This window comes from Gasterosteus aculeatus, chromosome 12, assembly GCF_964276395.1.
Source record: "Gasterosteus aculeatus chromosome 12, fGasAcu3.hap1.1, whole genome shotgun sequence".
Taxonomy (NCBI): domain Eukaryota; kingdom Metazoa; phylum Chordata; class Actinopteri; order Perciformes; family Gasterosteidae; genus Gasterosteus; species Gasterosteus aculeatus.
In genome coordinates, this window is record NC_135700.1 from 14,290,481 (window position 1) to 14,528,264 (window position 237,784).

Genomic DNA, 237,784 nt, shown 5'->3' on the forward strand with positions numbered 1-237,784 from the left:
CAAAAGTATCATTAGGACTATAACACTTTTTTTGCTTTAATCCCTTGCTTGGCATAGAAACGGCATATTGCCATTGCATTTAACCGTGTCTGCAAGTCTAAGTTTTTAACCCCGGTGGCAAAAAAAAGAAGCATAACTGTTTAACTATACCACTTGACCTTGACTCTCTGCAGAATGAGGTATGAGTCATAAGCGGTGAGTTTCTGGAAATCAACAATCTGCGAGCCCTGAATTCACAGAAGCTCAGGGTACTTGGTCGTTGTGCTGCATGTGTACGTAAACTCTAAACTACATAAACTTTTTTCTCTGTTACAGCAGATGAATTAGAGGTATTTTTATATTCACACAGCCATTGTGTCCATAGAAACGGAGTACAAGGAAATACACACCCTAAACGAGAGCTAACTTGAGTGCGTTCAGCTCGAGTGAGAAACCATTGGTCTGAGGGACAAACGGGTTTCACAACTTCAGATGAGGGCACTGCAGAATGATGTGCTGGTATTTTGTAAACTTGCCACTACGCTGACATCAGTGCAATGGAGTGAGACATTGTTTTAAGCCAACACGGAAGGTGAGACAGAGAAAAGGAGCGAGAGAGCCCGCTGGTTTATACTATCAGTAATTCTAGCCCAACAAGGTCAAATCGGTATTTACTCTACGGGTTGTATCCACGTATAGCCGGGAAGTCGTGCAAATGTCCTTTTCATTCCCCTTCATTCTTATCGGTCATGCAATGTCAGTAAAGTGCTGTTGTTTACAGTTCTAATGATGGCAAAGGAATTTCCTCCGGGAAGAGGAATTTAAAAAGATGGTTTCTGCTAAGGGAGCCAATGAAGTGAGACAAATATGCCCATAATGTCAGCCTTAGAGGGATTATACAAGTAATGGTTTTGCGATGTAACCTGGGTAAAAATGAAGCTGGTTGAGGTGAAGCTACTCGTAACCATTTTATTTATAATTGGGTGGTTTAGTCCACTGTCATATGATCAGAAGGATCATGCAAAACAAGATTTTCAGACACAAATGTGTTTTTGTTTGCTGATATTCTTGAAAGTTCTGCACATGTAAAATATGTTGCCTCTGTTGGTCTAAACAATGAGCTTAAAGAAATGTAAAGAAATTCGGAGGGTAAAATGGTGGACGCCTCACAAAAGGCTCAAACTACAGACTGCTTTGTTGCGAAGTAGCACAAGCGAAGGCATTTAGAAACCTGGTCCGTTGTTTAAACTCATCATACAGTGCAGTAGTTTCTGTAACAGTAGAAGAAAACTAATTGTTCTAGTAACTCAACAGTCTATTTCTGTTTTCCACTGTTTGATAGAAGTACCTTAAAGTTGCACTCAAAAGTACAACGCTTGAGTGAATATACTTAAGTTACTTTCCAGAACTGACAAATGCAAAGATGGCACTGTTCATCAAGTGCATGTGGGACGGGTTAAAGCAGCTTTAAAACTACACAGTAGCTTAAACTGAACCGGAGAACACACAGCCGTCCCGTCACTGTGGCCTTCCTACATTCATACGCTGCCTCGAGGATCCCCTCAGTCCGTCTCCCACATATGAAACGATGCAGTGATTCATATCGAGACATTCAGCGTCAGTCTCCACCAGTTGTGCCCGCGCTGGAATCTCAAACGCTTGTCTGACTGGCCGTCCTCCGCAGCAATAAAGGACAGAGGCTTTCCTCACAGAGCCCCTTTTGTTTTTTGGGGGGGGTTGCCAGTCATTTGGCATTATGTTCTGGATAATCATATTTTATTCATCAGGCTCAGGACCCTCTCAGACGACACAAAGTCCGCCACCGAGTCCCAGTGAATAGTTTGGCCATGAGAGCATGGTGGGCGAGCACAGCGATCACGTCTTCCACGCCACAGAATATGAGCCTATATGGACGTGAAGGTGATGTTTGAACCTCTCTGAGCTGAGGGACACACTTTGTTTGAGTTGGCCGATGCGGCGTTATGGTGTCTAACAGTGTCGCTGCCGAGGATGAGAAGTTCTAATCACACTGTGCGTGTATCAGACAAGAGATCCTGTGTCACTGGAGCCGATTCAATGGACCAGAGGACTTTAATGCTGCGATCTATGGCGTCACTCACTGGCCCCAGGTCACTTGGAAAATGCTTACCCGCTCCGACAAAACACATCATAGCAAAAAAATACATGCCGCACTTTATTTACAAACCGCATCTGTAAACAACATTGTTTTTGAAGTGTAAAATTGATAACATATAAAGAGTCCATTTTGGAAAACTGTGAAAAAACCTTGAAAAAGTGTCTTTGAACAATATTTACTTAAGTGAAAAATATATATTTATATATTTTTTGTCATAAAATGTGGGCTAAATCTGTAAAGGAGTATAAAGACCCCTCTTATTTAATTTCATTTCACCATCAGGTAAGTCAAGGTCATAGTATTTGATAAATTCCTAAAAAGCAGTACTGGAACAACGCTGATTTGCATCTGATAAGAAAATGTGTGTTTGAAGAACAAAAGTTAAACAACAATATAGATCCAGTATATAGTTTACTAAACTCTCCCTGAAGAGAGTTGCTGCAGTTCCCCCTCCTGTTCTTTTATACAAAATGTACAATATATATAAGTTTGTGCTCCATAAAAAATGGATGTCTTACAAACATTATCCAATGGTTTATATATATATATATATATAAACGGTTATAAAGGTTTTTTTCATATTTTTAGTTTTTACAATAAATCTATATATCTATCTAACTCTGTGCACTATATCCCATGCAGATTACTTTCTATCTAGTGCGTACACACTGGTTATAATCTGACATTAAACGAAAAGTGGGCTTGTAACTACAAAATATTTACAAAGACTAGGCCAACCATTATGTGGAAGCAATAAAAAAAAAAAAACGCTCTCAATACCAAAGTCCTTGTCATCTGTCGATCACGCTGCTGCTTTCTGATGAGATGTGGTGACATTTAACTTTACTGCCGTCTCGCTGTCCAACCGCTGCCCCCTTTAGGCCACGGACCCCCAAAATGTCTTGTCCTGACAGGTCCCCGATTCAAGTCTCTCCGCGGCTGGACGAAGACGCTCCCTCCATCCTCCTCAGCGGCCACGTTCAGCCGGACGCATCCTTAAGTGTTGGCATTTTTTGGTTTTAAGGTTTGCTTTGAGTTTTGTTTAAAAGCCGAGCCCGGTGGGGGGCTGGATCACCGGCAGGCCTGCTGCACTTGATTGATCAGCTCTCCGAAGCGGTCGAAGAGCCCCTCCACCCAAGTTCCGTTCTGCAGACACTTCTGAACCGTCTCCTCCTGCCCCACGTTCAATGACTGCACCCGCATAGATGCTATCTGCAGGGCAGAAGCACAATATTTTTTTTTAAACGCTCTCAAAAAGCACACCAAAGTGTCACCTGAATAATTAGCATCTGAAATGAAACCTGTTAAAAACTAACCGTGGGAGCGTAACATTTGTCTACAACACAGACTAGAACAGCGAGCACAGTGGAGTGAATGTCTCACCTCGTCCTTGCACATAAGGAACGTGTGGTACTTGTAATGCTGCAAAGAGTGGTACAGGGAGAACCACTGAGTTTTCTGCTGGTCCACTGTATACTCCTAGAAGAGACAACAAGCAAAAAGCACACGCGTTTCCACAACATCTTGTAAAGCCTAGTTTATGCTTCTGCGTTTTCAGAGCGACGCAGACGCAAGCCCCCCTCGCGTGTCCCTTGCGTCGCTTTTCACACCTCCTTGTGTCCTTGCGTGTGTCGAGCCGTTTTTCTAGGCTTGCGTCGAAAGCAACGCAAGCCTCACACAGCGCACCAGGCTGCGATTGGTCCGCTAACTACGTCCTTTACGGAGTCTCATATTTTCGCTTTCATAGCCCGATACCGCCATTATTAAAACAAAGAATGTTTACGAGAGAACGGAGCAGATTTAAGAGCTTTTGTCGGAAGAAATGCGTAAATATGAGCGCTTATACACGCCGCCATTGGCAGGTTGTAGAAGCGGGTTGGATTCATGGAGGGAGATCGCCGCAAACGCCGGTTTGCCCGTCGAGAGGTGCACAAAGTTGTGGAGGAAAATACGGGACAAATGTGTCCGCGATGAAAAAGCAGCAGTGGCGATGCACGGGGCAATAAAGTCTATGATACATAAATAAACAAATAATAAATAAACATGACTCTCTAGGTCGTCTTCAACAAAACACGTCACTTCGCCTGTTGTTCTGGCGGTGAATTGCTTTGCAACACACGCAGAACCATGAATTGAAACGAGTGCGTCGACCCAACGACGCAGACGCAGAAGCATGCGCCGGCCTTAAGGGATGAGAAGGCAGGGAAGTGAACCGTGGCTGCAGTGTGGAGCGGATTAAAAAAGAGTTACAAAGACTAAACGGTGCTCTCTGCTGGACGGATACTGAAAGTACAGGGTTCTTGTCTCACCTGAGGCACTTTGTTCAGCATCTTGTAGGGCTTCATAGTTTTCTTGTTGTAGGCCTTCCCACTGAGACGCACCTTAAAGGCCGGGGTTTCCCCGTCCTTCGTAAGCTCGGTCACAACGGCAATCTCTGGGAAGCTGTCGAGAGCCGTCTGAGGACCCACAACAAGGGAGTTACTTGGGTTGCCGTTTTGTTTGTTTGTAAGATTACTCTTAAGTCTTTTGGAGTAAGAGTAATCACACAACAAACATCAATCCAACCCACCTTTAGGACCTGCCCTATGTGCAGTTTGTGAAGCAGGCGTTTCCTGTTGTCGCTGATCATTCCATCCACTCTTTTCATCTGTGGCAGCAGAAACTCATCTGAAACAGTCAACACACCTTAAGTATACCACCAACCTGTTTTTACCTTGTTGATTTACTTTTAAATACACGATTCTTGCTCTGTGATAAAGCTAATAATTATCAAAAAAAGGTTAGTTCACTCACCGTTTGCCCTCTCAAGTGCTGTCATTACATCTTCATCTAAGGCAATGCTGATGAGCAGTTCCACAAAGCTCCTGAATGTCTCCTTCATGGTCCTCGTGTTGAGCAACCGCGACGCGAACGGCACTGAGGGCTCTAACTCTAAGAGGAGGTTTGGGGGAGATCAATCATAAGGAAGAGCAGGAAGATACTGACGATAACAATATGTAATTAAACGGCATCTTCACCTCCATCTTCAGCAGATGATTCCGAGGCGTGCGGGGAAAACTCCTCCTTCCATTTCCTCCTCTTCTTAGGTGGGGGCTCTGCCCTGGGCTTGAGTTGTTTGGGCCGAGCCTTTTGGCTTTGGGATACTAAGGAGGGGTCGGCTGTCAAGCCCAGCAATGTTTTCACCTGAACACCCCTGGGTTTCAGAACAAAGAAAAGTTAGACAGCCGGAGCGCCACGTTTCAGGCATTACGTCAGTCAGCGCCCTGCGCGTACCGTAGCGAGTTCATGGGCTTGCAGCGCGGCTTCCGACTGCAAACACGAACATACTCCCTTTTGTTTACGGTGTCCAAGAACTTCACATACACCCTCTGGTACATGGTCTTGGCATCGCCAAAGTATCCAAGATACTGCCCAAGAGAAGAAACATTTTACTTTTTGCAGACTGAAGGAAAAAAACAAACAAACACTTGAATGATCGACGACTGATGCGTCCACGCGTCTGCTTTGACTCACGCTGTTGGTGGCTGAGAAGACTCTCCTTCCATCTCTCACTTCGGGCACAAATTTCTGCAGCAGCGCCTTCTGGACTTTCCAGATGGCTGGAGGCTCACTACCTGCTCTCATCGTGACCTAGACACACGTAGTAGAGGTTACAGTGGGGAAACTGTGATGTGACTCTGATATGAGGCACATTATTATCCAGATGCGCTTTTTTTTTGCAAAGCTGTACCTTCAGGTTTTCGATGTCTTCGTTCCGGACAACAAACTCGTCTCTCTCCCTGTACATCCCCTCGCCTCCGCTGTCCGACAGCTCCTCGTCGGTGAGTCCCTCAATGGCCACACTCGTCAACTGCACGGCCGTCTGGCCTGGTGGGGTCTCTTTGGACTTCTCCTTGGCCACGAACACGGTCGCAGCTGAGACGGCGCTTGTCGTCTGTGTAGGTGTGGTGAACCGTGACAAACAGGTATTGGTAACGACAAGAGGCATGATGGGAACTTGGACCGTTTTCATCATCAAACCGGGGATTGGGTTATCTGGAGAAGGAGAGGATAATTGTCAGGAAGAAACAACTTCTCGTGTTTAAAATGAATAAAAACAACTTTCATAAAAAGGGAAAAATTGTTATACATGAGACCACATTACTTGTATAATATTTTATATTAATTAAATGGTATTACTCATATTACATATATGATAAAGTTGAAAAAACAGCACAACAAAAAATACTTAAGCCAAAATAGACTTGCAGCTTCAGCAATGCTGAAAAATCTTGGTTGGCTGGCCAATTACGTCTTTTCAGTATTTTGAAAATTTTGTGAATGTAAAAAAAAAAAAACAATGAATAGATAAACAATATTATAAAAATGTGTAGGTCGCTGTCATGATGAGAACACCGGAGGCTCTTGAGCAGCCTAAGCCGGGCACGATTACCTGCTCTGGTTTTCCGATCCGAAGACTCATCCAGAGCGGAAAGCGCCGAGCTGATGCTGTTCCTCAGGGCCTGGTTCTTCCCAGTGTTCTCCTCTTCGTCGGAGCTGAACGACGGCAGAGTCTCCAGGTTTTTCTGCAAATCCTCATCCAGACGCTTCTGTTGGATGCTCACTCCTTGGCTCTCCTGGGGAATCAGGGGCCCGGGCAGAGTCTGCAGCTTGGGAGGCAAAGGAGGCAGCGGACACGCCGGTGGCTTGGCGGTGGTGCCGGGCTTTCTAGGGCGATTAATCGTCCGCGTGGGACTCGGGGAGTATTGATGTTTGGGGCCCGATTTGATGAAGTCGAGGAAGGAGCCAATAAAGCCGGTTTTGACCTCTGGCTGTTTCTCTTCGACTTCTCGGATCTTTTGTCTGATCCTCTCCTGCTGGCAGCCATCAAACACCCCCTGGGAGGCGGACGGCGAGCTGCCGTCACTGCCCCTGGAGTTCTGCCGCTTTGCCTGCCCGCTGCGCTTGGTCGGTCTAACCTGCCCACAGTCCTCCTCCGGCCCACCGGGTCTGATCGAGGATTTAGGGCGGGCCTTCTTTTTCGGAAAGTCTTCACCACCGTGGCACTCCGCGAGGCCGCCCTCGCCTTTAACACCCTTTACGTTCCCTTTGACTCCGAGAGCCGGCGGGTCGTACGCCTGCCCTGCCAAGTGGTAATCGTTCTCAGAGCTTCCTCCATCTCCATTTGCGTCCAGCTCAGAAGGACCGTGGTGAACGGGCTGACCGTGGCAGCCTGTGGCCATCTGAACTTCATTTAGTGTCATGGTGTTGGTCATGATGGCCTGTTGTGCCGCGGAGAAACTAGGGGACACGTGCCTTATATCCACAGTCTGGAAGTGGCCTTTGGAATCGACGGGACTCGCCATCGCTGCCATTTCCGCCTCGGCGGAGGACGTGGCTTTGACAAAGTCCTGCGGTGTGACGCCGCAGGCCGCCACCGTGGCGGCCAGGATGTCGTCCACGTTTGACAGAATATTTCGCTCATCTGCGAGTAGCATCGAATCGGGGAAACAAATGGAGTTGAGGGCAAAGTGGTTCTTGGCATCGTTTGGTGGCTGATTTGCCGTCTGGCTGTAGTGGTGTTTGGAGTTATCAGGGCATCCGGAGCCCTGCTCAGACGCGGCGGGGCCCTGCTGTCTGAGGGTTTCAGTGACACTGGGGCCCAGCAGTTCGCGGCCCATCTGAAGATACTGGACATGAACAGGGCCCAGATCTTGGCCCCGTTGGATACCTTGAACGGACACCACCTTTGAGGGGTTTTGACTGTGGTGGACAAGCGGCTGCTGGAGTACAATCATCTGGTTGGGTTCGAGAAGAGCGCTGGGGATGGTGATGAATTGGGGGTGGGCCGCCGGGGTCTGGCTCTGAGACTGGGAGTGATTCTGGGGGTTTTGATGATGCGGCTCTGGAGATTTGAGCTGGAGCGGGTGCTGTTTGAGCTGCTCCGAGTCAAGTGGTACATGTGTAGCAATAATACTGGAGTTTGTAGTTTTTGTGTTGGCGTTTTCCTGGCCGTTGGCACTGCTTAGATGGATGTGCTGATGGCTCAGAGAACCCATCCTTTCATCCTTTGTCTGCTCCGCGTTTGTGTGAACTAGTCCCAGCAGCTGGTCGTCAGACCGTGAATAACTTCGGATAACGCTTTGCGTTTTGTGATTATCGTCCATTTTTGAAACTACATAGATGACATTGTTGTGAGCAGACATATTACTAGCTGCAGCAGAGTCTTCCATTGATGCCTGCTGGAGCGCATCCAGGTCCTGGATAGGAAGCTCTACGAGTTTGTGTTTCTCATATGTTGGCTTAATGTCCTGTATTGAGGATCTGACGTTATTCTGTAAGGCTTGAGCGGGTGAAGAGTAGGTAGGCAACGGTGTGGACAAAACATATTTGTGGGTCTGTGTCTGCTGCTGGGACAGCGTGTCATGCGTTTTACCCCCCACTGACTCTTGCATGAGGGTGTAGTCCTGCGAGGAACTTGACGTGGGGAGACTCCGCACGCATGTCAGCGGGTAGGAGGATATGAGCGATGGTCCCGTGGAATAGCTCGGAGTCACCAAACCGTGCCCCTGTGCTTGAGATGTGAAAGTCACATTGGGGGCCCCCTGAGAGTGCAATGTGGGGTAGCTCTCTGAGAGACTCCCCTGACACAAGCCCTGGACCTGGGCTCCGTACTGGATCTCCTGCTCATGGCTCATCCTGGGACTGGAGGAGTAAACAGGAGTCTGACCAACAGATGACACGTCAGACTGGCTGGAGAGGGAAGGTAGAGTCTTGTAAAGGGGAGAGTGTTTGTCTGAGGTCGAATGGGGGGGCTGTGACTGGGCTTGTGGGGGGATATAGGTTTGACACAGACTACTGGACATCAGGCCGGACAGCTGGCCTGACTGCTGGTTAGCAATCACCGAGTTCTGCTTCTGTCCTGGGGAGGAGTAATGGTCGGGGGACCCTCCAGTCAGCTTTCGAGGGTGCTCATGACCCTCCTCATCCCCAATCGGGTGTTGAGCCACCTTGGAAGAGCAGTCTTTCACTTTTGGCACAGACGTGGAGGAATACGCTCGAGGTACGGAGTCGGTGTTGGGTTGTGGCGCCCGATGGACCCCTTGGGAGGAATCGGCCCCCGGGGAAGGGCTGCAGGACAGAGGGGTCTGACGGGAGGGGTCCTGCTGGTAGGACACATCCGCTTCACCGCCAGAGCCAAAGTACCCCTGTAAGGGGTGCTCTGCATTGGCCAATTGCTCCGAGGCGTCGTGGCTGCTGGAAGGCCTCTGGTGGTGTTTGATCACACTACATTCACGCTGAAGAGCTCTCTCAATGGAGCCGGAGAAAACGGCGGCCCCGTAGGGGTGTTGAGGGCCGGGCAGGGCAGAGGAGGGCAGCAGGCTGAACTGGGGTTGTAGGAGGTGGGGGGCCGACTCCTGAGCCGATCGGTAGGTCGAGGACTGGACGGGCAGAGCCGAAGCCAAAGCCGGGGTGGAGAGATGATTGAAGGCCAGCGCGGTGGGAAGCAGAGACTGGCTGGACTTGAGGTGGATGAGGGGGTCGTGGTGAGAGAACAGGCCATTGGTGGAAGTGCTGAAGGCAGGATCCTGGAGAGCCAAGGGCGGGTTGGTAGCGTAACTCCGGGAAGGGTAGGCACCAGGGTGCTGGTACGACGACAGAGCGGCAGGAGAGGGGAAAGTGGCAGTAGAAGGCAGGGCACCAGTCAAATACAGCTCAGTGCTGGAGTTGGTACCTGCATTGTGCAAAGAAGGCAAAATAAGGGCTCAACCGGCAGACACGAAGGGGTGAGATCCTAATCGCAATATCGCACGCTAGTCACATTATCAAAAGTCTTTGATAATATGTGGAGATATGGACACCAACCAACTTCAGCAGAAGCCTCTCCAAAGTACTTTTAAGAGCTATGGCTTCTCTGCTTCAATAGTTAAGAATATATTACCGTGTTTGTGTTATTTAAATCTTTAAAATAAAGATCATAGTACAACATGTAAAAAGGATCTCGTCTAGAACACAATAGTATCGTAGCTTTGTTATTGTAGATTTAAAACACAATACAGTGTTTATACACAAACACTTGTATCAGTAAATGTTTCTCACAAATAAACTGGACAAAACACCCTGCGTATTTACCACTCTGTAGTGCATTTAAAATCATAAGAAGCCCATATGAATAGACAAAACGTCCATAGTCCAATAGGTGGTAGCGTGAAAATAACACATAAACAGTGGACGTGTTCTCACCGGCGGGCCATGACGGGGGTCTAAAAGGAGGAAGCAGTGAGGCACCGACAGGACCAGCCTGAAGGCTTCTCGGCTCCATGGCTGACAGGAAGCTCATGATTGAGGTCTCAGAAGAATTACTGCTCGAGTCAAGTGTTCCTGAAGGTTAAAGAAACAGGAACGTGAACATAACCACAGAAAAGGGCCACATAGTAATCCGTGTGCTACGCGCCAGGTAAGCAATAGCCATTAACCAGTTACTTCACCCAAATTGCAAAGGAATTAACTCATCTCTCAGTAGCCTCGAGTGAGCTCCACAAATTTCCCAGATAAATGGACCAGGCATAAATACTTGTATACTATGTATACTTGTGAAATTGAAGTAGTTTCTTGTAATGAAATGAACCCAACAAAATACTGTCTGCATTGAGGCTTATGTCCGAGTTTGTGAAACAAAGCTTTTCAGTTTGTGAGTACCTCCAATTAAACATCCTTTGCAATCCCTATTTGTATAGGCGGCACATGCATCTCAGATTTGACAGATTAAGACAAAGTGTATCAACTAAAAATATTGCCATAGTAATTTGGGTGTACTGGCACTTTCTAAACCATTTATAACTCACCTGCGGTCGCAGGCAGGTGCGACGTGGTGTAGGTGGGAAGCTGGTGGTTATCAGCGTAGCTTTGCCTCTGGAGGAGCTCTGCATCAAGGTGCGCCGCGCCATAACTGGAACTGCGTCAACACACAAACACGCTCACATGAAAGCGCTCATCTTGGCAAGAAGCGATGGAGCCACCCGACAGAGCAAACGACACGGATTGCTCCTCTTGGCGTGAGGAGCTCTAGTACTCTGTTACCTTGAGACATGGGGAAAATATGTTTTATATCTGACACATTACATTCTATATTCTCTCTGAAAAAAGATTCGTGTGAAACAGTTATGAAATCTGAGGGAATATCACGCAGCCGGCTTGTTCTCTTATTGCCTGAAGGTGTTCGTCTGTGGAAGAACAAAGCTGAAGTCATCAGCCGCTTTTTTTTATTTTTATCCCTTCAATAGACAAGCACTGGCATTTTCTGTTACGCAACTCTTCTTAGCTTAACTATAAAGTACCATACACAGGCATACCCGATTAATGCAATGCCACAAAGACTAGCTATAAAGTTCAGTTTTTGATTGACACGGTCAAAGAGGAGTAAATCAAAACAGCCTGTTTTTGAACTGAGGTCATAGTTAGTGATTGCGTTGCACTGGTGTTGTTTGTGAGGCACTGGGTGAAGCATTTGACACACCTCTGGACATAATGCAGTCCGGTACAACAACACGGCAGACTTCCACAACATCAACTTATTATCTGTGCAGATGTGAAATGTGTCCTCTGACATCTGTACCTGGGAGCGGTGAAAACAAAAGGATCCCTCATTCAACAGATCGAGGAAGTTCTCATTCCGGTGGTCTAATCTCACTTGATCTCTTCTGGTCCTTATCTAAAGACTTGGTAATACTTAGTCATTGATTAACTTGTGCGCTGCTTATGAGCGCAACCCGACCAAAGGGACACGACTCGTGTCCTCGGGTGAGATCCATTTGTATCACTTACAAGATGGAGAAGATCATTACACAACAGTCTGGATGTTTCACTAAATTAGAGTTCCGAAACTAGGGGGTCTGTTTGACAAAATATAAAAGCAAGTTGAAAGAACGTCAAACACGTCAACCGAGCTCGAACTCGTAAACTAACACGACGAGTCGGGCGCCGAAGTGACGTCGCTTAGCTGCGAGGCGAAGACAACGACGTTAGCCGGGAGACGTTACCACTAGTTCGGGGGTTTGGACACAACTGACGCGGCTAGCATCGGTAGCTAGTCACCTACCCGCGAGGGTCAAGAAAAACACTCGGATACATGTTTAGCTAAGCTGCCCAGATGGTCAGATTACTACACGTATGAAACGAGTGTGTGTGTGTGTTTGGGGGGGGACGGTGTCCGTGGCCACGCCGAGGAGACGGCGTGCTAGCCGACCTAGCAAGGTGCGCGCCCGCAACGGCAAGTCAAAGGCTCCGCTACTGCGTCTGAATGCAACACGGGCATTCCTCCAATTTACTCCACAACGACGAGGACCGTTGCACTTTTCCACAACAGCGAAGCTAGCTGACCCCCCCCCTCCACGCCGCCCCACACACCATCGCCACCAAACACCCCCCCCCCCCCCCCCCCCCAAGCACCGCCGCAGTTTCCCTCGGAAGGTGCCCTCTCCTTCATCTCCCTACCTCGGCTTGGCAGTGGCCGTGCTGCGGTCATAGGCCCAAGAAGCTACGGTCTGTGCTGGTGGAGCCAGCGCGTCCGCGAAGCTGGAGGTCGGGTAGTTCGTGTCCATCATCCGGTGAGAGATTCACTTCCCCGGCGGAGCTTCGTGGAGCAGCGGACACGCATCGTAGCAGCCCCCCGGGGTCAGACCCAGCGAGCGGGCGGGCAGGCGGTGCCCCGTCGGAGCGCTGCACGGTCCGTGAACTCGTAAAGTGTCCCGGAGAAGAATGTACCTTTTTTCCCGAGTCTTCTGGGGGGATTCGGATGTTTTTTTGTCGGTCTCCCGTCACGGGGAGTCGTGCAAGCCTTGCATGGCTTCACGTACCGATGTTAGTGAATTTCCCAGGATGCACCGCAGACTTTCGCTGGAAGTTTTGTAGTTCTCGCTTTTTCCTCAACTCCGTCTAAAAGTTCAGCTCGATTATTGTTTTTGAGCTGATTTAAGATTCCAGAAGTGATTTATACAATGCCACAGAAACCCCAAATCTACATATCAAGTGATTTGTTTTGGCATAGAAACAAAGTCCCAAGCTAACTTAAATGAAATCTTAATACATTCAGGCAAATAACATACAGGTTTTGTTAGAACTCCCCTCTGACACTTGTATTAGGATGACTGTTGTGCAGCATCCTTATTAATACTCGTGTTATTTGGGAAACTTTGTCCCATTTAGCATCCTCAAAGAAACAGCTCTCGGCCGCTAATTTAATGGGCTGACAACAACTTGTTAGTGACAAAGGACATAAAGGATAAAATACAATGTTCATCGACATATGCACACCAGAAAAAAAAAGAAAGAAAAAAAAAAAAAAAAAAGAGAACACCATTGAGCCATCTTGAACCCATGTACACTACCTCAAACACGGTCGAAAGAGGAGACAATGAGAATTTAAATATCAACTTTATTTAAAAATATTTAGATAAATTGTCACTTCAGGTAGTCACGGTACAGATCAGCTTCATGTAAAATTACAGATAGGTAAGTGACTTGTTTTAGCTCTCCTTTCTCACAGCTTTATAGATTTATGTTGCTCTGTATGAATGTAAAATATTGCAAAACTGCTTTTAGGGACTTTTCACCTCCATCTATTTATAGAGCATTTAATAAACAACAGCAATGTATATATTGAAATTAAACATTACTTCACATTTCAGAAGAGTATTCTCATTGGTTGATGACACAAGAGAAGTTTATACAGTAGTAGTATTAACAGTAATAAAATTTAAGAAAAGATTAAATAAAGCATGAAGTACAACGATTTTTTACAAAGCAAGTAAGGTAGATCATTAAATAAAAATATTTGTATTTTTATTAAAAGATTTTTCTGTATAGCTAATATTATATAATATATATATATATAAATGATAATGCCAGTCAATCCAGCTGTTGTGTTCCTATTTTTTCTTCTGGAAACAGGAAGCTGTACGACTATGCAGATCATTCTGTTTAGCTTAATTTGCAAGCAATACCTATCATGTAAGGAATCACAATAATAATCATCTTCTCAGTCTTTCTCATCAGGCAGTGTCTGAAGCAACTGCTCGTTAAGGGCCTGGGCACCCCTGCAATTTAAATCCCTCATGTATAAATAATTGATTTTTCATTTGCAGTTAGACAAAAAACAGGCTAAATGTATTATAAATCGTATTTCGTATAATTAGTACAGATATGGGACAATGTTCTTGCTCACGCGCATCAAGAAGGGAGATTGAACAGTTAGGAAAAGGTACCAGGCCAGAAAGATTAGAAAAGGTATGAGTGTAAATAGATAATCAGTAATCAATAAACATAAGGCACAATGCATGTTTTGAAATCTTGTGATGAAGAAAAAAAAAAAAACACCTAGTAGTGTAGAACAGTGTGAATGTTACTTCAATTGTCTGCTTCATGTTGGGAGACATGCGTTGTGTCACTACCGGCGAATAGTCCCATGCCGTGAGCTAAAAAACAAACAATAAGAGAAGATGTCATCAAAGATATATTTTAATAGACTTTCTGTGACTGCATTATGGACGATGCACCATAGAAAAAAGAAGTGAGCTGTGAGATATAGATTATGCAAATACCCGGGATAAGGAGGAGGTGGTGCATCATAGGGTCCGTTTTTTGCAATCGCCTGCTCATAAGACGGCAACCCCGCTGGGTCTATTTCCTCCATAGGGGGCGGGAGCACGGGTTGTGAGGACACCTCGTCGAGACGTCGCATTATTAGTGGAGCATTACTCCTCCTCGGTCGCGCCTGGACGGAGCTGCGTGTAGGGATACATGTCAATTCATACATGTGTGACTATACTTAATTAATAACGACGTTACGTAAAAGGTGAGATTTTATTGTGGTTAAACAACTGTGCACAACTATATATTTAGGTTTGACAAGAAGCCCTAACCATATGTTTAAACCGGTATGGATCAATTTATTAATAAAACATTATTTTATTTCTTACTATTTTGAGAATGAAATATCTATTCAAGTCAATTTCCAAGCAAAAAACACACATCAGCAGATTAATCAATAATGAAAGCATCTGCTGAAGCCAGAGACAGGTGCGAACAATAGATACTGTTTTCGAAATATCAAAACTTGTGGTGTATGCCAAGACAAGTGTACAGATTGAAAGACTGCCCAAGAACCTGGGGGATAGTAGTGCAATAGAGTTGTACTAGATACATGGCATTGGAGGCACTGTCTTTGGAGGCACAAAGTGTGCATGCACAATGTGACTCCCATCAACAGCGATAAAGACCCCTTCACTTACTTTGCCCGGCTCATATTCTTGCATTTGCCTTGACAGAAATAGCAGAGCAGAAGTCCAGTGATGATAATGGCCACACCAACAGCGATCAGTCCCACCAAAAGAGACGTCACATCAACCCGTGTGCCCTGTTGGTCCTTTTCTGTGGATCATCACAGGCCACAGTGAGTGGCCGGACAGTGTGAGTTGTACTAAGTAGTAACTATCTGAATATCACAAGGTGGTTTCCATGCAGGAGTTTAGAATAGTTTAATGTTTTACAGTAGGAGACAGTGATAAGGTCTTATCAGAATTTATTCCTCCCTGACGCAAAACAACAAGACTTGCGGTAGAATTGTCCCCCCCCCCCCCATTTGATTCCTGACCAAGCAGTTCGGTTCAGAGCAACTGTACTCGAGAATACACACCTTGTATGTGGGGAAACAGGTTTTAGAAGAAAGTGACATAAGTGCCTTTGCTACAGGCTAAACTAGTCATTATAAGTAGTGGTAGCTCAGATGACACAACACATGGAAGTACCTGACACATATCTTACCTGCAATGTATTGCTTCCAAAAATCATCCTGCAAAACAAAGCATGTTTAGTGGGTTAAACTGTGACGTCGTACCTGCGTCCTTGTGCACCGAGCGGCGTCACTCACTGTTTTCGGGATGTTTTCAAAAACCTCCCTCGCTTCCTCGTAATTGCAGACTTCTTCCATGCACTCCCTCTCCAGGTTTCCAGGAACGAAAACCTCGAAGTCAAACCGGTTGAACAGCAGCCGGCGACCCAGGAAGCCGTTGGCGTCCCCGTCATCTACAAACACTGGGACGCGTGTCCAAGCAGGCGAGTCAATCAACAGCACACTGACGGATCGGAGCGGTTCGAGTGGATCCACTTGTCCCACCTGCTGCCCGTTGCTCACCTTCTCGGGCTTCTTGTTGCGACGGAACCCTCTCCACACAGGCCAGATCCCCGAGAGACAGCAGCGGGAGGAGGAGGAGGAGGAACAACATGGTTCGGAGTGCACCTGCGTGCGGACAGGTGGGCGCATTAATGGGCGCAGTACCAAACAACGCGTCCAGCTTTTATAAACTACTATTATGTAGCTACCCCACCGACCAGGCACCAGATAGGCTCACCTGTGTTCAAATTTACCGACGATGTGTCACATAATGAAGGACAGAATTTCAGCGCAAACGAAACGAAAGCTCACGCGTCCTCGGACCTCGACGCAGATAAGAGAAACCAGGAAGCAGCCGGTGACAAAGCGGCCGAAGAGCGACCTTTAAAAATAACGTTACCGCGGTGATCGTCTTTTGAAGATCAAAAATTGTGTCCGAAAACCACCCGGTTTTTTGTCCCGGCAGGATAAAAATGGGTTGTGTTTTCCCCGAACAGATTTGGCCTCGAGCTCCTCCTGAACTACCTGCGCAGACTCAACTAATCGATCAGGTCTACCTGGATAATGGAGATGATTTAAGTAAATACAGATGGACGCTAGATGGCAGCTGGAACCACGAAATTCGAAGCAGCTGGGGAACAATGCAATTGAAGTAGTTATAATAGAAGGTATTTACCTTTAATTCAATGTAGGTGACCCCCATTTAAGTTTACACACTGACTTATGTCGTGTCATGTAACAGGGATCTTCCATACCAAGATATATTAGGATTTAAAGGGCAGTCTTACTTTAATGACACTTACAGGGTCATTGTTGAAACTTCACTTCTAATGGGTCAGCACAAATTACTGCTGTAAAACGATGCTATCTTTTGGGATCTTCGCATCGGGACATAAAAGCACTAAATCTCCAGTCAACAGCTCGAGAGCTGGTGACTACACAACTATTCACAGGCCTTGTATGGGAAAATGTTGTGCAACGGGCATCTGTGTTAAAATACACTTAGTATGTCACTTTCCACCGCAAAGAACGGTGACTATAGCAACCTTAGAGACATCTCAAAACACCCAAAACATCATGAGGCAACACAGTGAAGATAAAGTTCCACATTCTGCTTGGTAAGCCGTCCACCATAACAGTGTTTATGTTTCATATGATCCACGTAAATATAAATATATCTGTCTCTGGGCTTCTTAGCCAGTGTTTATTCAAAGCAGAGATTGGATGCAAATGAACATTATCTGGGTGACTACTGGCTTCTGGTAATTGAAGAGCACCCCCCCCCGCCCCCCCGCCTGTACTTGGCGAGGTCTCTGGATACCATCACAGTCTTGGATTTACCCGGAGGAATGTTGATATGAAGAAAAGGGGTGAGGAAAAGGAGATATTCCAGACATTATCTAGTGTGTGATGTCAGATGCCACCTTACACCGTATACGTCCATATCAACGTTAAAATGACTAATAGTGTCTTACTGCTGGGAAATTCATGTGCTCCTACATCAGCTCATACAGCAAAGGGCGTGGACAAGTTTTTCAAACCAGGACTTAAGTCCTCTTAAAGAGTAAAACCCTGTTACTGTGCTGTTATAGCTGGCCGAGTAGTTTTAACTACTTTATATACAGTTAGGTAATTTCATCTAGTTTTAGCTCAGCCAAGGGACAAAACTATGGCAAAGAGTCTGCAGTTCTCTGATCTTTGTGTGTGTTTTGGTGTGATAAATGTTGAATAATGTTTAAATCGTTTAAGTTATTTAAATGAAACATCTAAAAAATTAGAGACATGTAAAATGTGAAAGGGTTCCAATATGGTAAATTAAAGTGTAATGTAATAGTCACTTAACCATTGCTGTTAAATAGAGTTGTAAAGCATAATAAATCCCACTCAAATGTAGTGTAGAGTTCAGGAGTAAATGTACTCAAATTACTTTCCTGCTGATAAGCTGAGCTACATGTGCAAAACGAAAAAACCTAAGCCAAGTAAATCCAAATGTAATATCACCTCATATCCTTTAACTATGCAGAACTACTTCTGACTATGATAAGGGGACGTGAGGCTCGCACCAGATAAACCAAACACTGCACAGTCTGGGACATCTGACATGACGGACCATCCAGAAAACAAGTTACTTAAATCCAGGGAAACAAATTAGAGGACGAGAAGAGACGGAAGGAGAGTGGGATCCCTTTTGCAGGATGAGAGCTGAGACGCAATGGTTTGCAAATAAAAATAGCGTATTCTGAGGGATGCAAAAAAAAGGATATTGTTTATTATAAAGCCGCGGTCGCATTCATCTCTATCTGCTCTACCTTGCAGGTGGCTGTGATGAGGCCGTGCTCCTGAGAATGTGTTCTGTGATTTACACCCATTGATAAGCGTCAGAGAAGCTGGCTCCCTGTGGACAACTAGAGGGAAGTGAGCGGTGAGCCTCTGCAGACTTCTGATAGTGAAAAGGACATAAATGTGTACCTCTAATGTCCATTTCATCGGAGTGAACATATTTTAGTGGCAGGGGTGAAATGATCGGATTACGACTTTAATCAGGAGAATGAGGAGTGGTAGACCACTCAAAGGAAACAAAGTAAACACGCTGAGCTGTGGTTTTATTACTCAAAAGGAAAATGCAGTGTCTATTTGGGGTGGGGATTTAAAGTGCAATGCCAGTAGTCTGCACTTTGTCAATTTTTGGTGGTTTCATCAGAGTCCCAGAGGAGGAGAACTCCAGCAGACCCCTTTTACACCTAATGCCTGGGCCATATATCAAAGTTCACTTCCTAATGCTCTGGACCGCTGCTGAGAACAGATCACTGTGCGCAGTAAATGGTACTTAACGTTACATCAATGAACAAACAAAAGGTAAACCAAAAGTTCACAATTCTACGGTAACCTCTCGTGTTCCCAGATAAGTGACCCTCGTGTTGTAGGCTATTTCTCACCCAAAGTTATAGCTCATTTAATAATGACATAGCATCCTTTAACTACAACCAGATGTTGAGAATTGCTGGAGGACAAGCCCCCATTAAAGTCCCTGTATGGCTAGTGGGGTTGTTGTCTGCATATATGGACCATCCATCAGGGGGACAGTATGTGCTAGGCTGTTTCACAACATTTAAAAAATTGTCCATTTAAACATTTCAAAAGAAAAGAGGCACAAGTGATCTCCACTGTTCTTTTATTGGATTGATATAAAAACTGATAAATTCAGTTGGATGAATTTGGAAAACAGAAAAGAATAGCGGGCCAGGCAGTCTAGACAGTCGGTAAGGGGGGAATTAAGCAGAAGGTGACAGGGCTTGCAGACTGGTCTTGACGGTTGCTAGGTTGGCCTTCCAGGAGCTGAGGCTGTCGTGCAGCTGCTGCCACTGCTGCTTGCCAAAGGTGCGGTGAGTGCTGTGGCTGATTGAGTGGAAAACAGAAAACCAAGAAAAATAAAACAAAATGACAGAGCAAGGTCACGTCCCACAACTGTGAGGAAATGCAATGCAGAGCTATATTAAAACCTAAACGTGATAAGACATGACTGTCTGTATTAAGACGTCGCATTAAAAACAGAGGCAAAAATAGTTTTTTCTCAACACGCATTACCTATTTCTCTACAGACCAGAATTAAATAAACTCGACCAGAAAACTTCGCCCACATTCAGGAATACAAACTTAAACATTCAAGTGACCAGTTAGTTACCCAATCATTGCAGCCCATTACTGATCATAAAACAAAAGAGACTAGAGGGCCCCACAAAAGACCAATTAATATATAATGTGGTGCAGTGTCCAAGAAAAGCAAATGAGTATGCTCAGGTACAGAGTGTAATGAACACTGAATAACATTGCTGCGCTCCCACAGACACATGGATGGTGGCACCATCAGCAGAACACTGTTTGGGGACCAAGAACCGCGTTTGCTGATCATTCAGGTAAAGCACATCAGGCCAAGCAAACATTTGCTATAGCTGCCCTCTATTATAGATATTTAGTCAAAATAAAAATAACAGTTAAGAAGCCACGTGTGATGTTTGATGAAAGTGCTTACCTCACAATAACCTTTCGCTGTGTCTGGTCAATTTTGCAGTACACCATCTTGGTCTTAACAGCTAGAAAAAAAAAAGGAGGGAGGAAAAGAATAAACACAGCAGAAGCTTAGACAGAAAGCAAAGAAAAAAAAACCTCTGCACTTAAAGAATAAAATTGGACAGGAAGCTAATCTAAGTCAGTGAAAACAGTGAAAGTGCTATTCTTGGGTCTCTGCCATTGTTCCATTTTAAACAACCCTGCGCCACTGGATGCTTTCTTTAAAAAGGACACATCATTTCATGCTAGCAGAGTACAAATGTGTGTCCGTCTGCGACCACGGTTCATCTCTACCTCTTCTCCTCCCCCAGTGGGACCCTGTGAGAAACCAACAGCACACTTTACAAGGGCAGAAGGCCACGATTGATCTGCGGGGAAGTGCTTGTACCGTCAATGACAAAAGCCTCGACCTCCTCGGCGCCAATCTGCAGCTCCTGTTCCATGGTGTCAAAGGAGATCTCCTTGAATTCCACAGCCATGCCCATGAATGTCAGCAGGCGCATCTTGGACATGTTTTGCTCGTGAGACAGGCCTGGAGAGCAACACGCAGGGATCATTAAGCACCAACAGTCACAGTCGATTACACGCAACTCCGGGAGTTTCCCTGTGATAATTGTCTCTGCGTTCAGGAGCATGCAGTCAGTGAACCTACTCATTAACGCAAACACCACATTGTCTTGTTTTGAGAGTCCATCCTACACAGGCTTGTGATTAAACCAAAGCCTTTCGTATGGAGAAAGAGGAACACTGCTGACACACACACATTCCTGTGCTGTGTCAACAGCGCGCGCAGCACGTCAACTCAATACCTATGAGAGCTTAATACCGGAAAGGCTGTTCACATAGTCTTTATATGTACTTTATTACAGAGGTAATTTAAGAAAAATTTACATTCGTCTCCAATCATAACACCAGGATAAATGATAATACGGTCCTTATAGAGGAAAAGGTTATTGATAGATAAATTCTCAAAAACTACTTAACTGCCTAAGATGGTAATCTCTTGATACGCTCTTAGAAGGGCAGCATTCGATTTTAAAACGTGTTTTCTTCAGTTTAAATACATTTACGGTAGAAAATGTACATGGTAAAGAGCAGAGATCAATTATATCACTTATCAACCACCGTGTACACTGAGGTTTTAGGGCAGTCAGACCAATACGGCACAGAAACCTTTACCATGTTTCTTAATAAACCTTTTTACTTTTCAAACATTAGTCAGTAGTTGTTTGTGTAGAATCTGTGCAAATAATACATGCATAAATGTATGGATGCTTACCAAGAGAGTCAATGAAGTCTTTGTTACTCTGGTAGAACTTTACGTATGCTGCTAGTTTTGCACTCACAAAGATGGTTAACAGCTGAAAACGCAGTGAGAAGAGGGAGAAATACCATTAAAAAGACACTGGAAACAGTCACGTCATCGTTGTATTGATACTGGTTTAACTTGTAATGATAACCATTGTGCTTGATAATCGGCTCCGCTATAAATACTTTAATACTTTGAAATACCAGTCTGTTGACCAATGAAAACCAAAAAAAACGCCCAATTAAGAAATGTTTCCATTGTCTCAACCTGTTAAGCTGGACATTCCCACTGCTCAACATTCCACTTAACTGGTCACGATTTAAATATTGGGTTTTATTAACACACACATGTCACTGATATTACCGAGAAAAACACACCAACTACCCACGTAAAAGAGTCCAGAGGATATTACATTGTGTGTTTACATGGGAACAAGATTCCCGTTTATGAGCAGGTTTTTGAAGCATTATCTGTCTGGGCGTGTCAACAGTATCATGTAAACAGTATCTACGTTTTCAGAAACTTAGATTAGTTCTTTTCATTTGTCATTGCACCACAGGGCTATACAACGATACAGACTAGTCAAATTTTGCTACACAGAAAAAAAAAATATATATATTATTGATTGAGGGGGAATGATGCATTCTGGAATCTAACAGCCAGAGTAAAGAAGCCGTTTTGAAGTATGGTGTTTGGCAGCTCATGCTTCTGCTTCTTTCCAGCCTGGAGCAGGGTGGACAGGTTGTGATGGATTTTGTCTTTAGCTCTTGGCAGCCTCCTCTTCTTGCCAATATCACTCATGCTCAGTAAAAGGGCCAGTAATGCTGTTACTGGGGGTTTTAATCACCAACTTCTGTGATGGTGATTCCCAGGAACTTAAGTTGTTAACTTGCCAACGGAGGAGGTGTGGTTGCATGTTTGAACCGCCTGTGTTCCGTTTGTTTAACAACCAGTTGCAGAGTACGCAGAGAGCTATGTTTATCAACTACTGCGTTTCATGTGGGAGATGTGATGTTGATGGGAAGGCAAGGAACAACAACTTGATGTTGTTGTTTTCAAGGTGTGTGAGAGTTGAGTGGCGTCCTTTGTGGATCTGTTGGCTCTGTATGCAGAGGGTACAGGTTGGCTGGGATGTTTAGCATCCTATCACGTATTCTCAAACCCAGGTGGTGGGGTGAGGGGGGGGACTGAGGGAACTTTCTTTAAATCTGCTTTGTGCGCTGTAGAAGGCACAGAGTAAGTCACATTTTTCAATTTCAAATCATTTTTCACTGCTGACCATACCAGTAGCCTTCTATTTATTTAACAACAAAGAAATTTGCAGGTCCTTCTGTACTCACGTCATGGATGAGTTCTCCCTCCAGGAAGCGAACAGGTTTCAGGGTGAGAAGGTGGTCAATCAGGAAGGTGTTCGGGTCTTTGAGAGCACGGACAATACATCTAAAAAGATAAGGGATCCCAATAGATCCATGTGATGTACATCATATCAAGGGTTAATGACAAATGTTAAACTATGTCTCTAAGTTTACCTGTGGGCGTCAACGCGTGCTTGTGACGCATTGTCTTCTGTGTAACTTCCCAGCAGCTCGACCATCACCTTCGCTGCAGCATCACTGACATGACGAGAACATTGTTGAAGACTCTTTTAAACAGAGATAATTCACGTTTTGGGCACTCTAGCAAAGTCTTAGATGTGGAGGTGTGTGTATGAATTAAACACATGTGTACCATTTCTCCCCATGAGGAAGTTCTTATATCATATAATTGTGTTGATTTTCTTGCGTTCGTACATACAAAAACATGAATTTACTCATCTGACCCCATATGTAGTTACCTTTTTTTGCATTCAACCAACGCTTCATACACCAGCCTCAAGAGTGTGTGCTTCTTCTCTGTCGTCAGGTTCCAGTCAATAATCCACTTGCGCACCTGATGTGGCACAAACATGTATCATAAATCAACTGCAGAGGAAGAAATTTCAGCATGTGCAGATAATATGCATAACTTTTTTTGCCATCTATGACGCTCAACACAAAGAAGCACGGCATGAACCAGGGCTTATGGTCATTTCTCACCGTTTCCAGTGTCTTTTTAATGGTATTTCTCCCTCTTCTCACTCTGTTTTCAGCTATTAACCATCTTTGTGAGCGCAAAACTAGCAGCATACGTAACGTTTCTCCCATACTGATGAAGGACGTACCTGATCGAGGTCAGTGGGGATGAAGGCAATGGCATTAGAAGTTGCAGCCACCTTGATGAGGCCACAGAACACAGTGTACCTCACTGTAGTGTTCTCTTCCATGCCGTGGAACAGGTTACTCAACCTGTAGCATCAAAATAAGAAAAACATGGAAGGGAGCAGAGGCCTCATCATGTAACTGTAAATACATAAATAAATATAGCAAGCAATTATACAAACTTACATAAAAACAATGCCCTGCTTAGACTCCATGCATATGGCATGTTTAGTTGGTGAGCAAAACAATGATAAGAACCTGTAATCTAAACAGACTTTTGAGTAGAAAAAAATATCAGTGGGGACTCACAGCTGCATTCTGAGGGAGGGTCTCTCTCCTTCACGGAACTTCAAAAGTTTCTCACATAGACTTTCAATGAGAGCCTCCTGCTTCTCCGTCTCCAGGATCAGCAGCAGAGACACAATGCTGTTCATCACACTCTCGACATCTACAGAGAGACACACAGAAAAGAGTGTAGTGCATTTAGTCCCAGGCTTCTTAGCATCGTCGATCTCCGGAATAGCTTACTGGGACGCTTGACACACGACAGACGTACATTGATTCATTCTATGCTTCTCCTGGTAACACAAGACAAAATGTCTACTGATGAAAACGACATATTTCTATTTCTATTATTATATCTGTTGAGAGGTGACAATGGGTAGGAATCCGGGTCGTTCTTCATCACACCTACCTTTGTCATCGTCCTTGAGGCAGACATCGCACGCCTCAATGATCTGAGCCAGATCCACATGTAGTCCCCCTTCAGAGTTCTCCTCTGATATTTCAGCTCCTTTGGCCTTCATGTAGGCTCTCAGCTCTGAAGCCTGCAACAATGTAAAATTACTATTAGTGTTTGCATAAACTCTAAAAGCACAGGAAGTACCGAGGTGCGAGTCAACAGTGCAAACGTGTAGAAATAATAAGTTTGGCATGATGTGCTATTACTCAACCTCTATAGCTCGCTGTGGTTCATTAACGTTATATAATGTGATGTTTGTATTTTGAGTCACAAAGATATTTACTGCAGTGAGCCGTAAGGGAAACGACACACACACGTATTTTTAATACTCGTTTGTTACCGTTATGGCTAAGCAGCTAGCATTCGTAGCTATCCTAAAGTAACAACATTGATGAGATTTTAAGAAGGCGCCAGGCGAAAACACATTGAGTTCAAACGGAAAAACGATATTCTCAACAAGTTTAAGTACGTTACATCTTACCCAAGGGCAAGCGGAATGATGTATTTACAATTAACGTGCGTCAACATATGTCACATTGGCAGCATGTAACGTTAGCTAGCTAACAAACAGCATTAGCTAGGTAACCTGTCAGCAGCCGTTAGCATCCTATGTGGCTAGCATGCTAAAGTATCTCGTCGGGTAGTTTCCATCTAACGACTCATCCGCAAGAAGGAAGAAGGAATATTATATATTTTTTAAAGACATGGGTCGTACCTGGTCTTCTTCCGTAATATCGATAAACGCTGGGACGCTCATTTTCGGCGATTTTGTGAGCCTTGATGATGAAATCCACGCTCCCACCACTGCTGAAACCCGAGCGGAAAAGAAAAGGCAGCGGTGTCGATGAAATTCTTCTTCTTCCGGTTCACGCTGTTAAAGTCACAGTAACCCCCAAAAAAATCTACCGCTGAGGTTCACGGTGGAGTTCTGTCCCATGCCTTAATGTGGTAGAATGTATCCCTCTCTCAACTTTGTTGCTTTAGGACAGCACTTTGAATTTTTTTAATACGCCTGCTGCCATCATTCACACAGAAACGACTGGACTTTCATGAGCATCGTTCCAGATTTCAGGAAAATCCTTGACAGTGCTCCTTTCTCCAGAGGTCAGATAAACATCTACATTTTACAATACCCACGCAGACTTCCACCGTCACGTCCTTATATCTCCTTCACTCTCACCCAGATATCCATCTTCACTCTAGCAGATTTACTCTGGATGCCTTGGATGAGACTTTCAGAGGTGAACCTGATCCCAGAGGGGAGGTTATCTGATTGAGTTGCTGTCCATCTGAAGCAGACCACCACGGCGGGCCTGGACCAGAGCTTTTCAACCCGGAAACAGCCCGTGTCAAAGGCCAACACTCTTCCACCGTACACTCGCTGACCTATGGTTGCGCTTTATGGGCCTTTGCACAAAGTGCGATCCTGTGTGTTGCCGCAACGGCAGGTCACTCAGTGATTGAGATGAAGGGGGTGAAGAGGGTAAGTGGAGTAGGAGTTCACCCGAAAACCATGCAGTCGTGTTGCTAACATCTTAGGTGTTGAGCGGGCCGTGTCTCTGGGTGAAGACGCCACGGAGGGTTTTCCCATATCGAGGCCGCGCTGCAGCTCACACTCCATCCGTCACAAAAACTATGTGTGGCTTATTACAGGGGGTACATAGACTAGGAGACACGTCATACCATGTCACATTTCTGTGAAAAGCTGCTTGTCACGTCTTTCTGTTAGTGGTTAGCGCAAAATGCCTGAACTATTGCGCACAGCAGGACTATTACCTTAAAGCAGTGTGCAGAAGGGAAACTGTTGATGTGTGATTCACCATAGTGCTAGTACGATGCATCATTGTGTTGGGAAGTGCCTGGTACCAAATCCCCCCCTAACTCTCTCCCTGCCCTTGTATGCTGTCATGGCAAAGAATTTATTGCAGCTTCTCCACAAGTGTGCTTGTGTAACTGTGAGGCTTTCATTATCTGATTAACAGCTGTTGTCAAGTACCTGGTGTATTTCAAGTTCAGAATAAGAGTTTTAGAGGCTTTGAAGACCCAGGTGCATATGAGACATTGTTTTTGTCTCCTTTAAAAGGTCTTTAAAATGCCAAATTGTGTCATGATGCTCGATAGCATTCATAATATACATTGTAGAATGTCATGAAAATGATGTGCACAGTGGATAACAAAAAAGAACTTTAAACTCCATAGAGACTGTACCTGGTACGCGGATCAAACCAAAATTTGGTTTCATATAAAACTAAATCTAACAAGTCTTCACAAGATGTAATTGTTAATATAACAGCGGACATAGATTATGGGTCCAGCTTCTTGCCCTGATGTCTGATAGTGAATTTCACTTTTGGGTCTGTATACATAATTCAGTGGAAGACTACTTTCTGGTTGTTCTGCTTTTTCTTGGCAGTGTGTCTTGAATTCACCAGTTCCCTCGAGGTTGTGAAATCATACTGATGTTTCTATGGTAATTTATATTACCCTATTTTTACACGGAAACTGTTCTAAGATAAATCCCAATTTCCATTTAACTCACTTATTTTCTCAGCCAGTTTTTTTCGTGTCAATGCTGCAACTCAAAATTGATACGCTGTTTATAACATAATTCCACTCATCTATTTCCTAGATGTAGGAAATATACCGCATTTAAACACAACAACGGTAATCCAAAATCTTCAGGCTTATGTGTAGATCTGAAATATTTATGTTGCCAAGATCTCTATGTTGACCTCATCCATGTCTGTTTGATTGGAAATAACACATGCGCTTCCTGAACTGCTGGCAATCTGCCTGCTGAGCATGTTCAAAGATAAACGCCTTTGTGTTAAGAGTTAGCTGCGCCCAGGTGTCTGCTTTCTCCCTGTCAGCTAGCCAAGCGGTGAGTATCCATGTAAGCCCGTCTCATGGTCATCATCCAACATGGCGGCCTACCTTCCACTAATTGTCTGGTTCCCACAGTTCTGCCTGCCCTCGCAATCTCTGAAAAATCCCCTTGCTCGGGCTCATCTATCAGTCAGTGACCTTGTCACGGTGCATCGCATGAGTAACTTCCCTGCTTCTCTTGGTGGAGCGAATTGCTTGTTAATTACTTATAAGCTCACCCACCCTCCCCGCACAAGTACACACAAATACCAGAAACAAATAAACAAACAAAGACAAGATATTGAACAGAGGCCAGTCCAGAGTCCACAATGGTCCGATGCACGCACAATCCCACTATTATGTCCAGAGATAAACACCTCACGCACTCCTTTATTTTTAATCCAGATTATTTTATTACACATGGCTATCATCCGACAGTTAAAATAAAGAAAGGTGTCACAGTTCTCTTTAGATACTTGCATGTATAATCAGAGCTCACTTCCAATCTACTTATAGATTTAAACCAGTGAGACTATAAACTCGTATAATCACTTGCGATTTGTCATGCTAAGGACTGTGCTGACTGGTTTTGACTACCTTGACCATTATTTTCTTCTCTCTCTCGAACACATATGTTATCATATTACTAACAATAGAATAACTCTTCAGCTGAGTTGAGCAGCAAAATTGAAGACAAAAGATGCTCAATGGTGAAGATTTGCTGATTTTCCGCGTCATATGTGATATAAATACAATCTGCCCTGTGGATACAATTAGCATTTTCTGACAAACCAACGGATAAATGATGGAGTGAATCAAAAATATAATTGCCATTTTAGTCAAATAGCACTCAAATAGTCCTTATTATAAATGTTTTGCTTGTTAGTATCAGACCTGACCTGCTCCGTGGACATTTCTTTATTCAATTAGAATTTTATTGTCTTTTATCTGTCTGCTTGATGTGAGTGACTTTACAAAAACTCTCGCATCACCAGAGGAAGAAAGCTGGTTTGTGAACTGCCTCTGTTATCTTTCCATATCACTTAATGACGAGCTTCATATCACACCAAAGACCGCAGCAATCAATCAAAGCAACTTTGCATTTGTGCCGTTGAGCTATCTGAGCTCATTAATTCCCTCTACGTGGAATGTGTGTGCTCCATTTCAACCCAATGGTAGTGGCAAAAAAAAAAAAAAAAGAAAAAGCTACACTCTTCCAGGAATTCTGAGTTTCTGTCTGGAGGGATCGAGTCACTGCGATGAAACTGGGTCTCTCTTAATGACGGAGGGGTCTCTTGTCATCAGAATGTGTTTATATTACAGGCGCTCGCAGAGGAGCAACGGGACGCTCAGTCAAGCAACAAATCAAGTTTGTTTCAATTGGGGAATTGTTGCGCAATATTTGACTTGCAGCCATGCATGCCGGATCTGAAATACTAATTAGAGGCATGTTAAACTATGTGACCCTCAGCTTTTGAGGTACCCTTTAGACTCTTTCACTCGTGCTGCTGAATACAATGCTGCAGACAAATACTGGGCAACCATTAAAACTAGATTGAGACACAATAGATTGATGTAATTTGTTGTCTCAGAAAATATTAAAAGGAATTATTTTGTTAACTTATTTTATTTGAATAATTAAATGGTAATTAGCGTAGCTTTTACAAAGTGAAGCAAATGATCAGCGAACCGTTTCAATACAAAAGGGTCAACATGTTTTCTCCATGAGATTGAGAAAGTTGCAGTGAAGCGGTATTTCCCTGGAGTCTTATTCTTTGCTGATTGTGTTCATTTTTAAACTTACAATCACTGTGAACTCATCTCCGAGTCATCACATAAACCTTTGCTCGTCTACTCTCAGACTGAGGCTCTGCAGGATGACAACAGACCTCAACCGCTATCAGAAATAATATCCCATGATGCTTACTCCCGGCCACAGCTGGTAGGGTGTGACAGCATGGAAGAAGCTGTGGTTAGAACTGATAAAGGCCGGCCTTGATCCTGACACACAGGCACCTGCTGCCATCTGACAAAACTAAAGAACAGCCTTTTAACATCACTGACACGGGTAATGTTTCAGAAATACATTGCTTAGATTTGTATATTGATTTCTAAAGTTGTAACATTTACAATGTTTTAGTTTATGTAGCTTTATGCAGGTTTTGAAAATCCAAATGATTATTTCTTCATCTTTTTCATTATATAGAATTCACAGTCGAAATAGACAGATATCAAAGCAACAGATTAGTTGAAAAAAGTATAGACGATATCATAAAATAAAACATTTCTAACAGTTGTTAACGACAGTAAGTCTGCAGTAGTTATTTACTTTCAACTGCGTGTTCAGATTCCTTGTTTCTTCTTATTGCATTAGATCCACAGGCCTCCAGCTTTGAAATGCAAAGAGAGATGATTTGAATGGTGATCGTGAACAACAAAAACAGAGGTGGTGTGTGAAGGTTCACTGGACCAGTGTTGTGTCTGACACATGAACCACGGAAACGCCCGCTCTCCCACAGATCTTTCTTCTCTGTCTCTTATCTCCTTTGTGATATGCAAACACTTTGAAGAGCGCTTGGAGATGATATGCGAGAGAATTAAAAACTGACGATTGCCGTTTTTCATGTGGGTCATAGGGAGGAGGAACAATGTACGTGCTGTTTAAAGTTGTTGCAGTTCTAACGTGAATGTTTCCAAATGTGTCCTTAAATGTGTAAAGCAATGAGTGATGATGGCCGGCGTTTTCAGATGTTGTTATCTTGAAGAGCAGAAGTCTGGCTGTCTCAAATGTCCAAATAGCGCTCTGAGAAAGTAGCGAAGCAACACAGAGAAAGAATTGTTCTGCCTGACTTTTGCTTAAGATAGTAACCATTTCATGGAGGCCACAGGCAGATAGGTGGGAAATGATGAAACTTTACAACACGCTGCTTTCGGGTTGTTTGTATCAGTTTGTCTCCATGCCCACAGATAGGAGGAATGGAATGGGCCTCTTTTATGTAACTGTCACCACTTCAAAATAACACCTGTTGCTTTTGAGCATTCCTCTCCTGCATCATATCACGTTCATTTGTAATATATATTCACGTAATTAATTATAGTATTTTAAATCAATAGGCCTCCTGATTTAAAAAGAAGCAGCTTATTAAACTGAACTATCCCCAGAAACAGTTGTATGAATATGGATGACTATCATATGGAAAAATAGTTTATTTTTTGCGTGGTCTGCAAGGTCACATATCTGCGTAGTTTATTATGCCTTTTTTCGCTGAAAGAAATCATTCTTCTTACTTATCCTGCTGTAGAAAGTTTGAGCCTTGTTTTATTTCTTGTTAAGGGTCAGAGGCATTATTGACCATTTCCCTTCCTGTGCACAGTTATGTTGTTTTAAACCCTGAGTAAACCACAGATTGATCTCAAGAATGGGTGTATTTGGGGACTGCCATCCGTCATGGAGGCTGAAGGGGTTGTTTTCTCCCGGCCCCGTCACCTTTGATGAATCCCCGCAAAAGACTCCGCTGGGGAAGACACGGCTAGCATTTGCCTTGGCTCAGAGGTATTGCATTTTCTTTTCCCTTTCTGCTGATTCTCTTAGTTGTGCCGCAACCTTTTGTACATGTAGCACATTACTTTAGTTTGTGTTTGTTTGTAGTGGGTGGAACACAGAACGTTTTTTCCAAATTGTTTTGGGAGAAACTTCTTTTCTGTGCTACTAGTCAGCTACGTGGACTTCCTCTGAATGACTGGGTGTTCCTCAGGGGTATAGGTCTGCCTTTGCACTAGTTTATTTCCCAGAATAGGGTAAGTCAGAGAGCAATCTATCTTCTCCATGACCACAAACCACCCAGAGGAATCTGCGTTTAGCTTCTAGGAGCATGTGTAAGGTTGTGACCGTCGTAATCAGATATGCTTGGACTGTGAGATTGCTACAGATCCTCTTTTTTTCCCCAAAACAGCATCTTATTGTTGTCTTAGAAGGGTTAGGCTTCCAGTATGCCTCTCCTTTAACGGCCATGTGTCACCATTGAGTTCATATCAAGCACTTGTTACTCCTGGTGCACGCTACTGGTTTTGCACAAAAATCTTGAATGTTCAATATCCAATAAACAATACACTGTTAGCTGAGGCCTTCAGAACTCTATCGACTGAACTTAAAAGAGAACTTCAAGGAAACGTAAATTTCGAGGCAACATTGTGCAATAATTAATGGGACCTCAGCAGTTTGCCATCTGATTTCATCACACACACAGTGACTTCAGACTTCTCTTTTTCCCTTTGCATCCTTTTTTTCCCCCCTTTTCTTTTCTTTTCTTGCCTATTTCTATTATCCCTCCCACCCACTAGTTCTTTTTAAGTTGAATCAGGGGTCACCGACGTTCACTGGAATCCCCGACTAATATTCCAGATGGTGATGACAGGAACTGGCTCACTATATTAACCTCACAGCATTGTCCATTGTCTTCCATCTCAAATATAGAGTGTATTTTTTGATGCCATAAAAAATGAGTGCATTAAATCACGGAAACTAATTCTCTAGTGGCAAATTTATCATTATCCATCATGCTGGGGTCTAAAAGGTGGAGGTGTCCAACGGGTCATTAGTTCAGGGGTAAAGAAAGTAATTTAAATTGACAGACAGCTTGAAATTTACTTTTCCTTTTGCTATTTTTCTGTCATCACCTTTTTTTTCTTATTTTCATGAAGTAATGTCCACCAAAAACAGATTGATATATACGACTTGACAACACAAACAACAGCTCAATAATTCAAGATCTCCAATGTGAAGTTTTTTCATAATTTCATCATCTACAATAATTTGATACGTAATCACTTTTGTAAAACCTCCTTTAGTCACTTTGACACTAATACTTATATATAAGTGGCTGTGATGCAACACAGAATATAGCTCGGTATATTTTTAAAGAGCAACTTTGTCACATCTCTAAGTTTTTATGAAAGAAATGAACTCGACTGCTTATCTGACAAATATTATAATGTTAAAAGATCCACAGCAGCTGTTTTGAATTTATAGGCATATTCCAACTCACTACATTCCTGTGTAGTTCCACATTGAGTTAAGGTCAAAACCTCAATCTCCTGCTCTCTCTCTGTCTCTCAGTCTCTCACACACACACACACACACACACACACACACACACACACACACACACACACACACACACACACACACACACACACACACTCATAAACACACACTCCCTCTCCTCGACTAATAAATAATTATAATTTTGTGGGATGTGGCTTTGCTCCAAGGCCATGCAGTATGTGTGTTGCTTTTAGCAAAAACAGTACTATTCCCAAAATGGGAAAATTTGACCAATTTTTCGTTTTGAATAAGCTAATAATGAATGAATATATATATTCAATAATTGTTATTCAATCTGTTGATTTGGCATGTCTATATATTTATATATAATACGTAAACATATTTATATAATATGTAAACATATTTATTACAATTTGATACATCAGTAAAAAAGGATCCAAGCATTTGGCTCAGATGCTTGTTTTGTCTCTATTGCTCATTGTGTTGCCTTATTCATTCAACTCTTTTGAAAGTTGGGTATATTTCATAAAAACACATGAGTCAGAGGAGTCAGAAATGGTGATGAAATTTAAAGAACGGCAACGGCTCAAGTCAATAGTGCACAGATTTACGAACATTTCAGTTTACTGTTCTTGTAATTACATTTTGTTTGAATCTTTTATTTAGCCCTGAATATCTGTAATTTTACAGATATTTAGGGTGTGTCGAACCCCAAATACTACATAAAAAAATATTCTTTACATATCAATTAAATACAATCACACTATGCACACACATGGGAATCTACATGATGTGAACTTTTACCAAATACTCATGTGGCAGTTTAATGCTTTAACGCTCCTCTGTCAGCACAGAGAAATTAAACAAAAACACTTCTCTCTGTCTCGCAACACAAACCCTCAACAGAAACAGGGCTTGAACCTGAACAAATAATTTAGAGAAACACCCGCTCATGCAAATGTGACAGTAGTCAGAAGCTTCTCTGTCTGTGCTGAGCGGTAAAAGGCAAATTAAGTCATCTCCTTCCCAGCCTCCTCGCTCCTCCCCCAGCCCAAGGAGTTATGCACTATTTGAGCCTTCAGGAGAGTAGGGAAAGCCAGACACTATAGAGACAGAGGGACAGGGCACTGTTACCGAGACATACTCCCACTCCATACCCACTGGTAATACGCAGGGTGCTTGAGATTCGGCGTGGACATTTTTGTCATTGACAGTACTGCATCTATCTTCATTCTTCAGTTCATGACTTGGGAAAGATGGCTCTTGCAGTGTGTCGTGACCGCTGAAGAGTTTTCTCACTACTCCTTCAGTTAGTTGTTTTTAGGCGTTTTGTACAACTTCCAGGAGACTTCAGTTTATTACTGCGTGACTTGTTGAGCTGCGTCTTCCACCGGACTAACGTCGCTCCGTCTTTGGACTGCTTCAGCCTGCGCGCACAAATGTTGACCGAGCCGTGCGGAGCCATGTCGATGGGGTCAGATGTCCGAGATCTGACCCTCTTGCCTCCAGCGCCTCCTGTGCCGTCCCTAGTGGGTGCCGGTGGTGGCTGCGGGATGTCCGTTGGCGGTGGCCAGTGGACCCAGTTGCTGGACCTCCACCCTGGCACTCCCTACAGCTCCCTGCCCTCCCACCACTCCCTCATCAAGCAGGAACCAGGTTGGGGGACCACTGATCCAATAGAGGACCCTCACTGCGGACTCGGGGCCTTCACTGTGCACTTCTCGGGGCAGTTCACAGGCTCGGGCCCCTGCCGAGTAGGCGCCTTTGGAGAGCCAACTGCAGGTCAGCCGCTGATGTTTCCTAATGGAACCTACCTGCCCGGCTGTATGGACAGTCCTCCCGCACCCAGGAACCAGGGTATGCATGTTCATTACCAGTCCAACCTTCTTTCCTCAGCTCAGTGTCATGCCAGGACATTAAATCGAGCAGATGTTTTCACATACTAATCAATAAAATCAAGGTTTTATTGTGTTTTTCCAGCTGCGTGTGATAGTGACTTTTTGTTTATGAGTTGTCAGCAGCGCGTTATGTGCCGCACTGGGTCATTCTGTCCCACGTCGGGAACAAGCTTGACAGCTTTCTGATGATGCTCTGGCAGACTTCTCTAACAGTTCCTTTGAACTGGGCTTTTCAGCATTGATTAATGTTTTTCCTGGCAGAGTCACAGCGACCTTTCAGGCATCCGTATAAATATATGCAATTAGACCTCACATAAGGTTTCACCAAGTTCTAGTACCGCATTCTGTCTTTATCCACTTGTGAAATGCGATGCCAGAAGCTTTTAAATAATACTTCTCATGCATCCGTATGAAGATCAACAACATTGTATTTTTATACGTTTTATTTCATGCTGGAAGTCTTACACATTGTTTGTCTGCAACTGGAAATAGATGTGTTTTGTCTAACAGCAGCGGCGTTGTACTAATGTCACTAGCACTGGTTGACAGCAACCCTTGGTAATGGATATCCAGAATTGCATCTATACCAACCAAGTTTATAGAAAATACACAAAAATAATAACTGAGCTGCCATGGTGGATGTTGCCGTGGGCATTGAGCTGTAGGGGAGGGACTTCATGCATCCATTCAACTGAAATTAGCCAGAAGGCAAAAATGCTGAATGTGCTCATCAGCTGATTGTAAATAAATTGAGAAGTTTTGCATTTAAAAGGTTTCATTTTGTACTATTATTGTATATTATACATATAACAAAGTTCAGCCTTACTTACTCAGTTTTCTTTTTTTCTTTTTCTTTGAGCACATGAAAAGAACATTTGACCTGTAATTTTGTTGAGCACAGATGTAAAAAACAAAAAAGAAAGGCAAAAATCGGGTTAAGACCTTTATTCAAAAGTATTTCATTCTGAGAAATAAGTTAAACATGAACCGTGAATCTTAAAACTTGATTTTCTACTCCAAACAATACTTGCGGAATCTTTTAATCCCAGAAGACCTTCGCAAAACAGATGCAAGGGAGTTGAACGGGTATTTGTCTGGAATCGTAAATTTGGAATCCAGCTTCTTATCTGTTTCCTGGACGTGATGTATCTACTTTTACTGTAAACAGCGCTGGATTGTTGCTTTTTTGTGGCTCAATAGTCAGATGTTTGGTTTAAGGCCGTATGTGTCTGCTGATGTGTATTTCTGAGTCTTTTTTTTTTATTTGCTCAGTGGGATGTAATTTGTTATGAATACTCAGCGTAGTACTCTGCAGGCCGCAGGGATTTAAGAAAGAGTCATTTTTCTGAAAAACCTTTCAGCCGGAGTGACTCAGGATTCGGCAACCTACGCGCGCGGTAAAATGTTAAATAAACATGCGTTTCGTTTGCCACTAGCATCATTTTCCCAAAACTTTCTCAATTTCTCAAAACAAATTATTGCTATCTTACCCATGTCTTATAAATGTTAATGAATGAAGAAATCAATATATTTACCAACCATGCGTTTAATTCATTACTTGTCGACCTTGTTTTTCTACTAAGCATATTCTCCAGTAGCTCATCTCAGTCTGTCCGAGGTGTGTTTGCCAAATTTCTTTTTCCACCTGCCATAAATATTGAAACCACAAGACCTAAGATAGATGGTGGGGATATTTTACAAGGAAATAGGATTTACTAGTTTGATGAATGTCTCTCTGTGGTGACCCTGCCACAGCCTAAGAGCTATTACCAGGGGGGGGATTCGGATGACTGACCAGATACTGCGAGCTTTGTTTGAGGGATGGTAATCTCATGACACAACCAGGAAAAGGATTAAAATTGAAATCTTTATCAATGCTTCTCTTCTTTGTTTTCTCTCTTTTTAGGCTACGGAGCAGTGGGTTTAGACAACAACCCCAGTTATGGCCACACTCCGTCTCACCACACCCCTCAGCTCTCCAGCCTGTCCTTCAAACACGAGGACACTTTGTCACCGCCGAACAACATAGGTAACTGTCCACCTCCCGACGCCTCGACACCAAATTGACGCGCAGACTGGAAGACTGTCATGTCGCCGCAAGGTTATATAAGTAACCCATCATTTTTCCTATCACAACAGAATCACCGTTCTCCCTTTTTCCTTCATGTCACCACGTCTCTGTCTGCACACGCACTCGTAAACGCAGGCCTACATAAACAGCCTCCCTCTCGCTTTTTAAGCATACGCATGGTTAATGACTGGAAATGGTAATTTGAGGAAACAGCTTTATGTGACCGCTGGAATGTCAAAAACTGTCTGGGGACCGATAGGCTATATCAACTTAAAAGGAACCACTGTTTCTGATTGACCTGTTCTCTCTTTCAATGCAAGAGCTTTGCAACTCTGCATGCAGGTACAAAAGTGTGCGTTTGTCTCTGTGCTCTTCTAAAAAATATAATTGTGTGAAATTGAAAGATACGTGAAATACAAAAGTGTTTCCTTGGGGAAACCTTTCATCTTAGTACTGGATAGTAAGCTAACAAAGGTCAATGAAAACCTGAACTACCTGGTTTTTGAAAAGTAAAGCTCAAATAATTTTTGGATTGCCATAATTAAGGATGAAATATTCCATTATTGATTAATCATTGAAGTGTTTTTTTAAAACTTAAAGCGTGAATATTCAGCCCTTGTCTTTGCCTTTTCTGGAGCGTGAATGAGGATCCTAAGGTTGGAGTAAACAATACATTGAAATATGTCAGCTCCTGGGCAAATGCATTTGCTAGGATAATAAATGTGTACATTATAGAGAAAACATTTAGCAAATGTTGTCTTTGTATTTTCAGTTGACCAGCAGTACACTGCTCCTCCTCCCATGTTTGGTTGCCACAATCCATCAGAATCCTGTCCGAGCAGCCAAGCTCTGCTGCTGAGGAACTACAACAGGTGTGATTTTCCTGATCCTGCGTGCACCTATTGTCGCTTTCTTTGACTCCTGCTACCTTGAATCCGCTCTTGTTACAATTCCGCTCTTCTCAAAGGTATTCAGACTCCTCACACATCAATTCATTTCAGATTCTTTCCACTGACACCACACGCAGCTCTCTCGCTTGCTGGTCATTTTTTAGAAGTGTGAACTCTCTCTGATCCCTGCGTTCCCCCCTCTGCACTGTCTGGATCCTGCATGCAATTTGTTTTTGAGGTTAAGTGCTGCCCACTGGTGCTCAGCAGGCCAAAGCAAACAGTGATCTACTGCTCCATCTTCAGGAACAGAGACAAGTTGAGTGAAAGGGAAAGTTAAGGCTGGGAATCTGTTCACTGTAACCTCGGGGCCGTGCTTCCAACTTGTTTCCATTTTGATGGAAAACATCTCAGAGGGTAAATTAGAACAAAATTCTTTAAATGCCGCCCAGCGGTGTTGTTGGGGAAAAGGAACATGAGCAACCCAAATAATGGAACAGGACTTGATAAGAGGAAGGAAGACGTTGCTGTTTGGAGCTTTGTAGCGTGAACTGGAAACCCTCAAACAAACACGCACATGCACACGCACACGCACACACACACAGATTGAATATGTGTCAGATATCAGTGAGTCTTTCCACAGTTTAACATAGTTTAGAGCTGATTAGCGAGCCATCGCGATCTTTCCTTCAAGGACTACTCAGGAATGCCGTCCAGAATTCCCCCGAAACTTGTTCCCGCCTTTAATGATACTGAGGACAGAATGATGTCATGCGCTGGTCCATGGTGTACTAGGCACGGAGGCACTCACCCCCACAGAGCGCACAACTGCACTGCTGCAAGTATGTGTGTTTCTGTCAAGTGTGTGTGTGTGCGGCAGTGTGCCCTGCCAAGGTAAAGAATGGCTCTGAGCCCATGGTTTTTAATGAAGCCAGCGAGGAGTGGACAGGATGTGTTAATAAGCAAACAATTTGGAGTTTCCTGAATGAAACGTTTTCACTGTCCTTACAAGGGAAAGAAATGACAGGAGGATAAATAATTACATTTTCCCTTTCATCGTTTGAAACCCAGCGCTGACCTCGTTCTATAACCCCTTGATTCGTAAAACATTTGCTGTTGCCTTGAAATTTCTCAAACCAAATAAAGGGTGAAAAATTGAGTTTTCCCAAAGGTGCAAAATGCCAATAACCCGTGTATGTTTCGCTCAGTGATAACCTGTACCAGAGGGCCCAGCTCGACTGTGTAACATGGAACCAAATGAACAACCTGGCATCTTCCATTAAGAGGTGAGCCTTCTTTGAATTTAAATAACATGCTGTGTTTCTCAGTGGTGACCCATGTGTATGGTGGGGCAGAGGAGGAAGAGGAGGAAGAGGAGGGTTTGACCAGATGGACTGTTGGCCTTCTGCCAGGGGTAATCAGAAAGTGGAGAAGACTATTCATGTGTCCATACGTGTGTGTTTGTGTGCAGGCAATTCTTTCTCAAAGTGAGAACCTTTTAGTTAGTTAGTTGGTTAGTTAGTAGTTAGAGGTGTAGCCTAAGTGATATGAAGGATTGTACGGTATTTGTGGTAATAAAGCGTGTGCCATGGAGGAGGGAAATACTCCATGTAGATTAAACTCTTTTTGTTCTACTCTTGAATATATTTATTTTAACTGACTGTCCACAACGTATGATGCATCTGCACATCCACCAAACCATCTGTGCACTCACACTTTCAAGTTGTTTAATTAATCAATATAACTTTTGCTCCTGACCGGCAGTGGTCATCCACCCAGCTACGACAGTGAGCCCACAGGCCCTCCTCCACCCATGCTCGTCAAAGCCCAGTACCACATACACACACATGGTGTCTTCAGAGGACTTCAGGTAAGTCAGAGCAAACACACATGCAACCTGACACACAATCGATCAATACGTGAATCTGTCCACTCCAACGCCCTCTGAACTCTTCTTCCTTAAGGATGTTCGACGCGTAGCTGGTATCGCTCCACCAGTCGCGAGGTCATCGTCAGAGGCCAACGAAAAGCGTCCGTTTGTATGTTCTTATCCTGGCTGCAGCAAGAGATACTTCAAACTGTCGCATCTTCAGATGCACGGCCGCAAACACACAGGTGAGAGGCCGCTGAAGATAATGAAAACGATTTTAAAAGAACGACGTACTCTGTCGGTGAAACAGGTTTTCATGCTCCGGATCGACGATGTGTAGTTGTGTAAACGGTAGATTGATAAAGCTGTTGATGTAGGTGGTTTATTTTGCAGGGGAGAAGCCGTACCAGTGTGATTTCACCGACTGCGGCCGCAGATTCTCTCGTTCCGACCAGTTAAAGAGGCACCAGCGCAGACACACAGGTACACGCCGCTCCGCTGAGGTCATGACCTCGGGGTTTTTTCTTCTCGGAAGAAGTTAGGAAAATGTTGGGTGGGCTTTTACGAGCAGATTCAAGTTTTATATTCAGTGTATTTCATTTGAACATAAAAACAATCTTTTCAGACTCCCTGAACAATTTATATTTGTAATTATTTATTATTTTATATTTATTATTTATTATGTAATAATTATTTATTTTATGCATTTATATATATTTCTTTATATTTATTTCAACTTACACAACGTTATTGTCATGACACTACCCATGGTGAATTTAAACGTTTGACTCTCCCCTCACCGTCTGTCTCAACGAACAAACAACCGTTTGCACCTCTGTATAGGAGTGAAGCCCTTTCAGTGTGAGACCTGTCAGAGAAAGTTTTCACGGTCAGATCATCTTAAGACGCACACTCGGACTCATACAGGTAAAACAAGTGGGTATACCTTTATTTTTCTACCTCAACATTCTGTTCCCAATGAGATTTTTCGTTCGGCTCAGCTGACTTAATTTTATGTCCAACAAAACACCAGTTTACATCCCGTGAGTGGAGCTCACTCTCAAGCAATGATTTATCTCACTTCTTGTTGTTTGTCCCCTCGCCGTCAGGTGAGAAGCCATTCACCTGCCGCTGGTCCAACTGTCAGAAGAAGTTTGCCCGCTCTGACGAGCTGGTGCGCCACCACAGCATGCACCAGAGGAACCTGACCAAGCTGCAGCCGGCCATCTGAATGGTGGGAGGGGGACGAGGAGGACGAGGTAGGACGAGGAGGACGGTGACATTATGTCCTGCCAGCAAGTGGAGAAGGACGCTGGAGCCTGGTCAGTGGTTCGGGGGGGCGTTGCCAAACTCACTGAAGTGGTGAGCCCAGCTTATGCCTCCCTCTGCCAGCCGACGTCAAGAGATTTTAATGATTCCCAGATCTTCTTGACGCACCTCAACTAGAACTATTTCTGGTTTATTTGACTTAAAAAAAAAAACTCACACTGAGAGGGTACAATGCCACAGTGATCCTGAGCCAAGAAGAAGATGTTTTAATGTGTGATAAGGAAAATGTTGATACACGATTGGATATTTTAGTACACTTGCACTGGCTTCTTTTTTATTCTTAAAATTGTGTCACCTTAGAAATGTGCTGGACAATGTAAACTGGATTTAGGAAATATGCAATGTGACTTTTTTTCTCTATTAAGCTTTTGGAATGTGAAAATCTTTATATTCTCATAGTATATATACTCTTTACATTGCTTTGTGTGTTTGCTTACATTTATAGACGTTCCTTTTGTTTTTGTATTGTATTGTTTTTTTCTAAGTTTATAAAATGTTGATTCACATCGTTGTGATTTAAGACTATGGGCTTGTGTGTGCGTGTGTTTGAGAGAGTGAGAAAGAGAAGAGGTGTCGGTGTTGTCAGGTTAAGAGGCCACCTATGAGTGGTGGGGAATGAGGAGAGGGGAGTTGGGGGGTTGGGGGGTTGGGGGGGGTGGGGGGGGGGGGGGGCCGTGACAGACAGTAAAACAGCACCCAGCTGCGACTCTGACAGGGTGCAGGTCTCACCCTCCTAAATCTCTGACACACATCTTCATAACCAGGAACATCTGGAGCCCAGTAAATCTCATTAGAAAAGACACATACCTCAGTGTCAGCTGGCTGTACTCCACTGACCACCCCCTCTGCATCGGCTGGCCCCTAAATCCACACACACACACACACACGAAAGCCCACACATTAATGTCCCAATTGTAAATAATATCGTCCAATTCGAAAATACATTTTACAACATTAAGCCACATGATGGCAGTATCAGCCAGCTGTGCTGCAGTGTGACTGAACCCACGATGCTGCTTTCCCTCTTACAATTCATTCTTTATACAGTACATGTCCACTCCAGTCGTGTGACGAGGGGTCACAATAAATATGTTAAAACGGAAGTACATTCAAAAAACATGCCCTGCTCCACCGAATATACGTGATGTGGATGGAGTTGTATGTCAAATCTATAGGGGAGGAGATGATTCAGCTCCAGCTTAATAAAATATGACTCAATGTGGGAAGAAAAGAGCAGCTGCATGGATCTGTGGTCTAAGGACGTCACTTACCTGGAAATGTAAACACACGTGTGGTATGTTTAGGTGTTGGCAACATGTTCACACATAGAAACCACAGCGTTGGAACGCATTCTCTCGAACTCTTGAACACACACACAGTAAAACGTACGTAAACACATCTGCTTCTGCATTGCTGCTATTTTTTCCATAACTGCTCCTGACTCTTTCCAAAATAACAGAGGGATTAAAATACCATTTCAGGGTCACAGACTTTAATGAAGTGGTTATTCAGGTTGTTTTCCAATCCACTAAATGGCCACGAAGTAGTATCTCTGTGATCTATTTTTTTTCAGCATCTTAATCCGATGCACTTTGATTAAGAAGTGCTTCTCTTTGTTCTCTCTCTGCAGGTGCCTCAAGAGGGAGAGGAAGATCAGAGGGACAGCAAAGTTGAACATTTCTCTCACTTCAGTTCATTCCTAAATGGACAAAGCTGTGTGGTGTTTAAGGAACCCAAGCTTTATACATCCTCAACATTACTGCCATCATTATTGCAAATGTTCAAACAAACTACATGGAACTCTAATCTATATTCATTCAATTAATTGTTTATGATCAGAAATAGTGGTGTAGAGTATCTCATAACAGCACAAAACGTCTGCATTCCCATTCCACCAATCCACATGCATGAACACACACATGTACACGCATACACACTTGCATACGCACGCCACCAGATGCCCCCTCAGCTGCACTTCTGGCTGTTCGCCTTTAAGGGGTGTCAGCGTGGGTAATCTCAGGTGACATACACCTGGTAACGCACAGCCCAAGACATCTGTAAGACAGCAGGTCTTCCGAGCCTCCATATATCCACGTGCGACCCCCACAAAATGCTTTCTTTTTAAATGCGAGTGTGATTAACTTCAACGTCACAATGAAAGCCAATAAACGGGCCCAGTTCATTCCATGCAAGTTCAAACCTTAACTGTCTACTATTGAGTCGTTTCATTTACTTGGTCTGATGAGGTGTGATATTATTGTCAATAAGTCATCCGGTGAAGTCCCAGGTGCATCCAACAATATCATAAAGCTCCGCCTGCATTTCTTGGGGTCAAAAAGACATTATTTAACCTCCGGGAGCAGGAAAGGTCAATGCACAAGTAGCACATGGAGGCCTCTATGGGCCCCGAGGGATTGTTAACAAGGTCAGGGCCCTGGAGAGGAAACTGAACAGGGCCACAAGGAGGCCTGCATGCAAAAACATTGCTACACCAACAGGAGGCGCTGTCAATAATGGTTGCAAGGTTAAGTGAAGCATATTCTTAGTTGTATTCCCAGACAGCATCCCCCCCCCCCCTCCCTTCGGGCTAGCTCTCTTGTGCAGAGCTGCTGCTCCTCACAGTCTGAGGGGCCTAGGGGTTCTTGGGGGGGGGGTATTCCCTGTGGTAGCGCAGGGAGCCGGAGGGGCTCCGGTGTGTAGGAGCTTTGGGAATGCAGAAGCCTTGGGGGCCTGGAGCTCAGATGGGGCCTGGAGGGTGAACTTCCTCACACAGGGAGCAGAGATGGAGCAGGAACATACAGAACGCGAGGGGAAAACACCTTGAGAGAAGTCTGTCAGATATGTAGGCAACAGCCGGGAGGATCCCATGGGGGGGCACACAGGCAGGGAAAAACAAACACACACATGGATATGCTATACTCTCACCCAAAATCAAGGTCAGCAAACGGTGTTTTTAAATACTCTTCTCTCTCCTTAACCGACCCGTCTTTCATCTTCTCCTCTCTTCTCCCTCCTGCTGTCTCCCCCTGTACCGCTGGAAGATATTCGTCTAACAGGATTAGATGCGTCTCTATCATGTGAGACACAAGATCACAAACCAACCCGAGGCCCCCGGGGAACAGCAGTACGGGAGGGATGAAGCAAGGCCACGTCTCGTCTCTCCTCTCCTGCCCTCCATCCCAAAGGTATCCAGATGCTGGGACACGGGCCGAGACGGCCAGAGGAAGGAAATGTTGACAAATGGAGCGAAAGAAATATTTTGTCCAAAGATATAGTCTCCTTTGGAATTCATTGTCCCCACCCTCATTGTCATGAACTCCAAAACGACCTCACTGTGGGCCCCTTTGCCCGTCTTTTAATAAAAACCTTCCAAAGTTTCTCTCTGCATATATCATTATATCAGAATGAGTGGGCAACTAAAGTAGCAACGCAGCTGCCTAAAAGCTGCTTGTTACTGATTTCGCGTTATCCTGACCTCAGATCAAAGGCCTCCCATTTCTCCAGAAGCAGTTACAATTAGTTACTGACTCACTAGGTTTATGGTTCCTAAATTGAAATGTATCGCTCTTTAAATCCTTCCCTCTAATTGTGGTGGTCATTAATGGCCGACTCCATATCTACTCCACGTTGATGGGCACATAAAAACTCCAGATGACAGACGAGCACAAGCGCAGTTGTTAAAAGCGAGAAGTTTCCTCTTGTTCCGTCTCATCACCACTAGGAGGAGTAGAGTCCTGTGATGGGCCAGACGAGGCCACTTTCTCCGTGGCATCAAAGATTGATGGATTCCTTCAAGCTTCATTGTCCAGAAGTAGAAACACGTGAGGCCCCCAAATTAGCTTACATGCACATGACGCACACACATGCAATCACACAACTTGCACAAACACAGAAGGAATGGTCCGCGAGGCATCGGGGCTGTCGCCAGGACTCGATAAAGGCTGAAGTCAAAGGTCCAAGTTCACCGAATGTCGCCCCTCCACCACACGGCGGAAAGAGGGTAAATGTTTTCTCATTCGTGTTTTTCTTATTGATTTACTCACATAACTGAGATTGATGGCGTTTAATGTTTTTCTTGTTCTCGCCATTATTTAAGTGCTACACTGTCAGTGAGGCTTTTGTGGATGAAAGATTTTGCTTAAACATTAAGGTGTGTTTTGGTAGGGGAAAGCTATTTTGCAGCAGTACAGTTTGCCTGAGGAGTCTGGGACAGGTGAACGGATCGCAGTGTGATGTGAAGGAGTCTGACACAATTTGACCAGTGAAACATTTTTTGGTGGTTTTAAAGAACATGATCTGTTTTTGGCTGAAGGGACGAATAGAACCTCCCGTCAGATCCCCTAGAACTACTTCTTATTACCAGAAAAATAAAAAAGCACCTCATTAAACGAGGTAAATAGTATCTAATTACGACGCCAATAACAATAACAGCAATAACAATGATATTATTCTCAATGTTTTAAGCTCCTGTCCGCATGGTCACAGCAGTCATTTGCCTCATTCTGTGCAGTTTCAGCAGCAGGAAACTATGACTTGAACTCCATCAAAAAGACAAAGGGACGGCTTGTCCCTTAAGCTGTCAGATCAAGGCAAAGACACGTATATAAAGTCCGGCCCTTAAGAGTGTTCACGGTCTAAACAGCTCCATAATGAGCAGAGATTGTGCCGTATTCTTGCCATTGTGCATGTCATTATATAACGGGTCGGACGCCTGTTACGACAGCCTCAGCACACGATGGTTCAGATGTCCCAGAGATCATTGCAAACAACACAGTGGGCCAGAAATCCCCAGGGAACAAGGAACAAACACCAAGAGATAAAAGACGAAAATGAGAGAACGAAATAGGGCATAACGATGACAAGCGTCAGGAGGAGCAGGGGAGTTGAAGGAGGGGATGCACAGTGTAGTTTATTACGCAGGCAGTTTAACTGTTATAGTCATTTTGGGTTTGTTGCTGTTGATTGCTGATATGGAAACGGCAGTTCTATGAAGAAGAAAAAAAGCACTTTAGAAATGAGATGCAAGAGTAAGTAAAAAGTAGACTGAGGGGGTTTCATATACTAATATTCTAAGCTTCATGACCCTCCTCTCCCACTGATTCCGCCCCGCTCTCACCCCGCAGGCTCATTATTATCAGTGCAAAGGGGTTGATCTACGCAGACAATCATATGAGAGCTGTCTGAAGGCATCACTGTGCACACACTCCCCCAGTGTGAATGATTAGGAACCTATCATAAACAGGAGGGGCAGGCTGTTAAACATGACCGCGAGGCAGCCTGCACAGATAGCCCATGTGCCCCCTCGTGCTCAGGCAAACACACATTGGGTTCTTTTACATCTGCGTGGACGACTAATACTCATCCACCTTCACTCACACACTGGCAAAGACTCACAGATGCACCCTGACACATGACAAATCTCATATGCTATCAGGAGGAAGTACGTTGAGCTACTTAGTGTTTTAGGCCTCCCAATTATTCAAATGCACGACGCGAGACTGACCCCACACCCTTCAGAAAGGCAACAGACCAAACATTAGATTATCCAACGGGCATTATAAATACAAATTTGAAAATAACAAAAAACACACCTCCACTTTAAATGTTCCTCTGACCGGGAGCGTTTTGTCAGATGAACAAAGACGGAACTATCTGAAAACAAATCAGTATTCTTGGATGAGGCTTCACGGGTGGAACCACGCCAGAATGCGGTAACCTATTTCTGCAAATCGTTGTGAAATAAACATTGCTACTGTCATGTCGTCCTCTTACAAAGTCATCTAAACCTGGAATATGTCAAAGAAATGTACGTTAAAGTCAGCGCTGAATAGCTTTCCAGACATTTTTGTCCTCTTACAGCCGTGAGAGCGTTTGCAGAAGGCTCCACAGCACCACAGAAGAAGAACGCATCCCACACATACATTGCCCTGTCCCTTCTTCCTAATGAGCTTTATCGCATTGGTCCCGCTTGACTTGTCTTGCTAACTGGCACACATATATCCATATGTTCCACATGAGCGAGCAGAGGGGACAGGCTGGGTGGCAGTGCTGCTTTCTCAGTTACAACTCAGTAGAGTTTTACTGCAACAGCCAGCAGCAACAGCAAGTCGGCTTAACTCCGTCTCTGCTGTGAGTCTGCAGACTGCAATTAGTCACGAGAAGTGTTGACGGCATCCGCTCGTTCTTAGTGTTCAATGCATCAACAGTCGAATGCACACCTGAACATTTGAATGGCCTGTTCCCGATGTAGCTCCTTGAGCTGATCGTTCATTGTGAAAGTTCAAGCACGCGCAGAACATATAAAGTGCTAGGAGGAAATTGTGAGCAGTGGAGGACTTTAAAGTATCGTGTCCCTGGAATCTGATCGCTGCAGACTAGGAGTGCAAAGTCTGCCCCGCGATACAGCTACTGCGCTATAATTCAAGGAGAAATAATTACAAATTCATGATTATTCCTTGAGGCTTAAAAAAAAAAAAATATATATATATATATATACACCTTTAATTTATTGACACAATTCGAGAGCATGTTCAGTGTGGAAATGTAGTTTTATTAATGTGTTTGGGCCCATTTGTGTTGTGGACTGTGAAAGCCATGAGGTTTGGGACGGAAAAAAAAACAACAGAAAGAAACAGATAAAAAGAAGAAAGAAAAGGCCAAATTACATGAATTTGATTACAAATACAATGTGATCAGAATTTGATCTTTTCACAAGTTGCATACCTCTATGCGGCTTTATACGGAGTACACATTAAGAAATATAGAACATAGGATTTAAAAACCAGACATGGCAGAACACCAGGTTCATACTGCATATACAATGCCAGATGCACAGGAAATACATTTGTACAGCTAATACAAAAAGATGACCTCTGAGTTATGTAGCAGGTGGAGATACTTAGTCAAACTAAAAAAACATCATCATCATCTAAAATAGACAGTAAAAGGAAGAAGCTCAAATGTAACATGAGGTAAATGAAATGTAAAGGGGAGCATACTGTTGGCCTAATTATACTAATAAATACATTTAAAATGAAAAGAAGCAAGATTCACAGGCTACACTTAATCCAAACATGTGCAAATACCGTGCCATTAATAATCAATTAATAAACATTTCTTAAAGCACTTAACTAATCCAAAAACAACCAATCTTCATCAAATCATGTGGCCAGGAAAATGTAAACAAAATCTGAATTTTAAAAAAGAAAAATAAAAAAAATTGCTGTACTCCTCTCGAGCTCAAAGTACAAAAGAGATTTGATAAATAAATAAAAACAGAATGAATGTTCTGCGCTGTATTTTCACATTAATAGTACTATCAAAAGCTTGGCATTAAGCTTGGACAGGTTTCATTAGAAGACTATCTACACAGATCTCTGAGGCAGTGAAGCCGGCGATGCGGCTGGAAGGCACCGTGGATGAAGAGGGAAGTCCACCGTGTCCGGATTTGCTCCTGAGTGTCAGAAACCGAGCCGAGACGGCCCCTTAGTGTTAGTGGTCCGACCAACCCTGATCCCTCCTGTTCGGCATCTACAGTGTTGACTTACAACCCAACACTCTGACATCGGTCCCGCTGCTAAAAGGAATGGATGGAGAGGTGGTTGCGGGGATCGGAGAAGGTCCAAGAGTCAAACTTGGGTCAAAACAAAGATGTTTACCAACCCTCCTTTCACACACACACACACACACACACACACACACGCACACACGCACACACGCACACACGCACACACGCACACACGCACACACGCACACACGCACACACGCACACACGCCGCAGTGAGAGCTCAGAGCTCATCGTGGTTCTTGGTGAGGTCCTCTCCGTAGTTGGTGGCCTGGCTTCCAACGAACATGTTCCAGTTTTCAAGGATTTCCTCTTTGGTCAGCATTTGGTCCTGAGGAGGGAGGACAAGGGGATTGCATGATGAGTAACCCGTATACCATAACAGCATACGTATCGAAATATACAAAAGCACATTATTGTTTATACGAGACGAAGGCCACGCAATGACAATAAAATGAAGGTTCTACCAATAAAGTTTTTACTGTAGGCTGACAGACCTCAGACATAGAAGACAAACGAGTTGATGCAGATGAAAGTACGCACCTTGTCTTGGTCAGACTCATACACCAGATGTCTGGCCTCAGCTTTGGCGTGGTCGTAGTCTTGTGGCATGATCCAGTGGCGGATTTCGTCCTGGTCCATCTTACCATCTTTGTTCAAGTCTCGGAAGTCAGAGAACTGTTCCCGCTCGGTCTTGATCCAGTCCGGCTCCGGACCCCCGTCCTGGTGGGCAAACATGTCGGCTGGAACAGCAAGACACAATGCATGTTCATGTTGGAAGTAAAAAAAAAAAAATCTAAATTAAAAAAGGTATTTATGCTTCAAATATACTTCCATGAAACAATAGTGGTCAGACATACTTCCTATGCAACAAACAAATATGGGATTCCTTCCTCAATTCAACTCACAACGTCAATCAAAAGTGTAATAAATTAAATTTTACATTACAAACAGCTATGCCGGAGCTGCAATCTCCTGTGTCTGTGACCACTGGCCTCTTGTGATCCTTTTAAGGCGTAGTTTTGTTGCATTAGATAGCGTCTTGTTATCGAATATCTACTTTTTTTGAGTAACCAGATTCATTTTTATGTATTGCTTAAACTTACCAATATACTCATCTTCATCCACGTGTCCGTCTTCGTTCTTGTCAATGTCCTCTAAGGTTTCCTGCGTGAGTCAATAAAACCATTAAAAGGGACACACAAGGGTCAACATTAGTGGAACTCTCGCTTTGAGTAATAAAAGAAAAACACGTGTCCCTTTCCTGCAAATAAGAGGCACGTTAAACGATGAGCCAACACTGGCTCTTCAGAGCGCAGCTGGATGGTTTCTACCTCTTACTGTAGATTTAACATTGTGAATTTGACTGAACGGTTATTTAAAGGGTTGCCGTGTCACCCCACGAGTTAGCAACTGACAGAAATGTACACTAATGGCAATAGATATTGGCACAACAACATACACCCAGGTACACGGATTGAAATCACTGTATGCATCACCTGCAGGTGAGATGCCTTCACTGAAACATACTGAATGATTAAAAGCAGAGTAGCTGCTGTAGGCTAACAGCTGACTAATAAAAAACGACCACATTTCACCCGTTTTATAAACCACTGAACCTGTAAAGGGTTGCGTGTAAACAAGAAAGGACACATTCACAGAAAAGATATAACCACGTAGACCTCTGTAACCACTAGCGGGGATAGAGATGTTTTATACGTCTTCCTATAAAATCACCTCGGACCACCATGAACCTGAGCCAGCATGACAAATAAAATGGAATGGGAAAACGCAAGCACGGCAATGAGAAGACTCTATAAAATATGCCGTTCCAAACTACCGGGACGTTCCTGTGGGACACTGGGGAGTGTGGACAGTGTAATGCAGCGGAGGTCTCAGGTAGGTACGAAGCCCAACATTAAACAGAGTCCTCTGTTATGTGAATGAGTGTGTAGGTGCACACTGCCTGAGCTACAAACTCCATTAGTGAGCTGTCCTGGTATCCTACGATCGTGTCCTTTCCTTCCCTCTCCGCGTAGAACAACCTCAACCATTGTTTGTGGTTGTTTGAAAAGACCCGTGTTAGAAAAGAAAAGAGCTGAACCTCTTAATATTGTGAGAACAAGACTGATCTTCGGCCAGATTTTCCACAATCCGTGAACATACTGGATGACATTTGATGATTCCACAAAATGAGGGATTAATTATTAACTCTGTCAAATGGATAATACAACTTTTATGAAGAGCGCAGCATAGTGCATCACTGCTAACATTTGCCACGCTACTGTTCCATGAAGCTAAATTTATATTTAAAGATCGAGTCTTAAATGGGACAGTCCGTCCATCCCACTGGACCTGTTCCACAAAAAAATACAGAAAGTCAATCATTTCGTGGCCCAGTTGAAGTTTCATTAAGGTGTTATCACATAGCACCTCTATCCAAGTGACCAATAAGGAAAAGATCACATGGATTACAACCTCAAATCTGCTCCTAGACAATTAAAGATCGACATAACTGAAAATTTGACTAACATCCAAATCTGAATTTACATCCATAACAACCATGTGGTTACAGAAACTTACCAGGACCACTGTGTCCCTCATGTGTTCAAACTCCTCAGGGTGGAGGAAGGATGTGAACTCTTCTCTGTCGGCTGCCAAGTCCCCGTCCAGATCAGCTCTCTTAAACCTCCTCTCATCACGGGGCAGCATCTTCTTGAAGCTAAACTGTTCTGTTGCTTCGTCAAACTCCTCCGGGTTTGCTAACGGGGAGGAATTAAAATCAGGTTACTGTCACACATGGAAATAGCCACTTTAATACCGTGCTGTCAAAAAGGAAGCGACCCGGGCCGGAAGGAAACATTACGCACAGAGGTAGTATCCGTATGTGGCTTGCTTGTACTCATCCCACGAAATCTTGTTGTCTTTGTTGAGATCGTAGTCCGTCCACACCTTCGCCACGTTCTCATAGACGTAACGCTTCTGCACGCGTTTTATCCAAGCCTTGAGTTCATCCGTGGTGATGTAGCCATCCGCGTCGCTGTCTATCCTGTCCACTATATTACTGGAAGAAAGAGAACAGAACGACAGGGAGCATTTTGTTAAGAGTTATCATACATACGTTCACGGTGAAGGGATCTTTGCGATGCGTCTCGCCTCAAAAGATATTATCCTTATTGGAGGTCAGGGGACTAAACGAATGAAACGCACATTCAGGCGCAGCACTTTTACTATAATGGGACTACTCCTACGGGAGACAGCAGGCTAACGGAGAAATCCTGGTGAAGAATGCCGTGTAGCTGTATTCTTAGACCTGCTTTGCCACGTTGGGATGGAAGGGTCCTCCCACTCTCAACACCACAGGAAACTGATTTTTTTTTTTTTTAGCCCCATTGAGCCAACGTGTGTTACACGGTGGCAACTTGTCAACCAGGCAGTGGCTAAAAAAAGAAAACACAGAGAACCACGTGGCACGCACAGTGTGGGGCCTCCCCACGGCGGTAGGTGACAGCAGCTCTACGTGAAGACCGTGTCCTGCCACGTTAACTGCGCTCAAACTTCGCCACCTACAAACGCTTCTTTGACGGCCATGTTTAATTAAGATTTTGGGGCCGAGCAATTAACTCGAGCGTGCGGCTCGAGCCGGTGACGTAATGACGTCTTACATCGCCGGGTTGTGCGAATCTTTCTCAGGCACTCGCATTAAGATGTTAATTTCCTCAGCCCCCCCAAACAGTTACACGCAACAGAGCCCTTCGTGGGAAGGGGGGGTGGTGGGACTCGCGTGATTTAACACAATAAGCCCCGTGACAAAATCAAAATCGTGTGTCGAGAGAGTGTGACGACATGTCCTTACCCGAGCCTGTCCTTGCTCTCCTCGGGAGTGAGCTGGTCAAATGTCCTGGCTTCCTCTTTGCCGAGAAAGGCCTCATGGTCGTATTGGAAGCTCGTATTGTCTTCGTGGGCTTGCCTGCCCAGTTCTTGGTCGTGAATAACTCGGTCTTTCCTCAACGTGGGCTTACCGTGCACCGCGGCAGCGCACAGGAGCGCGGCGCACACGAAGCCGAGGAGCTCCATCGGACGGAGATGAAGCTGCAGATGAAGCTCGAGATGAAGCCGCAGGTCGCGAGCTGTTGTTTTCTAAACAGGCCCGTCACACCGACAATGAGCAGGCGGCAATGTGGCCACTTTGAACCGCTCGTGCACGACCCAAACCGAGCTGACGTCTTCTGTTCAGCAGCGGTGTGCAACAATGTTTCAATAAGCAAACTTTCAGAGGGGACCTGGGGCTTCAGACAGGTCCGCTGACAACACCTACGGACTTCACTCAAGCGGTTTTGGGGCAATCCCGTCCCCCTTTTTCGGAAGGAGGGACGCAACCAAACCGGGATATTCTGCCGCCTTACGTACAGCCAAGCACATGGGCCGTTTCAAGCGAGGTCCGACCTCCCCGCTGACAGGAGCCCTGTCATTGGTCCACGGGCTGTCGGTAACGCGAGAGGGATTCGAGCGCCACGTTGCACGCTGACGCGTAGAGTCAGCCCGCTGTGGACTCGGTACCGGTCACTGTGAAACAGGTAAGCAGGGGAAGTAACTAACTGTCCCCACATTGCAAACCCAACGGAGCGGGTCGTTTATTTTTCACGGCCGAGTTCCCTCTCATACTAATGTGCCACGACAGCGTGGCTGTGTGTAAACGTGTCGAGCGTAAGGGTTTGTGCACGTGTCCAAGTCCCCCACTTTAATATCCACCGTCACCCACAAATATGCATCCTTGTAGAGTCAACAACAACCAACCAAAGCCTTATGAGTGTCCCTGGGAGTTTAAGTTATAGCGTTGTGTGTGTTGACGCACTGTTGTCTCTTATGAACAAGACAAAAAAAGAATTGTAGCTGCTGGGTTTGAGTTTTGAGATTTGCGGGCCGCTCGGTTGGTTCCAGAGAAGTAACTAACCTGTAGTGTCTTAACTAACGGAATGTAGGGAGGGTGCAAGAGCAATGCATTCGTTTTTGCTTAAATTGAGATTTAGGCCTTTGTCTCAGTAGCCATTTTATTGACCCTGCAGGATAAACACAGGTGTAAATAGTTGTATTAATTCTGACCCTGTTTCATCAAGGTGGGCCAGGGCCCTGCTTTTGTGCGTACTTTCAAACAAACATAGAATGGCTGTGACAAAATAGAATGGGGACATAATTAATTGTATTCATTTCACCTGTATTCACCCTGTTTTACACGTCAGAATGTCTCCTGTTACAGCGTTTATATAGAATTAAACGCAATAATATGGCAGTAACAACTTTTACCCATGCAAAGATACTGGGGAGGAACGTCTACCTGCGCAGACAAATCAATGTCCTCCATTCTCAAAGACCCCACTCACCCCCAACATAGACTGTTCAAGCTTCTACCCTTAGGCAGGAGGTATAGAAGTGCCAAATGCAGGACCACCAGACTGAAAAACTATTTTTTTCCCCACACTGCCATTAGAGCCATCAACAGCTGAGAGGACTCTATAACCTAACTCATAACTGGTCTGCACTTTAGCTTGTTAGGATTTCACTTACTGTTACTGTACTGTTCATTTATATTACACACATTTAATTTAAGGTTTTTTTTTTACAACCTGCTCAGTTTTGCACTTTTCCCCTTACCTCATTTCCGCCTTATCCTTACCTCATTTCTGCCTTATTTTTATTTCATGTACATTTATGTAAATATTGTATTTTTATTTTAGTTTTAAAATTGGTCGGCTTTCCAGAAAAGGCAAGCACAAGAATTTCAATTCACAGGGCGTGTGTAATTGACAATAAAAATCTTGAATTTGAATGTCCCCTCCCTATATGTGTCTCTGAGCTTCTCCTCACTTTGTTGTCATGCCTGCAGATAACCCAAAGCTATTGAGGTAGCTATCGGGGGAAGCAGACAGGGAACAGGGAAAAGTGGGCACAGGTGTCCCAGCTGTCCGCAACTATCCTCTGGCAATAGAAATATGACAGGTCTTTGATACAAATAGAGCAAAAATGCAAGATGTGACAAACTAAATGAGCAGCGGAAAATCTTTTTACAAATTATATACAACTCAATGAGTTCGCACACTGGTATTGGATCATTCTGTTTTGGTAGATTATTTTGGTTGAGGTGTTGGACCGAGAGAAAAAGGTGTATCTTGTTATTAAATCTAGACAAACAATAGTCTAGTTACTACATGCAGTTCTAGTCCAGTACGTGTGTCACTGCGAGTGTGTCCCTGGTCTTGTTGACTTAATGCTTGCGACATAATGTTTTAAGAAAGACATAGAGAGAATTTGCATGGGCAGGGGGGTGCGATCATCTCTACATGAAGATGACTTGAAGAATCAAATTACTTGGATGCATCTTAACTAGCTGTAATATGGAGGAGCATAATCTGTACCCTGGAAACAAGTTGCTGACACTGCCGTGCCTAATCTTCCTCTGTGGGCAGGAGAAATGTGTACTTTGCCATTCATCAGCAGCATAATAAGCCAGCACATGGCACTTTACTGTTTTGCATAAATAGTACACCCCAGTTTATGATTATAAAGGGACCCTGGGGCTAACTAGCCTCTTTATTCTATTAATGAATAGTTAATGTATTTAAATTAGTCCTGCCTGGTCAATTTGAATGACGGTGTTGTGCAGACATGTAGAAATACAAATGTTTCTTTTCCCAGTGAGATGTACCTCTTAAATATGCTTAGTTATACCAATGAACATAAACGGTGTAAAGTATTTTCTATATTACTGGTATTAATGGTATTAAACATGCATCTCACAAGCTTCATCTGCAAGAAGCAATAATAATATTTTCTGTTAACAATATTATTGATGTTTAATCTTCAGAATAGTGCTTAACTCCCTCGAATTAGAACGTATACCTTTTTTATAACAGATAACATTGGATGCTTTTGAGGCCTCGTCTGTGTTGAAAGTTCTAAACATTGTAACGTCTTTGCCATATGGTTGTATTAATGGTATTAGACATGCATACCACAAGCTTCACCTGCAAGAAGAAACAATAACATTTTCTGCTAACAATATCATTGATGTTTAATCTTCAGAATAGCGTTTAACTTACTCGATTTAGAACGTATATCATTTTTATAACAGATAATATTGGATGCTTTTGAGGCATTGTCTCTGTGCTGAAGGTTACTGAGAAGTAAAGATTAATCTTAAACAATAGTAGCTGAACAACTGCAGACATTAACATGTTGGAGAGAAAAAGTAGTTGGGAAGAGTGGCTTTCAACATGAATATTTCACAGAGCGAGAGAAGGGGGGGTTGCAGCTACAGGGGTGTTCAGTTAACCATGAGATTACACACACTGCAGAAGGCATTTGGTTAATGTAATTAAGAAAACCCTATGGTGGGAGACACAGAGCATTAGTGTCCGGGATATACAGTTCTGTTGTGGCCTTTTCCTGCCCCACGCCCATCGCCACAGTCTGCGCGTATCTCATTTACTTCTCTTTAGTTTGTCTGTGCGTCGACAATTCATAAGAACTTGTTCATATTTAAGTCCCTATAAATAACTGAGATTCTACACTAATTTGTTGAAGTCCATGTGGCCCTTTTTACTTAAAAATGAGTGCATCTAACCTGAGGGTAAATGATACGCTACATTTTTGCTCAATACGAAGTAGCCCTGTTTTGGTATGCATGTGGCCAAGGCCATTGCACTGGTTTTTGCAGTTAATTCTGTGTATGTTGCTCAAACGTCTGACCATCTAAACGGTACTTTTAGGTGTTTAATGTTTTGGGGATTTTACATGTCGACGAAAAGGCTTCTTCTTTATAGAACAATAGCATACTTGTAATTGGGCAATGGTAAATTCAACGGGCCTTTTAATTTTTTCTGCCAAACAATGATATAATTTATTGAGATAATATGAAACGATAATGGAAGTAATAGTTAATAAATGTTAACATTTGAAAAAGGAAGATTTGACAAAAAAAATGACTGGCTGACCAACAAACAATGGAGCTTTTAAAATAAGGTTGTGCTAATCTTAGCATAACAGCCCCCTCGTACATCACACTCAGGAGAGGAAATTTGGTACATTTCCCTTTGTTACGACCTTTTGAAAATTCAATGACATTATTCCTCAATTTTCTCCGCTGCTTTATTTTCATGAGGTGCATTTTCACCAAGGTTTCTCCATCGTTTTTAATAAATAGTCTGGGCTTGCGCTGTGTTCTTTGGATTTCTCTTTGCTGCTTTTGATGAATATCAGTTTTGTGTCACCACCTCCACAGTTCTTTTCCATCTGGTTTTAGGGGGGTGGTTCCTGAAGGAGTTGAAGTAGAATGTCGCTTTGACTCAACAACAACAGGGAGTATAGTCTCTCTTCACACAATCACTCTCCACAATGTCCCTCCCCCCGTGTGAATTCACATACTTCTAATAACTCACCGCCCATACTATCCCGGATAGATTAATAAACTTCTCATTGCTGCCACATAGGAGAAAAGGAACCTTTGCTCTGTTTAATGACAACTGTAAAGTGAAGGCAATCATGGGATGCCTCCCATGACATTTCCCAGTTCCTGTCCGCTCCACTTATCTCAGACAAATGACCGTGCCAGGCCACTATCGAGATGAAGCGTTTTCCCCGAGTCATTACGTCTGTCATCAGGGCCATTTCCATATTGAAAAATCTGAAACAATAAACGACGCCTGAGCCTTTAATAACTGTGAGGGAATCGTATTTGGAAAATTGCATTGAAGCAATAACCTTTTCTGCCTGTAATTAGATGACGGAGAGGTCCGGGTTTTAATTAAGTCAGCAATTTATAGTCGCACCGCCATACCTCAGCGTGCTGATTAGTATAGGAGGGATCACAGAACAGCGTTGCCTCAATTTGAGCAGATTTGATCTAGTAATTACAGTGTTGTATGGCAAAGGCCGCGGCAAGTCTCAGACTCAAGCCTCTGTTGGGGAAGTGCTCCGTGAAGCATGGCTCTTCCCATCGTTACTCGAGCTGCAAATATGTGGCGAGCAAGTGTCTGTCTGAATAGGTCTTCAAAAGGAGTCATCAACAGAGGACATCATGTTTGAGGAAGCATATTAAGGTGGGATTGTGAATGGGAGGCCCTGTGTGTGTGTGTGTGTGTGTGTGTGTGTGTGTGTGTGTGTGTGTGTGTGTGTGTGTGTGTGTGTGTGTGTGTGTGTGTGTGTGTGTGTGTGTGTGTGTGTGTGTGTGTGTGTGTGTGTGTGTTAGGGGGGGATTTGTTTAGGCACAGCATCATTTTATGCTGCATCTTAATTGATCCCATTGGTCACTGTTAAACGTTAACATTTGCACGAGGGGGCAGAACAGTTAAGGAAGCTGTTTTAGCGCTGTGTTAATAAACATGGCAATTTACTGTCAATTTATGTGCTGACAGGTCGTAATGAAGACCATGAAAAGAAGATTAGCTGGAGCTGTTACAGCAGGCCGTCTGGGGAGCTTCATCATGGGACTCTGGGGACCAGCGTTTGTTGTGTGAGCCGGCACCCCTCTGGCTTTCTGTAGCCGTCCACATGATTGACAGTAATGGTCCAGTTGACGCAAAGAATGGCAAATTTGTGTTCTCTCTTTTGAGAATATGACATTCATCACGTTACAGACATGCATCTATAGGCTATCAGAACAATAGCACACGGCGGCCCCCTTGACACATCATTAGTGACATCAGACAGATGCTTTTGATCTGTGCCGCTAATTTCATTAACTTCTCCGGCTGAAACACAACGGTGTTAAAATTTGGTGACGGTCTGTGTTATATCCAAGAAAAAAGAAACCTTTATAAGGCGGTTTTTGTTTTCCTTTTTAGATATTTGGTCCGTGTATGCCTTTTTTCCCCATATCATTTTGATTAGACCCATTATGGGGGACGGGTGGTGGGGGCGATGTCTTTAAATTTGAACAGGAAGTGCACACACCTGGTAGAAATCAAGAGAACAATTTGTGTACGCTCCTTGTGTGGACTTCTCCCAATCTGCGATACGCAAATCCCAGGGGCCTAATGGGAGAATGGGGTTAATTAATCCCAGAGGACATCTCAGGGCTCCTCAGCCAACTAGAGCCTTCCCCGATAAAGGTCATGCTTCACAATAAGACAATGCCTGTGTTGCCCCCCCCCCCCCCCCCCCCCCCCCCGAGTGCTTCTCATCCTCTCCCTCAAAACATCTCATTTGATCGCCTTCCTTCAATCAGCATAACTATATTGCCTAAAAGCGAACCCTGAAACACACTGGGACATTAAGTGCTAATACTAAATGCCGTCCCCGGGCTTTGAATCATCCATAGATCTGTGACAAAGTGGCCTGCGAGCCAATGGAGTCTGGTGCTAAATGTCCGCCACTGGCTGAACATCATTTGTGTGCTGACGTTAGATGCTAAAGACTGTCTCTAGGCCTTGGCTGTGTGTCTGTGGCCTGTGATTTATGGGTCATCATTTGGGTGACATTTTCCTCTGGTCCAACATTCTCAGTCAGTTGACGTCACATCACTTTCTTTACACCTTCTCTGGACTGTGGCTTGTTTGAATAAAAAATGAACTGTGCCCTTGAGGCCAAAACGCTGTTTCCAGCCTTGCTGCCGGGTTGTTTTGTGACAGAGGAAACTCTTTACGTGAAGCCACAACGACCTTAATCGTATGTGATGTAAAGCAGTTTGTCTCCATAGTAACCCTAATTCAAGAGATCAAAGTCACATCGATGCCAGATTGCCATAAAAATTGAACCCCCCCAAACCCTAATCAAGAAACTAAATACAACTACTTTCTGTTTCTACATCTTCTTCCTCACTTCAGGTTATCGACAACGCCTGCAAGCTTCTTCTCCATCTTACTTGACTCGCTATTCCTCCATCGAGCAGAAAGATGGTGGTGGAGCGGTTTTGGCTGCAGAAAGTGTGTCTCCCCTGGGCTGCAGCAGAGCTCCTGTCCCCTTCTCTCCCTGCAGCTGGAGCTACCAGAGCCAGATGCTGCATAGCTCCACCACCCTGTGCCCCCCCCTTTCTCTCTTCCAGGATGATGGTGCCCAGAGAGGAGGATGACAAACGCCTCTGCCTCCTCTTACTGACGGATTTGGACAACCCGACTCCAGCCCCACACTGTTCCAACCGCCAGCACAAGATGTTGACTTAATGGAAGGGGGTTGGCTATGCATTGGCCCATATGCGTTTGTATTGGGAAAATATGGCAGCGCGGCGTGTCAGTGTAACTTTGTATTCACGTGTGTGTGTGTGTGTGTGTGTGTGTGTGTGTGTGTGTGTGTGTGTGTGTGTGTGTGTGTGTGTGTGTGTGTGTGTGTGTGTGTGTGTGTGTGTGTGTGTGTGTGTGTGTGTGTGTGTGTGTGTGTGTGTGTGTGTGTGTCCACCTAGCCCAGACTGCCTACATCCATCATGCCAATGGCGGTCTGGCAGAGAGTGGAACTCAGACAGCTTCCCTAACACACGGTCAGTTAAATTGCCTGTTAAATTGTCCTGGTCCGTCGCTATCTTAGGTGTAGATGAAAACACTGCACTTAAAGCCTGCACTTACAGGCAGAAATTGTCAAATAAATGATAACCTCCCTTCATGCATAGAGAGAGAAAGAGAGGGAGACACTGAGATCCTAAGGGACAGACATTTCCATTTCAGGACAAGATGTTACAGCAGAGACGCAGTGTGTCCACTGGAGATGTTTTCAATTTCCAAGATTCACTAAAATCTGTTCATATTAGCTCCAGACTCACCTGATCAATATAGTTACGCACGAGTAGCACAACCGCAATACCTCTTTATCAAACTTTACTGTGCTCCCTTAATGATTAAAACACCGGTCTCGATCCAATACATTTGACATTTCTCTCCAGGCAATCAGATGGAAAATTAAGCCCCATTCTTTTAACATTACTGGGTTATTATGGAGTTGTATACCTGAAGCAGAACGAATTAGAGTTCATCTCTCCTGTAACTAGTGATGCAGTGGTAAAGAAAGGGTTAGGGTCATAGTTAAAGCCTGTGGTCAGTGTTTTTCTCCTAATGAAAAAAGCTACAAATACAAGGGGAAATAATTGATACTTTCACAAAAGCATGAATTTGTATATACAATGTACAGGAACTTGTAGTTTTATAACTCTCTACTACAGCACTGAAGTCAGCAGACGGGGTAATGAAAGGATATTCTGTATTCTTAATGCTCTGAAACATTTAAATATCATTTCCTTTGGCTTTGTTTTTTTGCCCAAAACTACAAAATGGTAACTTTTGTGTGTATTCAAATTAAATTTTAAATATGAATTCTTATTCATTATTCACACTAGTTATATATTAATGCTCTCTAAAATTACTTTATTAATTTATGGCTCATGAGTATTGCAATTTATATACATAGCTAATGTATGATAACCTGACCGTAACATTTGACTGGTTACAGTCTCTTAATACACACAAACAGGTCTGTTGTTGTTCAACTATGCTCGACATATTCATGGTATACCCATAAATACTGATATAGAGACCGTTTTTTCTCAAACGGTAATATAATTTAATAATATGTCAGATTCCTTACCATATTTATAGCAGAATGTGTTATTGTATTGTCTTTAACAACTTCAGCGAAACCCGGGCATCCTGTGGCATATAACATAATATAATCCACTTCAATAGTATTTATGAAGTTACATTTGTTCTCACATCATGTTCTATAATGCCATAACCACCTATTGGTTTTCATAAATGAGGGATTACAACAAGTGAATGACACAAGAAGGTCACAATAGGCCGAGTACTCTATTAATAGTGTCGGAAAATATCACTTTTACAGCAGCTCAGAGCGTAAATATAGATTACGATTAGCAATAACGATATCACGTGTCCCCAACTGATCCTCATTCACGTTCACCCCAAATGAATTAAACGTAGATAATAACTAAACGTTTTCCATGTTATCTGATATAATTCTAAACAAATCTCAAAGCATAGAGAGCGGTCTCAAACAGTAACAGTAACGTGACCCCAAATACGTTCACCTGAATACAAACAGTGCCAGGTGACCTTTTGTTTAGCAGAGTGCAAATCAAACCAGCAGCATGTATCGATGCTGGAGGACAGCAGCATCGGGCAGAGTGGTTGTCGATCTCTAGGTGGCCACTAGGGGGCAGAAAAGCTCTACAAGTGGCGTTCGGCCACACTGCAGCACTCAGGCAAAGTTATTTTCTCCTTTATCACCTAAGGTGGTTTTATAAGACGTTTGGTTTACATTTAAGACTTGAGGTGTAGTTTATTTGGACTGTTTTTTGATGCCTTTATCGTTCCTATGTCCATTGAAAATTCTTGACCCGATTGACGCACAATATTAACATTTGCTCTCTAAAACGTCTAGCAAGTTTGCATCCTGCCCTATCAAAACATATCATAGTATTACCATGAATTCGGTTAGATATGTCAAAGTTGTCATTGTTATGGGCTTAAGTTCTTGCTTGTGTGCTTGAGAGAGGAAAGAGGGGAGATAATGGAGACTTTTTATTTTGGTGCACCTCACAACATTCTGCATCCCTCCATCATCTCGACTTGTTTTCAGCTCTGCCATTTGTTAAGGGAGATGTGACGAGGTCGAGAAGTCAAAGTTCAACTCTCTCGAAGGCCCTCTCCAGTGGTGGCTGAGCAGGCAGGGGGGGGGGTGGAGGGAGACTTCGTGGGGGATTTTGGCTAAACGTCCGCCCATCTGCTGGCCCATCTGAAGAAGTGAAAATCTTTAACTTCCACAATGCAACTTATGGTGCATTGGAGAGTTTGTGCGTGCTTATAGAGGGAGTGGATGAGTGGCCACACATGGAAGCGAGTGATGAATATTGATAATCACACATGACCCTTTTTTTTTACCGTATTTCTGCATGATTGATTGCAGGTACACGGTTGCTCGTAAATCCAAATTTTTGCAGGTTTCTATCAGCAATTAAGCTAATGTGTTGCTTAATTATTATTGTGGTGCCATATATACTGAAACCTGGCTCTTACCTTTAGATCATTCATCCACCTGGAATCAATTAATTATGCAAGCATCATTTTAACTATTTCTCTCATTTGTAATCTAATTTAAATCATTCATCGTCTCATCGTCATATTTCCTCAAATACATATATTAAAAAAAACAATATTTTGTATGCAAATCATTTAAGAATAATATGTGAATTAGCGTGCGCGTGTGTGTGTTTGTGTGTGAGAATAGTGATCATGTCCAGCCTTCGTCCTCTTTGGACTCTGATGACGCACTGTAGTGCGCAGGCATCAGACTAATGCAGTGTGACCGGGGGGCTTTCTCTCGCAACAAAACCCCACAGCCCACAAATCCATTCATGTCAAAGAAATATGACAACAAATAACGCGGGCAAAATAAATAAATGACTATTTCCCTGTTTATATCTTCATGTTATTGTAGCGACAGCCAATCCATCATTATTTATTTATTGTTACATCTACACCGCGCTTGGTTTGTGAGCTTCCCTTTTCTGCATCAACGCAGAAGGAGGGTTGCATCTGTTAGGGTCCAATGTTAGTCTTAATTACTGGCCTTCATGTTCTCCATGGCCCTCAACCGTCTTTAATTAAAACCTTGATTAGGGGGGAGGAGGTCTCGGGCAAGACTATTACCAGATGGGTTTCCAGCAATAATAATAAAGACTTTATCCGCTGCCGCTGCTGCTGCCTGTGCGCCATAAAGCGCGCAGCTCGCTGGCCATCCATATCAAAGCACAGCGAGCAGAAAGAGGCTCTTAATTACGCCGGTAATTACTTGTCTAATTACGGTTCGTTTGTGATTAGATTTAGAAACGTTTCGTGTTCTATACAGAGGCTTTCTGTTGCCAGCACGCAGGCTTAACACTGCATAGGCTGAAATGTAGTGTGTATCCACAGCGGGGTGCTGCTGAATAACCGGCCTATGAGGGGGTGGAATGGAGTGCATAAGATCAATAAAGAACCACTGACCCGAAAGTTATTATTTTTCTCACAGAAGTCCCCAATAATCTATGCGTTCTGGGTACAACACAGTGTCACAAAAAAAATCTCCTCTTCATTTCTCCACCTTTTGCATTCTATTTTGTGCGGTTATAGTGTGGCAGCCTTCAGTGAGCTTTCCTTAAAGAACTAGAGGTCAGCTTGTTTCACATTTTAATGACCACTGTTTTTCAGGAGCTTTTGAGATGCTGTTAACTATCATGTTTCACTATGTTTCAGTGTTAAAATAATATTTGCGGGGGGAGCGAATCAATAATGCATCCTGACATATTACGCAGAATTGCATATTAACCATTTACGATTGGCCACATTATGATATATGTTGCCAATGGTCTCAAAGTCATTATGAGGCTTGCACGGGCGAGCTGCCGCTTTCGCTTTCAAGACAGAGAAACTTGCAAACAACAATCAGTTCAATTATTCTCAAAATATTTACTCCAGGATAGGATTTGTCATCCGGACACAGAGCGAGGAAGGCGAAGAGAAGTGATTTTTTTTTTTTTGCTTGCTGCACTGTGTGCTTCCATTTTCCAGACGGTTTGTCGTCGTTATCGCCTGATTTAGTGTGTGTTGTTTTACATAGCCCAGTCATCTGTGTGGGCTTACGTACAGCGTTGTGCCGCTGCATCCATTTATACATATCACAAAGATCCGCGTTGAGTTTGTCACATTTGGTGTTACATGTTCTGTCTCTCCTCTTGCTCAGAGGCTTGTTCGCAGTCCCACTGGCCCGTGCGCAACGCAGGCATCACATAAGCATTTATTCGCTCATTTGAACATTTGTTATAGTTTTACGCCCCAAAAATAGCCTCTATACAGCCGATCCGCCCGTCTACATAAATCGCGTAGCTGGGTTTTTCAGTATGTGACCATGTGTGCACCGGTGCAGACAGTATAATTACCTCCCTCCGGATCCTCTCTCGCTGCTCCTCCTGCAGCAGGTGCTTCGGCCGCTCCGACCCTGCACAGGAAAGTGCCAGAGGCCAGGTGATGGCATTAGTAAAATGATGTCTATTTTTACGTGCTCACTCCGCCCCCTCCATCAGGAGAGAAAGGAGCGCATACGGTCTTTACAAATGCCTCCCCATCACCTGTCACTCACTCGTCGGATCGTGGGGAGGTGAGCCTCTACGCTAAGTAATGAGGAGAGATCCGGAGTACTCACATTTAAAAAGCCTACAGTATAGGCTGTGATTACTTTTGATAGTACGATATTTCAGTTTGGAAGAGACTGACGAAACAATGTTTTTTTTTTCTTTCTGGATTACATGTTTTGATGTGCGGGTCCAGCGTTGCGAAGTAACCTCGTCTTGGTCAAATATTCCTTTTTGGCATTTGTCACTCGTTAACCAGCGCATCTGAACGCGGTTTTGCAGACAGTATATCATTGGGAGAAAAATATACTTCCCGTGTGAGTCAGATGATAGAGGAAGCATCAATAAGAGTATCTGAGAGGAGCAGTGCAATACAATACACGCCTATTAATAATCGGATATTAGGAAATAAATCAAAAACCGTGATTTAGTACAACCGTATACTTGGAGCATTCCGGTTTAGTTGGAGTTCAGCGTCAGCACTGCCCTGGGGATTATGTATCATGACCACAACTACCATACACTGTGTTGGCATGAATCACACAGGAGAATGCACAGCCTCAACCCTATTCACCAAAAGCAGTCGGCTCACAGAACATGGGATGGGGGAATCATTTCGGTGCACACAGTTGTAGGTGGTGACAGGCGAAACCGTTATATTGCACCTGCATATTTACACCTGGAAAATAAAGTCGTCAAAGGTTTTTTTAGTGGGGTTTGAACCCTGTGGTACAATTTCGTGCATCTACAGAGGCAAATATTACAAAATATCAACAAGACTCCGATCTTTCATTTAACAATTAACAAGTGAGCTGAACATTTTCCACTTTCGCAAAGATGTGACCCTAGACTTTTTCATTAATTCTGACTTCATTAATTCTGAATTCAATTTTGCTTTCATCGTGGTCAACGTCCCTCTATTGCTCGTTAAAAGTAACCACACAAAGTCCAAGGTCGACATACTTTGGTAAAGGCGTTATATAGAAACCATACTGTTTGGTGGTAATGAATCCAGGCCAACACCCTTTGGCTGATGCGTAATTTACCTCCGTGCGTAATTAACTGCGTCTCCGCCAGAACCCGGTATGTGTAACACTGTATTTTGAACGATGCAATACGTTTCCATTAAACGTTATTAAAGCGCAGGGAGTGACGAGCTCTCATTTGTCTTGTCAGGACATCTGACAACCTCGTTAGCTCCCATTTTCCCCTGTCAACTCACAGCGCGACACGGACACTGACTTCAGCCACTCCTGGCAAGCGAGTGATAAATGCGCCTACTCAGCCCTGCGCAAAACAGCAGCATTATTGTTGCCAACACGGAGCATCAAAATCAATCACAGCCAAGTCTGAATGGCAGGTGTCAGTCTTGCTTTTTGTAGTTTTTTTTTTATACATTTAGTCCACTGTCAATGTATGATCTAATTTAAAGGGTCATGGATTTTAGGCACGCTAGCCCTCCAATGGGCTTCCCCTCTCCAGTCTGACCACCGCCGCAACAGCCCGCACTTGGAAGGCCTCACTAGCAAATTAGTGGTGTCGCAAATGTAATAGTTATGAATGCCCCCCCCCCACACACACACACACAAAAGGGAAGGGGGGGGAGAGAACACTTAGTGGCATGGGATCGTTCCGCCCACTGCACTCTCAGATGCAATTGTAGATCGAAGTCAGACTTGTCACGTTGAGCCAAAGTGAATTCCTAACATCCAGGACGTGCCTGTCTACTCCGGACAAATTGCATCCAATCACCCCGGGGGAATTCGGCTAATGTCTCGATCCAGGACCGGGGAGCATGGAGAAAAAACAAATCAAACTCTGCACACAGAGCGTGTAGGGCTTATTAAAACATTTCACACAGGAGGAGAGAGAGAGAGAGGAACAGACGAGGACTGTGTTGGCCGGGTATGGGGAGGTAATTAGGCTATATTATCATTGGACACTTACATTGAAAATATCAGATGGCCTATAAACATCTCTGCACGCCTGCTGTTTGAGTGGGATAGTGAGGAGCAGGAACACACCTAATAACCTATCAATGCCATCAGGCTCGAGTTTGACCAACTTTGGTCACTCTTAAAATCTTAAAACCAAATTCAATGAGAAGCGGAAAAATTCTGGAGCAAAACTAATCAAATTTAGTGTCTATGTCACTGGCAGTTTAAACTTGAAGTTCAGATCAAACTTACCTCCTCGACTCCATCGCAACATATCCTTATTTAGGCGGATGAAACACCCCCTTTTGAGCACAGCACCAACTCCTGCTGCACCCTCTGCTTTCTGGTAACATGCTCGGTCCCAGGACATTTTTCTCTGGCTGCCACAGTGGCAGTAAACAATAAGCTCACGAGGCGCAGGCTACGGCAGCATAATGTTCTGCATGGTTAGAGAGGGGAGGTCGATCATTACACAATATGTATCAAATTTGATCAGTCCGAGCGAGCAAGAGATTGGCACATCCCAGGGAACTTCATAGATATTCCCCCCAAGTGTTACACAGCGTGTCCATTGTCCTTTTAAAGTCCGCATCAGCACATCCGATATTTAACATTTGTTCAAATATACGTGGCTGCGACATATGCATCAGAAATCTTACATGCAAACGTATAGGCTGGTATTTATTATCATTAGTAGACCTATTTGAGTTGCAAAATTGTTTCCATATATCGAAACTGGAAATTAAAACTGAAGCAACTGTCAGTGCGGTTTAGTGTAAGCGCGCGTGCGTGAGTGTGTATGTGAGAGAGAGAAAGGGAGGAGGGGAGTGCGGGGGGGGGGGGGGCGTTGTAAAGCAGCGTGGTGACGGCAGAGGGAAAACCGGCTGGACAGATTTGCGTTTCCGCCTGATCTGCTTCTGGAGAGCGCGGCTGTGTGGGAAGGGAAAGGGAGCACCTGGCCCCGACCGCTGTATCCCATCTCGTTTTATTGACAGCCCGATAAGCAGGGGCCAAGCCGTGTGGTTTCCAGCGCGGATGTCGAGCACCCTGCTGCGTTGCACAGTATCAAGGCCTCTTAATGGCTGTGCCTCCAAATAATGGCCCAAACACAGCCAGTCGTGACTGGCCCGTACCTGCGCTACCCTCCCGCCCCCCCTGGTCTCTTCCTGAGAGACGGGCGGCGGTGCTGTTGCCCATTTACTCACCGTCTTGTTCAAATTGACACAAACATCCGAGGCTGAAATAGGATTGGAGGCTTTTAGCCGCGCGGCCTCGGTAAAAGGAAAGCCAAAGCCCCATTACGACAACTTTATAGGGCTGTAGAAATAACACGTTTTTCAGCGGGTGGAATTCTCTCCAACGTCTTTATGTTCGTGGTTACGATTTGTAACGGTTGCAGCAGAGCTGTGTTTTAAAAACATAGCTCAGCCTACTTCCCGAAATATATTACGTGGAATAGTGAGGGAGGCATTTGTGTCTATTGAGTGGGACACGACCGCACCCGTTCTGCGCACACCTGTTGCATACTGCGAACACAACAACAACAATGCCGATCTACACATGTCATACTGGTATAGTCACTACACCCATGTAGCCCTAAACTGAACAAAGCAGTCGCCGTTGAGAGGGAAAACCATTGTGATGTTTAAGATTACAATTATTATTCGTTATAAAATCACATGTAAAACTTGCTGAAGCATCCAAGTCCGTGTTGCATTTTAATTGCATAAGGGAAATCATATTTGATTTATATTCTGCAGTGTCAGGGTAAACCGAACACCTCGCCGTGTATGACATAAACTTTCTTCAAAATGCTTCTAAACACAGTTTAAGTTTAACACAATGTTTCGTTTCTCGGGAAACCGTCGGTCTATCTGGCATCAGAAGGGGTGAGTTGGAATAAATGAAAATAAAGTAGAAATTTGGTTAAATAAAAAGAGAAAAAATGACGTGGCCCCTAGCTGTCAGTTTATAAACACTACCCACTCGGACAGTAAACAGGCCGCTGTGCTCCACATGTGTATTCAACCTTCCTTCCCCGTTCTGCGCTCTGCGTCCCGTCCAAGGTATGACGTCGTCCCGTCGCTGCAGCCAATCACTGCCAACTTCAGGCTGATGCTGAAGGGAAAGTTGCTGGTAAGAGCCGCGGATTTTTTTCCCCACTCTCATTGACATTTCAACTCCACGAAGGATCCAAATGTAGATAGGTTTGAAATCGGGACATATAACTTTCCGTCGCTGTGATCCGGAGGAGAAATCCGGGGAGGGAAGACGCGGCTTTTTGCGCACAGGATACCGGTCAGACATCGCTGCTGGCTCTCAGCCGGTGAGTTCGGACAAACTGTTCTTTCATTTATTTATTTTTAAATATCAAAAGTCCCGATGCTCCTCACTTGGAAACTATTTAAACACACTTTGCCAGATCTCCTCTCATTTTAAAAAAGTGCAGAGGAAATTCAGACTGAAAATAAGACTGATGGCGCGGGCAATGCACGATCAAATTACGGGTGAACGTGCTTGCGGACTTCTCTGTGTAGCCTGTAGGAGGTGTGGAACCCACCATCAACACAACGAGCTGACTTCGTTTTAGTTGCAATCACTCACACGCACACACGCGCACACACACAGACACGCACGAACACTTGTGATCGGCGATCTTCCATGAATTATGATGAGCGTCATTCACGGGAGGGAATCGAAGGTTTCCACCTGTACAGTACATTCATGTGTATGGGGTTCTTCTCAGTTCTGCGCGGTCCATCAGCTGAAAATGTTTGTTTACTGCGCTTCTTCATCGCGCTGATCCACGTGCGATTTTTGGAGACGAAAACGTTATGTATCAAGGCGCGAATGTTTATTATATGATACGTTATTAGTTGCGTTGTAAAATCCATTTGCACACAAAAAATGCATTTTAAAAGGGTTCTATAATATATTTAATTTAGCGTCGATATGCATTTTTAAACGTTTATATCCCACATAAGGTTTATATAATCAGATTTCGGCACTTTGGCTTTTGCATGTTTGCTTCCAGTGTCTGTCTGTCACGCTTGCCGAGCAGCGCTGTGACACCATTGGCCCCGGTGTTTATCAGCCTTTAGCCTTTTGCCAGGAGAGGACTTCTGCGGACTGTACACCGTCCGTGTGCAGCGTTGGAAAATCCTCGATCCCCTCCTTGTCTCTTTACGAACCTCCAAAAATCACTACACTATGGAAGCGATGAATGAAAACCACATTTGTGCTTATTGCCCAACACGTCGGCTGCCAGAAGGAGAGGGCTGTCCCATAATTCTGTAAAAAATGACATAATGTGGAACTTTATTGGGATGGAACATGGTTGAAAAATGGCACTCAAAGATAGTATTTTTTATTCCTTTTTAAATGCAGAATAAATGACATCTGACATTTTTTTCTCAGGGTGTTATTTCCCTAATGCGGTGAGAAATAACTTGACAGTTTTCTGCACCGTTCCACGTGTAGCACTCTTTACAAAACAGCAGATTAATGAAAGAAGTGCGCAAAGGTCAAACAAGCATGAGGTTGTTTCATTATTGTTGATAAAAAAGACAGAGCTGTGCATTGTAAAAGTGCAAATAATTTATGCAAATGTCATCATGAATCTCTTTAGAGGGAATAAATGTGACAGTCCGATGATGTATGATGAATGACAGGTAATCTCAAGAACACATCTTAGAAATTCAGGTTGACATTTGTAGGGAATTTTGAGATTACAACAAACACCCACCCCAAAAAAATATTTCATAATTCAATTTGTTTATATTAATCTATATTTTCATCATCATTTTTACTTAAAATAGATTTAAAAGTTGTTATTATAACCGTCATAGGCCGCATAGCAAGGTCCTAATAATAATAACATCATCAACAATGACAACCGATCATATAATACAACAATAGAATTAATAATAATTATGATAAATTGTATATTAATAATGGTTTTAATGTTTTGCTTAAAAGGGTATTAAGCAGGTTCATTTAAATGTGAGGCCTTGAATGATCACTTTTAGTTATTAGCAGGTTGGGATCTGTTGGAAGTAATACAATTTAAAGACTTATAATGTGCACAGCAGTGACCTGAATAAAAAAAATCCACTTCTGAAGAAGCTCACAACTTCTCTTTAACTGAAATAAAAGATGACAAAAATGCAATAAAATATATTAATGGCACATGGATCAACGCACAACATTTCCGCCTAAATCAAAATAAATCTAAAGGTTTCATCCCTGCCAACTTGTTTTTATTGAAAGCAATCTTGTTACAATATTGAAACATTTTCTAATAGACCTCCCCAGATGTTCTGCTACACAAAGGTGAGTGAACTGTGACCTCCAGTTGGGATCATCACAAAGGCAAACAAGTATTAATGAATTAAGAAATATAACAATAGGTTTTCCCAAAAACAACAAGTACCATGAATATCCCACCAGTTTTAAACATGATTCATCTTATAAATGTGCACTAGCCTGTAAAGGGTCAATTGTAATCCTAAATAAGAACCAAATTAGGGGGGTTTACCCTGCACTACATTTCCCTCCCTGTCCAAAAACAATGTCACTGTTTTTCACTGCAGCTGCTTCCTCTTTTGTTTTTACATCGCTCATTTTTTGAATTTAAAAGTTTCTAGATAGGTACAAACACCGAATTGCCTCGGGGTGAAATAGTGACAGGATTAAGCTTTTCTTTTCAAGGCCTGTGGCATTTGTTGCTTATAATCCAAATTGGGCTAATTGCTTTCCCAACATCAGCCTATCCCCTTTTTTTACTGACTAAAACTGTAAGGCGGAGTGCCTTACAATATGTATGTATATATATATATTTTATATATATATATTTATTTTCTTTGCAGTTGTTACCCATAAAGATGAAATCATTTGACCTGCAAGCGAAGGTTGTGAAAAAAACTGAAATCTCTCGAGAGTGGAGACAACAAATTAGCTCTCGGAGCGGATTTACAGCTTAACTAAAGAAATCAATAACCTGCTGGAGCTATTGTTTCCAAAGAAAACTACTTGACAAACTCATCGGGGAATCAGTCTTTTCAGGCAGGGCAGGTTAGTGGTGAGAATTTTTGACAGCTGCAGTCTGAGACAAGTGAGTTGTAATAACATTTGCACCACAAAGGTAAACTATAAGAGTTCCATTAGGGCTGCAATTAACACAACATTTTAACATTTAAATGTTCACCCCCTTCAATGTTTATTAGCATTTTGTTACCCAATAAAGTTAAGCTTAGCTGTACAAATCAGAACAATTAAACATTACCCATGACTAAAAACTATTCATGTACAATTGTTTTGGTGCCACAGCTGTGACGTCACTGTTCAAGCTCAACAAGATGCTGACCGACAGGAGGACGCTTAGTTTAGCAAACATTGTGAGTCGCTATCAACTTCCTGTTGTACTTTTTGGGGTAACAGAAATGATTTTCCTTTTTGGAAAAAAAAAAGTAAATTCTGAATGAAAGCGTCTGTTTGAGAGCTAAACGCCTTCAGCATGCGTCATTCACTTGTACGTCATAACCGACCCCAAGTTTCCCCTCATTGCACAAACTCCTATCGGTAGGGGGCGGGGGGGTTGTTTGTGGTCTAATGCTTGTCTAATAGGGGGGTCCTTGACGTGAAAATGTTTGGGACCCCCCCACTCCCCGTTAGCTGATATAAGCTGCGGCCATTCACGGCAGGCCTATAGGCTGAGCCACCAGTCTAAGTGAGTAGAAACAATGCAGGAAGGAGAAACAGATGAATGTGCTCGTTTAGTTTACGGCTTGTTTGATGAAGGAGTATTGGCCAAAGTGTTGTTCCTCACCGCGGGACCCTCGGTGACAGTTTGAGCCAGTCCTCTCAGCTCATTATCTCGCCGGCCCACTGAGGGCCCCATTCAAGCCGGGCAGTCCCACTCTATCGCCCCCCCGCCTACCCCTTTTCCTCCCTCCCTGCCTTCCCTCTCTCTCTCCCTCTCTCGCGCTCTCTCTCTCTCTCTGGCAGCGTCGTTTGTCTACTCATTGAACCCATAGTTAGGAATGCGATGGTTGTTAGGGAGCCCTCTTTCACCTCCGAAGTGTTTTATTGATGAGCTCTGACTTCTCCTACTTTTTTTTTTTTCACATGTCAAAGAAAAGTCAAGTGTAGGCCTCCATGACTTCATTTCACAGCCTCGATATCCTCCCAAAAAATGATCTCCCCTCCCCCTGCTAAAGCCTGTCCCTCACCCCCTCACCCCTCCTCTCTCTCTCTCTCTCCCTCTCTCTGTCTTTGCCCTTTCATGCACCCCCTTTTCTGCTTTAGTTGTGCTTCCACATCCATACAAGCCTCATTTTCATCCCTTCGGGTTTCCTCCTTTTGGGGCAAGCGGCGGGGCTCCTCAGTGCTGAGACTGGTGCCGCCCAAAGCCCCGGCTGTATGCCCAAACACCGGCGCAGAGGGGTTGCTTTTGGGTTCGTTGAGGTGTGCGTTAATAGCCAGTCATTCAACCAGCGCGGTTTGGGAGCGTGTGGCCATGGCTGCACAGTCATTTGCTTTACTTTATTTACGCGTGCTATTTGCTGTCAGGTCGGAGGAGGGACGTTGCCGTGCCTCGCAAATGTGTCCATAAAAAGCAGCGGAGCTTGCCTAAAGGCTGCGCTCGTTACGCATGGTGCTCCTTGTTGACAGGAAGGGTACGGCTATTCAGGGAAAGGTGATACCCAAAAGAATCAACAAAAGCACGTGGGCGACATTTTGATCGTTGTTTGCCAGAAGAGGTCGTGGCTTCTTCAAAAGCAAAACATTGAGAAGGTAAATAATCTCCACGTATCAGCTGCATTTCCACGCAGCACCCCTAAGTCTGCTCTCATAAAACTAAAAACACACGTGTCCTAACTTGCAAACCTAATCGAACATTATTTTAACTTATTTCTTATGGGCATGGGTGCAAAATAACGCGAATCGAACAAGCAACGACTGCTTGGTTAAAAGTAGGCTGCAGCTCTTAGTAGTTCTCTCTTGTGTTGTGAGCTCCACCGCTCGTGCTCTGCTGCTGCTGCTCCATTTCTGCTCCCCGATCCCCTCGCAGCACTACTTTGCCTCAGGTTGGAGCTGAAGAATAGAGCCTTCCGACCAATGGGCATTTCCCTGGCAGTTGCTTTGCAATAGGGCAATATTCAGCAAGTGAGCGCAGGGTATTTGCATGCGTGGGCTGATGAGTGGGTCGGGAAGACTCTCTCTCTCTCTCTCGCTCGCCCGCGCTCTCTCTCTGTGACTCGGCCCTGTTTCCCGCTTTATGCCGCTTTGGTGCAGGGGGAAGTGTTTGTACGGGGGATGATGACAGAGGTCGGGTCGCGCTAATGGGCCAGTGAGGAGCGACGGAGGGGAGGAGAGGCGAGGCGAGGCGCACACAGTGGACCAGGAACACACAGGCCTACATTAATACACTTGTTCCATCGCTAATCAGCATAGGTGTGTTCATTCTCTCACCCCCACCTCTTTCTCGATTCTCCCTCCCTTCTCCACCCCCCCCCCTCACCCACACCCTCCACCCTCTCTCGTTCTCTTCCCCACAATCTCTCTCTCTCTCTTTCTAACTCTCTCATTCGCTCTCTCACACGCCAGCGCACATCCTCGCCAAACTCCGTGCGTCCTGACATCTGAGTTCACTGTCAATCTCTGTCCCCTTCGCAGGGATATCCCCTCCGTCTCCGACGAAGACCACTGGAAACTAATTTTTCCTTGTCCAAACTTCCCGAGAGAGGCTGCTCCTGGTCGGCTTTTTTTTTCTTCTTCGCTGCCTGGTGTGGAGAGCTGTAGCCTGTAGTTTACCGAGGACTTTGACAACGACGCAGGATGCCCCAAAAAGGTAAGATCCAGACTTAGATCTTAGTTTTTTTCTACTTATAAATTACGGAATATGATATTATTATGATTATGATTATTATCGTATTTATTTGAATTGTTCAAACTATTATTCAAATGATTCATATTCTAATGATAGGTGATTTACCCTCGGCTAGATTGAGGTTCGTTTACCTTTCGGACTGTGCAGCTTGTCTCCTGACTGGACTCTGCGAACAGCCTTTAGCGCCTCTGTCTATTTTATCAGCTTGATTGTGTTGGTGTGTTTAGGGCCGCACGGAGAGCTTACCGCTTATTTATGACAGTAAAGAGTAAAAAGTCACGTTGGGCCAGGACAGTGATCATCGCGGAGAATGGGGCGCAGTGACCCGTTGAGGAAAGGTGTCAGATTGATTCATGCAGGCGAGTCACCGAAGCGCCTTCTACTGAACAAAAAAAAGCTCCGTGAAGCTCTTGGGGAGGAGGTCCGTTGTAGCGCTTTCCCCTTTTTTACTAAGAAGTTTTCCTGGATGACAGCGAGTTAAACTATTTTTACTTTTTAGCGGATGGACCGTGACGGAATCTGTCTATAACAGTGAATCATGTTTTAAATAATTTCAACAATATAATATTACGTAAAACATGGATAAAAACTGCTGCCTGTAAAATATTTCGGCAAAATAGACAAATGTACAGTAATTAGGATCTTTATTTTGTAATTGTTAAAATACATTATGCGTAGTTCAACTTTAAAATTGGCCTGTAGTAATACATTTAAAAATACGTATATGGAAGAATCAGATCAGGCCTTAATAAAATACTAATGTATTAATCTAATGTGGACATTACGCATGGCTAAAAACTAATTGACAAATATTTAAAATATTTCTTTTCAAATTAGGTGGTAAATATAGCGTATATATTGTAAGCCTACTTGCATCCGGGCCATTGTAGTCAAGTAGACATTTTTCTGCATATGAATGTTGTGAGCGCGGGCAGAAAAAGCATGTTGAATTAAGACATTGTTGTTACGGATTACTAAAGGAAAAGAAATGCAGATTAGATCGCAGTTAACCTCGGGAACAACAACGTTTGAGCTTTCGACCTTAAATAAATGATTAACCACTTGGACCTTATAGGGCTACGGAGCGTTTTCGGGCTGGTAATATTATTATTCCACTTTAACTTTGACAGGACATCAGCCCAACAATAAGAATTATATCTGCATTAATTAGCGGTTCCTTTGGTAATATCAGGTTATGCTAAGCAGGCTAACTCCGACTATGCGACCCAGTGTGATGGCATCTGAATTTGATTAATGCAGCCTATTTGTTAAAACATGAAAGAAAGCAACAATATAAATGCAATGGCGGCCCCTGCGTGCATCCCATAAACTAGCCGCGGTCTAAACACAGTCCGTTACAGACGTCGCTGCCGGGCCACTTTGCATGGAGGAGAAAACGAAAACTTCAGACTTCTCCCTCCCCGGCCCCCTTTTTATCTGTCCCCCAGTCAATAGCTTCTTTAATGCATTTGTCTTTCCCAATTTAGCGCCCTACTGCGCTGTTGTGTCTCTAACCCCGCTCTACAACCCGCACCAGCAGCACGAAACAACCACCAAATATTTGTTACGAGAAATTACTTTTTCAATTTTATTCTAGAAAAGCAGGCCCAACAAAACCCACATTCATGCACTATCGGCACCAGGGTCACGATCGTGTGTATCTGCGTGAGAAACACACAGAGAGAGAGAGAGAGAGAGAGTCCGTGGGTGTGTCTGTGCGTGCGTGCATGTGTGTGTGTGTGTGTGTGTGCGTGTGTGTGTGTGTGCGTGTGTGCGTGTGTTTGTGAATGGTCCCGGAGGGGGTGGATGCATGCCTCCGGCTCTTTGTATTAATCTGAACTTGTTGGTGTGTTTAGTAGGGAAGCTGTGTGTTTCTAGTCGCGGAGGCCGAGTTTTTGCCCCGGGTTTGAGGTATACGAGGCAGGAAAGGGGGCGCATTGTTACGAGTCCAGCAGGCTTTGTGCACCAGCTTTGTACCACCTCCTGGTCTGGACTTTTGCAGAGCAGTGAGGCGAGGTAGACAACGAGTGTCACTGTACAGTTTCCACGATAGACTCCCTCATAGGAGGAATATGACGTTTTTATTTAGAAGGCAACGAGGAAATAAACAGTCCTGAAAAAGGCCCAAATTAATTTATGTTTGACAAGTGCTGTGAAAATACAGAGAGGGGTAATTGTGTACCGCGTCAATTTGATTTGCTTGGCAACAACAATGAGGTTAATTGTAAATGTAGGGCACAAATAAAGAAACAGTAAGTGCATCAGTATAGCTGTGGCTGTGCTAATGTGTTGTTTTGCTTTGTCCTGTAGGGAGACATTAACTAGTGAAAACGGCAGATGATTGACTAAATTGTTATAGAGTGGACAGTCAACTCTGTTTCCAGGCAAGTTTAATTAAAATACATACATTCAATGAGGATGTGATCATTCATTATGCATCAATAATGTTTTAAGCACAAAGATCCGCACATATTCTGATCCCACGATGAGATGAGAAACTCTATTTATTTATTTATTTTAAATGTTGCAAATAATTTTGACAGTGAAAAGGAAGGTGTGCGCATGACGCTAACCAGCTCTGTCTTTTCCTTGTGACGCGTAGAATACCACAGCCAAGCCACGTGGGAGTCTGGCGTAGCCTCGATGATGCAGAACAGTAAGTTGTTTTCATATTTATTTTTGTATTTGATAAAGTTTTGATTACAACCGCAAAGTTCTAATGTGGTTGCATGGAAGCAACACCCACTGACATTATGCACTGCTTGTTTGTAGCCCCAATAACTTTAAGCACACTTTAAAAGAAAGGGAAATGAACGTGCGGGCCACACATTTGCATGACTATGAGGCGCAGGGGCGAAATATCATAGACATTTGATGGTCTTTTTATTGCTGTTAATTTATTTTCTTGCAATGAGAAGAAGGTAGAGAAGTTATTATTGAACAAGTTAATCACACATCGTCCTGCTCCAGAGAGGGAGAGAGAGAAAGAGAGAGAAAGAAAGAGAGGGAGGGAGGGAGGGAGGGAGGGATGGGGAATAGAGGGGGTTGGGTCGACAGGGAGATTTTTGTTTCTGCTTGAGTTGGTATTAAATAATTGCACAGCCGTCTGCATTAGCGTTAGAGCTGGCTGCCAGGCTGCATACAAGATTAGCTGCGTAGAGAAGAGCCCTGCATGAAACATGAGGAATAGCAATAATGTCTTATGTAGATTAGTGCATATTCTTCGCGGAGAGACAGCATCAACTAAGAAAATGCTCATATTACAACCCCAGGCCTTACTGTTAGTTGCAGGCTGAACTCAAAGCAGAAAATAAATACTAACAACCATATTGTCGTGGGTGCTAATAAATTGAAGAGGGGGAAAAAAATCACGGTACATGAAGTTGCTTTACAGGCCTCTGTGTTAAAAGTGGCCCATATGAGTTGAATATATGTCTTATTTTTGGTGTGTGTTGAAACCAAAAAGGATAAACATGAAACATTTTCTCTCTTGCTGCTGGACAAGAGGTGTATGACATCTGTGATGAAGGTGTGTGGGATGATTTCATTATATTATTCTCCATAAACCTTGATGACGTGTCTGTGCTGTAATCTGTGCGCATAAGTAAAAACAAATGTTGGACACCATGACCAGTTGGATTGTTTGATGTGAGGACAACTGTGATTTACAATTAAAGTGACATGTAAAGAAAGAAGAAAGAAAAAAATGCCTGGCATTAGCATCTTGTTTTATAGCTACAGATTTTTGATTTATTTATTTGAATTTTATTTTGTTGCTTGCCAGTGTTTCATTATAGAGATGACGGGGCCTCATCAAAGCCCCGTACAAATACCCCGTGCTCCTGCTTTGCAGCGGATTGATGATAATGGGATGCTCCCCTGGCTCGGCGTGTGATGTCTGGTGCGAATTGCCGAGGAGATATCATTGGGCCCGGCCCTTTCGGTTGTCTAAAGGTCGCGACAGCCTCGGTGGCTTTTGTGCTAATAACTCCTGGGTGTATTTGGTGGGGAGCGTCCAAATTGACACCATATGTTTTCCTATTAGTCGACTTGCAATAGAATACAAGGCGCATAATCAGCGCCAGCGGGGTGAGATCGACTCTTGAGGCACTTGAGGGAATTGTGCCATGATTAAGACTTAACCTTAGGAGAGTTTGATTTTTATGTGATGTCCTTATCGGACGGGTTTTATCGATCCAGTGGATTTATATGATAGCTATTAATCCGAGGTGACAGAGCAGCCCTCGGGAACCCGCAGAGCACGACTGCTAAATGCCGGTAGGCCAATTTCAGTGTAAAACGCATATTAATTCCACTTAATCCTGGAATTACCAAAGAGGAGAAGGGATGATAATGGATTTACTATCAATCAGATCCCCGCTGGAAGATTATTACACATAGCAATAATGCGGGAAATGTTACTTACTTAAACAGGGTTCTTTTACACTTCTTTTGATCATTTATATACAAATTATTATGCAGTTTAAAGCAGAGTCGTGTGACATATTTCAGAGCAAAGACGCCTACCGACTGCACACAACAGGAATGCGGTGGCTGTGAGCATTTGTTGTCAAATATAAACAAGGAGGGTGGGGGGGGGCTGCATGTCACTTTTAATATGTTGAGAACCCAGGCGCGCCCTCGTTTCTGTGACCGCGCGTAGCCCCCGGCCACCTTAAAACGAAGTCTCCCTCGGAGGGTAAACGAGTAGCGTCCAATTTTGCCTGAGTGATATCCAAATGCAGACAGAAAGGGTCGTTTTATCATGCTACTATTTGTCGTGACGATGCGATTTTCAAAAGCAGAGCGGTGTCATAAAGTGACATGCCTGCCACAAGTGCTCCAACTGATCTTTTCAATTAGCCTCCCATGCATGATCCGAGGCGACTTCCGCCTATTTCCAGAAATTAAGCTCAAACTTGACGTGCAGCTAGCTTTATTTTAAAGACAAATGTCAGGCAGGCTCATCATATTTTCCCCCTCTTCTATATTTGGAGCTTATTTATTGCTAAGGAGCCTCTGCTCCCGGAGTCAATGTAGCGGGCGGCAGCGCAGGGGAAGGGAGCGGAGAAGCGGAGAGCAGCTCAGGCTCACCGGGGAGTCGGCGCTCCCATTCGGCTTCAGGTTTGCCGGTTTATTCTGTGATTTAGAGAAATGCCGTAGCATCGTTTGGGGATTGTTTACAAAAAGCGACATTTTTATGGATAATAATTTATGATAAAAATGCTGTTTTAGAACTCGATTTCTATGCAGTGTCTGTGTTATTTATGCGTAAATATTGTGCATTTCGTAAGACTATCGGGGTCTGACTTGTCGATTTAAACTCACTTTTGAGGGAAAACCTAATATAACATATTATTTGAAATCTAGTATTTATTTAGGTAATTGTCAGTTCTGCTGGTTATTATTTTGAGGATTGTTTTTGAGTGAGGTGCAGGTGTGGTCGCTGCACAGCTGTATATGAAGGGATGGATAACAGTGCGGCTCTTTTAATATCGACGTTTGCCGGTTTTTATTAAAGGTTCGTTTCTTTTTTTCGGGATCAAAGACCAACTGGGTAATGATTTTTTTTTTTTTAAAGCTTAAACGAAATGTTTTGTTTGATGTGGGGCTATTATCATTTAATCCATGTTCTGCAGGTTTTAAATACAAAAATGATTATTTTTCATAGCGGAATGTCAGAGTTGTTTAAACGTGTATTACAACTATTGTTTAATCGGTGCGCTTCAATTTAAAACACTTTATTAAACCACATGACAATTGTTTTATTTTTATTTTTAATGAAACCGTCTGTATTTCCGTACACCGTCTTCATTTTTCATCTTTTAACTCCTTCCTTGCCATCCTGAGCGCTTATCCCGTCCTCCTCTCCACTAAGATGAACTGATTTGCTTTTTTCAACAAATGTTTAATTCAGGTTATTCTACGATGTGATGACAGCGATGCCTTTGTCTCCATGTAGGTCACAGTGGCGTAAACCAGCTTGGTGGTGTGTTTGTTAATGGTAGACCGCTGCCGGATTCCACCAGGCAGAAAATAGTTGAACTCGCTCACAGTGGTGCTCGACCCTGCGACATCTCCAGGATCCTGCAGGTGACAACCACTGTCCTTCTCCCACGGAAAACAAACCATTTGTTTTTCAATGGATGCAAACAAAAACAAAAACAAAAAGAACGACCACATAACGGTGTGGGGTTCCCGTTATTTCCACGTCTCCTGTAGCACAAATGTTGCGAGTAATGATAAGATCTAAGTCAGTAAAATTATGATGCAAAGTTACATCTTTCCGTTTACTGGAAATGTAATAAGGCCGACGAAAAAGGAAAGTCACCTGCCTGCTCATAAAGAATATATCTAATGCCTAATGTACTATTGAAGGCATATTTTTTGTGTTTGTAGACCCATGATGAAGTCCAAGTGCTGGACAGTGAAAAGGTGATAATTATTTGACGCTATCTTAGAAATTCCGGTAATAGTCGTAAATAATGTATGTGAATTGTGTCTTTTGTTTTCTATCCAGGTATCCAACGGCTGTGTGAGCAAGATCCTGGGCCGGTATTATGAAACTGGCTCCATAAGACCAAGAGCAATAGGCGGCAGCAAGCCCAGGGTCGCCACTCCAGAGGTGGTCGCGAAAATCGCGCAGTACAAGCGGGAGTGTCCGTCTATCTTCGCGTGGGAGATCCGTGACAGACTTCTGTCGGAGGGGATCTGCACCAACGACAATATACCCAGTGTAAGTGTACTGACTGTAAGTTATGTGCATGATTTAATTTGCCACATGAAATGACTTTTTTTCCTCATGCAGTGGAGGAAAAGTAAATGGGCAACCAACCATTCAGTCTTATTAAATAGAAAGTGTGGGGGCGCGCATTGCCCGCATGTGTGATCATCCAAACATACAGTCAATTAGAAGCAGCTCGCTGTCCATTTGTGCGCTTTGAATCTCCTCTTGCGCATTTATTATGGTTATAAGGTGTGTGTTTGCGTGCGCAATTAGCAACGCGCTGATGTGGTGCTCCATCTCATCCTCACATCATGTGTAATTTGTCATTCAGGTGTCATCGATAAACAGAGTCCTCCGCAACCTGGCTAGTGAAAAGCAACAGATGGGCGCAGATGGCATGTATGACAAGCTGAGAATGCTCAACGGTCAGACAGGAACTTGGGGGACCCGGCCCGGCTGGTACCCCGGAACATCAGTGCCAGGGCAACCCAACCAAGGTGAGCCTCATCATCACCCAGTGGCATCAAAGACACCTTGCCACGTGCGTCGTGAAGACGGATAGACAGCAGCTCGGCCTGTGTCGGATTTCTGAGGCCCACGTTTAAACATATTGACGTGCACGCATTAGGCTTGATGTGAACTCCACAGAGGTCAACATAAACGATTGTGTGTTTGAATTATGAATAGTTTTGCACCTCCCCATTCCAGTGGTTCCGGTCAAGGGCTCTGTTTGCGGGAAGGTATTGTATTGGCATGCTTTGATGCCCCAAACGAGACCGCCAATTAAGACTAGTCGATTAGAGGAAGCCACAGGTCATGCATGCAGTCTGAATGCTTCCACTGTCCCAGACATGGATGTGCGTGACAGCGGCTTGTCCTTTCAGCAGAGGTGTCCACCCAACCGCCGGCATTTTCCTCCCCTCCCGATGGGGAGGCAGAGCCAGGGAGCTGTTTGCGAGGATATTAGTACAAAGGAATGTTTTCCCTCACACGCAATGATTGGTTATGGGAACAGTCCGCACTACGTGCAATTGCTCATTAAAGAGGGCTTTGTCTCTCATTATGGCAGCGTGCAGGAGTGTGGAAGATGGTGAGGCTGCTGCGGAAATGTTTTTTCTGATGCGGGCCGAACACTGAGCACATTTTCTTATTAGAAACACTACCTGTATGCTGACTTTGCTTCTGTGATATTTACTCATTAAACACGTTTTAAGAGCATTGGGTTTGATTATATGTCAGAATTTGGAAATGCAATATCTGAAATTCAGTCGCTGCGAATAATAGTTTGCAATTGTTTTATTACCATTTGGCCGCTTGGAGCTGCAGTCAGCAAACAGCAGAGAGGAAAAGACCACATAACAGCGGAATCATTCACTCTATTTTGGAATAATATATAACAATCTTTTGAATCAGTATTACAACCATTAGTGTTGCATTATTATTTATATTGTAATTATTATTATTATTACACATCCCTGTAATATTTACGTTAGTTGCATACATATGATCCTTTTATATTATAGTTATGACAGCACAATAAATAATCCATAAATATTATTATTAATATTAATAATAATACCTAGTCATTTATGCAAAGTTTAAATTCAGTGACAATTTCAGCTAAGCCGGTTGTCAGGGGAACGAAAATATGTTTTCCATCCGAAAGCCGAGTCAGCATCTATAATGGCTTCATGGAGTGACAGGGCCCCAAAATAAGACGACTCTTTCCAAAGAGCAACGAATAAAAACTCCTCACCGGTTTTTTCTCTCTTTTATCTCGTTCTCATTGCCATTCTCTGGCTATATGGCTCCAAATCCCGTCTATAGGATTTAGTCTCTCACTTTCTCTTTCAGTTTTAAGCGGTTTCTCAAGAGTGTTTTGATCCAGTCTCAGCAGCTGAAAGGTGCCGCAATTGGTTCGGTATCTCCTTTTTTGCTGCTTTTCCGCCTGACTGGCTGAGACATCGTGATACTAAAGAATGAGTTTATTTCCCAGCGCTTTTATAAAGAAAACAAATCCCATCCCAGCGTCAGTGGGTCTGGCAGACGGATAATAGCTGCACATTCACTCCTTTTTATGGAAATAAATAGCGTGGATACAAACTGTTGTCCTATAGAAGAATACTTTTGTCTATTTGTAGCGAGTAAAATTGTCAGAAACGTGTCGCAACAGGTTTTCCTCCGGTGAACCACGGCTTTAACATTTAAACACGCTAAATATGTTTGCAGGGATACAGCAAGCATACACAAACCTGCTTGACTCATATGATGGAAAACTTTTATTTTTTTGTATTCTTTTTTTCATAACATCAATCTATATTTTTCACACCTTGACCGACATCGTTGTTGGTTTCCACGCAACCCACGCGTTCGCGTTTAAATGGCACAGCAGCAACTGTATGGCTTCCGACATGCCGGCCTGCACCTGTCTCAACCTCGTGTCCACGAGCAAGGCATTACTCTCTAAAAGTGTCAATGCTAATCTGGTTACAGACATAAACAAATTCTTCATTCAAAAAGCTGAATTCTCCTTCACGAGTTCAACCTTTTGGCTCCGCACAAACATGCGTGAGATATTACACAAACCACTCTTATCAACGCGCCCCTGCTTAGTTTCGCATTAACTTCTCGGTGTGATAATGATGTCCAACAACAAGACAGACATTAGTCGATAAGCCTCGCCCTGCAACTGAAGGGGCAGTGAATAGATCGGCCTTATTTTGGTTGTTGAGGGGGTTGCATGCTCTCTCCTCACTCATTTGTTTCCAATTGAAGACAGAAATCCTGACTGGCGTGTAGCTGGCCGGGGGACGTGATTAATGATGGTAGTGGATAAGGGTTAACACACTGGACTCAAAGCTCTGTTGACTGGGATCCTCGTGCGCACAATGCCAAAGTACTATAGCTTGTGCGCCTCCAGAGAGAGAGAATCCTTTTGTCATCTCCTGCAATAGCCCCCCCCCCCCCCCCCCCCTCCTCCCACCCTCTTCCCCCCTCCCATATATTACACCCTCCGAGGGCTCACTGCTCGTCCCTGGCTGTGTCCATAGTTTAATGGTTTCCCTTACTCCTGAAGGCTTTGTATCATTCTGAAAAGCGTCTTCTCCTATTCAAAAGTTGGTGGTCACCTCAATGGCCACACCAACGCCCATATGGGAACGACCATTGAGGCACTGCACTGCCTTAAAAAAAAAGGGGGCTACAGAGTTTGGGGTTTTAATACATTGCATGGGCTCTGAAAAGAGGCTCGCCACATCTTGTCACATTTCTCTTAACCTTTCGGGAACACACGCCATTGTTGAGAAGCGGTAAGTGCGTGGGGCATTTCCCACAATATTTTATAAACAGTTTAACCGCGAAGCCTTTTTTCATATTGTTCCTCTTTTTTTAATCGCAGGCATGTCGTCTGTAATCTGGCGACATAAAGAAGCAATCGCAACAATTCCTCCTATTTTGAATTTAATCAACCATGATAGAGGCTTTAATTAATGATGTGGCACCGCGGTCTGTACAATTAGCTGCAGGCCGATACAACACGCGACCCGAGAATGCATTATTCAATTAGCTTAATTGAATGTATATTTCCATCATATGCTTTTTTTTCAGACGGCTGCCCACAACAAGACGGCGCAGGAGAAAACACAAACTCCATCAGCTCGAACGGGGAGGATTCAGAGGAGACACAGATGCGACTCCAGCTCAAGAGGAAACTACAGAGAAACCGCACGTCCTTCACTCAGGAGCAGATTGAAGCACTGGAAAAAGGTGGAGCAATCAGTGAATCATTTACAGCAGCCTTCTTTTATTTGTTTACAAAATGCAATTATTATAATAAAAAAAATACACGTCTTTTTGTCTGAAGCTATATATTGGGACAGCGATATTTTAATGTTTTATTAAAAAAATAAAACGGCATCTATAGGATCTTGACATACACATATTTAACCCTGCCAAATTTAATAACCCAATTAAAATGTTTCTTTTTTTAACCAACCTTTTGTTGTGCGGTTTCTTGCATTGCAGAATTTGAAAGAACTCATTATCCAGATGTTTTCGCGCGGGAGAGACTAGCGGCGAAAATCGACCTGCCCGAAGCCAGAATACAAGTGAGTGATCGGAAAAACATTTTTTTAATTTTTTTTTTTTTTACGACTGATATGGAAACATTTTCCCCCACGAAAGAAAAACTAATAGGCAGCTTTGGTTCCAGGTATGGTTCTCAAACAGAAGAGCGAAGTGGAGGCGAGAGGAGAAGCTGCGGAACCAGCGCCGGCAGGCCAACAACTCCTCCAGTCACATTCCCATCAGCAGCAGCTTCAGCACCAGCGTGTACCAGGCCATCCCACAGCCCACCACGCCGGGTAGGGCCCCTGAAATACTTCCACTATTTTGAGAGAGCGTGTGTCAACTATTGTGCTGCATGCATTAATGGTCACATTGCGCTATTGCTACATAAAATATGTGAAAGCCTGCGGATTGATTAAAAAGTGGGGAAAAGGCTGTGCGCTCTGGTGCACTTTACCGGTGGTTTCCTCTTGATGGGTGATTGAGCAAAATGTGTCAGCTGACTTACATCGACGTCATCCCCGAATCAGGCACGAGGGCACACAGCTGAAGCGCATGCTCACAAGTCACCTGAGAAACGCGCCGTGTCCGGGACCAGAAGGCGTCATCTCACGCACACACTACTTTTTGTTAATGTTTTTAAAAAAAATATATTTTTACTTTCATTCACAGTGTCTTTCACCTCGGGGTCAATGCTGGGTAGACCTGACTCTGCTCTGGCAAACACCTACAGTGCGCTGCCCCCCATGCCCAGCTTCACCATGGCAAACAATCTACCTATGCAAGTAAGTAAAAGACCATAATGCTCTATAGTCAGTCACGTTTTAAGATGTGATATGTGATACATTATGATAATTGATGCGATTGTAAGAGTGGAATCCAACACACCATGAGTAATTTAAACTGTGTTTCCTGGCCAAACAACAACAACAACAACAAAAACTTAAAGGACAGCTGTGTTAGGAAACCAAAAAGTATTACCATTAATAAATTAAATCAAGCCACATCCGACTTGCAGTACTACAGACAACTATGGTTGGCTAAGCTAATGTAACATTCTCTCCCCCCATCTATAGCCCAGCCAGACCTCCTCTTATTCCTGCATGCTGCCTACCAGTCCGCCTGTGAACGGGCGGAGCTACGACACATACACGCCCCCTCATATGCAGGCACATATGAACAGCCAATCAATGACCACTTCTGGTACCACCTCAACAGGTAGGCAGACAGTTCATTGTTTACCAATTCTCTTTGAAACATCTGCCACCTTTCCTGTAAATAAGGGGGGTGCTAAAGCCGTCTTTGATTCATGATCTGTTCCAGCAACTTTCCCTTTCCTTTCTGTTTATTTGAGAAACGTCATGGTTTAACCTGATCCATATCTCTACATTTTCCATATCGTTTTCTTTCTGCAGTTGCATGAAGCTCATTTCAGGGCTGCTCTACGCCACCATGTCAATGCCACTACTCCAGCCCATTTAGTTCCACCCCATTAGGATGCTTTTACAGAGAGCCATATATACTGGTTATAGTCATGAAGAGTTAATCATGCATAACCACATTTCCTCTGTGCTAAATTGCTAATTCATTTAATTCATTTGCTGTTTTACTCTGGCTGTTTGAATGCCATTGCTAAAGCCTCAATTGATTGAGCGTGTGAGTCCTTTACTGTGCAACCATGTGCAGAGCATTGTAACTCACTGCTACCCATTTGCAAGGATTACAGCACCGGGCTCTGTGCTGTGAGCCTTACAAGTGTTACTATCTGTGCGTGGTGCATCAACCTGTCAAATTTAGCATTTTTTGATTTTTTTCTTTTTTTTTGTCTTTGCAGGACTCATCTCTCCTGGAGTGTCTGTCCCTGTCCAAGTCCCAGGGAGCGAGCCTGACATGTCTCAGTACTGGTCAAGACTACAGTAGAGAGAAGAGCTACTTCACCCTGTAACCACCCACTCCACCATCGCCCTGCGGCAGTGCTCCTCACACATACACGGCACAGAAGAAGAGTAAAGAAGGGCGAGGGATGGTTGTGAAGAGGCAAAGGACAGGAGAGGATAAGAGGAATGAAAGAGAGAGACTCTGGGAGAACCTTGGGACGTCTGGGCTCTGTTTCCAGTGGGACTGTGTGCTGTTCTGTAGCTCTAGGCACATTCTAACGAGGACCTGGAAGGGAGAACAAGGATGGAAAGTCGCGAAAAAAATGGACCTCTGTAAAGTGCCCGGTGTTAAATTTTTATGGAACAAAAACTTATCTGTTCTTTTCTATTTCCAACTTCAGTCATTGTTTCCTTTTTTCTCTGGTGTGTTAGTAAATGGCCATTTGTATGTTAATATGAAAAACCAAGATCAAGTACTGATAGATGGACTGCTAGAAAACCATGTTGGTCTTGCGTTTGTTTGAGAGAGAAGAACCTGAGAGATTCTGCCATGACTATCTTTTGATCTGCTTATATCGAGACTTTCTACCAGCCTTTGCATGGTCTCTGGACGCTCTTGCATATCATTAAAGACTAAAAGCTGGAGGGAAGACTCTTACTGTGTCAAAAAAAAAAATATTTATTGGTCTTATTTCGTACGAACGGATATTTAGCAGAAGAAACCCAAACTCGATCCACCCACTGAGGCTGTGGTCTTGACTCCTCGGACGTTGTCCTGCGTTTCCCGGCTTATTAAACACGGATCACTATCAACGGCTCAGTGTGCAAAGACGACGTGACGAGCGGCACAACTTGGACCTCTTGCTTTGGTGGTTGGATTGACTCTAGATTACCACGAAGAACATTAAATGTGGGAAAAGCAGGTGTAAAGGAAAACCTGTAGTCTGTAAATGGTAGACTGCGTCTTCGATATAATCCAGTTTGTTTATGTCAAAATGTAAAGTACTTGTCTTCCCTAGAAATCTTCCAGAAAGATTTCTCCAATAAAAGTTGATTTTCATTTATATCCCCGAGAATATTCTATAAATGTTCCATGCATCATGAAATACATTTCTTTAGGGTCAGGTACAATTTGTCTCTTAGGTATAGTTGTATTATAGTGTCCTATGGTCAAAAAACATGTGCTACTAGAAATATTTAATTCCTATAATTATGATTAAACATTGCTTGACAGAGTTTTAAACTTAAGTGTTTGGCAGTGGTTTACAAGTACATATCAGATTTAATCATTGTTGATTGTAAAACAGACCAAAGCCTTTGTATTTCATCTAGTACACAATGCTTTTTTAAAAAGATATTAGTCTTGTGTTGCAGAATTTTGAAAACACGTTCAGTTCAATTACATTGGCTTCGAGTAAGACTGCAGTTAAACCCCGCAGTCCTTATTTATAATTGAAGACCATGGGAGGGTTTTTCTAGCATCATCTGTCATGCTCTTTTGAGTTTCGCATTTTTATTTCAAACTGGACGTGGAACACGGACACTCTGGGTTTACGTCTGAGCAATGCTTCTGAGATAAAACGTCTACACACTGTCTCTTAAATATTTCAATTTAATTTTATTTAAAATGGAGCTTTCTAAATGTATTTTGTGAAAACTATAAAACATTTTGTACAGTAAAATTGTGTCTTAAAAGAAAAACCTTTTTGCCTGTTCAATGCTGCCTGGTAGAGTCAAACATTTTGACATTGTGCATCATTGCTGCATATTCAAACTAATGTAAATGCTGACAAAGCATTTGTTTCAAGAGCACAACACCTCCAATTCCAACCAAACAAAGGTGTCCAAAATAACAAACCTCTCTTGATGTCGGGGCCGAACCAAGTCGACACAGACCACACAGCACAACGCCGCTGCACAATAAGAAAGGTCAAGCAATTCACCATCACTGGCTCTTGTTGAAGAGTTACGATGTAATGAAAAAAAAAATACAGAGCCAATGAAAAGGAGGCAGCAGGGAAGAGAGAGAGAGAGAGAGAGAGAGAGAGAGAGAGAGAGAGAGAGGGGGTCAGGGAATAAAGCAGTCAGTGCCTTGAGCGGGGCAAAGGAGCGATTGTGTGGCAGAGTGAGTTATTTTGCTTCACTTGCTGCCTCAGCGGGGAGGGGTATTTAAGGGTGTGTGTTGGTGTGTGTGAGAGAGAGAGAGGGCATCTTAAAGGAAGGGATGTCCAGGAGAGAGTGAGGTCAGGTAACATTCACACAACAATTAACAGCAGCACCTATGTTGCTAAACTGATTTTTAAAGATTTTCTTTGTCACATGGCTTCGCCGTGTCTGTGCACAAAGGTGTTTTGAGAGCGCAGGAAGGGACAGAGAGAACAGGCAGAATCGGCGCACATTAATTATTACACAGAAAGAGTGAACGGGAGATTCAAAATGCAAGAAAGGCTGCAATTAGTGGAAGTCTAAATAATACACAGTCTCGGGATAAAAAGGTTTAATGTAATTCTCCCTCGGAAACAAGTTAAACATTATAAGTTTCTGGAAATGTTCCAGAGAACTTTTGCTGTGTGATCTATTTTTTTTAATGAGACAATTCTGAGATGGAAATCTGAATTCCCACAGCAGCGGAGGGAGGCTAACACTCTGCTTAGCTCTGTGTGTGAGTGTGTGCGCTTTATACAAACGTGAATGGAGAATTCTCTCACCGTTGTTAATACAATACATAATAGTCCAGCTTTGTTTCTTTTGTATTTGACAGATATGCTAACCTCATTTGCAAAGAAGTGTGTGCTTTATTAAACCAAAATTGGCAGAGAGATATGGAGTGTGGTGAGAATGAACCGTGTACTTGGATAGAGCTGCAACGTGATGGCCATTAATAATACGACACATACGGCCTCAGCTAAAGCTGCTGTACAAAAACAACTGGCTTTATTAAGGAATTGATGCAACGTGAGCAGAAGCTGCCAAAAGACAAAGTGATAAAAGAACATTCTGTACACTCGGTGCCAGAGCTCCCCGTCTCTGCTTTAGGCCCAGCGAGGCTGTAAAAACACGGGGTTCTGTTAAACAAGTGTACACCTTAAATGCTATTGTTGCACAATACATTAAGGTCAATGCAAAAAATAAAAAATAAAACAACTTTTTCCATTTTTCTTTCCTCCAAGGTGAGATACTTTAGGATTTGTTATAAAACACATCACACAATAACATGGTATCAACCATTATTAAGATTCAAACAAAACAGGGCGTCTACAGAGACTCAAATACATCGTTCATCACAAAAATCAAACAGGAGAGAATAGATTCTCCATCTGATTGAAACGCTCCAGTTATGGTGTTATGGTTTAAATTAATTTAGATATCCCGGTACCCATAATTCCTTGTTTATGCTCTTTACAGAAGTGTGCTAATCATCAGTCAGATCATTGACCAACCAAATACAACCAACATTATCAGAGGGCAGAACACTATCAAGGTTCAATGTTCTCTGAAGACAGCATTGGTCAAAAGTCAGGACTCAGAAAACTATCAACTCTTAAATTCTAAAAGTAGATAAAAATGTGAGAACCCGGATATCTTCCAATGTGCATACAAGATATTTACTACTTATAAAACTTTGCAGATTGTTTTACAACTTAGAAAATACTGCACTTTGAACTGAGTGTCTCAGCTCCATGGTGACACGCAGACATGGCAGGTGGGAAAGAAAGAGTATCCGTAATATGTCAGCTCATCCACAACAATAACTTCCCTTTTTTTTAATCTGGACTACTCAAGCTTTCGTTCACTATAAGTGACCATTGTACGTCTCCTCACTCTCTCATACACCCGATGTAAGAGCACTCCATTCATGCATGAAACTGTCAGGTGACACTACCCTCTTCCAACACGTGTTTCAGATGCTTACCAGTATTGCCAGTTCTCAAAGGCAACATTATTCAAACTGGCATGAGCAGCAGACTGAGGAAAACCAAAATCAAACATTTAATTTTTCATTGTGGTTTTTTTTCTTTCTCCCTCTGTTTCTCCGTGTCACTATTTGACCTAATTTGTTCTTTTGGACTTGTCATGGCAAAGCAGCTCATCCAGCAAACACGCCTGATGAGGTGTGAAGCCTGCACCCAAATCCAGCTCTTCCACTCCCTGCCGCCAATGCTGCTCATCTCTCAGGCTTACAGGAGGTAGACGTCACTCACCGGCAGAGTCTCAGGGTCAGATGGAAGCATCCTTATTCAGACCTGAACCCAGCGAGGCCAACCAGAGGTTCATAACACACTCACTTTAGATCCTATCACAGGTAGTCGACTTTCCTTTCAGAGCCGGTGTTGAAACACAATGAAGTAAAAAAAAGAAGAAAAAAAAAAAAGAAAAAAAGAAAAAAGAAAAGAGCTTGAATTAAGAGCATAGTTGTGCATTATATATTTGCTTTAATTTAACTGAACAAAAAAATGATATATGTTCACGGAGGAGCTAGTCAGGAGCGGCCACTTTTGTTTGTACAGTACGCTCGAAGCGAGGGAGAATGCAGTTAAATTATTTAATGTTTGCCAAGAGTAAGGGGTCTGTGTAGACTAAAAAATATTTCATGATGACACTTTGCTTGTCAGGGAAATCCCCAGAGACAGAGAACAACAAGAAACAAACTAAATGTACCAGATCTTAAAGGGGCTCAATAAGGAATTGTATCGCCTCCACAGGCAGTGAAGGGGGCGGCGATCAGCTGGACAGAGGAGTCCAACAAATACAGAGGGAGTGTCACTTTGTTCACTACTCCACCATATATTTACATTGTACATTAGTTAATTGCTGCTATATTAATTCTCTGAAATAACCTTTAAACAATCCCTCCGCCTTGGGTTTGGGTTAAGTACGAATCACCCTGCCGATCACACGTCACACACACGTCTTCATGTAACAATTTGAAAATACTACGGGGTTCACATTTCTGCGTGGAAAAACAGCAAACTGTATTCAGCTTTGGCAAGTTAAGTTAGTCAAATGAACTTCGTATGAGCAGGATGGCACGTGTAAAAGTCAACTTGTGAGTGTACTGTATGTTTATACAAAAAGAAAAGTTGAAATATAGTTGATGTTTCGATCGTTGACCCTGGCTGGGAGAGTTGGCAGGTAGTAATGGCTTGCAGGGCTTCTGAAGGTCGACATTATGTGGGCGAAGGAACAACCTGGTCGCCATGGTAAAGAGGACAACGCTGAGGCATTGCAGGTGTTGGTTGCCCTCGGCAACTGTGTGGGAGCACTAGAAGTCCAGGTGTTTGTTGCCGGAACCGCCGGAGCCGCAGGCTGAAGCCACCGCGGCCGCTCCTGCCAGCTCCCCCCTGCTCACACGACTCACCGTCTCAGACAAGTCTGGAGGCAAATGCAGTCTCTATAGAAGTCAGAGCGAGAGAGAGAGGGAGAGAGAGAGGGGGAGAGGGAGAGAGGGGGGGTGGGGGGGGGGGGTGTATTAGAAGGAAGCACTACAGTGGATCAACGTACAGTAGATGGTACACTTCAGTGATGTTTATTCACGGTGAGCCATGTTGGGTTGAAATTGCATTAGATGCTTCAGCACTCAGCACTGGCATCGAGGAGTACACCTGCTAGCATGCTGCTAAATGCTTCACGGAGCTTTAGGTCCGTTGCAGCTCACGGGGAACAAGTCTTGTGTGCGAGTGTGTGAGGTAGGGGTGCTTTTGAGAAGTTGTGTAGGACACAACGGCATGCATTAATGAGGGGAGCTGTGTTCGGGCGCAGACGTGCATCTCGATGTCTTTGCACTTGCGTAGATTTGCTGTGCAACACAGATGATCATGTCCAGCTAATGCCAGAGTCACTAGGCTCAAGTCTTTTAGCTGTTTCATAGTAAAGCTCATCTATGAGCAGCCAACTCGAAGCACAAAGACGCTAAGAGGTTAATGAGGGCCACTCGTGTAAAGCCCCCTAACACCAACACGCTAACTACTATAAACCTTTAGTCGAGCTACAGTGCTCTGCTCTCTCAAGGCCCCCAATGGCACTCCATGAACAAAGTCCTGAAGAGGTGCTGAGAGCGTGAGACGAGGTGAAGTATCTCCTGAGTCGAGTGCGCGCCCAACAATGGTTTTGAGTAGCATGTTGCTCAAGTGTCTATCGAGGAGGTTAAATCGGAATACAGGCATCCTGGGTACACGGGAAGTTAAACCCTGTAATTTGCCCCTGAAAGAATCTGCCATGACATCTGACACCCGCTGGTCAAAGCCTGCGCTCCCACCCCACCCCAGCCCTCTAAACCTCCCCGCCTGCCACGTCATCCCCCCCTCAAGACATGCAGCTTTAGGAGCGCCCTTCCACTCCCGCAGATACTTATCTTTTTCCTAATGACTAGGTGTTTGGGTACAGGGTTTAACAGCGTCATTACTAAGAGCTAATTCAGGACTATGCAACACTCTCTACCCCTCAAGGGTACACTACTTCCTCCCTTGGATTATTACCGTTTCTTTAGGCGCATTCAATGGTCTCAGTCTGTTTTTACATCACTGATGTTCGTCTGATATGACGTTCTGCGCTAAGGGGTCAGAGGTGCATCACGTGGTCTCCTCGCTGTTCAATGCATTGCTTTCGTGTGTGTGTGTGTGTGTGTGTGTGTGTGTGTGTGTGTGTGTGTGTGTGTGTGTGTCAGAAGACCGTTTGTAAAGCAAGAAGCAGAAAGCAGAGGAGAAGTCTTCACGAAGCCTCGGGCAGGTGAGCCCTGAGACACCGTGAAAGACCTATAATTTAATGTAAGATGATAAAGGTAAGGTTACACAGGACTTACAGAGGCACAGATGGAAAATACTGCTGTGAGAAAAAGAGGAGATACATAATGAGCATAAACTAAATTATTTGACACCACAAGAAGAATGATCAGTTGGTAAAAGGCACACGATGAATTAGCCAAACCTTTAAGTCTGTATTAGTCTCTGTCTCCCTCCCTCTCTCTCTTCATCTCACATACACACACACACAAATCCATGCAAACTCATTTAATGGCCTTCAGGGGCCCCCTAGAAGCTCCAACTTCCACCCCTGCCAAACCTCACCTGTGTAACCTTTCGTGTCTTCAGCTCACTCAAGTGTGATTTAAATAGAAAAACAATGCATTGATCAAGCCTGGACTCAGTACTGCTTAGTGCACCGCAGCGGAAACACGGCAGAGAGAGAAAAATCAATCACATATACATCACCCTCAGTGGGTGAGTGGAAAAAAAAAAGACATCACACCGTTGTCTTGCTGTCAAGCACCCATGGGCCTGGCTACGCCGTGTCTGTTTGGCTCTGAGCTCCGTGAATCCACTGAGCATGTGCAGAGCGAAGGTCAAAGCAATCCAGAAGTGCGGCACAGCTACTCTAACCTTTGAGTTCAGGGGCAGATGAGAACAATCAATGCGGACATCAAAGTTGGAGGGAGGAGCAGACAAAACCAATCGATCGGTTTGAAACGCGGAGAGAAAAGGGAGGCTAGTAACAGTTAGAAAACATCCTGCACATCAGTGAGGGACAATGCTAGAGCGGATAACTGTTATTTAATTATCAGGGATACAAAAACTTTCTTTGTATTCAGTTTGGCAATCCAAACAAACTACTTGTAACTGTCCATGCAAGTTAACTTTTTGAAAGATCAATCAAATAGTAAAGTATTTTAACGAATAAAAATGTTTGCCCAAATATGTGAGGCCGGCGAACTAAGTGGTTGCCATGGACACCTGCGTTGATATCAAATGAATGGAGGTCAGCGTAGGACTTAGACAGACATAACCAGGAAGACTCGGAGTCTGCTACCCCACGACCAGCACACTCCATGATGTAAACAAGGACATCCGGAAAACCCTCAGAGGCATAGTGGGGTGTGTGTGTGTGTGTGTGTGAAGTCTTTCTCTGCTGCCTGGCAACCTTCACCAGGGTGAAAAAAAAGAAGAAAAAAAAAAACAAGACGGGGGGGCGTCGGATGGGAGTCGACGGCGGGAAAATAGACCATTGGCTGTGGTGCATTGGCGGAGTTGGGGGGGGTTGTCCTAAAAGAAAATGGATGTGTGCCACGGCGTTGGTGCGAGTGTGTGTTAGAAATGTGATGTTAGTGTTTCCCTCCCTAGTGGCAGGCAGGGGTGAAGGTCTGCGGTTCGGCTGTGCTCTGCGGCCAGAGGGGCCGGGGCCATGCTGGCAACAGGGTGAGGGGTGACAAATCTCCAAACGAGCGCTAAGCACTTGAAATGAGCCCTAAGGGCCGGCCCACGGAGTAGCTTTGCCTAAGAGGGTTACTCATATCAGCCGACAATGGACAATTCCCATCCGCTTACTAAAAACCACCAGACCCGATTCTTAAGGAATATGGCGCTACGTGCTACTTGCAGCCAGCTGCTCACAAATCTCCACATACAGTTCCCACGTTCACTTTTTAATGTACATTTGAATTTTGAGTGTAACAAAGTTATGTAAGTGCGGACCAACATTTCCAACTGGAGCTTAAACAGGACCAACTCACATCAAAGGCATTCCACTGGTGGTAACGGCTTGCTAATGACTTGAGTAGTAGGTGCTAATTTAACGAGTCATTTCATCCATAGTTTAAGCCACACTTTCAAATGGCCCGTGTCAGTGTACAGCTTAAAACTATGGGAAACCTAACACCTTGGTGGAACGCATGACGACCGGCCGGGCTGTTGCGATCAGATTAGCCGATGTTGGAACATGCTCGGGGAAGTGACACGATATTTACCATAAACACCTACTTAGCGCAATCACTGCTGTAACTTGGTCCTATTTGTCGTAAACTCTATCAAGTCAGCGAAATGAGGAAACAGAAGATTGCATCATTAAGCTGATGTCATAACAATCACAAAGGAAATCTTGGCAAAGCAATCTGGATTTCTGCTAAGATCGCATGAATAGGAACGTCTTGTTATCGTATTGATACAGAAAACCATTATTTTTATGCAGCTTGAATGGATTTATACACCACAAGTCTAGTATTCATGGACAGTGGTCACATTAGAGGTGATACCTTTTGCCAACCCAATTTCCCTGAGCAGCTGCAGTGCATCCACTGAAAAACAAATGTGTACGTCTGTCCATGACAATCTACAACCAGCCAACGGTCAAAATGGTGGCAGAACAAAATAGGTAGAACTTTCCCAGACATGCTGCTCTATCCAGTCACTAAACCAAGCTAAATCACCTCCCAGTGGCGTAATCCCCTGCACCTCTAAAGTTACACTTCATTGTGTGGGAAATCATTTGCTGATGCTATGGGACAGCTCCTATAGGTTTCTACCTTCAGCGCACCAAAACCCACATAATGATGTTATATCCGCTTCTATTGGGGAAGGAAGCGATCGTCACATTTACGCTGTACATTTCACAGAAAACGTCCGGTACCGTTCCATCAAAAAGCAGAAACAACCCAGCATAAATCCCGCCACTGGTAATTCTAGCCCACCTGCGCCCAACAAAAGCTGGAAAGAAGCTCTTCCTTCCTCTTCTTTTGTTGTAACAAAGAGTGCAACTCGATCCCTGACCTTGCCCTAAGAATAACCTGTTGACTAGGGACGTTTTTATCGCTTAGACTTTGTCTTCATCATTTGTTTACCGGATTTCTTTTATCATACATAATATTCTTTGGTCAGTTTAATATCCATACTCTATTTATTTTTTTGTCACGGTATTTAAAATGTTCTCCCTGCAGCATTACAAGCTACTATTAGTAGTGCAAACTTCTGAACAAGGAATTTAAACATTAAAAAAATGAAGCCTCAGTTGAATTAGTCAAATCTGATATTTAACATGACATACGAGGTAGGGCATATTTTCAGACTTTATCGGTGCTCTTGACGTGACACTAATGTAAACGAAAACATTTAGCGAGTAAAAGCAGCGTAAATAAATAGAGTGCCAGGAGAAGAAGGAAAGAAATGTAAAACCACACTCAAGCTCATCTCGAGTTTCGTTTTGGTAATTGGGCGGCGGTCACCTGCTCGCCGTGTCACCTGCTGCCTAATCCCGGATAATCTGAGAGGCAGGAATACAGACAGTCAGGCGGACTGACAGATAGACAGATACAGACAGAGGCCCCTCATCTCTTCGGCTTCATGGCTAATGCATCTGACAGAGTAGGCAGCACCGGGCAGAAGGATGAGTAAGCATTTTGAGTGTAATTATAATGCCAAACACTGGGAGAATGGAGTAAGGGACTAATAACCGACTGAATTTCATTAAAAGTGAGCGTGCCCCAGCAGAAAATTCATTAGCTGACAATATTCCAAGGTTTTGTAATAGCTAATGGAATGTTTATTCCTGTTCTCTTTGCTCCTGACTTACCCTTCACGCTCCACGGGCTGATGTAAAGCGGCCTTTGATAGTATCTGTCATGTTACTACACATGACATGCTTTGGAATCAGTGAGCTCTGCGGTGCCTCTGAATAACCAAATGGACAAACAAGGGCCAAAGTGTAACTGCGCCGTAACACAACAACTTGACTTGTTATCTCCATCGTCATCATCTTCAACAGAGCCCTCCTCTGGGGGGCCTCTGCGCGGGCCTGTCAAGCGCTTTGACAGGGGAAGCAGCGTGGGGCCATTTTGTCTCTTTTCAGTTTGGTTTTGTTTCTCTTTGGAGGGCAGTGTTGGTAGGGACTCTAGGCGTTGTAGGGTGAGGGGGCGAGGGCACGTTGACCCCAGTGGTGGTGGGTAGTAAGGAGGGAGGGGGGCTTAGTTGGTGTTATGGACTCGGGCACAGTCAGGGAGTACTGGTCCACCCCTGGAGTGACATGGTGCCTGGGGAGATAGGGAGGGGGGGATGTAGGGCATGGAGTACAAACATGTCTAAGTGCTGCCTTCACTACAGATAGGCCCATAGCAAACTGCGCGGCGGCATGAGTTATGACAGCGTATCTGGGGGACCTCTCGTGCCCTCCACCCCTCAAACATTTTGCGCCTCAAACCATGACTGTGATATGCACTTCCTCAGGTTAAAACACCACTGACACTTTTAGTGAAAGCAGGTTTTCTAGCGCTACACAGATGCTGTGGAGGGAAATATCTAAAGATCCTTTTTTTAAACCTTGAAAAAAACGCCCGAGATGATCGCTCAATTCACCATGATAAAGTTACTACAACCCAACACAACACCGTATGGGAAATCGACTGTACAATTTTCGGGCCGATGCCTTTTTGCTTACATTCAGATAGGTGAGAAAATCAAGGCCAGATCTGTCCTTCGATGGGAAGCTTGATCAAGCAGCCACTTAGCTTAGCATAAAAACAGCCGGCCTAGATATTTACGAGGGCCTTTCTTTTCCAACAGCAACCCTTGTATGAAGCAGCGTCTTCCAGGAGACTCCGCTGGTTGCCTTGATGTTGAAAAATGTCCCTTTAGGATCCTGAATGGCTCTGGTACTGCTTCAGTCACCAAAAAATAAAAGCCAAAGACTTACCAAGGATATTATATGTATTATTCATACACTTTTCTGTGTTGCTCTAAATGTACAAGTGCACACACCCCTGTACAAAAAGCCAACAGACCCACACTGCCACTTGCTTATGCATGTGTCACACAGTATTTACAACATGCGCACACAAGGCAGGCCAGTACAAACTGGGTTTCCTGAACCCGGCCTGCCCTCCAACAGAACAACCCATTTCTCCCGCTTTTTTTTTTTTTTGCGCTGTGATGGAGTTCAAGCAGTTTACAAGCATGACATTTGGCAAAACGAAAGGTCGTCTGGAGGTTACTGTGTCATCCTGAGTAAGTGGCCGACCCCTTGAGAGAGGTGGGGGCAATCACACGGGTTGAGGACTGGTCGGTTGTTGTGTCAGCCAAAAAGACTATTATGGAAACGGTCACACCAGAACTTACACTATGAGAGAAGGTAGAAGATACAATAAACATTATCTGTCATTTTAAATACTTCCACAATCTGCATGCCGGTGTTAAGGTCTGTGAACCTCTAACCCCCTAACTTCTGGTACTGGTCCTGCTTAGAGTTGTGTTGCACTTTAACAGCATCGTACCCCAAGGAACCCTGCAAATTGTCAGTTAAGAGGTAACCGATAAGCGATAAGAGGTGCAGTCATGGACTCAAGGTCAACAGATTGAAATCTTCAGGAACTATCAAAGCAAACAAATAGATCACAAAAGCAACTTGGATGCATGTACCAGCATTCATTGAGCTAGTGAGGATTTCTGCATCATCAGCAAAAGAGAAGTGACAATCCAACAGAAATGTTTAAGAAAAGATGAAGAAAAATAAGTGACTAATGGAAGAATGGAAACGAAGATTCATCAAGAAGTAGGTTTATGTTTGCATGCATCCGTGTCTGTTAGTCTGCCCGGATGAATAAAGGGGGGTGGGTATAATCCATCACCAGTTGATAGTCCTCACAAAAAAGGAGCCCTTTTTGCTGAGAGGACAGCCCTTGTGTGGACAAAGACCACCATACTGGGGACTTCATAGGACCCAGCTGAAAAGGTGTTGCCCAGAGTAACCCCATTCACATTAACAGGCATGCTGGCCAAAGCCAGTGATTACTGCTGACTTGGACCAGCCGGGCCACACATAGACCAGCCTAGAGCCTCTAAGGCCATTCACTCCACATCAGCCCACAGGCAAACAGCCTGAACTCTGCCACTGGGGAGCATCTAGAATTGTTACCATTCTATTAGGCTGTCTGTCTTCAGAGCTTCCGTATATGCAGCCTTTGAGCGAATTCATAAAAAGCTGGAATATACAGTTCTAAAGGGCAAGAAGCTCTGCCTTTTCATTCAAATGTAATGCAACGAGATAGAAGAAATCATTTCTCGTCAATCCGGGTCATAAATTAAAACACCTTTTACGATATGACCTCTTGGGGTGATAAACATTAGTCGCAAGGGAACTTTTAAACTCTAAACTCAATTTGCAACTTCTATTGTCTTCCATTGTCAAATGTCTTGGAGCAAGAAAAAAATAATAAAAAAATAACCCGGAATCATTAGACAGCGTGTCTTATGAAATGTTTTATATTTAATCTTCCAAAGGGCTCAAGTATTCACGTCCGCTCGCTGCTCCCCCCACTGTTATATGTGTCACTCTGAAATGAAGGTCACTTTCACAGTGAAATGATAAATGATACAACAGCTGATGTGCTCTCAGTGGAGTTGAAAAGCAATCGCTGGGGGCTGAAAGCTTCGTTCCGCGGCTCCTGAATGCACTCTGGAAAACTCAAATCTGACCTCTTCTCTGTCTCTACTTGCAGTGCATCAGAGCAAAGGCAAGCCAAGAGGGACGAAATACCAAAGAGAAATGCTGAAGCTTCTTAATCCAAAACTTAATTCAAATAATAAATGACGTGAAACTTGACCTTTGACACTCAGCCACACCTCAGTCTCCTACCCCTCCTCCTCCCTTCTCCTCTGTGTCCTCCGTCCTCACCCCAGCTCCACCTCTGCTCTGCTCTCCAGCATTCTCCCTGTGGGTTGGTGGTTGTGTAAATTTAGCCACAGCTAGGTGAGGTGCTTCCTGGGTGGACTGTTGGCAAAGCCACCTTTAGGGTGTTTAAGATGTCAGAGGGAATGAGACATCACCTCGGCTGCCCTGTCAAAAAATTCACCACCTTCCATTTCCCCCGTAACCTCTAGGTCCTGGAAGCATTGTGGGTGACGGGGATTTCTTGTTTAGTGTTTTATAATTTAGCCTGAAAAACACCATCCATTACCTAACCCAGGGCGCTGGCTGAGTGTTAATTGTGAAGCATTACTGAAGCCATTAAAACAGTGAGCCCTGGCCTGGGAGGGGTGAGGGGGGGCGGGGACCCAGCAAAAAAGACACAGAGACAGTGCTTAATGCACTGCCACTGCACACAATGTCTGGATTTAAAAAAAAAAAAGAATAGAGAATTTAACATTAAAGAATATGAAAAATAGCTAACAAAAAAAGACAAGTGGTGCATTTCAATCTTAAATGTGTACACATCAGGAAAAGGCTGAATGCTCCAACCATAAAGGCTTGTTACAACACGATAAAGAACACTAACATTTTATCACAAGGTTCATGAAACATGCTATTTAATACCCGTAGACTCGTCTTGTAAATGTGATAGTCCAGATGTGTCAATGTATTTGTACAACGTTTGTCCCTAAATATGTTTTAGAGTTAATCGGAAATGGAGGAATAATCTCTAGCAAAGTAGAATTTTAACTGTAAAATTGCATCTAAAAAAAGGAACCGAATTGTGGATTTCAAGTTTACTTTGCTTCAAATTTGATGTAAAAGTTGTAAAAAGACAAATGGAAACATTTCTGTGGTTTGGGTGGTTAGACATATTTGCCTAAAACCTTTGATCATAAAAGCACAAAAGCTTGAGGAGACCGCTGAGCAAGAATATTAGCTGGACGGTTTGAGTGTAATTATGTTCAATGAAGTAAAGTTGCAAATGAAACAAAGTGCGGGTAAGTCTAGAGATGGCTACAGAGCTCTGTTGAGTTGAAAAGAAGAACGAAATTGGAAAGCGAGCTTCTTCATTCTCCCCTACGTGGAGTTCGGCGTTTTGCTGGGAAATGGGCGGCCTGCCAGATTGGGGCCAAGTCAGAGTTGTCAGGGGATTACAATTCTGCCTTGCTCACTGCAGGGGGTGCGGAGTGGGCCTCAATTATCCTGGAGCGGCGTGTTTGATTTGGCCCGGCACTTTTGGGGACAGACCAAAAGCTGAATAATGCACCATTAGCAACTCAAAATCCTGCCCTAAAATGAGTCCACTTATGCATCACATACAGTAATTGTGTGTCTATCAAAGGCTGGCAGGTCTACACCAATTACCCTGATAACAACAAAACAATCTATGCATAATATTATCTGCAGAACACCTGTGGGCAGCCTCAAACGTCCAAGCTTTCCAGTTTAAAACTTCACCTCGTTCAAAGTCCGTCCTCGAAACGCTGCAATGAAAAGAAGTTCAACTTCACAGGGCTCAAACACGAAAATGCAACGTTGCTGTGAGATAATATGGAAAAAATGTGGTGTGATGCGTTGAACTGTTGGTGCTTGTATTTACAAATATGGGACGTCGCAAAAAGAGTGTGTGTGTGTGTGTGTGTGTGTGTGTGTGAGAACGAGAGGGGGGAGATCCCCCTCCTTCTCTGGCTACCGTCGGAGCTGTGCAATTGAATTTCACAGGATATGAGGCAGTAAATGGCATGTGAAGACTCAAGCGTCAGACGGATGCTGCCACACGGGCCAGACAGATAAGGGAGGTGTAAGTGAAATCATTAGGTAACTCTGCAGGATGTCGGGGGCAGTTTGAGGTTGGCAGGGGGGCTGCGAGAGCCAGAGGTCCTCCTTGAGCTCCATTGAACACCCGCTCAGTCTGATGTACATGCACTTACAAACACACAGGGAAAATCACTTATACAAACACGGACTCCAGACAGGGACAGGCCAACAACCAAAAGCGGTTTCTTTCCCCTTTCTCCAGCCACAAATACAAGGAGATAAACACACACACACAGGACATGTACTCATGGGCCCAGACACACACACACTCTTCAAACAGCAGACGCCTCATTTAGGTATCAGCCCCAGTGATTGTGTTTGTCCACCTGGGTATGAAAGAGCCATTCTGGCTTGTGTGGAGGAAACAGCAGTGCGGTACAGCTCAAGCCGGAGCCCAGCTAGGCCACGTCTGTCTCAGGCTCTCAGGGAGGGGAGCAGCCAAGTGTGGATGCACCTCATTACCTCACTCATCCACACACCAATTACCCCTAAATAAATACACCCAGCCCACAGGCAGCAACAATGACATCCAGCCTGAAAGGGAAGAAAGGACGCCGTTCAGAAAGCATTTGCACGCACAGAAAAGTGCTGTTGGATAATGATGAAAAAGAGTACAGAGAAAAGAAGCAAAAAGAAGGACATGCAGGGGGCTCCGAGTCCTTTTAAGGCCTCAAAGACGAGACGGAGAAAGAGAAAGAATGAAACAAACACCGAGCAAGCAGAGTGAAGTGATTCAGAAAATGATAATTTCTTGCTAAATTTCACCCAACACATCCGCAAATGATTGTTATTATCGGGGGAGGGGCATAGTTGAATTGTTTTAATGCATGCGGCCATGAGATAGCTTTGCCGCGGACTACAATGGTCATGTCCGTAGAGCTGGCAGACATTTGCATGCGAGACGGACCGCATGCAAAAAACTTGTGTCCAAAGAAAGTCAAGACAAAATACGGCAGGTGGCATGAAATGTGACAAGCGTCACACTTCCTGGCTGCCTGAGATATATAAAAAAAACAAAAACATTTTAAGCTTTGAGAAGTGAAAAGTCTGCTACTGGAGTGAGAAGGTGAGCAACGGATGCTGAAAGGTGTGTGGCAGAGAAAAGAAGACAGATGTGTTTTCTGCGTAGGGGGGACAAACGGGGAGAAGAGGAAGCCAAGAGTTCCTTCATGGCCCCTCCCTCTCTCCCAGTCGCCCACCTTCCTCCATGTGGGATCTTTCTGCATGAGTGACTCGGTCATACCTGGGGGACACAATGCCCCCCCCCCCCCTTTCCTTCCGAACTCTCCTCTTGTATGTCTGTGCGCGACTCTGGTGAGCCAAGCCTGGTTGTCTGTGTGGCCGAAGAGCCAGAGGACTATAAAGATCATGCTGACGGGCCAAAGGAAATATTATCATCACCAATAATGTCTTGGAACAATTCAAATAAATAGAAATCCTTAACATCTATTTATCCAACAAATAAATTATCTAACTAATTATCTATCTAAATCTCAAACAAAGGAGCGAGTTTGTAAGTAAGCAAACAACATTTCCAATGGCACCCAAAGGCAGCAGAGATGATTCACCGCGTCCTCTTGCACCTGAAGTGGAGTGAGGCGATGGGAGGAACTGTAAATCACCGGGGGGGTGGGGGGGATGCATCAGAATGTAGTCCCCGATGGGCCTTTGTACAGTCACCAGGATGTATAAAGTGAAAATAACCCACCTGATCGGGGCCGACCGGTTCACCTGACCAGAGGCAGATTCCTGGTTAAAAGACACAACGGCTGGGAACACGTTAGTTTCCCATGCTGTCAATTCGATGTGATGAACATGCGCTGATGGATTGAATGGATGTGAAAGGAGCAGGTTTATTAGGATTCCTTCCTGATTGAGGGCCAACCGAGGGAGTTGGTACCACAGATGGGTGGAGTGGCGGCTACATGCTGCAGCAGCATAGTCCGGATTCCTGGTGCACGGATAAACACTCAGCTGGATTCACACTGCGTGGGAATTCCAGCCTCTGTCACATACGACACAAAAGGCAAAGCCAGCGATGGTGTGTTGGCCTCTAAGCAACCACTGTTTATTTTACACACCTTCAGCTAGTTTCACCTGCAGCTTAACCTAAAAATAGGTTGCCCCAGCCTGAACGTTTTTCCTGGGAGCTCTGGTGCTTTTCATTTTTTGCACCTCACAACAGCAACACAACGCTGTTGTGAAACCCTGCGCACACACACACACACACACACACACATCCTGTGAACACACCATTGTCTTTAATCCCTATGTTAGATTGGATTTAGGTCTGTAGGCATACACACATTTCTGCACAGCGCCACAAACACTTTCTCTGAAAGCGTGTGAAAGATGGAGGAAATGCGCCTGCAACTCCTGCATCCGCAACTCCTTTGTGAAAAAGTTTGCGTGACCTGTGAGACTTCCCACGCTAGCTGTGCCTGACAGGAATGCACAGGAGATATGCAGGATCCTCGAGTACACGCCCAAAGATGCCGGGTGATCTGTCCACAAACATACAAGAAGCAAATTGGCCCGCTCTTGTTGGTATTCATCAAAACATGTCCTGTGGGCAGGATTTGGAACGCCGGCCAGTTCTGTCTTTTGCACAAAAAATGATGCAGTCCTTGTTTGTGGTTTGTAAATGTACAGCTTTTTTGTGTTGAGATGGTCAAAATATGAATTATTCATTACAGTTTTAACTATCTCTTAATATGGTGGCTACGAGCCAGTGACACATTACCACGGCTGGTGATAATGGACTGGAGTCTTATTGATTTGTATTGTACCAGGGCACTTACACATGTGCTCCGATGCAGACGACTGCAAAGCTAATACATTCCAACTGGTTCAGTTTGTGCCACGACACACAGCACAATCTATCAATAGATCGGGCCAGCCAATAAACCGTGCAAGGGAACATTCTTGTTACACTTTTTTGCAACTCAAAATGGTGTGATTAAACCGTTCACAGTCCAAATGCTAGTGCCTGAGGCAGCAGACCCCGACCGAGGCCGCCTTTTCTCCGCTTTCTACAGTCTGACCACCCAGTAAATCCAACACATATCAGATCTGTGGCAATGTGACCTCGGTCCGAACAATCACGAGTTCTGCTTAATCATAAAAATGACCTTTTGTTTGCGTGTGTATGCCAGGTGTGGCATCTTGTAATTAAACCGTTGTACATGCTGATCGTGGCCTGTCGAGGCAGGTATCGGTATGTGAAAAAGATTTGTGTTTGAACTGTCAAAATGCATCCAAACAAAACATCCTGCAGGCCAATACTTACTGTGCTAATATCTTTGTATTCCCCTAATGAGTAGGTAAAGAATGGCCACTTTGCTTTAGAGTAGTTGCCAGGCAGTTAAATTAACAACATTGTCATTATCTCACCTTTAGAAACACGGAAATATTGTGCCATTCATTCACAAATAACCCTGCTGAATAAGATAACACATGTTTTTTATGTTCATCATATACAGAACTTAAACTTGCTGCAACATTTGAGAGGAAGTCAATTCAAAGGGGATTGGGTCTCAATGTACCATCAAAATGTTATCCAACAATCCCTCATGATGGCACAATGTCAGAATTAGCAGGACAAACACGACACATCACAGCTTTATGGGCCATATACATTGGCAAACACACTTACTTCATCTGCCAAATCCCTAAATTAACACCTTTTTGGTGAGAAAGCTCTATTTGGAAGACGTCACACGCACACCACAGCTGGCATTCAAGGGTAAAATTAATTACTTCAGATACATGTGCTTCCTCTCAAAGTGGCAGACTTATTTGCATTGAGGAACATTCAGCAGAAGTAATCGATGCACACACAAAATACGGCCACCCGATGACCCCGGCCCCCCGACTCAAAGTCCCTTCCCGTCCCCGAAGCCCTGGCGGCTCATCCATGCATGGAGGAACAAACACAGGTAGCGAGAGCAAATCAAACCGCAACAAAACACAGAAACATGAATGGGGAGCATTACAATGACGGGCTGGATGCAAGACAATGGACCCGACATTAAACAAACGGCAAATCCCAGAACGGGCTGCGGGAGTACGATACAGATTACAGGCACCTAGTCGCTGCCTGGGGAACGGGGGACATGGAAAAAAAGGACACAATATTGCAATCTGACAGCTGACGTCTTCATATAAATGTATGAATTTACATTCCAATTAGAGGAAATTTACATCTTAATCACAGCGAGCAGTGTGTCGGTCCCTCGGTTAGTGTGTTGCTACGGTAATGAGGTGGGATGCTGCTGTGCTCTCTCATCCAGACAGTGATCTGTCAGCAGACGACACCTCCCTGTTATGAGGGAGCTGCACCCTTAAATGCAACCGCCACCGAAATCCGGTAATATCCGTTGCAATCTGTCTTAAATACCAACAAGGTGTGAGCTGCCACCCGAGGATAATGTGCCAAATATGGAGTTTGAAAAACATCACACATATCTTAAATACAGTGCATTGAACCAGGAGTGTCTTCAACTGTCACTCAAGTGACACGCTTTCACTACTCCATTGCATTCCATTTCTAATTTCCATACTAATAATGGGTATATTATCTTTAATGGTTTGACTTTGTTTTATGGTATTTTCAAATGGATGGTGAAACCATCTGTGGAATTACTCAAATTTATCATGGAATCAGATCACATGCTATTCTGTTGCGAACAAAGGCAAAGTGAATGGGTGAGATGGAAGGACTAAGAACATATCATTCTGGTCATCGTCTACGTTTATGTACACCACAGCAAAAAAGTTCAACCTCCAGGGAAGCACGTTGCTTGTGGGGAGAGAAGACGGAGACACTAGAATTGAGAGGAAAGTAAAAATCTGCTGAAAGTATAAGTTTGTAACGTGTACCTGAGGAAACTTGTTGTGGTTAAGTTCAATTAGCAGAGAAGAGCTGCTGGTTTGAGGTTTTGAAGTGAAACCACTGAAACAAGCCTAGAGCCTGGGAACGGCCCTTTTAAATAAACTCACAGCGGAAAAGGAATATCCGTCACAAAGCTCTACTGTTTTCCATTTTAACGAGTCCAGCAATAGGACCATTTAATACAATATAATAGAACATCATCAAAACTTTACTGGAACCACCCCCGTCCGGTGACACCGTTTACTTGTAGAGCGGCACTGATTGCTGACAATGCAATCAGGACGTGCAGATTAGCCACCGCCACATAGGGGAGCACATAAATCAGTTTAACACAGTCCTTCGCCATCTTTCTGCTTGACTTTAATACAGGGATGTGCGAACAAAAAATTGGAGGTAAATGAGGCATGGCCTCTTTATCAACCACCGCGCAGCCAATCAGGCCTCTCCCGTCAGAGACACCGCTCTAATGGCTGATATCTGTGCAAGCAGCCTATTACCGGATACTGCCTGTGATTAAGACTAGTCAGATTACACCGGGCCAGCGCTTCCTCTCTGATATGTAGGCTGCCATTAAGGCCCGAAGTGGTGATGCGCTAGCGCACCACATTGAGGGAGAAGATGGAAAGCTCATGTGTTCTTTAAAAAGACGTGTGCGTGTGCAGATTAGGTGTTGGCTGCGTCCCCAAACATCACATGGGGTGATATGTGGAGCGTGGTTGGGTTTCCACTTTGGCCTGCAGGGTGTTTGGAGAGGATGCTGGGAAGCTGCGCGCGCACACACACACACACACACACACACACACACACACACACACACACACACACACACACACACACACACACACACACACACACACACACACACACACACACACACACACACACACACACACACACACACACACACACCCTGCGGCACTTATCTTGAATATTCTAACGTTGCAGATTGATTCCCACAGCACTGCTGCTGTGTCTGTGCACTTCTCTCTGATCATCCAAATGAGTTTGCACTATCTATTTTTTTGAGGACTTTTGGAAGTAGAGGGAGGGGGGGGGGGTCGAGTTTAGCAGGAATGTTCATCATGAGTACAGCATCTTAAAACAGGCATCAGCTTATGAGATGCCAAGCTGACTTTGTGTCTGGTAGCAAATGATGTGAGGAGGGCGAAAGTGAGGGCTGTTTAGTTGGGTTACAGCCTCTCAACGTTGAGGGAGGAACACTCCTAAAAAGCTCACTAGGATTAAAAAAAGAGGAGCAGAGGGAGAGAGCGTTCTACAAAAGAAACAGAGTGAGTGGTAGAAAGAAGGGGGGGGGGGGGGTGTTTGAGATGGGAAAAGCACTTCTTTCTTTCTGTACACAGAGCGCGCCTGCTAACACTCTGCTTGCTCTAATATTCACCACTACACATGCTTTTGTGCGCTATTCCTTGCCTATCTAAGCACGCAAACCCCCCACGCAACACACACACACACGGGTCCTTATACGATTTACATAGCTGGTTATCCAAGATTTGTATGAACAGTCTCGTAAAGATTCAAAGAGACACGCAGGCACCAATATGTTGTGCTGATATAATTAGAATTCTGTGCATCACATCTACTGTCTCCTTGAAGGACTTGCGTTGATGTAGAAAGCTCAAAGGATGACTGCTGAATGTGTTTTTAAAGACGTGCATCAAAGGAAGCTGTTAACTTTCATGTCCTATGAGGTTTATCTGAAGAGGGACTCATTGGGATTTTTGTTGTTGTTGACGTAAGCAAATTCTTTTTCATATGAATAAATAAAGTCATTCAAGGAGTAGAAACTCTGCAACAGAGACATAACATGTTCTCATTATATATCCAACAAACCAAACAAACTTTGGAACTAGAAATTCAGCTGAGTTATTCAATTTTCTTTCTTTTTGTCAAATAAGGAAGTAATGAAGACGCGCTTTTCAAACTTAAAAAAAAACTTATGCTGTGAAATTGCAGAAGCATGTATACCGGCCACTTCCTTAGGTGCACCTCACCAGTAAAACCGACTTTTACCTCCAGAACTGCCTTAATTCTTCCTGGCATACTTTCAACAAGGTGTCGGAAACATTCCTCAGAGATTTTGTCGGCTGCACATCTATGACGCAAATCACCCGTTCCACCACATCCCAAAGGTGCTCTATTGGATTGAGATGTGGTGACTGGGGGCCATTGGAGTACAGTGGACTTATTGTTGTGTTCAAGAAAGTAGTTTCATGGTGCATTATGCTATGCCATCAGAAGATTAGTACACTGTTGTCATAAAGGGATGGACATTGGCAGCAACAATACTGTGGTAGGCTGTGGCATTTAAAGCATGCTCGATTGGTACCAAGGGGCACAAAGTGTGCCAAGAAATATATCCCCCACGCCATTACACCACCAGCAGCAGCCTAAACCGAGGATACAAGGTAGGATGGATCCATGCTTTTCGTGTTCTTCTTCAAGCTTCCACGTGTTGTGCGTTCAGAGATGCTATTCTTCATTCCTGGGTTGTAACGAGTGGTTATTTGTGTTACTGTTGACTTCTCGAGCCAGTCTGCCCATTCTTGACCTGTGTGTGCACGTGCTGCTCACTCAACATTTTTATCTTTTTCGTACCGTTCTCCATAAACTCTAGAGATGGTTGTGCGTGAAAATCCCAGTAGTTTCTGACATACTCAGACCAGCACACCTAAATGCATTGAGCCGTGGCCATGTGATTGGCCGATAAGCAATTTGTGTTAACAAGCAATTGAACAGGTATACCTAATAAAGCAAATACACATATACAGGTATGCACATGCACAAATGCACGACGGGTGACAAAAGCAAGTGTACACCCCTTCGCCACACAAACAAAAGTCTGTGTAAGTGAGCGTACAGCACCAGGCCATCAGATCACTTCCCTCTCTAAACACGGAGCCTTCCATGGATGTGAAACTCTAGGCCCTGGATCTCCTCACTCAGAAGACCGAGCATCCACGTAAAACAACGAATGACGCGCCGTACTCCATTTCTGATGAGCACGGAGAAATACGGCTGATTGGATTTCCGTCATGTAAAGACACGAAAATATGCTCGTCTGATGAAAAAAAAAAAAGGAGAATCATAAGAATCCTCAGACTAACATATGGAGTAACCTTTGTGGGCTTCCGGGACTTGGGGGTGGTGGTGGGGTGGGGGTGTTGCGCGGGGGGTTCTAACGCTCCGAGGACTGTAGGCACGCTAGGGAGAGGTGAGCTGTCACTCCCTATTACGATCACGGCCTGAGCTCAGAAAGGGGGAGGGGTAAAAGGAGCGCAGGGCAACAACACAAAAAAAAAGAAAAAATACTGGTTCCTCGCTAACCGCCATCTAAAGCCATCCGCGGGCCTCAGAACCCTCGGTCTACAACCGCCTCCTGGGAAACACTTGCACGCAAGTCCTCCTCATCCCTAGCTTGCGGTGGGGCACGATGTGTGTGTGTGTGTGTGTGTGTGTGTGTGTGTGTGGGTAAAGGGAGGGGTTCCTGTGTGTTTAGAGTTGGGCTGTGTTAGCAGAATGCATGGATTTTGTGTAACAAAAGGACAACTGTGCATTCTTGCTTGCGTTAGAGTGAGGAGGTATGCTAATAGGAAGGGAGGCTGGTCAAGAATAGAAAGTGATGCAGAGAGAGAGAGAGCGAGAGAGAGAGAGAGAGAGAGAGAGAGAGATGGAGTAACAACCTCGTTGATATTAACATTTAAAATGGGGCCAGAGAAAAGTCAAGAGGTATCTCAGAGGCTCAATGTGATCCGGGACGCCATCCAGCTGCTTTTGATAATGACAACTGATTATATATATATACTTAAAAACTAAATAAATACTGCAAAGTACTTTTCAAGCTTGTGAAGTCGGCGGGAAACACAGAACAGAAATGTGTTTTAGCTTACTATGCGACAGACAACATGGTGCGATGTCATGTGCCAGTGGATAAGAAGCTCGCCTCAGGTTTGACCTCTTGCTGCCTTTTGTGTGCGTTTGGGCAAGCGCTGCTTAGGAGCATTCTGTTCCCCAGATCCCACTCCTAACACCCCTGTCACTCATCATCACTCATCATTGTTAGGGACAAAAGGAAAGTTTGGTTAAGCCACACACTGGAGTATTCTCCCACCCAGTGCCTCCCCCAACCTTCACACATTCACGTTTGTGTGCTAGGTAGCGCACACACACACATTCATAAACACACAAAGAAAATCGTTATTTTTTTGCTGCATAAATGCAAGCCACACTAACTCAAACGTTCTTAGATGGGGTCGCAAACTACTGGATAGAGCGCCATTAACTCGCCCTCTATCTTTCCTTTTGAAGTGGAGGCTTGTCCCTCAAATGGCTCTCCGAATCATCTGCTGAGTGTAATTAAAGTCTATTCAGGGCTCTATGTGGGTCCTAACTATCTTCCATCATTTGGCTGGGCCTTTCAAAAGCCACCTGTGAACTCCGAAGGACAGTGACACTTGCCCTCATAAAATACATGAGCACTACTGCATTCAGCGGCCGGCCGACTCCTCTCAATGGCCGACGACCACTTTAAACAGCTCCGTGTCGGCTGGGCTGAATCCTTTTTAAACACAGCTCTCTTGATTAGCTAAACAAAATGCCTTTATGGGGAGAGAAAGAGGATCAAAACACCCAATTTGTTTTCACCAAGCAAGAGCTCATTGCTGACTAGTGTCCAACTGGTCTGGCGTCTCCTAAGTCTGCTCTCGCTTATGCAATCAAACGAAGGAAGTAAGCACACATTCTGTTGCTAGGAGTCGGGATGTGACTCCTCCCCATAAAGCCGTCACCTCGTGTGGATTAGGCTTTCCGAAGTCTCACGTTGTAGTATAAACCAAAAAACACCCCGAAGATTTTGAAAAAGTGTTGACATTTGATCGTCAAACTTGACAGATGTGACAGAGTGTTTCCATACAGCTTTCTGTTTTCACACATTTTGGGCAGTATTTTGGTGACACACACCTTGCACTGCAACCTCTATTGTTGATGATAAACCTCCATGTTTACAATTTCAGCTGCCTGCACTGAAACGTGTTCATTTTAAAAGCAAAAGCCATGGAACCACCATGATCAATGACCAAGTAACTATTCTACACAACATCAAAACATTTGTCAATTATTTGTCAATAATTAAAAACAATTAAGAAAAAAGAAAAATACATTAATATCAGTGTGGGCTTTATGATCGCGGCTACTTTTACCAAATTGTGGACACCAATTAGAAAACCAATAATAAGTCAAATAAAATGAAAAAAACGACTGCACACATCATCTTGTTTGACACATTATTTGTGTTAAATCACGGTGCATTAACATACATAAACAGCAGACATGAGCAGACACAGAGAGACATGCATGCGCACACTCCTCCTCCTGACCCCCCTAGGACACTGAGCAGCGAGTGTGGGAAAGTTATTTTTAGGACCCAAGCAGAGAGCCTTCCTGAGTTGGATGCTCCTGCGCCGGATCAACATTCCACCTTTGAACCACTCCGACCATGGAGCTGTTTGCGCTCATTGTGGCAATTTGAACTTTCTCTGTGGACTAAGAGCAGCGAGGGGACTTTTTCTCCCTTTTGGCTGGTTTAAAATGACACCCTCCCAAACAGGACAGGACAACTTCTGCCTTTCTCCACCGGTTATTCAAGTCTCAGCAATGACGCTAACCGTGTTTCAGTGTATTTTTTGAAATTATACGCATATTTGCAAATGCACATGTTCTATTCTCCGTTGTATGCAGAGTGACTAATTATTTAATATATATTTAATGATATTGGACATTTATTATTGTTTCAGCTTTCCATGATTTATAGTTTCTAATAAAAAAAAAAAAATCTAAGCATTATGTTTACACCACCAAAGAACCCAACGAAGAATAATGTGTGACTGTGAGGAAAAGTACTAGCTGCTTTGCACAGGCTCAACAGTCAACCAGTCTTTTAAATAATGTTTTTTTTTTTTTGAAGAAGAAGAAAATAACATGGACCTAAGGCAAAATTAGAAGATAACAATGAAATGATTCTGAAGCCAAGGATACAGTGAAGAGCCAGTTTGTAAGCACTATGGGGCCTAAGGTTCCCCCAGTCACTACCATTATGCTAATGGGGAGCCATTTCCGAACACACTTACACATAACCTACAGTACCACAAGACCCCATGGATGTGGGGTGGCATGCAAGTTAGAGCCTCTTTTCCTGCCTCCCTCTAATGGGAGCTGAAGACCACTAGGGCTACTTTAATCAGGTCTGAGTCCAATGAGGCCGGTCTAGTCTGATGGGGGCTGAGTGGTGCACGGACCATGTTAATGGTTCACTGCTCACTGATGAAGCAGCTTCACTTCCAGGGCAAGTTCGGGCGGACCGCACTCTTACTCAGTCTGGCAGGAGGAGCACATGTGCCCCGTTTGGTTTTCCCTTTAATACTCCATGTTTGTAGGAAACGTTTCGGCATTGTGTTAATATTCCATGGAGGGCAGCACGTTTGGCGAAGGCCCAAATATTCTCTTGTTGCACTTTGAATTGTCTCCGGCAAACGCAACCGCTACTTCTCTTTCCCCCCATAGGCTTTTGAGGATTAAAAAAGAAAAAGACAAACATTGATGAGTGATTCAGCCAGAAACCTAATAATGATTTCTCAACCCTCACCGTGTCAAGACAAGCACATCCTCTGAACATTAGAGTCCCTTTGCCACTGCCAAATTGACATTTCCAGCTATAATACTGTGTGGAACCTTTTACTGATTTGGAATTAGTGAGGTAGTTTTGGTTTAAAAAAAACAACCAAAACAGATCCCCCGAAGATCAATATTCATATAAAGATCAAGGTCACACGCCATCGCAGCAGGTACCACAACAGCCAAACAAACAAAAACATCCATACTTCCCCACCGTACACACAGCCAAGACTCAGCCCAGAGACCCTACACGCAAGGCCTTTTCAAAAATGCGTGCACACTTGCAGAATAGATAAAATTCCCGTTAAATAATAAATGCAAATCTGGTGTGTGTTGTGAATATTGTTCGTCTGAGGGGTGGGATCGCGTGCCACTCACTGGCCTTCGCCGGGCTCTCCGTCTCTCCCTTTCTCCTACACACACACAAATCATAAGCACACCTCATTCCAAGCTGCGACACAGGCTGGTATGCACCAAGGGAGGAAGCATAAATAATTCAATTCAAATATTATTCCAAAAGGTCCATCCCCATCTGATGCTAATTCCCAGGACGGACATACAAATTACTGGCAGAGGTTTTTGTTCATTCCACTAATAGGTTCAGGACATCCAATCAGCCTATTGTTTGTATTTAGTTTACTCAGTCTGCAAATAGTCGTTGTGATTCACTAAAGGAGGTAAATATTATATGACCCAGTTCAGTTTTTCAGAGTTTTTTCTCCATATGAGTCCTTTTCAACATTGGCCTTTCTCTGATCTTTAGTACCGAGCCTTGTTTATGACTTAGGGAAGCAGATATACAACCAGGCACGGACCACAAACAAACACATAAGCAAATACACAAACACGCCCTGAGGACTGGCTCTCTGTCGAACTCATTTTGCATTTTACAATTCTTTCCTTTCCTCCCTTTTTATTTCTCTCTCAATACGACGGTTTGTTGCCTCTGAGGAAAAGCCCTCATTTTAATTAGACCTGACCCGAGAATCACTTAACTGCTCCTCTCCGTTTATGCCTCCCCCCTCCTCTACCAAGCCTCCGCTCTGTTCCTCACATAGGTCCATTAACACCCTTCCCTCGGCACCCACAGGCTTCAACGGGGAGCAGACACAGGCGTTGTCTTAAAAGACGTTTTAAGGACATGCCAAGAAACATTAACCTACTCTATGCACCTCCCTCGGACTCCTTCGGTTTGGCCTCCTCTTCTCTTTAAGTCGTCTCGTACTCGGCACCATCGTTCTCTTCATCGCCCTTTTCTGCTTCCACTCAGCTTAAAACTACCCTCAATCAATGCCAAGTTCACCTTATGTGGTATGGAGGGGTGATTGGATTATCCGAGATGTTTGTATGACCGTAGAGTTGGTCTTCTGAAAAGGTAAAAGTATAGTGCACCATATCCGTGTACTTACTCAACGGGTAGGCATCGGCCTTTGTTAGCTGTTCGGGGTGTTTAGACCAAAGCCTGCATTCAAACAGACCTGTGGCTGTTGTTTAAGGTAGTAATGAGATGACTACGTAAAATTGATGAAGTCCAATACGAGTAGAAGATGAGCTTCAAGTCCTATTAGATGCATAAAACTAATACTGTGATTTTTTGTCTTTTATTGCACCGATATCCAGGTTAACAGAATAAATACATTGTTCAGGCTATGAAGACAGTTTTATCAAAAGTTTTTTGACTTTCCAAAAAAAAAACCGGTGAAATCCTAAAAACTCAAGAATCTACAAAAATGATGGTGACACAAGCCACAACGCGGTTTTCCGTATGAATCGGGCTCAGGACATTCACCATTTGGTCATGTTCCTCACTCCCATCCTTCTTATACTGACTCTCAACAACGATAACTTCAAAATAACAACATTAAAAAGCAAAAGAAAACATTAACATAACACTCAAAAGTTCCCAAGACTACAAAGCTTGCAGCAAATACTTGCACACAGCCTATTGCCATCCAAGTGACAGAGCCGGTCAGGGACACCTCCCAATGGCCCGTCTAGTAGAAGACTAATTTGACACAAATCCCCATCTTATACTGTATTTGACCCGGTGACCTGCCTCTGGCACCCCAGAACCCCACAGGCACACAACCTGTCAGTCTACGGGGTCACACAAAGGTAAGCGGAATGTAATTGCGTACCGTATGCATTCTTCAGAGCTTCATCCTCAAAGCATCTTGCATTGTGAAAGTAGTGAAAGAAGCCCGTGACGTCTTGTTTATGAGTAAGTGAGAAAGGTTCTCGCACACATTGCGTGTCAGCTCCCCTGCATGCGTTTCTCAATAAGTATGTGCTAGTGTCGTTGCGTGAATGTATTTATGCGTGTGGAGCTGGGCAATGTTTGAGTATGTGTTAATCTGGTCTAAACACCTAACACTCCCCGACCTGCTCAGACAGGGCCGTGGGTTAATTCTGGCTTCAGGCGTCATGGCTAATAACTACTCATCAGCCGCAGTTTGACCTCGTGGAAGCGTCGACCGCTTTTCACGGTAACCTTATCGATGAGTGCCGGGCTGCAGATTAATTAGTAAAACCTAACAAATTGGGAACGATAAATAATGTATTCCAACTGAACACGAACCCTTTCTAGTTCAAACCCTGTTTCCTGAGCGCTGCCGTTCCGTGCAATGAATGATATGACTGACGTGTGAGTCAACCGACAGTAAAATTAGTTACCAGCACGACTCCGTGGGTGACATGTATCTGCCTGAGCAAACGGATGAAAAGCTGGCGCTGTCAATAACCTGTCTTTCACCACCACCGTATCACGTACTAATCCAAACAGATAAAAACACATGATGAGGCTGAATTCGGTTGCCTTCAAAATACTCAAAAGTTGAAAGGAATGTATCGCGGGGGGCGGAGTGATCTATCAATATCATGATAGATGTGTGGAAGCAAACGGACTGAGAGCACAGAACTCGGCAGGAGAATGCTGTAATATGTTGCCTCGGGCAGAGGAGTCCTGTAGCTTGAGTAAATGAGGTGATTAGCAGGGATGGTGTGAGCTGTCACACTTCAAGAGACGGGGCTTAGAACCCAATCACCATTCCTGTGTGTCAATCAGCGGCCCACAGAGCCAGTCGACCAACAGGTCAAACAAAGTATATGATGAGCCGTATAGAGCACAGCACAAGCCCTGCATGCAGGGAGATACACAGCTACATTTATATGCACCGACCTCTGCAACGAGGGACGCCGAGCCAACCGGCGTTCATACCTTTGTGACATCTCTAGCTGAGGCAATGTGAAGATGAATGACAGCCCGTAAAGTCCCAAAGAGCAAGTGGGTTACAATGTGTGTTTTGAGTGATTAGATGCATGACTAGTGATCTGGTACAAAGCTCTATGGGAATTTCCCTGACCCATAGAAATGTGCGATGGCAAAGGATTGTGATTGACATTTCATATTAGATTCATTCTTGAGTCAACAGTTGCAGCCGTTTGAAAATGTTGCGCCTTCTTTTAACTCTGTGTGTATGAGGGCAATATTACGGATACCGCTCATGAACAAACCCTCCGATAAAGTTCCTTAAACAAGGAAGGCGGACAAAGCGTGGAGTTTACAATGTGCTGCTGGGATGGAGGACGCAGTCTCAAGGGCTTCTGCCCCCTGGCCCGATACAGTGGCCTAATTAAAAGACCACTGAGGATAGCCACCTTGACTTCTACATATAAATCTATACTAGAGTGGCCTATTCACAGGGTCAGAGAAAGGAGGGGGGGGCAAATCAGACAGGAGAAACGGTTAGCGGGATGGCAGAGAAAGAGTGGGGTCGACTGTAGAATGCAGAGAGGCTGTTTTGGGGGTGAGGGGAAAGGGGTGGTCGGGCATTCCTCTCCTCCCCCTCACCTCCTGCCTGAGACAATAGGACTCACTAATAGCCAAAGACCGGAGGGTGTGATAAGGTAATGATAATGTAATGAGGACCAATCATGAGCCTGAGCTAAGAGGAGGGCCCTTTAATTTGTCTGGTGAGTGGTAGTTCAGTGACACGCTGATTGCTCTGAAGACCGATGATGGGAGACGGGCAAAATGGATCCGTCTCTCACACGGGAAGAGAAAGAGGATAAGAAGTCATAGATCAAAATTAATGAGGAAACGGAAAGGCGTTCAAGCCCTTGTACTCCACGCCGGCAGAGCAAACAGAGCCACCAAAAATGGACATTTCACACCAACAGGGATTCGTGCAGCACATGCGAAGTGCTGAGCGACCCAGATTGAACTGTGTGGAAATCGGGAAATGGCGCGACATGAGAAACCATCTCAGGCCTGAGATATATTTAAAAACAATGTGCGAGGGCAACGCACATCGTTTGAATTGTTGACTGAAAGACTTTGTTTATGTGACTGTCTAAAATGTCTGTGTAGATTGTAAATTTGGGGAGTAAAGTAGTTCTAACAAAGAAAGCAGCACCTAAACTACACATCTTACCATGAGAGCTTTTGTGGCATAGAGGCCTTCGTTAGTTTCGCTTTTTTTTGTAGGTCATGGATGACTTGGATGATGTATGATTCCTTCATAGTCCTTGAGTTTAAATATATGTGAAATATACCTTTAACTTAAAACGCCTCCAGTACTTTTTATTTGTTGCATATTGGTGAGTTTGGAGAGATTTTTCTCACTCTAGAGTAGGTGTGGCAGCAACAGTCAATAGCTTCACCTTTGATTTTTGACACCCGATGGTAGAAACAGGCTGGCAGAACTAACGGGAGAAGCTTCTCGTTATCATAATTTCAATATCAGTTCTGCCATAAACATGATGAATGGAAACAAATGTAATGGCTTTTTCAATTAATAATTACTTAGGTTAATGATTAAATGGCAACACATTTTACAAAATAAAGCAAAAAAATGTATTGACAGAATCCTTAACAGTATGCTTTGTTTATAAAAGTGCTCTGGCTATGTGGAGTTACCATGACATCTTACCTCAATGGTGAACTGTTTTCTCTTGAGCTTAAAGGCCAGGTCCTTGTGGTCGGGAAGTTTACTCGCCAGACAGTTCAGATGGGGTACTTGGCGTACATGCAGCAGACCTGTGAAACAGTGACGGGACATTAGAACTACCTAAAGAACTGCAGTATAAGATATTCTAGTGTGCATATCCACAATGGAAATGTCTTACGTTACTGTAACATAAAAACTACATTGGACAAAAGTTGTGTGCTACATTTTTAAAGTGTAAAAGTGTCATAAACAAAGAACCTGGGTAGTTTTCTTATGCAGATTTCATAAATGGAGGATTTACCTATTATTTTACAGATGACAGGCAATTTCTATTTAATATGACAACTGCTAAAAATATATTTTTACATTTGAAAAACTTTTGAGACTTTGGGGTTATATTAAGTTTTCATCCAAACAAAACATGACAGTCAGCGTCTTACAATTATGTTTTCCGAAGTCCACCTGCTGACAAAAAAAAACCTTTGAAACCGTGTCGCAAAATCAATGGTACTTTTTTTTCTCCTTATTTGATTTGTGGTGAAATGCTTCTGTCTACTTGAGTGAATTGATTGAATGTAGAAGGACAGTCGTTGATAAACACGGTTTTCAGACATCTACAGCTGCATCATAGTCACAGTAAATTAACTTTGCCGACCAAAAAAAGATCTTACAACAATCTTTAATCTTTAATTATCTTTAACGGATAATGAAAGACAAAACCACACAAAAAACCCACAAAAGTTATCAGATAAATATTCCAATGGAACCATTTCTACTCTCATACTTTCTGCCTACAGGCCGGATCATGGCTGTACTGTACAGGAAATGTGACAATTAAAGCACACATTAGAGCAACGAGGAGTAAACAGCCGACATGCCGACTCCTGCAAAGGATAGAGGGACGCAGAGTATTCATTTCCCCGTTTTTCCCCTATTATTTTACCATCTTATTTCAAAATAAAGTTACATTTTCATAAATTTGGAAAGTACTGTAGAAGTGGATCTGGCTAAACGAGCGTGAGAGAGAGAAGAAGAGATGGAGGGAGTAATGGAGAAAGGGAGACAGACAGAGAAAGTGGGGGATGGTGGGCTCTCTCCTCTGTGCACTTGGGTGATTTCCCCTTGCCTGATTTGCAGTGACAGGCTTCCCAGCATGCTTTGAGCAGCCCTGAACTGCTGCCGCAAACACGCACGCACACGCATACGCACGTACTCTCACACTCGCAGCAGATGCGTTTGCACTCATGAACACACTTCAAAACAATCATGCACATAAATGTATTTCATAACCAGACCATAATTTCTCCGGCTGGTTAAACAGATGGTAAATATATTCTTTAACAAGAAATACAAATAGTATTAATTGCAAATTCCAAAGAACATTTTTGTGCTGTTAAATGAGAAATGATGCACTACAACAGGCATTTGTTGAACGGGTTTATGTGCCACCTGCCTTTACCAAGCAGAGGAATGTGATGGGATGTGTTATCTAAATAAAACATGCTGTTGGATGAAACCAAAATCTGCCATTGAATGGTTTTATTCCTCATCCCTTCATCTGTCACAACCGGCGCCGTCTCACTCCAGAATGGGAGGGAGGGAGAGAGAGAAAAGGGGGGCGGGGGGGGGATGAGAGGAAAAGCGCAAGAGTGAGTCGGAGAGTTCGAGAGGCACGGCTAAAAATACTCCACTCGCTTAAACTGACCTTTATTACGCGAAGAGTGCAATAAAAAAGACAGAAGCAAACGGGAGCGAGAAGGAACGGTAGAACCGCAAAGAAAAAGTGAGAAAGAGCAGAGACAAACTATGTTGCACTCCGTCCCTTTCTTCACTTTCCATCTCTCAAAAATCGTCCCACACCAGTGTCCTCTTTCCCCCCACTGAAAGCCGTGCCCTCTATTTATTAGCAGAGCACGCTGGCCATGGAGACATTGAGTGAGGGAAGGAGAGATACAGGGAGAGGAGGCGGGCGGGCGGGCGGGGGGGGGGAGTGATGGTGAGAATATCGATTCCCCAGTGTTGGTCTACTCTGCTCCAGAGCCTCAGGGGTATGGGACCGGGGATGGAGAGGGGGGGGCGAGGCGAGAGGGAGAGAGGCTCTAGCTGGAGGAGGGGAGGCAGGGATGGAGAGAGGGGGCGAGGGTGCGAGGGAGAGGGGGTACGGCGTGGCAGCTGAATCCCCCCCGGCCTGTCTACTGAGGAGCACGTCTGATTGAGCAGCAGCACACTAACGCGCACTGACAGCCTAGCCTGCGAGGGGGCTGCCCTGCCTCCATCCACAGCCCAGCCTTAATGCACCGCCTGCGTGCACGCGCGTGGATTTGAGGGGAAAGGAGACGGGAAGATGTGGCGAGCGTGTGTGCGTTCTTACCATGGTAATCTTTGTAGAGCGGGTTGGTCTCTCTCTCGGAGCCTTTGAATGATTCCAGGGCTATCGCGTTGTCACACAGCCTGGTTATGTTGCCCATTAGAGCTCTGTCCTGTAGGGTCGGGGGAGGGACAGACAGACAGGGAGCGAGAAACATGAGCAGGTAATTAAAAGCCACCTGACGGGCCATCAGTGTTGCAATTAAATTAGGTCATCGTGCCCCCATGGCCAGGTCATTTCTGCCCGTGGCTTAGGTGAGGGTAATGAGGTACAGAGGGGAAAGAGCCCTGAAAGGGGGTACACGGGTGATTTGGGGGCGAGAACAAAATGGACACATCAGGGATACATATACACGACTGGCGTGGGAAGAGCCAATCGAAAACAAACCGGGATCATCTTTACTTCGTCAAACAACAACCACTACCAAAAAGTTCACAGTTGGTGCAGACTCGGAAACCTGCACATGGCAGGAGAGGACACAGGGGACGGGGGAGAAAGCAAACGGTGGCTTGATGGGGAGAGCTCCCCCTACTGGCGAGGTCAGTGACTTGCCACAGAAGAGGACACGTCAGGGGGCAAATACAGTAGATAGAAAGAATGAAGGAGAAATATACAAAAGGGTGGAAGCAGAGGGTACAGACAGAGAGAGAGAGAGAGGAGGGGAACGAGAGGGACACTGGGAAAGAGGGAAAGAGGGAGTCTTGCATTATTAATCCCTTTGCCTCTTGAATCATTCAAATCCTTCTCTCTGTGTTGGCTGCCACCGCCTAATGCAGTTTTCATGCCTTCATGTCTTTTTCCCCCCACTCTTTCTTCTTCCTTTTCATTTTTGTCCTACTTTTAAAGTATGCATATCGCACCGGTCAGGACAGCCGGCACTTACAGGGTATTTGAGGTCTCTCAAATGCCTCAATAAAGGCAATGTAAGAGTTTGGCTACAACAAATTATTCAGAACACTTATGGCACAGTATGGCCAATAGCATCAGTTTGAGGGAGAGGATCTGCTAAAACTTCACACGAGCTAATTCGTGGAGAACATACTAGCCAAAGTCTGAGGAGTGCAAAGTGTCCAAACGGAAACGCTCGCAGTTCGGTGGTAGGAGGGCAGAATGACGTCAGTCGGGCAAGAAACTGCTCCACAGCTCCTTAGGTTTTAGGAGGTTACATCTTTTATTTTTCTTTATTTTTTAAAATCCTATTTATAATTGACGAGGCACTCAAGCAAACGTCACTTCAGTGCTGCGGTGAAAGTCTATACAGGCTCAATTAGCTCAGATTCCATCGGTGTAAATCCTCGGAACACCCTGAGCCTCAGCTGACCATCGGCGACGAATCATAAGAGCAGCGTCACGTTCATTTACTCTGCAGTGTCTCGGCTTGACTTGGTAAAGCATGCTCCCCCATACCATTTGCTCACAGTTGTTTGGCTGAACGGGTCGTGTATTGATGTATGGCTCTCTGTGCCCGTGGTTGATAGTGTGAACATGTGTGTGTGTGTGTGTGTGTGTGTGTGTGTGTGTGTTTGTGTGTGTGCAGACTCTACATCAAATTAAATGCACCACTCTGAGGAGTGATGCAATTGCTTTTCCATATACGTCTAGAGTAGAGTCGACTCGACATTTCAAAGACAAAGAAGAAATGGAAGGACACCGTTTCTCCTTTAAAAAAATGCAACAGATGTGAGAGTTGATATTATTACGATGATAATGTGACATTAAAATCATATTAGACCGTAAAGTGCCCTAATATAGCGGGCTACTTTGTACCCTTACTTCAGCCCCCCTGACTGGACCACACCCATCGTCAAACTTAATCTCAATTGTAATCCAAACTAAAAACCTGTGACCCCCAAAACACACACATAAAGATTTTTTTATTTCACAAAGAATAAAAACTGCTTGGAAACATCAAATATTCTAAATTGAAATATTCTATTCAAAATATATTATTAAATCAGTCCTTCAAGTTTAACATACGATAGGATTTGCTCAGTTTCTTTGTCATATGTGATAGTAAATATATTTATGTTTTCTAATCACCTATGGCCCTGGGAAGTTGTCGTTGCTGTTTTTCATGATATGTCTGATATTTCATAAACTAAATGATTAATTAACAAAATAATCTGCAGATGAAGTAACACTTTAAACAATAATTAGTTTTGGTGCTTGAAATCTAAACATAAAGGTCGATTGGATTAATCAATTGAATACTGATACTGTGAAATGAAATGAAAATTGAGTACTAAACAACTTCACCCGACTAAATATCTGCACAGGTCAGGGCAACACTCAGCCTGAGCAGAAGGTGAGGTGTCAATGCATTTTAGGAAAGAGTATTTTGTGTTTGTTTACGGTTGGGGATGCGGATGATGGCAAAATATAGTACGAGGGAGGCGGACCAGGCCAGGACGAGCCTAATTAATGTTTCAGATGGACTGTGGCACTGGGCTGCTTTCAGGAGGCTTTCAGCGAGAAGCTCGACTTCCCAAGCTGCTCAATAATGGATAGAGAGTCCAGTGTGGTCTTGGTCATGTAGCTCTGCTACTAGTCTAGACAGCGTTCGGATAGACTAATTCGTTACATACCATGGACACGGACATTCACTTAAAATTAGAAGCCCGCACACCTTGGTGACTTAAAATGTTCGATTTGGATCTTTTTTTTTTCCCACTAAGTGTGATTAAACTAATCATAAGACTGTCATGGATGCCCAGCTTTAACAAGCTCTCATTACCTCCATGTTGGCTTAATCATCCAACACCTGACTCAAGATCCAAGGTCCAAAAATCTCCCCCTCTCCTCATCTTCCCTCGCTCTTTCACTTCACTCCCCAGGGTGGAGAAAGGGGACAGATTAAGGGTTTGGAGGCCAGGCCAGAGAGGGACATGGGGACCGCTCCCACCACAGCTGACATCTGCTAGTTAGCCACTCTACCTTTTTTGACTAGGCCAAGGCCGCTGTGCACTCAGCATATAGGCTTGGAGCCAGAGCATGTTGTGGCATCACAGCTGTTCAGAAAGTTAAGCAGCAACCTATATCTTTTTTTTTTAATAAAATGATCGGACACAACGCAGCTCCCATGTTGTTAAGGACGGGAACTAGAAGGAAGTAGTGAGTCTTAAAGTGAAGGCGAGACAAAACATTTGAGCAGAAAGTCTCAGATGGTTATTCTTGTGAGTGTGCGTCCATGGTCGACTCTCTGGGGGAGGGCTGTGGTTCGCCATATGCCTCAGCAGATGACTCCACCTTCACACTGAGAGGCCAGACTGTACACAGACACATGCGCGCCGACTCATACTCCCCCCCCGCCCCCAAAACACACACACACACACACACACACACACACACACAAAAACAACCAGAGATACACACAACTACAAGGAGAGAGATATTGTAAGAGAATAAAATGCATACACTGGCACACACTCCCATTGTGTGCAGCTCCAAGTAATTAAAAGCCCAAACAAACAAACCAAGATGCCTTTGAATGAAGTGTGCACTCAACTGGGTCTGTTAGGGGAGCGATGCATGAGGGCGAGGCCCCCGCCCGGGTCTGAGTCATACCAGGGTGAGACTGGACCACGGGGTCAAGAGGAGGCCCCACTACAAAAGACTTCAAACTTTGTTCCCCATTAATAACCAAGACAAAGAAAAAGCACATGGGCCAAACATCAACCCACGCAAAAAAAAAATCCTAACCGTCCGTCTATTGTGTGTAAACTGAAGAAGATTCAACTTTAGAAAGTTATTTATCCTTCTGGTAGCAGGTCAAGGAAATTGGTCCAGGACAGAACAGAGTAGCAGAGACAGAGAGATGAAAACTAACTCAATGGTTAATGTTGCTAATTGGAGAAATTGTATTATCACTGCATGCTAATGTGTATGAACAGAGCAGAGTTATTCTCGTGTGTCAAAATGTCTTACCTGGATGAGATGTGAAGGTACAGTAACTACAGCAACCGCGAGCGATGACCTCAGCATAGCCCGCAGTCCATAGAAAAATGTAGCGAGGGCGTGGCCATTTCTAGGGTTGTCGTGGCAACTCAGGTCATCGCCCCACAAAGCCGAGCCGAGAGAGGGAAGCCCGATTCGCAGTATGTTACGCGACTTTGACTATAAGAAACAACAAGCAACAAAAAAGAAATAATTATATACAAATATGTCATTTTATATAGAAGCAACATACACACATCCTAGTGGAGTATTATAGTTTTATTTGATTTAAAGCTCATTACATTACATCTTAAGAACAGATTGCTGCTTTTGCATTGTTTTGGGTAGTATTCCCAAACTCTGGGAGCGAGCGACTGGACAGTCTGCTCACCAGCACAGACGATCTTAACACAGTGCCCAAACGTGACTGGACACAACTACCCAATCACAGGGGCCATCTGACACACGCACAATGGACCTGTCAGACAGGCTTCCAATATGGCTGCCACCCAGAAACCCCAGCACATTCTTGGCACAACACCGATGCTCTGCAGCCAAGGGGGGCTGGGTAAGGGTGGAGTGCCTTCCCTTGAAACACCCCCCCGCAAGAGATCAACAGTAACCCACTCTCACAAAGATGGCGAAAAACTGGCCGTATAATATATATATATATATATATATATATATATATATATATATATATATGTCACTGAAGAGAATGGAGGTGCCGGTCCAAGCTGCGAGAGGTTTTTAACCTTTACCACAGAGGCCTTTTATTTGGGGGTTCTTTGGGACGGCTCCTGATTGCTGAGTTTGAGCGCCAGCACAGATTAACAAAACTTAAAAAATATGTCCATTCTTTCCCTTTTTTTCTCCACACCTCTCCTCTTTTTTTTGTCCCTCCACCACCCCCGCCTCAATTCCCAATTCCCATCCCTTCCTCTCCCAACAATATGACCACAGCTTCGTTTGGACCTGCATCATAATCACCGGCATCTAAGAAAAATAAACCCTATTGTTTGTGGGAGTTTTTCACAGTTGCCTCATAGTTTCCCAAAGGAGGACTCTCACACAGGACTGTACCTACATTCCTCCTCCTCTACACCACTCAGGATTACTGCTGCATCTCTCTACCTTACTATACTTAGAGTTGTGTGAGTGTGTGTGTGTGCGTGCCTTTGTCATTATTAGATATGCCCTTTCTTTGTTTAACTCGGTTTGCCTACACAGGTCTTGGGGCCACAGAATTAGAATTCTATCTCTATGTCTGCAGCCCAGCAGGGGGGTCAGTGGGGACACGCCTGTTGCTGTGGCATCGAGGAGGAGAGGCCAAACTTAACTCCTATAGCTGAGCCTATAGAAAAATCAGGGAACAGTGCCAGTTGAGTCCAGCCGAGGGCCACAGGCCAGCCATATAGACTGTAGCCAGCCTGGGACCACAACCTAATCACCAGCCAATCTCTGCCGGGACTCACAGTCCTGCTGCCACTCCTGTCCCAGCCATCTCAAAAGACTCCAAAATAGGGTTAAGGAGATTGATCTTTGTTCTAATCAGATTTTTACACAATACAGTTTACATGAAATCCGCATCTCGTTACTGATCCATGATGGCGGATTAACAAATAAACATACAAACGCACACGCTGACCGAGACCCGCGCTGGGCATTCTTGTGCCAGTGCCCATGTCGCTCAGTGCCGGTCTGCATTCCTAGACTGTGCCAACGGCCCGACAGGAGGCCACGCTGCTTTAATGATGTCAGCAGTTAATCTGCCGTGAGTGACAGCGCTCGGGGATGGAGGGTGGGGGGCACTGGAGGTAAATCCTGTGTGTGAGTGACAGGGGGAGAGGTGGCTCCAGGTGACGAGCAGAGGGTTCGCTGAAAGTAGGTGAAAAAGGCGCGGGGGGCGAGTACACACACACACACACACACACACACACACACACACACACACTCATACAGTAAATATATGTATATATATATATATATATATATATATATATATGTACACACTGTGATGTACCTATGTATATATTTATATACATAGGTACATCACAGTGTGAAGCCAGTCCTGTAGGAAACAGACGTGACAACGGATGTCTCTGTATAGATGTATATCAAAGGTAAGACACACCCAGCTGGGACACAAAGGTGAGGAAAACCAGAGCAGGTGAAATAGATTCAAGAGAAGTGGGGGTTGAAATAAGACAGAAGAGCTCAGGGTTGCAGAGTTGGATCCATTATCTATATCTTAAAAATACTCCACAGATGAATATCACTCAAAATACATATGCACAATAGTCTCTGGGTTCATTGTAGTTAGTGAGCTAAGAAGAATACTTTAGGAACACAAACATGTTATCAGCAGGAAGTCAAGGAATCCCCCTTGAATGACATTTAGTGGATAAAAAAAACTTGTGGATTTGATAAATGAAACAGGTGATTGGTGAAATCAGCACATCATTCACTTCTTACCATGGGAGCTGCTACATCAAAACCCTCGCTGTTAATGACTTCTTGAAGGGACTTGAGCAACGCAGAGTAGGACTCCAGCATGGTACTGAAAGGAGCCCAGGACAGAGGGGAGAAGACGACCAGAAAGAGAACACAAAAGGGTTACTTAGGATGTTAAAATGGATTTGAAACCATTTTGAAGAAACAGGGCCGAGCCTTTAGCCACAGCAGCTTAATGCTCCATGACTGCAGCATGTTTCTCCTGACTGTGCATTTCTGAAGCCACTCAAGCAGACAAATGATCCATATCAAGAGATCCAATTAATTTATTTGGTTGATTAAATTACAACATGACTGGTTCTCTTGTCAGCTCCCCGAGGATCTTATTGTGCCGAGACAGACAGACAAACAGACAGATGAGACGTGCATATGCACAAACAGACACGCAACAAAGGCGATAAGTGAGAAGGAGGGGGGGGGGGGGATTAATGGGCTGATATATGGAATTAACAGGCAACAGCATTTTGGAGTTAAATCAAGGGTAAGATGTGCATATTGACAAAGGGCATCCAGCACCACTGGAAGCAGCATTTAGCAACAGTCAAGGGACTGGTTACTGCTGAGCCCGTCATGTGCCTATAGGATGGCCGATAGAAACGTTAACCCCATCATTTTACACAAGCCCCCAACTTAAGAACGCCCCACCATTGTAATGACCACTCTGTGGAGAGTCACAGTGGGCTGCTATGCCAGTTGTCAATTTCACCTGCGGGCTACAAAAGCTGATACACATGGATTGGTCACACCCCAATAGCCCTGCATAAAGAACAGTAATACATACTCGTGTTGATTACACTTGCGCCAAGTACATCCATGTACTCTATTTCAGTTATTCAGCCCAACAATGGTGCCTCCTGACCCCGCTGGGGCTAATGATAGAGCTGGTTTTGGTGAAAGAGGGACACCTACCCTCCTTGGCCTCTCTGCCCATGCCCGTGCTCTGAGGTAGGGGGCTGGGATGGTTTGACATGCAGTCGAGCAGGAGGTTGCCTCTGCTTGGCAGCCATTGTGTGGGACGGCATTGTGTTTCAGCTACCCCTACTGAGCACCCCTCATTCAGGTACCAAAAGGTCTAGGTGCTTAGCTACAGGGGCTAGTGCGTCGGCTAATTAAGATCATACACAGGGTAGCTTCTTTATCTCGGTGTTCTTCTTTCAGGGAGGGAAGAAAGGACGAGAGAGGGGGGATGCTTGGTCTTAAACAACAGGATCTGTATCACCTAGAGAGCAATTTGTGCCAATTATGCCTTCAAGTGAAACGGAGCAATTTAACAGCTAGGGTATCAACATGGGGCTGTGGACACGTGCAAGGGGGAGTAGCCTGTGTGGTACATGTGCGTGTGCAATATGCTAAGTGTCTGCGTGTGCGCATGTATGCATGTGCGTCTGTATTGGGGCGGGGATGGGGGCACAATGGTGCAGTGCAGGTGTAGTTTCCTGCTGTCAAAATGTCAGTGAGATCTACAACCCATTCAGACGCCACAGCGGCACGACAGTTCCAGTGTGTCACCCTCACTCACTACACTGACACACGGCTGCAAACATCTGCAGAGGGGATGTTTTATTATTTTCTTTGAATTCTATCAATCGGCATTATTGCTTTGTGGACAGATATTTTGTAACAAAGTGAAAGGCGTGAGCCTCATCTTACACATTTTCAACCGAATAGCCGCAACTTTTAACGTGTTTGCTGCATCGGGCCTCTGTTTACTGAAATATAGGACGAGGCATTCTACAAAGTCTCCTCCACATCCTCTGTGCTCCAGATTGCTGTATTTACCCAGTGTGTGTGAGTGGGCCTTCGTGTGCCCCTGTTTGTTCAGCAGCACTCTCTGAGTAAAGAGCCTGTGTGACCTCTGAACCCTAAATACACTCAACGCAGGAGAAATCAAACAGGCGCTGAGCAAACAAGACCCTTATTTGAATAGACATACACAACCTTTCCACCAGGCTGAACGTCTTGGACCAACGGCAAGCTACTCAGAATAGAGGTTGAGCCGGGCTGCTTTTTAACTGACTTGTATCGACTGTTTGAATGGTGAAAATAGGGGTCGTTTACATCTCTTTGATTTTTGTTAAAACGACAACAACTTATTTAAATGATACGATAAAAGCTGTGGTTGCTTGGCCCAGCAGTAAGGTTTCACTTTTTTAAAAGAATTTAGGCAATTCAATGAATTTATGACCTTTCATAGAACAAACAATGAATCCAGGAAAGTCAAAAGCTACATTTGTAATAAAAACAATATTTGGTTGCAGAGCTAAATTCATTATATTCTTATGAATGATTATTTCGAACAAAGGGGCTGTACGTGATACTAGGGAGCTATTTTCCTTCTGTCGGGTTGACTTTTCCATAACACACATGCTGGTTGCAGGGTTTATAAAGTATGTGCTCTTTAAAGGATGCTAGTCGGTCGATGTGAACGATGCCATGTTTGCTCAACTGTGTTCCGTTACAAATGTCTAATTTGTGTAACCGTGTTTTGTGGACGGTGTCGTGTTTGTGTGCCTGTGTTCTGCAGATTGTGTCTCATTGGTCTTCGTGCATCCTGTGAATGATGTCTTGTCGTTTTACCTGTGCGTGGGCGGTGACTGGGTGGGATGTTCTGTGAGGTAGAAGCGGTGGCACTTGGCTGCCTGGCGAATTTCTGGCTCCATCGTCTTGGAGACGTCATAGTAGTGCCCGAACCGGGATGAGGAGGCCAGAGCACTCTGAGGAGGTCAACAAGTCAAACTTACGTCAAAGTGTTTGAGCACTAAAAGCATTTAATCAAATTTCTTACAATAACTGATTTAACTCAATCCAGGAAAGAATAAAGCGATTTATGAACCAAGCAAAAATCTCCTTTGTCTTTCAAATATGTTAAATGAGTTTGCTGCTCGAGACTATGATAATGCAATTGCATTGTTTATGGGTCATTCCTCAACATTCCTACAGCAGAGAAGTTAAATAACCACCACGACCACGCTCCTTATCATTTCTTTACATAAATGTCCACTTCTGCCTTTGAAAGCAAATGTGTCAGGGACGCAGGGGAAGGCGGATGTTTTCCTGCAGCTGAAAGGGGGAGTTTTAGCTCTTCTCTCTCAGTAAAACCAGGGATTCCATTGTTAGAGGGGCCCTTAATCTACTCCTAATCTGGATTAGGGCCCCCGGTGTGTCCCTCTCCTGGCGGGACGAGGGGGTCAGCGGGGCAGGGGGTCAGGGGCTCATCTTCTCTTTGTGAGCTGGGCAACCCGCTTAGCGTTCTATCCCCGCCCTGACGGCTTCACCTTTGATCTGATGTCTTCATCGAGAGAGTAGCACAGTGTGCTGTGCCAGGAGAGGTGTGTGTAAGGGGAAAGTAAGCGTTGACTCTGGGGGTGAATTTGGGATGCAAATCCTCTGGTGGGGCTTACTAGTGGTTTGTAAAGACGATTTTACAGGGGAAGGGGGAGAGATGAGGAAAGGACACAGATATAAAGAAGTTTCCAGGGAGGGAGAAAGAAGGAGAGGATCCCCAGGGATACACTGTGTGCTGTTAATCCACATAGCGATATGGATTATAGACTGAAGGGGGAAGACTGCAGAGAAGTAGAAGGGGAGGGTCGCCTCTCCTCAAAGCGGAAGAAAGAGTGTAGGCCTGCCGACCCTAGCAGGGGGAAAGGCAGGGATTTGGGGGAAGACAGAGGCGCAGGTCTGGGTCATAGGGTTGAGCGAGCAGACATGTCAATGCACTGGCTGCAAAGTACTCTTGTTTCCCAGGCTAAGCAGGGGTGCAGGCGTGTGTGTATGTGTGTATATGTGAGTTGGGGACCAGTGAAAAGCCTACCTATTGCCAGCTAAGTGTGAGTAATCTGGTCCAGCTCTGAAAGGAGAGTCTGAGGCCTCATTCAGTCCACAAAGGAGTTTAGAAGCTGATGGATTTAGTGGTCGAGACAATTGCCAAACTACTACTACCAGAGAGCCAGCGCTGTTCTTTCTTATGCAATCATTAGCCGAGACACACGTTGGACTTTTGAATAAAGTAGCAATGCTGCAGCGTTATCTTTATCATACTGTAAGTTGTTGTCCAAATATGCAGCTACAGTCATCATAACAGACAACATAAACTGGCGTGACCACCTCCTTACCTGTACTTTTGGAAGATTCTGATAGCGCCAGGCTATCTTCATGGCATCCAAACCGTCCTGAGGTTCACAAGACAGCCTGGGCTGCTCCACTGGCTTGTGGATAGCAACATCGTCCAAGATGGGAGCAGGCAGTTCCTACACAAAAGAATACAATTAATATAATAACTTCAAAATGTTTGATTGTGAATGTCATAGAGAACTTTGAATTATTCGTATTGCTTATGACTTAATGTCAATGCACTTCAAATTCAAATTTAGCTCTCAAAAGAAAAATGATATCTTGAACGTCAACAAAAAGCTAAATAGTTTTTGCTGTTCATGTTGAAGCAATTGAGAAACCCCGAAAAAATGGGAGATTTTTCCAGTAGAATATTGATTTTCTTCGCCAAAACTGAACACAACTGAACTGGGGTGCTTGCTAGAGAATGACTGCATTAAAAGTCTTCAAACAACAACAGTGCGGAATGATGACTGGTTCCTATACTGGTCCTTGTATGAACTTAGATCACAAGTCTGATTCAAATGGGAATGCAATAAGCCAGTCAGTCAGTGACGCTGAACAGCAGAATCATTGTGGAATTACAAAAAACTCATCTTAGTGATAAACTAGCTTGTTCTTTCACTGTGCAATCATTAAAAAGAACATGGTCGGGTGGGTGTGAAATCTGACTAATTATCTGATTCAAGTAACCATCGGTTCTTAAGAGCAAGAAAATGTCCTGCTTTAACGTGATGTCATCCCACAAGCTTGTTTTTTTGTCTGCGTGTTAACATAATGCATAAAGTAGAACCCAAGCATCTAAACATTGAAAACAGTGAAAACAATAAATGATGTGAAATATCCCCATTGGGAGTCCCCGTCTCTTAATAAGCCTTTGATATGTAAAGAGAGGGTGAGGCTGTGACCCCTCCCACTATCAATCAGTGGGAGAGAGGCCCTCATCCTGTATGCTGGTTGGCAGTCAGCTTCTGGCACTATGGTTCTCTTCACAGAGCGATGCGTCGGGAAACATTTCAACAATGTCGCAACCATGTCACCCTTGACCTCTCAGACACCCTGCTGACCCCGACACATCATGGGGGAAAAGCTTTAATACCTGCTTAATCACGGGTGTGACCAGCGTACTGTACAGCGAGGAGTCACTGATCAGTGAGAGGAAGAAAATACTTTTACAAGCAGGCAAAATATTCAGATGACTAAATATAAAGCATGTTTTTTTTGTGCAGTTGTACAGGAATGGTGGTAAAGTAGACATATTGAGGCCATCCTTGCTTCTTTAGTGGATGATATGAAAACAGAAAAAAAATCATACTTTGCACTTTTTTGCAGAAAAAGTTTCCTTCTTAAGAGCTTTAAAAAAAATCTGTCCTTTCATACCTGTAAAATGTCATCTGGGTTATCTTGAGCCGACGCCACGAAAAGTTCATGTCGACACACAACTCCTTCTGCCAAGAAGTACTTCAAGATCATACGTGAGTAGCTATCGTATCGGTCCTCCTCTAAAAAAAACGAAACATAAGACAAAAACAATCAGAAGTTGAGGGTGAGTGGAAAACTCAAATAAACACACACTAGTTAATCTGTGCCCTCCTGCCAACACCTGAACGGCCAAAGGAGAGGATTTTGTGATGAACATTTTCCCTGAGGAAAAAAAAAAGAAAAATTGGATCTTACCAAGTTCTGAACATTCATTCAGACACCACAGATCTAAAAGTTTGTGACCGCATCAAAGTATCTAACTGTAATTGATATAAGGACCACATTCGGGTTATCTTCGGCATGAAACAGATGAAGCAGCCATCGACGTGGCACAGAAACACAGGTGTTACTGCGTGACCCCGACAATCAAAGTGGAGCTGACATCTTCAGCGCTCTTGTTAAGGTCTTCGCAGTGTCCCTGTCCACTTTCGACCATCATATCCGCAACCAGCAGCGGTGAGAGGGAGGCACCTGTCTCGAGCACTCACCTGACACCTCTCTCTGACCACAAAGGTACCCCCCCACCACCCCCACCCGCCTGTCTGGACAACTGACAAGAGGCGGCAGAGGCAGGATGATATAGTGCCTGTCCTCAAAATGCTCACTGAAATCTGGTTCAATCTCTCTGCTTTTTGTGTGAACTCTGCTGGCAATGTCCTGCTTTCATTATTAGGCTCCTACACCAGCTGTGTGTTCATCATCCCAAACCAGGTTAAACTACATTGTAAAGTTACACGGGAGACTTTAAACAGAAGTGGAAAGGGTCACTCCCAGCGTCTCAAGCATTAAGTGGACAGGCAAGTGATTGAACACTGAAACCATTTTCCCAAAGGTAGCCTTTCTCCGCGCAAACAAAGCGGCCACCCGACTGTTCCCCCACCCCAAATTCACAAGCATCATCACCATGCCCCCCCCCCCGCCGCCCTCTTGCGGGGTGGGTGGGGGGGGGGGGGGGGGTGCACATAACTCTACCCAGCATGCTGCGGCTGCTTCCTGTCACAATCATCATTTTGTAAAGATTCCGTAGGCCTCACCATACAATGACAAACAGTAGGCACGGGGACAAAGGCGGTGACGGTTTAAGGTAGTGGGCATACAGCTGACAGCTTGGGAATGACATCCTGACGTGTCATCCTGAATCCTCCAGAGAATCCCCCCCCCCCACACCTCCCCTCCCACGTTCCCGGTCTATGTCCTCACCTACGGACTTAGGATGGCACAGGAAATTCCATGGCTCTTCAATTTGTTGTCGGTGGGGCTCCCTGTTCTCTTATTGATGGCTTTCTAGGTCAGCAGGCCTTTGTGGCTTTCAGCAGGCCCCACAAAGACTCCCAGATGGGCCCTCTCAAGATGGGGCCTATTGTGGCTGTGTTTCTATGGGAGCCTTACAAATGGAACCTCCAGGAGTCATTAGGCTGTTGAGGCGGGGGGTAAGGGAGGGGGCGGGAGGTTTGGGGAGGAGGGGTGGGGGGGGTATACGAGCAACAGGGGGTGGGGGACGGTCATATCTTTGAGGGAGATCAATCACTCTGGACAGTCACGGCATCATTTATTTCTTCTCCTTTTTCTATTTTTTTTTTGGGGGGGGGGGGGGGGGGGTTCTACCTGTTTGGTAAAGAGGGGAAACACCGCTGTTCTCTTTGCCTTCAAACGAGGCCGTGTGAGTGTCCCGAATCATATCTGACAAACCCGCAGGGGGAGGAGACTAAATATCTAGGTCAGGGTGTTCTCCCCCTTGTATGAATCTCTGGTCTGGTCTATTATTTCTACTGAGCAGCATGAAGTCATGTACGGCTTACAACAGGTAAACTAAATATGGACACGTAATAAAAAAAAAAAGCTCTTTGAGTTTTGAAATAACTGAACCACGATTGTGAATTCTCCAACTTGTATTAGGCTTCCGTTAAACGCCAATCTGTCGAGCCTCATATACTGTATATGTCAGACATGTTTCTATTGTTAAGCTTCAACTTGTGACAGTTGTTAGTCTATCAATTAAATTTGGTCATACCTGTATGCCTATTTAGTTGGACAGAGTAATGATTGTGATGAACGACTTTAAAATATCTGTCGCTGTAATCTCCACAAATACTAAAACTGCTCAAATCCAAGACATCTCTGAGGCAGAGGCTTTAAAGCTGTGAAGAAAGCAAACATGTAAAAACAATTTAATAGGAACAACTACGGGAACGTTAAAAGGAAAAACCCATTGGCTTAAACTAATGAAAGCGTACATGGCCAACATAATAAACGCTGGGAAGCTTTGTTCCTTCTATTTCAAAAACACGAGGGACGAGAGATCTTCAGACAGCAGCCATACTGAGCTGATCGCCCTGCAGTTGACGAATCGGGACGGACAGCTCAAGCCACTTCAAAAGGCAGACAGCGACCAGTCTGATAATTTTATGTCTGCGTCTCACAAACAGGCCGTCACAGCTAAAAGGCGCAGGCAGTAGAAGACGACGGCCTGAAACAAACACACAAACAAACTCCACCCACACACACACACACAACACAGCAGCTCGGCGCGCACAAGCACACGGCTCTGTCACAGACGAAGCACAAGAGAGCTCACACACGCATTTCACCTTTACTGTGTCTCTCATTACCAGATGAAACCAACCGTACGTTGATTCCCAAAATGGAAGGGAAGAACGCATTAGTGTATAATCACTGACTCCTGCATCGATTGGGGAGGGGGTGAATTAAAGGGCAAAGCAATATCATCGGTTGGTATAGGCCTTTGCTACACACAAATTACAGCTTAAAATGGGAAACAAGAATACCTTAACCTCACTGTCGACCAGTGCACACAGCCCAGCCTGTGATGAGAGATAATAACAATAATAATACAGCGGAAGACATTTATGTGCCGAGAATCCCACTTGCTTTAAATGTACTTTCGAAAACTTCTATAAACACACGTGCATCAATTGGGGATCACAGTGGACGTGTGAACACCTGGGATTCTAGAGACCTTCAGGTCATTGGTCTATTTGCCATCCTGCTAGACGTTGACACGCTACCCCAAAAAGACCCACGAGAGAACAGACAGTACCATTAGCTGTGGCACACTACTGAATTCCACTTTGTAATACATTGGATTTCTGGCGACGGGTTAATGCCGTGTCCGCCGAAGGCTGTAATCAGTCGGAGTAGAATACTCGTCTTGCTTAAAGCATTTTTCATATTGTGTATGACGCATCTTTGTGAACACCAGTACGCTGACGTTTACAAGGAAACTTCTACTGATTGCTCACAGTACAATGATGAACACGTCGAACTTGCTCTTGATGTCCTTCAGAAAGAGTCAACTGTTGTTGTGTCCCGTTTACCATTTTGTCACGTGCACTATATTCATCACAGGAGATTTCACGTGTGAGACGTGTACAATTTGGTAAAGGTTATTCTCTTTTATAAATGGCGTCTCAAGACTGATGACAACAACGTGCATGATGAGCATAAGCATTGGCTATAGTTATAGTATCTGCTTTTTTAACTTAAAAAAACTTTTCTTTTAAGCTAGTCTGTCCAGTCACGTCATAATTATCTCAATAACCTTTAGCCGATTGGTTTGAACTTTTAATTGATTCCTCTCAGTCTTATATATTGCCCAAAAAGCCTGTTTTCAACAAGATGTTTATACCACATTGTGGAGGGAATTATTGCCTTCAAGGTCAGAGACTCACCTACGAGAAGTACTGTTCCCACTGCTAACCCGCCACCTGTTTGCAAAGACACACACAGGCAACAATTTGTATAACATTAGTCACATATTACTACATATCTCTGTTTCACTCTGAATCAATGTGAACCATACGATGCTGATAAAACACCTGACATGACTTTCAAATATTGCAAATAATACAAAGTCTGTCCCCATTGATGTTTCACATAACATGTTTGAAGACCTTAAACTATCCATACACATGGATTTAGACAGCTTGCAGCATAACACGTATTATTTCAAATTTAGCGCTCTATTTTTATGTTATGAATTGAACAACACAGAGTTATCATGCTGATTCTATGAAGACATTTGATATTACAGGATGATGCGTGGAACTACTAATCGACTAAGCAGGACTATTTTGGTCCTTGATACAGTTACATTTTTGGCATCGTCTGAATTCCACATGAACTTAATTACACATCTCCAAGCTGAGACATTTCCACTGGCTATGAATATTTCTATTACAAATGATGGCATGGTGTTTAAATGTGAATAGGCTCCGACCTCAGAAAGACACATATGCACCATGCCGCAGTTAACCTGCATTCGTTTCGTACAGATTGCACTGATCCGACAGTGACGCAACTCCGCATTGGGTAATAACCCTACTTTCCCTCTTTGAAAGAAGAATCACAACATTATCTAGCACACCCAGTGTAGCCCGTGTAGCTGCCGCTAGCCGAGGAGCTCAGCAGCACACTGACCGAGCAGGTAGTCGAGTGACGTGACACCGGTCGACACTAAGAGTTGTCCGTTTTGAACCGATGGCCTGGTACCGGGTATGGAGATCAACTTTGTCCTCGTTTTCTTCTGAAAACTCGTCGTGTTGAGGGGCAATCGCTCAGCTGAGGGTTTACCCACAGTGCTCACGGGGGCTGCCATATTGCTTGTAACGTGGAGACGGTTGAAACTGTTTTGGAGCGCGTTGTCCAATTAGAGAAGACGTTGCTGCGTCTTAACCAATGAGAGAAGCGATTGTTTGCTGGCCGCGTGCGGAAGCTGTCAGAAGGTTTTTTTTTTAAAGATTGTTGTGGCAAATGCATGGTCAGAGCCTTGAATCGCTCATCCAGGAGGTGAGTAAAACTAAAGTGGTTGGTTATATATTTATTCTGTTTAAATACATGACAGCTTACGTGCTCGTGCGATGTCCAGCCGCTATTCTGTGCGGGACAAAAGTCACCTAACGCGTGGGTTCATATCGCTATGACCTTGTTGGTTCATTGCGCAATTCTGTTCTAGAAGCAGTCCCTTCTTTTACCATTACAAGTCATTTCTTGTTTATCAAGTAGAATCAACCACGATTAAAAGACAGTTAGTTGTGACATGCTAAATGAACTGTTTAGAGGATGCTGCAGCCTTTTATCACAGGTGGTGGGAGTGTGAGGAACGTTGCATTGCGAAAATGATCATCAATCGATGATCAATCGAGCAGAAATCAGCAACACACTTAATTAATTTGCCCCGTAATAGGTTGAAAACTGTAACTGTGACACTACTCACATGACATTAATTTATGATTATCAATGTTATTACAAACAAGATTAAAATGTATATAAACATATTAAAACGGTTTAATTTGACACTGACAAAAGTTAGTACAGTGTGACTTCTTTAGGACGTGGTGGGTTTGATGTAATGTGATGTAATCATGGTTCCTCCAAGTGCATCGTCATGAAGAGAAGCTTCATGTGCCTGTGCACATGTGATCAACTATATGACTTTTGCTGTCTATGTCCATTTCTGATCATATAGACTGTAGTCATTCTAACTGGTGAATGTGAATCCCTGCGTGCAGATTTCCTAATCACATTCCATTTTGGCTCCGCAGATGTGAAGGTGAGAGGAGGGACGTGGCCTGTGCATGAAGTAGGAAGACCCTGCAGCTCAAGAGTACCTGTGCACAGCAGTGGTGAGAACCAGCAGCTTCCTGAATGACATTCTAAGTTCTGAGTTAAACTCACAGGTAATGATGACTGGTCTCCGCCAACGTAGAGTAGTAAACTAGTAGAGTAGTGGAGTCTAAGGTGACAGCTGTAACCTGGCTTGAAATGGGAAAAATCTGTTCCATTTTGAGAAAATTTTCTATTTCAAACACAAAACTGTTTGATATTCATTTTGACTTGATTATTTTTTTTATATCCCATTTTGACTTCGGACAAAAACTACAATCAATTGAACTGGTATAGATTGGAATGTGTAATGTTTAATGCGACACTCTGCTCAGCAGCCAATAAACATTTTTCATCAAATAAAAGCACAGGTATATATTCAAACAAATGCCGGACACTCATTAAGCATTTTAGTTTGAGCGTCATTTTCATGGGACACTTTGAATAGAACGTTTCTTTGTTAGGTCATTATCGTGTAGTAACAGGATCTTCCATTAAGTGAAAATGTCTGCTGTGAGAAGAGCCTCCTGATATGATGGAACCCTATCAGATATATATTATATATAATATATATATATATATGTGTATATATATATATATCACAAACTCAGAATAGTATGTTAGATCAGACAAACTGGCAATGAAAAAGGCCGTTTTCTATTGTACTGCAAAGTATCCACTATTAATACCGGCTGACTTATGAGTGATCAGCGTAAGCCTTAAGACGGCTGTGAAAAAAGCTTTGTGAGGCAGAGAGGCCAGAGGCAACACGGGACCACAGGACACTGTAAGGCTCCAGAGGAGGCAACAACCCAACTGCTCACTTTACAAATGCTCTCAGCAGAGGCCGTCCTGCTGTTTTGACAGTACAGTTGAGATTGATTCGTGCTGACACTAGACCAAGGGAATACATCATGAATGACATCTCTGGGCATCGTGGAAAGACTATATGAGACGAATAAGATGTACTGCTTGAACTCGCTTCTCGGACGGAGGAGGACCTGCTTCGGCAGTAAAACGTGCAGGAGACGGGAGCACGTTGCTTTGGAAACTTTGTACATGCTCTCTGCAAAGTCACCATATTTCCAATTGTCCTCAATCCCAATTTAACCTTTGGGCTCTCTTGCACAATTCAGTCTGTGGACGTGTAAATACAGAAACCTAATTGCACAAGAATAACATAAGTTTCCCCCCCTTTTCAATGTGTCATCGGTACATGTTATTCTATAGTGCTTTTATCAGTTGTATCAGTCTTTGTATCTGATTGAGCTATATAATGGCAGCAGTCATAACATGTCAGAATTGTCCTGGTCACATTGTTTTGGTTTCTCCTGTGTAATTCTGCCATCAGAGGGGAACAGCTAGAAGCAGTACACTTCTCGTGTCCGGGGGATGCAAGATTATCATCAACTGGGACCATATTTGTTTTGGTAGTGTTGAAAGTACAGTTATATTCTGAGGGCACAGCTACAATAAGGGTAGGATGGGTTTTGTACGCAGCTAATTTTGTCTAAAGATTGGACTTTTCCATTTGTTTAACATCCCACATTAGGAATAACATTACTTTGATTTCCTGGGGCTTTTTTGCTGATATTGCATGAAATACAACGAGCCGTATTTAGATATATTAGACTTAGAATAGAAGTAAATCCCCTTCTTAAAAATCATTGGTTTGCTTTTAGGTTGAGGTGTCTGTCACGAGCTAGTGTTAAAATGTATCAGGCTTTGTCGGGAGCAGGCGCTTTCTAAACACAAACGCCTTTATGAATCTGATACAACACCAGATACGATCTCTCAATTCTCTCAGCAACCGACCGGCACCTTGCATTCGCTTGTGGTCTATACAATAAGGCTTAGCGGCTGATTTTTCCATTCTGTGTAATTGGCTGGGGACACCGTCCACCCTCACTTCCTTTCAATTCATAGCAGTTGTATTCATATCACTTGGCTATTATTTGCTCTGGCCGACCCATTGATTGTAGGTTTAAACCCTCAGCTCTTCAAATAGTAACCCCGCTCAGCTGTTTCACGGCTATGTTGCCGTTAGCAACAATGAAAAGAGCAATATGGAGATCAGTTTCTTCAATTAAGCCTCTGCTAGAAGGCGGGCCTAGAGGAGATGGGGGCTGCACGTAGTACTCTGACTTTTACATCTGCCACTCTCCATCTAGCCAGGTGTCTTCGTCTGAATCGGCAGGATTATCTCTGATTGGGTCGAAGCAACCCCCCCCCCTCCTCCCCTCCTACCCCCCTCCGCCCCCCCCCCCCCCCCGGTTGTCAAACCTCCTTTTTATGGATCACATTAAGATCAAATCAAGCTCCGCTCAACAGCACTAATGCCCCTCCATCCTCGGCCTTCTGCTGCCCAGAGGAAGACATCAGAGGTGGGACTCGTCCCGTCTCTTGTGCCTGTTCCTCCAGACTCCCTTCCATCTGGGATCCTCAGGGAGAAAAAGAATATCTGACAAGGGGCTTGTAAGCCTCTTAGCCCCCCTGTTGCCCAGCTCTCTCTCAGCCCATGTTTTCCTAATTTAGTTGTGTAAGGAATCCGCTGCAAGGCCCTTATGTGCTGTTTGGATTGGGATTCTCTTTGTGGTTCTAATAGACTTGCCATGTTTATCAATTAACACTACTCAGCCAGTGGCAGGTTCAAACCTCTTGAGACCAGTAGCAGTAATTCCTTTCGGAATATTTCCTTTTGGCGTCAATAATGTTTGTATAATCAGGTATTGACTTCAGCGTACTGTTATTAACTTCACCTTCGCTACGTTGGCTTTTGTTTGCTGCTCACACATTAACTGAGTTTCCACCTAAATATATTAATGATGAACACAATTATAATAATCCAGTATAATATTGACCTGAAAAAAGTCAGTTACATTTTTTGCATGCTTATTTTCATCTGAAAGGTGTTATCGTTAATGGTATCTTTATTTATATATCACATCTTTTTATGACGTGTCATATGTGTTGATGCATATTGACAAAATATACCTTTGTTTCATAATATATTGTACCAGAAATATTTTTGATGAGCAATATTATTTTACTATTAAGATTTTTGAGTTACTGATATAATGATAATGTAATATAATAGGTAGGCAAGTATGCCCTTTCATAGTGCAGAGCATATTTCATTTCTTAAGAAGATTCAAACATTGGAAATGTCATGTAAAAAAACGCATTATGTTTTATAATGCTGGGAAAAACCTTGCTGTTTATTATGGGATCACATTGGCTAAAATAAAATTTTAAAATGTTTGTAAACAAACAGGCAAGCAAAGACAGTGGGCAATATCGAGGTCATTAAAACAATCAAGGTCATGTCCATATATTATTAGCTAAGTCAATAAATTAATAATCTCTGCAGGCATAATTTCCTTGTATCCAAGGTCAATGCATTGTTTTCATCCAGAGGAATCCTCACATTTGATGGTATGAAGGAACAATAACAATTTGCCAAATGCTTTTCAACCTTTGAGACACTATATCCATTTTCCATGGATGTCTCTGTCACAGCCACGCTCAGGAAGCCTCTTTATTGCTGTCAATGCAGAAGGCAGAAATGCACCTCGTTGACATTTTATCATTGCAGTGTCTGAAATTGTACACATAAAATGCTTTTGACAGCTTGATGGACAAAGTGAGACAACCCCATTATTGCTGCCGTTTATGCTCTGAAAAAAAAAAGAAAAAAAAGAAAATCATTCATTTACTTGTGATTGCTGTGGCCTGAGCGAACTGGGCTCCCCGAGTAAGAGGATCACAGAGTTAAACACACAATGAGGTGTTTCCATCCACGGCTATTCATTTGGGGTGCCTCTCTTTGCCTCGCTGTAGCTCTGTGCCACGGGAGGCCGGTGGCCACAGATGGTTCTGCAGAGAGAGGCTGTGCAGACGTTCTTTGTTTTCCCATGGACATGTTTGGTGTGTAATCCTGGATTAACAGAGACTTTGAGTTCATTTACAGCTGTAATACTGCATTCAATTAATGGTGCTGCTCCCCCAACACACACATACGCTGCGTATTAGGGGCAAGAGATAGTGTTAGTTGCCTGACTCTTTGCTCTGGGGAGTTCGAGGTATTAAGAGATCCAATCAGGTCTCTGTGGATGTCCACCTCGTTCTGGGTCCCGGAGGAGTCACTGCAGCTCATATACGCCGTCTATGAAACACATAAGTTAATGCTTTTGTCTGTGCACAGTCACACCACATGCGCACACACAGGCACACACTATCAATGACAGAGGGTGCCTCAGAAAACCAGGCGGCTGCATATGGACTCTCTTGATATCAGTCACTGGCCGTGTGATCTTGTTATGCAAAGTCCCTTAATCCCTACCTATGATGAATGCAGGTCGGAGCGGAGGGGGCATCTGAAACCGAGATATGAGGGCAGCTGTAAAGGAGCCTGTGCGCTGTGCTTTGCAACTGCGCTAGCAAAGATTCCTGATCCCCAGCCTAGCAGAAGGAAGGGCACATGTGAGATCATGTCCGAGGCCGCATTACACTGCCTCAACGAGGGAGACGCTGGTGCAGGAAGCCGAGGGCGTGTAGAGATGAACATGTCGCCTTACTGCAAACCCAGAGATTCACATTAACCTTTAAACCGCGCGCTTCCCAGCAGAGGAGTTGTAGGGCCAGAGGTGCCATTGCACCGGCTGTGGGAAGACTGACTTTACGGTTCCTGTGGAAGAGCCCAGTGCAGAATAAGCCCGGAGAGGGGCACTTGATTTGGGGCCTGTGCTGAGCATACATGTGTCCCCCGTCACTTCCTCAGGCGCTGTCATTCACGTTGGCGGCAAAAAGAGGAGGGTTGCCACGGGTGATCAGGGTACAGGGGGGGGGGAAGAGTGGAGTTGTAGCACGCATCGAGGGGATCTGAAAAGACGGAGTTGGTCTTTTTTGGATCAGAGGGGATGGTGAATGGGCCAAAGAGACAAACCGTGCTAGGGATGAAAGAATAGATATAGGGTTTAATAGGTGGAATATAGTTGGCATGAATGAGAGAGCATTGCCTGTGGGTGTGTGTGTTTGTATGTGTGTGTGTGAAAAGAGCAGAGGGGGGTAATGGGATTAGGGGTAACACCTTTGGCAGGGCTGGGAGAGCCACCTGACACCCGGTCTGTTGGGGACCTGGGGAGACGGGGAGGTGGAGGTGGTGGGGCAACGGAGAAATTGGGGGTCTAATCCGTGTCCATCTTTGGGAAGTCATTCTCAGTGCTCTGAGGATTTGGGGCTTTGGTTTCCGCTCTACTTGCTTTTGTTAATAATACCCTGGGAGGGAGAGAAGACATGGCGAGAGAGAAAGAGGGAAAGAGACGGAAGGAATAAAATATTTCTTCAGCCTGTGGTGGAGTGGCAGGACAGCGGCCTCAGCTAAACAAAAAAAAAGCACAGACTTTGGTCTGAGCCGAGACGTGTCCGTTCCTTTCCGTTTGTGTATTTGCATGTGTGCGCGCGTGTGTGCCTGCGTACACACTATGCACGGCAGTGTGTAAAGATTGACTCACTTTCTTCCGTCCATCCAACAGGTTGCAGCTTTGGTTAAAGTCAATACCCTGAGTGTGGCCGGGGTGTTTGCTCAGAAGACACGCGGGTAGTCCTTGTGTGCATTCGTTGGGGGGGAGGGGGGCGGGTGGAGGGTTGCCGGGGGTGTCTTTGTGTTTCTATGGTGTTGACAGAAGTTGATAACTGCTCTAATGATTGTGGTGGTACCGGAGGCGGCGACAGTGTCAGGGACTGGCTGCAGACGGTGCTGAGCTGCTCGGCTGGATGTGTCACAGCCTCTTTGTTTGTCCGTCACCTGAACGCGAGGTGTCGATTGGTCCGTCCTACGCGGGATCAAAGTTCGGGGCAGTTTTCTTGTGCGAATCGGACGCTCAGCCTCTGCGAATGAAACACCAGGGAATGTGCCATCTTAGCGGTAGGCCAACTGTGACAAACCTTGTCCACACCTTTGGAAATTAAACTCCCCCCCCCCTCCCCCAACAGCTTTGGTTTTCAGAGATCCTGCAAAGGACATAAGCCTACCGTAAATGGACCAAACATGACATCCTTTCCTCACCTCTGTCGATATGGAGCAATGTGATTAGTGTGCGCGCGCTGACTTTGTGCCATAACCTGTGGTTGTGTTCTGTACGCTGCAGGTGGAGATGTTCCGCAGTGTGCTGGGGAAGACTTTGGGGTTCGTGGGCTACACCGTCCAGTATGGCTGCATCGCACATTGCGCCTTTGAATACATTGGAGAATTTGTGGTGGTGCGTATTATATTGTCAATATTACAGAATATATGATTGATAATTACTGCTCTGAAGTGGAGTATAAATAGTCCTGTTTTTGTTTCAGTGTTCGGGTCCGTCCATGGAGCCGACCATCGTCAACCGTGACATTGTCTTCTCTGAGCGGATGAGTCGTCAGCTTTTCAAAATACAAAAGTGAGTGTCAGTCAGGGGATCCATGTGCAGTAGTTAGAGACAATCTTTGAATACACTTGTTGTTTTTGTCTGGAAGCAACTTACTACAAACACACATCATCGACAATACACATGCTGAGTTGTTCCAAAATAAGTGGTTATGTTTATTGTTTTTTTTTTAGGGGTGATATAATAATTGCAAAGAGTCCATTTGACCCAAACATGAACATTTGTAAAAGGGTTATTGGGCTGGAAGGTGACAAGATCTGCACGAGTTCCGCATCCGCTCTGTTCAAGGCCCACACGTATGTGAGTATGTTTCCGTCTCTTTATACGTCCTGTGAGTGGTTGCTTTATCCTGGAAGGTTCATGATGCCGGTTTTTGAGTCCCTTTGGGCGGAAAAAGCCTTTAAAAGATGGTAAAATAGAGAATGACTGAAGAATGAGTTTACAACTTAATTCTCCACGTACTTTGTTTCACTGACGAAGAACGACCCGGGTCTCTACGCAATGCAGAAACCGTCCCGCTGCTTTTCTTTTGGTTTCCTTTGTTTTCGATGACCGTCATAGTTGTTTACATTTTAGACCGCACACATCCATTTTGTGTCATTGGTCAAAATATCAGCCTTTGACAACACCTATATTTCCTCAGAACAGTGATAAAACCAGAGAGTGAGCAGGGGGTTCTGCTGCTGAAACCACTGTCATTGCTTTTCTATTACTGCTCTCCCCAACGCCCACAGCTCAGGCCTGCAATCTCTCTGAAGCCTGTTAGAGTTAGTGCCAGCCGAATGGACAGACTGATGGGTGGGCGGAGGTGTGTGTGCGTGTGTGTGTGTATGTGTGTGTGTGAATACGTCTACAGTGCAAAGGTTGCGTTGCATGTTGCATGTTTTTGAATTTGATGTGTGTTTTATGGACTCTGGACTGCTGAATAAGTTCAGCGAAACACAGCTTGAGGCCAAGCCGCTAAGTGTTATTCAACAAATGAAATAGGAAATAAAGAGGTTTCTTCCTCTTCTGCTGTCTTCGGCCACAGATGCAGTGGACGCACACAGTCATAGGTGACATCATTGTGTTGGGATTCGTAAACCCAGTGCGTAATGACACGTGATTAGATTGAGACATTTTCATACTTCCCACTGAAAAGCTACTATGATTTTGGTTTGTCCATTAAGTTCAGGATAAAACGTCAACTTTGTTTTGGATGCTCCTTTAATTTCAATCACTTATTTCCTCAAACCGATCAATACACGCCGATATCTTGAGGACGTAGTACGTTTCAGGCCACTTTGTAATTCTTCAAAGCTGTTAGTTCATTAGCCTTAGTCTAAACTCAATCAATCCAAATGAAGACCATGGGGATCTGCTGCCGTCTCGTTGTGTCTCCGTATGCTGCGTGTGCGAGTTATCAATCCACAGATTCTGAAGGTAGGGTTTTGTTTATGAACTGAGAAACCTCATTTGCTTTTTTCAAAAATGAATTTGGGGATTCTGTAGTTTTATTCGTTTTCCGATTTTGATTAACTCAAAAGATGTGATTAAACAAGACTTTACTCGAATGAATTTCAATTAAAAAAAAACATTGAACAATTACAGAATAAATACATTGAAAGATGACTGTTGACTGACAATGATGTTCACAGAAATAAGTTTCACAGTAGTTGTGGCGTGACCATAGTGTTTTGTAAAATATGATGACGTGGCTTCTGTTCAGTCAATGCATATTGGTAATGGAACAATTATTTCTTCTGAAGGGGTGACAATTGAAACAATTGCAGAAGAATAATTTCGATAAAAGTTAGATAAAAAAACAAATCGGTTGAATAATTTATCTTATGTCCCCACTGTCTCACCAAACTTCTTTTGTTTTTGTAGTGCTTCAGTTTTAATGTCATATGTGCAGCTCAAATACTGCTAATTGAGAAATGAAAAAGTGCATAATTCAATCATTTATTTTAGATCCCAAAACAGTGTATTTAATCCATAAAATTATTGTTTTTTCAAATGCAGTGAGATAATACTGGGCTGAAAGAGACATTTGTAAGCTTCAAACATGAGTTGCATTATGAATGCAGGAATAGAGACACGGAGAGAGAGGAAAGCTATTGATAGAGATTTCCCCCTTTGAGACCACATTTACAGGCATAAGTAAGTGATGATTTCTAGTTTTGCTCGTGTCTTTGTTGTAATGTTGTAAAAATGACATGTAATGTAATGTGCTACTCTAAACAGTTATCAGCTTTATAAAGCAGGTCAGAAGTCTTCACTTGTTACCATGCAATTCCTTCCATATCCTGCAGCCTGATACATGCTGTGGTCCCTAAAATCACCAGCGTTATGTGACAGCATTTGAGGAAACTGAAAGTTCCCGATGTTGACATAATTGTTTGGGCTCTCGAAGAATAATTTCTGTCTGAGCTTGTGTGTCAAAACAATGACAGTTGATCCGTAATATTACTGCAAAGTGGGGAAAGGTCGAGTGAGAGTTAGAGATGTAGTGTCCCCTTGAGTAAGATGGTGAAAGACGAACTCTATAAGCCTTTATGTATTTAAGATGAACATAATTCCCCACCTCAACCATGTTATCGTAATGAGCACTGTAATGGTTTGGCTGTTAAACAACGCACATCCACCGCGAGGACATTTCCAGTTTCACTTCCTCTCGAGGCGTCTCTGACAGGTACACAATGCTTCGCTTCGACCCGGCCCCGCGGCTGCAACACGGCAGCAATTTCTGACGTCCGTCACGGCAGAGCCGCCAGCAGAGCGGATTAAAGTGACTCCGCGTCTCAATGCTAAAACTGTTCGTTAGGCGTACCTGCGTCTTTGTGGTTGGAGCCATCTGTTGATGACAGTCAAAAGCACGTGTTCCTATATTTAAGGAATGAGATTTCTGATGCTATTTTCCACAGCGTCCTGTCTACAGAGAAATTTCTGAAACACAACTTTTTATTTGCATGCAAAGAAAGAAAGTGACACTATGTGCCTTGTGGCTATTTTCAAATGCTTGAAAGTCAAGGATGGTGTGCTCTACTTTGGAGCTTTGATTCAGAGCTTTGCCTTTGAATCACTCGCAACAGTACCACAGGTCAGGTTTCTGACTTCTTCACTTTTTTCTGAAATACAACTCTGCTCATCCCTAAAGTACTTTGTTCTTTACCCAGACCCGAGTTTTTCTTTGAGGTCATTTATTCACGTGACCCGTTGAAGTGCTTATTTCTTCTGTCATCCATTGACCTTCTTAGTGGTATCACTCAGGCTGTATGCTAAATATATCTAAAGTGAAGTTTGTGTGCTGTGGTTCCTCAACATTCTGGATAGCCCACTTGCAATGTCTTTGTCAGTTCTCTGCGTTTAATGGATGAGCATAATGAAGATGGGTCTAGAAGATGAGGAGTTGTAGTCTGGCAGATGACAAACGGTGGTGTTTCTCCTTCCTGAGCTTGGGAGCCAGCATATGTTACCATGTTAATGAGGTGTAATGGTGGGAATCCAGCATGCTGACATATGGTTCTCAGATGACTCCTTTAACGATATTCATTTGTTTCGTTGTTATTTAGTGAGTTGTTTACCTCATGTTAGGTCAACATGTCACTGGCTCCTGATTATGTCACATCATCTGTCTCCATTATCAAATATGAAACGCAAGGCTCCGTCCCACAGTGGGACTGGAGAGACTAATCAGAGAGTAGGGTGACGGGACCAAGCAATACGAGCACAGGCAAAGAAGTGACGTCACCTCCCGTGTGGATGAAATTCAGTTTCTTTGTTCGGGTTTCTCCTCTTTCCCCACGAAGACTTTTGCCGTTAAAAAGTTAGGCAACACAAAAATAGACTCGTGGATTGTGATGCCCATTATGACAATATAATGTGTTGTTGATCCTGTCTGCACATATAGGGGGGACAGCGCACTTAATTAGGGCCTTGACAAGCCTACTCTCCTAAAGTGATGAGATTAATCATAATTGGTGTCACTGCGAATTAGAGCCCGCTTGGGTGACCGCCCCACTGGCAGGTTGGACCACGGTGGAGACCCTTGGACACTGCTGCTAGCCGCAGCTTAGCCCTCTCTATCTCCCTTTTTTTCTCCCCCTCTGTCTCGCTCGCTCTGCCCAGCTATCTTAGGCCCCTCTCTTGCTTTGCCCTCGCTGGGTAAGAGGGGCGCAGATCTCAGCCAACAGCCTAATGACCCCGTTTGAAGTTCTTCTAAATCCCCCCCCGACCCCGCCTGTTACCCATGACCCCTCTCCTAAAAAGGTTCAGGGTTAAAGAGGGACAGGCAGGTTGATGTTAAGAGTGGCTGAGGAGGGCGGGACGGCTGAGGCGGCTAGTTGGGTGGGGGGTTAGGGTTGGAGGCAGGGGAGATCCTCACTACATCGGCGATCCACTCATTTTTACACGTTAAAGTTAGGTTGTGCTTTTGATTCCTTTTGTTGTTGGGTAAAACGGTCTACATGCTTAATATGTTTTTTCCCCCTTTTCCACGTGTGCGGTGATGTTTTTAGGTTCCAAAAGGCCACGTATGGCTAGAAGGGGATAACCTTAGGAATTCCACCGACTCGAGGAGCTATGGCCCAATTCCCTATGCCCTCATCCGAGGGCGCGTTTGTTTAAAGGTAAAATCCCATCATGGATTTTATCTTTAATTTTTTTTAATAGATTCTTTTGTAAAAATAACTTGATAAAATCTTGTGTGTATCTCTCTGTTCTGACCGAGTTCTGTGTCGAGGTTTCTATTTCTTTATTCCGTCTTTCATTAGTCCAGTACGGCCATTTTTAAGCACAATTCAGAGACGCGAGTCAGTTGGAAGTTCAAAGCAACTGTGTCTGATTGACCAAAGCCTGGACAACATATTGTCTAGCTTTCCATTCTGCCGTGTTGTCATGTCTCTGGATGTCATAGCAACCACGACCCTGGAAACAGGTCAGCCAACCTTCTGTCCATCTGATTGGACGGCGGCACTCCACTGGAGGCCCTAATGCGCCAGCTGATGAAATAATAAGATCTCTTATGAAGTCAAATGCTGAATTAAAGGCCAAATACGTTAATGTGTCCAAGAAGTGATGCACAATGTTTGGTAATGTTTAGTTCTATAGTTTGCTTTTGGTGTGTCTTATTTCCCTTTTAACCCATTGATTCTCTACACCCTTTGTCCTGCACAGCTCTGGCCACCGAATAGTTTTGGGACCCTCAGTGAAAGCCCAACCCGAAAGATCATCAAGACTCAAAGTGACTCAGACTGACTTTGTTTGTATGTTACTTGTTTTCATCCTTTTTGAATAAAGCTGATATTTATTAAATTTTTTATTTTAAAACAATTTTTTTCATCAAACTGATGTAATCTGGCCACGCAAACATACATGCTTCAGTTATTCATTTATTTTACTGTTTCAAGACAAGATAAGACTAGATTCAGTCATCTGGGAGAAGCTGCCCGTAGCTGTGCAGCACTATAACAAAAGCGTGTGAAGCTTTGTCTCTGTGGAACAGCTAACGAAAGAGAGCGGCCATGCTAAAACACAAGGTTCATGTTGGGAATCACCTTCATTCAGTAATAAGACACAAATAAATATTTTAAATCACCACATTAGAGACCAAATCATACCTAACATTCACTGGAATGGTTACCTGTGGCTGAATTTAACTGCCAAGTTAACTTTACAATGAAATTCACCAAAACCACATATAGAGGAAAGATGAGCAAATGTTTCATTCTCTTAAAAAAATAATTCATGTTTATAGCTTTCTTAGTATTATGGTAAAACAAAAGCTTTCTTATTGTTTAATATTTAATTAAGCTGCCAGAGCAATTTAAAAAATGTTAACATTTTCCATTTAACCATACAATATTAATACGCACTTAGTAAGGGCCTCACTCACCACCACTTGGAACTGTGTGTGTGTGTGTGTCTCACCTCCAGTATGTTACATGCACTTAAAACACAGCATTATTGTCAGATTTCTGTACTAACCACACATCATATATTGACAGGAATTATCTTATCAGCATAAAGAACCTATAGAAACTTTATAGTAACCAGACTTGTATGTCTATATGCTTAAACCTGTTACCCAGGGCATGTGCGTGTGTGTATGTAATTAAATCAAAAATGGAATAAGCTGGTTAAAGTAAAGTACGCCCTGACAGCAAGTTATGTTCTATAACACAAGCACAAAGTGGAAAAACTATATATTTTACCAGCTTCCCTCACAATAACAGCCCTACACTGCTGCCCACTTCCAAGGCCCGCTCACCCCGCTCTGACCTTCCTGGACACACAGACATAACAGCACATCCGTACACTGAGCTGTGGAAGCTCAGCTGGTCATTCTCCGAGGCAGAAAGGGACTCTTCTCCTTTGAGCTCCCGAGGGGAAGTGAGTTCCAGGCAGCCGTGGGTCCCTGTCCAGCTGCTTCCCTCTGTCTGGAGGGGGCCACAGGGTCAGACACAAGGCTCCCTGTGACACTGAATTATCTGCCCGAGTGTGATTGTGCCTGCTGGGAGGGATGCTTAAGATTGTGGGAGCGTCTGCGTGTGTGCATATGACAAATATTTATGCAGAGTTTTGCTTCGAGCGCATCTTTGTTTCTCAAGGTTTAATATTCATCTGCTGCACGTCAACATGGTGCCAGTGTTCAGCTGAAATGCTGACACGAGTAAACTGAGCGTGCTCCTTAAGATACCGCTCCATAGAGGGAGCTCTGACTGTTTACTAATGTAACTCAGGGCCCTACTGGATGACAAGCTGTTTATCATATAAAGTCATGTTAATAACAATCATTTTAAGAAGATTCACACCAGCTAATTAACAAGTATCTGCCGTATTTTTTGGAGAGGCCCGAGAGAGAGGCCAGTGTCACAGTTACGCCCAACCAGACTCTGTTTGAGCCGCATATCATTGCTTTTGCTGTCATCCTTTTTGAGTCGCGTTAGAAGACCAGAGCTTCAAAGAGATGACCGGGCAGAGGTGTATATCATTATCATGCTGAGTGGGCACAAAGCTGGGATTGAGACAGCAGGAGAAAGGGATCGGAAGAAACGGACAACAGACAGCTGTGCTGAGCTATGCAGCACTGCAGGGTCAGGCTGTGGGCTGTCAGCAGGGCTGAGGTGTGTCTGCTGTCTCCGCAACACAACCGGGGACGGAGCACGCGTGTCGTCAGGACGTGGGCACAGTATTTGTCCGTGCATCGGGAATACAATGCTCAAGATGATATGTTTCATGGGGATGATAATTGAAAATTTGCGTCAGTGTCAGTTTTCTGCGTGATTTAATGTGACCTTATTTGAGTATTTTCATCAGGTATGTTAACAGATGGCTGTTCAAAAGAGAAGCAAATTATTCACATTTTTTAGAGATGTAGTATTTAAAGTCCTTTAACACTGTTGGACCCATGATGATGAAAATAGATGCAGTTCATGCAGTTGTCATCCTTTTTTCATTTCACAAATTCTTCATTGTTAAAACCTGGTGCATGCATTACCCACAATGCACCTCAGCCAGTCAGACAATCAGATGTAGTAGCTGCTATGTAAAATCAAAGCCTTGCCTTAAACATGAGTGAGCGCGCCTGATACATCTGGTCAACTCACTTATCCACTGATGCTGAATCCAGTGACATCACTTGTGCATCTCCCTCTGCAGCACAAAACTCTAAAAACGTCCACCTTTTTTCCTTTTCCTTTAACAAATGCAGAGTAGAATTCCAGAGTAGAACTCACACGAATATAAACTTACTTTCATGTGTAAAAGTAGTGGAATTCCCAATTATTTAGATAATCCAGGGGGCCTGAGCCTGTAACCGAACTGAAATGGACGGAGCCCTTCTATTTAAACTTGCGCAGCTTCTCGAGCCTTTACGGCATCCGCTCGGCGGTGCAGGAAGCACGTTGACCAATTACATGCTTTGTAAATCATATCACATGAGGCTTTTCAGCCAATCAAATGTGTGTATTCTGATAAACGTCGCGGCACGACTGATATACAACAGACCGGAGAGAAGGACTGAAGACCAAAACGAGCTTTTTACCCAGAATTAACTGATTGTCACCTTTATTAACTTAATTTCAAACTGAATTCAGAATTCAGTTAAATATTTTTTTATAAAATTAAGTACTTTATGTTAAGATAAACATGTACTGTTCTTTTTTCAACTATATTGTAAAGTAATGAGGTATATTTGATTATTATTAAATTCTTTCAGATAAAAAGTGATGATAACTATTTATTGGATATTATTCAATTGAACTTTCTTTATTTAATTTGAAAGTCAGTTGTCAACTACATAGTATGTTCATACAAAGCTACTCCCTGAACTAAATATCTATATATTAATTAATGGTTAAACACGCCTGATATAACAGAAACCCATTACATAAAATGTACCGTTGAGTTTCCAGATTTTTACTTCAGATTAAGGTCAATAAACAATCCTTTACGTTTATTGTCTTGTGCTTGTCTTCCTCAATTACCAGATTTGAATGAAAACATCAAATATTCTCTGGGCAATTTGGATATGCAATGAATATTTGAGTAGTTTTAAAAGCAAGATAGGTCCTTCATTTTCATACCATTAAACATACTTTCCTCTAGAACTAACATTTTGACCAGTGATTTGCTTTAGGAGGATACTGATTATTATTGGTGTCATTCTTATTATTTAACGTAGGACAGGTGCCGTCATACTTGTCGTTGATACTGCATTTACCAAAACTGTTGCAGAAACAGAATAAAGTAGTTAGGCAAGAATAGCATACGAAATGACTGGAGGGGGCAGAAGGGATATGAGGGAACTGGAGTGGAGAATAGTTGAATACAGGGGAAACACAGGCAGTGTCTTTTTTATCTTGATTCCTTTAGTTCATTTGAGGTTAATTGAATCCTTTAAAAGCGCAGAGACACGTGAAAGAGGAGAGCGGGAGGTATGGGTAAAGAGAGTAAAGAGAACTGCCCTTCACTGGTAATGGCCTGGTTTGTTTGTTTTCATATCCATGGTAGAGAACGTGACCCAAAAGTAAACTCGGGTCAGACGCTTTCTCAGACAGCCCAATGTCTATTTTGGTGCTGTCTGCAAACACAAATATATCGGTCCCAAAGACACCACCGGCTGGAGGTCACCAATGAAAACCTATGTAAGCCGTTATCGCACAAAACTTTTGCTAGTCAGTACGGTCTGAGCCGTATCAGTCACACTTAGGCGTGAATTCGATCACGCTTCAGTTCTCCTCTTCTCTCTCTGCATGCTTTCGCTCTGTTGATGCATTCCGTTTTCTCTCTTTTCCTTCACCCGTCCTCTTCTCCCATCCACTTTTGCTGCTCTGAGCCGATAAGGGAATTGCTTCTTTCATCGACGGATCCTTTAATTCTATACTTTTAATCAAGCCTGTTAGTACTTCTTAATTAAGACATCACAGTAGTGTTTGATCACGCTCTTCTGTGTGTATGTGTGTGTGTGTGTGTGTGTGTGAGAGAGAGAGAGGGCATGAAAAAGAGTGCAGAAACTCTACCAGCCCCTACTCTGTGTGTGTGAAGATGACTGAACAGCTTCAAGTGGGGTAGCTACGCCTCCTCCAACGGTTGTCTGCCAGGCCTTGAGGCTTGCGGTGTGTAGATATCCAAAGCCATCAAGCATCAACCTCCAGAGATCCATACTAGACAGATGGTATTGGAGACTTGGTGGGATATCGAGCTCCCTACTGTCAGTTTGTTGCGATGATAAGACACAACAGGCTGTCAATACTTACAGTCCACTAATCAAAGACGCTGGATCAAAATCCCACCCAGCACAAAGACTGTTTAGAAGGCAAAACTTAACTTTTTCTGGATTTCATTAGAGTGAGACTACACATTTACAAACACACAAACAGTAACACTTTTGCTTGTTGTGACATATGTTCTGGCCTTGAGGTTTTCCTCCCTAAAGGCCGTTGACACTATTAGTGATTCTTCTCTTTAATGGTGCGCGTAGGTGGGAATATGTGTACGTACAGGGTGGGGGTGGGCCTCTGCTGTACGGTTCTTAATGGAATGGACCTCTATCCTCAGGCACGGAGTGATGCACGCAAGTGGAGGGCAGGGAAGGGGGATGACAGAAGCCTTAGTCTGACATGCCTGACCTATATCCCTCTTTGCTTAGCAGAGAGAGGGAAAGAGTAATTGGCAGATACAGCGTCGCTGTTAGGGGCGCTCTCTCTCGCTGGATGGTGTTTTCTGTGTTCGATACGGCCGTTGACGAGGGTGAGGATCCGCGCTCGGCGCTTCGGTCTCTTGTTTGTCATCGGCGTAAAATAGCAGGACAAGCCTTGCCTCGACACAGCTAATTGTCTGCGTCGTTAGCATGATCATACGTCCAGTGGCTTCAATACTGAAACAAACTCAAATGTGTGTCTGTCAGTCAATTAGTCAGTCAGTGTGTGTGTGTTTGTGTGCATGCGCTGTCTGGCGCTGGCAGGGAAGATTTGGCGAATTTTACATGGGTGGGACTCACACACTCATCACTCACACATCCATGCGCCTTACAAATGAAAATAAACAGGCTTTCCAACGGGATGACAATCATTGCCAAGAAGCATTGTTATAAGAAAGAAAAAAAACACAAACACACTTTCTCTGTTTATTTTTGCACACTTTTTAAGTTTATATTATTGTATTACTTAGTATGTTAAATTGTTAGTAAGAAGTTTTACTCCAATGGGACTTTAGTTAACGATCTGAGAACATCTTCCACCAATGGTTATTGGTTGGGATGATGCTGAGTTGTTGATTATATATTCTTAGTTTAGAGTTTTTCTTAATCTTTAGAATGTCTGTGTCCGTATATGTGTGTGTGTTTTTGTGAGTGTGTGGTCCCCCTGGCATGTCCTGGATGCTTTAGCAGGATACACAGCTCTTTCTGCCTGGTTAACTGATGGGGGCTGTTTGGCTTCCAGACGATTTAGCAAAGGAAGCTCTGCACAACAAACATAAACAGACACGTACTGATACAGGCAATAACAGAGAATCCATACACCCAAAAAACCTCACACACAGACAGAAACACATGTATATTTGCAAACAAATGACATATTGATTATCATGCGAAAGGGCATGGGTGAGCATGTACCACACGGACGACACTTTTGCAGAGAGTGCCTTATTTTCAGCTCTCCCACTCTAGCAGTCCATTTGCCCCTAAGGTAGAGGAGGGAAGGGCCAACGGATGGGAGAAGAGAAAGAAAGAACAACCCCCCCCCCCCCCCCCCCCCCCCATAGGTCAGGATGAGAAAGGACTTAGATCCTTAGAGCGGGACGTGGGCCTGAGTGGGGATGAAGAGCTGGCATGGGGAAGCAGAGGGTTGCGTGCGTGTGTGTTTGTGTTCCTCTTCAAGTCACTGTAGTTCAAAAACTGAACCACGTCCAAGCCCTGGTAATGATGCAGCCGGCTACAACAGACTACAATAACCGACAGTCTAAGGCCGGCCAATTACTGTCCGCCGCAATTATATTTCCAATTCAGAGGTAACGGGAGAAAGTGGCCCAACTCAAATAATCATTTCGAGCAATTACTTTTCAAACTAATTAGAATGTCAGGTTTGGCTGCGCGGGCCTGAGCTCGGGGGGAGGCTCTGTTTGTGTTTTTGTTGCTGTTTTCACTTTGTCAAATGGATGGACTTGAAAGGAGGGAGCAGGAGGAAGGGGCAATATCAGCAACAGTGCAAGCCAAACATCAACCACAGCCATGGATTGAGAGACTTGGTCATTGTGGGAGTTTGGTGAGTTCGTGGAAATCCATTGTGCTCAGGAGAATGCTGTGTCCATTCTGTTGTATTTTGCTAGACTGGAAAGAGGAGTTCTTGGGGATGTCAGCTGAAACGCTGAGAGAGAAACAGAGAACGATGTGAAGGAGACTTTTTGTATTAAAACACCACCCAAAAGTGTTTTTACCACTTTAAATGTATTCAAGAAAAGTTGGTTGAAACGTTATCATGCCAATATCATGAATAAGTAGAACTGTGTGTGCTTTAACCCCCATATTTATTATTTTTCACTTTTCACTTGCCTTTTTTATCATGAAGATGTGATCAAATTGTGTTACAAATATATAATGTAAATGTGAAAAAGTGGAGCACATTTATTGCTTTAAGCTTCAGTTGGTCTGATTGTACTTCATAATGTTGTAATTATGATTAATTCTGAGAAATACATAAATATATTTGAAAATATATGATAAATATTGTGATATTGATTTTAGCCATGCATGTTGAATGTGTGTGCCATTTGGAAAATCTGCAAGATGGCCTATGTTATATATTTTATGAGTCTTGGGGTTTCGTTTTACACCATACCACTCTGGTTAAGACACGCACACCCACACACACACACACACACACACACACACACACACACACACACACACACACACACACACACACTGTTTCTTAAAGTGTATGGTCCACCTGAGTAACACTGGTTCACACAGTAATGCGTGGCAGGGTAATGGTAGCAAACGCAGGTGTAGCACACAAACATAGTTGTTCCATGCAGATAATTCCAATATTAAACATGATTTTTTCATATGGTTTAATATATCTCTTTAATGGATGCCAAAAAATTCATGATGAATTCAACGTTAATAACATCAATGCTCTCGGGCAGAAAAAAACCATTCTCATTGTTAATCAATTTGTTGCATTCTTTATATAATAACATTGCACCGTTAATACAATCATCTAAGTTATCATCAGTTCACAAAAGAGTATGATCATTTTTCTTGCATCAGGCCTGGCATTAGCATTTCTCCTGCCCACCACGGCTAACGCATTTTTTTAGAGATTTTTTTTTTTGCATTATTCAGTGTTTGCTATGGGTCATTTGTCTCCACATATTCACACATACACACATGCTGTATAAAAACAAACACAAACACACAAAAATGCCTCTGGTAGTTGTCATAACAGACCACCCTTGATGGAGTGATGTCTCATTAACAGACAGCTAGCAGCAAAACAATGGCGCTACCTCTCCCACTTTTGCGGCGCCATGGTGACAATTCATCGCTGAGACACACCAACGCAAAATCTACGCTTTCCTGTTCAATTTCAACCCATTAATTAAAACTGTTAAACAAGTTATCGGGTGCACTCTACGCTTTGACAGTAGCCAGCATATTTTAGCAGGAAAACTTATAACTGAGTTTGTGTTTGGGCACTTTTAGCGATCAATTGTCTAAAAAGAGTTTTCTGCAAAATGTTCTTTTTTCCCCCATGCAACTTATTTAGTTTTTGTTTTTTTAAGAGTTGATGGATGGATGATTGATACTTAAAATTCGAAATTAATCAAATTTAGTGGGAAGTGCCATTTATTCTCATAACAATTGATTTCATGCCAATGCGTGTGTAATCATCAGTGTGGTAATTACTAATTAGGTAAAAGCGGTCCACAATTGTTGATTGTTATTTGTTATTAAAGGGACGAGTAGAAAAAAGCTGAAAATGTTCTGGTGTTTTTTTTTCTTCTATGTGTGGCTGATGTCCTTGCTGCTATGCAATTAGCTGACCCATTAAATGCCTTATTATTCGCAGTTACACATCTGTAATTGATGTTTGTCTTCGCCGGTGCCCCGAACAACCCACGTCGGAGTGTCATTCTCATTATGTTCGCTGAGAGGTTCTGTAGGCCGGAGATTTGAACCACAGTTTCTGAAGTGTGCACACTGTGAAGGCGAGGAGTCGAGATGGAGGGAAGAGAGAGAGAGACGTATGGAGAGGACGGGCAGCGGCAACCAAAAGTGGAAGAAGAGGAGATGTACTTTGATTGACAGTTGTTTGGCCCGCTGCCTGCTGAGGTTGTTCCCCCCGTCGACTGCTATTATCGGCAGAAGGACTTCCCCATTGCCTTGGCAGGGACTGTGTCACCCCTCTCCCCTGGAGGATGCTATCCCATTTGGGGGAAGATGAATAGGGGTCCCCTCACCCAGTATGAGGTCTATGTGGACAGAATCTTTACAGGGGGAGCACAGTGGCGTAAACAGGCTTTATGTCAATACCAGCATCTCTGACATCATAGAAACTACCGCACCCCCCCCCCCGATAGTTTTAAGACCGCTCGTTTGAGGGAGGTGTCTGGGTTCCACTTTTTAGAAATGTTAAAAAGTTGACTTGTAATTCATTTATGACAAATATGGGAGTGAATTGGAGTTACACAAATAATGTTTGTGAAAAAACTGTGACACTATATACTAATTACAATAATGTAATTACATACTTTTGTAACTTGTTTCAGTTTTGTTTGTTTTTTGATTTTTTGACAATTCTTTATACTTAATCAACCTGGGGATTTCTACAGTAGCATCCGATACTGTAGCACACTATCGTCAGTTGCGGGTCAGAAACAGCATTGATAACAATTATCTCTCACTTTCACAATCAGCTAAGCTTAAAAGGGACAACATCTTGATACTCCTTTAGGATTTAAAGTGCTGTGAAGGGGAGCAGCACTGTGATCATCTGTGTCCCGAATGAATCATTATGCCATGAATTCAATATATTGGTCAGCATTAGTCATTCAGTTATGGTAATTAAAAACAATTTGAGTGATTTTGACATGCAACTGATGGAACAGCTTGTCATGACATTTGTCCCCACTTCAGCATTTAAAGCTGCGTGTCAAAGAGTATTTAAGGTGCACAGTTAATTTCTAAAGGAATGCAGACAGCTCACAGACAACACACAGACAGCTGCACTGTTGCGTGATTGACATGTTCAATGTACTGTGTGTAATACAAGTAAATCCTTCACTTAGGCAGGTGTGTGTGTGTGTGTGTGTGCTGGAGAGAAAGCAAAAACACAAGAGATGCCCAGAGAGAAAGAAAGTGTGTGTTCAGGTGTCATGGACAGGTTTATTAAATTTTGTTCTTCTGACAACATCCCTGCAGCTGTGGGTGTGGAGAGGCTCTTGACTCACTCATAAACGTACACGTGTTGCTCCTTCGTACTCTTGGATCAGGAATAGGCCACCAGGAGGGGACGTCTATGAGCGAAGATGCCAGTTTGTGTCTAATATTATCACACGTAGGGTTTTCCTCTATTCAAGAGCCATCTGGGTAATTGGTTACGCTTTTATCTGCAGTATTGTGGCTTAATGTGTTTAGTGAGTGTGATAAATACAGAGGGCCGTATCCCTGGTGGGAATCTACAGTTATGTGTACCGGGACACCGAAAGCAAATCACCTGTACTGTCAACCCAGATTTCAATTTACAGCAGCATAGCTGACCATATTTGGATTGCAGAACCCCCCCCCCCCACACACACACACCACCCCTCCCCAGTCACACACACACACACTTCCCTTCTTCACTCTCAATTTAACCCTGGTGTCTGATGTGGCCCGTGGTTAGACTCCTCGCGGGTGTTAATGGCCAATGGAGCAGATATCGTAATGAGTGATCAATCTAGTTGCTGCCGTCACAGCAACACATTAGCCATTCATACGGATTCAGTCCACTCGCCCAAGCAGAAGATCTGGATGCATATTTAATGTTTATCTTTTACAGATCTCGTCTAAGTGGACCTGTTCGTAAAGCAAAGTCTTTGAAAAGGTGGCAAAGTCCATGTGAAGCCGGCTCCAGGCTGGCAGGATCAAACAAGTTTGCGCTGGATCTCTAAGAAGTGATGCTCATCCTTCTAATGAAGAAGCAAAACAATTCTGTCGTGAATGATAATGAGGTGATTATTACAATCTGCTTGAAACTATCTTGCAATTAACATTAAAGCTTGCAATAGGTGCATTACATTAATTAAAACAAGACCTTAAAGACGTGGCAGGAGATTAAAGAGAGCTGATGCATATAATGTCGGGATTGAAACGCATGTGGAGAATCACAGCAACCCTGGGATCAGCAGAGAGGAGGAGAGTCGCTTAGAGCGTCTGCTTTTAAGTACCTCAATCATGCACCTGTCACTCCGTGTCGTCACGTAGATATCAGTGTTTACCAAAATGAGGGCTGACAGAAGACATCAGAGCTGGTTTGTGTGCAAACAGCTTGTTCGGACAGCCTCATGGAGCTGGCACTTCCTGCACACTGAAGCATTTTTTTAGGTTTTACAATCATGCAAGATCCCATTTGAGGCTATTTGAAGGAGGAGAATCCTTCACTTCTCAGGAAGCCTTTGTGTGTCAGTTTGCTTAAACATGCATGCATACACAAACATTATTAAAAGTTCTCCTATTGCGCCTTACTCGGTCAACTTGTACTGATGCCAATGAAATACAGTATGAAACACAAAGTATCTTGGTATGTTGACATAACCCGACTACATTTGCCACGGAAACCCCATTTACGAATTGAAGCAAATTTGCAATTGCAGCATCATGCATCCCAAGTCACCCGAACAAAGTCTGAAAGCAGGTTTCAGGCAAGGCTGGTTGCAATTCAACTGTGATAAATGGGTAGATAAGACAGTCAGTGCGCACCGTGACATAAAGCAGCGTTCTCCTTTAGAGCAGCACTCTGCTGGGGGGTCCAGGCGCCCCGACGGTCCGGCAACCAAGGCAGGAGAGAAAGGCAAAGGTATTAAAGGCCGTAAATATTGTTAACCATTATTAATGTTTACCACTCATACCTCAAACCGGGGATGAAAAACAGGCCTTTAGCTGTGAAACCCGTACCTGTGAGAAGTGGTTAAATACCTAAATACTGCCGTTGAGTGCATGAATGGGGTGGACATTTTGAAGTGGTCTGGTGTATCTCCATGTGGACGCGATTAAATGTCTCCAAAGGGTGCCAAGGCGGTTCTCTCATCTCCAGGATACAATAAGGAGTCTAATTGTATCTGGGCGCACCGTGCCGCTGTTACTGCCCCTTTTTTCTGGCTCACCCTCTGGGACAGAAGAAGCGTTGCTCTGCACGGAAAACTCCCAGCAACCTGAAAACCAAAACACCAATTCTCCATACAACATAAGAGGGATTAACAGAAAGGAGGCAGAAATACTGAGTGTTGATGACTTCATGTTTGTGATGGTGATGCTTTTCCTGGCCTTCAGCTCTTTGAGGACTTCACGTTTTGAATGTACAGTAACTACTGCCTTCTCAACTGAAAAGTATTTTGCTTTTCTTCGATTTTTTGGAAGGAGATATCGTTTTATTTTTTAGTAGGGATTCATCAGTACAACGTCAGTCAGTATGATGTTTATCTAACGGTAAAATAAATAAAAGATTCTTCATCAGTCCAATGAATTTTGTGGGATCTCGATTTCTGGGGCTGACAACAAATCAAGCTAAGCTAAACAGATCTTGTGGCTTTCTTGAAATATTTGCATTAGCATTTAATATGTTGCATTTTGAGAAAGCAGCATAGATTCAGGCTTTAACAGCAGACATACCCTTCTGTGGATGGGAGACTAAATGAGCACGGAGAAAGTGCTTTTTACAGGTTGATATGACAATACTGCCACCTAGAGGAGTGAGCAGGACCGGGGCCGGATCACATGACTGACCAAAACCTCGTTCAGTCCTCCTATAGTTGATGTCTGAGGCCAGCGCTCCGCCATTTCAAAAATATTAGCAGCTTCTGTATAAATACTTCTGTATAAATGTGCACCTGCATGTGTTCGGCTCTCTGTTGTAGTTATCAAAAGGACACGAGAAGGCATCTCTAGCTGCAGTACGTTCGCATCAGGTGGGTCGGCCAACGAATGCCATCTCCATCGAATCCCATCTGGCCTGCAGAAGCAACCAGGCACAGGCTGACCTGCTCCCGTTTGAGATGCGGGACATGACTATAAAGAAAAGGAGAAGCAGAGGAAAAGGCAGGGCTCACCTGTGAAATAGAAATGGCCCGTTCAGGTGGGACCAGTTTTGACCTGTTACCACGGACACCCAGAGGGGAGCGAGGGGTTGTCCATCTGGGGTATGTTTCATCAGTGCTTTTGTTTAAGTATCAAAAGGCATTAATAGGCGATTGCGTTTCTTCAAGCAGCTCTTTCCACAAACAACATGGAACTGTGAGGAAAAATATAGTTTTTTTATAAGTTTTTTTTTTAATGATAATGATCATGTTATAATATGTAAGACATGGTTTGGATAATGATTCAGTCTATGATTTGCATATAGGTAATATCTTGACCACAGATCCGCTGAGCAATAGTTACCAATATACACAAATGGGTAGATATCCTTTCTCTGGAACTATTTTTTTTTTTACCAGTATATTTTTATATCATGAGGATTTGACTTGCTGTAGCATGATGATGACAATGACATTAACGTGATCCTCTATTTTTTTTACAGTCAAAGGTCAGTTGCTTCTGTGATTGTAACAAACACAGTCAAAACAAAATCGCACACACTAAACGAAACAATAACATGTCCCGACCCAGACAGGGAATGACCTTTATTGTTTATACAAAAGGAGTTGGTTGTCCGACAGTCCACACTCATGCATACAAACATACGCATTAACATGCACGAACATATACGGACACATACTTACCTCTTGAGAGTATCTGATGAATCTAATTGGGATTTAAATTGGTTTGAGGCCTGGGGGCCTTGTTTGGCTACGTGCTTTGTCTGTTTCTTGTTTCTTTCTCTCCACGGTCATTTAGAAAGTGCTTGTTTAGAGATGAGTGATTAGCGGAGATGTCCGGGGGGCTCCTACTCATCTGAGCCTTCCTGGAAAGGCCGGGTGGACCTGCTGCAGTGGCATGGCTGATCAGCGGAGGCTCCGGGGGCTTTGCCATCCAGTACAGGGTGAGTTCTACTGTGCTTGTGAGCTCATTGAATCAGTGTCATGGAGGCATTTGTGGTCATATAGCGTGTGTTGTTACATTGTACCAATACGTATTGATATTTGTTTTTTTTCATTTCTCAAGTTAGCGGTGTTTAACCGGTGTTTTAATATCCGACTCATCAACTTTAATACCAAAAGACAACACGTTATCACATTTAAACGATGGCTTTGAACTCTCACACACACACGCACACACACGCACACTTATGCACACCCAGGCTTGCACATGCACACAAACAGACAAGTATTCAATGTAACAAAGTCCTCCGTTGACCCTGACATCCAATTTAACAAACACCAGTTTAAAGTCCTGTTGACAAGAAGCAGGAAGCGAGAAGAGAAAGAGGATATGACATGAGGAGAAATCGGCTCCTTCTGTTCCCTGTCACTCCATATTATTGAAGACTTACCCAACATGCACCTGGGGGAATCAGTGTCCATCCGAGTCTCTCTGTCTCATGTTGCTCTCTCTCTCACACACACACACACACACACACACACACGTTCCCTCGTCTTCTCCTTCCCCTCTTCTTCTTTTACCCTCATCTCAGTCCAATGTGCTGCCACGGTACACACTCTTTAGCATTCTTTTTTTTTTTTTGTCTTCACGTCTGGGCTCCAAGGGGTCCAGCCTGGGCATGTATGTCAGCCTTTGTATGTTCATGCATATGGGTACATGTATGAGCAGATGTTTGCTCGGGGCAGTCTCTCATGTCCGTCCCTAATAGCTCAATAGAAATGTGGGACAAACTCAAAATCACAAAAGAACTTTGAGATGTATTCAGTAAATACAGAATAACTAATATAACTCCAATCACCTCATTTACATCAAATTGTTCTGTCCTCATTTTTGGTCTGACTATTCATTACATAACAATTTATTATAATTTGCATTATTTCTATGTGTTCAAGGGAGAGGAAAAATACATCTGTTAATAGCACAAAATTGCCTGATAACGTGCTTGCAGAATAGATTTCTCCTCTACATATGATATTAATAGGTTTCAAAAAAGCTACAGTTATTACAGTTATTTATGTATTTTACTTCACAAAGCCAGCATACCTCAGTGAGCACCAAATATATTTTGTCAAACTCTTTAATGGTAATTTAATGAACCGTGACCTTCGGATGACAATTAATGCCCGACGTATTTCCACAATGTTCATTTATTACTGGCTAATTTTACCTTGCCTGCGTTTTCTCCTGTGCAGATATTAATGCAAGTCCCGTCTAAACTTGCTCTTCATCATTAGTTAACCTCACCAAGACAAAGACTTCCGTGTCCACCTCCTGAAACAGTATTGAAAAATCCAGCATTGAATTGTTAATGAACGTGTTTATGAAAAACAGACAAATTAACTGCGCTTTTTATCATTCGGGACTTTGATAACGGCAATGAAACCAGATGGATGCATGTATTATTGGGGTACATATTATTTAATGCTAGACTTTGAAATCTGTAGCACGAATATGACCCACAAAAATATTTCATTGATTACTCCACAGAAATACTTGATCCAGGGCCAATCGATGTGAGACTGTGTGTTCCAGGTCTCTCATAAGCCTTATCATAAATCTGGAAAAGTTGTTTTTTTGGATCAAGTGAGACAGTCATCACAAGGTCTCAGAAATATCTAGTTTCCTCTTGTTTCTTCCCCCCCCTTCCCCCCTCCCCCATCTCACTATGTTTCCAGTCTATCATACATCCCCCCCTTACTGGGATCAGTGGGGCCATCACGCGCGCACCTTTGATGTCTCCCAGAGTTAAGCTGGTTTTGAAGTCAGATTAGTGAATTGTAAACACCCTTTTAGACCTTCAGACTCTCTACGCAGAATGAGGGAGAGTGAGCGAGGCAGAGAAAGTGAACGAGTTCTGGGATTAACCCGTACACTGCAGCTCAAAGGTTAGCCGAGCAAAAAACACGCTCCATACCGCGGCGCCTTCAGGTGTTGCACTTGTTTATCATTTGCTTTCCTCACCTGTCTCGCCCGTTCGCATTTCACCTTATTTGTTGGACGCTGTGGAAATGGCTGGATTGAAGCAAACAGTATATGTGGACCGGAGTGAGAGATGCCCTCTCAACTCACACACACACACACACACACGCAGACACACACGCACACACATGTATACACACGTGTATGGAGAGAGGGCAGTGTTTTTCAGACGAGAAGCCCGTCTGTCTCTTTCACATTCCATTAGTTCCTGGAGCTACATCAGAGGGCAGCGAGAGCACACAGACATTCCTGCAAGACGCAGATGTCAGGATCAAAAGTCAGACTGACTCCTGTACGCAGCGGGGGAGAAAGACAGAGAGGAAGAAAAAAGAGGGGAGAGCAAAGGAAGGGAAAGAATTTATGTGAGGCGAGAAATAGTTGCCGCATCTTTTTGAACATCCTGTGTGTGGAAACGCATAAAATAATTGTACTCTCCTTGAAAACATTCGCCGCAAACAAAGGCCTCATCCGCTGCCTTGTGCCTCCATCTCCACCTGTAATGCTTTGTGTATTTACTGCTCTCAGGGCTGTTGTTGCTATTGTTACTTACTGCTCTTTCGCTACCAGGCTGATGGGAAACCATGCACCATGCTGCCTACATCTTGTGCCTTGTTTCAGTTATTAAAAGGCACAGGACCAGATGGTGTGTCTGTGTATATGTGTGCGTGTTTGTGTGTGTGTGTGTGTGTGTGTGTGTCTCCAGGTTTACACTTTGGCTCCAGGCTCCTCCAGAACTGGCACAAGCCCAACTGGGTCATCCATGCAAAGACTCTCTCTCTCTCCTCCTAACCAAGAGCGCATCTGTGTAGGCCTTTGCATGGGGAATGTGTGCGTGTTTGTGTATGTGTGTGTGTGTGTAAGGGGGCGGTGGGGGGTTTGCCGGGGCAAATGACCGCTCCTCAACAAAACATAAATTCTGTTTTTCATACGTCCATCTCTCCTCCTGGGTCTTGCAGTCTCTCTCCCTTTCGATCTGTTTATTTTTCAACTCATTTGTTTTCTCTTCATCCGCTCCTTCCTCTCATCTCCAGCCAGCGGAGCAGCCAGGTGAACACTCAGTCAAGTGATCAAGTGATGCCCCCCCACCCCCCCTGTATTTGTACAAGAGAACTATAGAAAGTGAGAGAGACTGAGGAGAAAATAAAAGAGCACAGTGAGATTAGAAAATGAGGAGGGGGGGAAGAGGAAGTGTAGGTGGGTAACAGTGTGCCGCAGACATATGTGCTGGGACACTGAAGGTAACTGTAGAGGATGGGAGGGTAAACACTTTCAGCATCGAACGATACGAAGACAGAAGGAGTTAAGAAGGGCCGCGGGCCCCCAGAGAGCCGTCAGGACGGCCAGGGAGCCGCAGGACTGCACACTGTCAGGAAACATCGTGCCCGACCAGAACTCGTCTCAGCTCACAGTGCGGTTGTTGATTTTTACAGATACGTCTGTAAGTAGGAAACTACTATTTAATATCTCCTCATAGATTCGACTCAAACGTTAATGTGTCAGCGTAACGTTGGGCGAGCTCGAGACGAGACGGCGCAGACTGAGATTCGGGCTCTCAGCTCGGCCGCACATTCTTTATATATCACATTGTGTGTGTTTCAGTTATGAAACAGATTGAAAAATTGACAAGCTAGAAACTGCCTCTTGCTTTCAGTTTGGGCGACCTTCAAATAATGTTTTCAGAAATGTACTTAACGGATTTCTAATTTACACTTCTTCCTACACTGCATTTATGTTAAAGTTACTTATTTATTATTCATACAAAATATGATTCACACATAAATTATAATACATGAATATAGATTACACAACCCTTAAGAATATTGCATTCATAATTATTACTACATTATTCTAAAATTTGGAATTCTGCATTGTGACTACGTGGACCTTTGGTAGTTCATCGGGCCTCGCTGTGTCTTGCTAAATTTACTTAAGTAAAATATAAGTAATTCTTCCACCACTGTAGATAGTTCTTCCTTGTGCTTGTTTCTGCATGTTTTCACCCGGCACAACAACATATTAACCCAAATGCAGAGTACAGGGAATCCTTGGTGCTTTGACACATGCCTCTTCTCCCACCTGTCTCACCGCTGATCTCACCCTTCACCACCTGCCTCTCGGCCAGCGGAGAGCATTGATCACATTAGTCCTCAGGGGCTGGACCAGATCAATACAGACTCACCGTTCAATCCAATACAATCACAGCCACTCGCTAATGAGAGGCCGAAAAAACACAGGCAGGAAAAAGAGACACACGGAAAAAACTGGTAAATCTCCGCTCTGTTTTTCTGTCAAAAGAGGAATTGCATCACAGATTTGTCTTTTGTAGACAACAGATCCTGAGACCTCCATTTTGTCCTTAATCAATACTGCATCATGATTTTGGCATTTACTGTGGTCTGACTGCGTCAATCTCCCTCTTTCCTTTCATCTGATCAAATGTCTTTCTCCCCTTTATCTCCGACTATCCCATTGTCTTTCACAGGCTGTTTTTTTTTTGGCTGCCTCTTCCTCTCTCTCTCGTACATCACTGTTTAATGATGGTAATTTTCTACCCAGGTCCGAGTGTGAGCTGATGTGGCGAGGCTCTTGGCCACCCGCTGTCCCTGATGAGGCATGATGGGAAATTACCCAGAGCTCTCTGTTGTCAGATTGTAACTCACTGTTTGGTTGTAATAAGCAGGCAACCCCTGCATGTGTGTTCACACACACGTGTATGCAGACACCTCTGATTGTGCGCATTAATTACACTGTGTGAGATCACCGGGGCGACCGCAGCTGTGTGGACCACGCCTTGCTTTCCGGGTCACTCGGGTCATCAACTCCTCATCACAGCTACGGCACCGGCGCTGTCAGACAAAACAGCACATAATGAGAGTTCTCCTCGCTGCGCTGGCTGTTCAGATACCTCTCGAACCCTCTCCATCTATTCACGTATCTCTGTTCCGTTGCCCCCCTCAACAACATCTCCAGGGTTGTCAATGATGTGTGTGTGTGTGTGTGTGTGTGTGTGTGTGTGTGTGTGTGTGTGTGTGTGTGAGGGTGACCGCCTACGGTTTATTGACTGATGTGGCCGAGGTACAGGGCTCACTGGGGCACCACCGCTGGGTGAGAGGAAGAGGGGGGAGATGGGGAGGGGAGGTGGGCTGGCCCCGCCGCTGTGGTGTGTCACCTCTGCAGCAGCGCTGTCACCAACAAATGGAGCTGCAGCGGAACCCTGTGAAGAAAGTCATGCTGAGGTACTGTTTGAATCAGCTTGGGGCCGGCGGGGGACCGCGGGTTGTGTTTGATCAACATCAGCGGATGTTGGGAAGATGTCCACTGTCAGCTTAACTACGAATGACCACCCACACTCAGCACAGAGAGTGGGCATTTGCTATAAGTGGCAGTATATTTAAACAAGGTTCAAGGGAATAGCCTGTAGTACTAAGAGTTTCAAATACAAATTAAAATGTTTCAATTAGCTGGTGTTGTATTTGATAGAAAATTGAATTTTTCAAAAACCTTTTTGATGGTCACAATCAAACAGTGATTCAAAACAATGATCAAAATTCCACCTACATCTTCTTTTTGTTGCCAAAAATCCATTATCTAAACTTCAGGTCTGAGGTGGGAACAGAAAAACGTTCCCCTTTGGACAAATTCATGTGAAAAGTATTCTAGTGCAAATATCTGTATATTAAAAAAAAATGTGCTGAAAAACATGTCATCTCTATTTGCATGTCATTGTTATATAAAGAAATTTAGGCCTGGAATAATTTTAAAGCATGTTTAAAACAATTTAGAAAGTGATTGAAATAGTCTGAATTATGATGGAATCTGAATCTATAATATCACATTCTGAAAACATGTCCACTCCTGGTGATGTGGTAAATAAGTGCTAAGATGATTTAGAGTATTAAAAAAAAATGTGCCAACTTTAAATTCAGTGAATTATGATCAAAATCCGCTGATCCCTCGGGATTATCCATTCTTCTGTGATGCCTCACTCTGATTCACAGCGAGCCTCCGCGTTGGATCTTTGATATTTCTGTGATATCCGTATCATATTGAGGGCATAGTAATCACATTCCTCCCCGCAGCGTTGACCGCCGTGCCCGGCACCTCCCTGCATCGCTGTGGAGATACCCTTCTAAGAGGGGCTTTAGCTAAAGGAGAGCGGTCAGCATCACCACTCTCGTAGTGCCGCTGGCTTAATGTGGGCAAAATGGCGAGGCCCAACTAAACTGGTGTGACTGGGAACAGTCTCAGATAAGGGCAAAATCAGTCCTGCTCAAACCATCACATGCACACGCGCGCACACACACACACACACACACACACACACACACACACACACACACCCAGGGGGCAGAAGCTGACAGTAAATAAAACCAGAGTCCCTCCTTAATTAGCTTTGTGCCGCGGGGTGAAAACACAGAGAGAAAGTGTGTCAGTCTCTTCCCATGTTGGACACTAAACTGCCCCCCCACCTCGTCTCTGTGACAATGCCATTGTACAAATCAGCACACTGATTTTTTTTTGCAGATGCAGCTAAATGGCCTTTATTAACTTTATTAAAGTATTGGGTGATGTTTTAGAGTCTGCGTGCTCCCCCGATTTAATTTTCTTCATTGCTTTTTTCTACTCGTCAAAAAATACAAATACAATACAATACAAAGCCCAACGAACTGTGACGCAGGGACAGCAAGAATAGATAGTTAGACGCAGTCTACTGGTATCTAATTAGACATAGAATTAAAGATAATTTAAATCTAGGCCAAAACAACATGAGATATCTGAGTTTAATGAGGTAAACATTATAAATACTAATAAGGTAAAGTCTTCCCTTACTTTTGTGCATCAGTGGTGTCTCAGCATCCTTCTCTGACCCAAGTTCATTATCATTTAAAATAAGAGCGAATTACTGACCCTCATCCGCATTTTTAATATGAGCTGTGAGCATGAAAATAATTGTCTTTGATAATTGGTATTTAACTTATCTTGTTAAATCCAAGAGATTTTACTGGATAGTAAGTATCTCTATCTATTATATGGAATATAAACTATTATGTTACGTTGGAAACATATTTCACATATTCAAGTTGATCAGAGTAACCTTTATGAAAGCTTTGTGCAGTTTTCTTTTAAAAGAAACTGTTTGATGAAGCTGGTGAGAAGGAGCTGTGAGAGCAGTGCGCTACTGTCCCCTGCTGGAGTGATGTTGCTCAGAAAAACAGCCGCTCACGAGCTCTGCGGTCAACACAAAAATATTTCATTAGACTTAGAACTATTTCCTTAAGAGTTTTTCAAGAATTTATCAACATATCTTTTAAAACCTTAATAGATCGCACATATGGTAAACATGTATCGTAAACACACAGGAAACATTGAAAGAGAGATTGGGGTAGGACCAAGAATAAAGGTCTACGGCTGAAATCTTACCTCTAATCTTATGCATCTCCACTAAACAAGCACAAGGCCCCAAATTAGAAGTTATTCGCTCAGATGTTTCTAGTGGTATAGAGGTGCAGGTTGACGTAAAATACATTTCTCCTGGCAAACACACGTGTGTGTCACACCTGACTTAACTGTGGCAAGTGTCTGTAAGAGCGGCGGATTCACACCTCGTTGCTTCTTCAATGTCACTGAGCCACGGGTCACGGGGAGGAGCGTGCTTGTAAGTAGGACCTCTGGGTAGAAAAGGTCCGGGATGTTAAATCCACCTTGTAGTGAGCAAAGGCCGAATCGGAGGTCACACAGAGGGGACCTGTTATGATTCAATTCGTCAACCAACAAAGCCGGACTACTATACTATATCTACAAACCCGACGAGGCCGAGAAAGACAAAGTTGTTTCTGCTTTTGCAGCTCTGTGAGGTTTGAGAGTGCATCCCTCCTCTGACCGCAGCGTGCAGCTGCGTGGCGTCTGAGACACATTATCGCTAAGGCCAGCGACTGTATGAGATTAGACTGGCACAGGACACACGTCATTAACAGTGGCCCCGCAGCCATGCGCTGGCTATGAGAGGACTATCGGTCGGCCCTATAAGGAAAGGCCCAATTAAGAGCATTAATTATGCTTCCTTGGCACTAACTCTATCACTCCCTTTTTAGCCCGGAGAACATTTAAGTCTGAAGACGTGGCTACACGCTCCCCTTCGTGCTGTAATCCAATCTAGTTGCAGAAGTTTGTCACGTTTGGCAGAACTGGACTTTCTGGGATGAGATGGGGAATCCAGATGGACAGGTTAACAGAGTCAAGCTCGTCCACGGGGTAAGGGTGTGATGTCGCACAGAAAATGCGTTGTGATCTCCACGAATGATTCTCCGAGGTTTTCCTAATGCACTATGAAAATCCTGTGAGGGGGGGGGGGGCGATGCAACATGTTTCGCAGCATCTGCACGCATCACAGCTCCTCACTGACACAGAAAATGCTAAACTGATACAGGCTTAATGTCAATTAGAATTTTGTAACACAGTGAAAGGAAGGGAACTGTGTGGAATGTGAGCAGTATTTCTCTATATAGCCTAATGACGTTAATTATAGGGAGTGAAATGTGTTTTTACTGTTAACAGCCCATCGCTGCCTGAGGCAGGCTGCCTTTGTGTATAAAGAGTTTTATTTGTGAGGGCTCTTTTTTCTATGGACTTAGTTCCGTTATCCTTCTAATTAGTAACATAATCAGATTTACTAACTGTCACACATTAGCTTGAGTAAAAGGCTTAATTTCTTTAACTATAAAAAAAACTTTAGTGTCTTTAAAAATTATTAACAATTAACTAATTTGCATTGGAGTAAAGCGGTTTGACAGGTTCAAAGAAACACATCTTTGAAGGGGAGAAAATGACAATCCAACCAGGGACATCACCTTAAAATATACTTTAATAATAATTCTAATAATGACCCAGAACTAGATCAGTTAATGATGAAATTAAAGTTTATATTTCAGCAAAAAGAACCCAAGTGGGGAGATCCTAAATGTTGTATCTCTTTAAATAAACACGGCCCATAGAGTCCGCGAGTTTTCACAACACTACGTTAACTGATTTCACTCATCACTTCCTCCTCTCTACTTTAAGTTGTGCTAATCAGGAAATCAGCGGGTGCAGTATTTAAAAATGAAAACTCCAGCACTCTCTACTCTGCATGGTTGTTCATTCCTGTAATGGATCACAGAGGAGACCTAGATGCAAGCAGAGATCACAACTTAGACTGAATCTTTCATGACAGAGAGCAAAGTGCATCATACCTGCAACCCTGGAAGGTCAGACAGTTTTGCGTTCCAAATTGCAAGCAAAAGATAACTGTAATAGGAACAATAGGAACATACCTCCATCTCATATGCCACCTGGAACGATATTATTTAAACGCAACAGCCTGTTCATTCTTTTCCCTATATCCTGTCCTATAAGTTTAAATACACTCAACCTTCACACACAAATGCCAATCTGTTTGTTCCTAAGGTGCAGAACCTCTCTTCATTAGAAAACCCTACTCTGGAAATACGTCAACTATTGCAATTGGAAAAGCTCCTTTCACTTATCTATCCAATATGCAACAAACTTTTAAATATATGGATCCCTTTGGCCTTATTTGTCTGAATTGAACCATAAATCGTTTCCCAAAGTTACAAAATCATTAGTGGATGTCACAAAAATACATTAACACACCAGGCATGATAGAGAAAATGCTGGATAGTTATATTTTTTTCCTCTTTCCATTTCTATAGAAGTTATGAATTAGTTTTGCCACAATAATCATGTAGTGAAACTCTGTTATCCATACAGCTGCAGCTGGATGTGTGCTTTAATGGACCAACAGCCAAAGATGCCAATGATGGAAGGGTGATGAGAAGGCCAAGCAATAGATTAGAGATTAATTATCTTTAGTGTTTGTACAGATCAATTAAAGATCAAACACCAATCTGCTATAGGAAAGAAGAGGTTTGAAAAACAGATGCGATGCATGTTATATTACTGTGAAATGGCTAATTCTTCTTATCTGAAGAATATAAGACTCCACTAAATACAAAAATGATTTAAGACCTATTGCATTAAAACATTAAAACCGTAGTATCAGACACACATGAACACTTTTCAACAATTTACAAACTTAAATCTGCCTGGTTAAAAGTTCAAAAGTTTTTTGCCTTGATTAAATCTTAATTTCCATTACTTTCCCATCTCAGTCATGATCCTGCTCTAAAATATTCCCAGATCACCAGACCTCAGTTTTCATGGCCAACAGAACATTAGCATGCTTACTGCTCTCGCTGATTATCCTCACTACGTACGGTACATTAGCGAACTGTACGATTGGCCAACCCCCTGCCTGCACAATCAACGGAGAGCATGAATGAATGATCAGCCATTAGCAGGTCGGGTGTGAACTGTGAAAATGGGCTCTCACACCAATGACTGCAGGAGGCCTTGATTTGCTTTTAGCATAGCCTAGCATCCTGCTAGCATGGCCTGGCAATTGCCGCGGTGCCATGTGCGTCGGCTAGCATTAGCCTGCTCTGCGCCCAATGTAATGCAGTGGAACACAGACAAGTGTAGCGTACTGAAGCCCAGTCTAGTGGAGTGCAGTGTGCAAGATCATAGTAAGACTCCTTGCTAGCATATGCTTGTGTTTAATGCAGCGACCTGCTTCTGCATGGTGAGTTTACACATACCCTGCAGTGAAGGTAGGGTGTGTGTTTGAATGCGTGTGTGTGTGTGTGTGTAATATCAGTAATCAGTGTACCTCAAACAGGCAGAGTATAACTAGGCCTGGTGTGGTGAGAGTGCTGTAGACCAGCTCTCTGCCCTCCAATGTGGACTGTTTCAGCTGCAGTGGGAGTGTGTGTGTGTGTGTGTGTGTGTGTGTGTGTGTGTGTGTGTGTGTGTGTGTGTGTGGTTACGGATACAAAAAAGTCTCCACTTTTGGATGCCATCAAGACAGCCGAGGCCCGAAAGGTTAAGGTAACAGGGAGAGGTGTCGGTGTGTGAGTTGTTTGTTCCCCACTGTGTTGTGTTTTTTTAAAGCAAGAAAAAGTTCCTTTGGTGGGGAAAAATGGGATTGTTCTGTTACCTCTGTGTTTCAACTAAGTCTTAGGATGTGTGTGTGTGTGTGTGTGTGTGTGTGTGTGTGTGTATTTGTGCGAATCAAGCAGCGTTAGTCCAGGATGGGATGCTATTAAATATGCCAGCATAAAGTCCTTGTTACCAGTAAGTAAAGTTTGGAAACTCTCAGAAAAGTGAGAATATAAGTTTTACTCAGATTTTCAAATGACTTCACTATTGTCTGTTGTTGGCTGAGAGAAATGCGCACGGCTTAATAATTCAAGTTCGAGATGAAGGAGGCTGTATTTCAACAAGCTTCAGGCAAAGATGGCACATTAGTCACAACACAGAAACCAAGACACTTCTGATCGTGGACAATTTTTCCTCTTTATTGAGTTTGACAGTGTTGAGGCGCGGGAATGAGACAGGCGAGAGAGCGTGATGCCGTGTTCCATCCGCATGCTTCTTTGGTTTTTCCACTTTGACACCCCGGCGTTATTTCACAGTAAAGCATCCTGGCTGCATAATGGCTCGTTGTAGTCCCTCAAATCAGTGGACCGGATTGGTCCCAGGGCCACTGACTGAGCCTATGCCTCACCGATATCAGCTCAACACGCCGACGCCTGCGTGTGCATGGTTAATTTGGTTGTTATTGTCGCTGTTGTGTGTCCCAATGGAGCCAAGGCGGGGTTGGCTTTGCGAGGCGTGTTTTAGTTCCACTCACTAGTCTAAATGCACACATGGAGGCTGATGTGAGGTCCCTCTGGGTTTCTCCCCTGCTTGTGTGTGACAACCTGAAACTCTTATCCGACACTAACTGCGTCAGTTTGCTACTTTTCCTTTGATTGATAGAGATGGCGAGGCCCAGGTTAGAGGCTTTTTGGTCCGATTGTTGCACGCATTCACAATTTTATTTTGTGTTACAGTAACGCTGTTGTTGGCTGTTAAAGAAAACTCACAAACACATCACCATAATATATTCACATCTCTGATAACCCCTTTTTAATATATAATAATTATTCAGCGAACGGCTGTAATGTGATAAAGCTTGTCAATGAGCTTTTATAAAAAATCTTAACATTCTCTTCGTTATATTGGGAATTCAACATAATATGTGCAAGACAGTGAACATATAAAAAAACTTACATTTCATAGTTGAGTGACTCTACTGTGTCTGTTTCAGCACTGATATTTAAATGATGACCTCTATGTTGTCTGCCACTGAACAGCCTCAGGACCATCAAATCCTGATCCCATTCCTCATATTCACATCATCGCCCTAAATCGCTGGCAGATCACTAATTCCTTTCTTACATACTTGAATCGAGACTTTTTAATAACAGCGCCTAAAGTTTCTCCATATAGCAACTTCTTGGTTACCGCATCCTCAAGCCCAGACCGGCTCATCTCTGGAATGTGGTCAGTGGCTACGTGATATGGACATTGTGTGTGCAGTTGCTAAATAATGAGTGAGCTTTAAAACAAATAATCTTTGAGCTTTACCATTAAACTCATGCACAAGGGATTTGTAGATTAGTTTCGCTTTTTGATCTCATCCTCGACCCGTTGACGGGGCGTCGTAGACGCCGTTGCACTGATATTCAAGCAGGCTTGATAATGAGCAACAGGATGGCTGCAACAAGGGACCGTGAGAGAAATACTGCACGCATGCACTGTAAAGTGTAAACACTCCTAACTGGATTCACCTGATTTGTGCCGGTTTATGCCTCAATGTGCTGAAGATATTCAGCACCCCGGCTCATTATAAGACCTAATTCAATTGACCTGGAGATGTCAACACATCTGTATGGGAATGTACTTGGACCAATTAGGAGTCCTGCGACACTGAACTGCAGGGATTTGTCGTACCGTGAGGATAATCGCCACACAGCCTTAGAAGTAATCGAGGAATGGTCAATAGCGTGATTTGTTGTTCCCTGTCGGAAAGGGAGACAAAAAGAGAGAGAAAGATTGGGGGGGTCGGTGCAGGCCCAGCTAGTGTCCCATGCTTACTTGGGTGTAATGACCCATCAATGGTGACATCTTGTTTCATCAACTTCTGCTTCCCTTCACTTGTCTGTCTCTGCCTGGTTTCTCTCTTTCTAAGGCCCTTCTCTCAGCCTGTCTCCTGAAACCCGTCTTCCCCTCTCATGTCTCCCAAGTAACTGCTCAAGACCCCCTTCCGGATGGAAAGGACAATCTTGAACCTCCAGCTAGTGAACATTTAGGTTCATAGGATACTTTTTATGTGAGACAGCTTCCAGTTAAGGCTGGGTGTAATGTGTAAGATTATTATCATATATAGATATTCGACAACATTGTAAAGGTATGAGCAATTGTGAAAGAAATAATCTTTTTCTAATGCAACAAAACTCCTCTCATTTGAATGAACGTCATGTATTCTTTGGATAACAAACACATTTAAAAAAACAAAAAAAATTATATAAAAATTGAATGAACAATTTGAATTTAGGAACCTATAATACATGTTTAATACATGTATGTTTACATGTTTAACAGATGCGTCAACGTGGTACAGACCAAAAACACCATAACAGCATGAATTGCATTGTAACGTTCTCTGACAGAATTGTGTGTTTGTATATGCATGTGTGTGTGTGTGTGTGCTTGCATGTGTGCGTGTGCATATGTGTGCCTGTGTGAAGAGGCAGGGGGCCCAGCTGACGAGGCCTCTCACCGGGACACTGGCAGGCCCAACTCGCCGCGGGCCCGGCCCTCGGCTCTACCTCTGACAGGCTTCATACTTATTGCTCAATGACATTCGATGTTTTCCTTCAGTTTGCTGTAAGATTGATTTCCCAGATATGTTTGAAATATCTCCAGAGCCCTAGAGCAGGGTGACTGGCACAGTGGCACAGAGAGAGAGAGGGCGAGAGAGAGGGAGAGAGAGAGGGAGAGAGAGAGGGGAAGATGCTGCGTCCAGGGAAAGCAGAAGGGGAAGAAGCAAATATCCAGAGCAAAAGAAAACAAATGACAGATAAAAGATATGTCTCTTCCCTGCTGAATACTCAAGATTTTACAGTTGATTCTTGAGGGTTTGAATCATCCTTTCAAAGGCCCGTCACAATCCCCGAGCCTTGGTGCACGGGTGCACTGCTTTGTCTGTCACCACCACCAGCTGCCGAATTAGCCGACTCTGTCGCTACCGTTGCGGCTGTATGACAGGCTGCTGTTTTGAGCGCCACAGTTCCCCGAGAAATGAGTCGTTTTGCTACCATAAATCGTTCAGAAAAGCACAATTGATTTGGCAATCAAGGCTAAACACAAAGTTAGCCGGCACTGTGGACGGAAGTCTCTGGTGAAAATGGGCCGACCGTGCCGAGTTTTAACATCCTGCGAAAGCAGAGCACAGGAGTGAGATATCTAACATGTCATAGAAACTCTTGTACCGGTATGTGTCATCAACACTCACCAAAGTGAACACATTATTTCAGAGACAATCATTTTTAGGATTTAGAAACCTCATTTTTGATACTGATGACAATCATTTAAGCTTAAAATTCATATTAACATTTAGCTGATCCTGACTTTATATTCAAGCCCAAAACTTTCAATGTTCCATTGTTGATTTAAATATGGCTTAAATTACTCCAAGGGTTCTGAGATTTACCCTGCACGCCACTTCTAAATCAAGTTCATCTCTCTCTCTTGAGTTATACATCATGATGGCAGAGGCCTCATGATTAAAAAGCTCCATTTGTGAAAACCTACCCTGGTATTACACAATGTCACGCCTCGTCACTGAGCTTTGAGCACATTTGCTGCTTTGTTTTCTTGGGAGCGTGAAGAGAAGGGGGATGAACATATCTACTGTTTTAAACTCTTTAATGCAATTTAACAATGCCACATATTCTTTTCACGTTTCATTGGGGTCCTTTACGTGTGAAATTGCAGAGGCTTGCCCAGCCAGAGCGACACGGCACAGCGGAGGCGGGGTCGCACCGAGGCGCCAGATGTGGGAGGGGGAGCGAGATTAATTGCTACACATTGTTCAATGGGTGTGTACGCACCTTCATTGAATTAACCGCTCTCAGGGTGTGACTGTTTGAATAACGAGAATAAGGTATGAGGCCTCTCGCTCACAGCTGAAGCCAAATGCAGGCTTTGCGTCCAATTAGCTTAGATGGGCCCCAAATTCACATGCTTAGCTTGTCATTTGTTAGTGCATGTACAAAAACAACACACAACACGTAGTCTTCTGTGCAGTTCTCATGCATGAAGCGCAAACGCCACCACACATCTTTCAAGAGAAGCAACTACTTCATTTGAAGGCAATTTCAAATTAAATATAGAATTAGATTCTTTAAGGACCAGCCACTTAATTCTAATTGAGACCACCTGAAAGCCACGCGTTAGTGAAAATGGCAAACCAATTAGCGGGGACGTCACCGTGAGCCCATTAATGTGAATCTTAATGTTGTGTGATCAGACTAGCCTGAGTGCAGAATTAATGGACGTCAATGACAGTTGGACGGCAGATATCCCACGCGGCACGAAGTTCTCCTACGGCGTTAAACTAGTTCATACCGTCCACTCACCCATGTGGAGGGTGACGAGAAAATCCAATCCATGTTGAGACTGAATGCCCTCTATAATAACGTATAAATGGTAGAACTTTTTATTTAAGTTAATTGAATAAACTTTAGTTTTGTTTTATTGTGCAACATGTTGGTGTTCTATCGCTTCGCGCGCCCTCACTTAGAGACGTACGGCCTCAAGAGTGAAGGTGCATCATCATATCCCTCAGAGGTCCACAATAACCATCTAAGCAGCCCGCGCTGACCCCAACCTGCGCAGCCGGCCTCATCCGTATCGGGGGAACTCGCAGCGGCGTGCCCGCCTATAATCTTGACCCGGCCAGAGTCTCCCTTGTGGAGAGCTTCTTGAAGCCTCGCCCGGCTTAATAGATCACCTCTTCCCTCCACCTGCCCCCTTCTGTCTTCTCTATTTTCCTGGGCGTAAGTAGGGATGGAGGGTGGGTTTGGGGGATTTGATGAAGAGGTAGTAGTGGTGGTGGGTGGGGGTATGTGGGGGGCGGCACTCTGCTTCCCCTGGGGCTGCCTGCTGGAGCGAGGTGACCCAGCTTGTCGCTCGGTGACCTGTGAGAGGGACATTATGAAGTGTGAGTGGCTGTCACCCTAACTGCTTGTGACAGCACGGCTCCCGGCACAGCTGTGCCAGCCTGCCCCAGCCAGAGACCCACGGCCCGTGGAGAAGGGGGTGGGAGAGAGGCCGCTTCGGAGAGAGGCGTGGGCCAGAAAGGGGTGTTTGGAGAGTGTCTGCGAAAGGGCGGGAGGGTAAGAGTGAAAAGAGGAGGAAGGTCGGGGGGGTTCAGGGCCTTTGGTCTTGGTGGCGCAGTGACTTCTCCATTGATTCTGGGACTTCAGGTACGCAGTTGCGTCTCGCACAAAGTCAAAGGCAACACGGTTTGCACTTGAGCCAAAGGATCACAGGTAGATGTGACGGCAGAGTTGCACGTGACTACTAGTTGATAACTTTCAGCTAACACAACTACACACAGCTACAGCTGTATTTGGCATCTATATGTTGTGTCAACAAGTTCATTGCAAACGTCATCATCTTTTTTAAATAAATGGTTAAGTTATTTTAGGAACCTCTGAATGTGGTTTGAAGCCTATGTGGCAATGGCTGAATAGCAATAGAGCTAAAAGTAAATCAGTTGTATTATTTAAAAGGTTTTAATCAATTCAACCAGACATTACCTGGAAAAGTGTGAAAGAATCAGTCTTATGCTATGTGGTCTAGTAATACAGGAGTCTAATATTCCAACGTGATCTCCAAAACCTGTTCGTAAAAATGTACACGAAAATCTTGAACATACAAATTCGTAACAATACATACGAACTGGCGGTGGTTAACCACGCCCCTTGAGTGAACAACATGGCCGACCATGTTGGATTCTTGAGTGAATGTCTCTCCGCCATGTTGGATTTTTTCAGGGGGTTAGGGTTAGTATTCTATTCTTACAATTTAACATTGATTTCTCGTTAAAAATGCAATCATAACGCGTTTATTTTACATCGTTAGACTTCACAAAGTGTGTTTACGGGGTGCAGGTCCCCATTCACTTTGAATAGGGTGACGTCATCAGTTGCAGTCCGTATTTATTTCGTATGTATCACTACGAATTTGTATGTTCAAGATTTTCGTATACATTTTTGCGAACAGGTTTTGGAGATCAGGCTGAATATTCATGTAATTTCCTCCTTCTGAGAATGAAGGATTTGGTCTAAACTGGATTATTCTGCTGTATCTCAGTGTTTGTTATACTCCTTTAACAAACAAACTTCACTTTCTTGCTTTTAAGAAAAAGTGCACACAAGATGTAAACGAAAATAAGTACGTAATCAAGACATGACTAGAACAATTAAAAGTTAGTTCCTGTTAATAACTTGTATGAAAAGCCGCACTGGCTCTCGTCGATGTCTCACGTTGTGCTGCTGCTGAAACATTCTGGGATTTCCTCAAGCAGGTTTCTAATTCCCTGAATCACTGGTACATTGCAAAACGTGTTATTTACACATGGATGAGCAGTCCAAGAAACACAGCCAGACTTCTCTTGAGGTGTTCCCAAGCAATAAATGAGCTTGTGTCTCACATTACACCTTTTTTGACATTTGAAGATTTCCGAATGGAGCAATAACTGCACAATGGAGCATAATTCCCTTGTAGCTTCAACTTGAATAAAGGTATCCCTCTTTGGAAACCACTATTCTTCCTGTATAAATAATTTATAAAATAAAAATAATTTAGATCAAGCCTCATTTTCCTTACCTTCCTGCAGACTGCAAGGAGGCCACAGATATGCAAACATCACGTGAAATTGTCCAAATTGAACAATCAAAATGAATAGAAGACATATTCAGATATCTTTAACTTATCTCGTCAACTACAACTAACTAAAACTGCATTATAATACATCTATACATTTTTTTTTCATTTATTCTATTTACACTATTTTATGCATCAAGCAATCCGGTTGCAAAGCATGTGTGTGGACTAGATTTGCGATCTGGTATAACTTGAGATTGGTTTAATTGGAGAAACAGCATGAATGAATTACTGCACCTCAGATATCTTTGTATGCACTGCTTTTGTTGCACAGTACATTTGCTTCTTCTATGTAAAATAAGGACTTTGGATCGATTACAATATAGGTACAACGTTAAAAAAAGAAGCTGTAAGAATGAGGACTTATTTTGCGTGGCTGTCTTAGAACTGCCTGTCGTTTCTTTCCCCAGTATGTTTATATCCCTGCGCTGTGTCTAAACCTTGCCACTAACTCTCTCTCTCTGTCACGGCTGACCTGTGTCCTCGCTCTGCAGGCTCTCTCCTGGTAGCGCCCAGCTGGCACACTGCGAGTCGGCTGGGCAGAGGCAGGAGGTAGTGCCAGCTCTGCTGGTGCAGAAAGGGGCACACCAGGCAGACAGGCCCAGTGTCAGCAGCAGCAGCAGCATGCTATCCCCTGGCTGCCACATTCATAACACAAACATATGCCCAGATATATAAGGCTCTTGGTGTAACCAAAGCACACCAGCATCGGTGGACCAATGCCGAATAGGTTTGGTCCAACTGGGACCTAGTTAACTGGGACAAAGCATTTGTTTACACAGTAGTGCAAACAGGCACGTTGGCGTGGCAGGATGGATATTTACATGAATCTTCTCTTTGTTGCTGTGCATAGTGATTGGCAATTATGATATCCCCTGAAGGAGCCTGAGCAGCACAGCATATGTAATAGTGCACGTATTGAACGGCAAGCATGTTATTGGCTTGTATTTTTCCTAAGGGTTGACACTGAAGGCTCGCAATTAAGAAGCTGAAGACTGGGCCTTCTGCCTGCACTTAGTGTGACTTAGTGTTTGCGTTCGTTCTCTGTCTACCAATTTATACTGACCTTCCTTTAGCAGCAACTTTATCAGCCCATAGTTAAGCACTGCTGCCCTGAGATCCGACTACAGTGGTTAAGAATGAAGTGCATGCTTTAAGAAATATACAAAATAATTCAAAGATATTGTGATATGTATAAGGGACATTAACTTCAATAACCTACATTGTGTAACTTATTGATTTGTCTTTGCAGAGAAGAAAGAACTTGCTGATTTGCATACTGTTGATTATCTGTGTCTTGAGCACTCAGCCAAACTTCCTTATTTGTGTCTGTGTGTGCCCCTGTATGTGCGTGTGTCTGTGTGTGTGCACGTGTGTTTTGACCTCTTTCACACAGTGAGACCCCTAATTGTGCTTCAGTAGCCAACAGAGCTCAGTGAAGCAGAGCCTATATGCTCACTGGCATTTCACACACCCAAACGTGTGCATGTAAACACAGGAATATAATTGATCCAGCTGGGGTCCCAAGCCCTCCGCAGGCGCACACACACACACACAGATACACACAGACACTGGCTTAGATATGGAAATAATGGCTCGGGTCTTATCCCTTAATGCACGCCTTGAATCGCACCTCATTGCAGCAGGAGACCCCTCAGCCACATCTCCGCGGTTATCTGTCTTCCGCTTGACTCCGCAGGTCAGCCCACTCTCTGCCATCGCCAGCGTTTGAGGCAGACTTCCGCCTTAAAAGTTGTACACCGCTACCTTTGATAATCAAGACAGGACCTAATTGAGCTCGCCCACGCAGAAGATGCTCTCGCCCATTCGCGCACACACACACACTTTTTGAGGAGACGGGGGCCTATACTGTTTCAGCTCAGCCATCTGTGAGATTCTCCTTTCCCCTCTCTCGTCCTGCCATCATCTCACTAATGGTGTTTCTATCTCTTCTCCATAGGAGGTAAATGAAGCTTTTAAGCAGGGTGGAGGGAAGGGGACCCGCTGCAATGATTAATTGACTTTCTACGGAGCTTCACTTATCCTCCACTGGCACCTTTGACTTGTAAGTGTATTTGTGTTGGGATGACATAATTATATCACCATTATTGCAGCAATTTGTGGGTTGTTCAAAACTGTGCCGGGAAATGTCAAACTGTGTCCCGTCAACCAATTCATACACAGTGGCTACTTGGTACCTTTATGCAATTAGACCCAATCTTGGTGGCATTCTTGGTTAGATACACAAATTATTAATCTAATAAAAATATTTCTGAACTTGAAATATAATAAATCACTGTACTTCACATGTTGGAAAATGTACCCATTAATTAAGAAATACCTGCAGTATCTAGAATGCAGGTTTAGTTCGAACATTAGGCCATTATTTCCTAGCTTCACTTCCTGTTCACTTGTGCGTACATGAAAGCATCCGTACCTCAATGGTACACTGTTAATCCAATATACAGCAGTGCAATGAACAGGTCATTGTGGGCCTCTACACAGAGCCTTCCCAAAGTTTTGTTTCTGTTCTGTATGACCAGCAGAAATGTTTGATTTTAAAAATGAACAATGCATCATAGTGGGCAGGGCACTGGCCGCTACGGATCGCCTTTTTCTATAAATTGGGCTCGATCGTCTCTTTCCACCATAGTTAAGATGGTCTTCACCGACTATTAGTGTGTAATGATGTTCTGCATTGAAGAACAAAACAACAAGAAAAAAAACATGATGCTACTAAATAAATAAATAAAAGTAGACTTGAACCAAACTGACTGACTTAAAGCAGAAATTGATTAAGAAAAATGCCAAATAGCTGTTTGTCTATTTGTGTCATTGGACAGCGGGTGTGTTAATGAGTGGCATCGATCAAGCACACTACTGCTTGTTTAAAACATCTCACAACATTCTTTTTCCACCAATCACCTTGTTTTAACCTCACCGTCATGTTTAGTACAGTTGAGTAGAGTAAATCTCACTTCGGCCTGATGCCGTGCGTCTGTGTTTCTTTTTTTTACTCCCAAAAAACACACAAGACACAAGACGGACGGCAAGTACGCATCTCATGAACCCTGAATTAAGTTTGACTTGGCATAGAGAGAGAGAGAGAGAGAGAAAGGAAGAGTCAAATGTGTGAAAGCACAAAGAATTCGCTCCCCACCCCCCAATGCATCGGCTGTAAACTCCACCACCCACAGCTGCGCACACTTCTCCTGCCATGGCGATAATCTCTTTGTCAGGAGCCGTCTGTTAGAGATTTGTCCGTCTGATTCGGTGAACGTCCGAGTGGCAGGTCTAGCTGTAGTGCCACAGGGTGTCCGTGGGTCTGTGTGTACTTGTCCCTGTGTGTGTGTGTGTGTGTGTGTGTGGGTGCAAACCCAGTGCCATAGGTGGTGGGATCTCCGTCCCTGTCAGAGTGTGTATGTCGCTTGTCTTCAGAACTCTGTTTCATGTCAGAAGAGGAATGTTGAGCAGGAGAGGGGCAGATACAGATACACAGGGAAGTGTTTACGTTTCACATTCAACATCAACTCAATGGCATGTCTTCTTCATGCATCCATCTTTATCTGCACGTATTTTGTAGCCAGAATCACTGGAAATACATCAGTGCCCCTCAGTGTCAACCACCAGTACATTTTGTATATATTTTCACATATATATATATAAATAAAAAGAAGCTTTTACTCCTTTCAGACGAAATATGTAATTGGAGATGCCTTTCCACTACACTCTGCTTTGTGCATCTGACTTATCTGAGTGTTTCAGGAAAAACTTGTCTGATCGTAGTCAGTTTTTTAGCGGTTGATAAGCAATAGATCTTGCATATATTCCCATTCATCATCATTCCCAAACCCTTCAAATACAGTGACATGCATGCCATCGTTGTAATAAACTCAGCGGTTATTTCATGCTACAAAACAGCACTTGCTCAAGGACAATTTTAGTTTGGTTTTATAGGATGTGAACATAAATGTCTGTTTAAAGCACATTTTCTTGCTCATTATTTAATTTATTTCCGGTAAATATGTTCATTTAAGTAAGACTAGAAGAAGAAGAAAACTAGAACCATCTGATTTGATTCAAATCTAAGTAAGATTAAATGATTTGCCAAAGCGACACACGTCAATAATAACCTGCAACATAATGTACATTACGTACATATACTGAATTTACATGAGTGTATTTTTTAAAGTTGTTCCATCATGAAAGCCAACATTAATTCTGATAAAGCTGTAATTGTTGGGTTGAGTTATTGTTTCTCAAAGCTCTTCTTTTGCCTTTCGTCTCTCCCCTCTTGACACCTTCTCCTTGCTCTATCTGTTGTTTGGTCTCCTCTTGTCACTCCACTGCAATCATCTTCACAGGGGGGCTTGTCATCTGTATCTACTCATATCCTCCAATCCCTTATGCTCTGAGCACTACTGCACTTAAATGTCAGAGCTGATGAGCCTGCCACACCCACCTGACACATCAGCTCAGCGCCTGCTAAAAGCTTTTACGGAAACCAGAGTGAGCCTGGTGGTTGATATAAATTAAAGTGTTCCTTGCTTCTTCTTTTTTTGGGGGGGGATTGAGGCTCAAAAGGGACAACTTCTACTAAGAAATATAAAGAGAGAAGAGTGAGAGCACAGGTTATGATTGGTTGCCATCTAGTGGCTTGCTGCTACATTATTGTGGATAAAGAAAGTTAAAGGAACTCTATATTTTTCCTCATAAAACTGTATTACATTACAAAAAATAATTTGTTGGATTGATTTATTTGTTATACGTAAATGCATTTTAGAGCTACGTGTCTTTGTCACCCTATATGTATAAAATGTAACTTTTTCCGCCTCTATTAACCCACATAATTCAGCTTTTAATTTGCTCAAACAGCCTTTGATAAATCATATAAATTAATATTTAAGGAAAGTGAAGCGGAAATTGTGCAATAGTGTTTCTATGACCTCTGGAGAAGTAGTGGTAAATAGTAGTGGTGTTAAATACTACTTTTTCAGTGCAGTCATGTCAGAGCAGGAAAATGTAAACAATAAAAAAAGAATGCTATCTGAATTGCATTTACACATACAGCAACATTCTATTGTTTTCCTTTATTTGTAAAAGTTTGGCATTCAAGCCAATAATTTCAGTGATTGGGCAGGTATAGACAGTTTGTACACTCTGAGCAATGGATAGCAATGGACAAAATAATATGTACAATCTCTCTCTCTATATATATATGCAAACACAATATATACAGTCTTACTGATTGCCAACATTTTATGTACAATCTAAATTCGTAAACAGTATGTACAGCAATGCCTTAAACAACACGATATCTACAACCTTATCTGCATCCTCACAGTTGCATCAGTCCCAGCTCCACCACGCACCACGTTGTGCAATGTGTCACAACACACCCAGCATGTGGATCAGCATATATAAAATGTACAGAATTACTGTTTCTCTGCTACAGTGCTTATTAGTTGCACATGAGACTTCTGTGTGTTAAGTATGATGTATGTAAATTGTACAACACAAAGTGTGGAACTCTTGTCTGCGAAACACACTGTTCGGTCTTACCTCGTATTTGCGGTACAAGTTATTAGCTACAATCAGGGCAGCAGCAATAGACAGTGGACATTATATACAATCCTCTGACACAGTGGTTGTCGAACATTTTGGTTTTCAGACACAAACAGAGTTGTGCTGTCAGCTACTAGACACACTCAAGTGCACACTGAAAGATGATCCCTCACACTGATTGCTGAGTGAATATTTCAAAATAATGTAGCCGCAGAGTTTTACTAAGATCGTGACATTCACCGAACAGCAATATGATGCTCTCCCGGTTTTCACGCCTCTGTGACTTCCCTTAAGTTCAGTAACATTTTGAATGTGTTCTGATAAAAACACAAGAAACTACGTTCAACATAAATACTTTCATAGCTCAATGTTCCATCTGATCTGGGATGTGCGATAGTGTTACGTTTCACCATAGATTGTACAATATTACAATATAAGACTTCAATGGCATTGTTGACTTAATGATTCCCTTTGGTAGGATATGTACATTTTTAACATGCATATGTCTGTAATTCAGAGGATTGATAGTAGGAAACATTCAAATACATATTTTTCTAACCTATATTGTTGGATGATATTGATCTAACATATCTATAGACGGAGATATGTTCGAGTAATGCCTGTGGAAGACTGTATTAATGTATGAAACTAACTGGGGACATACATGTTAACACTAAAAATGACGTTGTGGCGTGTTGTTTGTGGCATTCAATTCAACTAATTATGAATTTGGTGACCAAACAAATTAGATATTGACTATTTGTCCATATTGCATTAGAATTTAAAATTATATTCTGAGATGTGTGACCAAAAATAAAAATAAATCCATGTGTTCACGTTAAATACTGACTGCCAATTTGTTTAGTTTATTTTAGTTTTAATAGCCGTCATCTAACTATTAGAAGGTTTTGTGAAAGCCAGGCTCAAAGTTTAAATAAGATAATATTAACTGGAATAATTTAGTTTCAACCTATTGAACCTAAAGGGGGCCGAGGGTGGGCTTATAGTAATTATAGGACAGATGCGGGATTGCAAAAGGTTTCCGATTGATTTAATGAAATTCTCTGTGCTCGGGATCAAGATGATGATTATAATTTTAGGGTAATGATGGTCAAGTTCTTCAAGCTGTTTGGTTTTGATCAAATAAAAGTCGCAAGTGCGCGTGATGAATGTTGCATAAAAATGGAAACGCTATTTACACTATAAATTGATTGAAGCTAGTCGTGATACTAGTGCTTCTCGACTGCTTTACTGTTATATTTATCCAAGCTTAGTCCCGTTTGTGATACAATCCTTTAAATCTGCTACATTTCGTTTTCATAGATCAAGGAGCACTTTGTAACGTGGTTTATGCATTTCTCTAATTATGTGGGTTTATGTCTTTATTTTCATTCAGATTGTTGAGACTTTGCTTTTCTGTGGTGTCTGAATTAGATTTGGGGCACACCGGTTTCTTCATTCCTCTTCGTTGAGCCAGGCTGGAGGACTGAACTGGCTCCAACAGTGGCGCAGGAGCGCAGCGCTTCAGAGCAGAGTAAGTGGCAGACAGCGCCCCCTAGTGGAACAAACCAGTATATCATGTTAACGCTGATTCAATCGGTCGTGAAACTAAAGCAGTGGCAGACAGCGCCCCCTGGTAGAAAGAGAGTGAACCCATTGCAGGTTTTAGCATTGTGCCATAATATAATAAATAAGAATTAGTTTCTTTAACTGATACTTTTGTGGCCAAGGGAAACACAGACACGTACAAAATCCCAGGCATGTCACAAGCATTTGACAAATAAATCTTAAATCTGCCAGGTGAAATGGTACATTTATATATATATATTCTGAATGTATTCCTGCACTGACCTTGACAGTAAGAACATCTTGTCTGTTCAGAGCTCGGTCAGACAGTTGGTCTCTTTCTACAATCCAGGGATGACGAAGAACCTAATGGGCATAAAAAAATAGTTTTTATATTTTTCAAAAACTGCTGTTAAAGGAGCACCGTGTAGGATCATTGGCATAGTGACATTGCATCCAGCTGTACACCGCTCTCCTCATCCCTCCCTTTCCAAGCACGCCTGAGAGTAACAGTGGCCTTCATGTAACCTAAGAAGGCAAAAGGCCTCTCTAGAGGTATTCTTTGGTTTGTCCATTCTGGGCTACTGTAGAAACATGGCCGACTTAGTGAAGAGGACCTGCTGCCAATGTTAATATAAACGGCTCACTGTGAGCTTACAAAAAGTTTACACTAATGAAAAGAAGGTTGTTAATATTATATATATGCTGATAACCTCCGTGAAATTGTCTACAAACCGTTCTTCTATGGTTGACATACAAATAACACATGACTTAGTTTAGTGTAATATTTAATATTGTTTCCTGTCAAGAGATTATAAATCTATAATATAGTAAAACCTCATGTTAGGAACTAATAGTACCTGTGGAGCAGTCAGGCGCTGGTGGGGGTCCACGTGAAGCATCTTCATCACTATCTCCTGTAAAACATATGCATAGGTGATATTAGTTCATTTAGACAGAAACACAACCATTTCATGTGCATCTATTTAACCAAAAAAAGGAAAAAATACAACCTTGCTAGAGTCTGATACCAGGTCCCAGTTCCCTCCTGTGATGATGAATTTTCCGCAGCCGATTTGAGCCAGAATTTCCTCTGCTGTGTCCTCAGAACTGCTGGCAAATGGACTGAAGCTGCGCCAATGGGAATAAAATATCACCTTAAAGGCTGTATGATGTCAGTCCAAAGGTAGCCTTCTACCTTCTAAGTGCAGTAGTGCTCAGAGCATAAGGGATTGGAGGAGGAGCGTGAGCAGCAAATGGTAACTTTGCATGTGTTTTAAACTTTCAACTGACCCCGCTATCATGGTGTAGAGCAGGATCCCCAGGCTCCAGATGTCACAGGCGGCATCATAACCCTGCTTCTTCAGAACCTGCACACACACACACACAAACACATTTTAACAGTTTATCACAGCAAAGTTTTTTTTACTGTAAATTATTATTTTTTATATACTTTTTATGGGCATTTTGTCATTTGATTTTGGTGAGATATAACAGACTTCCTATTATGATTAATTTTTTGCAGTACCTCCGGAGCCATGAATGTAGCTGTGTAACAGGGAGTCATCAACAAGCCATTCTCAGCCCTCAGTTGTTTGGCAAAACCAAAATCACATATCCGGATGGATTCTGGGAGTCCGCTGTCATCCGAATAGCGAAGGTTACTAGGCTTCAGATCTCTATGCACGACCTGAAAACATGAGAAAGACACACACACACACACACTTATGATCAACTTATGATTACTTTTATGCACAAAACCAAACTGAATTTAGCAAGTCGAGGAAAACAGCAAAAGGATGGAGATGGTGTCAAGAGATCACTAGAAATATCTTTTACCCCCTGGGAGTGTAAATATTCCACAGTCTTTGTCAATGTGCAGATGATGTCTGACGCATCTCTTTCTGTAAAGTTTGGCACTGTCAGAGCTCTGTCCAGCAGCTCAGCTCCTCTCAGTAAATCCTGCACCAGGTACACACTTTGGCCGTCGTCATACACCTGATGGTAAAAGCACGAGGAAGAATCACCAGAAGAAATGATCACAACACTTGTGTCACAGTACAATCTTATTGCGATGCTCTTCAATTTGTGATATGTTGCAGCAACACAAAAAGTGAATATACAGTATACGTTGTTCTAACTGTTTTATCTAATACGATAATAAGCCAGTTGTCTCACGTCAATCATTTTTATCGGAGCTAAATTGGTTTATTAGTTGAGCCGTCGGTTTGAAGTAGAGTAAAGAAGCAATTACTATCATGAGGCTTAATTTGTAATTGCGATATTAATAGGTTACACACAATAAAAGGTTGATACTTGGAATCCATGTATCAATACAATATTGACATTCAAACTTGATAATAATGTATTGACTTTTCCACCCAACCCTATTATATCCTGTAAAGAGGCAGACGAAGCTCTTCTAACATGGCTGTAGAAAAACATTTGTCAGGAATGCGTGAGTTCCACTTACGTCCTTCAGGGTGATAATATTTGGATGCTGTCCGTATCTTAACAGGATCTCAATCTCCTCTGATGGATCTTTCTTGGCTCTTTCAATGATCTGATACAAAAACCCAAACAACAGGACATAAGTAATCACTACATTTGGTTGGTTGGATTCAGACATGTGTTTCAGGTCAAGCTGTGCTGAAATACTATGAGAAACACAGTTAATTACTTTAATGCATGTTCAAAATACTTTTAAGATCATATAACGTTGATCTCACAATGATATACTGTATATCTGAATAAATTACAGTAAAAGTTTAGAGTCCACTACCTTCACCGAATACTCCACAGCAGTAACTCTGTGTAGACAACTTCTGCAGACAGAAGTCGCTGTCTGTCCAATTTCCCCTTTGAGCTCATAAACATCACTGAAGGCCACGTCACCCTGGAAGTGCTGCGGGGAACACAACCAAGCATACAGATGCACATGCTTCTATTGCATCTCATTTCATTGCATTCCATATTATATCCGTCATGGTCAAATGTGCAAGTCATATATTATGTTTGGATAATTTGTTATCTGTGTAGACAGGGCCTTAACCACTTTGTATTTAAGACATGTACCTTTGCTATGGGATTGATTTTGTTCACCTCCTGGCGGGAAGGTGCTACCGTAGCAGCGCTTGGCTCCTGACTCTGATTCGTTGCAACAAAGCTGAAGCCACGAAACAGCTGGTGTGTGTTGGCGCTCGGAGGGATTCCGGGAGAATCTGGATAGGCAAAGACAGACACATACAAACATGTGCTCACAGTGCTTGGACCTGATGTTCCTATTCAAAATTGAAATACAATTAGGATTTTCAAGTAGTGTTGAAAACACATTTGAAGTTAATTAAATTATATGAGCTATATGCAGATACATTGTTGTCTATTCATCTTGGTTTTATTTCCTTCAATAACATAGTCGGTTTATGATAGAATTACTTGTGTCAAATGGATAAAGGCTAAACATTCAATTAAAATGAATAGAGCAGACAAATAGACCCAGGTAAATATCTCTATGTTTTTGCACTTCTCGGTTACCAGTGGGTGTTCTGGAGGTGAACTCAGGATCAAAGTGGAAAGTGTCTTCAGGTCTTCCAACTGTCGGTTTGAATGGAGGCCTCAATTCTTTCCTGAACAACTTCTACAGAAAACACCAAAGACAGTTGGAGTTAGCACGTATCATAAACGTCTGATTTGAATACAAAATAACACGTTCTAATGCAGCTTCACAATAGGAATGAATATAAACTTGCAGTAAATGTTTGTAGTGAAAGGTTTTCTGTTGTTTTTGGTTTCAGTTCTATTGCTGTGCTTACTTCTAATATGAACAGTGAAATATATATACATTGGGTTCCACAACAGTTAAATTCAATATTTATGTCACAGTTATTCTCATATCTCAAAGCAGACTAATCATTCCACAGCTTGATCACAATGACACAGTGACAAAGATTGATCTTTAAATATAAAGTAGAGCACAAAGAGCAGAGCAAATGTAAAAACAATGTAATTAAAAAAGCATTTTTTAAATTAAAATATTTTAAGTGAAAACCGCCAATTATATATGCACATACTGTATTATATTTCTATATACTCAATTGTATTATATATTTACTCAACTGCACTACTGTGCATGTCCTGCAGGTGTCATCATTGCAGCGTCAACGACAGTCTAGCAGGACAGAGTGAAACACCCAACAGAGGCTCCAGCATTGGTATCTATTGTGAGACTAATGCGCACTCACTCTGAAGGTGATGTTTGAGATTGAATCACTGTCATCAAACATGAATAAAAGACAGAAAGTTCACAACCAAACAAGTTGACAGAGAAAGGCGCTATACCTGATAAGGGACACGGTTTTAATTAGCAAAGTGTGTCGGAGAACGTAAGACTCTTATAGCTCGTCAAGCCAACAACACCATCTGGAAATGGGAAAATGTGGTATTTGGCAGAGGCCGGTGAGTAGTTATGTAGAGAGGAATACAGTGGGAGCCGGTGGTGAAGGGAAGAGATTAGTGGACATGTAGAGCTCATACCAGTGGATTTGGAGTAGAAAGGAGAGCATCACTCCTCACGGATAAACAAGAGTCACAAGCCTTCAGAACATCTCTGATGAAGAGCAATGGCTGCAACAGTGTGACTATGAACGAGGCTCACGCAGTGAGGAATGTTCACATTCACCACTTGCATGTGTGCTGTCTGTTATTGTGAAAATGGTTGTTTAAAACCAAAAGGGGAATGTAGCCTGTAAAGGATATACACTAGTTAAATAAGTGCGTTACGTTTCGCCAATGTGAGCTTTTTGCGGAAATAACAGCTTTGGGCAAGTGTGTTTACTTGTGAGTGAATTTTGAGCCTCTCACATCCAAGGAGTGGCTGTCAAGGTCAGATTATGAAAGCACGGGTAATGTCTGCAGCCAGAAACTGTGCGCATGAGCAACATTTCTGTGAGAAAGGATATTATAAGAGGATTAATTTCAGTAAAGTTGGGCAAGACAGGCAGACAGAGAAGTTGGAGATTTGGCTACAAAGCAATAAAAAGTTATGACTCTTTAATGTGGGTACGTTATTTAGAAATGGGATCACAGCTGTGGATTTTCTATGTTGCCACAATGTTGTTTAGATCATGTGTTTTTCTCATGACACACGTTTTTAAATTCAACACAGGCCGCTGATCTGAGTACTGCATCTCAGAAGCAAAACTTCCAGGATGAAATAACTTGTTTTCATTCTTTCTTTTTTCTTTCATTCTTACATGAAACAACTCAACACATATAATCTATGTACAGCGTGTAAAGTGTTGAGCAACCAGATGTGATGTTTGGTAGTTGCACTGGGTGTTAATGTACAGACCTTAACAGCAGCTGTGGCATACAATGCACACCTAGATCTGTTCTCACCCTAGCAGGGTCACAAGCCAACTTGTGGCCAACTGTTCCAATTCCACACGAAACTGTGATCCATTTGTTCAGTCTAATGCCCACAGCATGTGCATGACGCCAGAGAGTCTGCAGTCCCTCGTTGTGGCTAAAATAATAGTGCTGGACGACTGAAAACGACCGTAGAACATTCTGCATCAATTGTACTTACGGTCCAGTCTATCGATGCAAAGAAGCGATGTCTTTTTATTTCCTCCACTCCATCCGGTCCTGCACCTGTTAGTCCCACACATTCAGACCAGTTGATACATTTCTGACATTTGTGACATGAATGTTCAACATTGTTCAAATAATGTATAAGGCGTTAAACAACTCAAATTGACAGATTTAATTTCCCGTTGTTACTTATTATCTGCAGCCTTGTGATTCCTCATATGACCCAAAGCGTCACAAACATGTAGCTGTGCTACCAATATTCTGAAAGCACATTTTCGTTTCAAGTGTCGGGTTTTGTGTGAACCGTACCGAGTCGATTAGCAGGATTCCTCTTGAAGAGCGCTCGTAATAAACTCTGCACTTCAGTGCTGAGAAACTGTGGCATCCCCAGCTTAGCCCTGTATAGAAAAGACGTGAAACGGGTGTGAGGACATGCAGATCTCTGGTAGTTACATGAGGTATCGTTTTCCAGGCATCAACTTTAGTTATGATCAAAATCCTCTATCCCACACTGTGTATCAAGAAAACCACTGTTATGGAACTACTACATAGAAATTAAGAACAAGGTTAATTAAAAACACAAAACCATGAACACGTAAGGAATCCATGGAACCTTGAGATTTTGTCATAAATCAAAGAAGCGTTTGAAATGAAATGATGACAGTTAAAGTATTCTTACTTCAGTATAAGTGCCATAGTTTCCTTCCGATCTTTTCCTTGGAATGGTAACGATCCTGTCAACATCTCAAACTGGGAAACAGATGATGTTAATTGTCGAAGATCAAAGCACATTAATACGTTGTCAGAACTACAACTTCTTCTCACCTTCAAATCCACCATTAGACCAATACTTCTACCAGTCAACCGATATATTTTTGACAACAAACATAATGAATAAATGATGAATCGGACACTAATTACATTAGAAAAATCAAAGCACAATAAATAACTTAAACGGAGAACTAAAACAGCCTGATGAGTGGCAACAAGTCTGCATCTGCTGTTGACATTGTTAATGTTATTCACCATGCCAAATTTATTACAGTGTTTTGAATGAAAAAATGCTGTTTTAACTTAGAGAGAGCTCCCACTTCTGTCTCTGCTTTCCACAAATCTGTAGTCCAGAGGGAATATTTTGAAATGTTCTGCTCGTCAGCTGTCAGTGAATGTTAACCTCCTTTTTAGTATTATTAAAAAATAAGCCACCCGACAAACAAGACAAGCGAAATCCAACAGATGCATGATTACAGAAAGTAATGGGACCTAATCTGCCAGAAGCCGTAATTAAGCAGCTTTACTGCCAGAAGAAAGTTAGAATCAGAAAGCAGTAAACTGGCACGTTATGTAAGAGATGAGTATTTGGCTCGTGTGACGATGAATGTAAGGAAATATGAGCCAATTCACACTGACAGTAAAGAAAGTCAGAATAAAAAGTGTTTTTTTGCTCCGATTAAAAGTGAACGGATTACTAAAAATGGCAACTATATTTTCAAAGTAAAATAATGTTTTAAGATGAAACAATTCTCACCATAAGTACCCCAAATGACCACCAGTCAGCACTTTGTGTGTGTCCTCTCCTGTTCACCACCTCTGGAGCCATGTATTCGATTGTTCCACAGAACGAATACGCTCTTTTATCGTGGTCGATGGCCTCCTTACTCAATCCAAAGTCTGAAACACAGACAGATGTACATGGACAAGACATTAATAGAAAGGCAGAAAGTTGACGCAGGTGAAATTGCTGATAAGTGCCACACTGACCTGTTATCTTAATGTTTCCTTCTTCATCCAGAAGAATACTGTTTAGAGAAAATAAACATGAATAAATATTTTGAAAACAATGATTGGATGCATAGAAGTAAGCTTTTATGAAAAAAAAATACTTTTCAGGTTTTAGGTCCCTGTAGATGATGCCCAAACTGTGTAGATGGTCCAAGGCCAGGGCCAACTCTGCCAGGTAGAACTTCACATCGTCCTCAGTAAACATTACCTGCAACAAACAAAGACATTTTTTTTATCACTGTCATCATGTGTTTGTTTACTGTTAACACCTTGGACTGACAGCTATGCAGGTCATGCAGGGTCACGTCAACACAGTGTTCACAGGACAAATCTGCCTAAGTGTCATCCAGCCAATAATGCACCAGGAGGAGTAAAGGGGGGAGGAGTAAACCTACCTCCTTTGACAGTCGAGTGAAAAGATCTCCTCCTCGGAGGAAGTCTAGGATCAGATAGAGCTTTCCTTCCGTCTGGAAGGCTAAACACGCATGCACACACACACACACACACACACACACACACACACACACACACACACACACACACACACACACACACACATACAAACACTAGTTAACACAAATAATATGAGACAATATAGCTGACTTGGGGCTCTTTGTATTGTGCTATTTTGAGGATGCATTTAAAGTGGAAAAGATGTATATGAAATTAAATAAGATCCAAATGGGAAAAAAGTAACATCTCGTCACCGCTTGTGGAAAAACAACAACCTGTTTTAGGGAGGGGGGGGGGGGGGGGGCATATATTTAAATCAGCACCTAAATGAAGACCAACAGATAGTCAGACCTACCATAGTGCAGTTTAACTATAAATGGATGGTTCACTTCTGCCAGAATGTCTCTTTCCATCTTAGACCGCACGCGATCTCGAACTGTACAGGAAAGAATGAAGAAATAATGAATAAACAACATATGATTCTGTTATTCAAATCTGCCTGCACATGGTCTTGCTATCGGCCAGATCTGTCTTCATAAATCACGCCATGCTTCTAATGCTTCTAAAGATTAGATGAAACTGCATTAAGTTAATTGAAGAGATTGAATTAAACCCTCCCGTGGCGCCGCTGTTCCCACGCTGCTCTGGTCTATAATCACAGCACAATGGTCACTGCAGCATCTGTTTCTTTGACAGGATGAGACTATTTATGAGATTCAGACAAATGCTTGTACGGAGACACTAAATCAGCACACGGCGTCTCTGGCAGCTTTTATAGTACATCCTAGTTTAGAATAATCCTGTTCAGTTGATCTTGATCAAAAGTACAAACTAACCTATTTTAGCCCAAATCCAATATTAATCTCTGCGGATGAAAAAACCCCCACAGTATATTGTTACTTTAGCAGAATGTGTCTAAATTTAAAAATTCTTCGCCTTCATGGCAGCAAACCGCTCCCACTGGGTTGAATACAGAGAATAATTTAATAAAGGATCATTACTTTCTTCTTCTTCATCTAAATGCTACCGACACACACACACACACACACACACATATGTTAGCGCCATATTCACAAACAGTACTTAAAAATTAGAAGAAAACCGGCCGCCACAAACTTTGTTTCTTAAAACTTTGTTTACCTTTCAGTGTGGCTTTCTTCAGGACCTTCATGGCGTACAGCTGCCCTCTGTCCACTCCTCGGATCTTTCTCACCAAAAACACCTGGAAGCACAGTCATCAACAGGGCAGCAGCCACATTAGTTTAAATAGAAAAAACACAATAGAGAAGGACATGATTTGCATAATCCAGGTGTTGCTAACAGAGGAAACCATTTTCATACATATACTGCACACGTACACTTTATTAAACCTCCTGTTAAATGTAGTTAACTGTGGCTTGATTTGTCATAATGCTAATCTAGAAATATTAAAAGATGAACCATTTGAAAATGGGGGACAACATCTTCATGCACTAAACTTTTCACAGTTTGGATGTGGAATAACTTAATTGGTGCCATTTAAAACCCGGATCAACGCCGTCCAATCTGACTACAACTTCCTATCGTCCAACATCTCTGTCTGAATGGGAGCGAATCCTTCTATTCTGTTTCCAGAGTCTCTTGGAAAGTCTCCCTGCAGGAGTGGAGGCTGTGATAGTAGCTGTTAATGCTTAAAGCTTTTGAATGAGGCGCTCAGGCAATCACACAAATTGACTTAATCACATACTTTATACATATTTTTGGCCATTCAATTTGAGTTTGAAGTATCAGTATTCTAGTAAAACTTAAGTAGTAATCAGATAATCCAAAACAGTGTAACAGCTGAAGAAGTAATAACCTTCTGGGTCAGACAGGCAGGTACACAACGCATAGTGTCATGAGTTATCTTTTGGATTCCTGCATTGACCGATATCGCGTCACTGACTTCCTTTAATGTGAGTAATTGTTTAGGATATTCAGTGAGGTTATGGTGAAAATGCATATCCTGTACCTTTCCATAAGAGCCCTGTCCCAGCACTTTGAGCAGCTGGAACTGAGAGGGGTCTGCTTTCTCACAACCCTCCTTAACATGGTGGCTGATGTCAATTTCCTTAAGTATACTTTCATCCTGATGAAAGAGAGACAGATTTCACTATTACTCCGTTATTTACATATTTACAAAGACAGTTACAGAACAAAAAAAGCGAAGAACAACTCTGACTTTTCTGTCTGAAAAGTGAAACATGTACAAAATGAGATTAATGAAAGCTGAATTATTGTTAATGCAACATCCATATTGATAAGAAAACCGCCATACATATATGAAATCAATCCTCTAAACACACAAACAAAGACAGATGGTTATCGATGATTACACCAAACCTATTGGTGTAAACCTAATAAATACTAACAGGAGTTAGTTAGAAAAAGTGATTAGTTTAAATCCCCCACGTACGCTCTACTTGTATGCAATTGTTGCGCTTGTGCACTTTCCTGAGTCTAAATTTATTTGATCACATAAGCATTTATGTTTTACAAATAGGAATTAGATTCATCTTTATTTACACATTGCTAATATACAGTGAATTACTATATTATTCTTATTCATTTAAGTTAGTACATATTTTCTTTTGTAGAATTCTTCACTGTCTTTGTTGGACCATTATCAGGCCTTTAGGGACAAATCAGCACAATCTTTTTATTTGAAATTAGAGTCATATCTCAGTCCATATTAACCAAAAATAATTAAACTTGCACTTAGTTTGCCCGCAGCACGTCTCAAATTTTGTTTTTACATCAAAATGAGTAACAGTGCAGATTCAATCTGATTAATTGCTGTTTCATTCTTTAAACAGGGACGCAGCAGTGACATACATCAACATGAAGGAAGCCAAATCCGGCCTCACTAACAGCTAACCTACTGCCGACCCTCAACTCTGACCTTCCCATGAAGGGGAAGACATTTAAAAGACATCTTCTTAACGTGGACCTTCAAAGCATCACGTTACATATGAGCACGGTCAGGTAAACAAACACAAGCAGACAGCCAGTTACCAGCCAGAAAGACTAACAATCACGCAAACAGGTAGATGTATGTCAGGATGATACGTCAGCACTCGGTGACAACAACAGAGACCAGAGGAGGGGAGGCAATCTATTTATATCTCGAACGACCAGGTAGATCTGCTACAAACAGCATTATGCCTCCCTCTCTCTTCCCCACCGGTTTGTTTGGGCTATAAATAGCCCTTTGCTGCCCTGCACTTGCACAGCATCAATCTGTCTCTCTACATTCATCCATCAACCTGTCTGCCTGACTGCTTGTTGGCCTGTTAGCGTTTTTTGTCTCTCCGACTGTGTTTTCCATGTAGCTGTCTCTCACACAGTGTCTGTCTCTCCCCTTATGGATTCTTGTCAGACTGGCAGAGGAGCAGCTGCAACAATGCTGCAATGTCTCCCGAACGGCTCCACAACAAACCCTAAACACCCATTCTCCCCATATGCACGCAGACTTTGCACTCTCCCTCTCTTCGGCTGTTGAATGGAGAAAGCTGCTGGTATGCACCATAATATTCACACATGGTGCAAATGTGATGCAATCCCGCTCCCAGCATGCGCAGATCCACACACACACACACACACACACACACACACACACACACACACACACACGCTAATCCCCAGTTGGAGGAAGTTTGTGCTGCAAGCAGAGCAGCTCGACTCACCTCCAGTTGACAGAAGCCGGTGTTGTTCTTGTTCCTCGCCGCCTTGTTCTTCAGGTAGATGGAGAACCATCTTCGCACGGTGAATTTTCGCGTGCTGGTATCCATGGCAACGGGATGACCTGTGCCTATCTATCCCATTATGATTAACATCTCCCTGCAGGGAGGTCCCAAGGCAGGGGTGCAGACACGGAGTTCCTTTTGGGGAGGGGGTGTGCGGAGGGGGGGGGGTCTGCCTATTTGTCCCGCAGTTCATCCATTGGCCCATCCTCAACGCAGTCGTCGCTGTTGAATTTCCCCATTACGTCTCTGGGTCTCGCGTGTGTGTCCCCCTCCGACACACACACACACACACACACACACACACACACACCTACACACACAAACGCAGTAGGCGCAGGTAAGCACGCAGAGTTGTGCGAACGGAGTCGTCGTTCGGCGCAGACGGAGCGGCGGGTTGACGCACGCGGCGGGATAGTCTCGTGCGTTTTGCAGGCGGCTGCGCTGCGTGAGGATGAGGCGACGAATAAATCTGTTCCGCTGAATCACAAGAGGTGTGTTTGTGTGAGCTCCCTCTCTGCGCAGCCCTGCCGGAGCATGTGTGTGTGTGTGTGTGTGTGTGTGTGTGTGTGTGTGTGTGTGTGTGTGTGTGTGTGTGTGTGTGTGTGTGTGTGTGTTCATCCCCTGCTGCCTCCCTCTCCCCCCGCAGAAGGGATTGTCACCGGTCACATTGTACGCCGTGAACGCTCTCCACCCCTCCCCTCGTTCTCCCCCTGCTATCCGCCTCTCACCTCCCTCTCTGTCCTCCCAGCAGCATGAAGCAACAGCTGGCGGGGTCACATGGTGTAACCCTGCTACCTCCCTCATGTCTCCTTTTGCCTCGGTTCCTTCCCTTCAGCCCCTGCCAGACATCCGATAAATAAAAAAGAGAAGGAGATGCTGACAAGTAGCAGTGTAAGTGTGGATGGTAAGAAACATTCCTGTAGATGAACTGTGCCTCAGATTCAGCGTCATTACATTAGAATTCATTTTCAGGACAGCAATCCATTTTACAATCAATGCTGATGACAGAAGCAAGGACAGCAATCAGGGAGTGGACACCGTGATCTGGTTCATCACTTGGCATGTGTGTGTGTGTGTGTGTGAGTGTGTGTAGGTACATGGATCTGTCACATCAGCAGCTTTGCAGAACTGCAGTGTTGCATAAGCGAGAGAGGGAGAGAGGGCAGGGGAAGTGGAAGAGACAGGAGAAGGGCTTCAGCCGGAGGTGAATCAGGACTACTGCTCTACCTGGGTCACGTGTCTGTAGCCGGTGTGGACTTACATTTATTTATAAAATAGATATCTCATTTAATCCGCCTGGGGACTTTTCCTGTAATTCACACTTTTATCCTAACTTGTAATGACAGAGGTCATAGAGCTGCTGTTTTCATGTCTTTCCAAGGATTTGGACCACATTTAGAATGTAGCTGGCACATAGTTTCAAGACATATTAACACACTATTGAAAATATAATCAGATGTGTCCAGTGGGTGGAGATTCAGGATTATAGACTGGTGTCTTTGTCCAGGGAGGATTAAGGCTTTGTAAGGAGATCACAGCAATGAATATTCATACCCGCAGAGTACATGTGGATAGAATGACTGGCACAGTACAGTTTTACATTGTACATTTTGACAGTTAAAACCATCCTCTGCGAGGAAGATGAGCTCTTCTTTATTCATCCACCAAACTCAATCTATAGGTTGCACATTCACGTTCTATCACAGAGATTAAGCATGCATATAAACCATAATCAATATTAAATGTCACATAAAAAATCCAATGTTTATTTGACATTAAAAAAAACTTTTCAGCTTACAATTTATGTATTGATTCACAAAAGCAGTGGTCAAACAGCAGCAATAGAAACAAGTAGTGTTTACTAAATTATTTACTAGATCCTTGAGAAACGAGTACTGAATTTGTACAATTTGGTTCAAGATCATCATCAATATATGAGCAACATGTACAACTTAATGTGTACAATGTATAATGTGTGGATTTGTATTTATATTGTGTTTTGTGTATTTTGTGGACTCATGTTTACTAAAGCAGAACAAGGCAACAATTACTCATTACAATACTATATTTAATTTCTAGTCTATACATTGGTTGCGTGGTTTTAAGTTGACATCAGCAACATGGACAAATCATAACCAGGCGTAAAACAGCTTTAAATAATCCCACTAGTCCATAACGCCTGAATGTCCTGGATGTTATTGTAAAGCAGCAGCTATCACAAGAACCTGCATATTATATTATTTGGGCAGTGATTCAACAAAAGAGAAAACCAGCTAATATCCTGGATTTAATTATCATAATTGTATCATAATTTAGCAATCAGCCAAGCAGAAAAAGAGATGGCACATAACAAAAATGTGATATAAAAAATGGTCGGACGTCACAAGATATTCAACTTTGACGCCTTGGCAAAGTCAATAACATGAAGTACGAGTCAACAGTAAATGTAATGCAAGGCTACACTCATTTGGCAACAAAATACAGCACATGAATATTGCATATGTCCTGACCTGAGCTCTCCTGCGTCTGGCCACTATATCTGGGACATAATTCCATCAAAGCACTACGTACTATTGGACTTTGTGTGTTCTGGCCTTTGCTGGATATAAAAAGAGCAATGCACTTAAAAGAGATTCTATTTTTTCCCCCACACCGTGTCACCGCCAGAATTTTATATACTGTTCAAAATATTTTTAGACTGCACTGATTGTGTGAGGGCATCTTTGACATGTCGTGTTCATTGTGAAAACTGTTAAGTTAGTGTGTGTACACATGCTAAATATCAGCACAGTTTATCTAGTTTCAATGTCCTCGACTTGGTTGAAGTAGGGCTGTAGTGTGCTGTTGCCGTTCAGTTTGTGCGTTCATGTGTTGATGGAAGAGGTGGGTAGTAAACCGGCACATTGAGGTCACAGACACTGAACCCAGATGCCTTGTCATCAACAATGAGGTTTTTCCAGTCCCCCTTAGACATCTTCTCCGTGGTCAAATGTTTCTCACAGTCCATGAGGGTGAAGTCAGGGTCGAGGCAGATCTCAATCTGCCCCAAAATCTGGACATCCGGGTTCTGTCAAACACAAAAAAACAACCATCTTGAGAATCTAACAGATCAAATACAGATGCCTGATAATAAATGCACACGTGAAAAGTAGGACCATTCAAAACAATAACAGCAAGTCATGTAATTATGTGAATGAATCTAGGTGTTTGTACCTTTGATGGATGGACACATTGGATCTTTGGTTTGACGTTGTAGAAGTTCTCTATGACTCCCTCAATTTGCGAAAGCTACACCAAGACACATCGGAGCAGAGTGAAGAGCAATATTATTATTAGGCCCATATTTTATTCCTAACACAACACACACATATTAAGGATCTATTAGTACCAAACAATTATAAATATACAGTTTAATATCACAATATAAATGTACGCACTTTGTAGTATGTCGCTGATGGTACAATGTCAAACTTCTTCAGGATGCTACAATAACAGAAAGTAAGATTTAGATTTGTGCGTTATTTTTTTATACAGATCAACTTAAAATAGGAATCCAGAGGTAGTCGGGTTTCTGTGAACTAAGCTGTGGACACCAAACATGTGGGGTTAACAGTGATTAGGAACATCAACACAATACAAAAAAAACTAGAAAATGAAACATTGTTTTAGGGGAAAGAAATGTGTGTGTGTGTGTGTGTGTGTGTGTGTGTGTGTGAGTGAGAGTGTGTGTGTGTGTGTGTGAGTGTGAATGGGTAAATGCGCGGTACCTGTCCAAATCCAACTTGTGATATAGTTCCAGTGCCTTGCTGAAGTATTTGTGCTGAGTATTCAGAGAAGCTGCTTTGGCTGCACATGTGCCATGTTTGTGCCACTCATACTTCCTGTTGAATAAAACAAGTGTCAATGGGTTTTACAAAAACTGGGTACAAAGGAATTCCAAGGATTCAGGAATGACGTAATGCTTAATAGATTGACTCCAAAGAACCAAAGATCCTGTGGTGAGAGCTGGTAAACAATAAATATCTATCTGGTTGTCAACAACTGTCTATACCTGTAGGGGCATGGAGCATTGTTTTGTGTACGCCCAGATTTATAGACAGATTAATATACGTTATAATAATTGTGCAGTAGCGTATCAAGAAGACAGGTAGGCTGTGCATCCTTTAAATGCTTTACATGCTGTGCTTCCTTTAAATTATTGTTTGTTTGAAAATAAGGTTACGATCACACACTGTGTAGCTTTCAGACCATTCGAGAGTGAACGCATCAAGTTATGAGGGACCAAAGTTCATCCCTGCCTACTGCTGCAATCAGCAGTATTGTAAGGTACTTATTATCACTTGTCAATTACCTCTATATCCAAATACACAACAGACAATACCGACAAACAACAAAGCTAGAAACTGCTATTGTGGTAGAAGCACAGTAATGCAGTACATATAGCTAGAATATACCAGACTAAATCAAATATCAGACAGATTTAAAGACAGGAGACATTTAAAGGATTGATTGATAGCATACCAGAATGAAGCAGACGAGGGGCTCAGCAAGTTTGGCCAACTCTTCTTCATGTCTGGAAGCAGGTCCTGAGAACGCACACACAGAAAAACATTTGTTTTATTCATTAGTAAACCCGCCAGAGGGAAGGAGGAGGAGCTGCTATATAACGGTAAGGGGAAAGACTAAAGAGCTTTACATTTTACTTTTACACTCCCGTTCTTCCTTTTTCCTGCATATCGATGTAACCATTGTCCGTTTGTTATTCTCAATGAATAAAAGTGACTACTGTCTTACAGAAAGATGTTCTTCAGGTAGAAGAATATGTTTTTACAGTTATGAAAGACACTGTGTGGGGACAGTGTTGTACCTCTAGAAGAGAAGAGTTGAAATGCCATGATGAATTGCAGACAATCCCTTTATCTGGCCTGGAAAAGAGTTAAGATTCACAGTATTACATATCTCACTTGCCCCGTGTTCCTCAATCACAGAAAAAGGAAGTAGAAAATCAGATTACAGCCAAGCAACAATGAGATATTACTGATATTTTCAGACAGGACATTTACTCGTACCCATTATTTAAAGAATCCGATACATTACAGGCAGTTGTTAACTTCTGCTATGCTGATAATGAAAAGAGGTAATTATTAACTGATTTCATAATGAAAACAAAAACACACACATACCAAAGTCCATGTAGTGTCCAGTAACTTATGTTGGGATGACAAGCTGGCTTTTCCATCTGAAATATATACACATTTGTGTTGTTATTCCCTCTGGAAGCACTTAACACTTAAACATGTCGATATCAATTGATCTTTGGAGATCAGCTGGCCGGGATACAATTAATGATATATTTATATTATTGTTTGATCAGACTGTTTGTAGTACATAAAATGAATAAACACTTTCAACATACAGAAGCCTTAAAATAAAAGTTCTACATTAACATAAACTTGTCATAGCAGGAGCACAATCTTGACAAACCTCCTGACACACAACAAGTCATGTGAAACAAAACCACATGTCACTCAAGGATTCAACATTCCAAGAGGTTGTCTGGAAAAACATGAAGAGCAATAAATGTACGGTCAAAGAAACATGATAAGAGATGTGCGTTTTGTATCGAGACTCTTAAAACGGCATCTTCCAGTGTTCCAGTGCCTGATTAAACCAGATAGTTGAGACATATCCATTCTCATGATATGCAAATATAAAGCATTTACTTAGTTATACAGTATATAGATACGATTCTTTGACAATTTAAAAATTGTCTAAGGACATTGTCAGGGGTACCATTTTATTTTCCCGTTTAACACAATTGATGGATCATTATCGGTAGATACTCAATTGTAGGAATAATCTTATCTCTTTATACTAAACCATGATGTTTTATTTATTATTGAACTGGTTTCATCTTTACTGGTGCATAAATGGATGTATGTCACATGTTGTTTTGTTTTGCCACGGGCATTTTTCTAATGAATCAGCCCAGTGGCTTCACTTTCCTCATTTCTCTTTGCTTCCTCGGTTGAAGTTACTGAATTTCCCAACTGAACCACACAGTTGAATTTCAGCCTGCATGCGTGTTTCTGCAGCCTAGCATAGTTTAAACATAACAGCTAATATTGATTGCCAAAGCAGCGAGTTGTCTGACTACAATAAGGAAACAACAAGGAACAAGGAAACAACAAGGAAAACAATGGTATCGTCTGTATGGAGCTATTCTTTTTACAATTAAAATGATTCACTTAATTTAAGTGCAATTGTTTCATTTCAGACCAGTGTGAGTGTCAGTAGTGTTTTTAATGTAACTTATGGGGCGTGGTGTTTTATGGTGCACAGGGAACGACAACAACACTAAAAATTCCAATACAAGCGCATTAAAAGCACTGTGAGCCCAAATGAGTCTATTTCTAATAAGCGCAAGACACGTGTACAGTCAAAAACTCCGTAGAGGGCAGATTGTTACGGTAACTTGGTTAAAGGGGAAATGGCTGCACTGAAGAAACAAACGCTGAAGCACACTTTCATAAAGAGAGAAAAATCACCTTGACAGCAACAGAGCCGGAGAGAATACACAGAGGGTCAAAATAAAACAAAGAAGTAACTTATATGTATGTTCTTTGAAGTGTGCCGGGAAACGGATGAAAGGATTGGGACTCTATATTAAATGACTTAGTTGGAAGGGAAAATAAACTTCTTTGGGACCTCCCCTGTCCTATAAATAAAATAACTAGTAAAGGCAGAAAGAAACTCACACTACAGAATGTGCTTGGCCAGTGGTGGGTCAGGATCAGTTTGGTCCACATGTGTCTGAAATACAAGCACACTCAAATCAAAAAAAACAACAACAGCAGTTCATTAGAGCATCTCATATCATATTCACCTACATGTGCGGTACGTTATTTTGTTGTACTCACGGAGGGGAAATCACAAAGGCCGATGAAAAGGCCACTGCCAGGCAGAGCAGTGGGGGGATGCAGAGCTTCATGTCAGATCTAAAAGAAGACAAAGGATTTGTCAACGGACAGGACTCCGTATTGAGCATAAGAACAATGGTATGTTCCTCCAACATCCACAATACATGCACAACAACAACGTCTGCATTGATTAAATAAAGCCATGCATTTAAGTAATAATGTATTTTAATGAAAACATGTGGTACATGAACAGGATAAACGAGAGAAAAATCCCAAATTGTTTAAAAAAAAAAAAAGGTGAAAAAACAGGTCGTGGCTTTTTCTGGGAGGAAGTGGCGTTTAGATCTCGTGACCACTTAATAAGACAACGAACACAAGACAGCATCGATTGTATGAAATGACTATGGCTCTTATCCACAAATAACGAGGACCATTTCAGCCACCAATGACATCAACCAGGCGACAATTGATCCATATAAACACATAGTAATACTATTGTATATATGTACTTATCTAATAATCACACTTATCACTGGACACTAACAATGTTCTGCGAAACGTGCCCTATCTATGGGCTATAGAGTCGAGGAGACGCATTCATCGCGGCTACTTCCTAGAAAAATATCAGTTATTTTAAGCTGCGGCTCCCGTCGGAACTTGAAGCACTTTGGAGTAAACAACAGCAAAACATTATTCACGTTACAGTGTGAGCGAGGGCCGACCGTAATATTCTATGATATCTAGTTTAAGTTTAACGTTAAACATTAGCGAAGTATGCTGAAATAATAGTTAACGTTAAGTTAAAGTTAAATAACGAATCTCCAAACGCGAACAACGAACACGGCGTAAAACCGTCGTAAGGGACAACCTTTACATTTAACGTTAAACGAATGTAATGTTTAGATATGCCTCACCTTCGCGGATATGTTTGCAAAGAAATGGTGTCGTGTTTACGTGTGTTCCGACACGATTCACTAAACGGGATAAGTGTTGTTGATGTTCCTCAACTGAGGGCCTGCGTCTGTCTACTGAGCCAATCGTGTGCGCCGTTGACTTCCTGCATCATCACGTGGTTTGACGGTATGTTTGATATATTGTCCGGAGCGCACCGGTTCTTCCTTGTCCAGCAATGTGCACCCTTTCTTTTTATAAAGTGCGGTATAACGATGTATATTTGTTGGAATGCTTTTCAGCATTCCAAGTACTGTTCTTTGAATCTTTATTTTTGGAATGCTGATTCAGCATTCCAAGTATTGTATCATGTCTGTATTTTCAGCAATTTTTTAAAATTGCTTTTAGCTTTCAGCATTCCAACGCATTTTCTGCAGGAAATGCATTTTCTAGTTGTACATGACGTTCTGTGTATATACATAAAGGCCTATATGTGTGTGTATGTGTATAAATATACTTTTTTTATATATTCCTTGTTCAATTGTAAAATAATGATTACAACATAATTTTTCTGAAGGCCTGGCTCACCAACAACATAATGTGCAAAAATGATTACTGGGCTGTGGTTCCAATATACTTACTCATGACCAATAGAGGTCTCTTTCGACCCCAGACAGACATCCTTCCCTTTTTTGACACACACACACACACACACACACACACACACACACACACACACACACACACACACACACACACACACACACACACACACACACACACACACACACGAATAGAGAAACGAAAGATTACAATGGGAGAAGTACGTGCAGAAGTACTCACATAACATATGTGTTATGTGTCTTACATTGACTAACTGAAGTGTAAACCACCTTTTGTTTATCTAAGACACAGAGTTTAACTTCTCAACAAAATGCATTTTAATATACTTTGTACGTATATATACTTTAATAAATCCTATATATTTAGCATGTATGACATTAATTAGAGAGTAACACTTAACAAAAATCACTTCAAACAAGTACGTTTTTCAAATGTAATTGGGGAGATAATGGAGACGGGAACTTATTAGTCCAATAATAATAATAATGATAATAGTATTAGTAAGATTTCCTCTTATGTCGTTGTCTTTTGTTTTTGGAAGTAACCATAAAGAGGTTGCTTCCATTGTACGCCAGTACACCTCAATGATGCATTTATTCATTCAGTCAATCATTCATTTCTAGATTTATATAGCTAATGTTTTAATGTTAAAAATGTTCCCGCTAATCTAAAATCTGAGATCTGAGAAAATTAAGTTGTAATATTTTGAAGACAAATTCATAGAACTACAAGATCAAAATAATAACTTTCAAGGAAAATCCCACCTGCCCTACACCCTGCTGTGCGCAACATTTTTGCTCTGCTGATACAATGGTTTTCCTGTTCAGACCCCCTGACGAACACAGAATCATGTTTGGGATTCTCTGGATGAGAATAAATTTAGAGAAAGCTCGTGATTGATGGTCTTCATTCAGGTTGGCGAACCAAAACTATGAGAAAACACCTTTGATCTGACATAAAGCTCAACATTCTGCAGGTTATTGTTCATGCAAATGAAAACATCAGCATCTCACATAAAGTGAAGCCCAGCATCCTGGAGTTTTGGAGAGCAAGAGGATGCAGAGACAGTGATACAGAGCCTCTGGTTTTGTAACATAATCATATTATAACTTCATTATCATTGATTTATTTCTTTCTAATAGTGAACCTTCAACTGTGTTGTAGTTGAGAGACTAAAATCCAGTCTTTTGGTATGTCTCATTCTCTCGATAATTTCATCAACAGTCGCCGGATATTGGTTAAGTATACTGTAAAGTTTTATGTCTCTGTTCACACATCCTGCCACTCTCTCTCTCTTTCCTTTTCTCAAGTGTAACGCCATATTTTCCCATCATTTGATTCTGCCTGAGATGTGAAATGTCTTTCACAGCTCCTCCACTGCGTCAGGAATAGTCTAGCTGTAACTGTAGCTAGTTTTATAAATAGGCGCTGGCTAAAGTTCAGTGTGCGATATAGTTTCTCAAGATTCAGATGGAGAAAGATCTTACAGATGGACTAAAATGCTGGTTAAAGTGTTGCTGACACATTTTAAATGTGAAACCACCATAAACTGTACATACATGTAGCAACATTGCATTTTAAATTGATTCAAATGCTCAATTAGCTCTGAAATGCTTTCAAATGTGTGTTTTGAAAATCAACAGTTAAGCGCCATTTTGGTGTGGAAAAAGCAGCCGCCTTCTGTTGCTATTTGGTTCTTGAATGAGCTCACTATGTTGCTGCCCATTCCAGAAATGCTGCTTGAAAATGTGTCGGTGCCCCATAACAGATTTCCTGCATTGTCTAGATCAGGGGCTCTTTTGATGAGCATCAGTTGTTTCGGCAAAGCCCCTGAAACCAGCAATTACTATTAAAATCAAACGGGTGACTGGTTCTGGTAGCCGTGAGTATTGAAGCATACTGGTTATATATAGGCAAGCTCTCTTTCCTTTTAAGGCCTCGGGGAACGGCAGGTGGGGGTCGGTTGAAGACGGGCGGTGGTTTTGTTGGCCTGGTACTTGGTTTAGGCTGACTCCCGGTGGATTCAGGCTGACAACCGAGGTCGCTGCAAAAGAAATCTCAAGGGGTAAGAAGGCAAAAATGTCTTTCTCTTTTTGTTTCTATCACTTTTGTATCCTTAGCAAGGAATCTACTTTTGTTGAGAAACCCAAGTGAAGCTGGTGAGGTTGTGGGGTGTAGGAACTAAGAAAAGACCAATAAATGTTTTTGGCCCAAATCAGAACTGATAATATTTAAAGTGATGAGCGATAGACATATGATAAAAATAAAGGATGTGCGGAAATTAAATCCAAATAAATTTGTTAACCACTGTATTGACAATAATTGTCTTATTTGAGACAAAACCACAATTATCTTTGTGTTTTTTGTTGGACTTAACTGGTTAAAATGGGCTCCTACTCGGGAATAAAACACGGTGTGGACACTTTGGATAGTTGCTTCAGAGCCAAAATTGCTGCTTTTTTGTTTTTCTGACTCATTGACTGTTGACTGTGTTTGATCTTAAAATAACAAACTTGCAACACAAACAAACCATTATTATGCCATCGTATTACTGCCAGTAGCGAGCTCAAAGCGAGTGTGTATATCAAAAAAGCAACTGTTCAGAGGTTTAACGGTTCCTGTCGAGAATTTCAGAGGTTTACTGCTGCAGGCGGCGGGCTCGGGTGTCATTTGGCAGACATTTGTGCTCTTACAGTTTTGGTTGGACTGACAGAGACAGAGGACAGCCACGGCGGGTTTAGGACAGATGGGACTAGAATATGACAAGTCTGCAGGGAAAACTTGCCTTAGGACAGTTGAATTTAATCCTGTTTTTTGTTGAGAGGCCCGTCTGCAGCTTTGATTTTGTGTTACGCGGTTACATAAATACACTTTACTCACTCACAAGAGACAATAGAGACTTAACATGGTTTGTTATTCCTTGAATATATCTTGTGTGATAAATTTAAAAATGTTTCCTTTCCTACTGAACAACTACACAGTTTAACTGGGATTGTAACTGTTGCTGTTGCCTTCAGTGGGGTTGGGGCATGATGATGTCATCTCTCTGATTGTCTGGCTGCTCGGTTTGCAGATTTAAGGCATTAGAAGTGAGTAAAACGGGCAGGGGAAAGGGTTCCAGAAGTCTGGTAACAGGAATATCTTTCTAAATTGGAGAATGTCTCAGTAGCGTTCACGGTTTGCCAGGGAGAATTCCTTCAAGTTTCATCTGTCCTTATTTCTGGCGTCTGACAATTTAGATGATGTAAGGCAATTATGTTTGAAGGCTGCAATGATTGTGTGACGTGAGACAGGGTTATGCTCTTCATTTGGCGTGTGCACTGTAAAACGTATTATGTCTACTATGACACACAACAACTTAACTGCCAGTAATACATGTGTAGCACTGTCTTGCTTTATTTGTATCAGTGGGAATATCTTGAGTGTTTTTGTCATGCTATATAAGTCTGTCTGCCAGTGCACAATATCATGTGAATAACTAAAGAAGTTATAATAAGATCTCTTTTGTAGAGTAAGTAACACACCTCTCCTATTTGATTGTTTTATTCACTTGACTTTCAAGTTGAAAATAACTGTATTCACGGTCCACCACTGTATAAACTTATAAAAATATGATACATAGCATATCATGAATATGCAACTGCTCATGAGAATTTAGAGCTGTCAACATATTGACAGTATTTGATGCAGCTCTACTCAGTCAGTGAGTGTTCCCATACATCACTGATTCAGCATTAGTTGACATCCATATCTTGTGTATGTGTTACTGCCGTTCTTAAATCAGTATAACGTCACCGTGTCATTCCTGAAGCTGATTGTGTGTGAGAGTTTAACCACCTCCGTGTGTCCAAATTCCAAAAGGGCCTTTCTTCTGGCCGGGGATGAGGCTGTTTACACAAATATATTTTCCACGAATCTACGTACGATTGCCAAGTCGACCACATCATCAACAGAGACAAAGACAGGACACGTCCTGTCTATCTGTCACTTTCTGATGTGTTGACAAGGATTTACAATATCTGTCCTTTTTTTTTATTATCTTCATGACGGCATCCTTGAGAGCAGCATCTTCCTAAAGTCACTTTTGCAGTCCTTTTGGGGTTGGTAGCCCTTGTGTTTGTGTATGTTGGCGTCGCTGTGTCGCTGGTCTGACTTGTAGGTGAGGATCTACTATATCTTGTCAACATGTCAGTGTGTTTGTGTTTGTTTGTTGCTGGTCCAACAGGTCAGTATCTACAGTGTCACCATGTCAGGGTGGATGAAACGTGGGAGTTACGACCATGAATACCACCACAAACAGAGCAAATATGTGGTTAAAGAATACAGCAGGTACATGTTACACTCTAATTCTAAATCAAACTAAAACATTAAGCTAATAGCAGTATCATAACATTAGTACGTTTTTGACTAGGTTAGAATTGAAGACTAACATGGTTAATACAACTAACATCAAGAACAAACTAATCCTAAACTGGTCGTATTATCTTGGAAATTCATCGAATCTTTTCAATTGTTTTCACCTTTTTCTATATTTTCTGCCTAAAAGAGGCTCTCTGACTTTTAAAGCAGCAAGTCAAATTTTTTCATTTTTCACAATAAAGAAGAATCACAGGAAAGGTTTGTTTTTTCAAGTGTGTCAGATTTCAAGTATAATTTAAATTGGATTGACTCAACAAATTTCGACGTCCAGTCAAATAGTCAAAAAATTCCTATTTCCTATTTTTAAAAAACAAAAATGTCTGATGTATGCTAACAAATTTGTCTTAATATTGTGCTGTTTTAGCGCTGCTGTGACTAATAAAGTATGTGTTTGTGTGCTGTGTGCTTCATGTCTACACGTGACCACTTTGAAAATGCTTTCATTTCTGCTGCTCACTTCTTGCTTCTTTTTTTTTTCACTAATAAGTAGCTAACTAAAAGTTTATCTTTTGTGAGCTTTTAGTTATTTTAAGAAATTTTTCATTGACAATTATTGACAATTATTTTTACTCATGTAGTTGTTCTGCTCTGATGGAGCATATTTTTTCTTTCAAACTCAAGCAAATGTGCAGTCTGTATATTTTAATGTGCTCTGAACAGTGATGGACAAAAATTTGTTGTTGAAGTAAGTTATCACATCTATGTTGTAAATAATTATTCCTCTACAGACCGGACAACAATTCTAGGCACATTTAATCAACAAGAGAGGTTATCTTCTTCCTCAAAATATGATCCGCCCTATGTGCCTTAAGCAGGTGACCAATCACATGGAGTCTGTTCTTTTCATCCGTTTACCTACCCTCCTCCACTTATTTCACCAATTTAGAAAAAATAAAAATAAATCCACAGGCTACGTGAATTGTCCTTTTCCTCCAAACTGGCACCGACTTGCAAAACAAGACATCCTCAGTTAGTATGCAACACGGCCCCTCGAGCCCTGCTCTCGTCACAGTGGTGCCCAAACCAACTGCTCTGTCTGCTGCTGCCAGCTGTCACGATCCCACTCGTTCACTGGACTGGAGGGCACCCTCCCCACCCCCCCACATTTTTTTTTGCGGCAGCAGTGGAGGAATGACATCAGGCCTGAAGGCTTTGTGGACACAGTGATGAAGGGCTCAGAGCTTCCCACTGCTGGCTGCGTCTCCCCTGCTGGCAATCCCCTGCTCTCAGGCAGCAGGCCGGTTGCCAGCTTCGGGACGGCCTCTTGTGGGTTGAGCCTTCACTGGCGTTGTCACACAGTTTGGCTCTGCAAAAAGACGTGGTGTATAGCAGCAAAACACAGCAAGGATGATGCACTAATACATTTGTCCTGCTCTGAAACAGCTTTGTCAGCCAAAAATGACAAAAAAATAGAATAGTTATTGTTCTTGTCCAGCAGGCTCAGCTTACAAATGACAGAACTATGCACCTGCCGGTAAATATTTCCTGTGCCCGATGGTGCGCAGGCGGACAATAAGCGCATCTGCTGCGTACGGCTATAAAGCTCTGACTAGCAGGTCCTGAGCACAGATGAGCAGTAATCCTGTAACGCACCCTCATAAAAAAACCTGTTGTCTTTTGGCTTCTCCAGGCTCCCAGATGCCGCCTCGTGAGCCGTCTTATGACGTTTTTGTGAATTTTGTGTCTTTTTTTTCCTCCCAGAAGAGAACGCACTGTAGCTGAGTGTATGTTGATAAGCTGCTGTGTGAGCTCAGGCTCAGCCAGTCAGGGAGGCTTTACCTCGCTGTCTCTATGATGGAAAGGACATGGAAGGTGTCCAGAAGTCTTTGCATGAATCAGGTTCAAACCCCTTTGCCGGATTCTGCTGTCATGGCAGGATCAAAAGCTTTGGCCATCACTCCCAAATGTTTTGTGTGAACAAAAAAAATAAAATAATTATAATCCTAGTACAGTAAACACAGACACAACAGCCATGTGCCCAAGGTTGTTAGAAGCCGTTATCTTGCATCCGGCTGTATACAGTTATTGTTTTTTCTAACCTCACAGTTTGAATATTTTGACAGTAGGTACATGTTTAATATGACATGGTTTTAAGAATCTACCATGTTCGTGTAGACAGATACTATTGATTGTTACCAAAACGTACCTACTGTTTGTCTTCAGTTCTGAGGCCATGGAGGAAAGATATGAGCACAAAACACAAGCTCGCATCCAGGACGTGGTAAGAATCTATGAACTTTGCTTGCTTACAACAGTCAATACAATTGTGTGTTAATATATGTATCTGAGCTCTTGTTAAGACCCTGTTTCAAGATGTTTATTTATGGAGGTAATACATATTTATTTCTTAGAATGCAATGTATTGGGGTGTGTGAATAAGATCTGTACACCATTCATCTGCTTATTGGTATTCTTGATTCTCTTTCTAGGTGAGGACAAAGATGATGGACAAATATGTCCGTGAGGAGCCGATGATTAGGGGACCAAAGTTCATGGTCAGACTCCGATCCCACACCGTGTTTGAAAACTCTTCTATCAAACTCTTCTGTACTGTTGAGGGCTTCCCAATGCCTGTTGTCAAATGGTGAGTTTCTTTTAACGCGGTAATCTCATTTAATTTCTTTAACAGTTACTCATTTGAAACCATGCTTTCATCTACCGTTTCTACTTGAGGTCTAATAGTTTTACGATAGTGGATCTGTTACTGTGTCGTTGTGTGAGTAAGTGGTACATTTTTCTCGATTTCAGGTATAAAGATGGTGTGATCCTGTGCATGTCCTGTGGGACATACCTGATCGAAGCTAAAGGTGGAATCCATACTCTGGAAATCCCAAGGTGCCACAACTTTAACTGAAAAGCTGTTTTTTATATTGAAAGGCGCACTCATCAATTTTACTCATCTGTGGTTCTGGGGAGAGCTTTGTAACGTTAAAATAGTATTTTTAAAGAGAAAACGTGTCTTATAAACAGCAAGCACGGAAATTGAAAGATGAAGGCGTTTATCAAGTAGAAAATGTCTAAAAGACGATGCTATTGAGTTGCATTATGTAAATGATAGGATCCGCCATCATGGACTTTGCAAGCCTAAATATTGAATCATCAGAAAACATTCTCGTCAGTCCCAGCAGGGACAAATTCAAAATAAAGTGATAACGTCAGAGTCAGCTGACTGAATGCTCTCCCTCCAGTCTTTGGAAGCTCAGCTGTTGCGAGTGCTGACCTCAGTGCTACGTGATCCTCAAGGATTCTTTCCGTCATCACTCTGTCTGTACATCCGTTCCGTCTTCTACTCACACACAGTTAAGCCAAAAGGCCTTACTCCTTGTAAAATATACTGCTTAACCCCATCCCCCATACACCCCTTTTTGAATTTTAAGCCTGCTCACGACAGAGAAATTGAAGAAACCCTAACCTTCCAAACTCGTCAGTCCTACATCGTTACATCATGGCATTCACTGGCCGCCCTTCCCCTCCCCCCTAAGAAACACCACTACACACACACATACAGTGCATCACTGCAAACATGTCTGTGCATTTGGAGGTTTTACAGAGTGCTGCTTTGATTAAATGAAAGATTAGGGCTAGGGTTGCGGTCGGCCTGTCTGCTAATGATGTCGGTCATCTTCTTGTGATTACACCCGCCAATGCATTCTGCATGTTGTGGAAAAGTGGGTGGGGGGAGCATCATGAAGAGAAAGGGATACAGAGAGTTTTATCTTTAGGGCACGAACGCATCGTGTGGCTCCTGAGAACACCTGAGAAGAGAACATGGGCTACGTCAGAAGCTTCTGGAATTTGCTTGGGGCCTGGCAAACATCTGTGGTCACATGGCTCTATTAGGGATAAAAGGCAGCAACATCTCATTCACATACAATTTTACATTTACAGGAAGCATGCAAATAGTAAGAGACACCAAACATGATTTACTGCATCCTGCAGGGCTTTGCAGCTGGTAAAATTAGCTTTTTCTTTGGGAATGTCTTTAATTCTCACGATTCTGACTGAAAAGCGCTGTAATCTATTCACAAAGATGACATGCTTATGTCACAGCTTCATGGTACCGTCTCCAAGTATTATTTCAAATGTCTGGTTCAAGCATCTTTTCAACCCACCAATGTTGTAGGTGCTACTGTATGTGTGAACAGGGCTTTACTTAATCCATGCTGTGCCCTCTCAGCTGCTGATAACAAATTATTGCTTATTTAATGTATTGATTTAACAGATGACCGTAAGCTTTACCAGACGCTCCCCAATGCTTGATATAAGGTGATTAGGACTACTTCTATGACACAGCGATGACCCCTAGTGTCTGTTGGTTGATTCAAGAAATACTTTGATCAAAGAGACAACCACAAGAATCTAGAACTTTGTAGCTTTATTGACCTGGAAACATTTTTTTTTATAGATGCTCAACTGATGATACCGCCCAGTATGCTGCTGTGGCTTGTAACAGCCATGGGCAGGCTTCCACTCAAGCCTCCGTCATTGTTAAGAGTAAGTCTTGATGATCCTTTATCTGGTGTTCTGGTGTGGTGTTTATCATACATTCTTTTCAGAGCCTTAAAAGTCTTGAAATATCAAAAGATTGACAATCGCACCGTCATTGGTGGTCACTTGTTTTCCCTGCACAATGGCAGCACTTAAACTTCTGCTCAAGATAAATCCTTAACTGACTTAGATTAGTTTCTGGGACACCAGCACTTTGTAGTAAACTTTGGCAGAACTGAGTTTTCTTACACAAACGTGCAGTGTGTTAGATTTGGCATAATTTAGCGACTAGATTGAAAATATCATTCACTTAATTTCTCCTATGTGCCAAACGGGTAGAAGAACCACTGGCCAACGTAAAAACCAAAATGGGTCTTTCAAGAATGTTCTGATCTATTCTGGGTTACTGTTGACAGAAAGCTACACGAAGAGGACCTGCTCTTCAGTAACAAAAGCACAACAATCCTTTTTCCAGCGTACTGTGTAATGTACTTTTGGTATGTTTTGTTTTCATCATAAAGGGTTCAAGCAGGAAGACGAGTCCTGTTCATATGCATGGTTGCCTTACACAGGTAATCATCCTATTTACCTACGGCTCCCTCTGAATATATTAGCAAAATCCATACCAGTATTAGGCTTTTCAAAGTAGTACGTGTAACTGCAGCCCTATTCCCATCTCTCTCTCATTCTCCTTTTCTTCCTTTCTACAACATCTCAGCCGCCATGCTTCCCCAGATCCAGTACACTAAAATCCACATTACTTTTCTGGACAAGTTTGGACCCGTGTTTGCCACTGAGGGACAATCTGCCACCCTGACTGCTACCATGACCCTGAACCCCAACCTGGCCAACCTGCAGCCTGAGGCGCAGTGGTATAGAGATGGTAATTATTGTAAAGTGGCATTTTTTAAACAATATGTAGTGCCTGCGGCCTCGGCTACCGGACCAAAGCTGGTAAACATGCAGGCAAATGCAGAGCAGAGGAAACATGTGGATATGTCACAGACACTTTTAGATTGCTGATAATGATAGTGAAAGACGTTGAATGGACTGTTGTCTGTTTGTAGACATAACGTAAAAGGCGGGACAAAATCTTATAGGTCCACCTTTCATATTAAAAATCGCTATGTGCAGTCACCTAATCTATACAAACATAATCTCAATTTATTAAGAAAGATGGTTTCTAAGAATGACGCAGGAAGGGACACTGAATTCATGATCCCGTCTCATTTTCAGACACGCGTCTGTTTGACTCTAAATGGGTGAAGATTCACACTGGCAGAGGAGTAACCACTTTGACCATTCCGAACCTCTTCAAAGATGATGAAGGGCTTTATAAAATACGCTTGGTCACCAAAGGAGGCACTGCCGAACACAGTGCATTCGTTTCTGTCTCAGGTAAAGGGATTGTCCTCGGTTTTTATGTCATTGCTATTGATTATTTTGATGATGGACTTGACAAAACGTACTAATGTCGATTAGTCTGAATAACATTATCAAAATACCACCATTTTACTTCCCATGAAGATGGTCCCCCCCCAGTCCCTGGTGCACCTGGTGCTCCAATGGACATCAAGATCCACGATGCCAATCGGGACTATGTCATTGTGTCATGGAAGCCTCCAAATACCACCACGGAGGGACCAATCCTGGGATACTTTGTGGACAAGTAGGAGTTACTGACATAAACACCACAAATAGATATCCTGACCAACATGAAGACTGTTTACTGTAAACTGTTATAATCTGTCCAAGTGAAGCAGTTCTGGTCTTCGGTCGAGGGAATCCTCCCCTTTTCTCAAGAATGAAATGTGCCGTACTTCTCGTTTCATTCTCTGCTCCAATAATCTTTCCTGTCTTTTGTTTTGTAGATGCGAGGTTGGAACTGAAAACTGGACTCAGTGCAATGACCACCCCATAAAGATTTGTAAATACCCAGTGTCTGGGCTGTTTGAGGGACACGCCTACTACTTCAGAGTCAGAGCCGTCAACTCGCACGGAATCAGCAAAGCGTCTCGCATGTCTGATCCTATTGCCGCTCTGGACCCCACTGAGTTTGAGAACCTCCACGGTGGGTTTAACTGTATTTGCATTGAAAAATGCCAAAAATTCCGTCGAGTGTGCTGATTGGCTGAGTCAGAATCTCTCGCTGAACATCAACACTTTTTATTCATATTCCCATAGCCAAAAAACTTGGTGGAACACTGACTGTTGTGTCTTACCGTGACGAAGTCGAGGGTGAGTTTTGACTGAAATTGCTGTATATCTACAGCTATACAATATAGGACAGTACATATTTCTGTACAGGAAGGAAACAGTGGTCGCTTCATTACTTCATCTTCTCTGTGTGGGTTTCTCTGCAGCTGAGGGAAAGCCCCCCGGTGCTGCATCAGGAATTCATGCCTCAGAAATCGATAGGACGTATGTGGTGCTGAGCTGGAGAGCACCTGCATATTTCAGCAAGGCTCCCATGTGGTACTACATAGAGAAGGTAACATGGTCCACTGTCAACGATGGTTCTTGCAATAGGCCTACTGCTCTTTCCGTTTGGAAGTGTAGAAGTGGATTAAAAGAGCAAGATAAAACACTATTGTACGCACTATTGCACACGTATATGCACAGAAGTGAAAACACACTCACACGGACACAAACAGACGACACCAACACTGCTGAAAACAATACTCCAAGAATATCATTAGTCTTGTATCGAACAATATTGATGTGTGTGTGTATTTACTGTAAAGCCATCACATTTTCTCTGTCTCTCCTTCCCTCATAGTGCATGGCAGACAGTGGCGCGTGGCAGCGTGTCAACACTCAGGTTCCCATTCGATCTCCCCGTTATGCCGTCTTCGACCTGTCAGAGGGCAAACAATACAAGTTCAGAATTTTTGCTGCCAATATCTATGGAGCCAGCGAGCCCTCAGAGCCGACTGGACCGATTGAAACCCTGCAACTCAAAGGTCCATTTCTTTACACAGATTTCTACAGCAATGGAACGAAGCCGCGCTCAATCTGCTGTTGTTATTTTTTGAGGAGCATCTTTTCACTTTTTATGGAATTCTTCAGGGGTGCCATCTGCTCCCGGTCAGGTGATTTCTACCAGGGAAACAAACACCTCTGTTCTCATCCAGTGGGCTCCTCCGAAAGAACCTAATCAACTGATTGGCTACTACATCGACCAGTGTGTGAAGGGATCCAAGGACTGGACCTCGGCCAATCACAAACCTCACAAGGACACCAAGTATGTTTTGACCAAACAAAAGTGTGTCTTTCTCAAGAAGTTGGTTGTAGGCAAACAGGTGATACTCATGCGTGGGATTCTGTTTCTGCAGGTTTGTGGTTAGTGGTCTTACCACAGGTGAAACCTACGTTTTCCGTGTCCAGGCTATCAATGAGCTGGGCCTTAGTGATGAATCTCAGGAGTCAGCACCTTTGACTGTTAAGGCTGCTCTCAGTCAGTATTGGCATGTTTTTGAACATTATTATTCACGATGATGGTTGTGAAGTAATATTTCTGTAATTGATAGTATTAAAATGTCAATACTGCCTTTTCAGCCCCACCCTCTGCTCCTTACGACATTGCATTACTGAACTGTGACGGCCATTCGATGGTTCTCAACTGGAAGAAGCCTCTTCACTCTGGAGGAGCAAACATCAAGGAGTATTATGTGGACAAGAGACGCAGTGGAACAACAATGTGGAGGGAGGTTCACATCCCACCAGTCACAGAAAGACTTTATAAGGTACAATGTGGCTTTAAGCATCAATACAAACTGAAGAAGGATTAACCATTTTTGCATGAATTGAGCAAGACTTATTTAATCTATATTCTGTTTTTAATAGGAAAAATATGTTATTTTGGATAAGCAAGAACTCCTTCCCTACTATCCACTATTTTACTTAGGATTGATTTGTCTTATTTTGGAAATGATTTAAGAAAATGGTTAGCATTTTACTGACCATGGTAACGTTGTATCAACAGGTGGAGGGCTTGACAGAGGGTGCGGTCTATCAGTTCCAGGTGTATGCGGCAAACCTGGCTGGTCTCGGACCAGCTGCCAAACCTTCAGCTGATTTGAGCTGTGAGGCTTGGACTATGCCCGAGCCTGGTCAGTAAATATCTACTTCTGACTGGCTTTTACATTCAAGCCTTCAAATTCATGGCATCAGGCTCATGTTCAGCGAAAAGCCTTGAGAACGAGGAGAAAGGGGCTAAATATATTTACATGGACACGTCCACATAAATAATAAATGAATAAAAATCCTCTCATTCGCTGTGTCCTTTAGGCCCGGCCTATGATCTGACCTTCAGTGAAGTGAGAGATAAATCATTGCTGGTTGAGTGGCAAAAGCCTGTCTATACTGGTTCTGGAGCCGTCACAGGTTATCACGTCGAGTACGCTAAGAAGGGCACTTCTGAATGGACTACAGCCAATGAGACTGCTGTTAGTCACCGATTCCTCAAGGTAAGAGTATCTTTATTATGATGTTTTATGGTTAATTTGTGAAGATTACCAGATTACCATGATTATCTATTGGAATTTCTATCAAAAACCAATTACATTTTTTCTATGAATAGTTGAAATGTGTGGTGTCTGTTTTTGCAGAGAACATGCTCTCGGCCCTTTTCTTTTTCCTATTTTTCTTTGTTCAGGACTTTTCTTGCATCAGTATTTGGCCAATAGGTCCGTAGCCCCCATCCATGCAAAAGTTGGTATCCAAGAGGATGGAATGAAAATGGGTGACACAGCAAAAACAAAAATAAACACAGCTCATTCCAAATTAGGGAATCGGTGATTGTGTGATCATATGCAGGTGGTGTGTTAGTCTGTCTTCTGGCAAGAGGCGACGTATTCTATGTTTGCTGAACTTATCCTGGTTTAACTGACAGTAAATTTGATATTTTTTTCCAATTTGGTGAACTTGGGATTCATGAAGTTGAGATGACTTGACAGATTTTTCGATAGTTGCAGCGCTCTCTCTCTCTTTCTATACAGTGTGTGTATATATACAGCACATATATATTTGTTGATGTCCTGATGTATTATATGTTGCTTATCTCAATACTCTCCAGCAGAGTTTTCCATTCTTTCCATTGTAGCACAATGTACCAGTTCATAGTGTTTTAATGGCCCTGTTGTGCGATGCTCTGATCCAACAGTTAAATGTAATTGTGTGACGATGACATCTAGTGGATAAAGTGAACAGTACTCGCTGAGCTGAGCTAAGACTGTTGATTGCAATTCTCGTCTTGGAATGAAAAGTAGCCGCAATTCTATATATTAAATCTCAAATGAGTCATGGCCAAGTCAGTCAACATTATATGCATTTGATAACCGTGTAATGCAAAACAATATTTTACAGTGTGATAAAACATGTTGCAAAACAAGATGGATCAATTATGAGTTAGGAAAAGAATATGTTCATTTATTTTTTTTACCAAAAACCAATTATCGACTGGAGTAGCTGCCAGATCTCCGAGTACACCAGGTCTCTTCCATCTCATCTGTCAAATAATTAACCTCAGGATTCAACACTTTGAACATAAACTTTACTGCAAGAATGTCAATGTCAGTTATCATTTCTGTTCAAATTGATGAATAACACCTGTGTAGAAACATTCAAAACCGTTCACCCTCACCTACGATGGTTGGTTTTACTTGTTTGTTTCATTTAGGTAACCAGCCTGGAGGCAGGAGCTAGCTACACGTTCCGAGTGCGTGCGGTCAACGCTGCCGGGGTGGGCATGGCCTCAATGGCCTCTGACCCTGTGACTGCCAAAGCTGTGGAAGGTACATTGTATTCACAGACAGTAAAATATTATCAAATCTGCGTCATCAACCACAGGCTCACCGTAGTCAACGCGTGGATGATGCACTCTGCGCCCGAGCGCTGCCGGCCTTGTGGAAGGAGGCAGTTCTGATAAAAGCCCATTGACGTAAAAAAAAACCTACAGATAAGCTGAAGAGATCCGTCTTTGTCTTTCTGTGACCACTTTTTGTCATTTTCTGTTGGTATTCAAGGCTCTCAGGAGGTATCCTGCGTTGTGGATGAGAAATCAGGTGACATTGTCCTGTCATTTGAGTCATGCCAAATAACCGAGGGCTCACAGTTCATCTGGAAGAAAGATTATAAGGAAATGACAGATTTCTCACATGGAGTAGTGATTAAGACTGAAGGCAGCCAGTAAGACTACGCACACAAACACACAGAGGAATACAGTATTTGTTTATCACCTGTGAAAGATGCTGGATGAACGTGCATCATCTGTCTTCGTCTCTCTCCTCATGTTTTAGTTCAAAGCTGATCTTTAAGAATGCAGAAAAAGAGGACTTTGGTACATACTCAGTTTCTGTCACCAACACAGAAGGAGTGTCATCCAGCTATACGATCTCTGCTGAAGGTACGTTCAACCAATCACAATTTCACAAAGACTGACCTATTCTGTTTTCCACTTGACATGCTATAATTTGAAGTGCTGCTATTATCTTTGAAGCGGTAGGACTACGTTAGAATCACAGCTTTGTACTTGGTTAAAGATTTGGAGCATCACACTCAGGCAGTGGAATTTTTTTTTAATACTATAATCAAAAAAAGATAACAAAAGATCTTGGATGGTGAGATTAACCTAAAGCTGCTAAATAAAAGTTTCAGAGCATAAAAAGGATAAAATCTACATTTAAGTGGCATCTAATGGGTTGTGGCAAGTTTCAACCAACTAAATACAGTTGAGCTCCGCCTTCACTTTGCAATAGTGTTGTAGAGCCACAATGGACTTTAGGCAGGGACCAGAAATGCGAGGCTTGGCCTAGACAAAACATAGAAACGATCACTGATTTGACTACACACTAAATTAGCAATCTAGTCTTAAAAGGACAACGTGGCCACATACTTGGTGTTACAGAGATATCAATGTCCAATAGATGGCAGTGTGGACGCATTGTTCAGAATATTACCGCAGAATTTTAATAATTCATCCATTTTATATCATACATTTATAATTGTTAACCCCAAAATGCACTCTCACATTTACAACAGCGTCTTTGCAGCTGTCTTTTATCCGCTCCTGCGTTGGAGGTAACTGACAAAAGAAAAAGGGGTTGTGTATGTGTGTGTTTGCGTGTGTGTGCGTGTGATGGAAGCGAGGAGGAGGAGAGGTGTTCAGTCCCTTCCCCTGACTTCATCTTCAGCTATATCGAATATGTCATTTTTTGTCACTTTGTTATTGCGACAAAATATGTCTTATCAGCACAGAGAGCCCTGGTGCCTTTACCCCCAAGTGTCAGATTGCCACTTTTACTATCGAGAGGTGAGAAGCCTGTTTAAAGATCACACGGTCTTCAACAAAGGAGGTTTATTCGAACCCCAAGTGGCCCACTGGGAGAATCTGGAATGTCAGTGTGAAGCTCACCAGAATTCAAAATAAAAAAGGGGTTGTCCTCGTTATTTTGTAGGCATGTATAAAACGGCATTGAAGATGTGTTTCCTCCATCCGTTAGAAGGAGTTTGCGCACACATCCTTCATGCCTTGATCATTAAACGGTTTAATTGCAACAATGTGACTAAAAACATTTTCGGAGAACTGAGGATGAAAGAAAAATGAAAGCAAAGAAAACACTTGAAAACATCCGCACCGGCATGTAGACAACAAACATTTTTACTAAACGTCTGATAAACACTAGCACATTGATTTCTCCGAGCTAGGGGCAGTGTCTGTTTTTGAATCTTGTCTTGCTGGCAAGGGGATTTCTGTCCCAAAATTTCACAAAACTGTCCTGCTATTGCACCACTACGCTACTGGGCTATAGTGTTAATATTCAGTACGCCTTACGCTTATTGCTTTCCATTTGGCCTACAATTTATTTTCAGCCTAACTTACAAAAATGTCCAAACAGCTACTTTAAAAGATGTGGCTTCTTTCACTTAAACAAAATGTCCTTAAGAAGGTTCCAAAAAAGGAGCCGTTACAATGATTGTATTTTTATTTCCTTTGGCTATTTTTGCTTCACACGTTAAGTGCTTGGTCATTTATTTTTTTCCTATTAAACGCAATTACAGCATTGACTTCTCGAATGCTAAACTAGCCAGTTGAAGCGCCCACATGATAAAATGACATCTATGAACAAAGTGTAAGATGCGTATGAATTGCTTGTTCGTGCTCATACTTGCATGAAATGACCAATCTGTCTCTTTATGTTTCAGAGTTGGCAAAGATGCTCGAACTCAGCTATGATATCAGACACCCAAGTGAGTACCTCTGACTCTTTTCATCCCTCATAATCTCTCTGTGTCCCATTTCATCTCTCTTCTCTTCACTTTTTGTAATCTATTTTACCCTCTCTCTCTATTTATCATTTTTCCCCTTCGTGTCTTCATTTTGCTTTGTTCCGACTTGCTTTGAACCTTTCACATTTCTTTCTTGTTTTAGGAGCACATTCCTCCTCTATTTATGTCCAAAAGGTCTTACCTGCTTTTGCATCACCTGTCTAACCAATATTCACCCCACCTCCTGTCGTCTTTTCTCACTAATAAAGTAACAACAGATTAAAATATTAGTACATAGGTGCAGTAATGTTTTTAAACGTGTGAACTTAATTTCCCTTCTCTTCTCCTCTAGTCATCCCGCTGAAATCAGAGTTGGCTTATAAGATTTTGGAAAGAGGCAGAATGAGGTTCTGGCTGCAGGCTGAGGAGATTTCTTCCAATGTCACCTACAAATTCTTTGCCAACAACAAGGAACTGTCTGGAGCTGATGTAAGATGTGACGCAGGAGTTTGAGGCAGTGATTTTCAACCACTGTACTTGTGTGAGAGATCATCGGGTGTGACTTGGGAAAATGTCCATTTTCACTTAATCAGTCCTCAAGAATATTCAGTTGCTGCAGATAATTTGCCATTATTGAGCATTTGCCATTATTGAGCACCTGAGCCTGCAATATAGCACCTGGCTAAGTAATTAAATACTCTTCCGTGCCAGTGGGTGGCAGTAAGTAGCGCAATATTCACCTTGTTCATTTAAGACTGTAGAATTAAATGATGCGCGTGAGACATTGAGGTGACGAGACCAGCGGCAATGAAGAAATATTGCTCCAATTTTACGCAACATATCTGTGTGAAATGAGCCTTTCAATCATGACTGCCAACTAAATACAGAGAGACTGGGAGCTGTTGAGAAGGTACTTTGTGCCTTTCACATGCCTTAAAATACGGTGTTTAGTCAGAGAAATGGGAAAATGAACTGGCTTCAAACTGAAAGAGTTGCCTTGCTGGATGCACACTGAACAACATTCAATCCGCTGCATTTGGCAACAAATAAATGAAATGCAAAAATACAAAAACAACACATGTTCACAAAGCCTATTTTCTGAGTGGATTGTGGCCTTTTTTTTCACCACAGCCAACTCTTTTTTTCCCCCCCAGCCAAACAAGATGAGTCATGACGTCTCTACGGGTATCATTGAGTTCATCATGGACCATTTCACTGAGGAAAATGAGGGAACGTTCACCTGCCAGATCACAGATGGGGGAGGCAAAGGACAGAGCTCTCTGGTTCTGATTGGAGATGGTAAGTCTCTCTAAACTGGTCAAACTGTACAACTGTGCAACAACTGACTGCAATCCAGTTTGTTCCCGCAAGAGCACACATTCCTTGATAACCGTAGGCTTTTAATTTAAAAATCTCTAATTGACCCCTTTAGAGGGTATGAGGACCACTGGGTCTCGCGGGAAACACTCAGATCTATCACCATCTACTAATCAGTTTTTAGAGTGGTATTAAACCAAAATCGTCACTTGGATAACTGATATTTTCTGCTGCTGATGGTGTATGTTGCGCTTACATGTGTAAAAAAGGATTTGCCATTGTGAAATTCTTATTTTCCTTCTTAATAATCACATATATGTTGCATATAGTATAGATGTTGTTCACTTCATCTCTACCAAAATAAACTTATGTAATATGGAAATTGAATTGATTAATGTAAAGGTGGGTTAGAAGTTGTTCTGAATGAAGGAAAATTCAAATAATGAAACTAGGGTTCAGAAATTAGGATTCCGCTCTCATACAGAAGACTATTAGCAAGCTAATCCACTTACAGAATCTATAGCAACTACTGGCGACACTTTGATCTTCTAATTATCCTCTATTTATGTGTATCTGTGTGTGCACACAGCTTTCAAAGCAGCACTGGCCGAGGCTGACTACCAGAGGAGAGAGTACATCAGAGTCAAGGAGGGTAAGCAATACAAAACCTCATCCACGCTAAACCATGTGTAAGACCAGCTCCCCACCATGTTGCCTGGGAGACCAGCGATCTAATGATGAGGGCACAAGGACGAAACACACCTGCATTGTATAAACTGGTAAAAAATGGAAACATTTGAAATGGCTTCCTACATACAAAATAGGCCCCAAATAAAAAAAAAATGTATGAAAGAACTACCATCGAGGCTAATGTAGATTCCTACACATAACTTACATGTGCAGAAGGCAAGTAACAGAAGTCACACTAACATAGGTCACAGGTCATTTGTTTCATGCTGTTATTTTCCCTGAGCCTGTTTGTTTCTACCTTCAACCCCCACAGGTCCCCACTTCAGTGAGTTCCTGTCACTTCAGGTTGGAGACGACTGTTCTGTCACTTTGGTCTGCAAGGTAAACACAGCCAATTACTATAAAAATATTAAAATAATATTCATTCTTTCTTCTCAGGAGTACAGGATTCAGGGAGAAATAACCAGATTCGCACTGATTCGTCAGTACATTGTTTGGGCTTTGTTAGCATGAAGCTTATAACAAGGACAATTTTGAAATTAAAGTATTGTTCATATACATTAAGACAATCTGAAAACCACATCTGTTTGATGTGTTTGTCACTTTATCTCCAACTATTGACTATTTAATACATCAGAAACACAGCAGACATGTGCAATAGATTAAGTTGAGTAAATGTTGTGACTATAAGCATCAGCTTCTTTCTCTTGAAGCATCATGTTATTCATTTGTGGTTCATGAGCTAGAATTTATTTGTTGCATACTACCACAGGCAAAGTTGTCTTGAGAGATTTTATATGTGACTTATTGCCAAAAGTGCACACGTTGAGATATCGTACTTGAACTAAACTGAACTTTCCGCACATAGCCGACTTGTTGGATTTGCATATACTAATGGGTTTTGAATCTGAGGTATTAATGCCATTGCTAACAGGGGCAACTTGATATACACAGAACATTTCTAATAGCCTTGTTACACTTAAAATGTTAAATAGTCCTGGCTGCCTTTAGGTGATGAGATGAGACGCAACACATCTGTACTCGGATAAGTGACTTTTAAACGGTCAATCTGACACTTAATTGTTGGCATTGGGATTGGATGATATTCTAAATAAAAAGCAGCAGCCTTTTTTTTTTATTTGTAACCTTTGGCATATGATACGTATTGTATTCATAATGTATGCATTTACGACTGTCATTTCAGGTTGCTAACTTGAAGAAGGAATCAGTGTTCCATTGGTATAAAGAAGACACTGAGATCATCCCTGATGTGAAGCCTGACCTGGGATCCGGAGTGTGCAAACTGCCAATTAAACTGGTAATATTACTTTGGCAGTGTTAATATTCTGGTCAATATGAAACCATCTACTATAATATTACTTCTATGGTTATACATGTACATACGTACCACGATGTAGTGCTGCTGCTACACCAAGCCGAGGACTAGATGTTGGTGATTTGGTTGCAAACATGTTGCAAAGTTACACAATTTAGTGTTTTTCTCGGAGGATCCAAAAAGAAAACACACCCAGATCTCAAAAAGTTCTCAGATTTACAAATCAACAACCTTTATTTCTTGTATCCCATTCACACTATTTGAAGTATTCCTTTTTCATTTCCAGTTTTCGCTGAAGACCGCTGGAGTTTATAAGGCCACCATCAGTGATGACAGAGGAAAAGATAAGAGCCAAATTGACATCTCCGGAAAAGGTAAACATATCGGTCTTACTTAATTTATCTCGCTGATCAATTACGGCAGTAATTCCTTGACTTGCCGTCTGGCTGATTTTGTGACTGAGCGAGAAACGAAGAAGAGCCTGGTGCTCATTAAAGAGCAGGAGACAAGAAAGAAACACTGCATCAGTGGTAATCTAATTCACTTTTAAACCCCAATAAAACACCTACAAATAGTGACCCTTTGCCTGTTGGCCGTATTAATTCCTGAGGAAACCCATGATTCATGTTACTGTAAACGTTTGTTTGAAATAAAATAAAGCCATTATTCCGTAGTAATACCAACTTGTATACTTCTGTTTGCATTTTTATTGTAGAATCAATATTACTTTCCTCATTGGAATCTCTTCTAGCCATTCAATGGTATAAGTTAGCAAACATGAAAGATTAGCTCAGGGACAATTTATCCAAGTAGCGACACCTTCAAGTAACAGAAATGTTCAGTTAATTTTCAAATAGTTGCCACAGGGATACTGAACCACAGAATATGGAGTCAAGGAAACAAACCTTTCATTTGAACCTTTGTGCTCGAACGCAGCAACCGGAGAGCTGCATTGCGATGGAGTCTTTCAGCAGCTCTTTCTCTGACCCCATGAATTTCTCCCTCTCTTCTAGTCTTTGACGATGCCATAAACAAGATCAACCAACTGGCTGGTGGGTGTCTGCCTTTTACACACTCAAACTCCCACACACATGCAAAGGGCAGACAGACAGACAGTAATTATCTCACTAACACAGATCCATATTAAAAACAGTACTAAACATGCCCATCATCCTACTCTACCCACACAAGGAATCAAGTGAAAACTGTACACACACACACACACACACACACACGCATGTACACATGTGTGGTGATGTGACCAGGTGGATGACACACCTGTTCTCTTGTAATGTGCAGTGAGTAAACTCCCTCACAAATATACTGTGGTATAAAACTCCCTCTATTGGTTTAACAGCTTTAAAAAACAAAAGCTGTCATAGCTCCCGATGTTTGAAGCATTTCATTTAAGGCAGCACACTCTAAAATGTGCACTCTGCTTCGTTAGTACAATTCTGCACGTCGAGCTGGATACGAGTGACATAAAAGGCATGTTATATAGCTGCAGATGAAAGCTGGATTATATTTGATTCATTCCGGGCGACACAGTGCATCGAGTAGCGGCCGTGGAGATGGCAGGTTATCCGGAAGCAGATTAAAAAAAATGTACCTAATTTTCATGTCAAACGCGCCACTTTACAACCCGTATTACCTGTATCGCCTCCTCTAGGAGCCAGTGCGGCAGAGCTGGTGATAAACTGCACAGCAACAGGCATTCAGATGCAGTGTCATATGAAGTATTTCACCTCAGAGATGAACATCACCTGGTGTCATGGGTGAGAACTTATATTCCTAAAACTAAAACCACTAATACCAATGCCACTACAACAACAAGTGGATGGCATAACCAACATAATACAACTTGTGATGGCTGTTGAGTGTTTTCAATATCCTGGTTATTGCAGTAGGATAGCATTTGTTTTGTGAAAGACGTCGCGGATGTTTTTACAGTCCTCTGTCAAACCCTGCAGATTATAAAATGTGGTGTGGAGGGAAATCAGTCAGAAAGAAAGATAGAAATAAAGGAAAAGAGGGGACAGGCGGTAGTGGAGACATTTTTGTTAATCAATTATTTAAAAAACAAAGATTATGGAGATGCAATTTTTAACCGCTCCCTTCTTTGTTTTGCAATCCCAGTAATCCCATGTAAAGATGATTTCCTATTACCTCCCCAGCAGACTTCCCCTACTTACAAATAAACAGTACACGTGCAAACATACTAACCTCTCCTCTCTTTCCTCAGTGAGGCTAAACTTTCCCACAGTGACAAGATTGTGATTGGAGGAACCCCTGCTATGGCAACCATAGAGGTATTATTGTCTCCCATACAGAGCTGAACAGTGCATTCCTCAGTCTAATCCCACATGGCTCATTGTTGGGTGGTAAAGTCCTCACAGTGCTCTTGTGTGGGGGATTTCAGGGCAATTTTGAGAATTTCATTAAACATTATTAATTAAACAGTGTGTCGTCCTTTTGCTTGTGCTTTTTAATTTTGATTATCCTGTTTTGAACCAATTAAAGTAGGATTGAACATCCAGACTTTAATTATTTGATGGGTGTGTTGATTAATTTATTTACAGGTGATTGAGCCAACCGAGAAGGATAAAGGAAAGTATTCTATCGTCATCACCAACTCTGAAAACTCACACAAACGCACACTGGATCTCAGTGGCGATGGTCAGTACCTTCTCTATCTCATTTGATCTGTCACTCGCTGTTTTTACTGGAAATAGTGTACAACTGGGGCTGGAAATTGCACAGTGACCTGTTTCTGTGGAGCTCTTAGCTTCAGTGTGTAGTTTTTTAAGTGATACTCCAACCAAATTTTCTTTCCATCTGTCTTCGTCCCCGTATGCTTGAGAACAGACTGTAAAAAGTCCGCTGATCGCTCTCCTCCTTTGTCCTTCCATTATGCTCAGTATGTTCCAAAGTAGTATTCATGACAACTATTATATTATTTATGGCATGATTGCTAATGTTTTGATTTTTGTCTATTGCAGTATATGAGAAGGCCTTCGCTGAGTTCCAGAAACTTAAGTATGAGTACTACTTCAAATTTGTTGCTTTACTTCTGCTCTTTTGTGTATACTGTAGTTCAGATGCACTTACTCACATTTAAGTTTGACGCATCATAACTGTAAGTAATGTATAATGAACTCCCTGGATACCAGGAGCCATTCTTCATTGATAAAATATTCAGTTTAATCACTGTCACTCAGCTATTAGATTTGTTTTTAAACTACTTTCTATGCAGGATAGCATGAGTGATTGGATTAATATTTTGCTAAACACTGTACACCAAAAAGAGCTGTATTTCAATATCTGAATGATGAACATTCAAAAAAGTCCATAATATTTTAGTTTGAGCTAAAAAAAAGAATATATATATGTATATATATACATATATATAAGCATTCAGGTGGCTCAATTCCGGATCCTTTAACTAAAGCTAAATCCCACATACTGAATTTTCCATTAAAAAAAAAATTCAACTCAATTAAAACTCGAAACACTGCATGCGGGGAGGAAACTGTCTAACTCCCTTTTCTAATTGAAATTCGAAGAGATATTTAAGCAAAATATTTTAAAAACACATTGAAACAAGTGACATCCTGTTGCCCTTCTGATAGAGCATCAATATGCTGAGAGGAGAGCAGAGTGTCCGCAGCCATCTGGTCCTGCGGCCGACCCCTGGTCCTCCCGTGCTGCTCAGACAGCCCTCACCCAGTGATTACAGAGCAGTTTCATTTTTGCCGTAGCAAAGATTCTGCTGTGTCCCTTGTTAACTGCAGTATGTGGTTTGGCTCAAAGTCCAGAATACTTTGTGGCAAACCATCTGACCCAAAAGTGGGAAAGATATTCAGTATGTGGGAGCAGAGCCAGATACTGCAACCAGACCAAACTTGGCCGAACTAAATTTACTAAAGACTTTCATTTATTTTTACTTATTATTTTGTTGTTTGATTGTTGTTTTGGGTATAACAAAATGACTTCCATACATCACTGCAGTAACATCAACTGTAGATACAATGCATTATGATTGCAGTGTTTTACAATGCTTTTCTTGTACATAATGCAAAAAAAAGTGTAAAACAAACACAAGCTACCAGACAGAAATCAGCATGATGCATAATGACCAAGATGCTGCTTGTTGTAAAAGGGTTATGAGTGGATCTTTACAGCGCCCCCCCCCCAATGCCGGTATAGAAATAATTAGTGCCTCGCTGTGCTATTCACCCTTAGGACCTACATTGACATAACACTTTGCTCCGGTGTAGTTTGCTGATGATGATCTCTATATGATGGTGATGACGATGATGGTGATCATATGGCACATCACAATACCTGGGGCCATTCCCTTGATGGCTTCTTATCGAGTTTGAGTTGTTTCAACTCATCTGCTGTCAGCGCGGCTGGTAGAAGTCCTACCTGCGGTTTTATTTTGAGACAGATTAATACCGCAAGATACATTTTAGTTTAAAGTGTACAGTATGATAAGAATGAGTGAGCAGATCTCTGACTTTATTTTCTGTGTGTCTCAGGGCTGAGGCCTATGCCGAAAAGAGTGAGTTAATCATCCCATTCTCCATTTCTTTGTGTAATACAGTCGTAGTTCCTCATCAATATAAAAGGCTAGAATAAGGATTTTTGATATCAACAATGGTTTGTTTCAGACCGGGGCAAGGTGGTGGGAGGACTGCCGGATGTGGTGACCATTATGGAGAAGAAGGTAGGCGTGATTGTTATTTAAGTATCTGTAAATGTGTGCATGTGTTTCTAAAAGCTCATTCTTGTTTCTACAGACCCTGAGTTTGACATGTACAGTGTGTGGCGAGCCCAAGCCTCAAGTCTCATGGTTGAAGAATGGAGCAGATGTGGAACTTGATGATCAGGTAAATGTGTCAGTCACACTACCTGCTACACGCTGGCTGATTACTCCCTTCCCAAACCCAGCCTTTGTCTTTCTCATGATTAATTACCTTATTAATCTGACATAATTGCAATAGTGTGTTTCTATTATCTCGTCTAAGGGGTCTTGGCATGTGTCGACTGTGTTAGGTTGTGTAACCCCCGGGGGCTTTGTGTTTTAATAGTGTGGATTCATAAGAGTTGCGTTCTAAAGTGTGCTCTACTGTCAAAATGCATTGTAACATAGTTGCAAGAAAAGTTTGAATATCAGTGTTTATGGCAAAAAATATAATAATTTCACTTTTTAAAATGACGTGCAAACTTAATATTATGAAATTTAGAGTTCATTTTTAAACAACAGATTCTGAAGAATGTACTACAGTGTAATACAAAGTAAAGTAATGCAATACAAGTAGTACAATGTTAGCTTGACAATGTCAATTCTGTAGTACGCAGAAAATGAATGAAAATGAATATGCACAGGTATACACGTGTAGAGGGAATTCATTTTATATTTCATCATTATGTGTCACGTATCGTACACAGAAAAATCCACTTTTAGCTTTCGTGTAAATAAACAGTATAAAATCTGCGGCAGGTCAGGTAAACAACAACAGTGAGTAACACAATTTCATATACATGTATGGAATATGCATTAGTGGTTGCCTTCCACTAAAAGCCTACAGCCTCTCCCCAGTCAGTGGGGGCTCCGCCAAAAGCATCAGCATCCTGCTGCTCCAAATGCCTTTTGCGATTTGTAGATTTGTAAATCCATGGTTCAGGTGGAAAGTGGATTGTAGTTCACACTCTTCTTTATTCTTTCCAATAATCTAAATAATCTTGTCTACAACAAGAAATTACATCATTGGTGATGTTTTTTCCAAACCCCTACCTTGTGACCACAGACAGATCTACAGACATTGAAAGCCACTTTTTTATATTCTATTTTATTTGAAGGCAAATAGAACTGTTGATTTCTCAAAATTAAAGGCAAGTGTTTCTCTTATGGGGAATTTACTTAGCCTGCTAACAATAACACTTCATAAATTATGACCCAGAAATTGCAAACAGTAAAGTGGGCAGGTCATATTTGACAGAGAAATTGCGACTGAATTCACTGCACCACCCACATGGTGCAAGTGAGAATACATGAACTCTATTTTGTCGTGGCTGAGCAGATAAGAATGCTGGATGGATTAGAGGCAATGATTTGTTCTTGCATCCACGAGCCCATCTATCAGTGCTCAGGTTTTGCTGAAGCAAAATGGTAATCAAAGCACATGCTGCTGTTTGACTGAAATATGAATCTATTTTTAAATAAAACTCAAAGTGACAAGCATTTTAAATGTTAAATCATGCCAAACTCCCAGTGCGGGCTTTATCACTTCTCTAACCTTTGATTTCATTTTTCAGTACGTCGTCTCTCTGGATCAGGGAAAGTTTGCCAGTCTGACGATCAAAGGGGTTTCCATGGAGAATTCTGGCAGATATACCATGATTGTCCAGAACAAATACGGAGGGGAGTCTGTGGATATAGTGGTGAGTGTCACTGCTGTGTACCACAAATGACTGGATTTACTCTGAGCCGTGGAATTTTTCAGACCATCTGTGGCACAAATCTTATTTCATTGGGGCCACAAGGGAGATGCTTTTGTTATAGCAGTTACAGAGCTGATATTCAACGTTGTTTTGTTTGACCCTGATGTGACGGTTGTATTGTGAAAAAAGAACATTACAAAATATCGATTTAAATGCTACTCAATGTTTGCATGCATGAAATGTGTAGCCCTTTTAAGAAAATAGAGTAAATTAATTCATGTATGGGAAATTTGCATCATACTAGCATTGTGTCCTTTTTCGTCTCCAGGTCAGTGTGTACCGTCATGGAGAGAACATCCCGCAAGTGAAACCAACTCTGACCCCTAAAACTATCATCCCTCCAAAACTCCCCATTGAAATCCCGCAGCCCAAGAGCCAGCCTGCTCCAAGCCCCGCCCCGTCCTCTCCTAGCCCCGCCCCTCCCAAAGCAGGAAGAGGAATGAAGAGTCCCACTCCTACAAGGAGGAAGTAGAAAGCATGGTTGTAATAAGTGAGGAAGAAACTTATTCACACACTGGTGCACATGTTAACCACACAAGTTAAGCACACAAAATATTGTATTAAATAAAGTTAACACTCTTGGCGTTAAATTAGAGTCAAGAGAACTGTGATAGATAAAGAAATAGAAAACTGGAATAGCAAACAGAACAAATTGGAAAGAAATCACGTTCCTGTATGAAAGGGAAAAAACTAATTGATATCTAAACAAGACTTAGAAATGACTAATTTCACTGAAATATACTGAAATGAAACTTGAATAAAGTTGAAATTTATTCAAACTGTTTCTGCAAAAAGTTTGAAGTGTGTTTTCACATTGATGCTGAAATGTAAGTGAAGTAGAATGATTTAAATGCATAGTTTTGAAACAAACTGAAAAGTCCAATGTAGTTCTGGCTGAAACATCAGGACGCGTTCTAAAGGATACTGTTGGTCGCAACCATGGAGACATCTGCTTATAATGCTTCAGCCCTCCGAGCTGTACCGTCACAAAAGATGTTCAAAAACATAAAACACAACATAACCAATTGATACTTCAGGAACAATATATTTGCTTGTTAGTAGGGAGCATCATCAGTCACCGGCTGAAAAGAACATTTTAATTAATGCCTGCATTGAAAATGAATGTCCTATGAAGTCCTTGGCAGAATGGTTTAATTCCCCCTCAAACACCAACACCACCAGAACTGTTTGAAGACAGGGCCAAGCCAAGTCGTGGCCCTGTGGAGAGAGATGGGCCCACTCTGCCTAAAGGGAGGGGCCACTCTGCAGATGATCAATGGCTTGGCTCGGCCTTCCGGTCATGAGTCAAGTGTTTTATACATGAAAGATTTCATTTGCATTTCAAAAAATCTCTTTCCTACAATGCTTTCTGCAGGATGTTGATGCACAATGAAAAACACCAGCTTATGGCAACTCCAAGCCGCTGCTACATCCTGCAAGATGGATGAATTAATAAAAAGACATAATGTTAACTTTCACAAATAACATACAGGTAGAGAGAAATAGGCCACAATGTACAAATCCCTTGTTATGTTCCTACTTCTGTCAACAGATGTCTTCTGTAAAATATAGATACAAGTTCTCTTTAAATATCACGTGAGATATGGAACATGCTGAAGATCAGCTGGCGGTGAATCACCACTTGGTAAACCAGAGCCGTGGAGCAGGACTCTCACACCAACACTGAAAACAGTCATAATCAATTTACACCGACGCTCACTGTTAGCACTAAAAAATGTTTTGGGAAAATCTTCCATGTATTTTACCTTCCAGCTATGCATCAATTATGCACACTGGTCATCAGCCAACGGCCTTCTCATAAGTAGTCAGTTAGGTTTAAAGTGCAGGAAGTAATGAAGGCAGAGCCGATACAAAGGTGGCTGATGAGATTTGTGGTTCATTAAAGGTGATGAGAGGA

General features: G+C 43.0%; 11 protein-coding genes and 2 long non-coding RNA genes across 45 annotated transcripts; 6 read left to right on the forward strand and 7 right to left on the reverse strand.

Moving 5' to 3' along the window:
* Nucleotides 1–2,160: 2,160 nt before the first annotated feature.
* On the reverse strand, nucleotides 2,161–13,429 carry qser1 (glutamine and serine rich 1). The gene is made up of 13 exons (XM_040200381.2): nucleotides 12,590–13,429; nucleotides 10,942–11,051; nucleotides 10,340–10,477; nucleotides 6,549–9,830; nucleotides 5,847–6,151; nucleotides 5,630–5,746; nucleotides 5,390–5,523; nucleotides 5,134–5,309; nucleotides 4,910–5,047; nucleotides 4,686–4,783; nucleotides 4,426–4,572; nucleotides 3,500–3,595; nucleotides 2,161–3,328 (listed from the first exon to the last, which is right to left on the reverse strand). Exons 1-13 carry the CDS (start codon nucleotides 12,697–12,699, stop codon nucleotides 3,188–3,190), a joined length of 4,992 nt encoding a protein of 1,663 aa, XP_040056315.2. The 5' UTR covers nucleotides 12,700–13,429; the 3' UTR covers nucleotides 2,161–3,187.
* An 82-nt stretch (nucleotides 13,430–13,511) lies between these two features.
* On the reverse strand, nucleotides 13,512–16,817 carry prrg4 (proline rich Gla (G-carboxyglutamic acid) 4 (transmembrane)). Its single transcript, XM_040200404.2, has 7 exons — nucleotides 16,504–16,817; nucleotides 16,287–16,391; nucleotides 16,023–16,186; nucleotides 15,917–15,944; nucleotides 15,385–15,523; nucleotides 14,695–14,877; nucleotides 13,512–14,568 (listed from the first exon to the last, which is right to left on the reverse strand). The coding sequence occupies exons 2-7, from the start codon at nucleotides 16,375–16,377 to the stop codon at nucleotides 14,541–14,543; spliced, it is 633 nt and encodes a 210-aa protein (XP_040056338.1). The 5' UTR covers nucleotides 16,378–16,391; nucleotides 16,504–16,817; the 3' UTR covers nucleotides 13,512–14,540.
* Nucleotides 16,268–21,611, forward strand: LOC120833368 (uncharacterized). 3 transcript variants are annotated; one of them, XR_005714303.2, is made up of 5 exons: nucleotides 16,269–16,405; nucleotides 17,463–17,635; nucleotides 18,582–18,687; nucleotides 20,110–20,179; nucleotides 20,645–21,611. It is a non-coding gene; the product is annotated as an uncharacterized LOC120833368 (long non-coding RNA). The 3 variants fall into 3 exon arrangements; XR_005714306.2 differs by lacking the exon at nucleotides 16,269–16,405 and adding an exon at nucleotides 17,242–17,383; XR_005714304.2 differs by lacking the exon at nucleotides 17,463–17,635 and having other exon boundaries at nucleotides 16,268–16,405.
* Nucleotides 19,421–26,011, reverse strand: eif3m (eukaryotic translation initiation factor 3, subunit M). The gene is made up of 11 exons (XM_040200392.2): nucleotides 25,337–26,011; nucleotides 24,574–24,706; nucleotides 24,189–24,327; nucleotides 23,843–23,966; nucleotides 23,477–23,571; nucleotides 23,172–23,255; nucleotides 22,983–23,082; nucleotides 21,613–21,694; nucleotides 20,722–20,865; nucleotides 20,296–20,356; nucleotides 19,421–19,661 (listed from the first exon to the last, which is right to left on the reverse strand). Exons 1-11 carry the CDS (start codon nucleotides 25,376–25,378, stop codon nucleotides 19,538–19,540), a joined length of 1,128 nt encoding a protein of 375 aa, XP_040056326.1. The 5' UTR covers nucleotides 25,379–26,011; the 3' UTR covers nucleotides 19,421–19,537.
* A 7,376-nt stretch (nucleotides 26,012–33,387) lies between these two features.
* wt1b (WT1 transcription factor b) lies at nucleotides 33,388–41,112 on the forward strand. 2 transcript variants are annotated; one of them, XM_040168825.2, is made up of 9 exons: nucleotides 33,388–34,408; nucleotides 36,356–36,478; nucleotides 37,293–37,392; nucleotides 38,616–38,693; nucleotides 39,172–39,277; nucleotides 39,372–39,522; nucleotides 39,671–39,760; nucleotides 40,121–40,213; nucleotides 40,387–41,112. In XM_040168825.2, the coding sequence occupies exons 1-9, from the start codon at nucleotides 33,991–33,993 to the stop codon at nucleotides 40,506–40,508; spliced, it is 1,281 nt and encodes a 426-aa protein (XP_040024759.2). In that variant the 5' UTR covers nucleotides 33,388–33,990; the 3' UTR covers nucleotides 40,509–41,112. The 2 variants fall into 2 exon arrangements, with proteins under 2 accessions (XP_040024759.2, XP_040024767.2); XM_040168833.2 differs by having other exon boundaries at nucleotides 33,621–34,408; nucleotides 40,121–40,204.
* Nucleotides 41,113–47,135: 6,023 nt separating this feature from the next.
* rcn1 (reticulocalbin 1, EF-hand calcium binding domain) lies at nucleotides 47,136–52,648 on the reverse strand. The gene is made up of 6 exons (XM_040197717.2): nucleotides 52,027–52,648; nucleotides 51,041–51,234; nucleotides 50,754–50,932; nucleotides 49,277–49,337; nucleotides 48,714–48,913; nucleotides 47,136–48,501 (listed from the first exon to the last, which is right to left on the reverse strand). The coding sequence occupies exons 1-6, from the start codon at nucleotides 52,245–52,247 to the stop codon at nucleotides 48,394–48,396; spliced, it is 963 nt and encodes a 320-aa protein (XP_040053651.2). The 5' UTR covers nucleotides 52,248–52,648; the 3' UTR covers nucleotides 47,136–48,393.
* Nucleotides 52,649–61,675: 9,027 nt separating this feature from the next.
* Nucleotides 61,676–137,620, reverse strand: elp4 (elongator acetyltransferase complex subunit 4). Of its 2 annotated transcripts, XM_078085038.1 has the most exons (11): nucleotides 137,414–137,620; nucleotides 136,666–136,701; nucleotides 132,875–132,996; nucleotides 131,497–131,631; nucleotides 129,959–130,095; nucleotides 127,343–127,427; nucleotides 124,859–125,047; nucleotides 120,938–121,046; nucleotides 118,549–118,655; nucleotides 64,084–64,142; nucleotides 61,676–61,901 (listed from the first exon to the last, which is right to left on the reverse strand). In XM_078085038.1, exons 1-11 carry the CDS (start codon nucleotides 137,589–137,591, stop codon nucleotides 61,874–61,876), a joined length of 1,185 nt encoding a protein of 394 aa, XP_077941164.1. In that variant the 5' UTR covers nucleotides 137,592–137,620; the 3' UTR covers nucleotides 61,676–61,873. The 2 variants fall into 2 exon arrangements, with proteins under 2 accessions (XP_077941164.1, XP_040053619.2); XM_040197685.2 differs by lacking the exons at nucleotides 61,676–61,901; nucleotides 64,084–64,142 and adding an exon at nucleotides 89,685–92,164.
* pax6b (paired box 6b) lies at nucleotides 68,226–88,473 on the forward strand. 27 transcript variants are annotated; one of them, XM_040197643.2, is made up of 15 exons: nucleotides 68,313–68,538; nucleotides 73,890–74,064; nucleotides 76,414–76,487; nucleotides 76,706–76,759; nucleotides 77,609–77,632; nucleotides 80,066–80,196; nucleotides 80,503–80,538; nucleotides 80,624–80,839; nucleotides 81,162–81,327; nucleotides 84,437–84,595; nucleotides 84,854–84,936; nucleotides 85,041–85,191; nucleotides 85,568–85,680; nucleotides 85,972–86,113; nucleotides 86,730–88,473. In XM_040197643.2, the coding sequence occupies exons 4-15, from the start codon at nucleotides 76,747–76,749 to the stop codon at nucleotides 86,813–86,815; spliced, it is 1,320 nt and encodes a 439-aa protein (XP_040053577.1). In that variant the 5' UTR covers nucleotides 68,313–68,538; nucleotides 73,890–74,064; nucleotides 76,414–76,487; nucleotides 76,706–76,746; the 3' UTR covers nucleotides 86,816–88,473. The 27 variants fall into 27 exon arrangements, with proteins under 27 accessions (XP_077941155.1, XP_040053568.1, XP_040053587.1 ...); XM_078085020.1 differs by lacking the exon at nucleotides 68,313–68,538 and adding an exon at nucleotides 73,526–73,667; XM_040197663.2 differs by lacking the exon at nucleotides 77,609–77,632 and having other exon boundaries at nucleotides 68,322–68,538.
* A 27-nt stretch (nucleotides 137,621–137,647) lies between the features above and the next one.
* On the forward strand, nucleotides 137,648–150,318 carry immp1l (inner mitochondrial membrane peptidase subunit 1). Of its 2 annotated transcripts, none has more exons than XM_040197731.2 (7): nucleotides 137,648–137,782; nucleotides 138,538–138,672; nucleotides 144,748–144,858; nucleotides 144,947–145,035; nucleotides 145,197–145,323; nucleotides 149,523–149,633; nucleotides 150,181–150,318. In XM_040197731.2, the coding sequence occupies exons 3-7, from the start codon at nucleotides 144,754–144,756 to the stop codon at nucleotides 150,259–150,261; spliced, it is 513 nt and encodes a 170-aa protein (XP_040053665.1). In that variant the 5' UTR covers nucleotides 137,648–137,782; nucleotides 138,538–138,672; nucleotides 144,748–144,753; the 3' UTR covers nucleotides 150,262–150,318. The 2 variants fall into 2 exon arrangements, with proteins under 2 accessions (XP_040053665.1, XP_040053674.1); XM_040197740.2 differs by having other exon boundaries at nucleotides 138,538–138,618.
* A 33,324-nt stretch (nucleotides 150,319–183,642) lies between these two features.
* On the forward strand, nucleotides 183,643–200,168 carry LOC144385296 (uncharacterized). The gene is made up of 5 exons (XR_013451507.1): nucleotides 183,643–183,749; nucleotides 188,684–188,783; nucleotides 189,924–190,074; nucleotides 199,477–199,645; nucleotides 200,040–200,168. It is a non-coding gene; the product is annotated as an uncharacterized LOC144385296 (long non-coding RNA).
* rps6ka2 (ribosomal protein S6 kinase, polypeptide 2) lies at nucleotides 186,760–200,958 on the reverse strand. Its single transcript, XM_040198991.2, has 22 exons — nucleotides 200,347–200,958; nucleotides 198,633–198,749; nucleotides 197,783–197,864; nucleotides 196,998–197,078; nucleotides 196,585–196,664; nucleotides 196,291–196,397; nucleotides 196,169–196,206; nucleotides 195,936–196,078; nucleotides 195,087–195,157; nucleotides 194,717–194,805; nucleotides 194,403–194,467; nucleotides 192,350–192,452; nucleotides 191,891–192,036; nucleotides 191,598–191,720; nucleotides 191,289–191,378; nucleotides 190,655–190,813; nucleotides 190,344–190,505; nucleotides 190,109–190,185; nucleotides 189,829–189,946; nucleotides 189,676–189,732; nucleotides 189,101–189,181; nucleotides 186,760–188,804 (listed from the first exon to the last, which is right to left on the reverse strand). The coding sequence occupies exons 1-22, from the start codon at nucleotides 200,449–200,451 to the stop codon at nucleotides 188,610–188,612; spliced, it is 2,289 nt and encodes a 762-aa protein (XP_040054925.1). The 5' UTR covers nucleotides 200,452–200,958; the 3' UTR covers nucleotides 186,760–188,609.
* A 1,186-nt stretch (nucleotides 200,959–202,144) lies between these two features.
* On the reverse strand, nucleotides 202,145–208,562 carry rnaset2 (ribonuclease T2). Its single transcript, XM_040199003.2, has 10 exons — nucleotides 208,241–208,562; nucleotides 207,327–207,404; nucleotides 207,165–207,219; nucleotides 205,590–205,645; nucleotides 205,274–205,331; nucleotides 204,928–204,992; nucleotides 204,174–204,287; nucleotides 203,844–203,889; nucleotides 203,620–203,694; nucleotides 202,145–203,473 (listed from the first exon to the last, which is right to left on the reverse strand). The coding sequence occupies exons 2-10, from the start codon at nucleotides 207,395–207,397 to the stop codon at nucleotides 203,258–203,260; spliced, it is 756 nt and encodes a 251-aa protein (XP_040054937.1). The 5' UTR covers nucleotides 207,398–207,404; nucleotides 208,241–208,562; the 3' UTR covers nucleotides 202,145–203,257.
* Nucleotides 208,563–210,533: 1,971 nt separating this feature from the next.
* myom2b (myomesin 2b) lies at nucleotides 210,534–236,660 on the forward strand. 2 transcript variants are annotated; one of them, XM_040198960.2, is made up of 39 exons: nucleotides 210,534–210,906; nucleotides 213,067–213,170; nucleotides 215,424–215,481; nucleotides 215,690–215,844; nucleotides 216,009–216,095; nucleotides 217,666–217,754; nucleotides 218,270–218,320; nucleotides 218,467–218,631; nucleotides 218,985–219,146; nucleotides 219,276–219,417; nucleotides 219,620–219,819; nucleotides 219,933–219,986; nucleotides 220,112–220,239; nucleotides 220,528–220,711; nucleotides 220,818–220,992; nucleotides 221,084–221,205; nucleotides 221,307–221,494; nucleotides 221,734–221,860; nucleotides 222,039–222,217; nucleotides 223,429–223,543; nucleotides 223,775–223,937; nucleotides 224,048–224,154; nucleotides 225,954–225,998; nucleotides 226,369–226,505; nucleotides 227,171–227,315; nucleotides 227,923–227,985; nucleotides 228,337–228,404; nucleotides 229,228–229,341; nucleotides 229,646–229,733; nucleotides 230,373–230,411; nucleotides 231,029–231,134; nucleotides 231,602–231,668; nucleotides 231,939–232,035; nucleotides 232,359–232,395; nucleotides 233,901–233,923; nucleotides 234,033–234,088; nucleotides 234,162–234,251; nucleotides 235,681–235,806; nucleotides 236,135–236,660. In XM_040198960.2, the coding sequence occupies exons 2-39, from the start codon at nucleotides 213,088–213,090 to the stop codon at nucleotides 236,336–236,338; spliced, it is 4,239 nt and encodes a 1,412-aa protein (XP_040054894.1). In that variant the 5' UTR covers nucleotides 210,534–210,906; nucleotides 213,067–213,087; the 3' UTR covers nucleotides 236,339–236,660. The 2 variants fall into 2 exon arrangements, with proteins under 2 accessions (XP_040054894.1, XP_040054912.1); XM_040198978.2 differs by lacking the exon at nucleotides 213,067–213,170 and having other exon boundaries at nucleotides 210,809–210,906.
* Nucleotides 236,661–237,784: the final 1,124 nt, after the last annotated feature.

Excerpts from the sequence above, each read along its gene's own strand:
- immp1l (XM_040197731.2), top strand. The coding sequence starts at position 144,754 with ATGTTCCGCAGTGTGCTGGGGAAGACTTTGGGGTTCGTGGGCTACACC. Across the intron at positions 144,859-144,946 it reads ACATTGGAGAATTTGTGGTG|TGTTCGGGTCCGTCCATGGA; the intron begins GTGCGTATTATA and ends TTTTTGTTTCAG. Across the intron at positions 145,324-149,522 it reads TGTTCAAGGCCCACACGTAT|GTTCCAAAAGGCCACGTATG; the intron begins GTGAGTATGTTT and ends TGATGTTTTTAG.
- rps6ka2 (XM_040198991.2), bottom strand. The coding sequence starts at position 200,451 with ATGGATACCAGCACGCGAAAATTCACCGTGCGAAGATGGTTCTCCATC. Across the intron at positions 190,186-190,343 it reads CTACATTCATGGCTCCGGAG|GTTCTGAAGAAGCAGGGTTA; the intron begins GTACTGCAAAAA and ends GTGTGTGTGCAG. Across the intron at positions 189,182-189,675 it reads AGCGCCTGACTGCTCCACAG|GTTCTTCGTCATCCCTGGAT; the intron begins GTACTATTAGTT and ends TATGCCCATTAG.
- elp4 (XM_040197685.2), bottom strand. The coding sequence starts at position 137,591 with ATGGCAGCCCCCGTGAGCACTGTGGGTAAACCCTCAGCTGAGCGATTG. Across the intron at positions 127,428-129,958 it reads CAGTCACCGCCCACGCACAG|TACCATGCTGGAGTCCTACT; the intron begins GTAAAACGACAA and ends GGCTCCTTTCAG. Across the intron at positions 92,165-118,548 it reads GAAAACAGTTCACCATTGAG|AGACTGCATTTGCCTCCAGA; the intron begins GTAAGATGTCAT and ends TGACTTCTATAG.
- pax6b (XM_040197595.2), top strand. Across the intron at positions 76,760-77,608 it reads AGCCTCGATGATGCAGAACA|AGGTGTATGACATCTGTGAT; the intron begins GTAAGTTGTTTT and ends CTGCTGGACAAG. Across the intron at positions 80,539-80,623 it reads AAGTGCTGGACAGTGAAAAG|GTATCCAACGGCTGTGTGAG; the intron begins GTGATAATTATT and ends TTTTCTATCCAG.
- myom2b (XM_040198960.2), top strand. The coding sequence starts at position 213,088 with ATGTCAGGGTGGATGAAACGTGGGAGTTACGACCATGAATACCACCAC. Across the intron at positions 220,993-221,083 it reads AAACCTCACAAGGACACCAA|GTTTGTGGTTAGTGGTCTTA; the intron begins GTATGTTTTGAC and ends CTGTTTCTGCAG. Across the intron at positions 221,861-222,038 it reads TTGGACTATGCCCGAGCCTG|GCCCGGCCTATGATCTGACC; the intron begins GTCAGTAAATAT and ends TGTGTCCTTTAG.
- rnaset2 (XM_040199003.2), bottom strand. The coding sequence starts at position 207,397 with ATGAAGCTCTGCATCCCCCCACTGCTCTGCCTGGCAGTGGCCTTTTCA. Across the intron at positions 204,993-205,273 it reads TCAACTCTTCTCTTCTAGAG|GACCTGCTTCCAGACATGAA; the intron begins GTACAACACTGT and ends GTGCGTTCTCAG. Across the intron at positions 203,474-203,619 it reads AATGTGTCCATCCATCAAAG|AACCCGGATGTCCAGATTTT; the intron begins GTACAAACACCT and ends TGTGTTTGACAG.
- prrg4 (XM_040200404.2), bottom strand. The coding sequence starts at position 16,377 with ATGTTGTTCCTCCTCCTCCTCCTCCCGCTGCTGTCTCTCGGGGATCTG. Across the intron at positions 16,187-16,286 it reads GCAACAAGAAGCCCGAGAAG|TGTTTGTAGATGACGGGGAC; the intron begins GTGAGCAACGGG and ends CACGCGTCCCAG. Across the intron at positions 15,945-16,022 it reads TTGAAAACATCCCGAAAACA|GATGATTTTTGGAAGCAATA; the intron begins GTGAGTGACGCC and ends TTTGTTTTGCAG.
- qser1 (XM_040200381.2), bottom strand. The coding sequence starts at position 12,699 with ATGATGGACACGAACTACCCGACCTCCAGCTTCGCGGACGCGCTGGCT. Across the intron at positions 6,152-6,548 it reads GGATCGGAAAACCAGAGCAG|ATAACCCAATCCCCGGTTTG; the intron begins GTAATCGTGCCC and ends CTCCTTCTCCAG. Across the intron at positions 3,329-3,499 it reads TCCTTATGTGCAAGGACGAG|ATAGCATCTATGCGGGTGCA; the intron begins GTGAGACATTCA and ends TCTGCCCTGCAG.
- rcn1 (XM_040197717.2), bottom strand. The coding sequence starts at position 52,247 with ATGGAGCTCCTCGGCTTCGTGTGCGCCGCGCTCCTGTGCGCTGCCGCG. Across the intron at positions 50,933-51,040 it reads CACATACGGATACTACCTCT|CAAACCCGGAGGAGTTTGAC; the intron begins GTGCGTAATGTT and ends CCTCCCCGTTAG. Across the intron at positions 48,502-48,713 it reads ATGAGTCTGACCAAGACAAG|GACCAAATGCTGACCAAAGA; the intron begins GTGCGTACTTTC and ends CTCCCTCCTCAG.
- wt1b (XM_040168825.2), top strand. The coding sequence starts at position 33,991 with ATGTTGACCGAGCCGTGCGGAGCCATGTCGATGGGGTCAGATGTCCGA. Across the intron at positions 38,694-39,171 it reads CTGGCATCTTCCATTAAGAG|TGGTCATCCACCCAGCTACG; the intron begins GTGAGCCTTCTT and ends CCTGACCGGCAG. Across the intron at positions 39,523-39,670 it reads GCACGGCCGCAAACACACAG|GGGAGAAGCCGTACCAGTGT; the intron begins GTGAGAGGCCGC and ends TTTATTTTGCAG.
- eif3m (XM_040200392.2), bottom strand. The coding sequence starts at position 25,378 with ATGAGCGTCCCAGCGTTTATCGATATTACGGAAGAAGACCAG. Across the intron at positions 23,967-24,188 it reads CCCTCCCTCAGAATGCAGCT|GTTGAGTAACCTGTTCCACG; the intron begins GTGAGTCCCCAC and ends TTGATGCTACAG. Across the intron at positions 20,866-21,612 it reads AGACTTCATTGACTCTCTTG|GCCTGTCTCACGAGCAAAAC; the intron begins GTAAGCATCCAT and ends GTTGCTCTCCAG.